Consider the following 231135-nt stretch of genomic DNA (forward strand, 5'->3'; position numbering starts at 1 on the left):
TCAGCTCTCTGTTGGGAGTCTCCTCCTAATTTCCTCCATCCATAATAAAAAGAGCTACATTAAACAGTGCCATTAGTGCCAGCAATTTGTTTTATTCTCCACAGAAAGAGAAATGTTATCTGTGGCGGACAAACTTAACCCAATTAAAGCTCATTGTGTATGGGGGCCTTGCTGGGTCTTCAGCTGATGCCTAGGAACGAGGGCAGAGGAAGCCAACTTTGGGGAGGGAGAGGGGAAAAAAGAGAACGGTTGGAACACGTCTGGAGAATTAGGGAAAGTAGGAGAGAGACAAATGTGCTTTCAGGAAAAAAGACGGGAAGAGAAATTATGTTTTTGTATGCTTTCCCCCCACATGAAATCCCTCCCAAGATGGTTTGATAGAGGAATACTGCGCAAAATGTACACTCAAAACAAAAACGCACAGTTAATTCTGCACTTAAACAAATAGCCGAAAGATTAGAGTGAAGGTAAAACCTTTCCATCAAATAAAAAAAAGGGAGGAACTGCGTACAAAGCCACACATTCTGAGACTCTCGCTCATACCCTCACATTTTTGCTGTTAATTGTTGTGATAACACCTCTCGATTACAGGGGTTTAATTATCAACATGTTTGGCTGTTAGACCAAGTACCTGGCACAGATCCTGGTGAAGGGCTCAAGGTTTCTAATGAAGATCTCACTCACAGCAGCATACAGGAGCTCAGTGTGGTGCTGTCCTAACAAAGAAGCATATCGCGTTTAGAGACGACCTGGGTATCTGTGAATTCTAACACAATAATGCCAAGAATATTCATAGTGATACATTTTGATTGATATCCAGTTGTGCCGGAATAGCAAGTGTGTGTCTCTGTGGGGGAAAAAAAGTGATTCTGTGTGATTACGGAATTGTAACAGTAACTGAATTGCATGTCGTGGGACACAAATGAGGCATGCCTTTGCCTTTGTAACAGCGAAAGCTGGTTTCACTCCGTTTGACTGGTAATCCTTCTGTCTCCTATTGCATTTATCAGCTTTAGTGAAGCTGTTTTTTGCTCACTTACCCAAAAAAGGCCCAATCAACACCTCCCAGCAGGTGAAATGATGCAGAACCGGGCCTCCATTACTTTGAGACGTGATGGATACTTCACAGCTGCGGTCGAGTGTCTGTGATCAGAGAGTGGAGACAAACAGCTGTAAAACATGCCCTGCTAAAGACACACATTTTCTAAAAATGTTTGCCATTAGGATTAACATGCAGTATATACTGCATACATGACTGTGTAGATGCATCCACAACTAGTTTTGTTCTCACGCAAGGCTTAAGAAACATTTATGTGAAATCTTAGCAATTTGAAGGAGACTAAGGACAAGAATCAGTCCATGTATTTTGTGAGAGTTGCTTTGAAAAGTGACAATAAAACGTTGTGTGGCATTAAAATATACCATTTAAAACAGTGGCATTAATTATCTTGACAAAAAAAATCTCACTTGAGTAGCATTTACTGTTCTACTGTGAAAATATCTAGTCTTCTTTCTATATTTGGTTTGTAATTTACATTATATTTGTCCTCAAACACAAACATTATGTCATCTGAAAGCAATATTATCTCGCCCAAATTGGAGGATATGGGCAATCTAACACTTCACAAACACAGACCCCTATTATTATGAAATTGCACAAGGAACAGTAGCTACACTCTGCAAACCTTCAATTTATCTCCCAATGGTTTATATTATTTTGCGTGAGAAAATTATATTTACTGTTGAGGAAAAATACATTCACGCTAGCAATATGTTCCAGACAACGAAAACAATTTGTAGGGTTCATGCTGTATTTAAATCGTATTTAATGCTGCATTTCAGTGTTTCCTCTTTTCAAATGAAATATTCAAATAAAATATAACCAAATCTAATCTAAGAAGAAAATGTCTGTAATAGAAAAGCAATGGATGTTTGGAGGTTTGATCAGCAGAAGGCCCATAAATGTAAAAATGAACGTATGGTAGGTCTACAGCGCTATCTAGTGGTTAAAAAGAGCTCGTAATGTCTCGTAGATTGCTATGGTTTCATTTTCGCCTCTGTTGTTATTAAACAGTCAAACATCGCACACATCGCAAAAAAACACAAAATGTTAAACATTTATATTTAATTATGACATCATACTCACCCTCTTGCTTTCCTGGGCGAAATACAAGGAAAAGTTAGCCAAACTGTAAAAGTAAATGATGACTGAGACTTTCTGACTCAAGTTCCACAGAACTGTCATTTCTGGAAATTACTTTTTTTAAACACGAAATAGGTTTTTATATAGCATTGTACTGTTTCTACTAAAATATTTCCATTAAAAAAAAAACGTATCTTTCCTCTGTCCATTTATTTTGGCCATGCAAGCCCATTTCCGCTCCATAAGAAAAAAAACTCATGGTTTGGTAAATTAGAATTCTGGGGAAAATGTAATAATTATAATAATAATAACTGCATAAAAAGTCAATCGTGAGATAAATAAATTTCAATCTCATAATTATGATTTACCCAGGGATCATTTTTTTCCTTCTTATGTGGCAGAAATGGACTATCGTAGTTTACCTACATTTCTGGCCATGTTTCGATTTATAAAGTTACTTATTTTCTTATATATATACTTATAAACCAAATTACTCCATTCTCATGTTATGTCTCAAGTCGCATTAAATTTGTGATATTGGGATAAAGAGGAGACTTTCATTTCCATCCACCAATTGTTAAAATGAGTTCATATATGCTGAGTTAGTTACATAACCCCTTAGTTAAATCACCCATAAGAAGAAACTCAAAGGAAAATCATTGTGATCAATTTTTCAACCTCACTATAATACTGAGGAAATTTTCCGATAGTTTTAATGCTGTACAGGTGCATCTCCCAAAATTAGAATTATGTGAAAAAGTTATTTTTTTCTTTTTTTTTTGTAACTTATTTTAAAAAGTGAAACTTTCATATAGATTCATTACATTTAAAGTAAAACATTTCAAAAGTTTTTTTTGTTTTAATTTGATGATTAGAGCTTACAGCTCATGAAACCCAAAAATCCAGTATCTCAAAATATTAGAATATTTCCTAAGATCAAAAAAAAAAAAAGGCTTTGCAGAAAAGAAAAGTTCAAGTTCTTTGAAGTATGTTGATTTATGCACTCAATACTTGGTCAGGGCTCCTTTAGCACAAATGACAGCATCAGTGAGGAATGACATGGAAGCGATCAGCCTGTGGCTCTGCTGAGGCACTATTGAGTCTTCAGCTCGTCTGGATTGTTGGATCCACTGTTTCTCATCTTTCTCTTAAAAATATCCCATAGATTCCATATGTTGTTCAGGTCAGGCAAGTTGGCTGGCCAATCAAGCAAGTAATATCATGGTCAGCAAACTACTTGGAAGTGGTTTTGGGATTGTGCAGATGCTTAAGTCCTGCTGGAAAAGGAAATCAGCATCTCCATAAAGCTTGTCAGCAGATGGAAGCATAAAGTGCTCCAAAATCTCTTGGTAGACAGCTGCATTGACTTTGAACTTGATAAAACACAATGGACCAACACCAGCAGACGTCACGGCACCCCAAATCATCACTGACTTCGGAAACTTCACTGGACTTCAAGCAGCTTGGATTCTGTGCCTCTCCAGTCGTTCTCCAGACACCAGGCCTTGATTTCCAAATGAAATGCAAAATTTACTTTCATCTGAAAACAGGACTTTGGACCACTTAGCAACAGTCCAGTTCTTTTTCTCCGTAGTCCAGGTTAGCTGCTTCTGACGTTGTTTCTGTTTAAGAAGTGGCTTGGTAGCCCTTTTCCTGAAGACGTCTGAGCGTGGTGACTCTTGATGCACTGACTCCAGCTTCAGTCCACTCCTTGTGAAGCTCTCCCAAGTGTTTGAATCAGCTTTGCTTGACAGTATTCTCAAGCTTGCAGTCATCCCTGTTGCGTGTGCACCTTTTCCTACCCAATTTCTTCCTTCTGGGCCACTTTGCATTTAATATGCTTTGATACAGCACTCTGTGAACAGAGACCCCCTTTCAGTAATGACCCTCTGTGACTTACCCTCTTTGTGGAGGGTGTCAACGATTGTCTTCTGGACCATTGTAGTCTCACGTAGCCAAACCTTCAGGCTGACGGCTGAAGGTCTGGAATCTATGGTAGCTTTCATTGGCAAAGGTGCGCCCATGAGTCCGTTTGACCGACATATCAAATAACCAATCACAGTTTGTTTTGTTCAGCGTCATGTTTCGGGGTGTGGAAATGTCGCCACAATAACAGACTGGTGTGTAAAAGACATATTTTAAGGTATAATCATCAAAATTAAAACAAAGAAACTTTTGAAATGTTTTCTGTAATGAATCTAGAATATATGAAAGTTTGACTTTTTGAAACAAGTTACAAAAAAATGTACTTTTTCACGATATTCTATTTTTTTTTTTTTCACCTGTACTTAAGTCACACACCTGGTTCACATTGTCAGTTTTTGCGATTGACAACCACATTTACAGAACGTGCAACGGGAGTCAACCCCGTATTCCTTACCAGTAACTATAGCGACAGTGACGAAAATAAAATCAAAGATGGTGACGTCCATAATACTGAAAGTTCCATCACTTCTGACATGACAAGAGTCCAAACGAGCCGCGACAGACAACTAGTAGTCCAGTCCAGAATCAAATACTGACTGACAACCTTATTCTGCTGCTGTGTGAACGTGGCAATATACTCAGCCTCTTTCTTCATTGGACACAAAAGGTCGATTTTTGCGTAATATCTTGGCTATTCAAACTCCGCAATGGAAAAAAATTAATGAATAAAATAAAATGATCATAAATGTCCGTATGACTTGTGCACTAAAGCCATGTTTTCTGAAGATTTCTCAAGCCATGGGGTGCATATAAGAAAAATTGTGATGTCCGATTTTAGAATGAATAATTATTTTGAGTCAGATCTTTTCAATGAATCAATTGATCCAGTTCATAAAAATGGTCTGAATGATTTGGTTCTGGAGTTCAGCTCACTAACTCATCGATCCAGTCACAGTACTTAAAAGCTCACTGGTGGAGAAAATTATCACTAAATTATAATTTGAAGGTGCCATAGAATGCATTGATACAATATTTTAAATTGTTCTCTGATATTTACATAGAAGGTATGTGGCTTAGGTAAGGGCAAAAATTTTCCAGAAACGGTTTTACATGTGCATTTACAACCCTAGGATTTCTCCCTAGAATAAAATGGTCTGTTGTTGGCTTATTTGGAAGGGCCATGAATAATAATGTTAAGCTCTGCTCTGATTGGCTGTTTCACAGTACGGCTCAATGTTGAGCTCTGCTCTGATTGTAGCTCATTTCTCATTTCAGTAGCTCACACAGCACAAGGAAACACATTCAATACTTTCTCGCGCAGTTATATCGTCGGGTAATTATACTGTATATAAAATGCGGGCATAACGGAGCCGCTATTAATATGTGGGGCACTGAAGCTGCTTTCAAATGCACGATCACTTTTTACTTTCACTTTCGCAATTCGCGATTGTATGAACTCTGTTTATACTATGGAGGGGCAGTACTTACCACACATTTTACAAGATCAGATACTTGTCAGTGGAGTTCAGGATCTGTAAATCATTCGCCAGTATCCTGTCATCTCTCCTTACTCTGTTTATGTGGTATGTGACATCTTATGTACTGCAATGTAACAGGCTACAGCTAGCAAGGAGCTAACCATGTCCCTTTAGTGGCTCGCGTTATTTGCTTTCTGTGCCTTTCTGAATACAGACACCAACCCATCCCTGCACTTTACATCCCCTGCACAGTCTGGAACATAACATTTATTTCCATGATCTGCCATTTTCGCTGTTGTGCTCACAATACCTGCAGAACTTCTGATGGTTCGGTATATGCAAATGTTGGGGGCGTAACTGTTAGTGATCCCGACTGTAACGTCACAGTCGGTGTTATGTTCTGATTCGCCAATTTTTCAGTGGTCTTTTTTATTCACGAGATTTCCATTCTATAGCACCTTTAAAATTTAGATATATGTTTGGTACTGATCAACCTTATGATCTATGAAACCTCAACTCTATTGTTAAGCATGGTGGTGGCAACATCTTGCACTGCTGTTTCTTTCCTGGCAAAGAGAAGCAAAAAAAGCTTGTAGCCATCAAGGGTGACACATGGAGCCAAAATCCACGAAGGGTGCCAGTATCTGCCAGCCAAAGACCCGTTCAGAGAAACGACCCCTTTGTTCCAGTACAACAATGTTCCAAAGAATTAAGACTTGAATCCAATCAAAAATTCGTGCCATGACCTGAAAATTGTAATCTGATGGCACAATCCAATTTGAATTTATAGCAAATTTGCATTTAGAAACATAGAATTGTACACAGAATTGTGTCCAGTCAAAAAAAAAAAAAACATTAATGGGTGGTGTCTATCTGGAAAAGTTATTAAGCTATTAAGAGTATTCATTCAGTGCAACAGGGAAGAACAGTCTTCTTAAAGTTTAGGGGCTGGATTCACACTTTAGAAATGTAAAAGTCTAAGAAAAAAGATATTTCGAAATTCTAAAAATAAAAACAAACTTCAAAAAGATTAAATGAATTGCTTTTGAAAACATTATGCACTTTAATTATCTTAAAAAAAATACAAAAAAATGTAAATCTCTGGCTCCTGGAGATCAAGAACCTTCTACAATCTAACAAAAATTCAGAATAGTCTCATATTATTGCCTCACACCAAAAACTATTTGAAATATATTCTATCACTGTACAGAGAACAGTGATATTTAAAGACATCTCTCACAGATGTATGCCACTGAAAATTTTCATATTTATTCTAAAAATTAGCTTACACAAGTGGAAATAAAGAGAACACAACTGAGGCTTTTTCCATACCAGTACATCTTTAAACATCTCATAGGATCCTGAAAGAAAACACAGAAGTCAAATTCCTAAAAAATGTAAAACATAAAACAGCCTAAGTCCAAAATGTTAACAACTGTCCCACATGGCAATACTGGCTTATGATTTAATCAGATGTCCTGAGAGAATCAAGGGAGCAGGCGTCGTGGTGGGCGTGGACCTGAAAATGGACAAAAAAAAAAAAAGTTCAACAAGAGGAACCAAAAAATTAAAAATAAATAAATTTGTGACAGATCCTTCCATACCAATAGTTCTCTAAATAGCCATTATAACAAGAACTTCATGAGAAGATGCTGACCTGTTGGGGCTCCCATATGAAGGCTCCTGAGTGAAGGTGGAGGTGCTCTAGGACCCCGGGGTCCATTCTGCGGAGGTGGTCCACACATCAATGGTGGACCTCGTGATAAATGAGACCCTGGATGCTGCGATAGTCCTCTAGAGGACGGGAAACCAAGAGGCGTATCAAGCAGAGGGGAACGGTCAAGAAGAGGGGCACGATCAAGCAGAGGGGCATGTGTTGAGGATGGCCCATGTGTAGGTGCTGTGCCTAGAAGAGGTTGTGGCTTGTCAAGACTATGAGGGGCTGCTGGCCCTCTAGATGGAGAACTAAATGAAGAACTGTGTGAGACTGAAGAGGCCCGAGAAGGTAAAAGACTATGGGGGGCAGCTGATCTGTGGGAAGGTGGCTTTAGATTTTGCATTGAAAGCAAAGGAGGTGGTTTCGTCTTGGGATATGAGCCTGGAAACACAGAGAATACTGCATTTAAATATATTAATGAGCATCATAAACAGGTTAAACAAATGAACGCATTAAATAATTTTTCCTTAAAGTACAAAAATGATACCCCCAGTACATACATATGTATTTTAAATTTGTTTGCATTTTATCCTCTGCCCCAAAAACAAACCTAGCAATCCCCTGTGATGGCCCGGGGGTGTATCTCCAGACCCTGAGGGTGGGTTTGCCTGCTCTCTTGGTGGTGGTCCAGATCCAGCAGGCAGAAGTGGTGGAGGTTTTCCTAACCCTGGAGGCAGGCTATTTATTACAGGAGCAACATCACTGCCCACCTCTGCGGAAGTTACTGGAGAGGGAACAGAGTGGTAGTAAAAAGATAATGTTATTATGTTTAGAAATATATTATAATATCTGTATAATTGAAAATATAACTTGCATTTTAATTCTATATATTTATTAAATATAAATAAATTGTAAGTTATATATTTATATTTCATTTAAAAAAAATTTTGAAGAGGAAGACTTTTAATGGTTTTTGAAGTCTCTTCTGCTCACCAAGCCTGCATTTATTTGATCCAAAATACATCAAAAGCAGTAATATTGTGAAATATTTTTACTATTTAAAATAACTGCTTTCTATTTGAATATATTTTAAAATGTAGTTTATTCCTGTGATCAAAGCTAAATTTTCACCATCTTTACTCCAGTGTTCAGTGTTACATGATCCTTCAGAAATCATTCTAATATGCTGATTTGCCATTCAAGAAACATTTTATATTATTATTATTATTATTATCAATATTTCAAACAGTTGAGTACATTTTCAGGATTCTTTGATGAATAGAAAGATTCATCTGAAATAAAATGCATTTGTAACATTATAACTATCATTCAAAAGCTTGGAGTCAAAAATGATAAAGACATTTATAATGTTACAAAACATTTCTATTTCAGATAAATTATGTTCTTCTGAACTTTCTATTCATCAAAGAAACCTGAAAAATTCTACTCAGCTGTTTTCAACATAATAATAATAATAATAGTTTTTTGAGCAGCAAATCCGAATATTTGGTCCCACTATATATAAGGTGGCCTTAACTACTATGTACTCACATTTAAGTTAATCATTTGATACAATGCACTTATTGTGTACATACATACATGTTTTAACATTCTACTTATATTTTTTAAAATACCTATATGCAATTACATCTGTATTTAATTTCTGTAATTACATTTATAATTACACTGTTGACTCATTCCTTACACCTTAAGCCACCCTTAAACCTACCCATACCACCAAACCTGTCCCTAACCTTACCTATTCCCACCTCAATAGCAGCTAATGTGGTTTGCAATACAATATGAACAAAATAAGTACATTGTACTTATTTTTTTAAGTACATAGCAGTTAAGGCCACCTAATATAAAGTGTGACCGAATATTAGAATGTTTTCTGAAGGATCATGTGACTGGAATAATGATGCTAAAAATTCAGCTTTGAAATCACAGGAATAAATTACATTTTAAAATATATTCAAATAGAAAGTTATTTTAAATAGCAAAATTATTTCACAATATTACTGCTTTTGCTGTATTTTGGATTAAATAAATGCAGGCTTGGTGAGCAGAAGAGAATTCTTTAAAGAAAAACATAAAAAATCAAAACAAAAACTTTTGAATGGTATAGTATATATATATATATATATATATATTATATATCAGTGCTGTCAAACGATTAATCGCATCCAAAAGAAAAGTTTTCGTTTACATAATCTGTGTGTGTGTGTGTGTGTGTACTGTGTATATTTATTATGTCTATATAAAAACACACAGAAAAATAGTTATGTTTATATATTAAAAATATTTATCTGTAATATAAATACATGTAAATATTTTCAAAATATATACTGTATGTGTGTGTATTTATGTATACATAATAAATATACACAGTACACACACATGTAAACAAAAACTTTTCTTTTGGATGCGATTAATTGCGATTAATCGTTTGACAGCACAAATATATGTGTGTGTGTAATAATTTTTATATAATTATTATATTTAATTAATAGATTTGATTATAAATAAACAAAATAAATCGATCAATCAATGTACAATGTGCACTGACTGCATTTTATCAATCTTATATGCATCTAACTTGGTCATTTAATTATATCACATATTAAAATGTATAATGATGAGAATTAAAACACACTTATAAAGACAACACAATATGAATGTAACTAGGCCAAGACATGGAAACATGTTCACCTTGCAGATGGTCTTGGCGGTTTTGAAGATACTCAGCCAGTGTGTTGAGTTCCTCTGGGTAGAGGTGCAAACCTTCGGCCAGGAGAAAGAGCAGGTGGCGGGTGGCAGAGGGAACAGTGTGGCGCTCCAGCTTGCTGCGCTCCAGGTAGTCCTCTGTCAGCTCAGCCGCCCGTGCAGCAGCCTCCGTGGGGTCCAGCACCCGCTGCGAACCGCTCAATCGCCTGAACTCCACCAACACAAACTCCATGGCCTGTTCTTTGGGCATATTTCGATGAACTGTGGAGAGGCAGAGGAAGGGTCAGCCAGAGGAGGGAAGGGGCTTACATATGGTGCTCAGTGTGAGCTGCTGCAGTCTAAGCAGTGCGCACAAGAGTTCTACCTCATCAGCAACACGCTGCAGTCTGGCAACGACTGCTTAACCCAATTACCACATTAAACTTCAGTATGCACTCAAAAGGACACATGCACACTTGAATATTGGGAGAAGGGACATTTAGCAGAGTAGAAGTTAATATGAGATTGCTTTTAATATAAGGAAGGCATTGCGCATGAGAGAACTCATCTGCATTTTTATGAATTCAGTTTTGACGTATGACACTGCGTAATAGCACATTACTACATTCAGAAAATGTAACAGTTCATTTAACATGTTTAAAAATGACTTATGTTTTTGCTTAAGTTTGTTTTGTTGTTGTTTCGCTTGTTTGTTTTTTTAGACGTGAAAGTCTGGTAGTGTGTGATCCTCAGTCGTTTAGTGTGTGTTCAGTTTTTCTGTGTTTATTAAGTCGGAAACTGAATCTATTTGATGCCTTGTGTTATAAAATGTGTAAAAAGTGTATTCCAGCTTAAAAAAAAAAAACTTACCAGCAAGGTGATGTTTTATAGGAATAAAAGCTTGAGCAATTATATTAAACATTAAACTATTTTAATATGAATGTTTTTTTTTTTTATTAAGTGGTGGGCATTAATTAAAATAATGGATTTAAAAAAAATAGTAATAATGAAAGCATTGTTTTTAGGGGCATTTCATCTATTTTAATGTTATGCTGAGGGTCAAACCCACCATCTTTTAGGTGTTTTTTTGTTTGTTTCTTTGTTTTTTTCTTGTATTTTGTGTCAAGCACTACAACTGATACATTTTGCTTGGCTGTAATGATGCAAAAAATTTTAAATATGTAGATTTGTACCCAAATCTATTATAATAATGTCATTTTTTGTAAAGAAAGTATGCCTACCGGTAATTTATTCTGACCACTCAAAACGGTTTGTTTATGGGGGTATAATAGCTTGTAATTTTTACAAGAATTACAAGCTATTATACGGCTATTACAAGCTATTATACGGTTTAATTTGGAGGTATGTCAATTTTGAGATTTGGGAAACTTGTGAAAATGAGATGTGCCCATAATGCAGTAAGAAAGATTTTTTTTCTTTCTTTGCTTTTTTGTCAATAACCATTTCATGACAAAGTATGTTTCGACACAAACAGAAAGATTGTATGCTTGATGTGTTGCAAAGTCCTACAGGGAGATAAAATTGATAGTTTTTCAGTTAATATAAATTAACTTTCTTTTTATACTTATATGAGAGTTTTTTTAAGTGTATTTTCAGAATAGATAAATGCATGTCTTTTAGTGTAATCACAGAATACTGGTTAATATTTTGTTGTTCATTATGGCAAAGTGTAAAAATGCCCACCACCAAGTCAAGGTTGTTTAAGGTTATTTAACTGTTGCTTGAAGTAAATTTAAACTGGTTTTATTGGGAAATAGATTGTGGGAGTCGGAACTTACTTTTGAGGGACTCTGAAAATATGATTACTGTGCACGAGGAGAGTGTTACATTAGTCTGCTCGACGAGAATACATAAGGGGGAACCGTCGGAGCGGACATCTTGGAGGGCCCGCGTCAGGCCTGATTCCACCTGCAGGTAAAGCATTTCCACCGAGAGGCCACGTTCCTGCAAACACTGGCCTATCGATTTGGGGTAATCCCTTTGAAAGAAGAAGAAGAGATCTGGTTATTGAGCACCATGCTTCAGGGCACGAGGTGAGGGTCTTGTGTGTGGCCTCATTTATATATGCAGAAATGAAAGGGTAAAATTTTTATGTGCCACACAAATCAATGACATAAATAGCATTTTAAAAGTGTATTAAATATTAGAAAATAGTTGACAAGTTGTTTCATTTGTTTTAGCCAAATAAATGCTTGTGTGTGTGTGTGAGTCATCAGACTTTGAAGGACATAAAGTGATATTAAGCTTAAACAGGATGCAAAAAGTTAGTTTAATATTAATAACATAACTTTACACAAATTTAATAGTGTACAGATATTATAAAACACATATATTAATGTTTTACCAAAAACTTTGGATCTTAATAAAATGTGAAACACTTCTATCAAACACATTTATGACTAGATTGATTAATTGGATGGCAAAAATGGGACTGTCTGTTTTGTTTGTGTCATATTCATTGTGCATTAATAAAAACAGAAGTATGCGTTTCCAGTCAAGGAATTTAAAAAACTTTAAATTTCAAAGTTGCACTCACTTTTTGATAATAGCATTGTTTGTGCTTTTCATATTTTTATAGATTGTGATTTTGTTTCGTTTAGAAATATGGCTTAGATTTCTGACCATTTTGAATATCACCACTTCTTAAAGAAGCTCTTATATTTGGCTAAATAAACAAGGAACGCAATTAAAATTTCAGTTTTTTACATTTCTGGACATATTTGTTCTTTGGGTGAACGTTTTTGTAGGAGAGTGAAAATGTACGGAATACAAATAAATCAAAAACACTCTTTTATGCTTGAGACCTAATTTTGAAAATGTGTATTCAACATTTAGGGTATCATTTTAAATGTCTTTTTATTATCTTTCTTTGTTTAGACATGTGGAATAGAAAATTTAGATTATAAAAATCTAATGAAAATGTTTCAAATTAAACTTTAGATCATTAGAGGCAGGTCTCTAAAGACCACCATGTTAAATGTAACATAAACAGTAATAATATGATGCAAGGTTAGGATAAACATTTTTCTTTAAGCAAGGCCACAGGGCGTAAACATTTGTGTTTGATTTGATGGATAAATATATTTTACACCACATACATATTGACTTTTTTTTATTCATTTATAGACAACATCTAGCCAAAATGTTACATTCAAAGATTCATTTTAACAGTTATTGATGGATGTATCATGTTTAGTGTTTTTGTTGTTGTTGTTTTTGTATTAGCAATGTAAAATAGTAATAGAAGTTCATTTAAATTATTAATTTATAACAAAAAAATCAAAGACTGACAGTGAAATGTAAAGAATTTGAGCATTCATTTAGAATACTGGAAGATTGTTGTTGTTGTTCTTTTACTTTAAGGCACATTTAATTCCTTTTAAAGATTTTTGATGATATTATAATAAAATATCCATCCAAATTTTTTTTATTAACCATCAAGGATGATTCTGGATACATACAGATTCCAGATCTTAAACCTGATGAATCCCATCAGCCTAACATGTATCAATAACAAAGCACATTCACACAACAGACACATTTAAAAACATTTACTGCAACAGAATTTTACTGCTACCTGCAGAGTATACTCACACATTCTGGTTGTTCACCGACAGGACAACACAGTCTGCAGGCTGTCTAGCACCATCTCCATGCAGCTGCTGGAAGAACCTCTCATATATGGCATGGTGTTGAACTGTTGCCTCATATTCTTCAGGTGAAACAGCTGTTACAAACACATGAAAAAGTTGCTCCAAAAAGATTTCTCATAATAGACACAACAGCAGCAGTGAGAAACCAAGTTACATGAAAAATCATACCAGTTGACTGATGAGGTGAATGCTCATAGTCTGCAGCGCCAGAGTAGTCAATCCCTTCGCCTAAGCTTTCAAAGCTGAACATTGAACAAAATATTAGTGGGAAAAGGTGATTAGATTTTAGAAAAAGAAGAGAGAAACAAATATGTGAAAACAGAGACTTAAAGCCAGGAAAAGATCACTTTGTCAATTACAAAAATAACATTGTCTCTACTGTAATGTTCAACGTGCCTCTCAGATTCTGGATGATCATCTTTTCTGTCCTCCCTCATTGGATATGGTGTTACTCGAAAGGGTCTGGGAGGTTTTGAGCCACTGCATGAAGCAAATCAACATGATTATGATAAACATAACACCAGAAATATAAAACGTAGTTTGTGTGTTTAAATCTAGTGAGTTGCCTAGCTTGAAAGCGTCAGATTAATTAAAACATATTTATGCAGTAGCTCACAGCAGCCACTATACAGATGTCTCGCATACCTTCCTCCAGTGTGTTTTGTTGGTGGTCGTCTTATTCCCCCAGCTTTCTTCGACCACGACGACATTTTATTTCTTCTAAATGAACGGCGTAACAAACATTATCTAAAATATCTTAAATTATAATATCGCAGGACACAAGGCAATTGAGTTTTGGTTGCCCAGAAAATCCTGCATGTAAGTTAACGTTACTCAACCATTATTGAAAAAAAATATGGTCTATTGTTAAAACAACGTTTAATATTTGCGACATTTGTCAAATTATTGTTATGAAAACACTAAATCTGATGCGAAGCCCATCTTACCCGCGTAGATATTCAGTTATAGTCCTGCTGCTCTATAAATCGCGATATTTTGATGAATTTTCTCATGCGTTATTTAATCTCTGTCTAGATCAGCACATACTAAGACTATTTTTAGATTTAAAAAATTATGGATAATAGTGATTAATTCAAGGATTCCTGCAACACACTCGATCTGACTTCCTTTCGAAGAACAAGTGTATTATTTGAAGAAGCGTGTGGCGCCTCCTAACGGACAGGAAGACAAACGACGACACCAATGACGTAACTACCCACCCTCCTCAGTCCTGAGGCTGGAGATCTGGTTTAAAACCAACACATCAAATATGTCTTATATATATACACACACACACAGGTGCATCTCAAAAATGTAAATATCATAAAAATATATATTTTTTGTAACTTATTTCAAAAAGTGAAACTTTCATAGCCTATATTTTAGATTTATTACATGTAAAGTAAAACATTTCAAAATATTTTTTTTATTATTATTTTGATGACGAGCTTACAGCTCATGAAAGTCAAAAATCCAGTATCTCAAAATATTAGAATATTTACATTTTGGTTTCATTAAATGACCATCTCTGCAGTATAAATAATTTTTTCTTTTTTTTTTCTTTTTTTTAGCCAAGTATGGTGACCCATACTCGGAATTCGTGCTCTGCATTTAACCCATCCAACGTGCACACACACAGCAGTGAACACACACACACCGTGAACACACACCCGGAGCAGTGGGCAGCCATTTTATGCTGCAGCGCCCGGGGAGCAGTTGGGGGTTCGGTGCCTTGCTCAAGGGCACATCAGTCGTGGTATTGAGGGTGGAGAGAGCGCTGGACATTCACTCCCCCCACCTACAATCCCTGCCGGCCGGAGACTCGAACCCGCAACCTTTGGATTACAAGTCTGACTCTCTAACCATTAGTCCACGAATCCCCCCCCCCCAAATTACGGGTGTCTCTTGTTCTTTGAAACCACAATAATGGGGAAGGCTGATGACTTGGCAATGATCCAGAAGACAATCATTGACGCCCTCCACAAAGAGGGTAAGTCACAGAAGGTCATTACTGAAAGTGGTGGCTGTTTACAGAGTGCTGTATCAAAGCATAAATGCAAAATTGACTGGAAGGAAGAATTTGGGTAGGAAAAGGTGCACAAGCTACAGGGATGACCACAAGCTTGAATACTGTCAAGCAAAGCTGATTCAAACACTTGGGAGAGCTTCACAAGGAGTGGATTGAAGCTGGAGTCAGTGCATCAAGAGTCACCACGCTCAGACGTCTTCAGGAAAAGGGCTACCAAGCCACTTCTGAACCAGAGACAACGTCAGAAGCATCTTACCTGGGCTGTGGAGAAAAAGAACTGGACTGATGCTCAGTGGTCCAAAGTCCTCTTTTCATATAAGTCAATTTTGCATTTCATTTGGAAATCAAGGCCTGGTGTCTGGAGAAAGACTGGAGAGGCACAGAATCCAAGCTGCTTGAAGTCCAGTGAAGTTTCCGAAGTCAGTGATGATTTGGGGTGCCGTGACGTCTGCTGGTGTTGGTTCATTGTGTTTTATCAAGTTCAAAGTCAATGCAGCTGTCTACCAAGAGATTTTGGAGCACTTTATGCTTCCATCTGCTGACAAGCTTTATGGAGATGCTGATTTCCTTTTCCAGCAGGACTTAAGCATCTGCACAATCCCAAAACCACTTCCAAGTAGTTTGCTGACCATGATATTACTTGCTTGATTGGCCAGCCAACTTGCCTGACCTGATTCCCATATGGAATCTATGGGATATTTTCAAGAGAAAGATGAGAAACAATGGATCCAACAATCCAGACGAGCTGAAGGGTCAATAGTGCCTCAGCAGAGCCACAGGGTGATCGCTTCCATGTCATTCCTCACTGATGCTGTCATTTGTGCTAAAGGAGCCCTGACCAAGTATTGAGAGCATAAATCAACATACTTCAAAGAACTTGAACTTTTCTTTTCTGCAAAGCCTTTTTTTTTTTTTTGATCTTAGGAAATATTCTAATATTTTGAGATACTGGATTTTTTACTTTCATGAGCTGTAAGCTCTAATCATCAAAATAAAAAAAATAAAAAAACTTTTGAAATGTTTTACATTACATGTTACGAATCTATATGACAGTTTCACATTTTAAAATAAGTTACAAAAAAAATTACTTTTTCACAATATTCTATGTTTTTAAGATGCACCTGTGTATGTACAGTATATATATATATATATATATATATTAGTGCTGTCAAATGACTATTCGCGATTAATTGCATCCAAAATAAATGTTTTTGTTTACATAATATTTATGTGTACTGTGTATATTTATTATGTATATATAAAGACACACACATACAACATATATTTTGAAAATATTTACATGTATATATTTATATTCATAGAAATTATATCATATATAAATATATTTAATATATCAATGTACCATATTTTTCTTAAATATATCCATGCCCTGTGTGTATTTGTATATACAAAATAAATATACACAGTACACACACACACACACACACACACACACACACACACACATATATATATATATATATATATATATATATATATATATATATATATCCCAATTGTAAGTCGCTTTGGATAAAAGCGTCTGCCAAATGACTAAATGTAATGTAAATGTATATATATATATATATATATATATATATATACACTCACCTAAAGGATTATTAGGAACACCTGTTCAATTTCTCATTAATGCAATTATCTAATCACCCAATCACATGGCAGTTGCTTAAATGCATTTAGGGGTGTGGTCCTGGTCAAGACAATCTCCTGAACTCCAAACTGAATGTCAGAATGGGAAAGAAAGGTGATTTAAGCCATTTTGAGCGTGGCATGGTTGTTGGTGCCAGACGGGCCGGTCTGAGTATTTCACAATCTGCTCAGTTACAGGGATTTTCACGCACAACCATTTCTAGGGTTTACAAAGAATGGTGTGAAAACGGAAAAACAGAGGAGGATGGGCCGACTGATTCAAGCTGATAGAAGAGCAACTTTGACTGAAATAACCACTCGTTACAACCGAGGTATGCAGCAAAGCATTTGTGAAGCCACAACACGCACAACCTTGAGGCGGATGGGCTACAACAGCAGAAGACCCCACCGGGTACCACTCATCTCCAAATAGGAAAAAGAGGCTACAATTTGCACGAGCTCACCAAAATTGAACGGTTGAAGACTGGAAAAATGTTGCCTGGTCTGATGAGTCTCGATTTCTGTTCAGATGGTAGAGTCAGAATTTGGCGTAAACAGAATGAGAACATGGATCCATCATGCCTTGTTACCACTGTGCAGGCTGGTGGTGGTGGTGTAATGGTGTGGGGGATGTTTTCTTGGCACACTTTAGGCCCCTTAGTGCCAACTGGGCATCGTTTAAATGCCACGGCCTACCTGAGCATTGTTTCTGACCATGTCCATCCCTTTATGACCACCTTGTACTCATCCTCTGATGGCTACTTCCAGCAGGATAATGCACCATGTCACAAAGCTCAAATCATTTCAAATTGGTTTCTTGAACATGACAATGAGTTCACTGTACTAAAATGGCCCCCACAGTCACCAGATCTCAACCCAATAGAGCATCTTTGGGATGTGGTGGAACGGGAGCTTCGTGCCCTGGATGTGCATCCCACAAATCTCCATCAACTGCAAGATGCTATCCTATCAATATGGGCCAACATTTCTAAAGAATGCTTTCAGCACCTTGTTGAATCAATGCCACGTAGAATTAAGGCAGTTCTGAAGGCGAAAGGGGGTCAAACACAGTATTAGTATGGTGTTCCTAATAATCCTTTAGGTGAGTGTATATATACAGTGGGGGAAAAATTTTTTTGATCCCCTGCTGATTTTGTACGTTTGCCCACTGACAAAGAAATAATCAGTCTATAATTTTAATGGGAGGTTTATTTTAACAGTGAGAGACAGAAAAACACATTTCAAAAAAGCTATAAATTGATTTGCATTTTAATGAGTGAAATAATTAGTTGACCCCTTTGCAAAACATGACTTAGTACTTGGTGGCAAAACCCTTGTTGGCAATCACAGAGTTCAGACGTTTCTTGTAGTTGGCCACCAGGTTTAAACAAATCTCAGGAGGGATTTTGTCCCACTCCTCTTTGCAGATCCTGTCAAAAATTCATTAAAGAGATAGTTTTCCCAAAAATGAAAATTATGTCATTAATTACTCACCCTTATGTTGTTCCAAACCCGTGAGACTTCCGTTCATCTTCGGAACACAAATTAAGATATTTTTGATGGAATCTGAGAATCTGCTGTCCATAGACAGCAAGGGTCCTTATGCGATTAAGGCCCAGAAACATAGCAAGGAGATCGGTAAAATAATCCATGTGACATCAGGGGTTCAACCGTAATTTTACGAAGATACGAGAATACTTTTTGTGCGCAAAAGAAGAAAAAAAAAAGGTCTCCTCCGCGTCACCCTAGCACCATTTTGGAGAATATCTGCTGGACGGAAACTGCGTACACTCTTCTGTGTTAGCCGCATACCCAATGTGCTGTTTTCGTTCAAATCAAAGCATAAATATATATAGAAGACGTATCCACGTCCAAAATGGCGCTAGGGTGAAGCGGAGGAGACAAATTTGAATAAAGTCGTTATTTTTGTTTTATTTGCATACAAAAAGTATTCTCGTGGCTTCGTAAAATTAAGGTTGAACCCCTGATGTCACATGGATTATTTTACTGATCTCCTTGCTATGTTTCTGGGCCTTGATCGTATAAGGACCCTTGCTATCTATGGAGGGTCAGAGAGCTCTCAGATTCCATCAAAAATATCTTAATTTGTGGTCCGAAGATGAACGGAGGTCTCACAGGTTTGAAACGACATAAGGGTGAGTAATTAATGACAGAATTTTCATTTTTGGGTGAACTAACCTTTTAAGGTTTCGAGGCTGATGTGTGGCAACTCGAACCTTCAGCTCTGTCCACAGATTTTCTATGGGATTAAGGTCTGGAGACTGTCTATAGGCCACTCCAGGACCTTAATGTGCTTCTTCTTGGACCGCTCCTTTGTTGCCTTGGCCGTGTGTTTTGGGTCATTGTCATGCTGGAATACCCATCAATGCCCTGGCCCTGACGGTACATGGCTCCGTCCATCATCCCTTTGATGTGGTGCAGTTGTCCTGCCCCTTTAGCAGAAAAACACCCTCAAAGCATAATGTTTCCACCTCCATGTTTTATGGTGGGGATGGTGTTATTGGAGTCACAAGATCTGCACACTGTTATTCCCTTTATTCAAACGTTTGTTTTTAAATAGCAATGTTTCGGTCCGAAGACCTTTGTCAGGCAAACGCATACAAGCAAAAGCAACAGCTCAATAAGTACTAAGATTCAAACAGAGTTCCAGTTGATTGCATCTGTTGGTAATCAGGGACAGGGTCAATCATATCAGCAACTATATCACAATTAAAGCAAGATGACCACATTTGAAATTTGCAAAAATTTGAATACAAACAAAACATCAGGGGCCTGTACCATGATGGTAGATGATCAAATTCAGAGATACAGGATTAGTTTTGAGTTGACAAAACCAAACCACTCCAATCCGGATTTGCTGGTACCATGATGCTGATCATCAACTTTCTTTGTCAACTCAGGCTTTGATTCTGAGTTTGTGGAGCAAGTGCACGTGAATGTGTGACATCACTGGCTGAAGTGGCATCACATCACATATTGAAGAATATGATTAATTTAAATGCATTTACAATGAAAAAAGACTTGTTCATGAAAGAGGACAAATGAAACAACTTATCTTGCTGTGAAGTGAAACTTGTTAAGTTAGTTTATATAGTTGGAAATATACAAACGATAGAGACTCGAACATGTAAGGACACGTAGTCATTTTTAAAGCATTATATTGCAGACGATCTGTATATATTAACATTCACTTAAAATAAATTATTTATAATAACTGTTCAACTAAAATTGCTTGTATGTAATGGATTAATAATATATCATATAAAATAACTACATTTTTGGGTTTTGGCCAGACAAGTTTTTTTAGTACTAGTGTGGAGTGTAAGTTACTATGGCAATGAACACAGCTAAAAGCCAAGCCACTTTCATGATACCTAAAACCCAGGATTGGCGCAAACTAAACTTAAATTTACCTGGCTAGCCAGCTAATCTGGCTTCATGGTACAGGCCCCAGGAAATATCTAAACCATCACAAAACAACACCCAAACAATCCCCCATCCTTTTTGTAATTTACAATTACTTGTGCCCAATGTAACTTTACTACAAAAACTAATGTTTTCTCTCATCCTCATTCAGGAAGGGAGTTCAAAATTAAGGGTGTCATCACTTGCACTACTAAAAATGTTATTTATATGATAAAATGTCCATGCGGGTTAGTGTATATAGGAAAGACACAACGTGCTTTATAAACAAGGATTGCTGAACACCGAAGCAGTATACGCACTAATGATCAAAAAAACCTGATAGAGGTACATTTTAATTTAAAAAGACATAACCTTTCCACACTGAGGTATATTGGAGTTGAACATGTTAAAGTAGCCTACCCAGGAGAGGTGGTGATGTCAATAAGATTTTACTAAAAAGAGAAGCTTATTATATTTACACCCAAAATACTCTTTCTCCTAAGGGTTTGAAGTTAGAACTTGATTTTATCTCATGTTTCTAATTGATATTTTTTTGTATTGCAAGGTGACTGTTGTTGATATAGCCTCATTTGCACTCTAATATGTGTTGTATGGTTATGGATTGTCTATTTCTTAGGACAAGTAATTGTAAATTATAAAAAGGATGGGGGATTGTTTGGGTGTTGTTTTGTGATGGTTTGGATATTTCCTGATGTTTTGTTTGTATTCAAATTTTTGCCTCAATGTGGTCAACTCTTACTAAATATTACATATTTATACATATTACTAAATATATTATATATATATATAAATATGACTGTGACTAAAGTTTTTGTTATTGTTCCCCATTTGTATCTGCCTCAGAGTGGGAGAAAAGCTTATTTTGAGTTTACAATTACCTTTGTGAATCAGAAAGTCACAATTTTGGGATATTAAGCTTCAATTACAAGATCTATATCACAACTGTAGTTTTATATTCTGTAACTTTATCTCACAGCTGTGGGTTTAAAGTTCACAAGGATGTATAAGAAGAAGTCTTCATTACCTTATTTTTACAGTCTTGAGGTTAAATTATGTGAAGATGGTTGTCTCAAGTTGTTATATGAGCATGCTGGGCTTTGAGGCATTATTCAGTCAAAAATGCAATTCTCAACAGATCACTATAGTTTCCATTTAGCTCTTGGGCAAATCACAGTTGAAAGGAGTAAATAATGTTAAAGATGATAAAGCCTGTGCAACACATAAAACAGACATTTATTACAAACATCACAATTCAGAAAACGAAAGATTCTTAATTCAATCTTATCTTTGGGAGCGTTGGAGACTTTAGTCTCTGTCACTGCTTCAGAAAGTTCACATTTAGCGTCAGCAGCATTAGGACACTGATATGTGCATTAACCATGGCAGAAAGCACATGACATTTCCCCAAACCTCATTTAAGGGATGCCTTTTACTCTGATAGAATCAATTCTCACTCAATTCTGTCATTTTACCTAACATAATTTGGCATCATTTATTTCTAGATGGACTTTGCATCATATCAATAAAAATACCATTTAATAATAAAAAAAAAAAAAAAAAACAGTGTCTTGATTCATCAAGACGTTTTGCAATCATATTTATAATGTGGGGCAATCAACCCAGATCAGATTCAAATACAATCAATTTGAGGGAGCCGAATAATGGGTTTTCTGAGGCAGGCATGCACGCACATTTAGAGGAAACAAAGTGGTTAAGACACTGCTGCCGTTTCCTGCTGAGACTTTAACTTGGAATAAAAATAAAACAAAATGAGAGAAGTCACATATATATTTAACACATCTGAACAGAGACACACAGCAGACCAGAGCTTAAGGGGAGAGACTCAAAGACAGATAAGTATGTAATGGATGCATTTGTTCCATATTTTCCTGGAAATGCCAATTAAAAATTCCCAGAAGCCATTAAACCTTCTGGTTTCTTCAATAGCCCTCGGATTGGGGCATCCTTGGAGTGCAACAGTATAGTTTACTCTCTCTCTTTCTCTACTTTCTTCCAGTTGTAAGGAGGCTGTACTCCATCCGCCAAAGGTCCACGCTGCCGTGTCCAATCCTGAGACAGCATCATGATTTGATTGGTCAGGTTGATCTCTCAGACAGAGGGGACTGGACAGGATGGAAGCTTGAAGGGGATAGTCCACATCTAGGGTTGGTAAGCTGATGTCAGGACACATGGGAAATGAGTCTGACTCTTGTCTGGATGTCTTGGCGACACAGTGGGCACGTTTCCAGCTGTAAGGCACACTCCATGCAAATCCCACTGAAGACATGACAGAGAAGCAGAAGATGACTAAACTGTTCAGCACAAAGAGATGATGTAACCGTAATCAACAATAGGTTTAAATACCCCATGGAGGGACATATTATTAGGGATGCACAGTACCATTATTTAATTGCACATGCTCACTTCTTTTATTTTTAGATTTTTCCCATTCATTTAAAAAGTCTTTGTTAAAAGATTTATACAGTAAGCCATGAACCAAAATCAATTCCCCTAAAGAAAATTAATGGGATTTTTACTTCCGGAACCCAACTGTTGCACTTTGTAGGCTTCTTATGTCACAGTTAATGAACAATGACTGGCAATTTGCCACTGTGAAAGACAATATAACAATAAATATAATGTCACTATGAGATTAATTCATAACACACGGCAATGAAATTCTTCACATTTTGGCTTAATACATAAGGGTGAAATATAGTATAAAAATGTCAAATATGTTTCAAAGTTCTTAATTCTCAAAGCAACAATTGTTCTTATGTACTCCAATTCATCCAAGCACATCAACCCTGGTTTCTTGAGCCTCCATCACATCCCTTTCCCCATAAATCCAGTGTTGTAAACACTGACTCTCTATGTTGAACTTTGTACCTGTGCAAACAGGGTCTCAGTTCAGTGTCTGCCATCTGGTCACAACAGAGGGTGCAGCAGTTATCTCTGATGCTAACCTGCTTGAGCAAAGCCAGGCGCCTGTGTCTGAAATAATAGACAGAGAAAGAACAATTATGTGTGCATGAATGGTATGAGTCACTTGCTTTAGGATAACTAATGCATTACTAACATCCACATAACAGTGATTGATACTTCGCCCTGTGTACAAAAATCTAATAAACGGTGCAAACCTGGGCAGAATGATTTTCTCGTCTGATGCAAGCGAAGCAAACTCATTAAATGTGTTGAATTTGATGGAGGGGGGATGGCGGAAGGGCTTGGCTCCGAAGTTGAACTCGCACTGTTGGTAGGACATAAAACTGGCTGCAGCGAAGAAGCCAGACCTAAGACAAGGTACAGCATGTTTCAAAAAGCTCCATAAACAATTTTTTGCATTTGTTTTGTGGTGGAGGAAGTGAGCTTTGCTTACGTGGCGGAGGAGAACACCTGCTTCTCAGGAGGCAGCTGGTGTCCATTTAGATAGAAAATCATCTGCTTCTTACTGAGGTCCAGCAGGAAGCCTATGGCATCACCTAGAAAGGCCAGTGGACATTTATTACAAAACGTTTTTCCCAAAATGATGAAATACACTAAATATAGGACATCACACAACTGAAGAACTTGGGTGCTGAACAGGATGCTTTGCTCAAACCTTCTTTCCAGCAGGGGTGGGAGTGAGGTTTACTGCGAGCGTTGTACCAGATCAGCTGCCTGCAGCCATCATACGCACACGAGTACTCATCATCTCCAATCCCATAACCCTCCTGTACAAACAAACAAACAAACATGCTCTCACTACTGAAATTCAAGCTGCTTCATATAAACACTGTACACTTCATGCAAATATAAGACCATACAACTAAAATAAAAGAAAACAATTATCTAAACATAACCAGAAACACACATGGTTAAGAAACTTGCTGTCCTTGGTTGCCCAGCCAATTTGCATGACGCCAGAGGTGATGACCGTGACTTCATAGTACCAAACCCCCGAATCCACACAGAACGTACAGCGGACGCTCTCAAATGATGACGCGTCACATCGTGCCTAATGAGAAAAAGACTGATCACGTTAGTCATCACTTTGTAAGATCGAGGGATACACTAACCACAATATATTTGTTTATGATATTTACAATCAGCTATTTTTCCACAAAATGTTAAAGGGGTCATATGACGTTGCTAAAAGGAACATTATTTTGTGTATTTGGTGTAATGCAATGCGTTTATGCAGTTTAAGGTAAAAAAAACATAATTTTCCACATACTGTACATTATTGTTGCTCCTCTATGCCCCGCCTTTCTGAAACGCGCTGATTTTTACAAAGCTCATCGTTCTGAGAAGCGAGGCATGCTCTGATTGGCCGGCTATCCAGTGCGTTGTGATTGGCCAAATACCTCAAGCGTGAGACGGAAATGTTACACCCCTTACCGTATTGTGATACCATGTCCCAGCACGACGACACAAAAACAATAAAACCCATTATAAACGAGGCAGTTGTTGCATCCAGTGAGGACATAATTACGGATTATAATGACTCATGCAGTCTTTTTATCGCGTTGCATCGTGCCGCGTAAACATTACCATGTCTGCATTTGTGATCGGAGAAATGACAAACAAGCACTACTCTACACTGCTCAAAACTCGTGTTTGAATCGTCAGTGGCAAATTCTTTAAATAAGAAAACGTACTTACAGGCTGTGAATCAGCAGCGCCAGACTGTCCTTGCAAAGTTGGAATGCACCACTTTATAGAAACAGCCTTTGTGCAAGCCAGCATTGTAGGTTACTCTTCCAGGTTCAGGAAATAGTCCTTCGTAAAATGCACTGCACACACTCTAATATTTGGGTAGAACTGTTCTGGAACAGTGTTGTAAATACAACTTAACCACTGATTTCTAGTTGTGTCCTCCTTTTGGAAGCCCAAACAAAGTACTTTCGCTTTCACAACGAGAAACAGCGTCTCCAGGACATGGCGCCGGCGGCAGCAACAATATTACCGCGAGAATAATAGTTCCGCCTTCTTTCGTTGTTTATACATTTGGGCAGTGTATTGCAAATCTTCCCACACTGTGACGCAGACATGTGGGGGCGTGTTTGAATGACCCGTTTTAGGAGGGCGTGGTCGAGTCTTAACTTTTATAAAGAATATCTCTTTGGTTTTGAGACTTTAGTCTTTGCAACTTCAGGGATCTTATCTATGCACAAACAGCTTGTAACACTCCAAAGAGAAAGGAAAACTTGAAATCGCATCATATGACCCCTTTAAGGCATGCTTAGAACTTTATGGCCCGGTTTCATAGACAGGGCTTAGCCTAAACCAGGATTAGGCCATAGTTCAATTAGGACATTTAAGTAATTTTTATAAACGTGCCTTAGAAAAAAACATTACTGGTGTGCATCTTGAGACAAAACAAAGGCACTGATATATTTTAAGATCAGGCAGTGCAAGTTTCTTTCATTTGAAACAGCCAAGACTTATATTTTAGTCTAGGACTAGGCTTAAGCCTTTTCTGTGAAACCAGGGGTATGAGTTGCATGTGAACCATTCACAGAAGTATGAAAAGATGTTTTGTTTATAGAGTGGCCTAACTGGAAGTGAAACTGTTCCTTATCAGTAAGCCTACACAGAATACTGTAGATTTCCACAGAATCGGAACCATCATCTTTCATATCTCTTCAACATTCCTCATGCCTTGTGTGTACATTTATTTGGTTTTCATTTATTTCCTTATTCGCATTTTGAAAGAGCTTTAAATAAATGCCTTCTATCTACACTTTCTAGTGTACTTCAGTTCTGTTGAACACGTCTTGCATTATATAAATTCAATTAGCAGAATTTTACCCAGAGTTACAATAATGGTTTGTCTCTCACCTCCAGTCCAGTAGGAGAGATCTTGAGATATTCGCTGACATCATTACTGTTCAGCATGGCGTTGATGTTGCTTAAGTTGACCTTCTCATAGGTAAACTGGCGCCCCTCTTTAATGACTACAGGCCAAAGGGTGGCCAAAGATAAAATTATCAGTGAGACACAACGTACAAGCTTAAGGGGATACTCCACCCCAAAATGCAAATTGTGTCATTAATCACTTACCCCCAGGTCGTTCCAAACCTGTAAAAGCTTTGTTCGTCTTCGGAACACAATTATTAGATGTGTTCCGAAGACGAACGAAGCTTTTACGGGTTTGGAACGACATGAGGGTAAGTGATTGACAAAATTTGTATTTTGGGGTGGAGTATCCCTTTAATATTTGACAAAATCATCACAAAATACAAACAGTTGGGCTAAATATTAATACTATGTGCTCCAATGCATTGAAAGATACTCACAGAGGTTATCAAGACTCCACTGGGCACAGAAGCCCACTTGACGCTTCAGGTAGTCAGGATGATCTGCCCAGCACTCCAGAACAGACAGACGGTCACTAATACACGATTCTGACACTGTTAACTTGTTCTCACCTGAGATGAAGAGAGGCTTCATTTAAAGTACCTTTCTGATAAGCTCCTGATTGAACATTTTGAACTGAGACCAGTTAGACTTACTTGTTTGAGAGAACTTCTCTAAAGCGATGAGAGCAAACAGCATAACAGTGGGATGGGCCTCAGAACTCTACAAGAACAACAAGACCACTTTAATTGCTATAATACCAGGCTTAATGCAATTGCTCGTGTAAAACCAAAGGGTATTTCACGGCTTAGTTTCCATAAATATTAAATTCCATAAATAAAAAAGTATACTGGGGAGGAAGCATTGCATTATGAATGTTAGAGTATATCTATGTAGCAATTTGAACTATCACTTCAATCGAGGAAGAAAAACCCTGTTTTCCATTATGTGACCCCTTTAAGAACTACCGAGTTAGTCAGTATGTTTAATAAAACCACTCAACATTCTTACCAAACTCTCAAGTAAATACTCCAGAGTTCCAGGGCTGAGAAGTGCAATGCTCGCTGGACCTGTAGACAGAAGAGTAAAAAGATGAAGTACTCCAGTATTAACCAAATTATTCTTTTGGGCAATGTCTTTGACCTTAAAAACAGAAGCATGTATCTTCAAACTGAGAGAACTGGACAGTGTGCGTTTGTGTGCTGCAGCCTCAGCAGAGCTGTCAAATCACAGGTCTCTGAGGGAGCCTGCAGCATGCTCAGGCATGACAGGCCTTCACAGACTGCAAACTCAGCTCTTTAGCTTTGGAGGAACAGGCTAATGCAAATATAATGTAAAATGAGATGCAACAGATCTCAGATTGATTTAAAAAAAAAAAAAAAAAAAAAAATCCTAAAATATAATGCTGCAAGCCTTTTACCCACTCTGACAGTGTCAGACAGCATTGCTTCAGTAAATGCATGTGTGTGTGTGTGCGCGCGCATGTCCCTTACCAGCCAGTTTCTCAGCCAGACAGCCAAGGACTGCTGTGGTGTTGCGGTGTTTGGCTGGGATGAGGGCATCCTGACGTGCCACAGCAGCACTCAGATTCAACATGTCTGACAACTTCTGCAGAGCATCCTGAAAATACAGACTCTTCATCAATGATTTAATTTTTAAATGGGTCAGAAAATAATGCACTCAACCAGAAACTACCACACACAGAACAACTGCTTAGTACCTTAGTATTAGCTGCACTTTCTTCCTCAAAACGCAAACAAGGAGTCAGAAGCAATAATATACTTTTACTCATACTAATATGTGACCCTGGACCACAAAACCAGTCTTAAGTTGCCGGGGTACATTTGTAGCAATAGCCAAAAATACATTGCATGCGTCAAAATATTTTATTTTTCTTTTATGCCAAAAATCATTAGGATATTAAGTAAAGATCATGTTCCATGAAGATATTTTGTCAATTTCATACCATAAATATCAAAACCTAATTTTTTGTTTAGTAATATGCAATGCTAAGAACTTCATTTGGACAACTTTAAAGGCGATTTTTTTGCACCCTCAGATTTCAGATAGTTGTATCTCGGACAAATATTATCCCATCCTAACAAACCATACATCGATGAAAAGCTTATTAATTCAGCTTTCAGATGATGTATAAATCTCAATTTTAAAAAAAATTGACACTTATGACTGGTTTTGTCGTCCAGGGTCACATGTATATTTTTGTCACAAGATTATTACTGTCACTTTTGATCAATTTATTGTATCCTTACTGAAAAAATAATTAATTTTTAAGTATAAAAAATCTTAATGACTTTAAACTTTATGTGATGGACCCAAACCAAAAGAGGACATAACAAATGAACAATAAATCTTGCATCAGTACAAAAAGTTGATGCGGTTGCATAACATCATAAAACCTTGAAAAAAAAACTTGAATCTTAATGCTCAGTTAAGCATGATGCTGTCTGCAATTATAAACTTTAAACAGAAATGATAAACCGTTTTTTTTCTCTTATCAACATAAAATAGAAAAAAAAAAAAAAAAAAAAACTGTTTTAGTGCAAAGAAAAATGAAACGTTTGCCGAAATCAATTAAAGAAAAAAAGACTGATATCACTCAAAAGTAGCTAATTCAAATACCAGGGAAATGTTGTGGTCCCATTTTCAAAGTGCTAGCAAAAATACAGCTACATTACTGTCCATTAGCAAAAACAGAGGTGGGAAAATAATTTGGTAGTCAATGTTGTGTGGTAATGTACTTGAACTCACTTTGGTGGGCAAAGGACATTCATCCAGTAAGAGGGTTATTACGGCTGGTCCTAGTGGGTCATCTAGAGGAATTACCCTAATTAAAGACTGCACCACTTCCAACCAGCCATCATCTACAGCGTGAGAAAAAGAGGTACAGAGACAAAAGAGGATGGGGGAAGAACAAACACAAGTTCAGTCTATGGGACATTAGGAAATAGAGCCATTATTATGACAATGCATTCAAACAACATTGAAAATTATTGGTTAAACAATATGGGTTCTAATACAAACATCTCAAGAGCAGATGGTCTATAAAAAAGTCAATATTATATATGATAACAATGAGCAAATTAGAAAACTAAATTGCTAAAAATCACATGTATTTTACAGAAAACTCAAAAACGCACATAAACATGATTTACTAAACTCATATGCTCTTCAGGGGGTTTTGATCTCAATCTTGAAGCCCAGAGTAGTTTCCACCTGTTTACTCCTACATGAAGCTCTTAGCAGCCACCTGACGCCACAGAGTCTCAAACCACAACATGCAGGCTCAGCTCGGAGCAACAGATGCACGTATAAATAAAATCAACAGTCACAGAGACTTTGGCAATGGCACAAGAAGAGAGGCAGGCTGGCGACCTGCACATGACCTTGCTAAATTTTGACCCCTGATTAGAGTCCGGTCCATATACAGACCCAAACAACCCTTCAACATTACAATGGATTTGCTGCAGATAACATCCATGAGTAATTAAAAAGATAAAGTAAATTATACGTAAATTAATAAGTAAATTATTATTGTATGCAAAAACGGCATGTAAACAAACAGCAGCGCACTGCCCTTGTAAACTGGCAAAAGCAGTGTAGCTTTTACTCACTATCATGCACAGTGTTTGTTCCTGCAGACTTGAGGTTCTGAGGGACTTTAAAGCTGCAGCTGAGCCGCAACCCACTCACTTCAGTCACTGCCACAGTACGGAGTGACGGCATGACAATGGCAGCACAGGGCACAAGCCAAACTTAAAAAGCAGCCGTCACTAATACCCACAGAGCTTCCACAGCTTCCGCTGTTAGATTAACATCCTAATAACTTAATCAGTAGCCAGGGGGTCACAACAAGCTGCACTTGTTCCCCTGATGGAAAAAACAAGCCTGGAACTAGAGAGTCAAAGTTTGGCTGGTTCACTTTGGATAACTATATTGTTTCTCCACTGACAGACATTCAAAAGTAGCTACTCATTCTGACTAAAAGTCAACAGAATGTTCTGTGCTTTATATTTGAGTAGATGAAGTAGACACCATTTAACATCACAGCTCATGCACACGCCTGGAGCAAGGAGAAAGTAATAATGCTGAAGAGCTTGTTGTGATTGCACACATTCTCGTCGTGCCATCAGTATTGTCATTCTTCTGTGGTTCCAGATCATTTGGGCCATATTTACGACTCAAGTGATCCATTCAAAACAAATCAATATGGCTCATTTATACGAAGCAAAAATGGCAACATCCAAGTCAGTTAGTTTCAAGCATCTGAGATTTCAAGCATTGAGATGAATGGGAATTCTAACAGATAATTCTCTACAGGCATTTTAGTTTGTTTTTAGACATTTAGACATACACTGGATGGCTCCCAATCATGAAAAGAGCAAACAGAAGATGAATAACAATCCAATCACCTCAGGAGGTGGTAGAGCTGCACAATTTGAGGGGGGAAAAAAATCAAATTACCATTTTTATGATAAAAATTGTAATTGCAATTTAAAATTGCAAAAAAAAAAAAAAAAAAAACTTCAGGTTTGCTGTTCTTGTTTGTATGGATGCAAGAATTTACCAAAAATGCTGAGATTGTATCTCAACATGACTTTAGTATTTGTATTTATGAAAATAATATTTTTAACTAATTATTTTATTCTGCATTATATTATATTATGCATTCTCAAATGAATATTATGAGTGTGCCAGTAGATGCATAGATGAGTTTGTATGGTGCAGAATTTGCTGCAAACCAAGCAGCAGCTTGCATGTTAAAGAACACAACGGCGCACTTCACTTCGAAACACACAGTGCATATATTTATTAAATCAAAACACAGCCTTTGCGATTTGGTAATCCCATTATCCATATAAATATTCACAAATAAGCCATTCAAGACGTGACCTGGGTAAGTGCATATGCATCTGCATGTGCATCAGCTTTACTCCTTCCAATCAGAATGCCAGCATTTGAATGTTTGTGAGTCCCACAACCCACATGTGAACAATGGAACACATGGATGACAAAACCATAAGAACTCTTTTATATTACAATAGCAGATTTGAACCCCTTATGGAAATCACTCACCTGTCTCTGCCATCTCATGCAGTGTGATCATGGAGTACGGAGGTTCTTGGTCACTGAAACACAAAAAGAACAAATGCAAAAGTTAATGGCAAAACGTAGAACAACCTAATAGAGAAAATGTTTGCCTGTGTGCCTCATACCCAGGGTGTAAGCATCTTATTTAGTCCTTGGCTGCTCTAGACATTAGTTATGAAAGCCTAATGGTATAATGGGTGATTGTGTGACACGTGACGGATTGCTATTGGAGGGCAGACTGCTGCCGCCGCTGCTGCTGCTGCTGGAGCTGTTATGGCTTTAGGGTGTATGCATCCATTTTGCAGGCTGGGTCTGCAACAGTAAATCTAAGCAGCGATAGCAAAATCCCTTGAGGTGCTCCTAGAGGGAGCCGGGCCCGATCAAAACAACACCAGAGACATTTAAGCAGGGAAAATAAATTTGCCTCTGTTCTGCAGTTTGACGCCGGTGTGGTTCATTTGTCAGTAATAAATCAGTGGTTGGTGGGTACTAGGGGTGATGTTTTCAAACAGCAGACAAGGCCAAGGAAAAGACAGCTATGAGGGTGGTCGAAAAAGAGAACGAGAGAGTGAGAGAGGTCTAAAGCCCCCAGCCATGCATGTCTGACTGCTCTGTGATTGTTGTGTAATGGTCACACAGGGATATGTTCTGGTTAAAAACACTGACTTTCTGCTCTGTACAGAACAGACCTCCCCCAATACAAGGTTCTCAACCTTTTTGACTCAAAGGCCTCCCATGCTGGCTAAAACATTAGCTCTAGCATAGCAATTATGACAATATTGCTTGCTTTCAAACTTTATTAACAGTAACTGTGTTGATACTAAATTGGAGACGTAGAATTTACTTTGTGATTCTACGAGATTGAATGTTTCAATAAAATATTTGGTCCCACTTTATATTAGGTGGCCTAAGAAGTAAATACAGTGTACTTACTGTGTTCATATTGTATTGCAAAACACTTCTGCTATTGAGGTGGGATACAGGTAAGGTTAGGGATAGGTTTGGTGGTATTGGTAGATTTAAGGATGGGTTAAGGTATAAGGCATGGGTCAACAATATAATTATAAATGTAATAACAGATGTAATTACATGCAGGTATTTTTTAGAAATATAAGTACAATGTAAAACATGCATGTACACAATAAGTGCATTGTATCAAATTATTAATTTAAATGCAAGTAGTACACCGTAGGTAAGGCCACCTAATATAAAGTGGGACCAAATCAGATTTCAGTGGTTTTTTAATTTAATTTATAATATGATCAAATAATTTTAGGTCATCCTGTTTCCCCCTTGGGCCCCAAACCTCTGGTTGAGAATTACTGCCCTAACACATTAACACAATCAAGGACAAAGCTGTAGGTAGGTGTGTGTATGTGTGTGTGTGTGTGTGTGTGTGCATGCGTGCGTGCGCCATCAAAACTAGGGTTTCAGGTGAATAAAAAAAACGGCTGTCAAAAGGATGTGGTTGAGCAACCAAAATATATTCCAGCTGTAGAAGGAAAAGAAAAGAAAAGAAAAGAAAAGGAAAAAGCAAAGCTGAAACTCCCCCTTGTGCCCTTTAGATATTTTACTTTGGAATCAAAACAAGAACAAAATATTTCCTTTACCTGTAAAACTGCATAATCTGAGATTCTTTTCAGGAATGACTATAAACTATTAAAATATCCAGGCAATACTGTAGGTCTTGCAAAGAAGACAGTGGGTTCAGAGCCACCAAATGTGATGTACACATAGAACAACTTTTTGTCCAAAGTGAACATCCATCATTAGATAGCAGTAGGCCGGCTGTGTGGGAAGGTGTAAGAACATGTGACAGAGGAAGAGTGACTGGCGACTCTGATATCCAGCCAAAATGTTAAAAGAAACATGAAGCTCTCTGTTATCTCAAGCTGCTGTCTTGGGCAATACATTAAGATTAAATGTGGTGCTGTGCGAACGAATGAATAAATAAATAATGGCATGCTCATTACAGAGCTCTGCCAGGCTTCTCCATAAGCTCTGTACATTTAAAGCTGCTTTATTTTCAAAGTAAAAGCTCTTGCAGACGGCGAGGCATCACTGTGGTAGACAACAATACTGGAAAAAAACCCACAATGCAAATGGATGTTCAATAGCAAGCCAATGCTTTTAGCCAAAGATGGAGAGATGTTACTGCTGACGCACAAGTAAACGGGGAACTGAAATTGATATGACGTGCATGATTCATTTCTACACAGATTTAATGACAAATCTCTGCAGATCCTCATCATTACATGTTCACTCACTTGTCAACAAGAGTCCTGATGACAGCCAGCGTGTCCAGTACCAAACCGTCCACGTTTTGTTTTTTCCGACGTGGCTCATGCGGTCCTCGACCTCGCCGGGGCGGTCGAACCGGGTCCCTGGGCCGGCTGCCTCTGGCCTCTGGGGGATCAGACACAGAGTTATCCACTCGCCTGAGCTGCCTGCGAGGGGCTGATCCCTCCTCCACGTCACTGTCCTCTCTGCACACGCAGCTGTTCCCCATGGCTCTGCCGGACAAGAGGCTGGGCCAAAACTGCACTGACTGCAGCTGTTCTACGGTGAGTCGTAGAACCCGCACGAGGCTCCTGCTGGCACAGAATGCAATCCAGGTGGCTACTATCATATCATTGGAAGGACTTTAGAGGGTGTCTTGGTACGGGTCAGGTAGATGTGTCGGTCATTGTGCTACTGCACGTCATCAGCAGCCAGACGCAGACGAGCAAAGCTGATGGTACAGTCAACACGCATCCTACAGCCTGGGAGGTTTTCCCTCCTAAAAAAACATTACGCATCAAATTATTTTCAGTGTGGACAGAAAACAGGACAATGTGAACATGCAAATTGTAAATAAAATGCTACACTAATAAATTCTTGTTAAAGTAAAACACTTAAACAGTGATATTAGTCACTGATCTCATATTATAAGCTCTAATAACAACATATGTAATATATTAGTGTTATTAATTAATTAATATTATTGATTTAAAGGTGTATTACTGATATTACAATAATATCCAGGTCTTGTCTCCTGAACAATGTTTTGCTTTAAGGTATACAGCACGGCCTTACGAAAATTAACCATGTTTTTTTTATAAAAAAATTTTTTTAAGTAAAAGTGGAGTAACTTAACCATGTTTTTTTTTCTTTTTTGGTCCAATGGTTAGTGGTTACCATCTGTATAATCACAATTTCACTACACATATCATGGTTAAACTATAGTTAGTGTAGCCAAACCATGGTTAATTTGTGGTTACCATAGTTTAACTACAGTAACCATGGTTTTTTGGTTTTATTTGTAGCAAAACCACGGTTAATTTTCTAAAACCTAAACTGAAAAAATGTGAAATTAACCTAAATATAAATTCAGTTAATACTGACGTACAACTATATAAAAACAACAGGCAGTACGTATTTAAAAATACACAAAGTATACAAATATTATTGCGATAAAAAATGCGATTCAGTAGTTGTCAGTGTTAGCAGTTGCTAACTAACAGCTAGTAACGTTAAGCCAAACAACTTTGCAAAAACCCCATTTAAAACACAACAACCCACTCACACATGAATGAACACTGACTAGTGTACGCTTAACACAACAATTGACATTTACAAACCCGCTGAAAGCTTATAAACAGCACACTGTTATTTCAGTAAATTAGTAAACTTGACTCTCTATGGTTGCGTCTCAAACCATAGTGAGCTGCATTTAAAGGGCTAACTAGATTATCTATAAATGAAAAGTCTGTCACTAAGATTTAAAACTATTTTTTCTATTAAACACAAAAAGGAGATGTTAGGTAGATGGTTGGAGACTGACAGCGTAAGCCACCGCATACTTTCAATTTATGAATGATATTATAACTGGCTCATATTAATGAAAGTGAATAGTGACTCAGGCTGTCATTTTGTCTAATGTCTCCCTATACACATTTTTGTTACTTAAAACGCCGAATGAACCTATAGCCAAAAATGCTGTTGACGTTCATATAGTTCCGGTAACGTAATGTGGTTTTAAAAGCTAGCACACTAGCTCTTGAAACACAGCCTCTTTTATAATTTCAGAAATTAACGTTAGCAACCACATAACTAGCCACACCTCCAAACAGATGAAAAAAAAACGTTTCTTTAACGTGGTACATACACTGACACGTCTTTTATCATTAAATAATGTGCATATACCAGATATAAGTATTTACTCACCCGGTAAAGCGGAGGATTTTCGGTAAATGCAACAGCACTGATCAGTAACGTTAGGCCTAACACACGGGAAGTGTGTGTGTGCTTTACTTCTCAGCGATATGATTTGTATTCTCACAGGCAACCACTTCAGTAATCAACATTTTGCCGATCCACACACAAAAGCAGATCCAGCCGGTGTTTTACAATGAAAGTAAACGGTTGGCTGAGAAGTGAAAGTATAATGACTATCTGGAATCAGTGTGAGCTAGCTGGAGATCAATGAAAGCTCTGTGTGGCAAGTCCGACTCATTTCTGCGAAACGGTTCTTTTGAACAACTCGTTTTAAAGAACCGGTTCAACTAATGATTCAGCTGTTCCTTTACGTCAGAACGTAATTGCGTCATCACGCGGATCCGTAATCCGTATCATATCTGAGATAGTTGTATGCACATATTACTGTTTATCACGTTTTCGATTAATAATAAATTCTGCTGTAGACGAATTTGTTGCAAACATCAGCTCATAAAAATAAAGCAATTTAAGAACTAAATATGTAAACAATACCAAATACTCTTTGACAAAACTGAAATTCAATCGCATCACTTCGCTGAAAATGTTTTTTTTATTATTTATATATATATATTTAGATAAAATGCTACGCATTAATACCACGTTGATATGTTAATCAATTATGCTATTATATGAACGTTTTTCGATTCTCTCGGCTCACTCATGCCCGAAAGATCCGACTCAGTCCGAATCATCCGGTTTTTGTGAACCGATTCAGTCAGTTCATTAAAAAAAGATATGATTTAAAAAGAACGATTCGTTGTGTGTTGTCGCATATTTCTTCTCCAGCACATGATGCTGGACCCAACCCCTCCTAGCAACCAGTAAAACAAAACAAATTCTCCTCAAGAGAGGGCGTTGTGTAAAAAAATTGCACATTTCCAAGTAATAAATCGCTTGTATAACATGTCATACAGTTTTTGCTTTCGTTTTGTTTGTATATGTGTGCATGTGACTGGTGTCTAAGAAGCCCGCTTTTGTGTTAGCAATAAAAATCAAGGCATTTCAAGTTCAAGTTTATTTGTATAGCGCTTTTTACGATACAAATCATTGCAAAGCAGCTCTACAGGAAATTAAGTTTCCAGAATATATTTATATATTGTAGAAACTTAATATATTTAACTTATGGCAAAATTAGGTAATTCTGTATGTTGTCTGAGTATTGGCATCCTCTGAGGGGTTGGCATTATCTTTCCTCAGGTGTTCGGTCATCTCAGATCATTTAAGGGTTGGATCCAGACTGAAGCTTCTGTCATTCCTAGAGAAACAAATAGAGACATAATTAGCGTAGCTGCTGTTGCATCTAAGCAAAAATGATTTGTTCAAACAAAGCTAAAGAATAATAATAATGTACATTTGATCAGATATAACTGCAGCACAAGATTATATGCATTATGTGAATGCTTGGCTAAAGAGATGTGTCTTTAATCTAGATTTAAACAGAGAGAGTGTGTCTGAACCCCGAACGTTATCAGGAAGGCTATTCCAGAGTTTGGGAGCCAAATATGAAAAAGCTCCTTTAGTAGATATTTCAGATATTGTAACTTAAGAACTTTTTCATACAAGCAGGTTCAACACAAAGAAATGCTCCAAAAATATGCAAGCACATATCATTTGCTTTTCTTTACCATATTACTTAACTGGAAAGACTAAATAACTAAATATTAAATGACTAAAATTGACTGACAGGACATTGAAATTAACTAATTTAAACATGCATTCGGTTATTACTGTCCCCTCATTAAAAAGTTTACCCGTAAAAAACGAATTGTACTTTTGAGGGGAAAGAAAAACTTTTCTATAAAAACTACATTTCCCATGAGCCAATAGTTCGTGCGTAGGAACTACGTGCCTTTAGCAGCTTGTTGCTGAGGGGACCCTTTTACAGGGACACAAAACCGGACTAGGTAAATATCTGAGCGCATTTCCTTCTTGAAAGAATTATTTGTCCTCGCTTCGAGCATTATTTGTCTGACATGTAAAACAAACCGACTTTAAGGTTAGGCTACATAATGTGTTTTAAACCAATCGCAATATAAATACCACTGCTTTCTGATCCACGCTCTCCTTCTGCTCAATATCAGGCACTGAAGCTGCGTCTGTTGCAGAGGAGTATTGCAGTGTTTCTTGCATACATTTAAAATAAAGTAACGGTACCGAGTCTCTAACCTTTCTCATGCATATTGCATATATATCACACATGTCGTTTTATGTGTTTTTTTTTTTTGATGTTTATCACAATACTACCTCATGATTTATGTTTTTTGTCCACATTCTACACTGATATACACTATGGTTTGAGCCAGATTGATTTTTCTTTTATTAATATATTTTGCCATCTCAGAGTGTTTCTAGCACCATTTATATGGAGTTATATGTATGGACTTTTCAAATATGTGTTTGTTTTCAATAAGTTTACGGTTTAAATTGCTATTAGGCAAGAAAATAAGTGACTTGGCTCACTGTTCAAATCGAGCACTAGGGGGCAGTGTGTACCTTTTCTTGCCAAATCTGTCAACATTGCTCAGATAAAAATGACAGTATATTCTGGATCCATTATATATCTCTTGGACTTGGAGCTTAAATGATATTGTGCTTCACATTTAAAATGACTAGTTAAATGTATGGGTATTTCTCTTTGAAAAAGCATTGATCTTAAATTGTTTCATGAGTCAGCGTTCACTAGTTCTGCTTGAATGATGGGTAAAAACGTTTTTTTTTAAATATCACATTTTGATTCTCTATCTCTGAACAGAATCTACTGCAGATGACTTCATGATCTAACTAAAGTGTTTATCCTGATTAAATAAACAGCATTTAGGTAAGTTTTGATGGGTTAAATATATTTTTGTATATATATGATGATTGCCACATAATAACATATAAAATATGCATGCATTGTGTAGGTTCTGCCATGGCAGATGGTGTGGACCTCAGCCGCAAGTTTGTGTCAGCGTCTGAATTAGACGAGAAAAGGAAACAAAGGCAGGAAGAATGGGAGAAGGTCCGCAAGCCAGATGACCCGGAGGGTGAGACGTTCACTTTGTCTGCACCAATCAGACAAATTAACAGCAGGCTTAATGACAGACATTAGTTTCCCCCCGATGCATTTGCCAAGTTTTGATTGTGTTCATTCTCGCTCCACCACAGAGGCCCCCGAGGAGGAGTACGACCCCCGATCTCTGTTCGAGAGGCTACAAGAGCAGAAAGACAAGAAACAGGAAGAATATGAGGAGCAGTTCAAATTCAGTAAGCCCTCATGCTGCTTTCCTCCCATATTCATCCCTTTACTTTTATCAAAAACAGATCTTTCAGATGACACACATCGCACGGTCTCAGGGGGCTTGCCTCTCCCGTCTAAATGTGACCTCATTTTGGGGTTTATCTGTCACTGTTTGCGCACACATGCGCTGGTGTGTGTTTGAGCATGTTGGTGGGTGTCTATGAGTGTGAACAGATGGGAGTGGTGGAGATCAAGAGCAGGTCTGTTCTTGCGGGTGATGGGAGACTGGCATGATCTTAGCATCTCAGCTTCGTCTCCGTATCCCTGGTGACAAACCCACTCTCTGTCTCCCTAGCGACCATTGCTGCTCCTATTGCCGCTGATTCCAATGGCCACATCTCTTGATCTGCAAGCATGGTGGTCATGCATCATTTTCATGATGCTTGGTTCTGTTAGTGGTTCTTGAACCACTAATGGAGTCTTTATAATTCTGTTGTTGTGTTCCTACACAGAGAACATGGTTAAAGGCCTGAATGAAGATGAGACCAGCTTTCTTGACGAGGTCTCCCTGAAGCAGTCTCTAATAGAGAAACACAGACGGGACGAGGAAGCTCAGGAGATAAAGGAATACAGGATATCCTTTTGCACCTTAAAGCGCACACGATATTACTGTCATGGTCCTTAAAAAATTGACAGGGAGTTTTGTTTTCCGCCTGAGTCTGTCTCCACTTTCACCTTCGTTAAGCTGGTGTTGGAAGCTTCAGCTGTCAGGCGCAGTGATGGGTGGTGAAAAGTAAAGTAGAGTTCTTGTACCTTGTTAGTGTACATGTTCTCAAACAAGACAGCCCCTAGAGGAACCCGACGCACTGACGATCCAGCGCTGCTTCGACAGAAATTCATGCAGGCTTGGCGAATGGCTAAGAGGTTTAGAAACCAGTCTGTCTGAATGTGTACAGTTTAAACTAGTTTTGTAGCTAGACATTTTTGCACTCTAATGATACCTTGTCAAGCAAAACCTTTCACGTAAATAAGTTTTACTTGATATAACAACAGAAATATTGTTCATAATTACTATAGAATGAATAGGATGAATGCGAAAGAATTCAAGGTTGAACTTGAACTTCTTTAACCCTTTGGTGTTGTTCGGTCATGTTAGACAGAAATGTTTTTTTTGGAAAGTTTAAAAATTGCTACTTCATTATAATGTTTAATGGTACGAAACTCTGAGATATTAAGTGACCCCCCCCCCCCCCCCCCTCCCCCTCCAAAAAAAAAAAAATCATGGACGTTATTCAAAAAAGCTAAATGTTCATTGAAAAAAAATAGTCACACTTGTGTTGTTTGTGGTCAAAAATGACAGCCAAAGGAAATGAATGTACAAAAAATGTGTTTGTGTGTACAATCTACAAATCAGCGGCACAATGCAGAAAAGTGCACAACAATGAAGGGCTGACAAAAGTTAAGCAATTATGCCTGAAAACACTGCTCAGCAACTAAGGAATACACAGCATTGAATATATATGGCTATAAAGGCATCTAATGGCTACACCGTTGTATTAAAGATTCTTTTCTTTTTTTCCACAAGGGGGAATAAATCTGCCTCAATTCAGTGGACTTTAAATACTCTATTTTTAACTTAAGGCATTCATTGAAAATATATTAATTTTTTTGCATTTTATACAGAAAATAGTCCTTAATTTAGATATGAATATAAGTTATATCTATTGAAATACACTCAAAATGCTAAATATGAAAGAAAACACGTTATTGAAATGAAATATAGCATATTAATTTCACAAAAATAAAATTATTTGACGATTATGGAACAACATAAGTGTGACTCCCAAATAAACAATGCCGGGGTGTTAAATTAACATGCCGTGCGCGAGAGGCTGAAAAAGTTGACAAATGCGGCGTTAAGGCCCCATTCTCAACGGGAACGCGTTCTGTGTCTCATGTCAGTGTTTCTCGTTTCCCGCGTTGAGTTGAGCAGTGGAATGCGGCAGCGCCACAGAAAAGAAAACATACTTTACCTGAGTTGTGATTGTGAGTTTGCAGTCTGTTCAATATGATGCAGTGTAGCCCAAAATAACCGCAAGGCACGTCGTTCTGACTAGTTGTCCTAGCGGGGTGCACGCATACACACAGCACTACATAAAACGATTCCCGAACAAACTCGTTTCTTGGAATGAATAGTTCTAAAAGATTGTTTGAACAGTCTTATGAATCCATAGGTGAATTGAATCATGTTTTGTATCAGTGTCATTGTATGTTGTGTGTGTGTGGTCTTGTTTTTCTATTCCTGTGGGGACTTAAAACTGAATACACACCAACTAACAGGGACTTTTGTCAGGTGGGGACCTAATTATAAATCATACAGAATCATTTTTTTTTAAGAATGAAAAAATGCAGAAAGTTTTCTGTGAGTGGTAGATTTAGGTTTAGGGTTGGTGTAGGGTAGTATAAAAACCATCACACCTATTATATACCTGTGTTATATACAATGAACTATGAAGTCAACAGGTTGTACCTCATTAGCACGATTTTGTTGCATTAAACTATCAGTCAAACGCTCTGCTTTTATCCATATAATAAAATTGATTTTTCATCATGGAACAGCTGACATAATCAGCAGTGGCCTTTCTCTTCTGCCAATCAGGTATGACTGTAGATAGAAGGTTGGAGGATGCGTTGTCGTGGCAACTGAAACCTTTCTCAGGGTTTGATAACTGCATCTAAAAGCACTGCCGAGAGCCATGGTCTGCAGCATAATAGAGTAATGTGCCCTAATTCTGAATTTTGAATTTGCCTCTCGTGGAGGCACTAAATTGTCTTACCTGCAAGTGTGTCACCTTTTTAGGCCATCTGTAAGTGAAAGGAAGTAGGTTTGATTTCTGTGGTGGCTTCTGTGATGACTTTGACTTTAAGGAGTGGTTGCCCTCTTTATCTGATCTTCCTCATCCGTCTGTGGGTTTTGTTCTGTTTGCATGCTGTTGAAGTTGAGGTCAGAACTTATTTTAGGTTTATGAGAAAGATTCAGTATAAAAGGAAAAACTGCATTTGTCAAGTGGCTTACCACAACAGCAGTGCCAGAAAGTCGGTTGTCATGTGTTGCTGTGAATTTTTCTCACTAATTGTATGTCAGTGAGTTCTCCTTAACCGATTAACCTCACAGCGCTCTGCAGAAACTAGCCACCACTGAGAACCAGAAGAAGGAAGCAGAGAAAAAGGCAGGACCCAAACCCTCAGAGCACAGGACCAGTCACCTGTCTCAGGCCCACCTGCTGGCTGGGGCAGTCAAACGACGCAGGTACAAAAAGCACAAACTCGCCACAATGTGTTTATTTAAATGACTATATTTGATGTATTTAAATCCAAGGCTGCATAATCATTGTGTATAATTATTTTTTGATTCATTTTTGTCTTTGTACAGCTCGTCTCAGTCCTCAGAGGGGAGTAAAAAGCAGAAAGCAGAGGAGTCTGTCACCGGCAATGGTAGTCAGACAGGTGAGCAATGTAGTATAATGCTGGCTTTACATAATGTAATTATGTAAAGTGATTTTCAGATCATTATTAGAAATGTAATTATATGTTGTACTGTGTTAATTGTTTTGAAAATGTATCAGATTATAGTTGTTCAAAAAAAAGGTAGGGAATGTTCATAAAAATCCCAGTGTGAAACTAAAAATGTTTTAGGAGTCTAGTAACTAAATACAAGTTAAGACACAATGCTGTCTTTTATAGCAGAAATTTATGACTCGACTGTTTGTTAAAAAATAAAAAACACCATGTTTTATGTACACTACACTAGTCTGGGGTCAGTAATTTTTAAGAATTTAATACTTCAGCGAGGATGCATAAAATTGTATGAAAGAATTCTACTTTAAATATTAGTTTTTTATGAGTTTTTTTTTTAAGAATTCAACATTAATGATAAATAAATGCTTTTTTGTATGATTTCATACAAAAATATTTAGCAGCACAAATGCTTTTAAAATTGATAATAAGAAATGTTTGAGTACCAAATCAGCAAATAGAATCATTTCTAAAGGATCATGTGACACTGAAGACTTGAGTAATGTCTGCTGAAAATTCAACTTTGCCATCACATGAATAAATTACATTTACAATAGATTAAAATAGAAAACAGTCAAAACATATTTCTATACCTAACCAGAGAATATGTAAAAGTAGTGTAATAGTTACCGTTAGAAACCAGGAGAAATTGCTTGGCCTTGCCATATTAACCCACCGTGTTAGATGTGAAATGCACCAGAGACTGCGTGCGCTCTATGTGCGTGTATTGTTCTGTGTTCTCAGATCAAGAGGCGGTGGAGCCCAAATCCCCCGGCACGGGCGTGACTCGCTCGGGCGTCCTCCACCTGCCTTCCGCCGCTGTATGCGTGAGCATCCTGCCAGGGCTCGGCGCTTACTCGGGCAGCAGCGACTCAGAGTCCAGCAGCGACAGCGAAGGTATCGTGGACGAGATTGGCTCTCCCATAAAGCGCCACAGGCTCTTCAGATAGACACACTGACAGATCACACTCACTCACTATCACTCTCTCCCTCACCTGTGCTGCCCAAGGCTTGGGTGCCGCCCCCTCGCCTTCGATTTAGCGATTTAGCGCTAGGTATCCGTTATTTAAGTGTTTCACTTTTGGATAAGTCTGTTTGGTTACTTGCTTGATGTTTATTAAAGGCTGTAATGTTAACTTCTATTATGGTTGTTGATGTCTTGTACTCTCAAAACATGACACTTCCCCCATCCTCCTCATATTACGTTCCATACAGTTTAAACCCCTGGCAGCTTAACCTGGTGACGCACCTTCCCATCTACCCACCCTTGCGGTTTCTGCAGAGCTCTAGTGGCCAAGGGGACACTGACTGACTGACTGACAGCTGTGGATCAAGAAGACATGAAACATTTAGTCCAAATCTCAGACACCATCACAGGACAAAGCAGACATTACGGGCTTGTTTCAATAAGATTAAATGCCTTGATTGAGTTTTTGTTTGTTTGACGTTTATTTTTTAAGGCAAAATGCTGCAGTGCTGCTGAATGCTGGAATTTTCATGAACTCTGTCCTATAAGGATATGTGTGACTGTTCGCTGGAAAATAATCAGTGATGACAGAATGGAAAATAAAGGTGTTTCTCATGAAGTTGTGCTTTTTCTTTCTTTTTAGGGGAAGGGAAGTGGTGTGTGGCCAAGTATGGTGATCCATACTCTGAATTTGTGCTCTGCATTTAACCCATCCAAGTGTACACACAGTAGTGAACATATACCCGGAGCAGTGGGCAGCCATTGGTTATTCACACCCCCCACCTACAATCCCTGCTGGACCTGAGACTCGAACCCAGGACCTTCGGGTTACAGGTCCGACTCTCTGTCCATTAGGCCACGACTGCCCACATTTTTTTTAGCAGTTCTTATTAACATGAAACTGCATTCGCAATGCATTTTAGTTCAGTAAAGTGAGTTTCTGAGTGAAACTGAATATTCAGTGAGGAAAAATTAATGGATTGTGAAAAATGTCCATATGAGAATGGAGCCAGACCTGAATAATTTTGAAGTTAATTGTGGAGAATTACTCCCCTCTTGAAACGCTGAGGTTTTTTTTTTAGGCTGAAGGTTAATTTTGACCCTCAAAGGCATCTCTGTGTATTTTAGTCATAATTCTTTTTTAAATTTAGCATGGTTTTATTTGTTAATGTATGAATAACATTTTTTATAATTATGCAAATCAGCATTAATAGTGTTTAATTGTCTATTGTATTGACTAAGATTTTAAAAAGGCTGCAGTAACCTAAAACAATGCCTAAATTGTTATTTGGCTTCTGGTTAAAGGGATTCCAATTTTTTTTTTTTAATTCTGTCATTTTTTTATTCATTCTCGTGATTCATGTCAACAGATAATTATTTTTTTTTATTCTCTCAGTTGTTTTTTGTACTTCCATTGAAAATCCAACCACCCAATATTTTCACGCTGTTTATCGAGATTGAAAATATCAAGCAGTTTTATTCCATGTTTTCTGAAGAGGCACGGTTGCTTTATAAGATGAACAGATTTAATTTAGACTTTTATTCAACTATAAACATTGATCAATGCATGTATGCCAAACTCAGAAGCTTAGATGTCTTGCTTGATGAGCAAGAATGACATGAGGGTGAGTAAATGATGACAGAATTTTTATTTTTGGGTGAACCATGCTTTTAACACTGCAAGAAAAAAAAAAAAAAAAGATTTCTTGAGTATTTTGTCTTGTTTTCCATTACAAATGTCAAAAAATTCTTAACTCGAGATACATTTACTTAAGAAGGAAAATTATTTAAAGGGACCATTAACTGCCTTTTTTATTTTGTACTGTTCTCTGAGATCCACTTATAATGTTATAAAGATTTTTACATCAAAAACATAATTTAGAAGTAATAGGCTATTTTCTGTCCTGTTTTGACCCCCCTCATTAGAACGCTGTTTGAATAGGCACGGTGGATTGTAGACTTGGAAGTAAACGGCCACTGCTAGGATTGGTTAACACTTGTGTATATTTGACAGCCTACATCCTTCATAGAAGGACGCTGCCGTGTTTAAGGTTAAAATGCATAAACACTCACATCAAATGATCTGTAATAACAGACAAAGCAATAATGATCACGTAATGTAAACAGTTACTCACACATTGTGTTGCGACATTACTGTCAGATCCAATATTGCCGGCACATCATCGTCTTTTAGTTTCAATCTTTCTGAAAATCCTGCATCGAATTGTGCCTTGTTTGTAAACGAATCTACTGTAAAATAAAGTGAACAAAGGACCAAGTGCTTAATTGAAAATTAAGGTCATCAAATAAAGTTTATTGTTTGGTTTTTACGTAGAACTGCGTTTGCCGTTCTTGTTATTTACCTACTATATGTGTGAATCGGTGGGCGGGGCTAAACAGGCAGCGATGTAGAAGCAGGCACTGATCTTCTTCTGCAGAGGCGGTGTTTAGCCACACTATTATATCATAAAGTGGCACATTCCATAACCTGTCATTCTGGCAGATTGGCTTCAATATAAACAGTTTTTAGATTAAAGAGAAAGTTTTGAGTTCGGAAATTTACAGAATGTTTTTTATATAGCACAATGACCTCTTATATATCAAAAGTCAAGGGAATTTTGATTTCTCGGTTCACGACCCCCTAATTAAGTGATACTGTGCTTTATTGACAGGTATTTTTCTTGTTTTACACTTTAGATTTTTGTAATGGACAAAAAAACAACAAGCCAAACATCTGTCATCTTTGAAATTACATACGTTATCGCAAAAATTAGATTTTAAGAAAGTACATATGTACTTTGGATTTTTTGCCTTTCAGTTTATCTTATGACTTCTTAGCAAACTGCTCAAAGTGATCAATGCAAAGTGTTCTAAAAGCACAGAGTTGCTTGATCACTTGTTATTTGAAGGTGTTGTTTGTGACTCACTACCAACCTGCAGCAATTTTCACAAGTAAAGCGCTAATCAGATCTAGAGCCTCAGTTCCCAAATCAGTTTGTTTGTGTGTGATGCGTGTGCCAGTCATGATTTTCTCAAATGAAATTTATTGACCTGAGTGGAACATAAACAACGGATAAAACTGTACAAAATCAACAACACCACCTTGACCATGGCACCATACGATTAACACTAAATACAAATCACTCCATAAAGTACTCTTTAGCTTTCATGTCTCTTAAAACACAGAAAATGGTAGTATAAAGTTACATTCAGCCGAATACTGTTACATATTTTGTGACAGACACACAAATGGCCGTTGCGTTTAGATCGATAAGTCATCATATATACTATCTATATATAAACCAATAAATAAAAACATTTACTAAAAACACTTCTGTACAGAAAAAACATGCACTATGTTCATTGAATTGGTCAAGGGGGGTCTGTAAACAGTTAGCAGGTTTTGGCAGCATGCAGTGTGAACTCCAGGCCTCCAGCGCTTATTCCGGCATTGTGTTGCTAGGCGACAGGTTCCTCTGTTTGAAATACTGTGTGACCTGTTGCGGCAGCTCTGCCAATACGGATTTGGCTAAAGTTTCCTTCGGAGCCTGAAAGAACAACAAACACACGCAATAACATCATTGAGGATGCACATGTTGGCAGTGGCCACTTGTTAGATTGTTAAATCCACTTCCATGTAATGAAAACGAAGAAATGGCACGTTCGCTTGAAATAACAAGTGATCAGTGAAAGTTGGCTCAGCTTCCTTCCATATTCTCTCTAAGCTAAATGAATTTTAATTTCCTCTGAATGGAGCCCAAATGAAGGAGCGCTGCCCGTTCCCTCCTGCTGTTGAGGAAATCACATGGCCCACAGACCGCCCACTCGCACTCCTACTGAAGATTCTGTTTACATACGTAATCCAGGATTGGATTCACTTCAGAACAACAAGAAACTATCCAGAGGTCTGTGGCAATAGAAATATTGATTATATGCGTCAGCTAAAGTCTCTGGGTCAATTCATCTGCATAATATCGAGTTTAATGCTGCTCGGGAAAGAGTTTTTGACCTGGCACTGAAATTACCATTTTAAAAGCACTGCATCATGTACCCTATATATGACAACACCCTTACATAACTGAAGCAGTGCAGAATCGAGAGAGGAAATCAGGATGAGAAACACTCACGTTGCGAAAGTCCCTGAATGGGACAAACTGCACGATGTCTCGGACCGCCTCCTCTCCCGTGTAGGATCTGAGCGCGCTGCTGTCTCCATCCAGAAACTCCATGGCGGTGAAGTCGGCGTTGCCCACCCCAATGATAATGATGGACATGGGCAGCTTGGCGGCTTGAACTATAGCGTGACGTGTCTCATCCATGTCGCTGATAACGCCATCAGTAATGATCAGTAGCGTGAAGTATTGCTGCAGAAGAGGAAAGAGAAACTATAAAAGGAGTCTATGGACATTATATAGCTTTATTACAGTGCTAAACTGTTTAAATATTATATATACTAAATTTGGTGCACTTCCTGAAAATATCTTGTTAAACAAAGCAGAGGCTCAGAAAAATCCAATTAGAATTTAATATTTTCTGAGAAAATTGAGTTTGCCCATGTAAAATCCACAACGCAATGCTAGCATGCTCTGGGTGGTTTCTGGGGTATTGCTAAATTATTTGGTTGCAGAGTAGTTAAGGTGTTCTATGAGGTTCTTAGGGTGTTGCTACATAGTTTATTGGGGGTTTTGGGGTTTAATTACCCAGGTCCCAACCAAAAAATAGCAATTTCTGTTATTTTCTTGGCATTAGATATGGAGTCTGCAATGCAAGGGTGTTGTGGGTGGTTACTAGGGCATTGCTAAGGTTGTTAGGTAGTTGTTAGGATGCTGTTATACAACTGAGGTAGCTGCTAGGGCATTGCTAAGGTATTCTGGGTGGTTTCTATAGGGCACTGCTATGTGGTTGCTATTGTTTACTTTCCCAAGTCAGAAAAGCCATCTGGGTGGTTGCTGGGGTACTATTGAAATATTTGGTTGCCAGTGAGTTGTTAAGGTGTTCTGGGAGGTTCCTAGGGTGTTGCTACATGGTTGCTAGGGTGTTTTGGGGTTTAATTACCCAGGTCCCAAGTAAAATTAGACATTTATATAATTTTCTAAGCATTAGATATGACATCTACAATGCTAGGGTTTTTTGGGTGGTTGCTAGGGCATTACTAAGGTGTTTGTTGTAGTTGATAGGGTGTTGCTATGCAGTTATTAAAACATTTGGGGTAGTTGCTACACTGTTGCTTGGGTGTTTTAAGTGTTTGCTAGTGGGTTGCTAAGACATTGCTATGCAGCTACTATGGTGTTTGGGAGTTTTACATACATACAAGTCCCAAGTAAAAAGAGCAATTTCTATGATTTTCTAGGCCCTAAATATGGAATTCATGCTTAATATAAACCTTTGTTTGCCCTTTTTATCATTCACCTGGTGAAAATTGTACATATAATCACTCCATGATTTGACGTTTTGAAAAACCTCTAACCCTTAATTATGAACAACAGTATTTAGCAAGTGCTGCTAATGACAGATATTTCATCTAGCTCCAAATCCGACGGTTTACTCGAGATACAAAGACTGAGTGAAAGAAAATAAGACACAGTGATGTGCTGAATTTCTTGTTAAAGCAGCCCTCCCCCCACACACTACAGGCAGACAGACAGACAGACAGACGGGGAGCTGGAGTAAATGTGTGGAGGGATTTACACTGTCACTTTCCCTTCCTCCTTCTCTCCGTGGCAGCTCCTCTCTGACAGTAACACTTAGCATGGAGCGCTGCCTGTCTCTCCAGCCCTAATTCATAGACATCATACTTCAATACTTCCTCCAGGAGTCCGGCCCTACTACTCAAACGGAAAGAAGAAAGTTGGATCTGCCACAGCAGAAATTAGACACAAGAACTGGGGCTTCAGAGGCTGGTAAAAAAGATAATTGGCCTTAAATTTATCTGGTGGTGTGACCTAAAAAGGCAAACAGCAGAAGAAATCGTTCTTTATTTTTTCCACTCTGGTGAGATGAGACAGAAATCAAGTATTTACCACAGTATACACTCTCGTGGACAACTAATCTTTGAGTCAAGTGCCTCCAAGCAGCGTTGTATAATGAAATTCTAAAGTGTTCCCTCGCCTGCGCTACAAAAATATTTCATCACTTATGGAGTCTATGACTTATTAGTGGTGCTTGCAAGCACTTTAGAACTTTTATAAGGGACTTATTGTAAAGACTTACAATTTTTAGATAAAACTGGCAAAAAAAAAAAAATATTTTCTTAAAAGAGGGTCCTGATTCAAATCTAGGCATTAAAATAATAGGATGGGCTCTTTTGATTGTTTTACTTAACAACTCTGAAGACCATAGCAATCACTTTTTTAATCAAATGGATGTACAATTTTCACCTGGTGAGCAATAAAAGGGAAAAAAAACATTTCCACAATCATTGAAAAGTTTGGGGCTGGTAAGATTTTTTAAATGTTTTTGAAAGAAGTCTTCTATGCTCACCAAGTCTGCATTTATTTAATAAAAATACAGCAAAATCAGTATAATTGTGAAACATTATTAAAATTTAAAAGTTTTCTATTTTAATATATTTAAAATGTAATTTATTCCTATGATGACAAAGCTGAATTATCAGCAATCATTACTCCAGTCTTCAATGCCACATGATCTTTTAGAAATCGTTCTAATATGCTGATTTGGTACCCAAACATTTCTTATTATTATCAATGTTTAAAAAAAAAAATGTGTTGCTTAATATTTTTGTAAAAACTGATTTAAAAAAAATCTGAATTTGTTGAATAGAAAGTTCAAAAGAGCAGCTTTTATTTGGAATAGATATTTTGTAGCATTTTAAATGTCTTCAGTATTGCTTTTGATCAATTTTACATGTCCTCATTAAATAAAAATATTTATAAAAAGAAAATTCTGAACAGACTTTGAATAGTAGTGTATATTAAGAGACACCCAAGTCATTTCTAGAGATCAAAATATCATAGAAACTATTTTGAACACCCAGAACACCCAAGCAACTATGTAGCAATGACCCAGAGCATATTAGCATCATAGTGGCAGTTTTTGCAGAGGCAAGAATGACTCGTCTTTTCTTGAAAGTGCCAAAAATGGATTATGCAAGAGATCACTGAAAATTATTAATAAAAAGGCAACATAAACAGTAGACATTTATTTGGAACAGAAATAGACACAAACCAAGGCCGTGCCCTCTTCCCTCAGGTGTATTATGACCAAATGAACAGTACAGCCATGCGTAACTGAACAAGGAATGAGGCTGTGCCCCCTGCCCTAACCGCCATACTGTATTGCTGAGACACTGTAGGCAACACTTCCTGTAGGCACTGTGTTAACCTTCCTAAATATACACACTCAGAACATAACGAAGTCACACAAGCTGTCTTATCACTTACCATCCAAATAACCAGCATATAACAAACCCAACACCACAAGATACTGCAGGAAGCATTTAGCAATAATTCATTTGGATTCCCTAACCTTTACAAAGACACTGTTTGGACAGGCTTAAACGCAGTTAGTATCTGCTAGCTGCTGGGTTTCTTGCGTTACCTGCCCAGGGTCACTAACGGTGAACTGTGTATGACAGCGACCACTTCCTCCCTGCTGTGGCCTCTGAAGTCTAGGCTTTTGATGTGCTAACAGACAGGCTCATTAGCGTCTCATTATCCAGAGCAGAGACACATACACTGCTAAACTGAATATTTACAGACACATAAAACTGATTGATTACCTCATCAAGTGTTCTAGCACTAAATTCACACACCCATAGCTCTTATGAAACCAAATTTCTTCATCTGAAAACCTTTCTCTGGGAGTTTATTCTTCAGCTTCAAATGGTCTGTATAAAAACGTATAAAATATTCCCGGTGACCTCATGGCCACTCAGTTGTAGTGGAAACAAATAATGACTATGGCACACTTGAGGAGATCACAAAATCGCTTCTGCTTTAAGAGAAGCTGTGAGCCCGCAGCACTATCTTCCTCCCACTGCATTAAGGCTCTATTCTTCTCTATCTCTCTTCACTACCCATTTTTTCTTTTAGAGGTGACAGGGTGCAATTAGGGTTAGAAAGCGCTCTAGGCTCTTCTGAAGGAGGTTAAATAATAACTAACTATTAAGTGTTGCTTTCAGGCCTAGCGTGTTTGGTTATGAAGTGTGAGTTCAGCACTGTGTTCGGCTCATGATCCGGCACCAGAGGAACTGCTTGCGTTCATCCAGGTTATAGTTTTGATTGACATGAAATTTTTAATGCGTACCAGAAGAGATTGAGCTATGTAAATTATGCATTCATAGCCTTTCATTGTTTTATTTTCAGTTATTTTAATAATTTAAGCAGCAGAATCAAATAAGGTGCTCAGTCAAATGTAATTCTTTACAAAACACATTTTGGATGAATTCCAAAAAACATGTCCAGGTCTTAATTCGCCCCAAGCTCAAATGAGGAAAAATAATTGATTTGCTGAAAGACAATGAAGCCAGTCAATTTTTCCTCAAATTCTCAGTGTTTGGACACTCTACTTAAAAAAACAAAAACAAATGTAGTTTATCATTTAGGCTAATACACAAAGTTTTTAATCTTTTATTTATTGATTTTTAATTTCAGATAATTAATTTATTATTTATGTATAGTATTTTAGAATAGTAAATAGTAATTATATTAATATTTTAATAAGAATATTACATAATTAAATTATTATATAATTCATTTAATTACATATATAATACACACACATATATTACATTATATCAAATTAGATCATTTAAATATGTAATATAAATTTTTATTTAAATTCTTAAGTGTTTATATATCATGGTATATTTGTTGTAGAACATTATATAAGGATGCATTAATCACCAATGCAAAAATGCTTTTTATAAAAAAGAGGGTTAATTTTCTTTATGTACTATATAATTTATTTGGGCTGCAATATGACCTGGACATGTGCTTAACAGGCTTCATGCAATTCACCTTTTAATACTATATAAAATCTTGTTTCAACTTATTTAGAGATTTCAATTCAATGTAAAAAAAATTCCAATCAGACCATGTGTTGCCAGTCGTCTGTATGATGACTGCACTGGCATTCTATGTAGCCTTGTTCCCTCGCAACCACAAAAAAAGCATCGCTCCATTCTCCTTCTCCTCTGAAACTGGCCTTGCTGCTGGCCTGTACACAGAGCAGACCTGAGGGCGCAGCCTCATTAGTCATTAAAACCCAAGAACAACTGGGGGAAAAGAGAAAACATTTGTTCGCTGAATCATCTTCTATAAATAGCTATAATTGAAAAGGGATTTTAATGGTTGTTTTCCACTGAGCTGATAATAAGAGCAGGAGAAATTGTGTGCACTGTGCTGTTCAAAGCCCCTCAGCAGACTTTGAACTAACAACCTGAGGCACATTTTGTGAGTGGCTTATGAAGCAATTAAGCTCTGCAGAGCCAGGGTCAGTCCTGTTGTCTATTACAACAGCAAACAACTACACAGGCATACCCATCCTTCACACACAACACCAGCAAGACTGATCACTGACGTCTCTTCCATCTGCATACACAACCTCTCTATCCGTGCAAATGCAGAAAAATATGTCATCTAAAGATGACACCATGATCCAACTCATTATTTTCTCAATTATCATTTTTTTTTACAACACAAAAATAGATGACCTGGCTGCTTTTTTAACACTGTTCAAACGTTTGGGGTTGATTTTTTTTTGAAGAAGAAGTCTCTTATAATCAGCAAGGCTGCATTTACTTGGTCAAACATACAGTAAAAACAGTAATATTTGTAAAATATTATAATTTAGAATAACGTTTCTATTTTAATGCATCATAAAATGCTATTTATTCCTGCGATGACAGCTGAATTTTCAGCAGCCATTACTCCAGTCTTCAGGGTCAAATAATCTTTCAGAAATCATTCTAATATGCAGATTCAGTGCTCTAAAACATTTCTTCTTATTATTAATGTTGAAACAGTTGTTGAAACCATGCTACATTTTTTTTCAAGATCCATTTATGAACAGAGGCTGTAAAACTCCTGAAAGCACATTAAACATACCTTAAAAGTAGTCCATGTGACTTCAATTTGGCATATCAGAAACAAAACTTGAGAGATTTGAGTGCTGAGATGGAGGGTTTGCGTTTCTAAATTTGTGTTCCTCCGACAAAGCTACTATAGCATCAAAAACTACAGCACATAACATAAGTAATATACTGTAGATTATTTTATGGTACTTCTATGATGCATGTTTAGAATTTGACACTCACCACCCCCTTTATTTCACTATAACAGCTAGTACATTCAGCTTAACTTCTCCTTTTGTGCTCCACAGAATAAAGAAAGTCTTCATTTTGGAAAGACATGAGGGGGAGTAAATGATAATGACAGAACTTTTATTATTATATGTACTTCTCCTTGAATACAGTGAAGCCAACAGTCAGTTTAATAGTAATAGAAAGTGTCTGTGCTACAAATAAACTGAGAGAAAATTCAAAGTATGTGAATGTAAAACATTTTACAAAGAAATCAGTCTACAGATGATTAGGTTAGCAATTACTTCAAAATTGCCATCTTAGAATCAGCTAAAGCCAAGAGACACTAACAGAGCCACAGTTGAGAGTGCTGAGTTTTTTTTTTTTTTTAAACAAATTTTGCACACGCTCCCAGGAAGTTAACAGAGTGAGCTAAACTTCACAAGTGGAAAGCTGCAGGAACACCCAGCCTGATGAAACAGACACATTGTGCTATCACGGAAGAGAGTGAGCCCCGGTCTGCCCGCATGTGCCTTGCTCAAATGTTGCACATAGGAAACCGAGGAGCTTTTACAGTTTCCACTCAAGAGTCTGAGGGGAACATAGAGTAATACTGTTCCTCTCTCAGCGGAGAGATTTGCGTAAAAGTGGGTGTGGATCCACTCCAGTCTTTTCTCCTAGTCTTACAGACCAAGCTGACAAAAGTAATGGGATGGCTTTTAAATGGAAACTTGCTATCTGGTATTGTGCTGAGACACACACACCAGTCTGTAACTTGAGGACAAGCCTTTCTGTCCATTTAATGAGTGGCCATTAACTGTTAAACTGCTAAATAATGACAGGAGGCAAAATGCACGAGACAGTCATTTGCTTTTGCATTTAAAACATTTAGCAGATGCTCTCATCCAGAGAGACTTCCAAAGTGCCTTAGCTTCACATGTGAGACTGTCATGGCCAACAGATGGCAAATGTTTCAGAGAGTTATCTGCTAAATCCATCAATTTATCAGTGTACAAGTTATCATACAATCCGAACAAGCTAAATGCACTTCTGAAACAGGTTTGGCTTACTATCCTAAGCATTGGATTGCTCCTAGATTAACCAGCTAGACTTCTTTCCTACTTTTCCTCAAGAAAACTTGTGATCCTCTCGAATGTTTTGACACTTACTGCTGCAGTTTCCTGTTGGAGGGCCTGAGTAGCGAAGCGGGCCACGTGGTTGATGATGGGGGCGAAGTTAGTTGGTCCATAGAAGCGGATGTGAGGCAGGCAGTTGGAATAAGCTTGAACGATCCCCTCCACACCTGCATGCACATAAAACACCATGAAAGGTACTAACTTAACTTCGGAACTATGCTTCGGGAAAATGTTTGTGTGCCTCACCTGAGCAAAAAGGGTTGGTGGGGTTAAAGTTGATTGCAAATTCATGGGATACCTGGAATATAAAGAGAAAAAAACAACAACAATAACACGTCAGTAGCTAAAAAAAGACAACAAAAATAGGACTAATACACTTTTTAATGTCACAATCAACAGCTGGAGTGCCCTTGATGGCTGGCTGGTGATTGTGACATTTCATATATTTATGACACATACAGTACTACTGTTCAAAAGTTTGGGATCTGGTTTATGTCTTATTATCAATGTTGAAAACAGCTGTGCTACTTAATTTTTTGTAGAAATTGAGATACATTTTTTTCAGATTTCTTTAATTTATAGAAAGTCTGAACATTTATTTATAAAAGAAATGTTTTTATAGTCACTTTTGCTCTATTTAATCCATCCTTGCTAAAGTATTAACTTCTTTTGGACTAGAAACTATTGAACAATAGTGTATATTTCATATATAAGTCACTGCAATTGAGCACAAAGATGCCTTATTCACAAAACTCCACAAGTGCCATTTTCTTGCTATTTTTTATATGTTACGCTGTTATAGTTAAGATGTTTTGTGTACAATTTCTATTGATCATAGCAGCATTTATTCATCAATTGATAGAGAAGAACACTATAACTGGGCATATATAACAAGCAGCAGAGATAAGTGCTAAAAGAAACGCAATGCATGCAAATAAACAGCCCTAAAGGCGGGTGCAATTCTTTCCTTGTGAAATCCCCCCCTCAGACTTCCTTGTATTCACTCCAGTGCCATGACAACGCAGATGGGATGACAGTTGCATAATCATTGGGATATGTGAGTATTATTCATTTTCTTTATCTGCCTCTTCTCTGTCTTGCACTTCAAATTCTCGTTTCCATTTCACACTACCGAAAGCTTTAGCAGCCTTTTGCATTCAATTTCATTTGATTATTTCAATGTACAACTAGTATGAGATGCACAAAAATAAACACACAAAAATAAATTTACGTGGACACAAATGCACGCATAGTTATGGACGCTTTTTCTCACCTTCCAGTCGGGTGGGAGTTGAGCCCCAAATCCAAGTGCAGGAAACATTTTGTCCCTGTGGACATGAAGTGTGAACAAGAAGGAGTGTGATTTTATCAGACACTGCTTTTGTGGCCATATGCAGACCTTTAATTGTGTTTTTATTAAAAACACTGTTACATACGTGTCATAGTCTTGGATGATCTGGCCTACAGCCCAGATGGCAGACAGATATTCGTTGCTGCCCATTGGGTTGATATAATGCAGAGACGACGGCTCCCTGGGGTTGCCATTGGACGCTGTGAAATCGATGCCAACCTGGAGAAACACACATTCACAATATAATACGCTAATGCATGCCAATTGGACTGGTGTATAAAAAAAAAAATACAAGCAGCTGTTAGTACGATGCATTTCATAAGCTTTTCCCTCAGTTAGTGGGGCATCAAAGCTCATAGCTAAAGGCGATGTTGTTAACACCCAGGGAGGTTGTACTGTCAGATCTGCTCAAGCTGAGATCTGATAGCTCTGTCCTATGGCAGTCATGAACCAGGAAACATGTTCTCTGACTACTTCTTTACAATAAAACATGCTTACCAATGCAGGGGAGACCCTGTGTCTAACCTTCACACTTGCTAGAGCACACCTAAACACTGGATGATCACTCCCCTGAGGCAGAAACAGATTAATGATGGGAATGAAAAGGGAAGAGGGTGGAAATGATAAGACGAGGGGAATAGGAGGTGACAGAATGAGGGTGCCCTTTTTTGTAGTCGTCCTCACATTGCCTGTCATGGCCTCCGGGTGACCAAGCTGTGAAGTTTAGCGCATGAGTATAAACCGAAGTGATGTCTACTATATTTTCTCTGGTGTGGCTGTTACAACTGTTTCTTTGCGGGAGTATCTGTCTTACAGTAGATAAATATGGAGTCATGGAATATACAATACGCCCTTCACACCATATTAGGTGGGGCAGTCGTGACCTAATGGATAGAGAGTTGGACTTGTAACCTGAAGGTTGTGTGTTCGAGTCTCAGGTCCGGCAGGGATTGTAGGTGGGGGAAGTGAATAACCAACACTCTCTCCACCCTCAATACCACGACTGAGGTGAGACCCTTGAGCAAGGCACCAAACCCCCAACTGTTCCCCGGGCGCCGCAGCATTGGCTGCCCACTGCTCCGGGTGTGTGTTCACTACTGTGCACTTGGATGGGTTAAATGCAGAGCACAAATTCCGAGTATGGGTCACCATACTTGGCCACACACCACTTCCCCTTCCCCTTATATTAAAGAGAGAATTCAGATCTAAATTAAAATTCTGTCATCGTTTACTGCCCTCTTTTTTAAACTTTTGTTCTTCCGTTGAACAAAAAAGGAGATATTTTGCTTTCCCTTCCAGCATGGCACCATAAATGATGGCAGAATTTTAATTTTAGGTGTACTGTTTCTTTAAGAAGTACAGCTTAAAAGGAGACAACACAGCTAAAGACTAAAATTTAGTTTTTTACCTCAAAATGAAATAAAATAACCTACAGACCTTGTCCAATTCTCCTCTCCAGACTTTTGCAATGTCTTTTGCTACAGCGACTACAATCCTAAAAGCCCTTTCTCCATCTTTAATAAAAAGAGAAAACATCTCTTCTGAATGCTGCATTCATGAGTCTGTTTGACCCTGTTGAACCCTGAGCTTGACTGGCTTTATAAAGATGCAGTGGGTACTTGGTAAACAGCTGCACTGAAGCTACATGAGGACTGAGAACTGAGATCACAGCTGCAGCGCTGAAGAAGATACTAGAAGAAGAATTACCAGCACACTGGATCTTCTAAAAATGATGGCTTGAAGCAGTAAATGACCTAAACCATTAATCTTTGCAGGAAGAAATTGAGGACTATGTCTTCACAAATACCGTCAACAACTGCCAAGTTTAAAGGGATAGTTCACCCAAAAATGAGAATGCTAATATTATTTATTCACTCTCATGCCGTTTTCTTGGTGCATTGACAAGAGAAGTAGTGATGTCAGATTCATGAATGAATCATTCTTTTCAGTCAATTTTTTTAGTAAATTAGTTCATAAGACCTGGGGCCTCATTTATAAAACTCTCCGTAGATTTCATCCTAAAAGTGTACGTAGGCACAAAAGCTCGATTTACGCTGGAACCTGCGCAAAAATCCCTTTATAAATCCCAGTCAGGGGAATATTGTGCTTACGTGCATCTCCACCCCGACTCCTCACAGAAATCACCATATATGGAGCTTACAACGCCTAGTTTTACTATGCATAACCTCATCTGCATATCATTTCCATGCATATTCCCATCCACATGACACCATGTTTAACACCATCAAAGGTCCAAGACATTAAGGAAATATGAGATATGGACTATAAATGTCATTTGTGCCAAACATTATTATTTATTTTTTTGCTAAAAGTCATCCACTATCCTTGTCATGTTTTGGAATAAATATATCAAAATATTCATTAAAAACAAAACTGTTTAAAATAGTTATCAAATAAATATTTTAGAATAAAGTTTTAAAGTTATAAAGAATAAAGTTGATCTCATTCTTTTACACCGGCTATTTTTAGTGGAAACAGATAGGCCTATATTTATTGTAGTGTAAACACAATTGTCTGACTCGGCGGGTCACTGACTTATTTAAAAAATTAAATGTGCAAATCTTACCGTTTGCTTCCTGTTGTATCCATCACATACAGTGGTATTTTTCAGAAAGTTGTGGAGATGCCTTCACACAACATTAACACCTCCATGCAGCTGCGGTTGTACAGTAGGTTATTATCATTCGACCTATTCAAACTGGACAATGGACCGTTCGACCACCGAGTATCCAGCAGTAATATATACCTGCCATAATATCGAAGTAAGTGCGCATCATTGATCATTCTTCTCGCTAAAAATATTTTCTCATAACATGAGATCTGCAGTTTAAAGATGAATTATTGTGCACCTATAGCACTCCTCGCTGTCATTAAAACATAGCATGCCACAGGACAAGTGATGAAGCACATCCACTACAAATATGTCTAAATTCATATAGCCTATATAATGACTATGTAATTTCAGTGCTTATTTACATTATGAGAATGGAATATTTAATGTAAATGTGTATATCGACATGAAAACAGAGTTTAAAATAGTTGTTTACTTCATTAATTTTCTTACTCCAGGAAAAAGGGTTTGTACGCATGGGTCAGAGTTTGCGTGCAGGTGCAAAAATTTTCGTGTCAAGTTTGTTTTCTAAATCCCACCTATTGCGTAGGAAGTGGCGTGCGCCTCTTTCAGGGCAAGTTTTGTGCGTACGAAAAGGTTATATATGAGGCCCCTGAATCGTTCTGAATGATTCATTCATAAATCACACTGGGGTGTATTTCCCAAAAGCATCGTTTGCTACTATGATTGTTAGTTCCATTGAACTCTATCGGTAACGACGGAACTTGCAACCATAGTTGTTTTTGGGAACTCCTGATCGGGTTCTTAAGTTCAACTCAATGACTCAATTATCCAGTCACGGCAGTTAAAGGTGTAGTTCACTCACCCCCAAGACATCCAAGATGTTTATGTCTTTCTTTCTTCAGTTGCAAAGAAATTAAGTTTTTTGAGGAAAACTTTCTAGAAATGTTCTCCACGTAATGTACTTCAATGGCGGCCAATGGGTTGAAGGTCCAAACTATAGTTTCAATGCAGTTTAAAAGGGCTCTACACAATCCCAGCCAAGGAAGAAGGGTCTTATCTAGCGAAACAATCAGTCATTTAAAAAAAATAAAAATAAATAAATAAATAAATATATATATATATATACTTTTTACCACAAATGGTCGCACTAGCTCTGCAATGCACATGCACGTCTTCACGCATTGTGTAATCACTTTGGAAAACTCACGCATGGTTAGCTCTTCGTCTCTGTATTTCGGTTCAAAAAGGTAGGGTAGGGTGAAAAACTCCATCTCATTTTCTCATCGAACTTCAAAATCACCCGACATCGTTGTTTTACCTTTTCTTATTAAGGGCGTTTGACTTTCTTTGCACGTTCACTGCTAAGCCTATGTCATGCGTGCGTGATTACGTAATGAGTGAGGTCCAGCTAGTGTAAGATGAGCATTTGTGGTTAAAAATTATATAAATTTGTATTTGTTTTAGAAAATGACCAATCGTTTCGCTAGATAAATTCCTTAAATAAAAAGGAAGTGAACTACTTCTTTAACAACTCATTGGAAGGCTGAGTGAACTAACAAAACTCTTATGGCTTCTTAAGTTCACTTCTAGGATACTTTTATGATTCACTGGCTTCCTTTTTGAAGCTTAAAATGACCAGTCCCTGTTTAATACAACTGAATGGAAAAGAGCATGGACAACAGTCATCAAAATTTCTCGTGCGTTTTTGCAGAAGACAGAAAATCATACAGGTTTATAACAAAAACTGAGTAAATAGTATGTTATTTTTGGATGAACTAATCCTTTAATAGATAGGAAAATATTTAAATATAATAATAATCTATACAGGAAAACTGCACTGGTGAAATCTGTGAGGGTTTATCATAATCTGCAGGGCAACAAACAAGCATGCATCATAAGTTGGCGTCATGCAAACAAGATATCAAAATCACTTTCCTTTGTTCAGAGGCTCACACAGCTTCTCTCGCTTTCCCTCTCTTTTTTACATCCCTGTGTCTCTCTCTGTCTTTAGTTTCAAATGAGAGTCGGACCTCTACACTGCAGCACACTGTAACTATAGCAACCTGTGAATTTCACTCACTTTCCGTATCATTTCTTACCAATCACACTGGTGAAGGCATTTGAGTCACATAAAGGAACCATACATAGAGCCTGCTCAACTGGACAGTGAAAAAAAGCTTTTAGAGTACCGGCGGATTCAACAAATTTGACTTTAACCATCATTTGCGCTTAGCGATATAAACCATCAAACAGACACTTCAAAACTGACACTTTACAACCCTCTTGATTGCATTCTGCCATTGTGGTTTTCAGCTAAAATTTTTCTCAGTGACGGAATATATTTTCAAAATCATCTGCATACAAATGATGTTTTTGCATTTTGCATGCATGAACCCCCCCCCCTCAAATCACTGACAAAAAAACAAACAGACATTCGATTCCAAAGGTGACGTTATCATACTCACAGTAAACATGAGCTGACAGCCACCCAGAATGTAGTCCAGGAAGGAGAAGTCTCTCGTAATCTAACAAAGGAACGGCACAGCAAAAATTTTATATTCACATATACAGATCACGTAACAACCCTTTCACATTCCCTCAAGCTAAAGGTTGTAAAAAGGTTGTTAATGTGAGTTCAAATGGAGATTTAGTGAGAATAACGGAGTCATGTTCTGTTTTAATGCCTGAATCCATCAATAGAGGTGATTAAATGGTGACGGTGCAAGAGTGACAGGTGTTTTGTGCTGATATTAATACATGTTATTTAAAGAGGATTTAGCACTATTAAACTAATCTGTCCTTACAGCGAAGCCACAATTAAAGGCCTTTATTCGTAATATAAATTTAATTAAATAAGCCGGAACATGGAAGGTGCTTTAATGTGCAAGCAGAATGTATTTAATACTGATTTTTTATTTCCTTACCTTGCATGACTTCATTATTATGACCCCAGAGTTTTTGTAGCTCTTTTTCTTCTGTTTTTTAGGATTAATGCATTCAAACTCAACCTGTGAACAGAGAGCAATGTGTCATTGTCCACTTTAATTAATTCTATATTTATTATACTCAATTTTACTTTTTTGTGAATTCAGACAAAAAAATATGAATTAAAACACTGTAAAATATTATTTAATAATAATGTTATTCATTTCATTTCAGCAATCTTGAATATTTGCATATACTTTACTGTGATTTATTCAGATTATATCCTGGTCTCTTGATATTAGTAGCTGCAATTCTGCTAATATAATAAATCTGCTAACTCAGAATCAGCTTTCTTTATTTGAACCAATGTTAACATTATTTTAAGTTCTCTCGTAAGCAAATTCAAGCTTGAGAAATATATTTTTTTTATAAAAGCTAACATACTGCCACAGTGCCTAAAGATAATACAAGTACACTGCAAAAACTCAAAATCTTGCCAAGTATATTTTTCTAATTTCTAGTCAAAATATCTCATCACACTTAATATAAGACAAAATCACCTAAAGACCAAGATTTAAGTGAGATAAAGGAGCTTGTTTTTAGACAGTGCATCTTGAATATCTTGTTAAGTGAATCTGTCTTGAAAATATCTTGTTTTGAGTCATATCTCAGATGAAACAAGCTTTTTTGACATGTCATATGGTTTTTAAGCTGCTGTGTTATTTGTAAAAGATGAATCGTCTTGTTTCAAGAAATAGACTTGACTTGAATTGAGACAACAAATCTGCTTTATTGAAAACTGCATGGTCAACATGCCCAACTCACAACAACTCACAATGCAGAGTACAGTGTGGCTATTTTTCTTACATTTGCATCAAACCATGTCCATGTGATATGTAAAAAAGACAGTGGCAAAATCTGGAATTATGTTTCCTTCTCTGTTCTGTTGCACTCTGGACATACTGCAAAAGTAATAAATCATACTGCAAGGCTTAAATCAGAGAAGCTAACAAGAATAATCTAAAACAGGTGAAAGACAAAGCACAATCAGTCCAGGTAAAGCCATAAGATTAAATGATAAATAAAGAAGGAGTGCACTCCAGCCGCTGATTGTCACACCCACACTCAATACAGACTCAAGAATTATGTTTAATGATGTCTGTGAGATCATACTTCAGTGGAATGTACTTGCTATTATTGAAGTTTACATAGTGGTATGGTGTATAATCAACAAGCTTTTCAGCATCCATGAAAATATTGGCTTGAGCTAGATCGGGAACTTCTACCTCATAAGCTAAATAATGATCATTCCACCCAACTGTAGAGAGAGGTTGGCATTCAAAACAATACACTGACGCATTTAAAATATAAATGTTTTTTACAAGTGAAAACTCTGGAGTATCATTGATGACATTAGAAATAACCAAAGATTTTCCACATGTATGCTTATTACCATGTTGTATAATCCACTTTACAGAAACTATATGTTCAACGTGCTCTATTCCTAAGAAGTCTTTAATCTTTCCTTCTACATAATGAACATTTTTCACCTCAGAGGCTGGGCCCATGTCAACTTCACTTGAACAAATTGGATGTTTCTCAAGCACATTCTGACTACATTCATAAAGTTGGTTGTGCTTCACAAGAGACTTACAGATATTTTTAAAACTACTTTTCAAAGCCCACTGCTTAAAAAAGCAATGCTTTGACTCAAAGCGCATACACATATGCCTCACTGTAGGACCAAGTGCCTTAATCTGAGAAGGAAGATGCAGCAAGTAATGCTGTTTAGGTATAATATTTGCATCTGGAAACAGTTGTTTGAAATGTTTTAAATGGTGCTCTATTAAAAGCTTCAGCCTTGAAAGAGTTGAGAGAGCAATAATAGGTGAAAAAAGAATTTTGACTATCTCTAACAACTTAAGTAGCATTTGTGTGTAATCATTTTCTCCAAGTTTGTCAATGAGAAATGGCAGGATCTTTAACAAAACCAGCATCTGCCCAGCTGACTGTTTCAATTTATTGTCATTTGATGATAGTGTATTGACAGATATGGGGCAAGGCTTATCCCTTGCATCCACAGGAGAATAAGGGAAGCAAATAATTGCACTGTTGAATGCGTCCAAGTCCATATGTCCTGAAAGCACAAGATGCTTTAAAACACATTTGATTTCATATGGGGCAACACCTTCAAGAATGACATGCATGATGTCCTGTGGGGTTTGATTGATTATATCAAAGTGAGGAAATTCTGTTAATTTGCTTCTCCTGTTTATGCCATATGTCATTTTAAGATTGTCTTTCAGAAAGTCAGTATTTGCCTTTTCAATGTCATTACATTGCCTGTTATGACTTGCCGTAGTCCTTTTAACAAACAAATCTTCATTAAATTGCTCCTGCATGTCTTCAAAGTTGCATTCGCAGTGCCTGCATTTACTGTAGGCAAATCCCACTCCTATCTTAAATCCAGCCACTTCATGCTGAGCTAGAGTGTCTCCGCACACAGACATAAGTGCCCCATAAATTTTCCTCTCACCACTTGCAGTGACAACCTGGACACCATCATACAGCTCAGTTAAGTCATGGTTAATCCTCTCAAATATCTCATCAATACCACAATGGGAAAGATCTTTTGATTTTACCATGGCAAGCAGACGAATGGCAGCAAGTCTTGATCGGTATTTAGGGTTGATGTTACCTAAGGTGTAATAAATCAATAACAATTTGTTTTTGTTTGCCCGAGATCCAAGAGGATTGCATAGCTCAATTTCATCTGTATATAAAATCAACTGCAATGCTGTGGGAAATTTCAAAAACAGTGGGTGCGACTTAAAAATGTCTCCATCAATGAAATCATGAAAAAATCCATCCTTGCATGTCTGTGGCCTGTTGTCAATCATTGCAATTATTCGTGGATGTGATAGCAGCTGCTCCAAACTTTTCACCAACGGTATATAATGAAAAAAATGGTCCTTAATAGTAAGAACTCTGGAGTCTCCATTTTTCACATAACATACTGTTTGTTTTGCGACAAGAATCTCTGGTTCAACTGGTACTAACAGTTCTTTGATGGTCTTATCCTGCAAATGGGTGGACGCAATTTGACAGAAAGGGTCAACAAACTGGTCAAATATCCCCATTGCATCACTCTTTAGTTGATCCAGGTTCCCAGAATGTCTCTCAATCATGTCGCTCATTTGCTGTTTTAGGTGCTCCAATAATGCGGCCTGATATTGCTGGACTCCACTCACCATTTGGTTAACAGCTCTCTGCAGAGTAGAAAACAAACAAACAAAAAAATTATACATTATAAAATGCAGTCAACATGGAAACTCAGACACTTTTTTTTTTTTAAGTAACCCTTCAATTACATGCTGTATTGTTAGTGACATGCAATGATGTAGTGGATGGGCAGATTTTGTAAGCAAAGTATGTGTCCATTTGCATATATAATGGGGAAGTGAGATCCGATCACAAATGTTCACTGAACCCTTACAAAAAACAACTGCAGTACAATGAAGTACAACTGCAGTAAAACTGCAGTTCAAAGCAGTATAATTAAACACAGTCATAAATTTGCAGTATAATGAAGTATAATAACAGTACAACTGCAGTACATTAAAGTTCAACAGCAGTAAAACTACAGTACCTGTTTGTAAACATTCTACATTACTGCAGCTGTGGTTACAATAGGCTACTACTGGTCAGCAAGTAAAAGCTATGGACCACTGCTATGCAACATTAACCCTTAAGGGGAATCGCACACCGGACGCGCAGCGCCGCGTCACGTCTAGGACAACTCGAGGTATCGCACACCGGACGCACACTTTCTCAGTTTATGGCCAGCAATATTGTTATGTTTAAGGACATTATGAAATTAAGATAATGTCTGTACTATGTTGTGATTGTACTGTACAATTAAACGTACAAACTAAACGTATATTGCAGCACAGGGTGTAGTCAGTATATACATTAACTACGATTTGAGACAAATAAATGTACATTTAATGTAAAACTATGTAAATGGCGCGGCAGGATTTTGAACAAGGTCCTGAGCCGTAGCTGGGTGCCGCGGACAGACACCGTATGGCAATGCCGGTGTGTGTACACTCAGAGAGAATAATGTGTTTGAATTTAAAAGACGTGGCGCTGTGCGACCGGTGTGCGACCCCCTTTAAGCTATCTTAAATAACTAGATAAAAAAGTCTGTTAGCAAACTTTAAGTTGGCTTGAAAAAGCATTGCCAGAAAGTTTGAAGCCAATTCATCAGACAGATAGATAGATAGATAGATAGATAGATAGATAGATAGATAGATAGATAGATAGATAGAAAGTACTTGTAAGGAAAGAAGCACGTGCATACACATTCTATTTCAGGTGTTTCTGACATACCTTTAGATGTCCACCTGTGATCGGATCAACCAAGATGCCAGGTCTAAACAGTGGCTAAGTCATTCTACAGTTTAAGCTTATTGCTTTTAAGTTTGCTACTAAAAATTAAATATAATAAATTGGAAAATCAATGGCATAAATTACCTGTGTCAGTCGATGGGTTTCTCTGGCTTGAAGAAGAAATCCAGTTGCATGTTTAGAAAGACCAACGTCCATGCGACCCTCTCCATCTTCTTGGAATCCACTCTGAAAGAAATTAACAACAAACCTATTGAAACAGGGAAAATATTGTCATGTGTAGGTAGCACCACCAGACAATCTGATAACTACCTGGGTAAGCTAGCTAGTTAGATTTCTTCTTATAAAAAGGTACAAGATGGGTGTATTTTTACTGATTGGTGTATTTATTTATGTATTTTTATTATTCGAGTATGTAAAATAACAACAACAATAAAAACAAAACAGTACTACAAAAAACAATGACTTTGACAGCATCAGAAAAAAATCTGTCCTTCATGAGTGTTAAGATTGACACACATACTAAATTGTATCCCTTCACCTGCTCTCTTACCAATAAATTAACATAAAGGCCTTTGAACTGAACTTGTATTGTTACGTTAAATTTTAGTTTGTGTAGCATGACTTACCGCTGGAATGACGATGCTTGAGCCCTCCGCTTCAGCCACATGGATTGAATTAGTTTGGTCGGTTGGGCCTGTCCTTTCACCTGCTCCAGGTAAAACGTGGCGAGTCGGTCCTTCCTCCTCCGTCGCTTCAACTTGAAGAAGATGATGCGCATGTGTTCGCTTCACGTGATAGTAGAAGGAGTTATACACCCTGTACTCACTCGGACAGCCATCAATCCCGCACACGACGCGAAAGTCAGGGCTGCGACTGTGCATGGTGTTAATGTGACTCAAAAGTTGTTTCAGAGTCAGTGCCACAAATATGTAGCATATGAAGCAACGTCAAATCATGTTGGAAGCAAGAGGCAAGAGGTCACAGGCAAGAGGACGGTAAACAACTGGTCTAAGGTCGCAAGACTGCCGTAAAAACTCGTTACTATGGTTACACCCGCCATCCACCTGCTGCAAATGAGAATGTGGGCGTGAACTAATCATACTGGAAACTAACGGACCGATTTGAACTTGGATGGAGTCTTCTTGACGTGTTTCATTGCAAGTAAGTTGTATTCAGTGCTCATTCTTTGTAGTTCACATTGCACACCATTTGAATGTTATCGACGTTTATATGTGTTTTCAATGTTTATTGTGTATCGTTGCAGCTGAACAGAGACAGCGAGGCGGGCTAACGTTAAGTTAGCGGAGCTAAAAGCTATTGCGACATGGAAGAATTGGATGATGTCGCAGTGTCGATTTTAAGGGGTAATGTATACAAATGTTATTATTTATCATACGTACAAATGCTGATGAGCTATTGGATAATGTTTTATATTGTGTTCGGAACTTCAGACCAATATCAAAGTGAATTTTACCCTCCGGTTACTCGCGCAATTTTGTTCCCGCTAAATTCATAAACTAGTCAACTGTTAATTTAAATTAATTAACTAATTATATAAAACTATTGTCAATGCACTACAAATTAACTGGTTATATGCCTTTATTTTATTAATACAACTTATTTAAAAAATACAAGGCATGAGACATTTATTTTCCTTTGGTGGTAACGTTAGTGCATTCTCTAATCTAATCAGCAGTCTGCCGTGTTTTCACGTCACATTTTAGTATCACCCCAGCTCGCTCAGAACCTCGCCGGAGGTGGTACACAAAAAAGTACCTGGAAGCAGGTAACGTTACAGGTACAACTTTTACACAGTGGAAAACCAAACAGAGCCGAGGCGAGCTGGTACTGTGTTAGTTAGTGGAAAAGCGCCATAATAGTCTCATGCAGTTTGATTTCTAGGGCACTGTTTCATCTTGCTATGTTTGTCTTTCAATGTTTTCATAGCTGCAAACATCACAGAGACAATGATGAGCACTCTGTCTCGTGAAGACTTGCGAGATCTTTTCCCAGGCCCAGAGAACTTTATACGGAGAAAAGCGGTCTGGCGTGCCTGTGATGGTGCCTCAGAGGAGGTCAGTTTCTCATAGGGTTGTGCCGATAGACAATAGTATTGTGTATCGACGATAGTCAGAGATATCGCTGCTGGCAGATGCCTTTGACGATATCAATACGATAATTAGCTTGTTTTCCCATTAATGTATTAAATCAACGCGGATATGACGCCATTGACTGCGACAAAACGGAAATAAAGACACGGTCCGTGTCTTAGAATTAAATTAAAATTTCTTCTAGTTTGAAAGTTGTTGGAAACAGTCGGGATAATGTAAGTACACAACTACAAAAAATATATAACATAGATATAGTGATTTTTGCTATTTTTAAAGCAAAAAAGTTACATATTGTGCCTTTTAAGTGGTCTAAACTAACCACCTATTTAAGTTGGCAGCAGCACATTGAGCTAACAGCACAGTGTTTTTGGAACAGACATGGTAGTCTACATGCGTGTTCAATTCAGTTTAGATTAATTGTAAGGTGTTCAGTTAGTTGATGTTATCGATTTCGCACACCTAAAATGGAACATTGCTTATCTTTACGTGTGCAAAGCTGTCAATGCTACACTGCATTTTGTGTTGACATGAAAAACAAAAATGTTGCTTTTTACATTAGTTCATTATCTTTTATTTTACAGGAGTCTGGCCAAGAACACTCAAAATTATCGGGCAGTTCCTCCTTTAATGCTTCACCCATGCGACAGACATCCACTCCTGTGAAAGCAAGTCCTGCAAAGTACACAACCCCTGAAAAGGTTGTGAAGTTATCCTTTCCAGAATATGTATTGCACACCGACACAGAACTTGAGCAAGTCCGACAACAGTACTTTGAGTTGTCGAAGAGAGGCAAACAGCGCGACTGCCAGATGTCAAAGGAGCTCAGATGCCGGCTCATTCGAAACACCATGACCAGTATGATTGCGATCCTGAGGGCAAAGGGGGATGGAGAATCACACAGATACCCATCAAAGCCAGAAATCACAGCAATGGCAAAGAGAATAGTACTGTACTACCCCATGCTGCAGGACCAAGGCCTCCATACATGGGTAAGTGAAATGCACCCAGTTTGATGACGGTTTCATGTTGGACATTTTTAGCGATTTGAAAAATTTATTAAATGTCTTGTGCAGTTCACTGTGTACAGACAGCTTTACAAAAGATTGCAAAATGTGAGATCCCCCCAAAAAACAACTCCAGATGGGAGACATTCAAAGAGGTGAGCTGTAACTAATGATTATGTTCGTCAAAGATTCATCTGTTAATCATTTTCAAGATTAATTGATTAGTTGTCTGGTCAATATAAAGTACAAGGTGATGTCCTCAAAAGTCTTGTTTAATCCATAACCCAAAGCTGATAATTTCACTGTCATAGAGGACTAAAGAAGCTAGAAAATATTCACATTTGAGAAGCTTAAATCATATTTGGACATTTAAAAAAAAAAATTACTCAAAAGTGATCAGTCATGTCAATGTCCTGTCCTGGGTGATCTGTCTCTAGTGTCTCCTCACTTCCCGGTTTTAATGAGTGCTGTTAGTGTTTGACTACAAAGTAATTGCTTTGGATGTGTGTGGGGATATTGCTTTTTATTATGAAGCACTTTGTTTGTATGAAAAGTGCAATACAAATAAAGTCAGATGGATTGATTGATTTAGTAGTTGACAACTAATTGATTAACTGACTTATCTTTGCAGCTCTACAAAGAGGCGCTGTCTTGAGCAGTCAACAGACACGGATGAAATGGGTTCAAGTGACTCAACAATCATTCTAGATCTGTCCACAGAAGGAAGTGGCAGCCCACGCTCAGACGGTAAAGAAAGTGAGTTAGAAGGTGAGTTTCAACTTTGCATTTACATATTTGCCCTTGTGAGGTATTTATATTTTAGATAAACTAATAAACCCACTTTATTGGTCAAGATGACAGTCCTGACATGACAGAAGTAAAAGGCTTTAAAATTCACTTTAGAGAATAGGTACAGTGAGGAAAATAAGTATTTGAACACCCTGCTATTTTGCAAGTTCTCCCACTTAGAAATCATGGAGGGGTCTGAAATTGTCATCGTAGGTGCATGTCCACTGTGAGAGACATAATCTAAAACTAAAATCCAGAAATCACAATGTATGATTTTTTAAATATTTATTTGTATGATACAGCTGCAAATAAGTATTTGAACACCTGAGAAAATCAATGTTAATATTTGGTACAGTAGCCTTTGTTTGAGGTCAAACGTTTCCTGTAGTTTTTCATCAGGTTTGCACACACTGCAAGAGGGATTTTGGCCCACTCCTCCACACAGATCTTCTCTAGATCAGTCAGGTTTCTGAGCTGTCGCTGAGAAACACAGAGTTTGAGCTCCCTCCAAAGATTCTCTATTGGGTTTAGGTCTGGAGACTGGCTAGGCCACGCCAGAACCTATGCTTCTTACAGAGCCACTCCTTGGTTATCCTGGCTGTGTGCTTTGGGTCATTGTCATGTTGGAATACCCAGCCTCGACCCATCTTCAATGCTCTAACTGAGGGAAGGAGGTTGTTCCCCAAAATCTCGCAATACATGGCCCCGGTCATCCTCTCCTTAATACAGTGCAGTCGCCCTGTCCCATGTGCAGAAAAACACCCCCAAAGCATGATGCTACCACCCCCATGCTTCACAGTAGGGATGGTGTTCTTGGGATGGTACTCATCATTCTTCTTCCTCCAAACACGGTTAGTGGAATTATGACCAAAAAGTTCTATTTTGGTCTCATCTGACCACATGACTTTCTCCCATGACTCCTGTGGATCATCCAAATGGTCATTGGCAAACTTAAGACGGGCCTTGACATGTGCTTGTTTAAGCAGGGGAACCTTCCGTGCCATGCATGATTTCAAACCATGACGTCTTAGTGTATTACCAACAGTAACCTTGGAAATGGTGGTCCCAGCTCTTTTCAGGTCATTGACCAGCTCCTCCCGTGTAGTTCTGGGCTGATTTCTCACCTTTCTTAGGATCATTGAGACACCACGAGGTGAGATCTTGCATGGAGCCCCAGTCCGAGGGAGATTGACAGTCATGTTTAGCTTCTTCCATTTTCTAATGATTGCTCCAACAGTGGACCTTTTTTCACCAAGCTGCTTGGCAATTTCCCCGTAGCCCTTTCCAGCCTTGTGGAGGTGTACAATTTTGTCTCTAGTGTCTTTGGACAGCTCTTTGGTCTTGGCCATGTTAGTAGTTGGATTCTTACTGATTGTATGGGGTGGACAGGTGTCTTTATGCAGCTAACGACCTCAAACAGGTGCATATAATAAATGGAGTGGAGGTGGACATTTTAAAGGCAGACTAACAGGTCTTTGAGGGTCAGAATTCTAGCTGATAGACAGGTGTTCAAATACTTATTTAAAGCTGTATCATTCAAATAAATAGTTAAAAAATCATATATTGTGATTTCTGGATTTTTTTTTTTTTAGATTATGTCTCTCACAGTGGACATGCACATACGATGACAATTTCAGACCCCTCCATGATTTCCAAGTGGGAGAACTTGCAAAATAGCAGGGTGTTCAAATACTTATTTTCCTCACTGTATTTGCACTACATTTGTACTGTTTTATTATCAATTTATTAACATTATTGTAGAAATTAAGTTTTAACAGAAATCTGGTATTAATAAAAAGCTGGTATTGTATCATTTTGGACAGTTGTGTACAGCAGCAACTTTTAGTATCAGTCTACTGTGCAACATTACTTTCTATAACCTCTCCAGCATAGCAAATAATGTTATGCATTTAAAACCCATATGTCTCATTAGTGGCATTTTGCTCTTTTAAATTGAATGTAATTTTTGGTTCCAAAATACCGAAATGCTCCTTAAAGTACTTGTCAGAAATATGTGTGTGTTATGTTTTGAAGGAAAAAGAAGATCCCAAAGCCTACCTGAAGAAGCACCCTCTACCCTGTCCAGTCCTGATGGTGAGTTCGTCCAACTACCTCATGACTGTGTGTAGTGGGGGTGTACTTGTGTGCCTACATGCAATTGTTTGTGATTGCATGACCATATGAGTTTCAAACAAATAGTTCTCATGCATTATTATGCAAAAAAATGTGTTTATTTTTTTTATGGCATTTAAATGGTTAAAATTCCAAAAATGAATAGGCATTTGGTAGTTAGGATCAGGGCTGATATTTGTTAAAAGATTTCATTCCATTAAAACATTTAATATTAATGTATGATTTTTATGGCAGTTTTGAAATATTTTTTTCATGCAACAACATGAGGAATATTATGTATTTTTGTGTCTTACAGCTAACAAGTCTGCAGATGTTGACAGTCCAGCAACCTTGGCCAAGCATTACAAGACCCTACATTCTTTGTATAAAAGAAAAAATCCAAATCACCAGGATGTCTCTCATCTCTTGGATTTGGAATTTGTAGCCAGAAGAGCATTCATTGATTCAAATACCGTTCGCGAGGAGAACAGACATGAGAAGGTTCTAGAAGCATATCCTTGTTTCAAGGACGTTGGACATGTAAGTCATTATTGACTGCATGATTAAAACCATGGTATCACACACAATGTTTAAAATACCAGTTTCCTCTTAAATTATATTATTCAAATGTCTGTATTGGTATATTTTATATTTCATAGGTCATGGAGGAGCTTAAACGCATTTTGGATGCGGAAAATACCAACTTCATCAATGAACTTAAGGGAAGATGGCATGACTTCTGCCAGAAGGTGCAGTTTTTCGGTGTATGGAAAAAGGTGTTGAAACCCCCAATGGGAATGGACAAAGGTAGGGAATGCTGTTTTGGTGTTATTAGTGAATAGGGTTTAGGGTGGACCTTCAGGCATGTTGTCAAGTACATGAGCTAGTGTTTTGTTGTCCTTTTTCGTCTATGATGGCTATCCCATTATTTGCTGATTTCTTTATTTTTTAAGCATTGTGTCTGTTGTATACCTTTTATCAGATTTGACCTTGTGTAAGTAATGAATCACTTCCTGTACAGCTGAACAGGCTCTTGAGATCCTACGTGTGCTGCCATCACTGTTCCCCTCCACCTCTGCTCCTCCAAAGAGGGTACGAGATGCGAGTGAGGCTCTGGTGCATGTCCTCGAGGTGAGCCGTGTAAAATGTTGTACGATCGTTTTGACTGCCGTATCGGAAAAAATATAACTGAAGGTGCTGCCCTTGACGACTCCCAATGCATTTCCTATTCACGTACTGTATGTTCTAAGCCTTCAAAGACACCTAAACATTTGTTTTTAAAAAGAGGATTTTCACTGGGTAGATTTCTTGGCTGTCACAGTATGTACAAAAATGGGTGCATTACATGGTAGCAGCTTTAATCACCCTAATGATAACCAAGCAAGACTAGCCATAGCCTTGGTTTTTACTTCTTTTGGAAGGGTAGACATGTGTAAACAGTAAATGCATTGGGGATAGTTAAAAACAGCACTTTCAGATGGAGCTTTCTCAGTAACTTTTGTCAGCATTTTGCTTTAAGTGTTTGTAAACAACCCTCTACCCTAGGTTCCAAATGACCAAAATGCATTATCCTGACAGAAGGATGTCTGTGTTATCTGTCACAGGAAGGAGAAGATCCCAATTCCTACTTGAAGAAACGCCCTCTCTCATGTCCAGTCCTGATTGTCGGTCCGTCCAACTTCCTCCTAGCGGTAGGAGATGTGGCAATAACCAGTTTAATAAGAAGATACTTTATAAAGACAGTACATTACGCGTTTACAGAGATGATCCATCTTGGAAAACAGTCTCGACTAGTCGAGCCACGAACGCCGTGACTCGATTAGTCGAGACTGTTTTCCAAGATGGTTCCTGCATGTAAATGCGTAATGTACTGTCTTTATAAAGTATCTTCTTATTAAACTGCTTGTACACTTACAAAGTTCTCAATGCTTCGGTTTGCATGTAGGGACCCTCATTATGCTACCGTGTTAGTGTGAGGCTATTTTGAGCCTTGTTAGTGGTATTAACTAGCGATTTACTTTTACTTACACTATGCCCCATATACTAGTGTTATAAGCTAATCTGCTTTTAGAGATAAAACTCTTTACGTTCGATTATCATGAAAACGCATTCCAGGGAACAATTGACTCGGTAACCATGCGTTAATTAACCCAGGTTCATTTTACACCGGAATTATCCTTTAAGGATGATGTTACAAGGGTTAATGTTGTATTGAGGAACTAGTTGTTCATGTAAGCTCAGAACCCTTAATTTGAATGTTACAATATTAAGCATTTGTATTAAGAATGAATGTCACAGGTGGAGCAGTTTTAGTGTCTCTGTGCTGAGTGCCTGTGCAAAGCACAGATTTTGTACGTGTATTGGCACATTGGTCGGATGTTTGGACCTGACCTTAACTGACATATTTGGCATATTCTACTATGTTTTCATATTTCTGTTTCATAAATACTGTGAGCCAAAATGTTGAGAAATTAAGCTGTTTCCCTTTTATGCTGTTTAAATAAAGTCGGTTAAATGCAGGTCTATTTTTCACTTTTTCTGTCTTGTAAACCGTAGTTAATGTCTTGAATCTAGTAGGTAAAATGTCTTGAATCTAGAACAATATTACTTTTGTAGAGCTTACAATAAGGTAAATACACTTGAGATGATGACAGGATGGTAAATCATGGCTTATTATGGCAAAAGGGCACTGCCTAATACGAGTCAGGAATGCTAACTTCAAGACCTTTTGTCTCAAAATGCCAGTTTCCAATCTTATTTCAAGTTGGTGGTGACTTAAATCTAGAACAGTGTAACAATTATAGAACTAAAAATTAGCTAAAATACACTTGAAACAAACAGGATGACAAAAAATAAAATGCTACTTTTGAGGGGAAAATACTATTTTTGAGCATGACAAGCTTATTATGAGACACAATACTAGTAAAATATAGCTAAAAATGAGTTTTCCCAGCTAATTTCAAGATCATTCATATCTTGTAAGGCTTAAATATAATGTCTTATTTCAAGAAATCTTACCAAGAGAATTTTCACTTGTTCCATTGGCAGATTTTTTTGCTTATTACAAGCAAAAATATCTTGTTTTAATTTTTTTTTGCTTATTTTTGGAGTGGCCTTTTTTCCAGTGTATCAGCATCATCTAGTGTGAGCATTCGAGTGAAATGTGAACACAGAGGGGTGACAATCACTGCGGGAGCTCAATTCGTTTACAATATGGCACAAAATACATCATATCTCCTAGCTAAGGCTGTGCAAAAGAATGTCAGTACCTGAAAGGAGCAAAAGGGCGTTTATTAGTACACTAACTTTTTCTCCAGGAGAACATTTACACATGCTCTGCCTAAGTGTGACTGGCGACACACAATGCTTGTTCTGGTAAACAAGGCAGCAGTAAAACAAGAGCGATTTGCATCTCAAAAGAGCCAGTTACTCTCTCTGTTTCTCCCTCCCACCTCTTTTCTCCTCTCTGTCTCTCCCTCTCTCACTCACTAATTCTCAGCTTCATTATGCCAGATAATGAGGCATATAGTACTCACATAGTATTCTGGCGCAAGAGTGGCAGGCATTAGTGTGAGCCAAGCTTTACTTCACGCATTTAGTTCCTACATTCTGGAAATTATGAATCTCTACAGTGTTAATTGAAGGCAAGCCTACCTCCACTCCGTTCTGTGCTTCACTCATCTTGTTAGCGGTGGTCTGAAACTCGCCAATGAAGTCATGGCTTCCGTCATTGTCGTAATCGTAGCACAGCACCTGTGACATTACACGTTTGTGAGTATTGACATGTATGAACATGTTAAAGGAAATAGATGCTGATAAAATTTTGTAGAATTCATTCTGTGTCATCAGGACGAGATGACATATGAGCAAAAGAAAAATCGAAACTGCTTAGTAGTTCTTTGAATAGGTGAAAGATGGGATTAAGTAATGATACAATTTTTGTTTAGCATGAAAGAGTTTGAATCTGGTCCAAAAGATATAGTTTTTTTTTTTTTTTTTTACAAACCAAGCAAATTTTAAACTGAACAGCAAGCGATCACCATGCTTTTTTGTTGTATAAATATGAGTCTCAGAGCGACAGAATTTTAAAACAAATGGTCTTTAGAAGCTGCAACCTGATTGGACATAATGCATTTGGACGTATACTACCATTCTTCAAAAATCATCCTATGTTGCTCAGGAAACATTTTTGATTATTATCAATCTTGAAAACTTAATATTTTTGTAGAAACCATAATACTGATATTTTTTCAGGATAGAAGATTCAAAAGAACACAATTTATTTTAAATAAAAATATTTTGTAGTATTATAAATGTCTTTAAATTATCAATTTGATGTATTTTTGTTCAATAAAAGTATTCATAGTATTCATATCTTTATTAAAAAAATATTTTGAATGGTACAGTAGTGAAAATGCATGATTTCTGTCAAAGAATAATCCAATTTCTAAAGCTAAAAATCTTTTTTTTTTTTTGGAAGCTTTATATTTTCATGTTTATATATTAAATGTTATATTAAATAACCTAGACAAAATTCTACTGGTAATATTCACACACATAGACTACTAAAGACACAATATAGAGGCATACCTTGATGTTTCGGTCCACATCTCCATTACAAAGTGAGATTAGAGGCACTGTGAAAGACTTCCATACAGGATCCAAAGTGTTCTTAATGACCTGAAGTCACACACACAAATGGCTATTATTCTATTTCTGGCCTTCATTAAATAGATGAATATAGTTTGAAACACAAGCTTAACATGTGATATAACTGTAGGAACAAAAGTGTACATAAATGAGAATATTTAGCATCTCACCTCTGTTCTGTGAACCATCATCCATTTCCCATCATCCCCTTGTTTGTGGAATTCTAAATAGGGATCTGATTTACCGAAAAAGTCCTGAAAAACAGCCACAAACAAAAACATCATCATCCTCTATCACCGAGCGCTTTTTTAAAGTACTTGAATGGTTTTCACAACCTCTTAACTCACCTTTTTATCCAGCTTCCTCCCACACATGGTTAGTGTGATTATTCTGTTGTCTGATAACTCCTGGGCTGTTATCTAGACCAAACGGAGCACATTATGATGCTCTGCTACAAACTCCATCAATGCATATGTCTGTTATAGTGTATTATGTGGTGTCTTACTGTGATGGCCCCCTTCCCTGCTGGCTTGCCATTAGCAAGAATCAGTGGTCGATGTAGCTTCTTCTTTGACACAATCTAAAACAGAACAGATGCCCTGATAAACGCACAAGTAGAGGCAAAACAGAGAGCTAATTTATCATAACTAAGATCATAAAAGCTTACGTTAAATACTTTATATTACAGTGGTGTGAAACAGCTTATAGCAAATTGATCTGGAAGCAGGTAAAATATGAAAGTGCTACCGTACCACTCCCAGTGTGCAGGTGAATTCGCCCAAAAAGTCGTGTTCGTAAAGCTGGGAGCTGCATTTGTCCTCATCAAACAAGGCAAACTTGAGCTTCTGGACCTCCTCAAAGTGGTAATCCACTTGGAATTTTACACCAAATACTGGATTCAGATTGTTCACGGCAGTCTCTGTTCGAGCCAGCTGTAATGAAATATAAATGTGTAATGAAATATAACATGTGATTAACAGAATTTACACCCACTTATGGTGCAACTTCATGTACAAAAATTACTTTTGCAAATTAGGTGAAAAGTGAAATACTAAAAGTTAAGATAAAAGATAGCCCAATATATCAGGCTGGCAAATTAATTTACCAATATTCTCAGGTCTCAAAATCAAATCAAGCGTAAATAAATCTAAAAACATTTTTTGGCATAAAAAATAAAGCATATTTTTCGGAAAATAATGATTCTTTGGCATTGTAGCATTATTTTTATGGGACAAAATAAAAAAAAAGTTCTAGACTTCAGGTTAAACACCATACTGAATTTAATGCAGATGAAAACGAGTCTGTCAGGGATAGACTTGCAGTCCTTAACATGGCATCCATTGTATAAAAGGTCCAACGTCACATAATTTTTGCAAACTTTTAAAACTGAATTTCAAATTTTTTTGGCTCTCAACAATCGTTATGTTGTTAAATGCATAAATGTTAAACAACAGTACAATCCATTGAACGCAATATATTTTGATCCCTTCTAGCATCATTTTCATTCCTACTAAAATTTAAATACGACGTTACCCTGCTTGAGGCTGTAATCATTTGTAAAGTTTTTATTTTGTCATTTTATAATTTGTTATTTCTATTACTCAATATTTTCTTATTACTGTAATAAAGTAATTATTAGTGCAATAACAAAAAATGAAAAAGCAGAACTTCAAGGTATCCCAAATGAAAGGCAGCACAACAGTAAATCTTAATATACAAAATAATCATATTTAATACATTATTAATTATTACAGTAATGAGAATGAGATTATTTTGCATTACTCACAATCAGTACCACACTGATGTAACAATCATGAACATTAATAACAGCTTGGGCAGAATCTTTGTTTATTATTAATGTAAATCTGTATGTAAATCTATTCATTTATTATTAACGTTCTTATTTCCTAAACACATTATGTTCTAAAATGCATGCATTTTTATACTACAAACACATTCCTTTGTTTGTCCCTTGGTGTTTCCATGGTTACAGTGTGCTGTGGAAGAGTGATTTCATGTGCCGGTTTGCCCTACTGACCAGCAGCACTGGCCTGTGATGATTGGACCGCTGAGGGCACAGTCCCATAGAGACTGTACAGACACACGTGTGCTCGCGCTGCAACCTATTTTGATCCTTGTTTATTTTTTTTTCAGCATATGAAGAGATTAAAACCTGTTTTCCTCTGATTTTGCTTCCTACATGTCAGCTATTTCAGCTTTCTATGCTTCCAACTTGTTCTTATGTCCCCAAAGATATCTCTACATATCTGTTTTGTTACAATCCCAATTCCATCTTCTTTTCTTTCATATTCACATGTCAGTCTGCTTTCTATCTCTAACTATCAGCAGATTTTATTAAAGGTTAACCTGTGTTATCCACAATAAATCTGTGAAGGTAAAGTGGAAAGTGAACACTTTTTATCACTTCTTACCTCCAACCAGTTGCCATCCACATCATGGAAAAGAACACAGAAGGGGTCAGACTTGGATGCCACGTCACGGTCTAGCAGGTTGGAGCCGCAAACGGAGAGCTCTACCTTTGTTACACAGTGCTGGGGCCCAATGCCAGGACCCACGTCGGGGCCCGAGGCCAGAGTATAGGCCATGGAGATGAGAGTCCCTCGTCTCCCACACCCTGAGGGCAACAAAAGAGTATTTCTCCACTCAGTATAACTTCTGATATACTCGTTTGCAAAGTATCATTCATTAAGTAAAAACAGAATCTAATTTGAACCTGAAATAAACAGAACATTTTAAAGGGGTCATGAACTGAGAAATCAAAATTCCCTTGATCTTTTAATATATAAGAAGTCATTGCGCTAAGTTTCAGAACTCATAACTTTCTCCTTAGTCTAAAAAACAGTTTATATCGAAGGCAATCTGCCAGAACGTCAGGTTATGGAATGTGCCACTTTATGACGTAATAATGTGGCTAAACACCGCCTCTGCAGAAGAGCAACACCCGGTTCTACATCACTGCCTGTTTAGCCCCGCCCAGCAAATGCAGGTCTACGCAGAAACCAAACGTTATTTGATGGACTTAATGAAGTTTTGTTTATAAACAAAGCACAATTCGACATGGGATTTTTCAGAAAGTTTGAAACTAAAAGGCAATGTTGTGCCGACTATATTGGATCCGACAGTAATATCGTAACACAATGTAATGTGTGAGTAACTGTTTTTATTAGGTGACCACTATTGCTTTGTCTGTTATTACAGATCGTTTGATATGAATGTTTATACGTTTTTAACCTAAATCACTGCAGCATCCGTCTGTGAAGGACTTATGATTGGCTAACAACTGTTAGCCAATCATAACAGTGGGTGTTTACTTCCGAGTCTACAATCCGCCATGCCTATTCAAACGGAGTGTTCTGATAAGTGGGGTTAAAACAGGACAGAAAATAGCCTATTACTTCGAAATTATGATGTTTATTATGTAAAAATCTTGATAACATTATAAGTGGACCCCTTTAAAATAAAGACATACTATAACATAAAATAATGAAGTAATTTCATATTACTTTAAATAATATTAATTTAATAATATGATAGATTTCTAAGACACTCAAATAAGCACATTTATAATGCTGAGCATGTAAATTGCTTTTTTATAAAAGGTCAGGTCTTCCCGCCAGGATAAACAATTTTAAAATGTTTTTTTCCCTCAAATTGTTATGCTACTATAATTTTAATGCAAAATTGAAGCATTTTCACCAATTGTCTCAGACTTTTGGACCCCATTGTATGTCCCCATTGTGTATTCTTTTAAGCAGCAATATCCCAGCAATATAAACCCAATAAATCCTACTGTATCTTATTTGATGCACATTTCTAAGGCCTCTAAATTACCAACATGTAACAACATTTTAAAGAAATTAATTACACATCGTTTGACCTTTTCTCACAAAAATGACTTGCCCACATGTCTGAGACCAGGATGCTTGGGTTCATGGTCCCCTGGCAAATAACTCCTCAAAAACACTAAACATGATTTCCACACGCACACACAGAACACGCAGAACACAGTGACACGCACACACAGAACACGAGCGTCACACCAGGACATGAGAAATACAGCGAGGGCTCTTGTTGCTTAGATACTGATGTACCACTGTCTCTTTCCGTGTTAATGTCACAAACCACAATTAGGCTGTGACCACCATAGACAAAGCATGATGGAAACTGACTTTACAATCATGTTACGCAGAATCCCAGTACACCAACATTAGCACAACTTCTCATGTTAACAAGAGGAACTTGATCCGATTAAGAACTGTTTATAATTTCCAGTGGTGCTGATGACAAAAAATAAATTTGGGTTACAGTGAGGTTAAAAAACTTACTGTACAATGGAAGTAAATAGGGTAATTTCTTAAACACTAAAATACACATGTATACACAATAACAAACAATCTGTGTAAATATGATTTTAGTGTGGAAAAATAGCTTACTAACCTTTTCTCTGTAAAGTTAAATTCATTTTTACTTTGACATCTTTGACATGACATCACAAAGCCATAAAACTCTACAATAACTGTAAAAATTGTGATTTAAACCTGAAAACCTAAATAATACACATACTTTGACAGGAGAATTAGTCTGTGTTTTTCTTACATTTTAGCTTTTAAGCCCTATAAAACTGTACCCCATATTTACACCTCAACGTTTGATTTTGAGAAAATGAGGGCCAAAAAATCACTTTGGACAAACTTGTTACATTAAATTATAAACAATAGAAATGTTTCCTGAGCAGTTAGGAAATGAGACGAAGACTCACCTGAGTTTCCATCCCAAAACGGCATCTTTGTAACCTCTTGGGTTGTTCGGATTCTAAATGAACTCTGTATTTAAATTAGCATTATATAGTGCGGTGTTGGTAACCATTCCCAGAATAATGACATATTCCACATGACTGTGATGTCATGGAAAACGGGATACACAGTCTCAACATTGTGTGCTTAAATCTCACTCAAGACAGCGCACACCCAGATGAGACACGTGTAATTCATGCAATGTCAATAAACACTCCACAAATGACTAATCCTCCACCTAAACTTGCTTTCTAGTTTAATCATTGTTGTCTGGGAATAATGTCCATAAAATCATTCAGTCTTATCCCGCCCATTTGAGGTCAAAATGGCAACACTTTACTTAACCTAAGTGATCATCAACTCAACACTTGATTACTTATCTCCAAGGTTCAGTGCCAGATAGCACACAGCTAGACATTAAAGAGTGGAAAACAAGTGTAAGGCTGTAATCAAATATGGGATAAATTGTTATGATTTTTTTAACATTTAAATTAAAGTACTGCTAAAGTGTAATCATAAAGAACAATGCAGACAGTGGTCATAAAAAATTGCAATCATATTTCATTGTTGTACCATGAATAACTATCCATATTATCTGATGTCTATACGTGTATAAATCTATTATATTATAACTCTTGTCCTGACCTGTTAGTAAATGCAGTTTCATACAAAATGCACAATACCTAAAAAGTATGTGACAATTATTTAGAACTGTTTACATGGAAAAATATTGTTCATTATATAGACGCTCATTTTTTTCTATAGAATAATTAATAGAAATATTTTAATAAAAATATTAGCTTCACTTCTGCCTAGCCACATAGACAAGTTTGTTTTTGTGAACTGAGGTGCTAATCGCAAGTTTAACTTGTATTAAACCCTGAACATTCCCTTAAAGGAAAAAAGGATGTTACCTATAGATCATTTGCAATACTCCACAATAACTGAGATTTAATCTTACTTCCTGTGTTTGTGTGCCAACCCTCCAGACATGGAACATAAACTACCAGAAATCAAACATCTAGAGACTTTCCATTTAAGGGACTTTAACAATTACAACATAATTGCATAATTTCCCTATCATACCGTTGCACATTATCTTCATGGTACAATAGATTAAAAAGTGTTCAAACTAGCAGCAAAGAGGAAGATCTAAAGTACCTGTTATCAATTCACACTTTCATTTGCTCTTTAATATCAAAAGGTGCAGTAAATCTCTTATTAATACTGACAGTAAATTTGCTTTTTGTGATTAATTTGTTTAATAAAACTAGGTTAAATGTTCAACTACACATATTTTTGAAAATGTCAACATTGTGGGCATAAAGACCAATATTCAAGCATTTTTGTGAGTTGAGTTAGTGCTGCAGTTTAAGAATCACCTTTCTGTTCAAGTGTCAAACCATATCTACACTTAAATATTACAAAGCGCAACAACCTATTGACTCTATGATAAGGTGTCGAGCCATACAATGTCGAAAAAAAAGTTTATAATGGCTAACTGTAAAACAATATGAATGGAGGATGTGGCAGTCTATGACAAAGGCACATTAAAAGTTAAAAGGCTAGTTAAAAGGCACATTAAAAATGCAATCATTACAAAGAAAAGCTTGCACACCTCTCTTCTATGATGAGCATATTTTAAACTTGCATTGATTTATTCATTTATTTTTCTGGAGGATGAAATCTATTTTTTTTAGGCAGTCTAATTTTCCAGAGATTAAAAAAAAATAAATCCAAATGCTTATTTCTTAAAAACAAACTGCCAATTAAGTTTGTTTTAAAATATTAGTATTTTTTTTAAATATATAGCTACACCAACATGTCTTCGAGGTTCAATGAAAGTACCTATTTTATACTTGGTTACACCTCTTGACAGTTTTTAATTAATTAAATCTATATTTTGTTTTGCATAAATGTTTCCAAAACATTTATGTACGTTACAGAAATGAATTTAGGTAAACTGGACGACACTTCTTGGTATGATCCTTTTTTACCTGAATTCATCCTTCAAATATGGCATGTCAAAGAACTTATGGCAACTGTATTTATGAAGTATTTCTAATTTTTATCATCTTGGACACGATTATGTGACGCAATTATCTTAAAACGTTCAGAGATCTCTTTGGTTGTTGTGATGCTTTATTAATGCAGAATTATTCTAGGCTTTTTTGGCTTCTCAGTTTGTTTTCTTAACCGTACACACCGGAACTCTTAATGTTCATATTACTTCCTTTCAGGCGTTAACATGTAACAAACCCTGCGTGTTTGTGAATGGGAATGATTACTTCATAAAGTCACTGTATAACTCAATAATAACTCACCTCTCGAAGCTCTCGCGCAATAAGCAGCCTACTTTTCCTCAGCGTCTTCCGTCCTTATTTCTAGTGCTGGTGGCAGCAACACTGCGTTTCAAAAAGATTATGGGTTGTTTGCATTATCCAGCAAAAAATAAGTGCCAATGTATTTTTTATAAGAGGGTAAACGCCGTTTAAGGATAAAGCGCTTTGCTGTGTTTAAAGCGCGTGCAGACCCGAGAGTCGCGCGCTCAGTGATCTAACACTTGTGTAGTTTTCACAGCTCTGAACTCCGCCCGTGTCCACATCTGTCATCTCCATGAGCTAGTCTCTTCTGAGCTATGCCACCATCGAAAAGAGCTTAAAAAGAAAGGGAAGAAGAAAAGGAACGAAAGTAGCACGCTTGTGTTTTATACGTTTATCTTGGGTGTATTCTTTGCTGAAGAGCACCGGAACGCGCACGCATTGTTCTGTATTTTATAGATAATTAAATCAAACATATGTATTGTCTACTGTTTCATGCCAGCTAATTAAACTAATTTTGATAAAAAAAAAAAAAAAAAAAAAAAAAAAAAAGTCAGACCATTTGTAGGGGGATCTTAGATATACGCTTTGAATTGATGTGCTCTTCATTGTCATCATTATTGTTGACAGCTATAATCTGGGCATATGGACGTAAAATGTGTTTTTCTTCTCCGTCTTCTTGATTTTGTTGTACATCGTGTCATCACAGTTACGGGAATGTGTGATTTAATCCAGGTGAACAGTTTTTCCTGATAAAACAGCAGTTCCAGGATTTACCGTGTTGCTTTACTGCCATCTAGCAAAAATAATGCACCGTGCAAGTGTTTGAAAAAAGCCCATTTTTAAATATTTTCCCTTACAAGTTACAAATGACAGACTACCACAATCTACCTGCCATTTTGAAACATGTTTTAATTAAATAATAATAATAATTATTATTATTATTAAGACACTATAACTCACTATATTGGACTAAATGTTACATTTTGTGTCTCTATCTATATTATATTTTGATATGCGATTAAATAACGGAATAACTATTGTCCAAAATATCATTAAAAAATAATTTTACCTTTATTTAAATTTAAAGTGCACATAAAAAACACAGTAGATGAATAGAATACAAATGTATCAGTGCAGCTATCAGAGAGGATGTTTGTGCATTTACCACAAGAACTGAGCAATTTCACCTTTAAAGCACGTTACAAAAAAATTAAATAAAACAATTTATAGATAAAAGTTGAATAGGTCAAGTAAAATACAGATATAAATACGTAATTTTAAGGAGAACACAACATAGTGGTGCATGAAGTGCATTAATGCCCCTAATGGAGGTCTGGGCTCTTATGTCGGTATATAAGGAAAGAGCATGACTGTGCTGAACTTTACCTGAGAGCTGCCTGTATGCCTCACTGTGCTAATTAGTCACATTTTCATTGTTTCCAATTCTTGCAAATTACAAAATCCACAGAAAATGTAAATCTTAAAGATAATGCAATTGGTGTTTTTTTTTTTTGGTTTTTTTTTGGGGGGGGGGGGGGGGGGTAGAGTGTTACCTGCTCCTTCTCTTTATTTACCAGAGCTTGCTGTTTCCATTAGATGGACATTAAATGATTCAAGTCCCTGAACAGCTGGAAAATGTGTTGTTGTTTTTTGTACAATTAATTGCTCTAATGAGGTAATGTGTTCCCCAATTAAATAACTCAATCTTAAAATCTGGTAATAGCATTACAGCAATGTTATTTACCATATAAAAAAAATGAAAACCAAAAAAAAAAAATTCATTTGAGGAAAAAATAAGTGGTTAAACTGATGAAAAATTCAGTCTCTGATCTTTCAGATTGTCATCTTCTTTGGCAATTGGGTTCCTCCAGAGTCTGTGTAAAATGCAAAGAAGCTCAGCTTTTTATTTGCATGTCAAGCAGTTCTACTAGTTGCTACTTATTAATTACAAATTGTCTGATCAAGAGTGTATGTGCAAGTCATACCTTATTACTTCAATGGAGGGGCATGATGGGAGGCATTTGGCTATCACTGTGGCTCCTGCTGTGGTTATATTATTGGCCTCCAGGCTGCAATCATTAGTATTAATGACATCAGCATATTGTGATCACACTAATAGCTAAACTTTCACAGCAAGCACTCAAGTACTTACTCAAGTCTTTTCAGCTTTGTACACAAGGGTAAAATCTCAGCCAGTGTCCGTGCCACGCTGTCATCACATAAATTCCATGACATGCTGAGGAAGACATTAATTCATAAACTAATGGCAGCTTGGCAAACACACGCAAACACAAGGACGGGGACAATGCAATGTCTGGGTCCATGCATTTATCAGTCAAACTGCAGCAATAAAAGAAGTTACTATAATAACTTATCCCACCTGACGTCCTCTATGGATGGACAGTGTTTGAGGGATGAGGCTACACCAACCAGATCTGAACTCCCAATAGAAGTCAAACTGAGAGACAAGTAGTGACACTGGTTTACAGTATGCAGCAGTATCTAACAACCAATCATGTTTCATAACATTCAAAAGTTTGGGGTAAATAAGATTTGTAAATGTTTCCTAAAACAGTCACTTATGCTTACTAAGGCTGCATTTATTTAAACATAAATACAATAAAACATTAATATTGTGAAATATTATTACAATTTCAGTGTCACACGATCCTTCAGAAATCATTCTAATATGCTGATTTGGTGTTCAAGAAACATTTCTTATTATTATCAGTGTTGAAATCAGTTGTACTGCTTAATATTTATTTGTTTATTGGAAACCTTAATATAATTTTCAAGATTAATTGATGAATAGAAATTCAGAATAGCAAATGAATGTCTTGTCTTCTCTTGTCATTTGTTTTTTATCAAGTTAAGGCATCCTTGCTTAATAAAAGTATGAAAAAAATATTTTTAAAAAGTCATACTGAGCTCAAACTGTTGAACAGTAGTGTGTGTGTGTGTGATGTAAAAAAATGTATATTCCACCACATTTATGTGACTCTGTAATGTATTTAGTGTCTTACTGTAGTATTTTTAGTGCCTTCATTCTCATTAGTCCTTCACAAAGAGATATGGATCCTTGTTGGCGAAACTGATTCTCTGACAAACTAAATAAAAACAAAAATTGTATTCCCTGTCAGCGACATCTTTTTTAACCAATAGTTTCATCTAAAAATGTATTCTGTAATTTTTCACCATCGAGACCACATGACTTACTTGAGTTCTGAAAGCTGAGGCAGTAGCGGAATGACTTGTGCTAGTTTAGCAGCACTGGCCTGACCAAGCTGGTTTTTGGACAGCCTGTGAATACAAAATAATTAAAAATGATCACTTACTGATTTTCCAAGTAATATCACACATTAATTAAATTAAATAAATGTTTTACTGTAGCTTCTGAAGAACTCTGCAGTGGGACAGTGCTGCCAATAGCTTCTCTCCAGCCTGGTCAGTCACATTGTTATCTGACAGACTGCAAAAAGTTCATCAAGGAAAATGAATAATGATTCAATGAATCCTTTCTTGCATTAAATTCATAAAAATAACTGAACAGTGATGAATATTTTGAACATTGACAAGTTGGCATATCTATTTCCACCATATTTAATTGTTTTAATTGTGTCCACTAGAGGGCACACTACAATAATATAAATTGTTAAGGCACAGAAAATGAATAATCTTACTCAGTGCAGTTACCATACCTTAGTTTTACTAGTTCAGTCCATGAAGGAATGTATTTCACAAGCTCATAAATACCACTATCTCCCATTCTCCAACTTTCCAACCTGTAAACATCAAAAAATGTTTGCATATTACCAAACACTGTGGGCATGTGTGTGCAAGTGCTTTTTACCGACCAAAATACTTACTCAATCTCTTCCATCTGTCTAAAACCCTTAAAAGAGGCCAGTAGACAGAATATGCCAGTGCCATTGACAAACGTCTCTGATGTCACCACTCCAATCTTGTTCAAGCTGAGGAGAACATCCAATCAAAGTAGAGAAGAAAAAACAGGATGGGCTCCCAGGTGAGTACAGCAGATTGTTGAGTACTTTCTAAATATTCTATGAACATTTCAGGGTGTAAAAGCCTTACCTGAGCCTCCTAAGTGAGGTCAAATGGCTGAAGCCTTGTGCTAGAATGGTTATACCCTCCTCATCGAGTATCAAAGAGTCAAGTCTATGATTGAGAACAGAATATTGAATATAGTACATCTTGTCCGTGATAGTGAATGCATTACAAACTGGCCACATTTCTTAAATTCAAGAGTGCATGCGTTACCGTATCTCTGCCAGTGAGACGCACTGCACCAGACCTCTGACCAGGTCACACCCTCGAGCTGCTGTCCAACCAGAGCACTGGGACAGACTGGACAAAATATATCGGCCAATCAGCAATGTTGCACTCTTTATCACTGAGAAACAATGAAGGATATCAGACACTTACTTGATCGACTTTAGATTTGGCACACTTTGAAGTGCTCTTCCAAGTACTGCAGCTCCATGGTCACCTAAAACAAGCTGGGACAAACTGGAAGACCAGAGGCAAAAGGAAATGTTGAAACATATGGGAAGGAAAAGGTAAATAAGCTCACAGAATGAAATTATACATAAAAAATCTGTGTAAAGATCAACTTTAAAAACAACACACCTCAGACTCTCAAATGATGCCGTGTTTGGTAATGCTTCAGCAAGTGTTGCCACCTCATCCTCAGCTGCTCCTTTCAAATCAAGACTGTAAAAAACAGTACTTATTTTAACACCAACAGGGTTGCATGCACTGTATATAGGTGTTTCTACATCTTCAAAGTCCCAGGGGCTGATTTTTTAAACAAACTATTTAAAATTATTTTATTTCAGAATTTCTTTACGATGCAGTTATTTCTATTGTAGATTTTATAAATAAAAATCAATAGTAAAAATCTTACATGTTAAATTACAATTATTAATTGTTTTAAAATTATCTTATTCATTTTAAAAAAAGTAGTTGCAGCATCATTTCCATTAGTTAATATAAAAATAAATCAATATCACTCATGAACAGAATATTTTTATTGTACTTAATTTCCTATTAAGCTTTATATTGGTCAAATTTTGCAAATAGTATGAAAAAATTATTTAATCTTGTATATTTAGAATACTTAGATGCAATGAAATTAGCCCACATTTTATTACAAAAATGGTTAAGAATAATTTCCACCATTGTTATTTCTACCACAGAATGCTATTAAACACGATATATTATTTGAGATGTGGAAATGACACTGTGGTGGCAAAATGACATAAATGTCCTGTGATGCATGTACTTTATGTTAGATATTATGTAAAAAATGATGTTTAAAAACACCCACATTATACAGTATAAAATAAAGAAGACTGATCTTTGGAACACTTACGTGAGGTTCCTGAGATTCCGTAAGAACGGAATGACCACAGAAAAAAAATGTGCACCTTTTCTGTCCAATTTGAGCTGAGAGAATCTGGACATAAAATAAAGTAGAATTTATACAAAGGGGAAAAAAAACATCTAATAGACAAAAAAAAAAATAGTATCAAGTTCATTGGCTTACTTTAAATCCTGCAAGGCATGACATTTCTGAATGGGAAGTGTCAGAGGAGCGAGATGCTGTCCTTCTATGTCACAGTCATCAAAGCTAAAGAATATGACAAAAGTGGAGTTGTACATTAATTAAGGAGAATATAACAAAAATAAGAGTGAATAAAAGCATAAAACAAACAACAAGCTGACAATCAAACTAAAAACCAACACACTTGATGGACTGCAGAGCAGGAGAGAATTTTTCAGGATGAGGTCTGTCAGAAGGAAAAAGGGCCAAATTAGCTTTGCATATTATTTTACGATATTTATAGCACTCCGTATTCTATGCGCATAAAAATATATAGAATATCAAACTTACACAAAAGTGGATCTAGGACTGGAATTTCCCTCTGTAATGATGTTTATGGATGCACGGTTGACGCTGCAAATATTGGGTAAAAGATGTTTTTTTTTTTATCTCACCTCTTCATATTTTGCTCTAAATGTTTACCTAATCACTTGGCAATACATTATTAAGTTAATCATTTACAAATTTCCAAATTTAAATATGTTGTGCCATTTAACATGAATGTTTGAGTTGGGATGAAATAAGTGCAACATCGCCACACAGGAAACCATTCAATATACACCCACAGTACTATTAATATCACTTTGTCTCTGTCACTACATTTGAAAACATTTGCAGTTTTTAATACATGGTATGTTTTCATTACAATAGAATCAAAATAGTCAAACAGGTGTGCACATCCCAACCACCCAGATCGGGCTCAGGTGCAGGACAACTGAGGAACTTGAACAAAGAAAAAGGAGAGAAGTCCGCACACTGAAAATAGCTGCTCCAAATGAATTTAATAACATCAACGTTTCGACCCTCAGGTCTTCATCAGGCTCTGTAATGTTTTCATTACAGCCATGAGGCAATCAGTGGTCACAATATGTGTGTTTGTTGATTGTGGGTTACTGCTTCAGAACCGCACCTGATTTTTTTAATTTGTGGCTGCAAATTTAGGCATTTGGCAATGAGACTGGCAACAGCATTTCCTGTCAGCCACGGCTCTTCAATCCTAATAAAGACATTCAAAACACATAGTTATCCTCACAGCGCATCTGCTATATAAAAGTAGCAACTAATCACAGATTACATCTGTTTTTCATTGTTTCTTCAATTTAAGGCACTTAGGACTTTAAGCTATTTGGAAAATAAACTCATTAAAGCAAACTTCCCACACTCACTCAAGTTTGTATCCTAACTAACAATATCTTATAGGGGAATTGTAATTTTTCCCCCACATATCGTAGTTTCCAACAAATTTCAAATCATGTTTTGTGTTTAACATTTTGTGTTGGAATGCATGGAATATGTCTTGCTAAGGCTAATTTAATAGGTAGCATTTTATATATATTAAATAAACACAATTACATTCAATTACACTATTTACCTAATTTACAGAACCTTGATTTTTGCTTTCTATTCCATATGTTTTATATTTCATATCACTGTTGTCTCAGACACAGCTGTTGTAAACAAGTGCACTAACCTTTGAAAATCTTTAACAGGGCAACATTGTTAGTCATGATGAAAATGATGCATGGGGTGGCTATAATTTCTGTAAAACTGATGTAAATAAATTTACATAAATACTAAAATTGTTTATTACACTCTTTGTGGAGGCTGTCATATTATTAGTTATATTTGTTGCAAATATTAATAATATTTTTACAGTGGAATTTCATATTTTTAAATTGATAGTATGGGTTTGAGACAAGGGTAGAAAAATCTATTAAGAAATACATTTTCAAAATTCCAGATGCTGAAGAAACACATTTTCAAATAAACATGTTTAGTTCATTTCTTACCTGATGTCTCTGTGTTGGTGACAGTTACTGAAATGTTCAACAAAATACTCAATCTGCTCAGAACTCAGACCATTATTTCTTAATCTGAGAGGAACAGAAAAAAGCACATTAAAAATGTGCCAAATATGTCGATAAACGCCAAATTTCCAAACATTCAAGAAACGCATGAGTACTGTTGAAATAGTCTGTGAGATCAATCCTTAACAATCAACAATCTTTGTAAAATCTTACTTCACAATTTGGATTGTGGAGAGCTCAACCAGGCTGTCCAGTAGAGAGGAAAGGCCTTGACTGTGCAGTGAATTAGAAGACAATCTAAAGAACAGAGGAGCAGTCAATGTTTATTTAAATGGTCATGAAACCTTAAAACACATTTTTTAGATGTTAACAGATATGTGCAGTTTGCACATCCCTGAAAACACTGATAGCACTCAATTAATGGAATAAGGGGATTAATAACAGGAAGAATCTATAAAATATAACACTTTTCTGAGAGGACAAATAAAGAACATTTGAGTTTCATTAGTTAAGAAATGTGCAAAACACACACACACAGGTGCATCTCAATAAATTAGAATGTCTGAAAAAGTTCATTTTCTCTTGTAAGTTATTTCAAAAAGTGAAACTTTCATATATTTTAGATTAATTGCATTTAAAGTAAAACATTTAAAAAGTTTTTTGTTTTAATTTTGATGATTAGAGCTTACAGCTTATAAAAGTAAAAAAAAATCAGTATCTCAAAATATTAGAATATTTACATTTGAGTTTCAATTAATGACCATCCCTACAGTATAAATTCCGGGTATCTCTTGTTCTTTGAAGCCACAATAATGGAAAAGACTGCTGACTTGGTAATGATCCAGAAGACGAACATTGACGCCCTCCATAAAGAGGGTAAGTCACAGAGGGTCATTACTGAAAGGTGTGGCTGTTCACAGAGTGCTGTATCAAAGCATATTAAATGCAAAGTTGACTGGAAGGAAGAATTTGGGTAGGAAAAGGTGCACAAGCAACAGGGATGACCGCAAGCTTGAGAATACTGTCAAGCAAATCTGATTCAAACACTTGTGAGAGCTTCACAAGGAGTGTACTGAAGCTGGAGTCAGTGCATCAAGAGTCACCACACTCAGACGTCTTCAGGAAAAGGGCTACCAAGCCACTTCTGAACCAGAGACAACGTCAGAAGCATCTTACCTGGGCTGTGGAGAAAAAGAACTGGACTGTTGCTCAGTGGTCCAAAGTCTTCTTTTCAGATGAAAGTAAATGTTGCATTTAATTTGGAAATCAAGTTCCCAGAGTCTGGAGGAAGAGTGGAGAGGCACAGAATCCATGTTGCTTGAAGTCCAGTGTGAAGTTTCCACAGTCTGTGATGATTTGGGCTGCCATGTCATCTGCTGGTGTTGGTCCACTGTGTTTTCTGAAGTCCACAGTCAACGCAGCTATCTACCAGGAAATTTTAGAGCACTTCATATTTCCTTCTGCTGACAAGCTTTATGGAGATTCTGATTTCATTTTCCAGCAGGACTTTGCACCTGCCCACACTGCCAAAGGTATCAAAAGCTGGTTCCATGACCATGGTGTTACTGTGCTTGATTGGCCAGCAAACTCGCCTGACCTGAACCCCATAGAGAATCTATGGGGTATTGTCAAGAGGAAGATGAGAGACACCAGACCCAACAATGCAGATGACCTGAAGACCGCTATCAAAGCAACCTGGGCTTCTATACCACCTCAGCAGTGCCACAAACTGATCACCTCCATGCCATGCCAAATTGAGGCAGTAATTAAAGCAAAATGAGCCCCTACCAAGTATTGAGTACATATACAGTAAATGAACATACTTTCCAGAAGACCAACAATTCACTAAAAAAAATTTTGTATTGGTCTTATGAAGTATTTTAATTTGTTGAGATGAATTGGTGGGTTTTTGTTAAATGTGAGCCTAAATCATCACAATTACAAGAACCAAAGACTTAAACTACTTCAATCTGTGTGCATTGATTTTATTTAATACACAAGTTTCACAATTTGAGTTGAATTACTGAAATAAATGAACTTTTCACAATATTCTAATTTACTGAGATGCACCTGTAGTAACATAAATGTGCTGAAATACTCACTCTAATGTAAGTAGTCTAGGGCATCTGTTCACTATTTCCACAAGCTTCTTCAAGTGTATGACCTCAAAACTGCACTCCCTTAGCCTGTAGTTAAGACAACAGTAAGAGGAAGATAACATCAACCTACTTTCACTTTTGACTTGAGTGAACAAATCATACTATTCTCGTGACTCTCTGTGTTTTTACCACACATGTACTCTGGGAAATTACCTAAGAGTTTTGCCGTTGACATGTTCGTGCACAAACTTAATCAAAGACTGATCTTCCACTCCGAGGCTAAAGATGAGAAACACACACATAATACGTAAGCCAATTATTGTTCATGTCAATGAAAAGTAAGGAAAGCATGGAAGTGATAGTGTGTTAGCCTTTACCTTACTTCAACTGCAACAACTTTCTCACAGGTGTTCATTGAGTTGACCAAATGCAGTGCCCCGACTTGAGTTATTTGGTTGCCGGTGAGGCTGCGAAGGAGCGCAATAAGTAAACTTTACATGGTAAATTAATCCATAATTTCAATTACAATCAAACTCTACATCTGTCACTGAACTCTTACGTCACTGAGCTGGAGATCTTTAGTTTGGGCAAATAGTCAACAAAACATTTCACCCCTTCATCATGGAGAAGGTTATGAGACAAACTACAGCGGAGAAATAAATAAAAATGAATTGTTTGTGATTACAGGACAGTAAAATACACCAACTTCTATGGAGGTAAAAGAACAGAGGAACACTTACTCCAATTCAGATAGGCGAGGACAGTTCTCCAGTATCCTTGAGAGCTTCTCAACATTGCTTTTGCACAGTTTATACTCTGTGAGCCTGTTAACATCACAGAGAGAGTTAAACCCTCTCTCAAATGCTCTCATTAAAGCCAGCAAGGTTTATAACCAATGTAAATAAGAGATTTTGCTGTACAGTGTAAGATTTTGCTTCTCAGAATCTTCACAAGAAGGCAGAACAGTCAGTGATCATGCGCTGAAGTTGAAGTAATTATAAAAAATTAAAATGAAAGGGATGTCTAATGCTATTTCAGGCATACTGACTTATTTACACTGTTAACGAGTTGGATTCTCATGCTAAATATCAAATTTTAAAAAATTAGTTGGACATATGAGAGTATTTCTGTGCCAAACACACTCCTTTAGATACGTTTCGGAAAGTTTTTTTTCGATTATGGCCCTGTATGATGTCATAAAGGGCCGAGTACTTTGTATGGGCACTTCTCCAGGAAGAGCATGTTCAAACATCAACCAGAGCGAGAGCAAGCACACGCCCAGCAATGGCGGTAAGCTGATATTACTTACTTGCAAATAGCTGCCTCTGCTTTTTCAGGAACAAACTTGATGAATGCTTCTGCCTGGTGCCTGAGAATCATGTTAAATGCAACTTTAGAAAAATAAATCATGATTTGTGATTTTAAAAGTATATTTAAGAAAGTTAACCCTAGTTTAATATCTGACATAAACTAAAGTAAGATACCTCAGCTCTACAGATGTGACACGCTGACAGTCAGCAAGAGATCTGATCAATAACAAAGCCCCATTTGTAGACAGGTCAACATGACTTAGGCTGAAACACAAGTTCATCGTGAATAATTAGTCATAGCATGTCGTTAATGTTAGAGATAAACCACAGCTGTCCTGGAAGAACCAGACTGTTATGACCACTTACTTCAGTAGTTGAAGAGAAGACATTTCAGGAAGAATCAACATCAACTTCTCAACAGACTTAATTGATAATTTTAGATGGGAGAACCTGTAACACAAATAAGCAACGAGGATTAGCTCAATACAGATCATTCATGCATCTGGTAAGTCTTTTGTCCTCACTAAATATTTGCAGAAGAGCTACTCACGCAATGTCCAGTAGGTTTTCACATTCTACCAGTTGTTTACACAGCTTGGCCATGTAGACAGGTTTGATATCACTATGGGTTAAGCTGGAAAGACAAAAGCACTTAAATTACTCTTAAATGTAATGTAGAAACATTCATTTTCTATGAAGCTGCTTTGCCACAATTTGCATCATAATAAAAAAATGTGAATAACAAATTATTAAATAATCACAGCTAAATCAATGTATAGAATACAATTGAGAGATGTACCTAAGTTTTTTATGCAGATGTATCCCGGTTACATTTGGGGTCAGCTGTCTTGAATTATGTCTGAATTCATAAAGCACATTTGTTATTCAAAACCAACTTTTACATATGCATTTTATATTAAAGGGGTCATATGATGCGATTTCAAGTTTTCCTTTCTCTTTGGAGTGTTACAAGCTGTTTGTGCATAGATAAGATCCCTGAAGTTGCAAAGACTAAAGTCTCAAAACCAAAGAGATATTCTATATATATATATATATATATATATATATATATATATATATATATATATATATATATATATATATATATATATATATATATATATATATATATATATATATATATAAGTTAAGACTCGACCACGCCCTCCTAAAACGGTTAATTTAAACATGCCCCCACGTCTACGTTACGGTGTGGGAAGATTTGCGAAACACCGCCGAAATATATATGCAATGAAAGAAGGTGGAACTATTATTCTAGCTGTTGTATTGTTGCTGCCGCCGGCACCGTGTCCTGGAGACGCTATGTTTCGTTGTGAAAGTACTTTGTTTGGGCTTCCAAAAGAGGACACAGCTAGAAATCAGTGGTTAAGTTGTATTTATAACATTGTTCCAGAACTGTTCAACCCAAATATTAGAGTGTGTGCAGCGCATTTTACGGAGGACTATTTCCTGAACTTGGAAGAGTAACGTTAGCCTAAAATGCTGGCTTGCACAAAGGCTGTTTCTATAAAGTGGGGCAATTCCAACTTTGCAAGGACAGTCTGATGCTTCTGACTCACAGCCTGTAAGTACGTTTCTGCTACTGACTATTCAAACGCGAGTTTTGAGCAGTGTAGAGTAGTGCTTGTTGTTTGTTGTTTCTCCGATCACAAATGCAGACATGGATAAGACAGTATAAGTCATTATAATCAGTAATTATGTACCCACCGGATGCAACAAATACCTCGTTTATAATGGGTTTTATTGTTTTTGTGTCGTCTCGCCAGGACACGGCATCACAATACGGTAAGGGGCATAACATTTTCGTCTCACGCTTGAGGTATTCGGCCAATCACAACGCACTGGATACCTGGCCAATCAAAGCAGGCTACGCTACTCAGAACGATGAGCTTTGTAAAAATTGACGCGTTCAGAAAGGCGGGGCATAGAGAAGCAACAATGATGTTCAGTATATGGAAAATGATGTGTTTTTTAACCTTAAACCGCATAAACACATTGCATTACACCAAGTACACAAAATAATGTTCTTTTTAGTAACGTCATATGACCCCAGACATTTTAAGCAAAAATGTCTGCAACTGTTACAGTACCTTCGGCTGGTGTCAAACCAAAGAACCAACTTTTTCTTTCCATTTTCACTGGTGAGAAAAAGCACAGCATTTTCAGACAGGCAGTAAAATGGTCAATAACTCCATGCTGATTTTGACAAGGCAAGTTACCTTGCATCCACTCTCCTCAGGTTCTTCTGGTTACAGAGGGCAGAAGCAAGCATCACCACCCCATCCATATCAACACCATTTTCACTGACACTGTGTGAGCATTCATAAAAACATATACACTCTTAAGAAAACAGAAATGCACAAGTATATGGGGAAGTTATTTTGCATATGCAAAAAAAAAATGTCTGTCAAGACCAAATAATTTAGCAAAGGAAATATTGGCCTACTTGATCTCCTGAATGATTCCTAGTTTAGGCAGAAGGTCCAGAATATTCTTCAGCCCCTTGTTACCCAGTGAGTTGTTGGACAAACTGAGAGATGAGAAAAACATATTTCATTCACACCCTACTTACATGAAGAATTTTGGGGTATGAACTCAATCTGCAGTAAGGTTATTGACTTTGGAAGTGTAGAAGGTGAGTTGCATTTTAATACTTACTCTACAAGGGTTATGTAGGAAAAGCCCCTAAGTTTATTACAAAGGCTGACTACATTAGATTCATTGATGTTGCACCGCTTTAACCTATAAAGAAACAATTAAACAGGTCATTTCTGTCAGTTCAGTATGTTTGGTTTAGAAAATATTACCCACTGAAACAATGATAGTGACATGACAGTCAATTAAATTTTTAATTATAAAAAAAGCTACTGCTGCATGAAAACATGGTTATGCAAAGTGTTTGAATGAAATTGCGGTACTTTTAAATGCTGACAGAATGTCTGTGAATGGCCTTTTACATTTTATTCCTGATTAAAATAACTTTTTGATAAATAAATATTCAAGTTCGCTCTTTATTTGTTTTGCATCACATTTGTCTTTTTTGTTTTCCGTCTTGAATATAAGCAATGATTTGCCTTTAATTGCATAACATCTGTCAACCCTACAACCCTTTTCCACCAAATCTCTGACTCTGTCCTCTAATTCTCCTGAAATATTGCCCTGTAGTAAACATTTGGACTTTACAGACACAGTACAACACCTTATCAAACAAAACAAGATGAAAGCAAGGCTCATTCAGTATTTTATAATGAATTCATAAAGTCTAAAGTTCATTGTTAACTTTAAGGACTTTGTAACTAAGGATTAATTCGTTTTTCTTTATCTAAAAAGGAAATTGAAATTTAAATAACAACATATTAAAGAATTCAGTACTTACGTCACATTCTTTAGCTCTTCTGTGTTATTCAAATCTGTGTTTTCACTAAGGAAGAGAAATAATATTTTGTTGCTTCATTATACAGTATTCAAATGTTTTATTGTATTTTATTTATTGCTTTGAGTGACCACTAAACTGTACAGTCATTTTAGACTGTACTCAGTCAGGTTAAAACTATAAACTTACTACCAAATTTAAAAAGCCCCTGCACATTTTCTATCATCTAACATCTATCATACTAGATCACTTTGAAGGCAGTGCATTACACAGCAATACCTGCACTGTAAAAAAAAATCTGTAAAATTTACGGTAAAAAAACGCTGCTGTGGTTGCCGGAATTGTACCGTAAAAAATATGGTAACTACATTTTAGGTTTTGCGATTTTAACTTAAATTTACAGTTAAATACCGTAATTTCATTAATTGATATAATGTTAATATACCAACCTATTGAAGTACTGAAATACCTTTGATATACAAATGCCTTTGTACCTTTGAAATACCCTGACAACCACCAAATGCAGGTGGTGATGAGAAAGTCACATGATGAACTAAAGCCCATCACAAGTAGCTTTTAAATAATAACATATACAGAAGATGCACAGTGTCATTCACACAAGTACTAAACACCATCATGGTGAGACTCATTAAACTGAAATATGCAATAAACATTTATTAGAACATTAGATGTAACATACAACCTTAATAAACATAACTGATAGGAAAAAACTAAGAAGAAATATAGCTATTTCAAAGAAAAAACATCTCAAATTCAATCAAAATTTGAAATGCAACGCAGGGAATTCTGGGAATGTCAGTTTACGGGTTTTTCCCAGTAACTTTTACAGGAACTTACCGTTAACCATTTAACAGGTTTTTACCATTAAAATCACTGTCATTTTTTACAGTGTGGCCAACTGCACATTGCACAGACAAAGCAACCACAATGTGCAAATAGGAAATGTGAAATATAAAAATACATGATTTGGAGTTCTGGGGTTTTACCCGGCCTTTGAGAATAACTCGGCTAATAGAGTTTTAACACATCAGTCAGCACTCACCAGACTTTGTCAGAGCTTTGTGAGAAGAAAAGGCTGATGTCTTTATTGGCCCTGTATAGAATGAAACAACTGTGAACATCCCATGGAAATGGACCTAAATGGGCACGTCATGTGACATGCCCAAATTTCTTAAAAAAACATGAACAAAGCTACACAAGGTAGAAGAAAATACAACAATAAAAACAGGTCAAAATGTGGAGAAATGAATCTTCTTTTTACTTCATAGTATAGTAACAATACGATTATAAAGACATATCTAGGGTCACAATTTGAATGTAAAACATAAAATCAGTTAAGAGTCAATGATATAAACTGCATGGCAAATGTTTTTCATTTTCCATTTTCATTAAAATGTCTTTGACAAGCCAATAAAACAACATACTCGACATGGACTTTCTGAACAGAGGTGCAGGCAGACATTCTCTCAACGAGTGTGAGGATTCCATCTGTGGAGATGCTGTTCTTCCCCATCCTAAATAAAAGTGTAAGAAATTGAAGCAGACTTACTATATACTAATACTGAGTTTTTAAAGCAGCAAATATCTAAATAAACAAAAGAAAGCCAAATCAGTTAACATACTATAGCCAGGTTTTTGAAATGTAAAACACACTACTTACAAGACAGAGACAATGTTGGGCAGTCTGCATAGCGTTTCCGCAATCTGTGTTATACCTTCATCTTTCAAAGAGTTATCACTAACACTGTCAGATAAACAGAACAGGTTGATTGACATAGACAGACACAGATGACAGATCCATCAAGACCACCTACTGTAACCTTTTTGGAAACAAATTGTGGCAAATCAACTGTGTAATTTCTAAATTAAGCAGAAACATACAGTAGAAATGTATTTGAATATTTAAAGCAATCATGTCAGGCCAATTACTTTAGGTGAGTGATGTGTGGACAATCCTTCAAAGCCCTGGCAAGTTTAGCAGCTCCAACATCAGTGAGACCACCACTGATAAAACTGTAATCAGAGACAAGTATAAACCAGTGCAAAACACACTGCAAGGCAATAATGTGACAAAATGCATCAAGGACACAACAGACACTTTGTTGGATGAAAGACTTACTCTAATTTCTGCAAAGCCTGGAGTTTACACAGGATACCACACAAAGCCTCTGCAAACTTGTCATCATATTTCCGGCTACGAAAACTTAAATGAATAATATATTTAATAAGTTGAGTACATCAACATGACCAGATTAGAGACCGCAAACTACAATGTAAATCATGTGCTTTCAACAGAATCATGTATTACTGTTAAAATTCTGGCAGAAGCACACAAGCTGATAATTATTTTGACATTATGGCTGATGTTTGAAAAATGGTTGATTTTGAAACTCTATACTATTTTGTCTAAATAAATGTAAAATAAAACACTATCGCTTTAAAATGCAAGTTTAGGCAAGTTTCCATGAAAAATGGATATTCATTTCGAGATTTGCTAAAGATTACATTTAAAGCTGCAGTCCGTAGGTTTTGCCTCTTTGTCGCCATCTCTGATTGAAAACCTGGAATTGCAGCTTTTTGTGGAATTATCTTCTTTGCGTGGGGTTGCGAGTTGGCACGGCTCCAACGCAGATGAATCTAATGTTTTGAGGAGTATGTGTGGCAGTCAGTCACCGCACTGGTGTGGATATTTACTGTACTTCGCAATCACAGATTCTAGCCTACGTCTTGGAATATATGACCCAAATAAGAATTTTCACCATATATAGCCATCTGAACAAGTAAGTAACAAGTCTGCCACGTTTGTTCTGACCAACTGAGAAAAAAAGCATTACCATAAATCTCGCTACCAATGGTGATTAAATCTAATGATCGGTTAGCTCTTATCATATTAAACCATGCAAATTATTATTATTATATTTTATTCTCAAATTATTAATGTTAACAACATCAGCATTGCGTGACTATTAGTAGCCTATAGTGTGTATTAGCATGTAGATTTCAATTTCTGTATAGTCTAATCTAAATGTCATGCTATTCGAATTTCATATTAAGAAATTCTTTTAACCCAAAAAGCAAACTATGCTTCCTTCGAACTTGTTTTCTTTAAAATACAAATCTTGTGTAATCCCAGGCTATCTGTAATCAGAAGCATATTTAAAACTGGAATATAATTTAATTTCTATCACATGTGTTTCATAAACACATAATCCTTTCTGGATCACAAACTGCCATACATTAAATGTAAAATGATACATTTAATTATTCTAGCTGCTGTGTGAAAAGGCTAAACGATCCGCCACCTGCAGGATTCTCACATGAGATAGCCTAGTAGCAGGGACAACTTCTTTATGTTTACAGGCGTGACGTAATGATGCAGTGCCATGTTCGAATTTCCCTCGAAAACCTACCCGTATGGTTACCACTCAAATGACAAAATATTATTATAAGCTAACCGTTGTAAATCAGGCTAAAGTAAGGTGATAGTTTTGAACACTAGTTGGTTATGTACTTGCTCAAATATTGATTTCGGATCATTTTTAACCAAAAAATTTTACGGACTGCAGCTTTAACAGGGTTGTTAATATATTAGTGTTTTTAAAGATTAACTTACGCACACATTAGAGGATGGCAAAGGTAATCAAAATGTAAAAACAGGAGAAATGAGCACACACAATTAAAAATGAAATATCAGCCAGTGTGAACCAATACAGATAAATTAACATTCAGCTATCAGCTAAGAACCAAAATGGTACCACTATATTAGCTGCCATATGGGCTCCAATTTACTACACATATCAAAACATACATAAAGCATTTGTTCATAAAAGATAATTTTATAGAAACTTACATGAGATGATCCACATTTTTGAAACTAGGGAGGATTTCCAAACAATCCAGATCAATTGAACAGCCAGCAATGTCCAAACATACATTCTGATCAGCAGCCGCTGTCACAAATGCTAAAGAATCCATGTCAACTGCACTGAGTCTGATATTTCGCAGTTCAAACTGTGGTCTCGAACCAATAGCTCTTGCCAGCTTAGCATCTTGAGTCTCATGAGCACATCGGCACAGCTCCACAATTTTGGGGCCTGTTTGACTGGTACTTCCTGCCAAACCCAGCAAAACGTTACGGACAGCAGCTTGCCGCTTTTGTACCCAAACTGTAGTGCCCTCGGTCCCTTTCAGCTGGACCAAACTTGACTTGCAGGCCTCCGCCGCAAGCCCACATACGTAAACATGGAGAGAGTCTGTAAAAACGGATTTTGGATCGATCTTGGTGGTCCAGCGGGTTTTCAAGTTAAGCTTCTTCTTAAGTTGATTCTCTGTGATGTTCTGGCTGGTCATGAGGTGGAGAGCAGCGAGAAACTCCTGCATTGTAAGGTGCATGAAGGTGAAACCATATCCTGAAGATCTATCCTCACGAGTCAGTTTCACACGAGACAGTAAACCGCTTTTAACACCAAAATCCTGGAGTTCTGGAGACACATCTGTGTCCATGAAGACTATAGTGCTTTCCTCCAGTCCTTTGAGGGCCAACTGACTCATCTCAACAATTTTAGATCTGTATCTCTGCAGCAAAGATGTACCAGACACCACACCTCCATTGATGCGTTTGAAGAACGCCAAGAGGATCTGCATGTAGATTTGGGTTAAGGACGTTGGTAGTTGCAGATCAGTTCCATCAATGGAGAACAGATGTTCTATACAAACACAGCAAATGTGACAGAGTCCAGGTACGTGAGACATTGACAAGAGGTGTCGGTTGTTCATCAACAAGTTTACTGCTTTCTTTTTGAGTTCATCTCCTTTTTTATGGAAGTACTGCTCAGCGTATTCCTTCACACCCAATCGGTCAAACCCTTGAAGCTCACAGGTTATGAAGCCAGGGCTTCCAAACATGTCAGTCACATCTCGTGGTCTGCAGGTGACCAACACGGTGCAATCTGGAAGGAATTTACGACTGCACAGTCCTGAGAGGAGATCTGTCATTGGAAGAGGTTTGTTTGGGTCATTGATGCTCTCCAGCTTTTCAGGATGCGTAAGCTTGGCACGAAACTCATCATACCCGTCAAATATGAAGCAAACATTCTCAGGGTTGGAGAGGATGAATTCAAACACTGCATCACTTTGTTCCTCATCATCGTTACAAGCAGGATAGAAGAGAAAGAGTAGTTCTTTCAAGGTCAAATCACGTGAGATAAGATTGAGCTGCCGGAACTCCAGCAAGAACAGCAGGTGAATAGATGGGAAGGAGCCTTCAGCCCAGTCATGACCGAGGCAGTGAACCAGCAGGGTCTTACCAGATCCAGCCTGGCCCAGTAGCATGACAACCCTGTTGGTGGTTTTCAAAAGAGACTCAACAGACACTTTATGCTCTGACTCTTCTCCTTCATGGTTGTCTAGAGTGGCTTGAGGCTGGATGGGCCTGTCTTTCCCTCGTGGAGGGTTCCTGTGTCTTAAATACACCCATGTGTCTTCCAAACAGATGTCCTTTACTACATCTTGTGCCACTGACTCATGTTTTTGCAGTACCATGGATTTAAGAGCATCCGTGTATCTCTGTAAATGATCTAGGTAAGACAATCAAAGCATTATTACACTCTAAAAAATCCTGGGTTATTTTTTCAGTGTTTAGGTAGTTTTTGTGTTACCCAGCTTATGGTTCAGACATATCAACCCATTGTTTGGTAGTTTTTGTGATACCCAGATCCTGGGTCAGACGTAACGTAAATAAGTTATTTATTGTGGCACATTTGCAATAAAGGCATAAAAAAATATATTTAATTTATCCTAATCAAATGAAAATTAAATCCATTTATTTTTATGGCAAACAAATTGCTGCACAACAGAGGTTTACTGTTAAAATGAAAAAGAAAACAAATGGGATTATTCCTTTAAAAATAAAGATTTATTAATAATTATTAGTAGTAGTAGCATTGAATCTTATATTCTTACAGTTTCTTAACGTTAAACTAAACGTTTATTTTGACGGGTTGCCGTGAGGAACTCTCAGCTGCTGTGTACAGTAGCCCCTCACTGCAGAACAAAGATACAGGGGGCAGGGTTGGATCTACATCTAGGGGGTGGAGATGGGTAGGTTTAGAGGTGGGGATGGGTGGGTTTAGGGATCAGGGGGTGGAGACGGGTAGGTTTAGGGGTGGGGATGGGTGGGTTTAGGGATCAGGGGGTGGAGACGGGTAGGTTTAGGGATCAGGGGGTGGAGATGGGTAGGTTTAGGGGTGGGGATGGGTGGGTTTAGGGATCAGGGGGTGGAGACGGGTAGGTTTAGGTAAATGTAAGGTGAGAGGATTTAAGTATGTCATTTAATTTTATGCAAAGCAGCATCCCAACAAACACAAAACGTTCCCCCAACGTTCCCATATGGTTCCCATTTGGTTATTTTTTGAGGAACCAAATAAGAACATTCCCTGTAGGTTCTTTTTGTAATAACCTAAAGAGAACGTTCCCAGAACGTTCCCTGAAGGTTATTTTTAAGTTTTATTTTTATAACCTAGAGAGAATGTTCCCAGAACGTTCCCTGCAGGTTATTTTTAGTTGTCATAACTATGTAAACTAATTAAAACTTTGCAGATGTTTCTGATTATTCTGATGCTGAAATGTGTATTTTTAAATCATAAACAAACAATTTTTTGTTTTAAAAACAAAGCTTTTAATAATGTGTAGACATCAAAGTAGTCAAATCGCATTATAATGATAATATAATTCAAATTGTATAGCTGAAATCGAGCCGAGGTTAAGCGTAGTCTGAAAAGCATACCATAAACACCGGGTTTATTTGTATGTTTCTTTACAGCATGCCTCTGATCTGAACGCGCTTCTCCAGCACGCGCTTTTCTCCTGTGTTCCATATAAAGCCGCTGCCGCATAATTTAAAAAATGAACGGTCATTTTGTTTTTCTGACTGACTAAGGGGCCGCTCACATATTGCGTCTTTTGCGCGCTCAAGTTCGTTATTTCAAATGGAGACGCGCGGTATGCGCGCTCATAATGGAAGCGACGCGGTCGCGGTGCGACGCGCTCGTTTTTTCCAGGCGCGTCGGCGCCGCATCGAGATAAAAACATCCGCAAGCGTACCGCAGGTCATGTGACAAGAACCAACCAATCAGCTTCCTCACCTTTTCCGTTACTTTGAAACCTCAGCAGCGTTTTTGAAGTATGGGGTGCACCCAAACACTGCGGCGTTTTTTACTTTTCTTAGTAAATAAATCTTGTAACAGAGTTACAGCAAGTGTTTTTCGGTGTTGGAAATCCATTGCTGAAATTTCCTTGTTGTAACGGAGAGCGCAGCTGATGGTTGCTTAGCAACGACAGACGCCTCCGGAGCGCAACCGCCCGAGCGCTTTGGAAAAAACGAGAAAGCAGCGCGCCTAGCGTTTTCCACGCGTTTTTAGGCGCGATATGTGAATGGCCCCTAACACTCGTTTATTGATCTCTTTATTGAATAATAAATATTCGAGAGTAAATATTCTGATGATTTCAGAGAGATTTGACAAATAGGCCTAACTGAAGAGAACATGATATTAACTGAGAAGTTTTTGTTTACGGACCAAAAGAGAGAAGCACATCATCGTTAATTCGGTGGTAAGAAATTAATGTAGCTAATATTAAAGTCAAATAAATGTTATTCATTTTTAATGTCTGTAAAAATAAAATTCACATTTTTTAAAACCCAATATTTTGTTTAAGTCATTGTTATTTGGTGCTTAAGAAACGTATCTGGGTTATTATTAAGTACATGGTAGTTATAATAAAGAAATCTTACATATTAACGGATAATTCAATCTCATTTGATGCTCCTTATGATGCTTAAATGTGCTCTGATTATCTATGATGATTAAACAATAGTTTGAAACAATTGATTATTGAGGTCTTCCATACCGCTTATAACGTTACTCTACGGGACTCGGGACGGGAGTGCTGGATGATTACTGACAGCAGCGGTATCTGAGTAAAGAGGTTAGGAGAACGTTCTGGGAACATTTAGAGAACTTTCTGGGAACCTTCTAGGAACGTAAATAGAAATAGAAAAAATATTCTATTTACGTTAAGAAAACTTTCCTGGCTACCCAAAAGGGAACGTTCTGGGAACCAAAAACTAACATTCCCAGAACGTTCTGGGAACCAAAAATTGTTGGCTGGGATACAGGAGTGCGGTGTGAGTTACCTAAAAGAGTGTTGCATCTGTCTTTTTGTGTGATGGAAATGCCTGATGCCTTGCATAAAATAAATGATTTTATTCATAAAGATAGGCTATAACAAATATAAATACTTTAAATGTTAGATATGTCTTCAGAGATGTATAATGTTTGTTTACGGGCAGGTTAGAGTCAGTCACAGCATATTTCAGCTATGAGTAAAACGCAGGGCGGCAATGTAATGTTAGCTGTTCCCCACCGAAAATGAATCAACCCATAACCTGGGTTAAATCAATTATGCTGGGTCAAATAAACAACCCAATTTGCTGGGGGAAATTATTCCCACATGTGTTCTGTCCTATATTTACCCAGCCCTTGGGTTAAAAATAACTTAAATTGGGTTTTTAGAGTGTAAGTATCATGAATTTAAATTGCAGTTCAATACAAAAGCCTTAAAAAGACTAAGTCACATTTAAAAATTTATGAATGTTATTGTTTTAGAAATAAAATATTAAACCATGTGCCATCTGCAAACAAATAATGCTAGACATTATCTAAAAACTAGTTTTCCTTTTCTGATTTTGCCTTTCCATTTCCTTAACACAGCTTGAAACCTAACTGATTTTCTTTGAAAAGTGTTTATGCTATATTTCTTGTGCCACTTGGTTTGATATTTTGTTATATATATGTTTATATAAACCACTTTATGGACCAACCCTGCAGCGAATGTTTTTCTTTTGATTAACCAGCTCAAAGTAATGCTACAGTTAAAGTCATTTTTGCAGCAGATCTTTACAATAGATCAACTGGATTTTGTAACAGAAAATATTCTAATAAAATAAAATATAACTTATATTATTGTTACAAGTAATAATTTTATTGATTTAGTAAAGTAAAAATACAGAAAATGTCAATTATTTTTGTTTGGATTAATATAAGAAATTGTTCAAATGCAGCTGTTCTCGTCGAATAGCTAATGAGTTGCTGTCAGCCGAGTCAAAGTAAATTTAACAGTTGAGTTGCTCAGAGCGATTGCTTTGACAATGAATCAAATTTCAAAATGAGTGTGTGTCTTTAAGAATAAAACATACCTAGCCGTGGACGTTTCACGTGTGGAGAAGGAGAAGAATCAACAGTCTCACATGTTGTTCCTTAAAAGCATAGAAAACAAAAAATTGCCTGAATAATTATAACCCAGAATTCAATAACATTCATATTTTACATAATAGCTTATTTTTTTAACGTCTACATGATACTTTCACTTTCACTTCAGAGCTTTTTTTTTTTAATTATGCGTTGAGAAGAAATTTTAAAACTATCACAGTATAAACTGTATAGAATATGTTGTTAAATTAAATTATGATTAATATTAGAATTATGCTTTAATTGTAATTGTAAAAAAGTACAGTATGGTACGAAGAGGGAAAAGCTGATGCATAACTAAAAAGTATATCTAAAAAAGTGCAGAACATGGCTTACCAGCTGTGTATCCTGCTATGGACACCAGTGTAGTTTCAAGAACAAAAGGAATGTTTTCACTGTACTGATATACAGTGGCGAGAAACTGTTTACATAAGTTTCGGTCTGAAGTCTTGAAGTAATTTACAATGGCTGAGACACGGTCTCTGGTGTTGGTCAGAGACTGTATCTGACCCAGTGTTTTAGATTCCACTAATGCAAAGATCTGATCCAGAACACCACTGTTTTGTTCGCAGAGCAGTTCCACCAGTGCACTGGCCTCCTGGGCCACCAGTGCCAGGATGTCGCCTGGCCACTCCATTCTCAGCCATTAGCTGGGGAGAAAAAAATTGCTTTGTATAACTTCATAGTACAAACCAAACTTATTCACCACAATAAATGTAATGGTGTTGAGTGCTGATCTACACAATGTGGAACAAAGCACAGCAGGTTTATAATGTCGGTGTATGTGATCTAACACTACATGCTTTGTTTGGCAATGCTAAAAGCATGTGCGTTGCTACAAGTCAATTCAATACTTTTCAGTTCAATAATTAAAAGCTGCAAATACAGCTATAAATTGATTACTCTTAATATTGACAAGACAAAATTACACGAGCCATGAAAAATAATTGTGTACTATTTATTCTGTAGTAAATGCTTTCAGGATGGTACTTATCACTGATATTTCAAAGTAATATTCTCCATATAAAGAATATGTAGCTCATGCTAAAGTTTTGCTAAGAAGGTTTCGATCTATGTAGTTTATTACTAAAATATAGTAAAATAAATAGCTGTTTTAGTAACTAGCTTCGTAGCAGCTTGTTCCCATTTAGTGACCTGCTGGAAACGACAGTGCCACTGTAGTCCTGGACACTTTGTGTTAAGGCTGAGCTAATGAATGACCATGTAATCAACAACGTGCTTTGAAATGAAAAATATGAACTCAGAAGAAGCATTTAAAAATGCTTCCTTTGTGTATAATATGAACTGATATGATGCAGCTACTCACCGGTGGCATAACGCATCGGTCCAGTTTTAGGGGAGAAAATGAAACTAAAGTTTAGTTTCGATTTCTTTTATATGCTTAAGAAAAATACAGATCCTGTAGCGAGCAAGACATAGGCGCGACATTAAACCAAACCTGCCAAACTGCGTTAGTGCGTCATTTAAATGAGTTTTAATATAAAATAACATTTTATCTTTCGACGACTGAGCATGTTGAAAGGGTTATTTTTCGAATACTTTTCTATGCAATCACAACCAAAAGCACTTTATAACGAATTTTAGTAATAAATTAACATGTGAATACAATAAATTTTGTGTTTTTGTTATTAATTAAAACCATCTTTGTTAGACTAATTCGATTTCAGAGTTTAAGTGACGCTTCAAAGACACCTTTACATAAAGTTCTTCACTGAAGTTCGTCGTTACAACACATTTCATGTCGTGAGAGAGTTCATTTGAGGACAGCAGTGTTGATATGTATGGAGTGGTGAGCACACTGACGCCGCGTTGTGATGATGTAATCATTGCACCCAGTGGTCGGCATCTAGGCGGCGCAAAAATATCTGCTCCATCACGAGTAGCCTACAATTCATGCCAACATAACTGCATCATATTTAGCAAGAATTCACGTTAAACATATTTAGCTAGCTTGATAGAGAAGGATCACTCAAATAAGAAAGAATGTGAAGGCTATGATGACGGCAATGGACATGAGGGGAAAGTTATAGGCTATTCTCAAGGAATTTGTTTGTTCCTTCTAGATTGGCTACTGAATATTTTCAGCTGAAAGCATGATTTAAACAAGTACTACAACATTATATATTTTATTCTTTAATATATGTTATGAACAGAACTGTGATATTTCAAACATACAGAAAGGCGGAGCGGTGTTTCTGATACCAGTGAGCGAGGAGTGGATTTGAGGACATGAGTGTTGATATGTATAGAATGGAGTAGTCTGCACACCTAATGTTTAAAAATGTAACTTTATAAAATCCAAAAGGAAGACTGTAACAGCCCATTTCATTCAGAAGCAAAACAGGTTTAACCAGAAACGTGCAACACATTATTATGTGTGACAGCACCAGGAAATGTTTAATAATGGTAAAACAATCTCCATATTGCATTATGGAGTTCATGAGATCATATAACTAAAGGTCATAAAACTAGATCATTGTGATTCACACATTCATATTGAACAGCTACACAACGCATTAAAATTCTTTACATACAAGCCATAATGGCAGAAAGGCAGTTATAATATACTTTGTGTTTATGTGATGTATGTGTGCACCTCTGTAAGTGTGTTTGCATGAGAAAGACAAAATCCAGTCAATTGAGACAAGACTGTCAATTCAGCGTCCTTTTGAGGAATTCCACCAGCAGATGTTGTGGAAAACCAAAATCCAGCTGGACTATCACATACCCCTGTACATGCACAATTAAAGAAATAAAACCACAATGTAACCATTCAAAGTGTTGAAATGATTTTTTGACACTCATATAATGTGTATCATATAATGTGATGCATGTGGCCACTGTTAAATACAGATTGATAGTTACCACTGATAACATATTCAAAGCATATCTAGAAGTGTAATATACTCACATCCTGAGGTAAAACTTCAGGATTGATGACATCAAAGAGATTGAGTCCCTGTTCATCCATCAAAGCAGTTAATTCTGGCTCCAGGTCTGAGGATAGAGATCAAATATGAAGAAAGGAACACATGATTGACATGCTCACTGCTTGGCTATGGTGGTCAGACTTACATGATATGACTTTGGGGATTCCCATTTTTTCCACAGCCTCCTGAAGATAACTTCTCAAGTTCTCCTCCATCTTTAAGGAGATCATGGAACATTAATGCACAAAAACATAATAATATAATATTTATTTATTCTCACCTCAGTGGGTCCTTCTGATGTGGAAATTTTTGTTATAGAAATACTATGATGGTCACAAAACAGAAAAAAAAAAAAAAACTTTAAAATCATGCACTGATATTTGAAAGAATAAAAAAAAATATTTTTTAATGTCATTTTCTAGAATTCACCTTTATGTATCCTTTATAACTTACCGCTCTGCAGTGGCCTTCAGAATTAGTTTCTTCTCTGCATATGAGGCATTTACAACAACTGTCACATCCTGTAATCACAGATTCAATAAAAAACCATAAATTTTGTAATCTATCTATCTGCATATGTTAAGGGGTGGCTTCTAATGTGTTTTAGCTTACTGTCTCAAAATAAAGTGCTGGCATGTCTTGACTGTTCAGTAAGAGATCGACTCCAGCCACAGCTCTGACAGATGTGCCCTCTATGGTGGTCCACAAGTGTGGAACTGACACACTCCTCGCCATTAACATCGGACCCTCAGAGAACAGCCACTGAAGAGAAAGTAAAAAGCCATCACACTCCCACAAACACACAGGTGCTGTTTGAAATGACAGTCGGTGTGCTTCAAATGGAAAACATTTATTTGCATGTTCCTATGGCAGTATAACATGTGACCCCCTTTGTGAGGTTTGAATATTGTAATGAGTGTTTCAGTACCTTGTTCAACAATTCAGGCCTGGCTGAGGACAGCTCTGTCTGAAACAGATCCTGCAACAGAGAGACACAAGAAAGAGAATATGCCTCAAAACATAGCTTAGTTTTATATGAGGGTTATTATAGTAATATTAATATAAAACTGCATGGGCAACTCTAGCTCACTAGATTTTTAACTCCCAAACATGTTTAATTTGGATAAAAGCGTCTACTAAATGATTAAATCTAAATGTTATGAAAGTTCATAGTAGCAAATATATGTGCATGTATGTAGAGAGAGAGAGAGAGACATTTTCAACTACAGGGGATTTCAATGCAAAAAAAAAAAAAAAAAAAGTGTTCTTTTATTGATTTATTTGTTTCTTCACTTTTGCAGTCGTGGCCTAATGGATAGAGAGTCGGACATGTAACCTAAAGGTTGCAGATTTGAGTCTCAGGTCCGGCAGGGATTGTAGGTGGAGGAGTGAATGTCTAGCCCTCTCCACCTTCAATACCACGACTGAGGTAAGACACTTGAGCAAGGCACCGAACCCCCAACTGCTCCCCGGGCGCCGCATTGGCTGCCCACTGCTCCGGGTGTATGTTCACTACTGTGTGTACACTTGGATGGGTTAAATGCAGAGCACAAATTCAGAGTATGGGTCACCATACTTGGCTAGACTTCACTTCACTTCCCTTCACTTCACTTCACTTCACTTCACTGCACGTAGATGCAAAAACAAAATGCTCACTGTATGCTCAAAAGCACCCCCTACAGTTAAAAATATATATTACACCTAGGTACATAAGACACATAAAAGGGGGCGTTAAAAATACTTTTCATAATATACTGTAAATGGCTCCAAGACATCTAATTATTTCATACCATGAGTTCTGTTCCAGAGATATTGCGAATAAATCGTCCATCATGGTGTACAGCGGCCAGTAGCGGGTCAAGAAGCCCATCAGAAAACCAGAAGTACAGCATGCGGTTCTCAGTCAGTTGGGACGGGTTAAACACAGAGGTGCTGAGGTATGATTTCGTATTATTGTAAATAACCAAACCCTGCTCATGAGAAAAACAACAGTAAACACATCAAAGGATTTGAAAAATGGATTTGCATTTGTTTGAATGCAGTTTTTAAATATAATATCTTTGTAATCAGACCTTATGGTATGATTCAATATAATTAGATTTGATGATTGGGGAAGAAGTCACAGAGATATCCACACCAATGTCACCATCACTAAGGAACTGTTCTGTTCAGAGAGTGAGAGAGAAGTAGCATAATAGCATAACAACCACAAAACCACATAAGGCTGTTACATAAAGGAACAGAATATGAAGGCTCTGCGTTTTACCTGCTTGCTCCTGTATGAAGTCTGCTAGTATGTTAGCCACATTGTTTATTTCCTTACAGATCTGTTAGAGACAAGAAATCCAATCATTTTATTAAATGACAGGACAGTCTACTAATATAGAATAAGACAAAAAATTGAGTGCTCAGATCTAATGTTCTGTTTCACCATTTGAAAAATAAGAGCAGAATTATATAGAATAACACTAGACACACTCACCTGTGACTTCACTACTAACTTCACTGTGAAAGTCATAATATCTGTGAACATTCTTTTCAGCCAGCCAGGCCTGCACACAGTCAGAATGAAAGCCAGTTAAATGCTCTTGCAAACGAGAAGCACGCACAGATGTAAAATATGACAATTGATCTCCAAGAAGTGTTCTTTACTCATAGGCAAAGACAATTGACTTTGACCTAGATATGAATCAAAAGATATAAATAATAACTTCTAGTGAAATGTTGAACTCACTCTCTGTCTCCCTGCAGGAGCAGCTTCAGTTTGTGAAACGTGAGGTAACAGTCTGATGTGTCTGCAGCCACTTTGCTCTTTCCACAGTCTAACACACAAACACAACTTTTTCAGAGAAAAGTAGAGCCAATTTCAAGATTAAGTATTTAACGTCCAACAGAGCTGTCTAAAGAGAATGGGATTCACTCACATAGTTTTGGATTGATGACCAGGTCAATTTGTGTCTCTACTTCAAAATCCACTGACTGTTTTAGGTTGAGTCTGTATAAGAAAGAATATGGCAATGTTACTTTGATGCAAAGTGACATTCGTTTTACTATTGTGGTAGGACAAATATAGTACACATTGTTGTCTCATAAAGCATTACAGGCACAAATTACATGTAATAAATGTATATTTAAAAAGTAACTTTTCCTTAAGGTCATAATTTGGACACTTACAACATAAATAGTCTCATTACATTTTTTTGTTTTTTTGTTACCTAAACAGATCAAATAGATATTTAAACAGATCAAATATTTACTTTAACTTATGAAAAATTTAGTTTACATAAAAATTTAATCTACATTTTTTTAAATGCAATATTCTTTAAAAAAGGTCATCATTTGATCCCTTTCTACAACATAAATTCTCATATTACATTTTCTCAGATTCTTAAAATGTTGTTTTGTTCAACCATGTTACCTAAACAGATCAAACAGATATTTAAACAGAGCAAATAAATATTTTTTTACTTATGAAAAATAAAGTTTATTTTAAACAGCAGTGAAGCTTAACAATATTTAAAAATTAACATTTACTGACAGCTACTGTAAATCTAGTGACAATTAAATATTCCGGCAGAGTTTGAGAACAGTTTTTTGATGTGTATTTAATGCTTATTAAAAATAACAAATAAATAAATAAAACTGAAGGCCAAGCATCTTCTTTCAAAGACCATTTGTTGAAAAATGTTCATCATTTTGACAAAAAATAAATTGTGATGCTGTAACTGAAATATAAGCATGTGATTTCTTTACAGGCTACAAGTTCATACTACATAAACAAAAGGTCATAATTTAATTAAATATGTATGTAGAGCACGAGGTTAAACCACAGCTGTGCTATTGCAGAAACCTGACCCTGATATGTGGTAATACATATAAACACTCACAGCCAGCTGCCATAACCATAGTTGATGGTCCCTTTGAATACAGCAGACACGTTTGAAATGGAGATCCCTATTCCTTCATTCTCCTTCAGCTCAAACTCACTCTTTCCAATGGAAAGGTTATGGATCTCTAAGCTGTGGGTGATGTAGGAAGAAGAATATCATAAGGTACAAGATGTAACACAGAAGAGGACCACATAACATATTCAGGAGTCCCTTACTTGTGGAATCCATATTTCACCGTCCCAAAGCCTATTGATCGTTGTCCCTCTACGCTGGGATATTTGGTATGCTGAAAAGCAGCCTGTATAACTTCAGTAGTTTTCTCATTCACTGAGGAATCAAGGAAGGGAGATATTTAAGTCCAGGGTTTTCCAAACTCTGGAGAACTACAGGGGGTTTGTGAGTTGATGAGAATAATCAAATTATAATTTTTTTTTTTTTTTTTTATATTTCTCAAACTAAAACAATTACTAAAAAAGATTAAATATTTAATTTGTTTACTTGAATATTTTATTCATTAATCAACATCACGCAACTGTGTTGTTAAAATATTATAAAATCTCAGGGGACAGTTCAAGTAAATATTTTAGGCCTTCTTTCTTCTTGTTATATTATACCAAAAATTTGCACTTTAGTTGCTTTGAATGAATTATGTTGCAAAGTAATGAACATCAAATCATAATCTTACAAAAAACATCTGGATATAATACAGAAATCAATGAGGGTGTACTTACAAACTACAGCGGTGGGATATGTAAGCCTGCAAACTGCTCCTGTATACCTGTAGGCAGCGGGAGGATCCAGACAACAACAACTACTTTTGACCAGAGCAAGAACCAGGAGCAGCGCAGCACTCCTCTCCATCTTAACAAATCTGAAAAAACACAGATGAGCCCCTGTCTTTTACAGATATTCAGGCTTCTCTTTCAAAAGAGCTCTGTTTCCATTCAGCAAGTATCTGAGGAGGAGCGACAGATCCAGAGGTAGCCTCAAAGGAAGAGGGGGGTGGACAGGCCCTGTAATGTCTGATTTGTCATGTCCCTCTTCTGGAGAACAAAAGAGAGCATGCAACTGCCACCGGGGTCGACTAGCACATATTGCTCAAGGTTATTGGAGGACAGTCAACTGTGCACAGGGACATTTTTTGTGTTTTTCCGAGCATCCTGCTGTACAAAACAAAAGATACGGACAGAGTGGACAGGAGTAGGCCAAAGTCCATGTAGGTGGGCAAGCTCATGAGGAGGTGTAAAGTGCAGACAATACCATTTATTTACCTCACTATTTTATAGTCATCCAGTAATTTCTGAAAATGGACGCTTACGTAGATAAATAATAGAAATCCACTGTGACATCATTACCACAGGAGTCCACAAGAAATGGCTTTGGAAAGGAACATGTTGACAAGCCACACAAAACAAGTTTGATGCTTACCAGATGAGAACCAACAGCAGTCACATTTAGATAAGAATTTTAGCAGGTTGCGATGGGATTCTGTGTAGTCGAGCTACAGTAGTCATCAGAATGTCAGTGTATATGCAATACAATGCGTTATTAAACAGTTAGAGAATTAAAAACACTTCAAGCATCGCCATGTTTACGGATCATGCGTTCATAAACATCACAATGCAGACTCAATTTGTAACACGATGTGTAAACAGACGTAGGTCTGTAATGTGGCAGAAATCTCACTGATATGATTTCAGGTGGACTAAGGTATGTATGTACATGACATTTTAAAATCTAAAATTTTAAGAAGTGTATTTAAACGAACTGGCAGTTTATGGTTCAAGATATATAAAAAAAAAAAAGCCAAATTAATAAAAAAAAAGCCTTAACTAAAATTAAATCGGGAGAGAAAACAAAAGCTACCCAAACAGAATTCAACACGCATTATACTTTTCAAAGAATTTCAAAGTGAAACTTAAAAAGAAAGTGTGTTTATTTGTTCATTTCCAGGTACAAAGAGGATTATGTTAAATGTTAATAACAAAGCTATTTTTATAAATGAAATGACAGTAATGCTACAATGTTGATAAATACCAGATTAAAAATAATTTAATATTACTCTCTTAATTTCGGTGCTTTTGCAGATACCAAAGTGCAGCTTCTTCATGTAAAGAAGATGCTAAATTTTAAGTGAGGTTCACTCGCCTTCTTTTCATCCAGAGGTCAACAACAAACTTTTCGCTGCTCACTGAATTACAAATTCTGCTTACAAATACTTGAATGCATACCAAACCTCCTTCATAACACAATTAAGAATAGAATGTGTAAGCATACTTTACTTGCATAAACACCATTAGCTTCAAAGTGCCACAAATGCATTCTCCCAAGTACCCTCGTTCTTTTGTCCATCATACTAGAACCTTAAAATAATCTCATGAGTTTAATCCTTGGATCACTCATCGTAGAGCACTTCAAGAAAATGAAGCCCTGTTGACAGGAGCCTATATAAGAGGATCAGGCCAGGAGACCGATATCATTGATTCTAGCCATTGCGGTTATCTAAAGTGCTGTGCAAAAAAAATGTCCAGCAATATTTACAACTCCATGTCCAAAAGCTTGTCTATACAGAATGTGCAACCATTGGTCACATAGCCAAAGGACTGGAAAGTGCTATCGCTTCTAGGAGTTGTAGCCTTCGTTTATAATGTCCAGTCTAAATGGTCAAGGACTCTGGAGTCCAATTTTGTCTGACTTTTTCTGGATCAGTTTGCAATACCCTGTGGAGCCTCAGGTATCAGAGAAGCAAAAAAGGCTTTGAAAAACATCCAGGCTGTCCATAGGATGGGTGGTCTAACTGGGGGAACAGGCACTGCATTCATGGCGGGTTCAGCAACACCAGCATCCTCCACTTCAGCAGGGGGCGGCACCTTCAAGACAAAATGGGAATAAATAAGCACATTAACGCCTACACACTCCACTTATTGAAGTAAAACTTATTATTTTCAAATTTGCTTTCTTAAACAGAAACTTTGACTCACAGGTCCTGGATCTCTGTCCTCATTTTGGTTTTGTTGGTTCTGAATGACCTCTGGTGCTGGCAGATTGTGAGGCCTATCTTGGGGTCTCCGTCTAAAAGGAAACCAGCCTGCTGTGTGTCTGAAAGAGAGAAAAAGAACCATTAGAAAAGCTACAAAAAGGCATTTAGGCCTCCATGAACTCCATTTCCATTAAAATGACACCATTTATTTAAAAAAAAAAAAAAGCCTGCCAACTCTGCTCATTTATACATTACTATCTCACGAGAGGTGGCTCAGACTATTTTTATGCCAGGTTGGGTCAAGTTTGTAACATGGAGGAGATAAGATCGTCACATTGAACACCCTCAGATCAAGCTAATGCTTGCTGGAGTGCCACGCACTATTCTGCAGAGCAGTCAAACTGCCACGTTTGCAGAGATAAAATATCAGAAGTTCATGTTTAGCAGTCTGAAACCCTCAGTTATAACAGCTGGAGTTTAACCAAATTAATTCCAGAAAGCCCCCAACATAAACTTCTCATTCCTTTCATTTTGCTCAGGAATGCATCTGTGTGAGTTTGTCTGCTGACAAATGGCTCAGAGCTCGAAGTTACATAATTGAGGATGTAACTGCGTGTACGGACTCCATCGAGAACCTGTTTACAGATCCCAAAGATCTGTTTGCAGATCCCAAAGATCTGTTTGCAGATGACATGGACTATGTAAATCGATGTATTATAACACTCATACAGAGATAGCTGATCTATAATTCAGTGACATCACAACACAAATGATGTCCCGAAACCAAATAGTCTGATTCCTGAACGGATTACTTTTAAGGTGCTTCATTTTTGAGAATCAAAAACATACACCACAACCAGTGTAGTCCAAACCCCAAAAAATGACTCAAAAACACTAACCACAAGGTACTAAATATAATAAAAACATTCAGTGTTAAGCTTAAACTTACAGGTACATAATAACCAGGCTGCTCATGACCAGGATGAAGCGGCTCACGCTGGAATAGAAGTACACGATGCTCAGGAAGACACCCAATCGGGATGCGGTATACACCCAATCCAGCCAATCGCGGTTCATGTCCTCTTCGTCTTCCATCACAGGCCCACCCTGGGCATTCATTCGCAGATTCTGATTGGCTCCCTCTGGGTTGATGAATGCAGGACCTGGGGCATTCTGATTAGCTGGCAAATCGTTGATGGGGTCTTGATTGGGTAAGGCTGCAGGTACAGCAGCTTGATGAGGGCCAACAGGGAGTGAGGAAGCAGGGGCGGCCACTGGAGCAGAGGCTGCCATGGCAGCATGACTGAAAGACACATCACATCATTTAACACGGCTCATTCGCAGAGTGAACACCAGTTTAAATACTACTGTAGAACTGCACTATTAATTGTAAACCAAAATCATGATATGGCTTTTTAATTCTGCAAAGGCTGTGATTTGATTAAATATATTCGCTGTGTAATTCAGAAACAACATGGCACTGTTCTTTTACACGCGAGCAATTCATAATCCAGTGTTTTCAGTTTCTCAGAACAGCTTGTTTTACAGTAAACGCTGCGAAAATAACTTGAAGAATAAAGTGCAGTAAAGCAATAAAGGCATTTATGCTACAAACCAGTGTGTTTATAATTAAATATTAAAATAACATGATAAGAAATACCAGTTTGCAATATCAAGGACCATAATCAACTGGAAGCTATAAAGTAGTACTGTAATTTTGCAGTTGTTATGTACAATCAACTTATTTTATTATATAATATTTTTTAAATAATCTTTTTATTTTACAGAGAAATACCAGTTTGGAATGATTAAATATAAAAATAATTAATACGATAAGGAATACAAGTTTGCAGTATCAAGCAGCATAACAAGCTGTTTTGTACAGCTAAAAATAACTGGAAATTAATATTATTACTGTAATTTTACAGTTATGTATAATAAAGTTATTTTATTAAATCATATTTCTTAATCAACTTTTTTTTTATTTTACAGGGAAATATTAGAATAGAAAAATATTTATTTAAAACTGGCCAAATTGTGAAGCCCTACAAACAAGCATTTTAAAAATTGTAATCAGAAAAATCGCAATTCAATTTTTCCCCCAGATTGTGCAGTCCTATAATTTAGTATGTCTATGTAGAGTGTACTTACTATTGCATGTAGTACTGGCGGGCATACATCTGCTGCAACCACAGGAGCTGTTGTGGACTGTAAAGAGAGTACGTGGGGAAGGCTGGATGGGTCATTGCTGCTGTTACAGGCCTGTGAATAAAGGCGAACGTTTAATTAACTAATTTACACATTCATACATTTTTAATACTCATTGCACTGAATCTTAATTTGAAGGGAAAAAAACCTCACGTAGACGTGTTAGTGCCAGGCCAGGCGGCATGACCTCGCTGTCTAAGGCCGTCCATGGAGGGTACAGAGGTCACGGATGGTCCTGAAGACTCTGAGCTTTGGCTAGCAGTTAGTGGGGAGGGCTGGGAACTCTGCTGCTGTGTCACCTACACCAAAGATTTGAAAAAGAACGTATGAGACACTATGAAACTTAATTTGAAAATTGCTACAGCATTTGTTTTATGCAAACAAGGATGCAGAAAGGTACAGGAAGTAAGCAGCTGTGTGATGATATCTCCACCCAACTGAAGCAAGCACAGCCCTCCCTTGAGAGACAGCAGGGCGACACATCTCAGTTCCACTGAACATACTGTAAGCTGATCAAATATACTGCCTTGAAGCTAAATTCACGACATGAAAACTATAAACTGAATGTTTGTTTTTACATGTACCACTAAATAAAGTCTTGCCACATGGTTAAAGCCTAAAATAAATAGCAGGAAAAAAATACCTTAGGTCTTGCTCCAAGTTGGGCAGCAGGCTGGGGTCTCACAGCACACACCAGGTGAAGAATGGGCTTGGGTTCTGAAGGAACCTATTGAAAAAAAGAGTTCAGTTTAGTGCTTTTGAAAGAATCATGTGGTAACATGCTTTTTGAAGTGGCAAAGACATTCACCAAGGGAACTATCATTTTGTGAAAGAGAAAGCTTTGACAAATCATGTGACTGTCATATTGTTTTGATCTGGAATGTGTGTGTCACTCTTTGATGGCATGTAAGTCTATCAGGTGACAGGTTTTCAGCATGTAACAATAAATGTCCTACTTTCAAATGAACATCTCACATGAGAGGCTGCCAAGTGTCGCTTCTCTAAACGGCTTTTAAATAGAACTGATCAGGATTCAGAACAAGATGTGTCTGTGGGTCCACCTATTTCTCTTTTTTTTTTTTTTAGCTCTGACATACACAATGAAAAAAACAGCAGTGTTTTGCCAAGACCCCTGCCTTTCAGGACAACTGAATTCATATGCCGAATCTTTTTTACCCTGAATTATGTTCCAGGGACACAAAAAAGCTTCTTTTTTTTTTTTTTTTACTCTAAATGCAGCCATAAGTGATAAATCCAAATAAAACTATTTACGATTACTTTTGGTAGTTATTTCTGGATGCTGCTACTGGTTATAAATATAATTATTTATTTTACATTTTTTGATAACCTACATAGTGATCAAACTCCATCGCACACCTGCAAGTAATAGGTGCGTAGGACAAAGGACCAACCAGGTGGATCGCCTCAACAGACAAGCATTGCATTTCTATTATGAATTTATAATGAGTTTGAGTGGTTATGGAGTTTTGACTGATTGGTGTAATAATTTGATGCTGTTTGAAGACAACGTGTTGTTTATGTATTTTAGACGATCTTATGAATTTGTAGTGGGATCCTTGTTGGTTGTTGTAACTATCATAATTTGTAACTGTTTACGATGTGATGTTAATTTATACTCCTAATGAGCTTAATTGTTTACAGATGGAGCTTCGTTAAGTGGTCATGTGTTCATCTTAAAAGAGATGAATTTGAACATTTGTATACTCCTGATGAAGGTCGTGTGACCGATACGTTGTGTTAATAAATATTACTTTTTTGCAAGTTACGATAGTGTGCGGGAATTGCTTGTCTGTTGATAACCTACATAAAATAAATGTATAATTACGTTAAAATATAACTTGTTTAATGATAAAATGATTAATATATTATTATAACCAACATATTCTAACAAAAATTATACATAAAATGTATATGATATTATGTATATATTACTTACTATATGTAATATGTATACTTTTAGTCATTTAAAAATTACATTTCTAATAAAATTTAAATGATAACTTTCAAGAGAAATCAATTAAATTTCTTAAAAAAAAAAAAAAAACTAAAAAAATGTAAACATAAATAAACTAACAGCTGGATTTCAAATACAGGTTTTTAATTTCATTGGAAGCAGGGAAAGATGCATGTAAAAAATGTTTACAGGTCTGTTGTTAAAATCACTTGTCAACCCTGAAATGAAAGCATCCCCACAGATGGTAAAGTCCCTCACCTTTGAGAAAACATCACTCAGAAGCAGGTTGTCCTGAAGCAGCTTGCCTGAGTAAATGAGTCTTTGGTCTTTCTCAGCCTGTGAAAATGAGTCCAAACATGGCCAAGAATATCAGTTTACACCATGATGTTTGTGAGAAGTAAAACCATTTTTAGAGGAAATACATTCAGTGCATCTCTTCACAAAGTTTCCACTGAATATGCGTCCACATGATGCAAATAGCTACACAGTAGAGGAATAATGTGACAATATTAAAGCAGTCTAGTCTTGTGGAGTGGACATGAGGGCAAATGACTGACAGCCAGTTGTTTCCTGCAGCGTTCAGCCATAATGGCTCTGTGTCTGTTGAGGAATGCTGACAGCTCGCTAACTTACATGTAAACTGATATGATAAGAAACCAATCCAAACCTACCGGGTTGGTGGGATAAACCTTGGAGAGGTGACATTTGAGGTCTTTCACGGTCCAGTCCACGCGAACTCCCTCGATCAGCTGATCGCCGTGAAACTGATTGGGCGTTTTCATGACCAGCGAGATCGTCTCTTTATCCGAGACCTTAAAATCTTCCATTTTCTTTCTTAGTCAAACCAACTAGAAATATATTAAGAAACGCATAAAATATCTGCGATAATTGTCAAAGACTTCGCGACTCGATCAGGCGATAATGACACGACAGTGAAAGGTACAGAGGTTTCTTCCTGATTCAAGAAGTTTCTGTCTGCTCATAAGTCATGAAGTATTTGCGTGTGTTGTTTCCAAACACACTGTGGCCGCCTGTGATTGGCTGAGACGAGCTCGTGTTCAGACGTGGAGCCTGTCCTGAAGCACCACGCACTGCGCATGCGCGCTGAGAAAAAGCCACTGGAAGTTTTTTATTGTTGTTGTTTGCTGGAAATGTTGTGATTGCATCAGATGGTTATTATGACAGTGTCCTAAGATTCTACCTACAATTTTACAGAATTTTGAAGGTATGATTCATGATTTCAATGTGTTATAAGCTTTCTAACACGAATACACAAGGCATGTTAAAGGCTCAAATCCCAAATTTTGTTTAGTTTAATCTTTAGATAAACTTTTATCTAACAGAAAATTAACTTAACATTAAAGTATCTAGTTTAGACACATAAAATGTCTGCTTTCCAATTAAAATTATGATTTTGGTCTGTCCCATGTTGTACCTGACATGACTAAACAACTTTATAAATAATTAAAATAAAACTAGTTTATTTAGATTAATTGCAGATTAAACATCTAATTTTAATGACTAAACTAATTATTTAGGCTTGCCTTATTGCCATAAAGTAAAACAATAGTCTGAGTATGAACAGATTTAATACATAAGTAGTAATTTATTAAATATACTCAGTAATATTAGAGTTGCCATCAAAAAGAACAAAATCTATACATATGCAAATTGTTCAATCACTGAATTAAGAATAAACAGATTCTTGTAACTTAATTTGTGGTTTTGAGAGGAAATTGTTTGAGTTATTATTACTTCTGGAGAAAGTACATAAGATCTAATTCAGCTAAAATTTATATTTTTGAATATATACTGAAAAAAAGGTTCAACCATTTAAAACAAACACCCTGTTGACATCAAAACAAGTATGAAACACAATATGAAAGTATGTAAATCTGTCATATTTTTAATATGTCATTAACAAGAGTTCTGATGCACGTGTGTGAACAGTTATGTCAGGAAAAGGTGGTGTTCACTGGCAGTACATCGTCAGCACGTTCTCCTGATTGCCTCGGACAAGAAGAACTGGAGGTCGAAGGTCACGTGACACAATCTCTAGCCAAGCCATGTAAAGCGAACTGGGACACGCCCCTCTTCGCCCCACGGGCATCGTTCTGCCAAAAAAAAAAAAAAAAGACAGGTGATATCAGAAACTCACATAACTTATAGTTAAACTGGTCAATCAAAGTTTTCATTTTTTGCAGGCCCAGTCGAAATGACATCATGGCACCACTTCCTGTATGAATAACACTTACACAATGATCAGTGCAGCATCTCTTGAGTAATCTTGAATAACTTCATTCAAGCGTATTTGTCGGAGGGACTGCACAAAAATGGGAGAAAAATGTTTAAAATGATGATGCATGGCTACGTATCTAAACACCATAATTTGAAATACCTTAGCTCTGAATGTTTCCATTTCCTCATCAGACACCATCCAGGAGAAATCCTTTGTCGTCTCATCAGCTTCTTGACCATCCTTTTGGACTGAACTTACTCTGTACGGAGCTATGAGGTCTTCAAATCTTTTAATGCTGTTTCAGTAATTTAGGGACACAAATACAACATTTGTTTTCATAAGAATATACTACCTATTAGTTTAATAGGTAAGTGCAGAAAGTTGTAACAGGAATGGAATGAATGAAACTGTACTGCTCAGACTGTGGTTTTCCACTGATGTCCGGAAGGACTTGAATATCTTGGAAACCCAGACGGAACCTGCTGATCAGAGCTTTGAGCCTGTAAATTGACAAATGCCAGCTCTTAATGAACTTCGAAATTTTGAGGACCAATTAAATACACGTTGTTAAAAACAATATGAATGAATGAACATATTAAGATTATCTAGTTTTTAATTTATTAAGATATATTTTTAGGTATATGTTAATAAATAAATAAAATGTTATTAATTATTGTAAGATCTATATGATTAAATATTAGTATAAAATGTAATAATATAATGTCAATATAACTACATTTCACAGTATACAGTTCAAAAATATTATTTGTATTTATTGATTTTTTTAGAGATATTGCATTCAATTTATCAAAATTGAGAATCTTAAAAAAATGAATTATAGTTTCAACCAAAAAATTAAGCAGCACAACTGCTTTCAATACTGATAATAATAAGAAATGTTTCATGAGCACCAAATTAGCATATTATAATGATTTCTATGATTTCTGAAAATTCAGCTTTGCCATCACAGGAATGAATTACATTTTAAAATAGATTAAAATACAAAACTATTATTGAATATTAATAATATTGAATATAAAATATTACTGTTTTTACTTAAAAAATGCTGCCTTACTGAGCATATGAAACTTCTTTTAAAATCATGAAAAGTCTTATAAACCTAAACTTTTGTACTTTTGGTAGCATATATTTACATGTAATATGTGTAATACGGACATAGTTTTATAAAGTGTTACCACTAAAAGTATCACAATTAAGGTTATGCATACTCTTGTTTCTGCTCATCAACCTGTTGAGCTTCACCTCCAACAAACAACCTCACTTTGCATCTGCCCCAGCGCTTCTTTCGGGTCAGGAGGTAAGGCACTAATAGTGTCAGACCTCACAACACAATGAATTGTTAAAAGACATGTTTTTCCACTATAAAATCTTTAAAAATGAACACATTATTTGTATATCATTGTAACTCACCCCCATCATCAGAGAGCCAATACACATCAATGGTCTTCTTTTCTTGTCTAGTCTGAAATACAGTGGTTGGCTGGGATGTGGCCATTAGTTCCTCAGGGTCCACTGCAACACAGGATATACAAATGTTTTGGCAAAAAGATCAACAGCCATGAATAAATTCAGTATTAAAGAGCTTGGATACACACGTGATGTGTCAATTGTGGGTGATGTAGTAGTAGTTGAGCTCCTTGTGTCAAGTGCTTGTTCAGTAGAAATCTCAAACCCTAAATTCACTACAATGAAAGGAAATTTCAGAAAGAAAAATGATAACAACTAGAATTTTTTTAGAAAGTTAGTTTTGAAATATTCCATACCATGCGCTTGCATTGTTCGACTTATGTCAAGACCCTCCTTCATCCGAAGAACACATAGACCATATTGCAGATCGAATGCATCGCTAAAAACATTTGAAATGGTCACATGCCTTGACTTTTCTTATCGGAATTTAACACTGAGGTAACCATATGATATACATACTGCAAAATTCCAATATAGTTTTCAATGTTGCTTGGTTGAGCTTTACGCCAGTTCTTCTTAAATCCCATCACTAAGACATTAGGCTTCATCCGACCCAAACCCGTACTCTTAAATAGAACCATCACAAACAGACATTACCAGACTCATTTTGGTGGTACATATTCATCAAATAAATTATGTTTGTTTTAGGTTAGAATATGAAGCGTAGTGTATTATGGGACATGGGTGACCTGCAGCAACATCTGTACGCCGACACGAAGGTCATCAGCCACTACAGCGTGGTAGAAGCACTTTATGCGGCGCTTGTCTAGCCATTTTAAATGAGTACTGGTTTTGGCCGAGTCCACAGTGCCAGGTGAGGGTCCACCCTGTCAATAACACACAGTCAGTCAGAGACAGCATTTGCCATTTCTAGCCAATGAAATACTACAGCTAAAAAATGTCTTACTTTTTAAAAACTTTTAAATCTGACTTATTTTTCATATAATTCCCATATTTAATATTATTTTTAATTTAGGTATAGGTTTTCTATGACTGTGAGAATTCACAATTATAATGTTTTTTTTTTTTGTAAAAGAATATTTAAAAAATGGTCAAATAAATGTTAGCTTTTCTTGTTCCTTAGGTTAATAACATACTTTAAACCACCAAATCACTATTTAGACCATCTCTTTTCATAACCATTTAATGTTTCTATTTGTAGACTCACTGTTATGACATTTGCACATATCATCAGGCTCTGGTTCTTGGTGAAGGTGCTGATGAAATCCACTAGGGAAGGACGCATACAGGGAGGCCCACTGAGGACCAAACACTGTGGCCTGAGAAAAAGAACAGATGGAAAAAGTAGGACACAGGATGAAATGACGAAAATGAACAAGCAAGAATAGAAAAAAAGAGAAGATACACACAAATGGGACATTTTCAAGGGAGCTATGATGGGTATATATGATTGATGGACATTGATGGTTATTTACCTGTAATTTTTAATATGGTCTTCCACTTGGTTAAGACCTACACACTGAGACAGTGCCATGTTATATGAGCTGGCTTGCATTGATGAACCCCAGTTGACATCTGAAATGTACAAAACACAAACAAAAGTTATGCACTAAGCGCATGATTAAAGCTTGGCAATATTATTCGAGTCAAGCTGAAATGCTCGATGGAATAATATGAGCTTTGTGAGACAAATTATTTCTGACAAAGGCTCGTGTCCACAAGCTATAAAGAGTGTGGGTGTCTTACCCGGTTTCTTATACAGCACATATCCCAGCAGGAAGATGACTATGCCGATGGCTATAAGAGCAGCCCACCAGGTTAGGAGAAACATGATGATCACAGACACTACTGCTCCGAGCAAAGACAACCACTTGCTATAAAATCGAAAAGTTGGACGCCAGCCTGCTCACACACAAGGAAATTGAGAAAAGCTTCAGTGAGCATCAATATGAATATGGCTATTTTGAGACCTGTGAATTTACAATAGCATGCGGCTTAATGAGAATACATAAATTATTTCCGCAAAAACTTTTTTTGTTTGCATTTGTTATGTTATCAGACATTATCTCAAGAAAACACCCCTGCAGAGGTTACAGTATGCACCATTAAACCGATTAGCAAACCACCATTAAAAACACAAATATTCCCCCGGTTTCACAGACAAGGCTTAAACCTAGTCCCAGACTAAAATGTAAATCTGAGGTGTTTCAACTGAAAGAAACTTGCACTGACTGATCTTAAATTATACCAGTGCCTTTGTTTTGTCTCAAAAAGCACACCAGTAATGTTTTTTTCTAAGGACATTTATAAAAATTACTTAAAATGTCCTAATTGAACTTTGGCCTAATCCTGGTTTAGTCTAAGACCTGTCTGTGAAACCGGGCCATTGCTTCATAAACTGTTAGCTTAACCCATTGTGGCTTGATATAACTCACCTGGTGAGTTGGTGATGGAGGCATGGAAACAGCTGAAGTTGATGAGAGCGTAGGAGCAGAGGAAAAAGTTGGAGATGATGGGAGCAATGGTGTTCAACTCAGCTGAAATATATGTTAGAACATTTGTATTGCTCTAATAGAAAATAAACAACTTTTTTGAGAGCATTCAAAACTTGCATGGGTACATTTTGATGTTTGGTGGTTTACCAATAAGAATGAAGCATATAGCGATGATGTAGGTTAGCAGATAGCTTCTCAGTGGTTCATTATTCTTCCCATAACCCTTCCCAAAAAATCCAATGCCTGGATACAGCTTGTCCTTGCAAAGGCACTATAAAGAACCAAGTGATGGAAGGAAGCAAGAAGTAAGAAGAGTTTTTATAATTCTTACGATGCATTGAATCTTGAATCTTGAAGAAACAAGTGATGGAAGGAAGCAAGAAGTAAGAAGAATGTTTAAATTAGTAAATAACACTGGAGATTTTTTTGCATTCAACAATGAAGGTATGAAGATGTTCATGAGCTCATTCATTACCTGAAAAACCTTAGGAGCAGATACCAGACAGGCCAGGGCTGAGGAAAGAGTGGCTCCAAAAATGCCAGCACTGATCAGGGGAGCAAACGCAGACACCAAGCTCATACTCTAAAGTGATATATGACAGAAGAACATATCATTTCTGCTAACCCACCAGAGAAATTTCAGAAAATTCCTCGCTGCTTGTTTGATGAACGATGCATAAATAATGTTTTTGTACCAACAATTTTCGAGAACATTATTGAAGACCAGATTTCGAATGAACTTTGAACGAACATTCCATTAACGTTACTGCAAGAACGTTTGTTCATAACTTGGGGTGAACCTTGCCAGAACGTTCTGAGAACATTCCCTATTAGAGGGTTACATACAGTACATATACATTATCAAAGACTACTTCACTATAGCTGATTTGTAGATTGTATCGGATAAATTGCTTAGTATTCTCATATTTTTTGTATCTCTTTTTGTATTTCATATTATGGAGGTCATTTTTTAAATTAAAGATCCCAAGTATGTCTACATTTTTAGATCATTTAGCCTTTTCTGTCCACAACTACTACAAAAGTCACCAAGTTTCGTGCCAATCTGATGAAGTAAAACATTTTCAGTCTAAAATGAACAATGACAACCAGATGTTTAATATTGGGCTGATGTGAACATTCCATATTTAGGGGCTGGAATAATTTTATATTTAGGTGACATTTTTACATGTTTTCAGTGACATGTTGTTGACAACACCACTCAATGACCATTTAGACATAATGGTCACCTGGTAATAATTGTTGAGTCCATAGGGGCAGGTCTTGTTGGTCATACAGTCAGTGAAGTTCCAGCCATAGCTGCAGCCCACTCCCAAACATTCCCCAGACAAAGATGACACAGTGTCATTCATATCACCAGAAGCATCACGCAAAACACAGGAGCCTGGAGGGCATTTAAAGAAAACAACAGGGAAATAACACAGTTGTAAGTGTATGATACAATGGGCCTCATTTGCAAATTTGGTACAATTTGACAATTTTAACAAGACACATAAAAGACCAACAGAAATTAATTGAAAGGAATAAAATAATAATCAACAGACATTATCATGGACTTGTTAGGTATTTCTGATACTCACCAATAGTAGCTGAGATAATGAGATATGACACAGTAGTCCAAAAAATGGCCATCATTGTACCACGAGGTATAGCAACATTTGGATCCTATGGGAGGTTGTGTGTTAGAAAAACTAGTTCCCACAAATAAAAATCTTTTTATTGGAAGATACATCACTAAGACTGGGAGCTCAACTTGCCTTGAGATCTCCAGAGATATTAGCCCCCGCAAGGATGCCTGTAGCTGAGGGGAAGAAGATGGAAAACATGCCAAAGAAACTGCCCTCCGGTCCGCGCCAGCCGGGCACAAAGTTCTCCGCAAAAATATCAGCTAATGGGCACAAATTGAGACACTTTATGAGGAACATATGCCAGTGTAATCTGACTAGCAATGAGAAAATGAGGCTGAAGTGTTATTATTAGCACATTTGTGGAACATATTGACTGCATTTCTCTCTGACCTTGGTAGCTGAAAAATCCTTTGGCTTGCTTCTGTGGAGTGGATGGCATGATGGTTCCCACAATGTAACTGACGAAAGAGACCATAATGACAAAGAAGAACAAGACCTGGGCCTGGGAAAAGAACAAAGCCAGTGCAAACTATTAGGAGCTGAACTAGACAAACTTGCTTAAAATCGCTCCGCTGAGAAACGTACTTTTGACTCCCATTCCATTCCAGCCATTGAGATGGCCAGCAGACAGGTGACAGTAATCACTCCAATGATACGGATATCATTTAGTTTGTCCACCATGCTAACATCACTCTCCTGATGAGCATCAGAATAAAATAAGTATCAAAATCATGGTTCAAACATGGAAAGTAGTTAATTAAAGGAACAGTTTAACCAAATATGAAAAGCCTATCATCATTTACTTCTGTGGGACACAAAAGGTAACCAGTAAATACCATTCAAAATGTCTCCTTTTGTGTTCCATGGAAGAAAAAATGATTGGAACAGTAAATTATGGCAGTACAATTAAAATTAATCTTTACTTTTCAGTTTATTCTGGTATACTAGTCCATAATCACCCACCTGCATGAGCACCTGTACCGTTTCAGCAAAGCCCACAGTGTGCATGGCTACAGCTACCGCATTAGCAAAAGCAAATATAAGCCCAATCGAGCCTCCCAGTTCTGGACCCAAACTACGAGAGATCAGAAAATATGTTCCACCTGGAGAGCGAAATACAAAGAATACAAACATCACTGCCAATATCTGATGGTTATTAAATAACAAGACTAGGCAATATTGCATCCTGAAAAGAAATCTAATAATGGCTTCATATTAGTCAAATCTACTCAGCATACTGTATACATGTATCGTTTATCTTTACCTCCTTTAACCTTTCCATTAGTGGCAATGGCCGATGTGGACAAGCCAGTGATGCCCGTTATAGAGGAGGAGACCAAGATTATAATCCAAGTCAGTCCTTTAAAGCAAAGAAGAACATGTTCATTTTAATGGAAAGCACTGACACACCATTATACATCACAGTGATATGTAACTTTATAGCCCCAAGGGGTTTTACAAAAATCAAGTCGGGATTTAGCAGTAAAACACACACATGAGAAATAAAGAGATCAAGACATATAACAACAGAGACTGACATACCAATCCCTGCCTGGCCTGTGATCCAGGGAAGCCTCAGGTACAGAATAACACCCCAGATATTCAGCATACAGCGGATCTACAGGGAGTAACAGAATACAGCGTTGCTCAAACAGAATCCATTCAGAGGAACACTTTCTGCTTGACTTTGAGATGTTTGGAGTATGTTTTACCAATATGCAGAAACATACATACTTTAAAACACTTAAAAGAATGCCTTTGCATTATAATAAAATATTCCTCTACTTTTATTATATGATATGTGTATCAAGTGTGGCCCCAAATACATTTTGGGGTCACTGTTTTTTAATAACATTTACACATGTGGTGTATTTAATTTTTTTATTTTTTTTGTGGAATCTTAAATGTTTTTACCATGACTCCCTGAGCCCATCCAAAGCGGGCCGGTTCTGGAGGAGGTTCTGTGGGTTCATCTTCATCCGGACTCTGTTTGTCCACACTCGACTCCTCATAGTGAGGAGGTGGAGAAGGGTCGTCCTGAGAGAAAACTTATATGAGCTAGTGGAAAACATGACTATTTCTTTATGGATTCCTGGACTGAAGAGTTTTTTATTTGAATACATTTAGAATAAATCCTAAACTATTAAATCCTAATGAAGATGATAAACATTTAATTTTATGTTGAAGAACTCAGTGACATTCTTCAGCATTGTCAATAAGTTTATTTGTGAAATCTAAGGAAAAAGTTGAGTTTGTCGTTCCTACCTGTGGGTTGGAGTGAAGCTGAAAGAGAGAAGGTCTTGACTTTTTGGCTCTCCCAAAAATCTCAGTGTTGGTATAGAAATCATAATTCGGTGGAGTATCCAACGTGTCATATCCAGAAAAGACTCCAGAGCTGCAGGAGGCCACGCTGTCGGTATCATAACTGCTACATCCCCCCAAACTGAATTTACGGTCATCTCCGTTGCTCAACGAAGAGACTGAGAAAGGGCTTCTGGCGGTTGTGAGGTTCATCCCTTCAATCAACAGCCGTCTGAGTAAAGCGAGGGCTTGATTTGAAGGGTTATATTATACCTGAGCCGGAAGGAACCACTTATGGATGTATGATTAGTGTGAGAACATATTCAGGCTTTTGTAACGGTCATTAATTCTTAATTGTTGCTGCAGGGCCTTTTGCTTGTACTGGGGCTTGTAAACATCATCAGTACATGTAATGACTCAGATCACAGGTCAGATATCCCTGACACCGGTTCTCAAGGACAACTGAAGGTTTTGAGAGTCCTGTGTCATGCATAAGAAACAATACATTACAAATTTTGGGAAAAACATAGTCATCTTATTTAACTAAGACAATTATTTATTTTATTTTATTTATTTTTGTCTTCTGTTTTTTCACCTCTGACAGTTTGGTAGTGTTTTTTTTCTGATAGCAATCAGGGCAAATAACAAAACCAGGAAAACCTTCTTAACAATGACTTTTGTTTGATTGAGATACAAATTAACACTTTATTTTACAGTGTCCTTGCTACATGTCACATGTACTTACTTTAATAATAACAGTCAATTATACATAATTAGGCTACATGCAACTAACCCTAAACCAAACCCTAACCCTATAGTATGTCCATGTTAATTAATATTACTCAGTGCTTAAATGTATAATTACAGTGCAACAAGACACCTTAAAATAAAGTGTAACCAAGAAACGATATTGACTGAGACAGTGTATTTGTCTTGATCAGAGAATTTTCCAACCCTTCCCCCCTAGTGACCTTCATTTTAGCCACTTTAACCTGCCAGCAACTCACAGTCGTTCCAGCTGACAGCCTTTTGCCTTAAGCGTTGACTGATCATTGCAGAAACAGTTCCTCATTAACTAAAAGACCCATGTCCGCCAATGCATGTGACCCAGGGAGCAGCATTGGGTTAAGTAATTATTTCTGCAGAAATTGGTCTGGAAGCCACAAAGGTGGAGCCTTTTCAGTGTAATTAGTGCAGATCCTACAAACGTACCCACAGGTGCTCTCCTTTGAAGCAGATTTTTGATTAAATTTCTATTATTAGAGACCAAGAGCTTAAGCAGAAAACCAGCTACTAAATGGTCATTTTGAAATCCTCATGCTGCCTGAGGGGAGCTGTCAGAACAAGGAGTAGAAGACTGTATAAAGTGGTTTAAACTGAAATTACAATGAGTCTACTGTTGGAAACAGCCAAATTTTCAAATTACATAAAGTCGTTCTAATAACATAAAAAAATGGATTTAATCTGATATAAACCAATTGTAATTTTTAACAATTGCATGTACATATAAAATAAGATGGGCAGTCCTCTTATGATGATCATTTTTAATGAATAAATATAAATTAAGAAAGATCATGCAAAATATACTAAAATTTGGAGTCAGTATTCTTTTTTCTCGAAAGAAATTAATACTTTTTATTCAGCAAGGATGCATTAAATTGATCAAAAGTGACAGCAACGACTAACTTGTTTAGAAACATAATTCTATTTTAAATAAATGCTATTCTTTTGATCTTTCTACGCATGTAAGAATCTTAAAAAATGCATAATTGTTATAAATAAATAAGCAAGCAGCACAATTGTTTTCAACATTAAAAATAACTTTTTCTTGTTCACCACTTCAGCATATTCGAATGATTTCTGAAGGATCATGCGAAGACTGGAGTAATCAGGCTGAAAATTCTGCTTTGCCATCACAGGAATTACATTTAAAATATATTAAAATAGAAAACAGTTACTTTAAATGGTAATAATATTTCACATATTAAAAATGAGAATCTTCATTTTAGTTGAAAAGTTTTATTTCAAAGAACCACTGTATTTTTAGTGAGGATAATACATTATTTACATACAGCATGTACACAAGTTCTGTGAAGGGGATGGATGATTTGTTAGGTAGAGCTCCTTTGTTGGCAGCGGTGTGGTGCCACCCTGGTGTTGTGAAATAGCCGGGTTATCGCAGACGTGTGACATCGGCCTGATTCACAACACCAGCTGCAGCACACACACCTCACACACCAGTCCAGGAGGTGTGAAGATGAATCCCTTTCCTCCAGATCTTCTTCTCCAAGCTCCAAAGCAAACCGAGTTCCTATTTGACACGTGTGATGTACTGATGCAGGAAGACCTAATAAAAAATGATGTAATGACCAGATTTGTCTTTGAAGAAGAGCTTTTGTTCAAAGGGTGAAATAAAGTTGAAACAGCCTGATTGTTGTGCATCCAGTACCTTGAATTTAGGACAGTGCACTCTAATATTAATGCTGCAGCTCCAGATGCTAATAGTTAAAAATGCAAAGCAGAGCTTAGAGGGAGCTCGAGCAGACACTGCTGCCGGCCGTGACAAAGCCAACACGTCCATCTGTGTGCTCTACGGGCATTTCCTCCATAACCCACCATCTGCTGAGAGAATCAATGTCACACAGACACATTCCTGCTCTCGTAACTCTCTGAAAGGGCTCTAAACACTCCCTGTCCAGCCACTTGTTTGTACAGTAGGTTTGTTACACAATATACATTTTAATGAATAAAGTATGAGCCAACCAAAACAGAGGCCAAAAATATACAGGCTTCCCACGTTTTGATCAATTAATCTCCATGACCTTTGTCATTTTTTTATTAATTTGTGAATGAATTGATCTTGTGAAGCAATTTGAATGATTTAATATAAAAGGCTTTAGTTAATTACATTTAGTTAACATACACTGAAGATGAACAGTGAAGAATACTTCCAAAGCAATGTCAATTTCATTATTAAAATCAAACGTTGTCTGCTAATATTATTTAATGGCCCTGAACTAATAACAAAGAGTTGTATTTTTATAAACTAACGTTAACAGATGAATAAATACTGTAACAAATGTGTTGCTCAGTGTTAGTTAATGCATTAACTAATGGGGACAAATTGTAAAGTGCTTCCCTTAAAAGAAACACTTGCTCACAAAACACAAGCTCTATCAACAACGTGTAGTCAATAAAACATTTAACTAGTAAAATGTATAGTCACTAAAGAAAGCTCTGACTTTTATTACATTTCTATGCTTTTTCACAAAGTTTTTCTGTGAGAACCACGTATATACAGTACACAGATTGTTGGCCGCAACCAAATCCACCAAAGTGGCTAATCTTACTGTTAATAACATAATAAAGTATACTATTGTCATGAGATGTGCACATTGATTGTTTGCACTGGATTTCATATTGGATTGATATTAGATTTCATGAGTGATAAGATGTATTTGATTAGTGTCAAAGCTTTTATATGAGACTATGGCTTTTAAAATAAAACTGATATGCAACTGAAATCAAATAAATAGAAAATGCAGGACAAAACAATGTCACATCAAATTAAAAAACTGAAAAAAGAGGTTTATGATATAAGAAATTAAATTGAAACAAAACTGAACTTCATTTTTTTTTATTTCAAATAATGGAAAAAAATACAAATATAAGTTGACAAAAGTAATGATGGAATGAGGACAACGAAAGAGAGCTGCTGGAGAAGAGTGAAGGTGGGTTTCAGTTCATTAGGACCTCCATCTGAACCAGTCTGGCATTAGTATCTCCAGCCATCCGATACGGAATCATTCCCGCAAACGTGATCAGAGCCCGGGCTTGACTGCGCAGCAGCTGCAGAGAAAGTAGACAAATGCAACCACCGGTGGTCACACACACACTTGAGAAGAGCTAATCACAATTAACATGCATCATCACAGTGTGTGTCCAATGTCCAGCTTTATAGTTGAATAAGCATTTTAACTTTGAAAATGTTTTACCATGTCTTTGTCCTCTAGGGTACGCTGAGGTCTTCCTGGCGTCCCTGCTGCAGCCCCCTTTAGACGCTTGTACTGTGTGAACAGGATATTCATTGTGGCCAACAGAACCTCTGACAAATTGTGTCTTATCTGTGAAAAGATTAGAACACAATGGAGAGAATGTCATGTTAATAAAGGTCTCCATGCTGGTCATTAAAAAAAAGAATAGTTTTTAAAAATGATACAGACTAGTTTTTAGTCAACTCAACCAAAAAGCAAAGATTTGAAAAGACGTATTAATTTGGGGTCACCTGAAACGACAACAGCTTAGCATTTGAAATAACAGCAAGTAGGTGATTTATGCTAATGCTTTCAGATCTCTTACCTCGTCGCTGAAGTTTCTGAATGCTGCAACCCGCTCCTCCACACTGTCCTGACTTAAGGGAACCAGCTTTAGCCTCTCAATCACCTGACACAGAATGGCACAAAAATAAAGATTAATGCCTGGCAGAATGTGCCGAAGTTCAACAGGGGTCTTCAGGTGACTTACATCGTAGGCTCGGTCTATGTGGCCAGCATGGTACTCATCAAAGAACGTCATGAGGTCCAGTAGCAGGTAGAAGGAGCCGTCCACAGACTTCTCCCCAGCTATACTGTTAGTACGGTACCTGTGCTCAAGAAATACAAGAATCCATTTGGTGTTCATTGAAACTACAATCTAAACCAAAAAAACATGATGGAGGCTCATTATGGAAGCCTGTTTCTGCCTCAAAATTAAGTAATTGTGAGATAAAAAAAAAGAAATTAAACTGCATTAGCGATAATGTCACAATTGCAAAATACAAAGTCACTTTGCAAGAAATAAAATCACATTTAGAAAATAGAAATCACTATTATGAGAAAAAGTTTCAATTGCAAGATATAAAGGTCACAATTGTGAGATACTGTATAAAGATGCTATTAGGAGACAAAGTAGTAATTGAGAAGAAAAGTTGTAATAATGCAAAATATATAGTCGTGACTGACAAATTGCAACTGAGAAATACATTGTGATATGTGAAATTACAATTGGTAGATATAGTTTAAATTATCAGTTGCAACTGCAAGACGTAAAATTGCAACAGCTACAAAGTTGCAATTGGGAGATATAAAGTTGCAGCAGTTGTATAATCACAACAGAAAGATATGAAGTCACAATTGTGAGTTGCAATCAGAAGAGGCCAAGTCATAATTGAGAGTTATATAGCATATTAAGTTGCATTTGGGAGATATAAATGCACAATTTGGGGAATATAAAATCACACTGTGAAATATAAAGTTGCAATAATGAGATGAAGTTATGTAGTGAGATATAAAGTTGGGATTATGATACATTTTTATTGTACTTTAGGCAGAAAAGGGCTTTTACAGTTTATAGAGGTCTGTGTGCAAAATGCTCACCGTTCAGCAATAGCCACTGCCATGTTTTTGAGTCGCTCTTTGTTGGACTGGAGCTCGCTGACTTGAGCGATAACTGGACTCAACAATTTGTTCATCAGCTCCAGAACCTTATCAGCATTCTGATGCAGGAAACAAAAGATGCTTTGGGCACAATCAACATGAGACTAATCAACCCAACGGCACGTCACAACTTATCTTACCTTGCCTAACTCGTACAGTTTGACGGCCTCCTCAAACAACCCCTTGTTCTCGGCCTCCGAGGCCACCTTGGTAATGATGGCCCGCGTGTCTCCGGCAAACTTGTCAATCACGCCGGGCTGAAGGGATTCAAACAAACACTGCTTAGAGCTGAGGAAGACTGAATGCACAATGGTGTTGTCAAATTGCTTTGAGAGCATGAAAGGCCAGAGTGTGCTGCAAAGGCCTTTGAGACAATAGCACATTCTACACAACCCTGCAAGGCTGAGCGAACACAATAACGAACGAGCGAGTTACCGTGAAAGAACAGTGGCGTGTTCACTGTCTGCAAGTCAGGTGATTTTACAACAAAAGCCTCCAACATACCTTTCTGCTTCCATCTTTTTCGAGTCTTCCAAGAAGCATATCGAACTACAGGAAGAGAGTTAGTTATTGACAGATATTATGTAATAATAATAGCAATTAGTATGCAGAAACGCTTCCTCCATTGAGCTCGCACATGTTTCTTACCTCCCGACTCTCGATGACTAGCTCACTGACACAGCGCATGAACATGTTTTCTCCTTGACTGTCCTTCTCATTCCTGTGGCCAATCAGAGAACAGTGATTGTGAGTTTTCACCATTTGTAGCAAGAAAGCACTTGGGCCTGCATAGGAACGTGTTCGCTTTGTGATATGCGTGCAAACCCCCGAGATGAAAGACCTTTAAAAGATCAACTGTTTCCTTTTTGTAACGGTGCTTGTGAGGTCTCTTAAAACAATGGGTCGAGTTAGCATCGAATTCAGTGTGCATGGAATAGGTTTAATTATTCATGGATCATTCGTGGAAGGTTCTGAGTTATTCATGACACATTAATCTCTTCTCAGAGAGGGATTTCACTCAGTATTTTCAGAGAAAATTACATGACTTATAGTTCAGCCACTGATCAAACAGGAAACAAGCTGATTTTATAACAGGTCTGGTGTGTTGAAGTATAGATTTGCTTGACAGCTCTTTTAGTATGTTACCCTAAATGACCCAATAGCATCAGCTGGGGTAAGGACGACCATTACCGGAGAAAGTAGAAGTACTGCAGGGCCTCTCGTGGGTCTGTGGACTCAAACTTGCGGGTGTAGAGCATAAGCAGCCTGATGAAGTTGAGCCTTCGCACCATTGGAGGATCTCCAGCCTCTTGACTCACTGAGAAAAGACCAGAAACCTCTTTAGAACAGAAACCATATACTATTAAGTTATCACTTATTGATCAGAACTTACAGAGTTGTGCGCTCTGGCCCGATGATTTAAGCAGCAGTTTGAGTTCGTACAGCACCAGAGCTACGTGAACGGCATGGCTGCGCAGACGCTCCACTCGGAAAAGGAACGCTATGGCCGCCTCAAACTGTGCAGTCAGGAAAAGCACCTGGAAGTACAGGAATGGCTGGTGGCTGGCCGAGAAATGGGACTCACCTGCAGAAAACAATTTAAATAATGCAACACCATTATGAGCATTTGGGATAATCCAAAACCACTTACAGAACATTATAAACCACATATTGGGAATGTGCACATACAAATGCAGCCAGTAAAGATTTGTAATTTAAGGAATTTGAATGCTTCTTTAAGCGAGTAATAGGTTCCACATAAATCTTCCTCAGCTGTGAAGTGCTTAAATAGGCCGTTCATTTCCATTTGCATGAGTTGAAATAATCCCCTCATTTAAATTGCGGTTAAAACTGACGTCTTAAAGCGGCATTGAAAAGACCTGATGCGACTTTGCATGGAGCGTAATGGCTGCGCAGCTGGGAGTGAAGGAGTTTTATCAGCAATAGAGGGAGTCTTTAATGTGGTGTACTGCAGGAGCGCCAGCGAGATAAGACTGACTCATCAGGCAGGTGGAAGAAACTAAGCGGATGCCTTTTTAAAACTGGGTGAGGAGAAGTTTAAGCCATGAGAAAACAGCACAATGACATACACTTTTATCTGGGTTAGGCACACTGGCAGAGACTGAATAGCGGGGGTTGCATACTGACTAACTTCCTAGTCTTTCAAATGCCCATTTAAATCTCTTCCTTTAGGACTGGAGTGAATCTAAAAATAAGTGGGCTGATTTCTTGGCTGTATGGAATAATTTGATCTGAGTTTCACTCACTCAGAGAGACCACTTGTTTTAAAGAGCTGAGATTAAGATATACTGCCTGAATTTTGTAACCGTAATATTATTTAATAGTGTAGTCATCTTAATCCAGTTTAACAGAAGCAGTTAGGATTCCCTTGTGACAGTAATTTTTTTTCTCCAAAATATTCACGATGCGTTTTCTCTGAATCCAGCTGAAACCTGTCTGTCACAGAACAGCTCACAATCTTATTTTTTATAACCTAGTTTTGACAGAGTATACGTGATAATAGACATAAATGTTTCAATTAAATAAAAGTATATAGTGCATATATATATATATATATATATGGTGACAGTCTCACCATAGTCCTCCAGTAGCTGTTTCTGAAGTTGGGCTAGAGTCATTCTGTCCTGAGGGGAACTGCTGCCATCCTCATCAAAACACACTTGATTCAGCTGGACATGGACACAGAACATGGCTCAAAACATTAGTAAAAAATATTAACTGTAACAAACTGATATACAATTAGGTCTATATCTGTCACTATATCTGACCTTGAGCCACAGGTAGTCCTCCGTCTTATCGGCCACCTCTCCATGATTGTCGCCGATGTCGCATTTGCCGACAAGGCAGTAGACCGCGCGCTTGTAGGGGTCAGCGCTGTTCCTCAGCACACGTCGGTAATGAAGTCGTAGTTTATTCTCCGTAGCAGGAGACAAACTGAAAAGAACAGTGCAGTTTAATAAATATACACTGAATCCTAAAACAGATTTACAGAATTATTCAGTTTTAAGATTCAAACTTATGCATGAGAGACGAAAAGGGAGCAAGTTGGGGCAACCGCACAAGAGAGAGAAGTAGTTACCAAAAACAGAGGAGAAATAGTCCTCTTAGGAAGTGATCTAGTTTTGGGATGAGTGTCTGTGCGTTCTCACCGTCGGTCGGGGCTGTTCATGTATTCCTGAAACCAAATCTTAAAGTCGCCCAGCTGATGCTGTGCCCTGTTCACCACCTGCATGGCTGCAGACAGGTCTCCGCAACGCAGGCAGAAGTAGATCAGAGCCCACACTGGATGTCCCTCCACTTCGCCGTCCTGTTACACACATACACACGCAGCAGGGTTTATCCTTGGGTCACACTGCGTCCATTTACCCCCTTTTTACTTTCAAGTCTGAAATAAGCAGCTTATTGGCCCATGCAGGGAGAATCCACTGCGATCATCAAAACTACGGCAAGCCACATTCTGCGCAGTTGACTCGAGAGTATCTGCAGTGAAGGCATCTAGTCTGTATGATGTAGTGCTGCCTGTGCTGTGTGGTGTGGACACATTCTGCTGCAGTACCTGCATGCCTGGCAGCGGAGTCGGCAGCTTGATGTTCAGAAAGCTGCATACGAGCTGATAAGTGCCAGGTACTCCACCCAGCTGAGCCTGGTGCAGATTCCCAAAAACAGTGACCATAGTGTAATTTTTATAGCTGTAGAAGAGAGACACAAGCAGTCCATTTTTCGAGTGGATATAAGTACATACAGGGTTCACTAACTTTCTGACCAGTGAATTTAAATGCTTTTGCCATTATCCTGTTAGAACTAAATGTTTAAAAAAAAAATATTTGATTCAGACTGATTAGACTGACTGAAATAAATTGACTAACAAAATGGCTAGTTCACAAACCTGAACTCACGGTGTCCTGTAAGCAAGATTTAATCAACATAAGAGCAAAATCATTACATATTTTGGAGGAGAGCACAGAATCAATATTCACAAATATGAAATCAACTTGAACCGTAAACATACACTACCATTCAAAAATGTGGGGTCAGTAATACTTTTTGGCATGAAATTACTACTTTTATTTAGCAAGGATGCATTAAATAGTTCAAGTTACAATTCTTTTTTCAAATAGAAGGGTGTTTCTTTTTAACTTTCTATTAAAAATATATCACAGTTTTCGCAAACATTGAGCAGCACAACTGTTTTCAACATTAATAACAATGATAAAATTGATAATATTAAGAAATGTTTATTGAGCAACAAATTAGGATTTTAGAATAATTTCTAAAAGAATTATGTGACACTAAAGAAAGTTATAATGGCTGCTGATAATCCTGCTTTGCCATTTCAGCAATTATTATTTTAAAATACATTCAAATTGCTATTAAACTGTATTTTAAAATTATTTAAAACAAATACATGCAGCTTTGGTTAGCAGAAGAGACTTCGTTCAAAAACATTTTTAAAAATCTTTCCGAGCTTTTCAGTGGTAGTGTAACTTCAGAATTGTACAACAAATTTCCACAATAAACTGGAAGTCACTAAACAAAGAATAAGTTGTACAACTCTACACTGAAACTTTATTGTTTTTATTTAAATCTTATATATATATATATATATATATATATATATATATATATATATATATATATATATATATATATATATATATATATATATATATATATATATATAATAATCAATTTAAAGTTTATTTAAAATCAATAATTATTATTTAAATGATAAAAAATTACTGAAAACTATTTTGTTGAAAAACTCTGACAATCATATTTAGTCTCCATTAGCATAATTTACATTTATTCATTTAGCAATGTTTTTATCCAAAGCAACTTACAATTGGGGAATACATGAAGTGATTCATCTTAAAGAGGCAAATAGACACAGGAAGTGCTCATAATACTAAGTTAAGCATATCGTTTTTAAAATAATTATTTATATATAAATAATTTTTGCCTACTGGTAATTTCAATATAGCAACATCCCTACTTAAAACTAATTTGTCAATATTATTTCTCTAAACAATAAGCAAGCTGAAATTTCCTTCCTTACCTGTTCTCCAGGAACTGCAGGGCTTGTCTGACAAAGGCCATCTGCATGTCCACAGACACTCGGCACTTCAGCGTGTCCTTTGCTGGCACCAACAGAACGTCTGTCATCTGCTTCACCATGAGCCACATGTCTGACACGTTCTGCAAACACATGCACAGACAACTTTACAGAATCACTATTAAAGCAATCACTCCCCTATATTTCTGAGACAGGAAGCACAGACACACAGTGAAGCCACGCTGAATGTGACATACCTTATCATCCAGGCTTTCGGCTACTGAGGCACAGAGATCTCCCAGGTTGGGTTGAAGATGCCCATTTACTATCTTCTCATTGAAGATATAGATCTAAACAAAAGAGGAAAAATGCAAATTGAGAATGTAGGTCAAAGACCGATTGCTGCCTAAGGCCGGGCTCTTCATTGCTGGGATCTGCTATTATCTGGAGGTGAAGTGTAGGACGATGAAAAACAAAACAAACAGGATGAAAATGTTTACAAGGTCTTCAAAAAAGAGCACAAAGATCAGGAAGATGACTCCACAGGCGATGTGGCGACACATGATTCGAAAAAAAGGACAAAGGCAATAAAAGAGAGATCTGACAAAAAAAAAAAAAAAAGAGAACAAAAGGAGGAGAGAGTGAGAGACGGCCCTCCCCTTTATGGATAGATTGGGAGCTTACCCATCATGATTCGTTCCAGCCAATCAATCTTTTCGATCAATCAAGCTAGGCTTGCAAAACACAGCACATTTATTCTTGTCTAGTTAAGAGAAAAGCTAAGCTTAACTAACTGAAAAGGAGTCGGATGATGTTGTCCAATTTCTGTGTGATGTATAAAAAGTACTTTCTACCAGAAATTATAGCATTTTGATGATTGACCATGCATGCATATTGTGTACTAAAGCTTTTATATCATTTAAATCATCCATTAATAAAATAAATTAAAGGCATATTTTTATACATTATTATACACACACACACTAAATGAAGGAAATGTACAGAATGTTTTATAAAGATATGTATAGCACTTTTTATTTTCCTTTTTTCCTTTATGTGTGTGCTTATGTTGTATAGGTATGGCTTTCTACAAACCTGTCGGCTGTAGGCAACTTCCACACTATCCAGTGCACTGCGTCCTGGAACTCCGACCTCACTCACAAAACTGGGCTGTAGGGCACATAGCAACAGTCGTTAGGGCACAAACAAGGACGTCTACACAACGAGACCATATTAATATTCTCTACGTGTGTAGGTGTGCATATGTGCGCCTGTAAAAGCGTGGGTTTGACAAGTGCACAAGCTGCGTTTATCTCAGAGAGTTGTTTTAATCTAAATGCAGCGACCAATGTAGCGTGAAGCCATTGTGAAGAACATAACTCTCGCTTGAGAGCACACAGCTCAGTGTTGTGAATACACAGAGAAAGAGAGACAGACAGAAAAACCTTAAAATGTGGACATGAATTTCTCTTCTAAAGAAAAAATGTCACATGTACCAAGAAAGATTTGACAGATGAAGCATATGGTGCTTTAATTGAAATAAATTTCAACAACACACACACACACACACACACACACACACACACACACACACACGCGCGCACTCCACAGTAACAAATTCCATGAACAGCCTGGCAAGAAAGCCACTGAGGCGTTGTAGTTTATGTGACTATGTAGTGGGGAGGGGGCGACCCAGGCTGGTGGTACAAGGAAGAGAGAGCTCCTGGCATAGCAAGTGAACAGCAGGTCACACATGGAAATTTAACTGCTGTTTAATAATTAAAACAGCAGGACAGCAGTCAAAAATCTCCTAGAGCACACAAACATACGTGCATTTGTGTCCAAATTTGCCCAAACACTACATTCTTCTTGAATCCTTTATAGGAAATAAAAGGAAAGACAGAAGCATATTCTAAGGTTTCGCCTTCTCAAAAAGACCGTTACTGTTTGCCGTAGACAGACTATTGTTCCACTTATATGGTTCTTATTGCGTTTTTTTTGGTATATATTATTTAGAAGAGGAGCGCTTGTCATCTTCAATGTTTGATGTTTTCTACATCCTTCCCTCTTACTCACCTCTCCATTTTGTGACAGCAGAGATGTGAGCAATGCTGCCAAAAGAGCCTTTATTTTACGAATAATACCCACTAAAAGCAGCCAATGTCATCCCATCTTACGGTCACGTGACTTTTATATGATGTGAGCATATGAATATAACAATAGATTTAAAGCAAAAAAATCATTTTTTTTTTAAAAAGTATAAATGTATAAATATATATTTATAAATTTTAATACATACATAAATATGTATTAAAATTCTCACAGCATACAAGAGAGTATGTCATGTAATATGAATGAAATATAAAATTAAATCTAATATTTTATACACACATATAGCTTATATATAACTAAATTTAAAAACTAAATCTACATACATACATACATACATACATGATATATATATATATATATATATATATATATATATATATATATATATATATATATATATATATATGTGTGTGTGTAGATAGATAGATAGATAGATAGATAGATAGATAGATGTAGATTTAGTTTATATCAATATCTTTTTATTAATCCTTTTGGTGATGCTTGTAGTGCATAAATTACTTTAAGGCCCACTGGATGTTATCTTTACATAACGATTTGTTACTTTTTTTTATAATTACTAAAAAACAATCAGGTCTAAATGTCCTATTCTGAAAAGAACTACATAAAAAGCTTTTGCCAGATAAGATTTCACTGACAAACAGATCCAGGACAAATGTAGCCACAGGCTGGGTGTATATCACGCCAACAGATCTGAACAAGCTCCTTAAGATGCTAAATGAGAACATTTGCACTTCACAGATACACCACGTGTGAAGTGAGGTGAGTGTGTGCTATTACATATCTTACAAGGGAGTTATATCACATCTATCCTGCATGTGTATTGCGTTTCATGTGGCGTGTTGTTCCTCATACCTCCACTTCCTGGCTGAAGTCCAGTGCATCCTCTCCAGCTCCCAGCAGGGTGTGCAACACTCTCTGCTTCACCTGCTCCCACTGCACCAACATAGAGTCTCTGTGGTACTCCTCCGCCAGCAGAAATGTCTGCAAGAAAGACAGAACAAGTGAAAGATAGGGGACAAGGTACAAATCACACATAAAAAATGTGATAAATGATAGTAAAACGAGTTGAAACTACAAAGCCTTCAGCGAATATATAGGTTACCCAACATGTGACGCAGTAAAAATAGCTAGTGGAGTAAGAAGGGAGCAGCCTGGATCTGGGAAGCATGCTGTGCACAATAAGCACTAACGGGCACCACTATCTTCACCCCTCCCCCAATCCCACATCCGAGGGACAAGGAACAAGAGCTGGGCCTGGGGAGAATCAAACTGGGTCTGGCCCGCTAAAGCCTGGATGCGTGGAGGCCTCGCTAATGGAACTGTGCCGCTATCTGGGTCTGTCTTCACGCCTACCACCAATTTAGCCCATACCCTGATTGAATCCGAAGACCTTTAGTCTATTTTACTCTGTCCCGGCGGATTAACGTGTGATAATTGCAAGCGTTCTAATTAAAAAGGCTTCTGAACTCTGGAGGAAGAGATTTTGGAATAGAGCATAATGATGGAGTGCGATATTATCAGTACGACGTGCTGAAGTTAATGTCAGTCAGGTAAAATTTCAAGAGAAAACGCTCACGAGGGTTTCGTTTTTACATTTAGCAGATGCTTTTATTCAAAGCGACTTACAAATGGGGAGAATGGAACAAAATCAAATGGGGGAAAAAAAATTTTTAGGGGGGAAAACAATAGCGTATGGCTTGGCTTTATAGGCCCTTCAGGATCTAACTGTACTCCAGATGATTTTGCTGGGTCAAAATAGCCATTAATCATCCTGCAATTTACTTCATTCTCACTTGGGGTCCAAAATGAATGCTCAAAATGCCCAAATGCAAGTAAAAATTGGCTTTGGAGAGTAGAGTGAATACTCGCCAGTTGGATGGTAATTTTATTAGAAACTGCAGTTGCACATGGTTTGTCAAATTTTAAGAACGATTGTTTGACACATGCTGATGTAAGTGACATGCAAGATTCAAATAAAAATGGTCTGCTAAAGTAAACTAGGATGTTAAGCCTAGTTTTTGCCCATCTCTTCATGTGGCGTCATATACAAGTGGAATATTCCTCAAAACGCCGCAAAAATAAAAATATGAGGAAATAAATCATGATGAGTTGTCACTTTTTTTCCTGACATTTACCATTATAAATGGAGACTGGCTTTTTGTCACACCTATGACAACTAAATAATTGCACTGTTATAATATAATGTTACAAATCTGTATAAAAAAATTTATTTAAAGGAAAACAAGTTGATTTTGGGCCTGCCTGTGAGGGACATCAATTTTACTGCAGTGCTTGAGGACCCAAAACTTTCACTTTTCACTTGTCTTATACAAGCCATCTGTGTTGTGAGGGTAAAACCTCTTCTTTGGTGAGCAAATTATCCTCTGTCCATCTCTTTGCTGACATTCCTCCTCCTGAGAGGTTTGATGACTAGACAGAGGATAGATAGATGGGATATTGACCTGGCAGAGAGCAGCTCTCTGCTGAGAGATGGATAATAACAGGTGAAAGGGCCTGTTTTTACCTCACTGACAATGGCTGAGGAGACAACAAGGGGAAAATGGGATTTGACCTAAAACCGAAAGAGCTACAACCTCTGGCAACTATCGGAAGGAAACTGTTTTAAAGGAGCTGTCAGATGAATTGCGTAGATTTGACATGTCTGGGCAATGTGGGATGTAGTTGCACTGAAGTTTAACGTTGTTAAAAATCACATTCCTTTTCTCTACACTGGACAAAAAGACATGGTTTGATCGACTGAGCAAATAAATGTTTGTAAAAGGATATAGAGAGGTAAAGGAAGATGCTCACCCTGCGGCGTGATTCCTCGATGGCTGACAGCAGTGCATTGTCTCTCTCGTTCTTTAGAAAGCCCTGGAACAAGAGACACGGCATGGAGGTTAAACGTACTGCAACTTACTTTCCCCTTTTCTGCATGCAGAGCACACGCCCTCTCTCGCTTTCGCTCTCCTTCCCTCCATACTTCCTCCAAGATGCAAACCTCACAGGCCAGAGATGGAGAATTGCAATCATTATCGAAATCGCTGCTAAAAATGTGCTTAGAATCGACCCTGTGCGAGATCACTTGCCCAAAATGGCCGCTCTCGACTGGTCAGAGCTGGATCAGCAAAGCTTTGGTTCACTACATTTTCAAGTGTACTAAAAGTACTGCGCATTTAAGAAACCCCACATTCATGCGAACACATGAACCACATTCCTACACAAAGAAGGCAATGGACGGGTATGGAAAATGTGGTTCAAACTGCTTGGTTTCCACCCATCTCCCACTCTCAGACTATTCTCTAGGACACTGACAGTTAAAATCAGACTAAACCCTGACTAAAATGTTACCAACTGGAAATCAAAGCCCACAGCTGCTTATATCTAATTATGGGCCATCATCATCTAAAACGTCATCTTTGTTCAATCACAGATGGAAAACGCACACATCAGTAGCCTCCAAGGATACACAAGCTACATTTTCTGACTGGATGCCGAGTGTGCAGCTCGAGCAACCTGTATGGATGCACTAGGAATGATCGTACTTGATGCACAGATGGGTAACGAACACTCACACCCGCATTCGTTTTGATTAAACAGAGAACAGAAAGATCCAGCAGCTGATCCTGAGGACAGAGAAGTCACGTGCAACACACACACATTGAGAGGGGGTTGGGATAGGGAGTGGTACTGATGGAAGGGGAAGCTGGTTCTGTTGGGTTTGGAGGATCATCAGACGGCTGAAAAGCCAATTTTCGAAGGATGGAGAGAAATGCCACCTCTGAACTGGACCCTGCAACCATTGGCTTTTATTATTACAACAAAGATGGAGTCAAAAAAAGCATCAGGCACATTTTCGAGGTTTGATTTTTACTGAATACGGTCGTGTCATGAAAAGCACACCACATAATCGTAAAAAAGAATAAACACTGATTTGAGATGTTTCCTTTAATTCATCAATAAATTTGTTCGATTTTAGAAATGTAGGCACCGATCCCCATTCACACCCTTTTTTTTTTTTTAATCCAAGTCGTCAGGATCGAGTTGAAGCCTGTCCTCCCTTCCCCCCGATGACTCTTTTCCTCCCCCCTCTGAGACTGCACGACCCCCATCACCCCATCCACACTCTGACTGACAGCTGTAAATGAGGATTGATTTATTCTGATTTGGGGAACGCAACATCTAAATGACGCATCCAAACGAAAGAGCCGAGTTGATGGATATGGAGATGGAAAGTGGGTGGGTGGAGGGAAGTTTAAGGTGTGGGAGCAGCCAACATTTCATACTTAGCAGCGCTATTTCTTGCTCAGTCACCGTGCCTCCAACCACTAGCTATAGAACAGCGCCACCTTCAGGCATTCACGCTCTGCATCAAGTACACAAGTAGCAAGGCACTAGCTGACAAAAGGAACACATTTTACATGGATGCATTTGGGTCATGCCTTATCCAAGATCATGCTTACTGCATACTGTGAAGCGTGTCATCACATATGGCATTTTTTGACATTATTAATTACAAAAAAAAAAGTTCAATAAGAGATCAGATGTGCAATTCATACCAAACTACGTGCATGTCTTTTCTGATGCACATTTTAAATCATCTGACCACAGCAAAATAAATGCGTGACTAAAGGCAGCAAATAAAGCAGCTTGACAAAGTACAGATCACATAGGTTGAAAGGGGAGGTTACGGTATGCCATATTAAGCACCGTGTACTTCTGGAAGATTCAAGGCGCAGCGAATATTGAGCGAGTTTGATTTGGATAAAAACAGTGCATCACAAAGACGGCATTACTATATGAAGCACATACATGTTCATTAAAGACACTGTAATGAATGCTACATATAGAATTCATACATGTTCATGGTGCACACACCTTCTTGTGGATGTATATACATTTTGAAATCAGGTATAATGCATTTTTAACAACACATAGCAGGAAATATGACATGGATTAACATCAAATGCTCGCTGTATCGAATGCAAGCTGTATAAAAGACATGCATACATGTGCTAACTGAACTCACAGCATTTGATTTAAACTCAAACACCCCTCTCTAGATCTATACATCCATCTTTTTCCTTTCTTTCACTTCTGAACAATGAGAAGGAGTGAAGGAACCCCACCCTAACCCCACCACTTCCTGTGTGACAGACAAGTCTTCATCATCCTCCTCGCCGCCATCATCATCCCTTCGGAGAAAGCAACAGTCTCATCTTTAGGGCTAAACGGACTGACCAAGGCATATGTACTATAGCAAGCCTGTAGAATGCATGTGCGTGTAGGTGATACTCACTTATGCTCTGGTTTAACCTGCTGGGAAAGTGCTGCTGAGAGGTGAAAGTGTCTAGAAACAGAGTGCCCATCCTCTGCCCATGCCATCTCCATCTTCCTCGTCCTGCAGAAGCGGGCCAGTGCATTTTTAGGGCGTTTCTGACCTCCTTCACCAGAGGCCCACACTATCTCTGCCACATGCACTCTTCTTTACCTCAAGGCGGCCCAGTGGTCTGAACCTAGATATGAGCCACGAGCAGAGTTACTGTGGGCTGCTTTATTGTTGGAGGCGGAGCGTACCAAGTCGGCCCAGAGACACAGGGGGGAATCTGAGAAGTCATTATTCAACCTGATCCATGTGCTTGTTCACCATCAGTCATCCACCCCTCCTCATCATCTCTCCTCCAGCATCCCTGCCAGCCTCCTCTTTCACTCACTCATTTCTTCCTTTTTTTAAACATCTCTGCATCCTTCCTTTTTCCTCTTCTGCTAGCGCAATGCAATTATGGTAATGGATCACCCCCCACACAAACTCTCCTGATGGCTTTCGACATCCTGTCCAGAAACTGGGTTAATAATCCTCTTAAGAGTCATGTTTAGTTAATGAGCAGAGTGCACTGACCAGAGATCAGACTCCACATGTAGAGCTATTTACACTTATCCTGCACCTACCGTTGAGTCTGCTTAGATAACACACTGGTGTGAAGGCATGGTGCAGGAAAGATGGAAGTAAGCAGAAGTGAGAGTTCAAGAAAAAGAGGAGATGCATTGCCCGATTCTGCGCCATTTTGCTTGGGTAGTGAATCTCCTACTTGCAATCCATCATTTAAAGCATTTACCTTTTCATTTACATGATATAAGATTCTAAGGCATTCCTGCCTTTGTTTGTCATACTGTTGTGATGTAAAAATGAAAAATTATATTTAGCTTTTACGAAGGAAACATGTGGGTTGCAGAAGGCTGCAAGCTTTCCCACAAACGCAGAAGGCGAGAGAAAGGCAGGAGACTACGCCTCATCAGCAGCGTGCATTTCCTTTGTCTTCAGGCAGGCAGGCAGCTCGGCAGCCTTATGGAGCACGCACAATATACAATTTACACACACTCTGCAACCAGCTCGCAGAGTCGATGCACATCTGGATGTCTCGGCGCAATTGTAATGGTGCAATTCTGAGCACGGCACCTGCAGCATCTTTGTTTTATTCAGCAGCGGGTTTAATGCGATTCTGAACATCTTTTCAATAGGTGATTTAGACGGCGGAGATACATAACGGGAATGAAGATGATAAATGGAAGAGCAGTTACACAAGTTCAACAAAAGGGAGATATCAGATCTCACAGCCCTTGGAGTCAATCAGAGTTGTTCTGAAAATGCTAAAGAGATTTTCAGCCACACACACACATACACACACACATTCAGACAAGGGAGGGAGGTGAGGAAAGTGCCAGGCAGTAAGTGCACTTCCAGTAAGAGCCGAGTCGCACTCTGGCAGGCCCACCACAAAAATATGTCTGACAAAAAAGACGATGGAGAGGAGGGGGAGGGATAGAGACAGTGAGAAAGAGAAGGAGAGAAGAGATAAGCACAGAAAAAGATGGGTGGGGGTAGACTGCTTCGAACCTTCAAGAAGCGAAAACCAAGTGGATCATTACACGACTTGTCAACAGCCAATTCTCTATCCACATTGATAACATTCAAACAAATGAAAATACATCTATCTTTTATGGTAAGAAGTAATTGAGGACATCATCCAGCTGCTACCAACAAGACACATTCTGTTAAACATTGCCTGTACATTTCGATGGGTGTGGCTGTGTGATTGCCCAGAAATGTTAAACTTCTCTAAAATATCTTTTGATTCTGAAAACAGCAAAAAAAATAAAAAATAATAATAATAAAAAAAGCAACTGATGTGGTGGGCAACACTATGACACAGTTCCCAGACTGAGTCCCAACTTGTGGTCCTTTCTGATCCTGATTCTCTCCCACATTGCTTCCTTTCTGCTCTGTACTGTATTATCCAAATAAAGCCAAAATGAGGGAGAAAAAAATAAAAAATCTTTTTGATTTTCTCATACAGGCTACAGAAATGTTCTCATCTTTGACAGCACTGAAAACACAGATTTGCATAATCACCAGATGAGATCAATGTTTCTCATCCTTATATACCCCACAGCCCTTCAGAAAGACATAAAAGGGCCCTTCAGTAAGACTCATTACTTCATCGACACAAAACCACAAAAGTGCTCCTTTTAACTCATATTATTCTGGACATGATTTAGTATTATCATTAATATTGTTAAAACGGCATTTACTACAATGACGCACTTTAAAACTTAAAACAATCGATACTGTGTCTAAAAACTCATCCAGTGGTTTCCTTTCAAACTAAAGCATGCAGAGAAATAAAGAATATCATATTTTATAACTAAGAAAAGTACAGAGCACTGATGCAAAAATCTGTCCAGAGTCTTTAAGACAGATTAACTGATGAATATTTGACAGTCCCCCCCCCAAAATGTGTCATTCTTTTATTGAATTAAAGTAAAATTAACATCTTCCCCCATACTGTTTAAACTGTACCAAAAGTTGACCGCACATAACAAATAGCTTAAATGTAAATACAAAAATCACTTGCAGCATTTTTGTTGATCAAAATAGTCCTATAGAAATCCTTAAAGACCATGTTTGTCATGATCTTATGACATCTGATGATGGATGAGGCTACAGACCACAATAAATGGCATGACAAGAACAGTTAAGCCAAAAGGCTTTAGTTTATAACATTCAAGTGATATATTACTTCCTGTGATTTTGTGTAAATACATTTAGGTCACTACTTTACAGCATTAAAATGTATACAGACGGAAATTATAAACATATTTGCCACTTAGGCATTAAATAAATGTTAAATTAAATAAACTTAGGCATTAAATTGGACAATTTGAGCATGGTACAATCGGCTCACAATGCTGTGAGGTGCAAACATGGACAAAAAAAACACAAGATGACTCCAGCTTTAATTTCAAGTGGTTTGCCAGCTCATAGTTGACTTCACTGCTGATTCCTGGCTCTAGTGAGCTCACTATAATTCACTAAACCTGTGGTATCATAATGCAGTCACCATAAACACCACCTTTCTGCCCCTCTCTGAACACAAATGTTTTTTGGTGCTTTGTGTATCATAACAGCTGCAATAAGGCATTAGCAATGCATGAATTCATATATCTGAATCTAAAAATCCTCCGGTTTCAGCAGCATCAACAGGGGGGCGCAGTAACCACTGTTATAGCTACTGTTTCACAAAGGCATGAACATCATTCAGTTCATTTGTCATTTTTCATTTTCATATCTGGTTCTTTTAATTTACAATGGCAGCTGTCAGCAAAAACACTAAACGCTTAAGATGTAATGATTTTGACTGTGTAATTTAAAATTTAAGAATTACATAATGCTTCGCCTGATTCACGTTTTGCCACGTCACGTCTCTTGGCTTTCAGGCCTGTATTACTCTTACAGAAGCACTTAGAACTGAATTCAATAGTAACCCATTGCCACAGCAAAGTCACACCACATACTATAATCCAATTCAGTGCATGCATTATATAATTTCTAAAAGCTGTGCACTCAGCCTGCCTTCACAAATGCCCAAATCAAAATCAAAACAACAGGAAATACAAATGTATGGTAAACACAAGAAAAGTTACACTAAGAAGCAATGATAATATACAAAAACATGAATATCAGAAAAACGTGTTGACATTAAGATAAATGCATAGACAGGGATTGAGAGCCATTAGACCCACCCTGTATCTTAAGCTCTAAAGGCAACAGCATAGTGCTAATTATAAATGGGCTGATTGTGGAGATTGTTTAAATGTTTATTTGGCTTCTACTGAGGATGTAATGCAGGATGTCTCATCAAACTATTAAGACGACACTGCAGAGTACATCACTAACAGGGAAAAGCATTAACAAAAGCTAAAGGTTTGGGGTCAGTATTTATTTACTTATTTTCTTTAAAGAAATTAACACTTTAATTGTGCAAAGATGCATTAATTAAATTACAGCAAGAAAATTCTATTTCCAATAAATGCTGTTCTTTTCAACTTTCTATTAATCGAAGAATACTGAAAAAGTATCACGGTTTCCAAAAAAAACAAACAAGGAGCACAACAGTTTCAACAATCATAGTAATAAGAAACGTTTTGAGCACCAAATCAGCAAACTAGAATGATTTCTGAAGGATCATGTAACACTGAATTCTGAAGTAATGACTAGAAATTCCACATCTTCCTTCACAGGAACAAATGATATTTTGAAGTATATTAAAGAGAAAACAGTTATTTTAAACTGTAATAATATTAGCAGTATTTTTGATCAAATAAATGCAGCCTTGGTGAACATGAGACTAAAAAAACACAAGTAAATATGACCAAACCAAACTTTTGAACACTGGTTTATGTTAAGTCATTAATTGTTGTAAGAACATTTCTGCAATGAAAATCAACTTCTATACCATTAGCATCAAATCTGAACTTGTTTTTAAAAATGTTGCAAATGAAAATCTAAATAATGAAGATTAAGTATTAGGATTTACTTTTCAAAAATAGCATTTCAAAATTAACAATAGCATCCTTAACATAATAGCAAATGATTTCCAATTGAATAGACTTAGGGCACAAATAAAGGGGACATATTAATTTCAAACTGAAGTTTAATACAGCAAAGAAATGAGTCAACTTATTTAAAAAATATTTAAAATAAAAAATTTGATGGATTAGATGAGAACATCTGTATTAAAATGGTGGCATAATGCTCCAATTTACTCTCAGTATACATGTAAAGGGAAGACAACGATAGACAGTGATTCTCGAAATATAAAAATAAAAGATAAAACTTGATTTTCTACATAAAAAACTCCATCACAACACAATATTCAAGCAAATGTGCTTTGCAAGGCATTTTAATGAAATGGCTTGTTTCGGTTTATTTCAGATTCAATCATTTATGGATAGATTTTTTACCAGAAGAAAGAGTTATGCCAAACAATTAAAATTAAACCACAAAAATTCCAAATATACATTACCAGTCAAAAGTTTTTGAACAGTGAGATTTTTTTATGTTTTTCAAGAATTCTCTTCTGCTCACCAAGCCTGCATTTATTTGATCCAAAATACAGCAAAAACAGTACCATTGCGAAGCAAATCAGAATATTAGAATGATTTCTTAAGGATCATGTGACTGGGGTAATGATGATAAAAAATCAGCTTTGAAATCACAGGAATAAATATCATTTTAAAATATATTAAAATAGAAAACAGTTCATTTAAACAGTAAAATATTAATATTACTGTTTTTGCTGTACTTTGGATCAAATAAATGCAAGCTTGGTGAGCAGAAGAGAATTCTAGAAAAACATTAAAAATCTCACTGTTCAAAAACTTTTGACTGGTAGTGTAGTATCGTTCAAAGTTTTGGGGTGAGTAAGATTTTTTTATTATTATTATTCAGCAAGGATTACATTTATCAAAAGTGACATTTAAGACTTCACATTGTTATAAATTTCCATTTGAAATAAATGCTGGGTAAGAAAGGTTTCTATTCATCAAAGAAGAAAACTAATAAAAAAATAATAATAAATGTTACTTGAGCACCAAATTAGCATATTAGAATGATTTTTGAAAGATTATGCGACACTGTAAAATAATAATAATTATAAACTTAAAGATTACTTTTTTTTCTCTTGCTTTTAAATAATGTGTATATGTAACCTTTTGTTCTTTCTTTCTTTTTAACTGTGTGCTAGGGTTATATGTGTTTCTTTGTATTGGTATTTGGTTTTATCTTTGAATTGTAAAGCACCTTGGACAATGAACATTGTAGTTATATGGTGCTATATAAATAAAAAGACAGACTAAAGACTGGAGTAATGGCTGCTGAAAATTCAGCTTTGCCTCGACATGAATAAATTATATTTATATATATATATATATATATATATATATATATATATATATATATATATATTTCACAATACTGTTCTAAATGTAATATTTTTAACAATATAGTGTGATATAATGTTGTACTGTATTTTGATCAAACAGATAAAACCTTTTTAATACTATTTAAATACTTAAAAATCCTACCAACCCCAAAGTTTTGAACTTGCTGTACATACTTTTTAGTGGTAGTGTACATCCAGATAATTAGAGCCCTTTGATATCAACAGATACTACAGTTCAAACAACTACTGCAGTGGATAAATATATGACATTAAACAGCTGCATCTCAATGCATGCAGTGGTGAGATATAAAGTATGCAAATTATCAAATTCAACTAGGAATAAAAACACCCACCCAAGTAAAACATGTACTAACCTGAATATCAGTGTCCTTGACTGGCTCAAGAGGCTCAAATGTAGTGGCAGCACTGAGACTTTCAAGACGCTGAGAGATATGGAAGATGTCGAGACCCCGAGAGCCCAAGAGGATGGAGCTGAAGTTTAAAAAAAAAAGACAGTACATAAATAATATGCTGACCCAAATGACTTCAAAAAAATGTGTCACACCAATTTACATACAGACGCCAAACTAAAAACTCACGCTTTTACGTCAGCTGTGTCTTGAGAGGTTCTGGTGAGAGTGCGGGAACGTAGTCGCTCTCCTGCCTGTTGGATCTCCTGTAGGTTTCGCTCAACATGGGGCAGCTCGGACACAGCCTCAGTCTCTGCTGCAAGCTGTTCTGCCTGCTGCAGGAGTTCCCCGAAGCCCTCAGTATCCATGTGCAGCTCCTGTTCCACCTAACAGCAACACAAGAGCATGTCTACGTTACATGGTGATATGCACATCATTTGTAATGTTATGGTAGTTACCATAATAACTGTAACAAAGCAAATGATCACTTACTACAGCTCTTTTCATTACAATAAAACTGAAAGAAACTCTGAAAGCTTATTACATAGATAAACCTACAGTTTGAAGGACATTCCATATTAAATTATTATTATTATACAGTGGTAACTGTGTGATTTGCAATGACATTACATATCAATGTTAACTTATATGATTAACTACAACTAATAAAGTCAAATAAACTGTACCATTACGTTCGCATTTATTTTAAGCACTTCCATTAAATGCAACAAATAAAAACACATAATTAGTACTACATTGAATGAATGATACCTTGTGAAACAACAGTAGTGACTAGAAACGACTGTCACTTGCTAGCAAGCTAACTTGACATGAGGTGCTGTGAGCAAACGCGTCCCAGACAGACACCTCTCAAATGAGACTTCAGTTAACTAACTATTAACTAGGTAATTCATTAACGCATATGTAACAACCCCACCTCCCAGAATGTGAATCCTTAGAGCGGCTATAACGCGATAATTTCCACTTTAGCCGCTATGCTAAACACAACCCCCTCGTGAACTCCCGGGTTCCATTGAGCGCGCGCTGATTGGTTCAAACTGGTTTTTCCCAGAAGCACGCGCGACTCGATAGAACTTTATTCAGATGTTTCTGTTTAAAATCATTTATAAAAGTGAGATCAGGTCAGATACAATTTCTGTAAGATTCTGTAAGATTGCTTGGAAAACCTGACGGTGATACAATATATTTGATCTATGATGGTGAAATTTTGATATATTACTTACACCGTGAGGATATGATATAATAACTAACAAATTAATAAATAAATACTTTAGACCCCCTCTGGTCAATTTTTGTTAATAGGCTTTCATTCTGTTGGCAAAATTCAAAATTTAATTTTTTACCAGATGGTACCATTTTTTCAGGTTTGGTCTATAAAGGGTCTATAAAGCAAATACTCGCTTTATTCCTGTTTCCTGCTTCTGCATATTATAGAGCCAATTGGATAAATAATGCAGCTATAAATGTCTAGGTGTGTTGGTATAGATGTCAGAGTGTGGTTTGTATGTGTCATAAAAAAAATAGTGTGTGTGTGCTTGTAATATTTGAGAAAGAAAATCTCTACTGTAAATCACAAATCCAAGCACTGTGTGCACCAGCAGAGTTTTGCTGGCATCTAATGGGGAAAATCTGGTACTGCGCCCAAACAAACTTACTGAAAGCTCATTTTTTGAGATATCAACCTCAAATTTGGAACACAGCTTGTTTAGATTTATGACTTTGATTTTCTAGCAGGTTTAGAGTTCAACCCCCCGGTTTCACAGACTAGGCTTAAGCCTATTCCTAGACTAAAATGGAAATCTTAGTTGTTTCAACTGAAAGAAACTTGCACTGACTGATCTTAAAACATGTCAGTGCCTTTGTTTTGTCTTAAGATGCACACCAGTAATGTTTTTTTATAAGGCATGTTTATAAAAAAAATACTTAAATGTCCTTATTGAACTATGGCCTGATCCTGGCTTAGGCTAAATCCTGTCTATGAAACCGGGCCAACATGTTTCATATATAAAATATTCATAAAATAAAATATAAAATATTGTTCATAAATCATTTTCATAAACTTAAACCTGTATTACTTTTTTTTCACTTTTTAAACTTTTTTACTTCAACAATAATCTGACATGGGTCTTCTTTAAAATGAGACCAAACTTAAGTATGTGCTCCCAAGCTTACAATTTTTATGTCTGTTTTTTGACATGGACATTTTTGTCCACTATGGACCTAAGTACTACTTTTTTTTTTTTATTGACGCACAAGGGTTAATTGGCTAGAATCTTTTCTTTCTAAGTGCAAGCTCCATAAATTGTTGAAAGTCGTTGAAATTCATTCGTCACACACCAATGAAAAAGTTTCTCTTTTAATAGGCCTTTTACAGTTGATAAATCCATTTCGTCATTTTAACCATAACTATAATTTGGTCATCATTATACTTTGCATTTTTTCCCCAGCTATCTGCAATCCATCAATCGAATACCATTTTATTTTTTCCCTCATCTATCACGGTGGTGGTATTTTTCATATTAAAACAACTGGTCATTATGAAATCAGTTAGAAACACCAAGGATTTGAGATGGTCCTCACTGCAGAACAAGATCCAGGGGGCAAGGCTGGATCCAGATCAAGTCAAGTCACTATTATTTGCATAGTGCTTTTAATACAAATGGTGTCAAAGCAGCTTTACATCAGCTTTACAGTATTTAGATGGGTAAATAGTGTCGAAATAGTGTCATTCTCCTCTGGCCAGACAAAATCAGTGGTTTAAATCTAGGCTAAAGCAGAGTCCGAAAGGACTCATCTGGTTCCCGTGGTCTTGTTCCAGATCCAACTCCTCCCACCTTACGTATACCTAAACCTACCCATTTCCACCCCTAGATGTGATCCAACCCTGCCTTCTGGATCTTTGTTCTGTAGTGAGGGGCTTAGGACTCTCTTATGCATTCATCTCAGATTTAAACATTTTAGATCTATTTTTTTCCTCCTTTATGCAGCCTTGCCTGTAAATTTGTCATGTAAAACACTTGCGTATTAAATGTTCTTTATAAATAAACTGGCATCATTAAGATTGCACTTTGCCACCACTAGGCAAGAGCCAAGTTCAAAACACATAGGAGTGCACAAATATAAGAAAGCAGTTAAAAAGCCACACACAAGTAACTGCGAACACATATTGTAGACCAAATAACATTACAGAAAAACTAACAAGTGTCCTTTCAGAGAACAAACATCATGTGATAGTCTTATTTATAGCAGTACAAATCAGTGCACCGTTTTCCCTCTTTAGCCTGTTAAACGATTCTGCAACATTAAACAGTCAAAAGATTTGAGTTCAACTGGAGGCCATTTATTATCTTAGAAAAAGACAAGACTTATGCGATGCAAAAACGAAGACGTGCAGTACAGACAAACAAGTTCACATTGTTGTAACATCACGTTGACCTCCTCACTGACAGCAGCTGGAGCCGCAGGAATTGCCCTTACACACGCAGCCAGAGGCGCACTTGCTGCAACCAGACGGGCAGCAGGGACAGCAGCCTGTGAAATAGAGAACAGTTTAGCCACCCGATTTAAAAGCGGCATGAAGAACTTAATATGGGGCTGTAAGAGTTTACGTACTCTTCTTGCAGGTAGTACACTGGCAATTAGTGCACTTGCAGGTGGCACCACAGTTGCAAGTTCCAGCTACACACAGGGGAAAACAACAAGTTAAAATTGCACGTTGTTAACACTGATTGCAAGTAGCTACAAGTAAAAAAAGTAAATTCAGCATCATTGTAAAGTCAATAGCTAAAACAAACTTACTCTTGGCACAATCGCAAGGATCCATTTTTTCCTCAAGAGTTTCCTTAGAGAGTCCGAAAGTCCCTTAGAAGTCTCAGTTTGTGAATGAGTTGATGTGGAAGGTACCAGAAGACTGATGGTGCGCTGGTTTTATACAGCTCTGACTGCACACAGACCGAGTGCAAAAGCCCGCCCGCTCCAGCTGCACACGGTGACTCATTATTAATGAAACTGGGTGCAAACTATCAAACAGTCCAGAATCGCCATTCCCACCCTATCACATCAATATGGTATTTATACAATTATATAACTACCATTTCCACGCCACTGGCTGAATATTGATTGCGGAATGTTTATTTGATTAGAAAATTCGATGCTTTTGTATATTTTCTTTTTTTGGAGGTGAAAGATATTCTTCTTTTTAATAACAACTAAGAAACTATTTTGTTAGAATCAAAGAGAACTATAAAATACCATATTTTGTCGTACTTTCTCCGATTTGAGCTTCTTAAAAGGTTTTAGATTGCTGTAAGAAGGCAAAGCGATGCCCTTTTAAATATTAAAATAAACACGTATTTGAGAATAAATAAAACGTTATAATGTAAGCAGATACAGGCCCATCGAGGACATCTTTAGAAGCTGTTGGCAAATTTTGAATTTATGAAAGCTCTCCCGTGTATTTGTTTGTCAACAGTTTGTCACTTTGCACACGGTACTAAAGTGAAACTAACTAATGTGACTTGTCTGTGTGGAACTGCACGTGCTCCCCCTGTCTGCACTCGGCGAGGATGCTGGCAACACGACAGTAAACAGAATCGATTTGCACGCGCTGTTGACCGGGAGTATTTTTCCATTAACGTTACCCAACACTTCATTATAACTGAAAAGTAACGAGTGCAGAGCGTCTTTGGATTTTGGGGGTGAAGATAAATCATTCAAGCATTAAAATACCAAACAAACGCGCATTCAGAACACAATTAGCCTAACTATGCTCTGTGAATGTTTTAAAAAATCCAGGTCAAGTCTTTTCTTATTTGCTGAACAAATTGCTCTAGAATACAGATGCTTCAGAAAACTACATAATTACAAATATGATTCGAGTAAGTTAGTTCATTCTTCATCCCAAATTGTCAGCTTTAATTATGGCCGTTCTGTTAAGTTCTCAAATCAGGACCCCTGCGCGTGCTCACTGCACATCCTGAAAACAATCCTCTCCAAGTTCTGGGCATCAGTGTGTCCTGCTAGATAACAACAACCGGGCAGGGAACAAGCTAGCGGCTGCGGTAAGACAATTTTGCATTTAATATAACTCATAAGGCTGTTCCCCAGCGCAATATAAAGTGGTTCTGCTCGATTTCTGTATAGCTACGCAGAGTCAGCTCCCCTAGCTAGCGCATAGAGAATACACTTAAGTTGCGTGTAGCATGAATCTGGCTAACACATTGATACCATCTAAATTCTTTGTTTCAAATCCAAACGGCGTGGTACAATTAATGTTAAATTAGAAAAACAAAGTAAAAATTAATTAAAAAACTGGTGAGCAGAGGAGTAAACTAAAAGGATTAGCAAGAATAGCATGCTAGCAAAAGTGGCTTCATAATACCTTGACAAGCGGCCCACTGTTGCTAGGCAACGGGAGCCCCATAGGGCGACAGGTACAGTAAGCTGTTTATTCTATTACCCAAATAAGGGGTAGTTAGATGGGCTACAGAAAGCACTACTGAAGCCTGAATACAGTCTGCTGATTGGATGTCTCATCCTGCTTTACACAGATATGCTTTTTAAATCATTTGTATGCACTCTAATTATGTAAATTATTATTTATTTAATTTGACAGTGTTGAGCAGCAGATGCTCTAATTTATGCTTCTTGCTAATAGCTCATTTGAAGCACTTTTTCGTGGTTAGTGTGAACCTATGAAATACAACTATCAGCAGCCAATCAAAACTTCAACTAATACATGTGGGGAAAAAATCAACAAATGACCAGTTATGTAAACCCTAATAAAATAATTAATGATCACATGAATAACTGAGCCAGTTTTAATAGCTGTTTAGAATTGTTTCAATTCTGTTTGTCATTTGAATTCTATTGGTAAATAATTTCAGGACTATACTCACAAAGTACATTTGAAATAACCACAGGGGTAAACAATTTACCCAGAAAAACGGAATATTAGAAATGAAAAATCTCTCTCAATTCAATTCAAAAGAGCTTTATTGGCATGACTGTGTAACATATCACAATGTTGCCAAAGCAATAAGTATATTATACAAACATACAGATTAATAAAAAAGGGGGACAATAAACACATACACATGTCCATCTTATCACAATGAAAAGAGAAGAAAAAATAAATAACAGATTAAAAGAATACAGAGAGTTATTGTAAATGGTAAAGAGGGTTCAGCCTTTGTCCCTCATTTGATGGCAGGAGTACACATACTGCACTGCCAGGTGGATGCACTTTTCCTTCTCTCCCAATATATACGAGAGTTTCTCTGTGTTGCTCGTTTGCTGGAATTCAGGTGACACTAGCGCTATTTGTTTGAAATAGGCATCTCTGATGTGTTTCTATTTGCTGCACTCCGTAAGGAAGTGCAGCTCGTCTTCTATGAGTCCCTCTGTGCAGTGGGAACACAGAGCTCTCTGGCTCTCCAGCTCTGCTTGTGTCGGCCCTTCTCCACACTCAGACTGTGCTCACTCAGACAATACTTCGTCAGTAGCTTTCTCTGACCATAGTCTTTAATACTGCTCAGGTATGGTGCTAATTTATAATCAGCTTTTATACTGTAGAAGTAAGTTAATTTCTTTACTCGAGTTACTTTTTGTTGCCAATCATGAATATATTCTTCCTGGGTTATTTTTTCAGTTTCTTTAACTATTGAATGTTTACACCGAATTGTGGAATTGATTTGATGTTTTTCCACTAAATAGTGTAAGGGGTCACTGTTTGGGTGTTTTTGGCGATAAGTGAAAGCACTGTGATGGTAGCTATCTGTGGGCGTGTCTGATAGATGGAACCAGAACTTCGCTGCTCTCTTCTGGATTTCAGAGAGCATAGGAAATCTGCCCAGTTCTGCCCTGCAGCCGAGATTTGGGGCGTTTCTGTGAATTCCCAAAATGTTTTTGCAGAACTCAAGGTGGAATATTTCGACAGGGTTTTTGTCCCATGATTCATAGTTTAGTTTAAATTTGGGGCCATAGAGAAGAATGGGTTTGATGATGCTATCGAAGATTTTCAGCCACAGTTTAATGAGTGAGTTGAATTTGAAAAGGGGTCTTCTTATACTGTAAAAAGCCCTGCGTGCCTTATCTGTCAGATCTTTTATTGCAGTATTGAACTGTCCAGAGGCTGAGATTGTCAGACCCAAATAATTATAACAGGTGACATGATTAATAATTGTTCCCCCAATTGTAAACTCATATTTTTTGTCAACAAGATGAGGCTTTTTCTGAAAGATCGTGATTTTTGACTTCTCCATGTTTATCGGTAAGGCCCAATCATTACTGTACTTTTCCAAAATGGAGAGGCTTTGGTGCAGCCCCTCTTCATGAGGCGACACCAACAGAAGATCGTCTGCATACAGGAGGCATTGATTTCTCTGCCCTTGAGGGTCAGACCAGGACAAGAGGACTTATCAAGTGCTGATGTCAGTTCGTTAATATATATATTAAATAGAGTCGGGCCGAGGCTGCAGCCTTGACAGACTCCTTTGGTCTGACTGAAATAATCAGTTTGTTTGTCAATGATTTTGACAAAGCATTTAATAATAGTTAAGAATAGTTTTCCGAGGTTATTGCTGACTGTGATACCTCTATAATTGTTTGGGTTGTTCTTCTCACCTTGTTTAAAAATTTGAGTTATTAGATTTTCTTTCCAGATTTCAGGAAAGTGTCCTGATTTTAATACGAGATTGAATATTTTCAGAATAGCATATTGCAATTTGAAGCTGCTATGTTTCAGCATCTCATTACATATTCCATCCAAGCTACAGGATTTGTTATTTTTTTAGGGATTTCATTTACTCTCTCCTCTTGGTCCGGATGTGTTTTCTGAGGACTGTTCAGGGTTGATGCCTTGATGGTTTTTGCAAACAGTCTCATGCCCTCTCGGTGGATGTGGATATAGTCGTAGAGATGCTGATGGTTGGCTATGTGAACATTCGGTATTGGAGCACAGATGTTAGCTATCTCCACGTTGATGGCGTTGATGATCCTTTGTGGTACGTCTCTGCGAGGTAGAAGGCTTGAGATGATGACTTTGGCTCTGGGGTGGTAGTTCCTGCTAGCTGTTCTCATCACGTTGGACACAGCTTTTGTGATGTCCACCTTTCTGGTGCTGAGGTCGTTTGTTCCGGTGTGAATAATAATGTGTGACGGGGCACCTAACACACCCTCTTGCTGTAGTCTTAAAGCAGAGTGTGAGGTGGGACACCAAAACTTCTTCACGGATCTCCCTGGAAACAGTCGTCTGGGGTCAAGATGGTGGCCGTTGGAGTCGCAGAGGATGACGATGTTGTCTTTTCTCTTCTGTTCTTTGCCGTTGCTCGTGGATGATGAAGTTGTAGTCGGTGGATGAATCTGAGAGCTGCTGCTGTCTTTCCTCTTGAGGTTCTGATGGGCTTGAGGAGACTGACGGGTTGCAGGAGTGAAGGAGCTCTGAGATTGTGTGCTGACACACCGCTGCTGTTGAGCTGAGTTTGTGGAGGTGCTGGGTGTTTGTGTGCCGACACGCCTCTGGTATTGAGTTGTGGTTGTGGGGTTGTGTGCTGACACACTGCTCCTGTTGTATTGTGTGCAGCTGTGTTCTGGTCTCCTCCAGCAGTCTCTCCAGAGTGTGGCCGTGCTGTTCTCTTCTAGCCAGTTCCTCTCTCACCCTCCTCAGCTCCTGGCACAGCTCTTGATTGTCCTCCTCCAGGTGTCTTACAGCACAGCAGAGCAGAGTTGTTGAAGTTGTTGCACACTGGTCAGGTTCAGAAGCTGATGAAGGTTGTTGTTAGTTTCCTCTTTAAACGGGAAGAAGTCCTGCTCCAGCTCAGCGACGTTATCTCTCAAAGCCTTTATCTTGGGAGACGCAGGAGTGCTGGTGGTAACTGAGGTTGTGCCGCCCTCATCTTCTGCCTGGCTCTTTACTTCAGGATCTTTCTTAATTTTCTGAACCTATATATATATATATATATATATATATATATATATATATATGGTAGAGTGTGATAAAATGCCCCCCTTACTGTTTTTCCCAAAATAACCACAAGATAAAGTCAAGATAAATTTGTATCGTATGGACTGTGTTGACAAGAGTGATGTAGAAGTTTTCACCATGAAGCTTACACTGGTGATGTACCGGAGAGAAAACGGATTTCACAGTAAATGATCTCATTTTGATCAGTAAGAAAAAAGTGTATTAAAGCTTGTTGTTTTGTAGAACATAACAGTTATATATGATATGAGAACAGTAGGGCCTGTATAGGGAGTACCTGTTATTTAATAAAAAATATAATTATATTTTCAGAATGACATACATTTTTTCTCAAACATAGTCTGTGGGGTAAAACGCCCCCAGAGGGCAATGAGCGATTACTGTAGTTATTCTGTTCTGAACATCAAATCCTTTGTTTTTCCATCAAATATATTCTAACTAGTTGGTTGAATAAAAATATTTGGATTTTATATTTAAAAATTACCTCAAGTTAGCATCAGGTAGCTAGTTAGCTAGCCAGTTAACATCAGCTAACAAAACGTTTCAAATAGGCTATTATAATTTTGTAATTCGTAATTATTGATTATATTCTTTTCTTGTATTCTTTTTTTAATTTGAAGCAAAAACTGTCTGTACTCTAATTTTGCTGCAAATATTTAAAGCAAATTGCTTTGTCAGACTGGGGGGCATTTTACCCCACCCCATAGGTGGGGTAAAACTTCCCCTTCGTACAAATTACATTTTTGTTAAAATTCTAATAACATGAACACTCTGGACATTTTTCATACTTTGTTTATAATTTATGCCATTGTTACTAAAACTAGGATTACTTTTCTGAACACATTTAACTTTTGTTTCACAGAAAAAAATTACACAGTCCTTAAGGGGGGGGGGGGGGGGGGGGGGGCGTTTTCCCCCACTCTACCCTATATATGTAGGAGACGTAGGAGACATTGTGATTTTCTAGTATAGCCTATGCTGTGAATGTTCGCCTAGCCATTGTTTTAACATCTGTTTACGTTTTTAACAGATTTGATCTTGCCATTGAGCTGTGCCACCATGTTAGTGCCCATCTTCACCCTTAAACTGAACCATAAAATTAACCCTCGAATGGTTGCCATTGGAAAATATGATGGCATACACCCATGCCTCACAGCCGCCACACAAGCAGGGAAGGTAAGTAAAAACAATTATAGATTATGTAACAATATATTATATTGTATTACTCATTGTAATAGTTTTTTCCCCTTGACGTTCAACAAATTTACAAAGCACATGTTTTGTTCAAGAATATTCATGCAGAAAGCTTGTTTTCTTCTATGACAAGTGCCTTTTTTTTCTCTGACAGTATGCTTACCTTGGCAGCATAGCCTGATTTTAGTAGTGCCTTGGTTGTTGTATTGTATTACAATGGACTTCATAGTGCTCTTAACCATGCCAGTGTTTATTTGGCCTTCAGCTCCCCCCCCCCAACAACGTTGTTTTCTGTTTTGACAGGCAGCTCCTGTGGTTGATTTTATATCTCACAATTCTGAGTTTATATTTCACAATTCTGGGTTTTTATATCTTGCAATTTAGAAAAAAGTCAGAATTGTGGGAGAAACTTTTAAAATTCAAAACCGCAAAATCGCAATAACCTTTATATATTTTTTTTATCCCGTTGCCGAAACAAGCTTCTATAGTGTCCTCTGCATATTTATCTATTTGTGTTTTTCCATACATTACCATCAAGTCTAACTTCTAAACCTATGCAGGTTTTTATCCATAACCCTCACACTCGAGGCCAGAGGCCAGCAGCCCACCGGCTGAGTCAGAGTACCCAGGACTCCGATATCTCACTCCTCAATATCAACCAGGCAGTGAGCTGTCTGACGGCTGGTACTCTGGGGCCCGACACCACAGGACACACGCTGCTCGTCGGCTCTCAAACCAACCTGTTGGCCTATGATGTTCATGACAACACTGACATCTTCTACAAGGAGGTAAGGCAAGATTTATATGGCATGTCTCATATACAATACACAACTACGTTTAAAAAATTTAGAGTGGATTTCTTAGGTTACTTATATCAGAAGATTAATAGAAAGATGATATGAGCGATTCTTATCCAAGCAAGACAGAAATATTTGTTACATGCTTATTGTATAACAGGTGACCGATGGGGCCAATGCCATTGTTCTGGGAAAGCTAGGAGATATCCAGCACCCCCTCGCCATCATTGGAGGAAATTGTGCTCTGCAAGGTTTTGACTTTAAGGGAAATGACCAGTTCTGGACAGTAAGATCATTTTTCTTTCTCTTTTCAAAATATATTTGAAAAAAATATTTTTTTATAGATATACCTTTTTTTTTTTTTTAAAGGTCACTGGAGATAATGTGCGATCACTTGTGCTTTGTGACTTCACTGCAGATGGCAAGAATGAGGTGAGGTATTATACTTTTCGTTTTCACTTAATAATGACAAAATATATTTGTTTTGATTTATAAAATAGTGCTTTCATAAATTCAACATACATCACATCTTTTCAGGTTCTCGTTGGCTCAGAGGATTTTGACATCAGGGTGTTTAGAGAGGATGAACTAGTGACAGAAATTTCAGAAAATGAAGTATGGATTATGAAATGTTGGTTGATTATTGGGCAATTTTTAGGATTTTTTTATTCTTAGTTATACAGTTTCTGTTCCTTTCAGACAGTCACATCGCTTTGTCACATGCACGGCAGCAGGTTTGGTTATGCTCTGGCCAATGGGACAGTAGGAGTGTATGACCGCACTGCCCGTTACTGGAGGATCAAGGTAGTGCATAGTGGTCTATTCAAACTAAACCTTATAATATTTATTTTTTCATTTTCATTGTGAGAACAATTGTAATTATGATTTAAAACCCAGAATATTCTAAAGAAAAAAAACTAAACCTGAATCATCCTTTTTTTGTAGACAAGCATGATTATGCATTAACATAAATGTCAAAAATCAATTATATTGATATAGCGTCTTATTTTTTTCTCATAGTCTAAAAATCACGCTATGAGTATCCATGCCTTTGATCTTAATTCCGATGGTGTTGTTGAGCTCATAACTGGGTGGTCCAATGGAAAGGTCAGTCTTTTAGCAATGACAGTTTCCTTTGCAAGGTTTTTGCAGTACTGTTCAAATGAGATGATTCCCTGTCTAGATTGATGCTCGCAGTGATCGCACTGGTGAGGTGATCTTCAAGGATAATTTCTCATCCTCTGTGGCTGGGGTTGTTGAGGGAGACTACCGCATGGATGGACAGATCCAGCTTATATGCACCTCTGTGGAGGGAGAAGGTAAGATGACAGAACTTAATTGTAAATGCATGTTGCCTTTGAAAATTGGCTCATCAAATTTGTGTGTCGTTCTACAGTACGTGGCTATTTGCCTGCAAGTAAGGAAATGAAGGGAAACCTAATGGATGCAAGTGTAGAACAAGACCTGATCAGGGAGCTGAGCCAACGTAAACAGAACTTGATGCTGGAATTACGAAACTACGAGGAAAATGCTAAGGTTATACATGCTATAGTTAAAATGTTTTTGATGGACATTGATGTTTCAGAGGCAGTTTTTGGTCAGTGAGATTTGTTTGATTTAGGCTCTTCCTGGTGTTTCGGAAGGGGAATCTAAGATGGGAGTAATTCCAGCTAACACGCAGCTCCAGACAGCCTTGTCTGTACGAAGAGCCACAGAGTGCCAGAGAGCACACATAGAACTCAACATCTCCACTCCGAATGGTACGGTTAATCCACATTAACTCTGTTGCACCACTATTCATCTGCACTAACTGATCTATTATAGTTTTTTGGAAAAATATATAGACCTGTTTTAAAAGACACATTAAAATATGTTAGCTCTGATTGACATGTACAAAGCCCCACAAAAAAACAAACAAGATATTGTGGCCATGAATAAAGAATTAATTCCTTGTTGTAGGTATATTGTGGCCACTATTCGATAAAATTAAAATGAGGAAATTAATTAATGCAATATAGCCTATAACTAAAACAAAATAACAAATAAAAAAAAAACATGGCCATGATTTAACTAAAATGAGGCAACAATTAACATAGCCACAATTTAACTAAAACGAAGAAACAAATGTAAAAATATGGCCACGATTTAACTATAACGAGAGAACAAATGAACAAAATGTCGCCATAATTTAACTACAATGAGGGAATGAATTAGTACACCATGGACACAATTGAACTGAAACGAGGAAACAAATTAGTCCAGTTAAAATAAGAGAATGAATTCTTAATTGCTACAGTATCTATTATTTATCCTGCATGTCATGAGCAGGGCTCCATAGACGTGAAGTTCTAAAAGATGTTTAAGTGAAAATCTTTGTGCTTCCCTCCTTCAGAAACCATCATTAGAGCCGTGCTTCTATTTGCTGAAGGGATTTTTGAAGGCGAGAGTCATGTGGTTCATCCTAGCGCTCAAAATCTCTCCGGCTGTGTCCGTGTCCCCATCATTCCTCCAAAAGACATTCCAGTGGACCTTCATATTAAAGCCTTTGTGGGAGGGAAAACAAGGTACACACATGTGGAATATCATCATGACGATTCACAAATAAAAAAAAAAAAGTGGATTCATTGAGTGTCCAAACATACTTGAAAAGCGGTGGTTATTTTAAGTTTAAGGTGAAGTTATCATAAATCGCTTCTCCTTTTTCTCTCTTCTTCCCCATTTACTCCAGTACACAGTTCCACGTATTTGAGATCACACGTCAGCTGCCTCGCTTCTCCATGTATGACCTTAACGTTGACCCTTCAGCCGCACAACCCACAGGAAAAGTCACATTCAGCATCAATGACAGACCACAGAGGGTAAAAGGACATACTCATAATGGAACTGTGTTGCATGACATCACAAAAAAAACCCTGTATATTGATGAAATATGAGGCATGTATCTACGTCTACAGGTGGTCATGTGGCTAAACCAGAACTTTCTGCTGACCGAGGGCATTGACAGTCCAGACATCACATTCACTGCACTACGTGGAGGAGGTCTACTGGAAATCAACATGCAGCCTAGTGGAGAGGTGCTTTTAATGTTTGTGTGTATGTGTGTGTCAGTATTTGTGAGCTAATTTCTCTTAGACTTATTTTTGCCTAATCAGATCACACTGAGAACAGATGACATTGATCTGGCTGGAGATCTGGTCCAGTCTCTTGTCACTTTTCTGGCTATAGAAGACTTACAGGCTGAAGCTGACTTTCCTGTCTACTTCAAAGAGCTACGAGCCACTTTCACTGAGGTTAGGAATAGCAGCATCACCATAAAGGTTTTAAATTTTTTTTTTTTTTTTTTAGGTGTAAATGTTTTATGTTCATGTTAGGTGGATGAGTTTCATTCAGTGCATCAAAAGCTCACCGCAGCAATGGCAGATCATTCCAACTACATAAGAAATATGCTGGTGCAAGCAGAAGATGCCAGACTTATGGGTGATTGGTAAGCATCCCCAGTTTGATTAATCAGTCCTCCTGTCACTTTCTCAGACAAATGTACACACATAAATGATACACTGTTTTCTAGGAGAAACATGAAGAAACGCTACATTGAGCTGTATGACCTCAACAGAGATCTGATTAATGAATATAAAATCAGATCTAATAATCACAACGCCCTCCTTGCCCGGCTAAAATCAGTTAACCAGGCCATCCAAAGGGCAGGGAGATTGAGAGGTGAGTGGGTTTTTCTAAGACACATCTGTGGTAGTCAGGGAGTATTCATAGTTTTCACATCACACCATATAGGAATATGCTTTCCTCTGCTGTTTGCTAGTTATTTGTGCCAGACTTATTTATTATATATTGTATATTTTTCAGTGGGAAAACCCAAAACTCAGGTTATCACTGCATGTCGGGATGCCATCAAGAACAACAACATCAATGCTCTTTTCAAGATCATGAAAGCAGGGACTGCCTCGTCCTGAGGAAAATATGGTCCTAAATGGCTTTCAAGCACAAAAGTCTGGAATATCAGTCCACAGAGACCTCAAAACTGGCTTGGAAAGTGCCCAGTAACCTGGTGGGAAATGAAAAAGCCTGCATGAGGGGATATCTTTGGATTCCAGCCTTCACTGGCAGCAGTTTTGTGTTAGAGGAATAACTGGTTTGGTCTGTCAGTACTGTAAAGTCTTAGACAAATTGGTAGCCAAAGAGACTGTATTTTGTGTACCACGGCAATGTGTGTGTGGTGGGTAAAACCATTACTATTTTATCTGTATACAAGCAACTTCTGAATTAAATTATTATAAATGTATCTGTTTTTTTCTTCTGTGCTGTTTAACATTGAAGCTGAAGGTGGTTTGTTTTCCGTTATGGGGAACAGAAAAGGGCTGTTATGGGGCACGAGTCTACCAAATTTATAATTCTGGTGCGCGTTCCCGATTCCTGTCCTCGCTCCTAAAAGCGCCTCCAGTTGCTGCGCTGGCATCTGGCGCGCGATACATCCAACAATCTCGGAGCTGTCACGTGACCAACGAAAGAGCTGTTCTTTGAAAATGTGTATTTAGAAAAGTCCTGCTCTTATAACTGCTATATAGTCCTCCGAACATGGCTGATATGAAGAAAGTGTATGTATTTAGTAACGTAGCGCCTTTCAACGAGCTGGAAACGTTTTTTTCTGAAACATGCACGCAACTGTGAATTCCAGCAGCTTTAATAGTGGAAGCAGATGTTTGGATCTGGTTGCAGTGCTGTCTTGTCATTGCTGTCCTGGTACACCTTCATCTGGGTAAGTCTTGTAAATGAAAGTTGAGACACTGTAAGACAGTTGTCAGAAAATGTAATGCAAAATGAATGCACTTGAAAAAGAAAAGCATGCGCACTTTCATAACTTGTAGCCTATGCCTTAAGGGTTTAAGCATAAGTTTGCATATTCAACTCTATGAGGTAGCCTATTGTTTAGTACTTTTTAAAAGATTTTGTCCAAAAGTGTAATTATGTTTAAAGGGAATTTTAAATGTGTGAATTACACAAGAGTGCCTAAAAATATGTTAATGTGGAGCTTTCGTTTGTTTTCAAGACCATGCACAGATTCCTAAAGAATCGCTGTTTTGAGTTTCAAATGACTCATGTCGTTCGAACTGAACCAGATTTTGTTCATTCAAAGCATGCTAAAAGTCAGTTATAGAGCAAATGCAGTAAACGTGTTTCTATGTTGTAATTTATGTGGAAATAATGCTTTAAACTGTTTCGGGGGTATTTTACAAAACTTATAGACGGGCAATTTGACTATGGTGTTTTCTGGAGAATGGAATGACTGAATGATTCAATGACTCGCCTGCTTGCGTGACGATGTTCATTTACAGAATGGAACGAATCAAAATTTCCAAAAGCAGGCTTTATCATCAGACTGCTGGACAAATGTCTGACAAACTTAAGGGGAAATGTTTCAAAATTATCTCTCACAATACTCAGAATCCCTCTCAATTATTTAAGAGAGGATTTGAGGAATGGAGCATTATTTACATCTGTAAAAATAAAGAGGTATTTTGTGGTGTTGACACATTGAATTTAGTTGGGATAGGCATCTTTTTAAAAACTTACTGAGAACTTGGAAAGCAACTCCAACTTTTCTGTGGATATTGCACATGAAAGATAGACCAGTTTAAGCTCTTTCAACAGTATCGACATTTAATTTACTTTGAAGTGCCAGAAAAGATGTTTAAGTTTGCAAGTTTGTCACAGATGTGGATCCTGTTATAAATTGTTTGCGTATCCTGTTTCATAGAAGTATGCGGTCCTGGCTGTTTATGGAGCATAACTTTGGTCAAGTAATATCCTGTGTCTCCTGTTGTTTCGTGACATCCAGGATGACTGTGGTAAGTCATACTCAGACATACACTATATTACCAAAAGTATTGGGTCTCCCCTTCTAATGAACAGGTTTGACTACTTTAGTAATTTCCATGAGTACAAATCTTAATGTTTAGGCATATAATGGGGTGACCCAATACTTTTGGCAATATAGTGTATCTTACACTATAGGAAATTGACTTTAATGACTGCAAATTTTATATGGAAAAAGCCTTTTAGGGTTTTATTTTCAGGAGGAAAAACTAGTGCTGTTCATTTATTTTGTACAGAATCTACTATGGCTGTGAGAAAATCCAAATACTTTAGGAGGAATATGCGACTTCTACAGAATTTCATAGGAAGATAACACTGAAACCTGTCACACCATGAGAAGGGTCTATATAAAGGGAGATGTGCTTTGCTCCCTGATTCTGCTGGTGCTTCTCTTTCTGCTGATATATGCACATCAAAGAATAACGCCCGTATGGGGTACTTTGCACATTGAACAGGGGTCCACCAGCTCAAGACCCCTCCTCAGTGGAGTATCAGTGGGTCAGCAAACAAAGCCGGTCCCTTCAAAATCTCCAGACATACCTCCTTGCAAACCTGAGGTTCAGATCAAGTCTAAAGCACAAGGACCATCAAAGGTCAAATCTCAAAAAGCACATAGCAAACCAAAGTCTAAATTTCGCCAGCCCTCAACGACAGCAAGTCTGCAACCAACACATGCTTCCTTTGACTTTGATGATTACCTTCGAAAGAAAGACCAACGAGACTTCAAGCTGCTAATTGATCAACCAACAAAGTGTTCTGGACCAGAAGGTGCCCCTTACATGCTGATCGCCATAAAATCAGTAGCAATGGACTTCAACAAACGTCAGGTTGTTCGACGCACATGGGGACGAGAAGGTGTGTCCCAGAAAAACGTGAACGTCAAGAGAGTTTTTCTTCTCGGTGTGCCCCAAAATCAAACAGCACTCCCGTTATGGGACAAACTGTTGGGATATGAGAGTCACACTTTTAGCGATATACTCCTGTGGGACTTTGAAGACACCTTCTTCAACTTGACACTAAAAGAAATCCACTTCCTACAATGGATCAATGTGAGCTGTCCCAAAGTGAAGTTTATTTTTAAGGGTGATGCAGATGTGTATGTGAACATTGACAATATCCTGGAGATGCTTGAGGGTCAAGAGATCAGTAAGGATCTTTTTGTTGGCGACATCATCGTCAATGCGAAACCAATTCGCAGACGCAACAGTAAGTACTTTATCCCAGAGTTTATTTACGGCCAGGGGATCTACCCGTCTTATGCAGGTGGAGGCGGCTTTGTCATGTCAGGACATACCGCATTGAAGCTCCACCTCGCCTGCCAAGAAGTGGAACTCTTCCCCATTGATGATGTCTACCTAGGCATTTGTCTGCTGAGGATCGGCCTTCAGCCGACTCGTCACGAGGGCTTCCGCACCTTCGGAATCGTAAGACCGTCTGCTGCACCCCACCTCCAGGTCTTCGACCCCTGCTTCTACAGAGAGCTGATGGTGGTGCACAGCTTGACAGTCCCACAGATCTGGCTCATGTGGAACCTTCTTCATGACCCTAACCTTCAGTGTCACAGCAGTCAGGATCCCATGGATTTTCCCTTTCAGTGGAGCAACAAGATTGGGAAGAAAGCTAAGAACAAGGCAAAGGAGATGCTTAAGAACAATGACTATGGGATGAAAGTGTTTGTGGAACATTAACTCCAAGATTATGAATGTACTTTGAAAATAAAACATCAAACCACGGCTATGAGAAAATGACTTCCCTCATTTTGATTGTTAAATCATGGCCGTGATTAAACTAAAATGAGGTTAGTACAACATGGCCACAATTGAACTAAAATGAAATAAAAATTAATCACAAATTATTAAGCTGTGGGAACAAATTCTTAAAGTGTAGCTATACGTTTTATTAAATTGATCCTTCGTTTTAGTTAAATCGTGACAACAATTTAACAATTACAATGAGGGAATGAATTAGTACAACTTGGCCATTATTTATTTAAAATGAGCGAGTTGTTGGAACTATTTATTAATTCATGGCCACAATATATTATTTTTTCCCCCGCATATCATGTGTGGACTTCCTTATATGATTGTTTAAGGACTGCTCTTTTCTATACAAAGAAACATCTAATGGTCCTTATTTGTCATACTCTAAAAAGTGATTTGTGCAACTCTTACGCTATATTCCATGTCCCTTGTGTGAGATATTTAAGTCTTTATTCACTGAAAATCAAACTTGGAGTGATCCGTGTTGACACACGCAATATCTAAATGTATATGAACATTTCAGGTTTGGAACATGAATATGAGTAAATGATTATTTTAGGGTGAACTATCCATCTTCTGTAGATGGTTCTTTAAAAATGTACTTCGTAAACAGTTTCACAGCTGTATCATTCACTCAAACTATTCCTCTATTACTGCAGACTTCAGCAAAACGATATAGATGTTGTATAGGAACCAGACATATTTTGTATGCACAAAATGGACACTAATGTTATGTTGATACTGATATTCTCATGCAAAAAAATACTGGTTTATGTATCATAGAACAGACTATTACTGTATATATTCTTTATTAGAAAAAAGGCACTATTTATCAAACTGAACAATTTTTATTTGATTAGTGTGCTGTATTGTTTTGGATGATCTGCTGTCTTTTGGATTTAGATTAAACTGAATTAAATGATTGAATTTGTTAAGTAGCCTGCTGTGAACATGAACATACTACTACATTTTGAGCTTGTTAAAAGTGAATAAAAAAGATGTTTTTAACAAAAGACAAAAGCGTCCATTCTTTCCCTCCATATTTATTACATCCATTCTTTAAATATTTTTGTTGAACACACTGTAACAGTTTTAATGAACAAAATGCAAAATTAGCAGTTAAAGAAATTTGATAATGCTTTCAGTAGATTCAACGAGGAAACTAAAATCCAATGGTCACAGCTTTGTTGCACCATTCTGAACTATTGACAAACATATACCAGACCATTCTGATTTATTATCCATCAACGCAACGATTATTGCTTTAAAATCAAAAAAGAGAAACAACAAAAAATGCCTGATAATGTTGATCTTTCTCATACATGTTCCTTAAATCTACAGAAGTAAAAATATCTGAGATACAAAACACCACATTGCAGTCAATTTAGATGACACACACTTTTTTAATCGAGGATAAATCCCATTTCCAGAAATGGGTTAAATGTACTGAATCCACAAAAAATAATCACTTTGGAGGATGGGGAAGAACATAGAATATAGAGGGATACAATACATAGCATTAATATGCGCATTACACTGTATGGAGGTTGTCCATTTCTAATTACAATCCTCAGGACGATCATTCATTCCGATGCAAAAATAGGATAAAGTCTGAAGAGGAAACAATACAGCCAAAACCCATTTGATGAAAATTAAGCATTCACTTGCTCCTGGCATTAAAAAAAAACATCCACCTGAGATTGGGCAGGCAATCAGCCCATCAGACCACACTCCTCCTGTAGTAAAACTCCATAAATTACACTAAAACAGCGGTCGTGTTATTCCTTATTGACAACGGAGGTTCCAATTGTGCATTTTTAAATCTGATCCTCAGCCCTAAACAGTTTTAAAATCTAACCATATTTCACTTTAAACTAATTAAAGTGGAACTTCACACCGTTTTCAAAAAGTACAGGCTGTATTTTGATAGAAACACCACAACCACTTAGTCAACTCCAAATCATGAAGGGCCATCTACTGATATATTTTTTGACCCATAATCTTTATTTTTCATATGCTGCATTTTGAACAGAGTAAACTATGGAAGCTTATTTCCACCATGGAATAAAAAAAAATTAAAAAGGTAATTGCGACTTTTTTTGGGTTTCTCTCATAATTCTAACTTTTTTACTTCACCATTGCAAGTTTATATCTCACAATTGTGTTATGAACTTATAATTGCAAGTTTACACCTTGCAAATGACTTTTTCTCAGAAATCTGAGTGTACATCTCACAATTGACTTTCACAGAATTGAGAGGAAAACGTCACAATTTGTGTTGTGTTTCCATGGCGGAAATAAACTTGCATAGTTCTAGCCTTTCATGACAAGAGTTCAATACTCGACGAGTCCATTTTTCCTTAGTTCCTCTAGTATTTAGGTACGATTTTCAAAACAAAAGGACTATAACTATCAATTAAGCTTTACATGCTCAGACATACACAAAGCAGTTTTTCAAACGCTTTCATTTACAGAGAAAAAGTCAAGACAGGCTCGGTGGGAGATGAGGCACAATGTTAATAGCATCTTCCTTTTAAATGGCCAAAAGCTGGGGGTAAAATATATTAAAAACACCACTGACGGCCTTTCAGCGCAGTTAATGTAACAGAAAGATAAAAATGCCCGAATTAGCCTGAACCACACACTGCAGAAGCCTGAAGGGAGGTGGGAATGACACCAGAGAACTGGAGCTTGACAGCTATGGGTGGCTACGCTGCCAGGCAGCACAGCAATGAACAGTATTTAGAGGTGAACAAACCATCTACTAAAGATAAAGCGCTCAAGTAATAATCGTTAAATCCTCCCGAAAGTGGTCAAATGTAGGCAACTTCATCCAGTACAACAGTGGAGGGAAGCTGCAATAGTGTCTCTCAAGGCTGGCAAAGAAAACCAGAAACTCTCAGTATGTTAGTAGTGTTGGGGAGTTCCAGATGTCAGCTGATCTGATACGGTACCATTAGGCCGATGAAACAATGAAAACGGTGTACGTTATTTACAGATCTGTACAGACATGGACATGGCTACAGAAAACATCACGTCTACTTACTACGCAAACAACGGCAACAAATCCGTAGAGCAAAAAGCAAGAAAGCTTTAAAGCATTAAAAACCAATCAATCGATTGAGCTGCTATGCTAAAAACAATTCAGGGGCTGTATGGATCAAATCAAAAGGGAATGTTCTTACTATGTGAATTTAAAATGACAGAGAGCTAACTGTTGTTTCCTCTTTGGCTAATGTTTTGGCAATCAGGCGACAGAAGACAATTCTGCAGTTAAGACTTTAAGATACTGAATAAGGTAAAAGAACTTCACATCTTTGTACTGTGGACAAAAAAAAAAAAAAAAACGCAAACAATATTGACAGCATTCAGCGGGAAGGAGAAACAGCGATGGGTGGATGGCTTTTCTCACCAGTCTGGGTCGCTACTAGCTTTGTAATCCAGATTGCACGTCGACGTTCCCTCCCCCGCCGTCCTTTCTCTCCGAGACTCGGCAATTAAAACGTTCCTCAGTGGACAGGAGACAATTATCAAGTAAATTAGGTGTATTTTAGTGCAAATGTTCAAAACGGATGCGCTCACGAACAACAAAACAATAACAGAATCAACCATAAAGCGCATGTACGCTATTGAAATGGGAGGTAATCTGTGCTGCTGACTTGGTATGAAATGAGTTTATGAATCGTTATGCGTGTATGGGAGCCTGCTCATGTGCCACAAAAACATTTTCACAGCACTGGATCCATACTGTGCTAGCTTGTGCTTGGAACCTCACGACACTCGTCGTTGAATTTTGCTGCGAAAGTTTGTCCTCATTTGACTTTGCTCTCATCCTCTGCTCGTCGGAAAGCAAATGAAGTTGAATTCATGTGCATTTTTGTTAAAGTGTTTAGCGTGCAGAGGAGAAATCGCTTCTCTGTTTGCCCTTTGGTGCGTCTGGTATGGAAATTTTAGAAGGTTAGGCAAAAAACAAAACACAAATATGCTTGTGTGGAGGAAATGGATCACTGTGCATCCACAAGTATTATAACGATGCTGACGTTGATGCATGTCTGGGTTTATGCTTTGGGGGCGAAGCCAGGTTTGCACAGTTGTCTGGGATCATTAGCAGGCTGAGCCCGATTAGCAGGAGGAGACCGAATTGGGGCCTCTATTAAAATCTGAAGGGTGGGGGCTGGGGAGGGGTTCAACTCCAGAGAAACTCCCAGCATGTCTTGCTTTAGCTTGTGTGATGGCAGCAGTGAGTGAAGGCACACTCTGCTGGTCAGTTCAGAGGCTCTGCAGGGCTGGACGGGCACCGTGGGCATGGCGGCTTCCTCAGTGAGCACTCGGCTCGGTACGGGCCAGGCTACTTGGACGAGGTGCTCCGTAGAGAGTCACAGAAGCTATATGGTTATTCTGCATGACCTGCAACCAAAGCAACAACATGGAGATGAGATCCAATCGTTAATTAAGTGCTGAGTTGTGTATGAGCTAGGGGTGCATAATATATCAGTACCATACTGGTTAACTGCTAATAATAGGGACATTTTAAATTTAAAAATCAATTCAAAGTCGGGATAAAATGAAATTTGTGATAGTATTTTCTCACCTATTGTGACATTAAACCAAGTGAAACGGCTTCTTAAATAAGAAAGTGCAAAAATATGTTAAAAAATACATTAAAAAAAATTTGATGTGCATGGATAAATCCATTTATATTAAATACTGCAATATTCCCTTAAAAAAAGAAAGTTCTTGGTAATTTAAATAATCCATGCCTATTTCCCCTACTTTTACATTCAAAATACCTTTGCGGTTATCTAATGCCCTCTTATAAATAATATTATCTTTAAACAAAAGCCTAAATGTATAGCAATTTTTTCATACTGTACATTAAAATGTTGTGTGATGCCCAAATTCACTTACAGCACTTAAAACGACTCCTTTTCAAATGTTTTATTTTTTTTAATGTATTAAAATAAAATAGTGGCCATTTATTGGTTACTGGCCCAAACATGACAATAATTATCTGCTTAACTTTATCCCCCAGAATTTTGATTGCACTTCATGTTACAGTACGTGTACTTAAGAAAGTACTGTGTAATATAAGGTAACTACATGAGTTAAGGTTAGGTTTAAGTGTAAGTTCAGGGTAAGTACCTAGCTATTACCCAGTTATTAGAATTACTTTAATAAGCACATACTATGTACATGTGGAATACCAGAATTTTAATATCAGTTCATCCCCAGTAAGAGCCAATGATATTTCCACATAGCACAGCTGCAACAGCAGTGTGAATACCAAATCTGCCATTTATAGATATTTACTTATTTTTTTAAATGAATATATTTATTTTTAGTTTAAAAAGCAACTTTTTATACAGGCTGACTAAGTAAAACAAACAGGACACACACACAGTTGACCCAGTCACATACCTCAAATATCATCCGATGTAGTCCAAAGCAAAATGTGGAACCAAAAGGGTTGGTGTTGTTTGCAGATGATGACCTGCAGAGGAGTGCACAACTAATCAGTCAATTAGATAGGTTTTCATATGCAGAAGTGTCTGTATGCTGTAGTTTGAATTAAACCATGTGAAAAACCACAGACTTTTTTTTTATTCAGGCAGTGTTGTTATTTTTAATTAAAACTATTAAAAATCTTTCATGAATTGAAATAAAGCTGAAATATCAACTAAAACTAATAAAATAACAAAAGCAAATACAACTAACTAAAACATAAATATACAAATAAAAGCTAATATTAATAAATACTATACTTCTACATTAATAATAGTAAAATAACGCTGCATTCATGTGGCCAAATCTCTACCCCTATGGCTCTCACCTGTGTAGCACAACTGGTTTTTCCATGGGGTGTCCTAGCAGCTCTTGAATCTGATCCCACTGAGTGCAAAAGTTGAAAACATAATTAGTACTCACTTAAAAACTTAAAAAAAAAAAAAAAAGATTTATCACATACAGTAGTGCATAAAATAACCTGTAATGCATGTGTATATAAAGTATTTGTTGAGTATACAATGAAGTACATGAACTCACTTTGCTGTAGGTGGTCAAAAAGCAGTCCTCACTCTGAGCTTCTGCCCCATCTGAAAACACAATTTAAAGAATGAAACTCAAAACACTACAGAGACAGGAACGAAAAATTATCCAGAGAATGTGATACAGACCTTTTTTAATGATGAGAGGAATCTTGAAATCACACCGATGATATCTGAGATGGGAATAAAGGGCAGTTATTCTGATGTTCTCGTGGAATATGATACCCAAACCACACATTGCTAAACACTGCAAGCATTATGAAATGCAAATCAATATTCAATCAATTTGCCCAGACTGCAAAACCTCCAGAATGACCTTCCCAACAGCATTGACCAACTGAAATAGATATTCAACCAAATATTAACAATGCTACAATACATAATACAATAAAAGCAGAGAAATGAGACTCACATGTTGAAGTTGTAATGGCCAGGGTAGTTGGTGTGAAGGACAAATTTTTTGGCCAGGTGGGTTGTAGAGTCAAACAGTATATCCTGAAAGACAGAGAGAATAATTACTCAAAGTTTAAGGGTTTATGTAAATTGAACAAACTAAATCTACACTAACAGCATGTTATGGAGTAATTAGAAGTAATGTAACTAATGGAGTAATTTAAAAATAATACTCACCACTCCCAGAATATAATAGTTAAAGAAGTAGTCATTACACTTGGACGGGACTTGCTTGTGAGGGGAGGGTGAATGGATCTTCATCTGAGACGTACAAAAAAGGAAAAAATATTTCAAGACAAACAGAATAAATGTGGAGAGGGAATGTGATAGTTTATTTTTGAGAATGTGGCTTTGCTTATCTTGAGAATAATGTGCAGTGTTTTGTATAAATATGTTGATTACCTTATCCTCTGACTTGTAGAAGACCTTATGTGGAGAACCAAGAGCACTCAAAACATCCTGACAAGAATCTCCAAAGTAGATGTTTCTCTCAACGGCTCGCACTTTCGTATCAGCCAACACTCCCGGGCCACATCCTGAGAAAGTGTACAAACAAACAAAAGCAGCGCACCAAACGGCATATTTGTTTACTAATTTATTTTCTATCACTAGATATCACTTATAATCTGGATTACAGCACCAAGATTTCACTGTGGACATCAAGGCAGCAGTAAAATTTATTTAATTAAAATAAACACACATTGTGTTCAAACCTTTAGACTCAGCTAAATTTTTTATATTTTTGAAATAAGTCTTATTTTCGCCAAGGCTGCATTTAGGCTGCAACAAAAAATCCTGTAAAAACAGTAATATTGGGAAATATTATTACAATTTAAAATGCCTATTTTCTATTTTAATATATTTTAAAATGAAATTTATTCCTGATAGCAAAATTGAATTTACAGCAGCCATTACTCCAGTCTTCAGTGTCACATGATTTTTTTTCTCTTACTGACCCCAAACTTTGAACAGTAGAGTAAATAAATGTCCTTAAAAATAAATGTTAATAAATTGTTTGTTTTTAAAGATATTTTGTTTGCTTTTTATGATAAAAGATAAATAGTTAATTTTCAAAAGAATATTATTTATTAACAGTAAAATATTGTTGATAAGTCTATGAATTTTGCTATCCTAAAATGCAAGATTACATAGTTGCAGTTTATGATTTGCATTTGTTATTGTTTTTCTCTGCTGTCAGCGACCCCTATCATAATTAATAAAAGACCCCTGCAATTCATTTTTGGGTCATGACCCTCCAGTTGGAAAACCACCGAACTGTACAGTTAAACTCACACAATACTGACTACCAAGAACATTTAAAAAAAAATCTCTATAAACATCTTTGTTAAGATCAATACATCTATGATTATGCCAGCTTGTGGTTTATGCTATAGTGATCAAATAAACCTATGCTGTTTGTTTATGTTGGTGATGACTAACAATCAAACAATAATCAGCACAAATGTTTATTTATCCCAGAAGCACACATTACTTATGCTGGTTTGCTAAGCACTGCTTAACTTTGGCAATAACATGTCATGATATGCCTTTAAACACAGAAGCTTGCCAGAAAACAGGGAACTGTTGCTCTCATCAACATGCTTAAAATGAATGCATGTTTATTAAAAAAAAATGCATAATGATGTCTGACATTAGTTTTATGGATAATACCTGCGGTGAGAAGGCGAAGTTTGAGACCCAGCGGTCCCGCTCCATCTCTCAACACCTCCACACTCTCTGCATACACATTACCAAGGTAACAGGCCAGAGGCATCACCGGAGCCCTGTGAAGAAATATATAATTTACAATGTTCGCTGCTTGAGGGAATGCAACCCACAGTGTTCTTAACAAGTGCTTAAACTGAACAATCAAAATTAGAGGCCCAAGGTCTCAGACTAAATGCAGATTAATCCGCCCCTGGGCCACATAAAAATTACAAATAGACATAAGACGACAATGACTTTGAACTTTAGGGTAGGTAAGTATTAAGTAAACACATCCATGCTCAATAGTATGCAGCTATAATCATTCGGTAGTGGTGATATGGTGATTTTACTTACACATAAACACCACAAATTTCCAAAATCATGCACGGCTCTTACTTGGTTTCTTGAAGGTTGTTTCCAGAGTAAATGTACATCCGTTTGACAGTGGCCCCATGGGGAATCTGCAGGGAGGCCAAGCCATGGGCAAAGTTAGGCTGTCAAGGCAAAACAGCTAGGAGTAGAACACGGTGTCGGTGCAGGTGTCTCTTTTGGTGAAAAGATGCTCACATCATCACAGTAACGTATTTTAGATAAATTCATACATGGGACAGGGTTATCATCATTATCTAAAACTATTGAAACATTTTTGTTAATTGAAATAAAGCCAAAATAAAATACAAATATTAGATTAAAAACTTAAACTAAATAAAAATTTGACACATTGAAGTTGAAGTTTAAGCACTTAAACTGAACTAAAACTGAAATGAAATCATTTAAACCTAAATAGTCATTTAAAAAAAATGTAAAAATCGCTAGAAAATTAAAATTTTTTGTATTTAATAATTTATAGGTGATATATAATTGTCCATGAAGGCTGGAAGTGAAAAACTTATGTTCAGGTGTGCATAACTATTAAGCAGGTTTTATTTCACAGATAAATGAGCCAAAAAAGAGATTCAACTCAGACTGAAAATTAAAAAATTCTCCAGAAGAGCAAGGTGTCCAGTTCTCAGAGACTTAGGTTAGGTAAACAATCCTAAAAAATGACCCTCATGTAATAAGAATAACATGCTGAAGGTTTGTAATTGGTAAAAAAATAATATGCTCAGAATATCAACTTGCATAATAATTATGCACGCACTGTTCAGTACTTAGCTTTATATGTCTTTTATTATAAAGCAATCACATGTAACAATAGAATAAGCCACATTTTTAGAAACAAAAAAGTTGAAACAAAAACCATGGAAATACCATATTTATACATCATCAAATGCAATACAATGGTTTTACCTGTATTCTTTGAAGTTCCATCTAAATACCATGCACATGGTATCATTCAGTAGCATGAACACAGAGTGCAAACCTAGTCTCACCTCATATTTAGGAGCTTCACTCCACGAATCCAGCTGGAAAGAGAAGGAAAGCCCTCGGAAGTTCAGGTGGAAGAGCTGCTCGGCAGCATTGTAGACTGGACAGAGAGAACATGAAGCCCACAATAAATACACAGACACAACAAAAAGGAGTCTGGACAAATAACTGACACAGACAATAAATCTCACCTCCTGGATGAGTAGCGCCAAAAGACTGATCAATCTGCTCAATAGTAGGTGCTATTGCCTGAGAGTTAAAATGTACTCCACTGTAATGAACAGAGGAATGCGTCATTTTACATTTCTGTAGCTGACAAAGAAGTTATTAGTAGAAGATAGTATATCTTAATTATATACAGCTATAATATCTAGAATCTATAAATGTCTTGATCTTAAAAAAAGCTTAATTCTGGCTGAAACACTAATGTAAATGATAACCACAAGATGACTTACCAGTATTTCAGTTTCACTTTGCTCAAATCATACACTTCAATTACCTGCAAAAACAACACTGACTCAATGAAGATACAGTGCCCTCCACTAACATTGGCACCCTTGATAAATATGAGCAAAGGTGGCTGTGAAAATAAATCTGCATTGTTTATCCTTCTGATCTTTCACTCAAAAAATTCACAAAATTCTAACCTATCATTGAAGTAAAACAATTGAAAGTGATGAAATAAATGCTTTTCTACAATGAATTTTGCCACAATTATTGGCACCCCTAGAAATTCTTATGAGTAAAATATCTCTGAAGTATATTCCCATTCATATTTAATTTTTTTTTAGCACACCAGGGTGACTAGGGTCATGAAATTGTCCAGCCATGACTTCCTGTTCCACAGGATTATAAATATGAGGAACACAAAGGCCAAATTCCCTTAATCATCCATCACAAGGAGTAAAACCTGAGAATATAGTTATTTTTTTATGCCTTTTTTTGTTGAGATAGGACAGTAGAGAGATGACAGGAAATTACTGGGAGGAGAGATGGGAGCAGGATCGGCAAAGGACCACGAGACAGGAATCGAACTCGGGTCACCATGACCGCAGTTGTGCTATATATCGACGCACCACGAGGCTATTGGTGCCGACAAGAATATAGTTCTGATGTGCAGAGCAAGATTGTTAGGCATCACAAAATAGAAAGTGGCTGTAAGAAAAGAGTTAAAGCATTGAAAATCCCCATTTCCATCATCAGGGTAATAATTAAGAGGTTCCAATAAACTAAAGATGTTAAAAATCTGTCTGGAAGAGGATGTATCTATATAGGATCACAGCTGTAGAATTGTAGAGATTAGTTGAGTCTTGGGGTCAGAAACCTAAAAAATATATATATATCAAACATCCCCTACATCACCACATGTTGTTTGGGAGGGTTTCAAGGAAAATTTTCCTCACTCATCCAAAAACAAACTCCAGCATATTCAGTTGTCAGACACGACTGGAACTTCAAATGGCACTGGCTTCTATGGTCAGATGAAACTGAAAAAAGAGCTTTTTGGCAGCAAACCCACCAGATGAGTTTAGTATGAACAGGGATTAAAAAAAACAAAAAAAAAACAAAAAAAAAAGTACCCCATGTGCACGGTTAAATATACTGCTGGACCTTTAATGTTGTGGGCCTGTTTTTATGCCAGAGGTCCTGAACATGGCATCATGGATTCTATCAAATACCAACAGATATAAAAATCAAAACCTGGCTGCTTCTGTTAGAAATCTTATAATGGGCCGTGTTTGGATCTTCCACCAGGACAACTATCCAAAACAAACATCAAAATAAACACAAAAATGGGTCACTGAGCACAAAATGAATCTTTTACCATGGCTGTCCCTGTCCCCTGACCTGAACCCTACAAAAAATTAGTGGGGTGAACTGAAGAGAAATACTAACATGGAGCTATGAATCTGAAGGATCTGGAGAGATTCTATATTGATCTCTTATCAGGTGTTCTCCACACTCTTCAGGCATTATAGGAGAAAACTCAGAGCTGTTACCCTGGGAAAAGGACGCTGCAATAATTGGGTGCCAATGATTGTGGGCAACATGAACATGAACTAGAGAAAGCATTTATTTCACAATGAGATTTTCCCCCTACTTTCAATTGTTTTACTTCAATGACAGGTTGGAATTTTGTGAATTTTTTTAATGAAAGATAAAAAGGATAAACAATGCAGATTGATTTTCACAGCCGCTTTTGCTCATATTTACCAAGGGTGACAATATTAGTGGAGGGCACTTTATGTTTCCAACGTAGTGTAAGAAATAAACACATTTTAGCCCAAAATCTCTCTCTCTCTCACACACACACACACACGTCCCCTCTCACCTTCAGTCTCTGATTGTAGGCGTCAAACAACAGTTTAATTCCATCCTGAGTCAAGTTGAGAATGAGGTCGTGGCTGAGTGGCATCTGTTTGAGGGAGAGAAACAGGTCAGATAAGGATACAAATAATCCATGTACTTTAGTGCCTTAGATAAAAGCCTCACAACATAGACATTCATAGACATAATAATGGCATATCCGTACTTGTTCGCTGTAGAGCACCTGGACATTTTTGATGATTCGGCAGTGTTTCTGTAAGATTGAAATGGCCTGGGCCAATGGCATCCCTGGAAACAAATCCAGACAAACAGTTCAGTTCACATTAACATGATGAAAGAAGTGGCTCAACAGCTGTGCAAGGTGTATAGTAAAAACATGACATTTACATAATAACAGGGCATAAAACACAATCACATAGGGTAAATAACTTCTCAATGTTTCTAATAATTTATCATTACACGGCACAGTCCAAAAGTAATATTTGTTTTATCCAAAAGTAACTTTTTTTTTTAAGTTTAATGGTCCAGTCACACCAAGAACAACAACGATAACTAATCATAAAGCCTGTCTAAAAAAAAAAAAAAAAACCATAGCGGAGCATTTCAGTTTATGAGCGATAAAAACACTGACAGTCAAACAAAATTATTAATATTTTAAAGCGCGCGATATTGCAATTTTTTAATAGCACACCTGAATAACCATAAAATCATAGTTAGTTGATGTAGTCGCAAATATTGTTAGTCCGTTATAGTTCTTGAAACGAACTGGCCCAAGTAGTATATAAATGTTGTTTTTTAATAGACTGTTTTCTTGGCAGAGAGTTTAAGATAAATAACAATTATTTATTTTATTAAAGCAATACACATATAACCAGATAATAAAGTAATATTTTTATTTATGTCCCCAAGTATATAGAAAGGAAATAAACTGGATAATATCGGTATCAAATGTCAAAACAAACACATTCAATGTGATGCAAGATTGTGATAATGCTGATACCATTCATCATAATGAGTTAAATATATTCATATTTAATTTAAAATATATTTCATATATTATGTTTTCTTTTAATATTCCTGTATCAGCCCTAGTGAAACAATTTTTTTTTCACTTTAACTGGGACTTTTTCATGGCAAGTGAAGGTGATGCAATTATGAAATCCAGATGGCAACTGACTGTAATGTCAAATAAATCAGTTTTTAAAATGGTCTAGCATTAGCTAATTCAACATGCAATGCTTCTGAACTAATCTCATCTCACCTAATGCGAATTCCCATTGTTCATTTCCCAAAGATCGCTCAGGAACGACCTCCAGATCCAGCATTGGCGGGGAGAAATTGGGAATATCAAAGAGGATCTCTGACTGTGCCAGATCTGAGTCTTCCCTCTCGAAATATCTTGAATAATCCACCGTTAAATCACCAAAACAGTCCAAATATAACGAAGTAGTATGTTTTAAAAGCTCCCACACACTTTAAACACAGTTTGAGTGACACACGACACCAGACAGTTCAAAACACAAGTGATGCAATCCAGCTATCGACGCATTCAGCTGTCACCATGCTTATAAATAACACTATAAAACGAACAACAGATACACACTTATAAAAGGTCAATATGACAAAGCTTCAATAAATTAAACAAGTAAACTGTATGTCAGTCACAGCGAGCCGGTGTCAAGAATAACTGGTTACAGGTTGCTGCTCTTTTATCAACTTCCATAAGCATGAATTAATTCAAGACGTTATTTATCTTACAACCAATATATAGGCGAATAAAATATATAACTGCTGTCTGTTGTAAAAAAAGAAAACGCAAACAATTTGATCTGACCTTTGACTTACTCCTGAATCACATAAAACACATAAATTGCTAATTATTACATCGAACGAAGAAAATTTCGTGTCCAACCAGTTAAATTACATGCATTTAGCCTATTTATGGAAACGATCACAGGCCGAGGTAAACAACATTCACACACTCGCACGAGCCTCGCCTGACGTTGTTTTCTTTCTTTCCGATGATTCAACGGCAATCATCACTTATGACCATCAACTGTTCCTAATAACGCGGATTTCTCCGGGTGTCGCCGTTTCGGTTGTTGGAGATGGTTCACTGTTACATGCAGCTTTATTTTCCGGCGTCTCTGACGTTTAAGATTTGCTTAAAATGATAAAGAAAGACCCCCTCCGTGCCAAAACCAACTTCCATCCAAAACACCGTGATCAGCTGATAATTCAACTTCCTGTGCGAACGAGAGAGCACTTCCTGGCGGCAACTTTCAAAATAAAAGTCAAAGACCTTTTAGAAGAACAGAACATAGGCTAGACTGCAGACCACGAAAAGCCAAGGGGTGGAAAAGAAGGGTCCACATAGCCAAAAATAACACATATTAATAAATAAATCAATAAAAAATTTAATAAAGAAAGTTCAACTCGATAGTTTGATATCGTTGACGGTTCTATGTTGATGGATCACTGGCCAGATTTTATGTGGCATATTATTATTTTTAATATTTATGTCGGAAATACTATAAACTGTTTATAGTATAACATTTTTGAACATCAGTTAATTTTTGGTCTGCTCACAGGTCTCAAGAGTGCAGGTCAATTTTACTTTTAAAGTCCGTGTAAAGTGATATTAAAATGTGTTCTGAGTTTGTCACGCAACAGAAAAATGTGTTATTAACCACCCAGCTAAATTTGAATGATTAAAAAAACCGCCAAGTAACTAAAATAAGTTATCAAAATCTTAGATTTTTTTTTTATTGCTTTAACATACAAAAACACCAATTAACTACAGTCAGAAAATTCTTAATACAATTAAAAAAGTCCAAATAGCAGCATAACAAAAAATACAGATAAACAAAATAACAGGAAAACCAAGAAAGAAAAAAACAAATAAATACAGAAAAATAAATAATACAGTAATATAATACAAGGGGCTTAATCATGAAAAAACACCTTCAAAAGGCCACATAGTTTAAGGGCTTTTTCAGAACGCATGATCTTCAAGGATTTGAAGAAGATCATTAAATCTTGCTGGAAAAGTAATCAAGTGGGAGGGTTATTAAAGAATCTACATTTATTAATTAAGTAATTGGCCAAAATCAAAATATTATTAACCAAAAATTCAACATCACAATTCCAACAAAAGGACAAATATTTCACAGTTTTAAAATCAAAGTCAGGTATTACATACTTCAAGCTTAACCAAGCATAGAGATCATCCCATATTGTTTTTGAGAATTTGCATAAATAAAACAAATGTTCCAATGACTCTATGTCTGCTTCACAAAAAGTGCATTCATTACAATCCAAATTAAATCTGTGCACTTTGAAAGAAGAGAAAGCGGTACCGCTCGCGTTTCTTGATGCAAATTGTGAACGCTCCATGTTTTTAAATTGTATGTATTCTGCTACATATTGATGTCTCTGGCCTAAGACACGGGTATGCATTCACCCTAGAACCGTCCCTGCCTAGAATCTGTATATCTAACATCACAGATATTCAAAAAGACAAACTAAGAACTTGACCTCTCAACAGTTATTATAGTGTTAGGGGCGAAAAAATCCTGAACACAGAATTGGTGAAAAACTGTTTAACGGTTTAACTCCACAATTCAGTACTACATAGTTCAGTCTTTGTAATGTGTTTCAGCAATACATTTCTAACTTTTGTAATGTGTTTAGAAACAATTCTCAGAATTCTCTTTACACGGACTTTAAACTCATCTCACATAGCTAGGCTAAAAATAGCCTACACAAAAGACAACATATCAATTTGCTTTAAATAAATAAAATAATAAATGTAATAGACCTTAGTCAGCGTACCGCCATATTTAAGTTTTGACAAGCACCAAAACGAGGCTTTTAGGTATAAAGTGTGTTTTGTACAGTACTATTGCTGAACTTATCGATTGTTCAGCTGACAAAACATATTACAAAAGACTTTCAGTAGACAAAAACTCCATAAAACAGTGCATACCATTGAGTATACTGTAAAGTCTATCCACACAGCCATATTTTCATCAGCATAAAATTCAGTATGGTCTATTAGGCCTACTGTGTTTAAAGATAAGGAGTAACCTAACTGCTATGGGCAGGGACAAATATGGAACTCTTTACTTTTTCTTGTTCATTCCAGCCTAAGGCTAGATCTGACAGCTAAATCAATAAATTGAGCTTGTGGTCACATACAGGAAAAGCCACACCAATGAACACAGTAATTTGAAATGGTTATAGATTGAGAAAACTGATAAAAAGCCACCAGATGGCATCATTTACTGAAAGCCTGGAGTGACTGGCGAGTGCTTTCATAACAGTGCAGGTGATGATAATACAGAGAGACAAAGTGGTGAATGCCGAGATTAAGCAAACTGTGTATTATTATTTATACTCAAAAACGTGACATAAAATGTTCAAATGATATGTTCCTCTGGTGTCTGACTATATTGTTTTAATTTGATTTAGGTTTGTCTGTGTTTTCTGTGAGTAGGCCTACTTTGTTCCGTTTTGTTCGTCACCTGCTCATCTCGTACAAATGTACAGTATTACAGTGTTACATACATACAAGGATTCATACAAACACAAAAGTTTGCATGAACCCTTGTGTGTACATAATACATTAAACAAAAATAAAAGAGCCAAAAATATTTGTTGGGCAGATGCATAAAGAGACAATAGAATAGAATAGAACTAAGATTGAAAAGCTGAAGAGTCAGTGGTCTAAGAATTGCATAATAAAATGTTTGGATGAAAATATGTCTATGCAGTACGTTTAAGACATGTTTATTGTACCTTCTTGTCTTGACCAGAAGCCAGTATATGTGCGGTATAGTGTGTACATGTTCTTTGAGAGTTTGTAAATGTTACAAACTATGTTTGTTTATTATATGAAACATGCTTTTGTGTGTCTGAGCAAACCCCATTTAACCACGTATTGTCCCATTGGGCCTTTTTCCGTAATTAAGTAGCTTAGTAAGTAGTTTTGGATAAAACGGCCTGGTAAACAACAACTGTCCAAATAGAATGAAAGATACATTTTTCGGAAAAGCCTTTAAAAGCGTATGCAATATATTCACATTTGACACAAATTGATTGAAAAGACAGAACGAGACACTGTGAATGATTTGCAAAGCTCTGTGAATAATTGGACTTTCTCTGCACCAATAGCCCAGATCAAAACTCCAATTACATTGTTTGTGGAAAAATTGTTGGCCCTGGTTTTATTTATTGTGTTTAGTAACAAACCTTGCCAGTCTGTTTCACAGGGTTTTTTGTTTGTTTTTATCCTTCAGATGGGAACATGATGAATAAAACAAAGAGTAAGGAATTTTAACACGTTCCTAATGGTTAAAAATAACAGAAAAATCTGTGTGTAATTATACAAACAATCTAAAACCACATTTCTGTCCTTGTTTTGAGTTCTGAAGACAGATTCACTGATGAAAAATTCATGTTGAATGAAGACAACTCAGATAAAATGTTAATCGTTTTAAGAGCTATCAATAATGAAGAATAGTATATGAAAAACAAAGGCAATTCATTTACTGTTATTATACCTTTTGATCAAACACAAAAAAGGCAATACTTTTGTCAGTTGAAAGCTGAATAAAACAATATTGAAAGCTTAGACACTCAAAGAAAATGGCAACACATCTGCAGCATTAAACAATCTCTGTACGTTGAAACCTACATGATCATAGTGGCATGCTGTCTGGATTTTTAGTCTAAAACTTTATGAATCACCATCTTCAGAGGGATAGTACAAACTCAGGAAAACTTTCAAGTTTATCCACAGAAACCTCCAAATGCGTAATGTAATCACAGGCCAGCTGTGTGCACTTGTAAAGTTGTTATAATCCCTCTCTGTCCTATAAACAGGAAAATACATAATATAAAGCATCATGCGTGCATCCACAAATAATACAGTTTATCCTAACGTCCTGCCAAGTTTTCCTTTTTTGGATATCACTGCTCTTTCATCTATTGTTAGCAAACTGATGAAAATTTTATGTAAGTAGAAGCTATATACCATTAAAAATGGGTTTGCACTATACTAGCTGTGGTTGCCAGAACTAAATCATAAACAATTCAGTGCACTGCATATATTACAAGTATTACGTGATGCCATTTTCATGTCATTAAAATCATCACTAAATCTTTGTAGTTAGTTATTGTAAAATGCATTGATAACACAGGTGGTTGATAGACCACATGATGTGCTAAAGTTAAGAAAATGTGCACATTTCAAGGAGTGAGAATCAGAAAGGCACACTGTAAAAAAAAAAAAAAAAAAGTTTAAGGCAACCAGCTTCAGCAGATTTTTGAGTTTTCTCAACTTCTTGTTTTAAGTTTATACAACAAAAAGTTGTGAAATTTCCTAAAAAAAAAATAAGTTGAGAAAACTCAAAAATGTGAGTTGGCTCAACTTTTTTTTACAGTGAAGTGACATTTTTGGTGAAATGGAGATAAATGCATCAAATGAAAGCTCTTAATGAGTTCTTTCTACTGGCAAAAGTATACTGTTATCCATGAGTGTACAAATTTTTATTATAAACAACTGAAATCAGTACACAAAGTCAGATCAAACTATGGTAAAATATTTGTTTTGGCTCTCCTGTAAAGTTGGTGAAATGTCACTTACGCCTTTCTCACCCCTCTACTTTATTTATCCCTAAAGGATGCATATCAGTACCTTAAAGGAACACACTAGTACCTAAATGGTACATTTTAGTAGCCTACTTAAAAGGTGCAATTTAGTACCTGTTGAAAGGGTACTGTCCCACAACTCTGATAAAAATGATAAAATATGTTAATTATAAGATACTTTCTATTTTTCACTTCTAACTTGGAACTTTTACTGCAACATTTGAACATTTTATAGTACAGAATTCCACAAAATACTGCTCCATTGCATTGCAAACAACCTATCCTCTAAAATGCCAAATTAGGCTAAATGGATTTAGTAAATGAATGTCAACTGCGGTGTCCACAATCTGAGTTACAAAGAAATAAAGTTATTTTCCTTTACATAGCCTGCTTTGTTTTCTTTATAGCAACCCAAAGCAACTCCCAGAAAGAGCTCTGTCATGTTTGCTTGTTCTCTCTGTGCGAGCAACTTTCAGCGTTAAGGGTGGACGTGATATTTCAAACATCAGATCAGTGCGTTTATGTATTGGGTGCCCGGAAATTTTTCCAAATAAACACAGCTTGATTCAACTTGGGTGGGCAGACTTATCAACAGACTAATTCTATAAACAAATGAAGGAACAACCGAGCACACCATTGGTTGGTAGGCAGGGGACACGCGGGGAGAGAGAGACTCGAGGCTTTCGGCAATGAAAATTTAATTAATGTGGGTGGGCTGAGAGAACACAACGAGTGTTTATCATAGACAATTTATTTTCCAGCGCTAAGTCAACATAAAACAGCAAAACGGACAACAATTATTTAACATTTTAGACTCATGAAGCGGACACACCGGTGGCGATCTCCCCAGACTGAGCCTGTCCTCCGAAGTCATGAGTTTATACCACAGCCCTGTGCCACAGTCCGGCGTGGCTGCGTCGGCTCTCACTCTCTCGAATTCCTCCCTAATCTATGTTTACGGTGGCGAAGTTGGAGGCATCATTCCCGCTTTGGGATTCGCGTCCAGCCGGCAGGAACCTCCGCAGAAACCTCCCTACAGCTACATCGCGCTCATCGCAATGGCAATTAAGAACTCACCGGACAAGCGCGCGACGCTGAGCGGCATCTATCAGTTCATCATGGACCGCTTCCCCTATTACCATGACAACAAGCAAGGCTGGCAGAACTCGATCCGCCACAACCTTTCGCTGAACGACTGCTTCATCAAAGTGCCCAGAGAAAAAGGACGACCGGGGAAGGGCAGCTATTGGACGCTGGACACCAAATGCCTGGACATGTTCGAGAACGGAAACTTCCGGCGTCGCAAGAGAAAGTGTAAGACTCAGGAGACTAAAACGGGACATAAAAGAGCCAGAGCGACGACCCTGAACGCGAAACTTCATCAAAGTGCCCTTCTGGAGAAAGAGTCGCCGCTTAAGGACTCAGATATAAGCAAACGGCATCACGAAAAACATCCCGAAAGAGATCTAAACATCCAACCGCAAAATAACGAGCACGCCTCGAGCCCCACGAAAGACTGGTGTTTGGCACCCTCGACCACAGCGGGCGCTAACCCAAGATGCTCGACGCCTGAACAGACCAGCACAGTGTCTCTAAACAATCTCAATGGCATAAACACCGCGCCCTTAAACGAGCAAGAGACGCCGGTAGCCGTGATGAATAACACAGGAAGCGCTCAAACTGGAGACGCCAAATCCAAAGAGGCGAATGCTCAGACGCACCCACGAAAAACAACAGACAAATCAAAGGAGTTTAGCATAGACAGTATTCTGTCCAAAAAGGAGAATCAGTTCCAGCGAAGGTGCGGCGTTGCCGGAGGAGCGCCGGGCGCGTGTTTGGAGTCGCGCGGTTACGCACTCTCGTCCTCGCCGCTGTACCCTCGCGGATTCCCGCTCTGCTCCTACCTGTCTCTCACCTGTCCTGACAAAATGCTGAACTTCAGAGAGAAAACAGATGGGAAATTATTCTTTTGACGACTCTTTTATTATGACTTGACAAATCCCAGACTGTAGCAAATCAATTTATGTCTAGAAATTTTCAGTGAATTCAGTAACAGTAATGTTCTTATTTTCTGTGTTTTTTAATTATTAATTGCAAACAAAAACAGTTTCAGGCTAAAACTCTTATTATTATTTCTACTACTACTATTATTGTTGTCGTTATGGAATTCAACATGGGTGGCCAGTCTAAAGAACAGTATACTAACAGTAGTTCATTCTAATGATGTGTGTACTATGATCAAGAACGCACTTCTGAACACAGATGTCTTTGTAAAATGATAATGTTTATACGAGCAAGGGTTTTATATGTTTCTCTCAGCGCTTATGACAGAGACCTGCACAAACTGCAATGTGCTGTTGTTCTTGTCCTCTCCTCTACAACTATATATATATATATATATATATATACACAAAAACTCAAACTTGATTTACTGCTTAAAGATACATTTGTGGAAAGAACAGAAAATCAATTGGGTTGTACCTTGTGCTTTCAATGTAAGGTTTATATTGAGTAAGGGAACTCAATTCTTTAAATAAACAGAGAGTAAAACCTTGTTGAAATAAACATCTTCAGTTTCCTACACAAAAGATCCTGATATACTATACATAAAAATATTGACTCAAACTGAAACTGAAACAACCCCAAAGACACCATTTTTATGAAGGTGAGATATCAGTAATAGGAACTTATACATTTGTGCTTTATATATATATATATATATATTTGTGTGTCTGTGTGTATTCATGAATGAATGAATGAATGAATGAAAGACCATATGTCATTTATATACAGCCAACTCAACAACTACTTGTTGCTATAGGACTATGCATAATCCTGAACTGTGAAACTAGTCTACCACATGTATTCCTTGCCACCATATATAGCCATAAGTGTTTTTTGAACTGAAAGGTCTAAGCCTCACTGAGTGCAAATCAGGAATGCTTGTGGAAATAAATAAGCTTCCCCATGCACATTCAAGCAGAGGAACTCACACCCACAAGCATTTCCTGTGTATAGGATTCTTTTGGTCAGAAGTGTAAATAGAGCGTCATCCATCTGAAAGTTTGTAGAGAGAAAGAGACTACATCTCTCAATCTGCTGCCTCCATCTGTCCTCCTCTTCACAGATGGGCTCCTTAGATGGAGCAGTCTGCAGGACTCTGCTGGATCGCAGCCCTGAATTTGCCATCCATGATCATTATGAAACACTGATATCTCTGAGGTGATCTTTAAGATTATGAAAAGAGTGTTCTTTCATACTCAGCAGAATTTCTTGATGACATCGTAGTAACTATACTGGATGAATTACATGACTTTTAAGTATATGCCGTTTAGTATGACCAATTTATAAGTAAGAGGTGCAGGTTGTTTCATGTGTATTTTACTTTTTTTTTTTTACAATAAGCACTGTCAAATGCATACCAAAATAATATCTCATTGTTTTTTTTATTTTGCTAAAGATAATTGTGCCCTCTAGTGTTATAATGTAGTTGCAATACTCATATCAATTAACATACATAGATATTTTAAAGGAATAGTTCAACCAAAAATGAACAGATTTGGAGAAATGTAGCATTTCATCTCTTGCTCACCAAAGGATCCTCTGCAGTGAATGGGTGCCGTCAGAATGAGAGTCCAAACAGCTGATAAAAGCATAACAATAATCCACAAGTACCTCAAGTAATCCACAAGCTGTATGTTTGTAATTAACAAATCTATCATTAAGATATATTTTTATTAAGTCCGCTCTTTTCCCAATAAAAAGTTGTCCCGTCTGAATCAGGAGAGAAATATGCACAGATCACACACTCTTTACAAGTGAAAACAGTTCAGAAGAGTTCTAAAAATGATGTCTTATGAATTTTGATGTAAGCAGACAACAGGATATTTTTTTTCCACTGGAGTAAGAACATTTTGAATTATGGAATCATATGAGTTAAAATGCCTTAATATTTTTCAGCTCCACAAGATGTTAAATCATATGGAGTCGTGTGAATTACTTGTGATTATTGTGATGCTTTTATCAGCTCTTTGGAACCCATTCACTACAGAGAATCCATGTAATGCCGAGTACATTTTCTGCAAACTTTCATTCATTTTTGCGTGAACTTTTCCTTTAAGATACCAGTCACATTTTCATTTCCATCTCTGCAAAGATCCAGTTATCTAATACAGATGGATTGCTAAATGTCTAACTGCTGGATATCTGGCTAGACTGGTCTTTTGGTAACCACAAAAATGATATCACAGAAGGCAAATGTTGCCTCAACAGCTTGAAGTTGATGGACCACAGAGCTTGATGTGAATTTTAATGACAACATTCTCAGTTTGTGTTCTGTCCTTCTCAAGCATTATATTAAAATAAACACGAGAAGAAAGATTATCTTCCTAAGTGTTTAAAGTGTAAAAAATTCACACCCGAGAGCGGATCGCCGCCTCATTTTCATTTATTTTGACTGGAAATAGAGCACACTTTCTGTGGCCGTAACCACAAGTGTTCTGTGTGAGAGGTGCCAAATGAATGCATATTGACTATAAAGCAGAATTTGATAAACAGCAGTCGCCTAATTAAAAAACAAAAACATATCTCTGTCACACAAACACGAACATATTGTTTGGCTGACTTGAGGCAATTACTCACTTCTTTTTTGTTTACTGAAAATGACAAAAAGCAAGATTGAATCAGATCCACAAACAGTTGTCTCAGACCACAAGCAAGTAAAATGTAAAATGCTTCAGACACATTGCCTTGCAATGATTTCAAAATAATTTAAAGGATCATGAAATCAGTAGCCTACCTTTCAGTTTGACATATTTTCATATTTAAGTGTAATAATACAAGTAATAAGAAGAGTGTATGTACATTTTTATGATTTTAAACATCCATTTACTTATTTATTTAATAGAATAATAATAATAAAATAATTATATTAGAATTATAGTGGTATAGTTGTTTACTCTAAAATGTCATGGTATGGTGTAACAATATTTAGTTATATGTACAGTATATATACAGTGCCCTCCAAAAGTATTGGAACAGTAAAGTCAAAATTGCTCTGTTGGCTGTGGAGTCAAGACATATACAAATATGATTAAAAGATGAATATGAGACAAAACTACAGAATGTCACATTTTATTATTGGGTGATTCAACACATAGATGTTTTACCAGCTAAGAAGTTCAGCACTTTTAGAGTTTCATCCCTCTATCTGATGTGAGCATAAGTATTGGAAGTTGCCTCACAGGTCTTTCTAAGTGATCAGCTGTCTCCTGTTGCATTAATTCTTCAGATATTAAAAGCAGGGAATGTGTCGTATCAGTTATATCAATTACTTCTGCATTCTGAATCTTGCATTCGATGATGACACACACAAACCAGGATGAAGAAGAGGGAGCTGACTTTGAGAGAAAAGCAAGCAATTTGGATGCTAAAAGAAAAGAGGAAGTCAGTTAGAGCTCTAGCAAAAACAAAGAGCATGGAGAAATCAAGAGTTTGGAAACCACCAGCGACACCAGCAACCAACAACGACCTGATTGGCTGAGAAAACAACAGTAGTTGATGACAGACAAATAATAAAAGCTGTGAAAATGAATCCTAAAAGACATGTCTATAAAATCGCCAACAACTCCCCAAAACAAGCAACAATTGGGACTGCCTGCATTAAAGGCTGGGAAAAGCATTTCAAAGGATGAGACCAAGAGTCTGGTGATGTCTATGGGTCACAGACTCACTGCTGTGATTGTGCGCAAGGGATCTGCAAATAGCTTTTAATCTGTTATATCTGCCTTATGTTAAACTGTCCCAATACTTATTCTCACATCAATGAGTGGGATGAATTCTAAAAGTGCTGTTCTTTTTATTTGGTAAAACATGTGTTGAAATGGCTAATAATAAAATGTGACATTCTGTAGTTTTGTCTCATATTCATCTTTTAATCATATTTGTAAATGTCTTGACTCCACAGCCAACAGAGCTCAAATGAATGAATTCATTCATTCACCCACCCACCCACAATCTGAGAATATATCTTACTTTTTAATAATCCATATACATGTCAGCATAATCTATATAGCTATTCAAATACATTTATATAGACTGCTAATGTTTATAATTTTTTTCCAAATAAATTTGACATGTTATGTTATCTGGTGGTTATCACAACAACCCATTTACCCTGAATCCAGTCATGAAGAGGTCAATGAGCCATGGTTCAAAGCTTGGATCTCATTTAAGACAGAACTGACAAGGCTTGATAGATCAGAAGGGGGTCAAATCAAGAAAGAGAGAAAAGAAGCCATACTGCAGAAGCCATACTACTTCATCACACTTGTTTCATGTGCAATCACGTCTCCAGGCAGCATTAAATCATACCATTTCAAACCGTCGGCATCAAAAGAGTTTTAATCTGTGTGTTTATTATATATTTTCACTCCTAGGGTAAACCAAACTCAGTTGTCCAAATACGCTCTCAACGCTGAGGGAGTGGTGGGGCTCTGATGAAGATTGATGGTCTCTCTGGAGAAACATTAGCTGCTAATCAAGTTATGTTTCCTGGCGCTCCGTTTTATACATCGCTATTTGCATGCGAAAAGCACAAGATCCATGTTTGCTATCAGACCTGCTACATCCACGTCAGTGCTGCCCATCGAGATAACAACGTTAGGAGACACCTTCATGCATTAACTAATATCTGTTTAATGTGAAAAACAGACACTTTCACTACCAACCAAACTTCACAACACTGCACAGTTTAGTCAAGTCAAATATAGCAAATTTAAAAGTAATTCAATATGACCCAAAATGTTGCAAAATGCAAGAAAATCTGAAATTCTTAAAAAAAATAAAGCAATAATATTATTATATAATTATTAGCATTAGTTTTTTATTATTAATTATGCTAATAATAATAATAATTAATAATTTATCATTTAAGACATTATAAATAAGAATAAAACCAGTTACATGAAAGAAAAACAACAAAAAACCTTGAGGCCTAAAAATTATATTGAGTTTAGTGCCTAAACATAATATTTCTCACTCCCATTTTCTGCCAAACACCAACATCCGCACCACATGCAAGTAATCTTAACTTGAGGTACACCAGTCTACCTATGATCCACATGTATTTTTTTTTTCACAATGTAAATGTTTATTTGACTTTTATGCCCTCATCCAGCAGAGATTCAGCAGTACACTAAATGCAAGCCTGGTGAGACAAACTTGATGCACGAGTGATCCTCATATCAACCAAATTTGCAAATGACACATGAAAAACACAGATGGACACCTGGTGTTTGGAGTCAATTGTAAAATTTGCCCTTTGATTTGGAATGACGTCATGAAGTATTCGCTGATGATTGTGTGTTTACATATCTTTTCAGATGCCTGACTGAGAAGCAGTAATAGGAGGTTAGCACAATAAATATCTCTCTCACCCGCACATATGGTCACACAAAGTAATTGACATGATTACTCATGTGACTCATACCGTGAAAATACCATTTTTGAGGGAATAACAAAGAGCCATTTAGAAATAAACTTTCAAGTGTTGTTCTATGCTCCAAACTAAATATTACACATATAACCATCATTTCAGTGGATTATGCACCAGCTGGCTTGGACATGGTCATTTTCCTCCAGTTTAGCTCACTCAAACAAAGGAATTTAAATTGACCAACAGCTGCTGAATGAACACTTTTTATCTTGATTTTCGCAATATTGTCCTTGCGCATTCCCATCTTTAAACCTAAACTAAATCAGTAACGTATACATTATTGAGGACCAGCAGTCCAACTACAGTCTTTCAGGTGTTTCCTTGTTTAAGCACACCTGCATTTTTCAACTGAGTGGATTTTCTGTTGATTTCAATTCTTTATTTATTGCTTTGGCACTGAGGCGCTTGGTAACTATGCCAACCTATAATAGTTAGAATACTAAATATTTACTACCAGTTATACAGCTTTTCTCACAGCATGCGTTTTTGCTGATTTTATGATTTATTACATAGCTCCCTGAAATACTTGATTCTGTCTGATCAATCTCGCAACTATTTCCTAACATTCTCCATCGTCCAGCAAACGCAGTCAGCTTAACCGGCGCTACTTTCGCTCGTATCACACCACGGAGTTGTTTAAACTTTAACTAATATTTTATATCCACATTTTTGTTTATTTGGTGAGTAGATATGAACAAGCAGGATCTGTCGAAATTCTGAAATTCATGTTATTTAATAACAATTTGAGTGAAAAGCGGGGTTGTTTTGCAGACCATTTTAAATGTTGCGGGAAGTTGTCACAAAGTTGTAATTTACACACACACACACACACACACACACACACACACACACACATCTCAACTATATTACATGGTGAAGGTACACCCCGATATGAATAATATATATATATATATATATATATATATATATATAAAAAGAGTTAAACAGTTACACTTGCTATAGCCTACATTTTGCAGAAAACACATCATTTGTGCTCAAATGAGCCTAAAAAGCCAAATAATACACCTATCAGAATAGTAAGAGTAATTTTTAAGCACAAACATAAAATAATATTTGAAAAGTTAAAAAGTTGTAACTGCTGTATACAGTAGGCCTAATCAGTTTGTAAAAATGGAAATATTAAATACAATCAGAAAATATAAAAAAGTTAAATACAGTTTTGTGTATTCTCATATATATATATATATTTTTGTAATGTGTTTTCGTTAAGTAAATTTTGTAGCAGTGGTTACTACTATTTTCTTAGTGTGTGTTTTGGGGATTTGAATTAAAACAGACTAAAAATCATAATAATCAAATTAAACATTAAAATTATTAACTTTTAAAAATAGTATAAGGAAACCAACAACAATTTAAAATCTAAAACATTCAAAAATGTATTGACCACATTTGAAATAAATAGATTATAACAAATGAAATTTCATTATATAGGCAACAATTAAAAGAGACGTGATAAACTAAATGAGATGTGATGCTTCAACTTACTTGAATTACTTATATAAAACTAATAAATGAGGATTATATGTTGTATTTATATATCATGTATCATGGACCACTGTGTAACTCTAAGAAAGCAGAGCTTACAGACAAAAGACATTAAATCTGCCATTCTGTCTGCTAGTAGGATTATCATGAAGACCTACATGTGTTTCACACACTTCTTATAATGAGGAAACTTTTCGAGCAACATAAGCCATCCTGAAAACAATCGCTTCAAGTTCTAAAAGCCAGATGTTCCGGCCAAATGTCGTCTGAATGAGTGTCTATGCATGTCTACACATACCTTTACAGTTGTGTGTGTACGTGTCTATGAAAGCTCCCAAGACCCATTAGTGTGTGCATCTGGCCATGTCACAGACCACCCGGCTGTCTGGTTCACACTTAACCGGGAGAAACTTGCCTCCAGTTTAGCCTCCCAAAGAGGGCTTGAAAAGTGCACTGGCCTCAGAGGTCCACTCCAACTGACCCGACTACATCAAACTGTCTGTAGACGGCCAGCCAAACATCACACCAACACACTAACAGAGTAAATAGCACAGGGGTTCAAACAGAGAAGCTCTTTATGAATGCATGAGAGGATGTATATGTGTGTTTATGAAATTCTGTGTTTGAAAGTGGGAAGACAGAGATATTATGGATAAACATAGGACTTACCATCAGGAAACAGAGCTATTTGTGTTAACATTTTCAGTTTGACATGGTTGGCACAAAACAATTTTTGCAAGAAAAATGTCATGGGTAATTAATATTATTTATTTATATGTATTAATATTATTTTAAAATTGATTTCATATAAGATTTTCTGCTCAGTTCTCTGTTAAAAATAGGAATTCCAAACTGCAACAAAACTGAAAAGATGTAGCACGCCATGGTTAGCAACAATAAATAACTTCTAACCCCATGGGTAGGATAGGGAGTAATAGTCAGCCATTTGAACCCATATTTCTTATCCTATTATTAATTATTAATCTGAATATTGACATATATGGAGGTTACCGCCCTGGTACTGTTAGTCTGTGGTAGAAAAATATGATTTCTTAAAACTCATATTGCTACTATGTTGTCTGCCACTTTAAACGCTCAAGCTTGTTAAAGTCTGGTAAATGTTTTTAGCATTCATCAGCTGAAAAATGTTCTGAAAGTGATTCCAACAATATCATTTCTCCATCACATGTCATTATTGTTATAGTTGTGGAATTCCCTATTCTAAAAGAATTGTAAGCTTTAAATAAAGTTTATAGTTACAGTTGGTGTGAGCAAGTCCCCCCAAAATGAAATGAAAGAAAAGTCTGTCATCCTTTACTCTCCCTCATGTCGTTCCAAACCTTTGTTATTCTGAAGAATGATGATAACCGAACAGTTTTGGTGCATATTTTTTTGTTCATACAATGCAAGTCAATAAAAATCCAAACTATCAACATTCTTCAGAATATCTTGCAAAAGTTTGGTATTTTCCGAGAAGCTTTTGCTGGTAATATAAATAATAATCAATTGGTGGAAAGCACGTTTCTTATGGGAGCACAAAACTTTTGTGAGGGAACACCAACATTTTTAAATATAAATGATCAAATATCACCTCCTCTCGTCTGGTATTTTTTTTCCATCACCAGGTCCCCTTAGGGGCTCAATATAAAATAACTAAATTACCCATAGACGGAACAAGAGAGAGAAGAAGAAAAAATTAGTCAAAAAAGACCAAGAGAAAGAAAGAAAGAAAGAGAGTAGAAGGTTGTGATCAATCACAAACTGTTCGAGATAAGGAGAGTTAGTCCATTGTTTGATGGGGTCTGGGATTAATTAGCAGTAGTAGAGCTCTCATTGTGTGACACCAGTGCTTGGCCTTTCACAGCTCATTACTGTGTTTCCAATCAGTGCATGCCAGTGTGACTGCTGTTTATTTATACACACAGCCAACCGTGGCAGCCATTTGGCAGTTTTCTTCACCGGAGAGCCTTAAACACTCCCACATTGAGCTGAATCTGCACAGACATATTCAGCAACACGTTATCAGGCACAGAGCGCCATCCTATAATCATCTCTTAATGTTTTCTCAACTGTTTTCAAATCAGCATATTAGAATGATTTCTGAAGGATCATGTGACACTGAAGACTGGAGTAGCCTGGCTGCTGAAAATTCTAATTTACCATATCAGGAATTAATTACATTTTTTTTTTAAATTACAAGAGAAAACGGTTCTTTTAAATTGTAATAATGTTCACAACATTACTGCATTTTTAATCAGATAAACGCAGCCTTGGTGATCATAACAGAGGTTTTTCCTGTTAAGGATGCTTTCATACTCCATAGTTCAATCTAGAATGAGGACGTATAAGATAATAATGAAGAGAATTATATTTGTATATTATATATATTTATAATAAACACTTCACACATTAGAGACAGCTCAACACCTCTCTTGTTGGTTTCCAGGTGCGTTCCAATAGGAAATTCAGGGCACTTGGGAAAATACAATGCAGACCACCGAGCTTACAATGAACATAAATTTACATAGACAGCACAATATTAACAACATCATATTAAATGCAAAGACCATACTGGATCCAGCACATTCCTGATACAACCATGCGCTCACGTACAACAACACATACAGACGCTGAATAAATAAATGCCCAACAACCTGACGATGCCTTTAAACCAGCCCATATTTGGCATCCAATTCCTCATTATTCGGTGAACAAAACAATCTGTATTTACAAACCAAATATATTAACTTTAGTTTTTCCTCAGATGGAGGACATGACTCAATACAAGCCCCACCGATCTACAGTCGAAGCGGAGGGTTATGATTGCCTTCTACTGGCTTGAAATGTAATTGCACAACATTGTAAATAGATGGTAAACAATGTGCATGCACATCATGCCATAAAGACACAACACTGTACGACATCGAAACAGCTGCAGCATGATACTTTTCTTCAACTGACTTGAATACCAACCGCAAGCATTATCCATACAACACTAACACATACTGGCAGGGTGAACAAACTTATGAGCGCTCCCCCAGAGAGTCATGGGAGGATAACAGCATGCTGACAAAGGTTTGTTCGCACTAAAATAGGAAGATACATAAATGACTAAAGGCACTTTAAACCGGGGAATAGACATAGTTTCAGTCTCCATATATTTTGAGGATGTCACCAACACAATTAATACTCAATTTATCCATACAGGAAGAACACAAAATCATAAAAGTGCAATAAATGGGAACATATAACAAGAAGAGACCAGTAGAGACTTCTGGAGAGCAGATGGACTTCGGAATATTTACTAATATTATTGATTTTGTTGATATTGATATAGTGAAATACTGATATTGTTCAATTGTATTTTTTGTTTGTTATTTGTCATTGTATTTGCTCAAAGGACACTTTTAGTACTATAGTTCTGTACATAAAAGTAGCAGGAAAGATATATGGAATATTTTAAATGGTGATTTGCACTGTGTTCACGTCATACAATATAAACCCCATATTATATATAGTATGATGCCTGAAGACTCTGAGCCATATTGCTATTCCAGAATATGTGCATATTTGTTTTTCACATTGCTGCAGTTTGGACAAAAATAAACCGTTTTTACATTAGAGCCGGACACTTGAAGGATAATGGGATGTGGCTGATCTATGCCAACTATTGTAGTTGTGTTATTCTGTAGTGGTTAGTAAGGATAGTGGTAGGACCTTGGGGTGATAATAGAGGCGAAACTGTGTTGGCATTTGTGGAATACTGATCATCAGAGCTTGAATGGATGTGCTGATGTGGATGGTAGAGTTTAGATGGTTTTGGATATTCACTCTGCAGCCATCTGCTCAATGTGGTCACACAGCAGCTTGTATTGCTCTGAAAAAAGGATAATACATTTCTTTTTTAAGAATACTTTTACATAGCAGTGAACAAAAGTGACGGTAAAGATGTTTATAAATGATAAAAGATTTCTGTATCAAGTAATTCTGTTCTTTTGAACTTTTTATTCATCAAAATGCATTAGTATCCACAAAAATATTAAGTAGCATAACTGTTTTTAATATTGATAATAATAAAAATGTTTCTTGAATATCTCACAATAGAAAGTGTTTTGATTGCATTTTTAACAAATAAATGTTTTTTTTTTTCTTTTGGAACCATAATTAAATGTCACAAACCTAGAAATGTAATTCTTTTTTTGGAACAGAAAGCTGGAAAGTGACATTACCTTCATTCAGATTTCCAATGACTGACTGCTTCTTCAGGAAGTCATTGCACAGTTTCTTGCTCAGTCCAAAAGCCACCATGTTATGGGTGAATGTTCTGGATAAACAGAAGCAATTATTTATGAGCATACCAAACAACAACCGAAAACACGCAATGAACATTGTTTTTGTCAATATTGTGTAAAATTAGACCAATGCCGTGCGACTCACCCCAGCTGACCGAAAGTGATGTTCTCATTAAATCTGGAGCTATCTTCTTTCTCTTCCTGGGTCATATGACACCACTTTTCTCTGAAGGTACAAAAACAAGGGGTCAAGGTCTGAGGTCACTGATATTTCTCTCATCAAGCATGAGAGACCATCAGAGACCATAAACACAATATCTTTAATAATGTTAAAGTTCACTCATAAATGTTTAAACACATCACAATAAATACTGGGAGGTTAGAGAGTTGTAAAAACAATCATACAAAAGAACAAATGTGTATAAGCCATTCATTGGTGCTCATGCAAAATCCAACAAACATTTTAGAATAAGCTTTAGTGAGCAGTTAGCTGTAGCCATGATTCACAATCAATCAAAACAAAAACAAGAAAAAATTTAAATAACAAAAAGCATATGAGGATACACGGAACACGGAACCATGACATAATTCAGCTCACCAAACAGGAAAAAATGCTCAGGCAACAAATTAATGAATTTTTCCATGTGCAAAATGTTCCTTTCCTAAAAAATTCAGATCTTACTGGGAAAACTATTTTTTTCTGGTTCAATGCATTTTTATGTTAAAAAGCCAGTTTTATTGCCTACCAAGTGAAAATTGTCTGAACACTTAGCAAAGTGATAGTAAAAATCTCTTCAAGAAGAGATTTGATGATTTGATGAATCATTTATGTCTGTAGCACAAACAGAATTACATGTCAAAGTTGAATACTTACGGCTGGGGATTTGAAAGAACCCCTAACGCCAAGTATGAGCACTAGTAATAGTTATGCCTGCCACCTCTAATAGTTCATGCTGGTTAGCAGTTGACATAACAATGAATAGGCACTTGGATACAATACATTCTGACAGCATGCAATGATACAGCAAATAATGCAGGAAAAGTCAAAGTGAATACTGTGATCTCACTGCCCTCTTCTCATTTTGTATAATGTAGATCAGTGGTTCCCAACTGGTTCCAGAACACATTTTTTTACACTGACCCCAAAACAGCCCCAAAATTGTTTATCGCACAAAAGTAAACAAAAATGTCCTCAGTTAAACTGAAATGTATTAATATTATGGTTTTCAATAATGAGGGCATGTCATGCAACCTGTCCATGCAGGCCAGATGAATCTGATATACCATGCCAAAATACTGCGTTTGATTGGATTCAAGGCCTTTGAAATCAACAACAAAAGCGTGTTCTCTTTCCGTTTTAAAATTATTAAGCCTATTTATTTTCCTATACCACCTGCATGAGTGTATATTTATTAATGTTTTCCCTGCTGTCAGAATAAATATGCTACTCGCTTTTATAACACAACTATTAGTATTTTAGCATTAATAAATATTTTATCTGTTTTTAAGGTCCACAATTTCAGCAAAGTTAAAGTTGTGCAATGTAGATAGCGGGATAAAAAAGACAAAGCATTATGCCTAAGGCAAATGTGACCAGAGTCGGTGCTTTTTTTGGAGGACCTAGTTTCCTTTGAGTGCTGATGGAAATGTTATCAGAATGTTACACAACTTCCTGACTGGATCCTGTGCTGAAATATATAAATATATACAGGGTTTCACAGGGGTGCCCACTATTTTTGACCTGAGAATTTTCCAGTCAGAGAATTGCATTAAAAACGATTGCATTTAAATTTCTAGTTAGTTAAATATGTTAGAGTGGAGCTAGGAAAAAAAAAAAATATATATATATAATAAATTTTTTTTAAAGAAATTAATCCTTTTGTTCAAAAAAGCACATTAAATTGAACAAAAGTGGCAGTAAATAATGATACTTGTAAAAACTTTACACTTATACAAAAAACTAAAATAAATATTTAATATATACTTATATAAATATATAAGCATAATTCTGAACTTTTTTTTTCTATTTATCAAAGAATCCTGAAAAAATATAAATATCAAGGTTTTTACAAAAATTAAGCAGCAAAACCATTTTCATTGATAATAAGAAATACGAATAATTAATAATGACTGTTGAAAATAAAGCTTTACCATCAAAGGAATACATTATATTTTATTACAGAAAAGTTATTTTAAATTGTAAAAATATTTCACAAATTACTCTTTTTTTGATCAAATAAATGCAGTCTCAGTGAATATAAGAGACATTTAAAAATCTTGCAGAGTGTATATTTTTTATATATACTGTGCAGAGTAAGTAAACAGCGGCCTAATTCTGTCAGTTTCATCTTTTTCCTAAACTCCCTCCACTTTCCTTTCACTCTTTAACTCTCAGTTCATTCTAACCGATCTAACTTTCCCCTCTCCATTTTAATCCTCCTTTTCTTTGCCTTTCCTGTCTCTATCTTGTAATGTCCAGGGCAGCAGACGGAATGAAGGACAGACCTTTCATCTTTCTCTTCCTCAGCCGTCCGCCTGCGTGAGGCAGCAAGGCACAGGGAGATAAAGGGTTAAAGTCACATGCAGAGAGAGAGAGAGAGAGAGAGAGAGAGAGAGAGAGAGAGAGAGCCACAGAGAGAAAGAAAGGAAAGAGAGGATGATGAGCAGATGACCAGTGTAAGGGCACAGAGAAAGGCTGCAGGACTCATCCAGACTGCAAATACACCGTAAGACTGTCATATGCACAGGGCACTCAGTCACGCACCTCGGCTGAAACTTCTGGGTAGTTTATTTCAACATCACTAACAATCTATCAAACACAAAGTAAACTCTCAATCTCTCCCTCTGGCTTTAACAGACACACAAACAAACACGCAGTCTAAACAAACACGCAATCTAACATGTGCATTAGGTGCCGTGCGAAGTCTGTTTTGTTTAATAGCACGATACATCAGGAGAAAGAGACAAGAAGCGCTCTATAAATAGTAATAAGAATTACAGAGTATACTGTGAAAAACCCTGCAATCCCTCACCTCGTCGTGGGGGATCTTTTATTTCTCTCACAGTGGACGGCATCGAAAAATGCTGCTTTCCAAAACCTCAAAGTGTGCCTTTTAAAGAAGACAATGAGAAACAGATGCAGCCAAAGTAACATCAGCATTTTGTTTTGTTTTACAAAAAAATACTTTCTGTGGTAATCTGACAACATTACTGTAATGCAACAGTGATATATTATTCATATAGTGTACAATATTTAAATATTATGGTACTATTTGTTTTAGTAAATTTAATTAACGCTCCCACAAAAATCAATGTTTCCATAACACTATTACAACTCTTCTCAACATTGATAATAATAAAAAAAAGTTTCTTGAATGGCAAATCTGCATATTAGAATGATTTCTGAAGGATCATGTAACACTGAAGACTGGAGTAATAGCTGCTGAAAATCCAGCTTTTCCATCACAGAAATTAATTATATTTTAAAATATATTGCATTGCCATAAATTGGGACCATTTTAAAGATTTTAAATTAATAATAAATAATTAGAAAAAATGTTTTTTTAACATCCTGTCATTATCTTCATGACAACTAGCTATTTTTCTTCCTATAATTCTATTACAGTTCTATTATATCTCTATTACCGTAAAAAAAAAAAAACAAAAAAAAAAAAAAAAAAAAAATATATATATATATATATATATATATATATATATATATATATATATATATATATATATATATATATATATATATATATATATATATATATATATATATATATATATATTATAATGGTAAAATATTTAAATATTATGGCATTTTTTGTTGTAGTAAATGTAACTAAATTCACATTAAAATAATAATAATAATTATACAAAACTCGAGACACTGACAGGATGCCACAAATGCGGCCCATAAGGAAAATGTAAATAACATGAATGTTTCATTAAAATGCTGATTATATGAAAGGCTACTTTTCAGAAACAACTTTAACTATTAATTTGAATAATTATGTAGGAAAAAAAGATGACTGACAACCTACCAAATGGGCTGCTGTTTTAGGTGTGTGTACAGGTAGATTTTCTCCTCTTCTTTTCTATCCGGGGAGAGAGGGGGGGAAACTACAGGGTATGCAAACAGAGATAAGCACAGTTAATAACTCAAACACCTACATGTCTACATAGACAGTCACTATGGGTTAAGGGTCTTGCTCAGCAGCATGGTGGAAGCTAATGAATGGTTTGGGTAACCAACCCAGATTCTTAACCACTAAGTCACATCACCAATATACACAGAGAAAACCTTATGTGAGACATCTAAAAACTGGACATGACAAGAGATTACCATAGGTGAGAAAAGACCTGATTAAAAACACAGTAGTAGTACATCGTGAACTACCTGGAGTTTTGGTTTTCTCTTCGGTAGGTTTGTATGTGTCTCTGAAGAGAACAGAATGAGAACAGAAGAGTTTGTGAGCAGCAGAAGCATCACAAAATAAAAGATTGAATAAAAGCAATGACAGAAAATCACCCACTCATTCTTTCGGCCCAAGGGTCCTCTCAGTTTGCTCTCCAGACCCCCAAAGAATCCTTTAACATCAGTCTTAGCGGAGGTGTTTTTGAGCAGTCGCTCTGCAATATCTTTCTTCCCAGAGAGCCAAACCTTTCCAGTGCACAGGTACGAGTCGATCCCCCCACTGGGCCTCTCTAGCAGCTCTGTGGGAGACAGCTGGGCCTTACCTGTCACACACACACACACACACAAGAAACTCAAATGAATTGAATTAAAAAGGCATACTAGGCAGTCACACACTGTGTATATTAGGAGTAGGTACTTTACAATTAGATTTCAATTTAAAGAGTTATGATTTGATTCCAAAACTATTCTTAACATGACAACAAAAGGGTTCCAAATCATTAGCAATGATGCACCACATGATACATAATGCATCTTTGTATACTATTCAACAAGATCTTTAAGATCTTGCTATTAACAAACAATTAACTACAACTTTTGCCTCAAACTCCTAATTTGCTGCTTATAAATATTTAGTAAGGTAGTTGTTAAATTTAGGTATTTTGCAGGATTAGGGATGTAGAATATGGTTATGTTGCAGAATATGTGCTTTATAAGTACTAATAAACAGCCGATATGTTAATAACAGGTATGCTAATAAGCAACTAGTTCATAGTGAGAATTGGTCCTTATACTAAAGTGTTACTGAAAAATTAATTAACAATAAATTAATAAACAATTGCATTTTTTTGTGAATTTATTCGGTTCCGTTCAAAATTTGCAGTGTGTGAGACTTAAAAATATTTTTGAAAGAAGACATACATGCTACATACAAGGCTGCAATTACTTGAACAAAAAAAAAGAAAAAAGAAAAAGTATATTTTTTTAAATGCTATTTATTCCTGCGATGACAAAGCTGAATTTTCTTTAAAAGAACTGAATCTATTTAAATATAAATATTTTGTAATACTATATGTCTTTACTGTCACCTTTGAACACTTAAATGTATCCTTGAAGAGTAATATATATATATATATATATATATATATATACACACACACATACAGTGGGTACGGAAAGTATTCAGACCCCCTTAAATTTTTCACTCTTTGTTATATTGCAGCCATTTGCTAAAATCATTTAAGTTCATTTTTGTCCTCATTAATGTACACACAGCACCCCATATTGACAGAAAAACACAGAATTGTTGACATTTTTGAAGATTTATTAAAAAAGTAAAACTGAAATATCACATGGACCCAAGTATTCAGACCCTTTGCTCAGTATTTAGTAGAAGCACCCTTTTGATCTAATACAGCCATGAGTCTTTTTGGGAAAGTTGCAACAAGTTTTTCACACCTGGATTTGGGGATCCTCTGCCATTCCTCCTTGCAGATCCTCTCCAGTTCTGTCAGGTTGGATGGTAAACGTTGGTGGACAGCCATTTTTAGGTCTCTCCAGAGATGCTCAATTGGGTTTAAGTCAGGGCTCTGGCTGGGCCATTCAAGAACAGTCACGGAGTTGTTGTGAAGCCACTCCTTCGTTATTTTAGCTGTGTGCTTAGGGTCATTGTCTTGTTGGAAGGTAAACCTTCAGCTCAGTCTGAGGTCCTGAGCACTCTGGAGAAGGTTTTCATCGAGGATATCCCTGTACTTGGCTGCATTCATCTTTCCCTCGATTGCAACCAGTCGTCCTGTCCCTGCAGCTGAAAAACACCCCCACAGCATGATGCTGCCACCACCATGCTTCACTGTTGGGACTGTATTGGACAGGTGATGAGCAGTGCCTGGTTTTCTCCACCCATACCGCTTAGAATTAAGGCCAAAAAGTCTTCAGGTGTTTTTTAGCAAACTCCATGCGGGCTTTCATGTGTCTTGCACTGAGGAGAGGCTTCCGTCGGGCCACTCTGCCATAAAGCCCCAACTGGTGGAGGGCTGCAGTGATGGTTGACTTTCTACAACTTTCTCCCATCTCCCGATTGCATCTCTGGAGGTCAGCCACAGTGATCTTTGGGTTCTTCTTTACCTCTCTCACCAAGGCTCTTCTCCCCCGATAGCTCAGTTTGGCCGGACGGCCAGCTCTAAGAAGGGTTCTGGTCGTCCCAAACGTCTTCCATTTAAGGATTATGGAGGCCACTGTGCTCTTAGGAACCTTAAGTGCAGCAGAAATTTTTTTGTAACCTTGGCCAGATCTGTGCCTTGCCACAATTCTGTCTCTGAGCTCTTCAGGCAGGTCCTTTGACCTCATGATTCTCATTTGCTCTGACATGCACTGTGAGCTGTAAGGTCTTATATAGACAGGTGTGTGGCTTTCCTAATCAAGTCCAGTCAGTATAATCAAACACAGCTGGACTCAAATGAAGGTGTAGAACCATCTCAAGGATGAGCCGAAGAAATGGACAGCACCTGAGTTAAATATATGAGTGTCACAGCAAAGGGTCTGAACACTTAGGACCATGTGATATTTCAGTTTTTCTTTTTTAATACATCTTCAAAAATGTCAACAATTCTGTGTTTTTCTGTCAATATGGGGTGCTGTGTGTACATTAATGAGGAAATAATATGAACTTAAATGATTTTAGCAAATGGCTGCAATATAACAAAGAGTGAAACATTTAAGGGGGTCTGAATACTTTCCGTACCCACTATATATATATATATATATATATATATATATATAATCTTTTTTACCCCAAACTTATGAATGGTAGTGCATTTGTATCTTTTCCCACTCCACTAGTTTTTATACCAGGTCATATAAACCAACCTCCCTTGAAAACACATTAAAATAGCACTGTTACATTTTTCCAAAACAATAAGAGGCAGTGCCAGTAATGTCTGAGTCATAGGCTGTAACAGGAAGTGAGAGGAGGTCTGGGCGTTTCTACATTCTACACAAATTTACAGTATGTTTGCTTAATATTAACGGTGAACTCTCTTACCCATGTAGTAATATGTGAAGCACATGGTCATGAGGTGTTTGGCTGGGCCATAATCATCCACCTGGTGACATCTGTCAATCAATCAAATATTGGCCACATGTGAGTCACACACTTGCCACACAATGACTTGCCAAGAGTTCTACAGAAAATTGGTAACTTAGCTCTTAACAGTTTGGTTTGGCTTCCATGTAATGTCAAGCATACATCTGAGATATTATCACTGATATACTTACTCAAATAAAACAACAGCGAAGGATTGCACCAGCCTGTAGAACGTCTGTTCACTCACACATTTGGAGTGGCAGCGCTGCAAACACAAGGCATGGTTATCATCACAACTGTGTTTGTTTATACACATTCTATTGCACGAGTTCTCTTATCTTTGAGAAAGACTTGAGAATGCGAATGGTACATTTAGTCTAAATAGACTGTGCTTGATACTTATAGCAATGCATTTTAGGATAACCATGACCGATATTTATTTTTATGTTATAGCAGACAACCAAGAAATGGCAATTATTAAAATAAAAAATAAAAATCTAGACTAAATAAATTAAAAATAAAATACACAAACACACAAAAAAAAACAATGATTTTAAAAGCATCTCAACATTATAATGTACTGTATGAATAATGGATAATGATTTTAAGATTTCCTAAAGATTACATTTAACAGTGTTATTATATTATTATTGTTATTAAAGATATTGGCAAACATTTTGGTAATTTTGACTGCCAAGTAGTCAAACAATTTTCAACACATCTTTCAAACGATGGGTGTGTAGTTCGCTTCATTATTTTTTGCTGCTTCATAAAATCTTAAGTTGCAAAAGCTGTGTTGCTAAATACGTTTGCAGTGCATTTGCAACATTTTTTGCTATATTTAGTATGTGACAGGAAAAATAGGCTTTATTGCTGCTTTTCAGACGCACGGTGAGAACACTGTTAAATAGAGGTGAAGAAATGTATATGATCGTTCTCACACAGTGTTGTTTTAGTGTTACTTATATGCTATTAAAGTATTTATTAATATTTTGAATTAGCTTATATTTGTATATTTTTAATTTTCATTTAATTTTAGTATTTTATGTCTAAAAATGCTTTTGTCATTTTTATTACGTTTGTAGTTTTTATTGTTTATTTCTGTTTTAGTCACTTGAGTACTTGAACTTAATGCTTCAACAAACACAATCAACAATCGTTCTAAATTTCAATTAAAATAATATATATTTTTTATGTTTTTCATATCAATATTTATATTTTATTTTCATTTTTAAAAAATATTTTTAATAGTACTAGTTTTAGTTAACGATAGCGACACCGTTTACACACATCATATGCAAAATCTGTGAAAAAGGTCTAAACCAGGGGCCCTGCAGCCCTGCAGAGTTTAGTTCCAACCCTGCTCCAACACACATACCATGTAGTTTTCAAATAAGCCTGAAGGACCTGATTAGTTGGATCAGGTGTGTTTAATTAGGGTTGAATCTAAACTCTGCAGGGCCGTGGCCCTCCAGGAACTGAGTTTGACACCTTTGGTCTAAACCAGGGGTGGGGAACGTTGATCCTGGAAGGCCGGTGTCCCTGCAGAGTTTAACTCCAACCCTAATCAAACACACCTGAACCAGCTAATCAAGGTCTTCAGATTGCAGTTAGGTATTTTTTTCCACAGGTTTTTTCAGGGTTGGAGCTAAACTCTACAGGAGAGTGGCCCTCCAGGATCAACGTTCCCCACCCCTGGTCTAAACCATCACCCAAAATGACTATCACCATAATAACTCACACATTAAAAAATCAAATGTTTTGAAATTGGAATAGAGTGATGCAGTGATTGTGTTTTCATGATTGCTCAGCATTGCTGCTCTTTGATACCTGCGCACTGACATATTTGGCGAACCACTCCCTGCCTTTGCCATACTCTCCAGTGCACAGCTTTCCAAAGCGAGCCTTCTCCTCCTGATCAAAGTCCTCCCTTAGAGAGGAAAAGAGAATTAAAGGAACCAGGAGTAGTAGCAGGAAGAGAAAGACAAATAGAAAGGGATAGGGAGAGCGATAGAATACTTGAAACAACAGGAACAAATGCAAACATAGACATCAGTTGACATGTGACTATAATGCTGTCTGAAGCTTCTTCCTCATTCAAGAGAATATTTCACCTAAAACAATGAAAATTTTGTCATCGTTTACTCATTTCAAATCCCTATGACTTTTTTACTTCCGTGGAGAACAAAAGTATATTTTCAATACCACAAAAGTACAGTCACAAAGGCTTGTCAAGCTCCATAAAAGCCTCATAAAAGCAGTCTATATGACTCATACACTATATTCTAAGGCTTCTGAAGCTACACAATAGCTTTGACTAAGGAACAGACTGTAATTTAAGTGCATCTTATCAGTAGCATTGCATCTGTTCTTGTGTGAATGAGATTTGTGAGCTATGGCGGAAATTGTCAAAAGATAAAAACTTACATTTGCTTTGTTCCTCAAACAAAATTATCATATGGCTTCAGAAGACTTGGAATAGCGCACAAGTAATTTTTATGGTGCTTTTTTGGAGTTTCATATCCACTCTAGCTATGAAAGAGAGCAGCATGAACATTCTACGAAACATCTCTTTTTTGTGTTCATGGCTGATGCATTCCTTTAAGGTGTAGTTAGTGGAGCAAATCACCTTCCATGGAAGAGCTTTGCCACGTAGGTTTTCATGAACGCTCTTATCTCCGTCTCCTCTGCGTCCTCAGCGCTGTGACTGGAGCAGGATGAGGACCGTCGCATGCTCGACGGGTGCAATGGGGATTCTGTGTCCTCGTTGTCACTGTCGGCAGATTCGGTGGCATCACTATCTTCTTCTCTGTAGGAAGTGTGTGTGGGGGCCATTGGCTCTGGTAGAAGGGGCTCCATCGTGGCATCGCTCACAAGCTCAGGGACAAGAGGCTCGGAAGAGAAAAATCCCACCCCACTGGGAGGTCCAAGAACAGAGGGAGCTGTCCCTTCTGGGGGCGAGTCAAAGTCTATGAGGTTGTTCACCACGACCCCCTCCATACTTTGTTATGGGGGTAATTCAGTCACTGGGTGAGATATGATGTCAGCTAAAAAAAAAAAAACTCAGAGAGGGAACCGCTGTTTGTAGCTCTAGAATTGTGTCAGAGCAGCTGGATCTAAAAAAATTTAAATTTAAATTTTTAGTTAAACGTATTGCATTTATTTAATCAAAGATACAGCAAAAACAGTAATAGTGTAATATAATATAACAACTTAAAATAAATGAAATATTTTAATATCTGTGATTTTATTTCTGTGATACACAGCTGAATTTTTGCAGCCATTTTAACATTCTAATATTAAGAAATCATTCTAATATGCTGATCTGGTGCTAAAAACACATTTTAGTTTTTGTTCCCATTAATATTTTTGTGGAATTGTTTTTTTTTCAAGATTCTTTGATAACTAGAAAGGTCAGAAGAACAGCATTTATTTTTATTTCAGCATTGAAATAGAAATGTTTGATGTCATAAATGCATCCCGCAAAAAAAATGCTAAATAAACGTACAAATACTAAAACCTTACTGACCTCAAGCTTTTGAATGGTAGTATATAATATTTAAAAATATATAATTATATTATAAGACATATACAACTATCTTATTAATGTTAACACTTATAATAAACATATAACATCAAGCATTCAAAACATTTTCATGAAGTGTAACATTATGGTTGAGTACTTTAATGTCCTCTTTTGTGGTAAACTTCCTTGCAGCTGTGTTTATACAGACTGACCACAGCATGAAGCAACACAGAGTCTGTAAGAGCCTGTTAATATGATGTTACATTATGAAACCCATTGCACAGAATCTCAGGGAAAGAGATTCAAACTCAATGATGCCATATGTGTAATACAGTATGTGTCTTTCCCTCTCCGACCTCTAGATATCAAATATGGTAATGCTTATTGATTTGACATCATGGATACAGTATAATATACACAAGTACTTAATTCTGCCAGTGTGAAAATGCCACCTGCTCCTCGTACAATTCTAAAGACGAATGACACATGCTTCCTTCTCAAATGAAAAGCTAGTTCACTGTGCCCCAACTGTCGCCAGTGGTTTTGCTGGATCAGAGTGTTAAAGGGGCAATTCACCCAAAAAAGAAAATTCTGTCATCATTTACTCACCCTCGTTTTGTTCCAAACCTATATAGATTTCTTTGTTCTGCTGAACACAAAATAAGATATTTTGTGTAATGTGGGTTACCAAATAGGTCCCCATAGCATGGGGGGAGAAAATAATACTATCAATGGGGTCCACAAACAGTTTGGTTGCCCACATTCCTCAAATATCTTCTTTTATGTTCAGCAGTTGAAAGCAAAACTGGTTTGGAACAACATGAAGGGGAGTAAATGGCAGCAGAATTTTCATTTTTGAGAGAAATGGTGAGTAAATGATGACAGAATTTTCATTTTTGAGTGAACTATCCCTTTAACCTGCTATTTGCAAACCACTTGACTTGACTGTTTTGTCTTAGTGTAACAATAGATTTCTTTTTTTATTATTTTGAATTTTGGGATTCATTTGATCTATTAATAGAACTGGTTGGACAAGTCGTTTTTGTTTTTTTTTCTTTGGCAATTGGTTACAATTATACATAAGTGATAATGTGTACCAACCTAAACCTTGCAAGACTATCAGAGCAGCAGTTCACGTCAAACTGAATGAAAACAATATTTGAATTCTGCATGCAGAAGAACAATCATTCATGCTATACCTGAATCATTTTTACAAGAATCAAAAAGGCCAGAAACTACCCCCTTGGGCTTTTGACAAAACCCTGAGAAATACATTAGGACTGCGAGGACTGTTACATAATGCAGAGCTGGAGGAGCGTGACTTGGCTGGCATACACACCAACAAGTGCGCACACACACACACACACACATAGACACATAGACACATACACAGACACTCTCTCTGACTCTGGTCACTGTTTGTGTCAATTGCTCCCGCCTCTTTTCACACTTATCTTTGAGAAGCACAAGTGGAAAAAAATAGCTGTATGTTAGGGTGAGCGTTAAGACCAATACCAAACTCTTTACACATGGCTGCTTCTCTGGGAGAGCATGCTCTTTTATGCTTTATAAATCTCAGCAGTCAAGAGGGTAAATGCACATGCTGCAATATTCCTGCCTCCCTGCACTGGAGCACTGCCCCCTCTTTCTACTCCATCCATCCATGCAACAAAATGCCCCTTCACCGTGAGCCTCAGGCCCAGCATAGAGGATCTGCTGTCAGAGTGATGGAACACAGATGAGCTGCTCTACTGGTTTAAGGGACTGAATGGGTTAGGGTTACCAAAGCGGTGCAGTGATATCAGAGTCAGCAGAGCAGAGAGAAAGATAATTACATGTGTGATGAATGTCTCAGGGAGGGAGATATTGGGTTGGCTTGTGTACAAGGTCAAGTCGGTCAAAAAACTAGAAAACTGGTAAGCTAGAACAGTGGCTTTCAATTAAGGCCCAGATATTACATTGAATGTCAAGTGGCGAGTCTGGCGACCCAACACTACTAAAATGTTTATCACCCAAAAGCATAAAAAAAGTTCATAAAAGCAAACACAAAAATTAAATTAATAATAAATATAATAATAATATAAAAAACAATCAATTATAATTATATATAGATAATAATATTATAATATATATAAAATATTAGAAATAATGAATTATATTTTTATTTATATGTATTACTATTTAATATTATATTTATTTATATATTCTATATTATTATTACTATTAACATTTAAAATTATTATTATATTAATAACTGATCACAATTGAAAACACTATGGTAAACACAAACCAAGATAATCCTTGATGCAAGACAAGTAAATTTGGGTTTAACTTAGTATGGGTTGTATTTTCATTATTTTTTTTATTTAGTTTTAAGTCAGGCAACCCATTTGTCCTGTCATTTGCCTAATTTGAGTAGCATCTAATAAGCAAGCAACAGATGCCAAAATACTGTCAAGTCTGAATAGGCGCGCTACCTTTGACAACAAAAGATATAGAAAAGATATCTCCTCCCTTTATTAATTTATTTTCCCATCATATACACAATCAGACGGTTAGCTGCGTTTAATTATTTGTATTTGGCATTGTTTTTTCCTGCTGTCTCTGCTATCAGAACTGACCTGTAACCGACCCTTTGAGAACCACTGAACAAGATCACTTATTTATGCATTACAAGCAAAATGCAAATATAGACCGTTTGAGATTACATGTTGGTATAGAAACAAGAAGTAAAATTGAGGATCTGTGGTATAGGGTACAACATAATTACTAACCATGCAGGATAGTGACAAGTTACCAGATAAAACCCAGACAAAAAAAGATCAGATTTTTTCTGGATATAAAATCATGCAAAAGCTTGCAGAAATCTATATCAGGTGTGAAAAGTGTCTGTATTAATGGTGTGAGAGAGTCTGTCTCTGATGTGAAAATAAGGCCACAGAGAGGTTAATTTGAGGCCGTTTCATTGGTATCATTACGCAACATGTCCTTCTATTTCCTCAAGGGAAACCTCACTCGTATCTGTCATGGTATCAGACGCTGTGAACTTAAGACTGCCATCTTGTACGATCGAATGCACAGGGCTTGATCAGCTAGCCGCTGACTGATGCCGCACAATCAGACACATAAACAAAGCCTAAATGGATCAATGCTTCTAACCAGAGAGCATCAGATTCAATAAAAGTCACATAAAATTACTCTTTTCCTGAGACACTGCACAGAATGCGCAGACTGAGAATTGCTTCTAACACTGAGCTTTTCATCAATGGCCTGCACTTCAACAGGAAAAGAAAAATGATCCTAGGCTTGCAAGGAAACAAGAGCACTCTTATCTCCAGCCACTAGAGTTTAAAAATATGTAGCAATGTTTATGAGGCCTGCAGTCAAGCCTGGATGCCAGGTTTATCTGACTAACGCTGTTTAATGGCTCGTTTCCACTGAGCGGTAAGGTTCGGTATAGTACGGTATGCAATTATGTCCGTTTCCATTGCCAGAAGTTGTGAATGGTACCAAAATAGCGAACCGTACCGTACCGTACCACTTTTTTGGTACCCTTTCAAGATTTTTACCCTTTCGTTGGGGTACCTAACACAGCAAAGTGTACCAAAAGGGTGGAGCTAAACTCACTGCAGAAGTTGACTGGGCTACTAGAATCGTCACTTGTGCGTGATACAAGGGGATAAACTTCTCCTTCACTCGTTCCGCTCTGCTGTGTTCTGCTTATTAGGCTACATCAGAGTGCACAAACACACAAAAACAGTGTATTTTATACTTTTATATTTTCACACATTGCCTAAAAAGCGCTCAGTGCTCATGTATCCGCCTCGAGCAGCCTTACGCTCGGCTAGTCCTTCCAACATTTGCCGCTGGCTCTGATGGCTCTAGTGATTAAACGAGAATCCATTTGTTTTGTGTATATTTAACAGGCATTCGTGGTCTCATGAATCTATTATTTGTTCCTGTCCATATCGTTTTGACTGAGCACAAAGTTTAACTTTATATTTATTTTGAACTTTACCGTAATAACTTACTTTGTAGCAAACGTTTGACTATGAATTGTTTGCTTATGTCTTTATTTCCTCTTATATAAGCCTCTTATACTTTGTACTTATACTTTTATAATGGCTATTATTGTTCATTGACATAGAAGAGGCAGAGTTGTGCTTATTGTCGCGCTATAAAGTAAAGGGTACTGTTGGCAGTGGAAACACAAGCCTGATGAGGGTTACCCGTACCGAATCGTACTGTACTGAACTGTACTGTACCGTACCGCTCTGTGGAAACGAGGCATTATAGGACCCAGTGACCAAAATGCAAAGCACAATGGCTTTCCATATTAAATCACTGGATTGTGATTGTAAAAAATAAGGAAACCCCTAACAAATGCTTGCATCTAATTAACAATAACTATCATAGCATATAATTTTTAATCATATCATGACTTAGGCTACAAATGATAGGTTAAATACAGGGTTATTGTGTTGAACTACAACTAAAACCACTATTAAAAAGATTTAATTCAAATAAAGCTGAGTTCAAATAAAATACAACCATTAGATGAAAACCTTAAAGAAAATGTGAGATGTTGCCTTAGCATAAAATAAAATTAAGAATTGAGGCACTAAATTTACTAACTAGAAAAAAATGAAAGTGAAACTGAAAAAAATAAGCCTAAATAGTAATATATATATACATAAAAAGACAAAAACACAAGATGACTAAAAATGAAACAATAAATGATGGTATACAAAAATACAGAAATAACACTGTAAATATTTTATTTATATTATATTTATTTTTATTTATTTTATTTTTTAATATTTCACTTTTTATTTTACCAGATAATGCCCTGATAAATGTTTATTTTTTTTCATAACGCTTGTAGATACTTCTAAGTATAAATCAAGGACTGATCCAGCCAGAGTCTTTTTTCACAACACAAAGCAATTATTTACAACACATTGAAATACTGTGCGAGTCAGGTGGCATACCTGCAAATGCAGTCCCAGACAGTAAGTAGAAATAGAAAGCTTAACTGTGTAACTGCATTTAATAACATGGATTTCTCTATTGAAAACATCTCGCTTCTGCTCCACCTTTTATTTTACTTGTCTTAAAATAGCACCTGTCAAAATACCATCTTATCAAAACACAATTCACAGGGTCCATCAGAAACATTTCCTACAGTCATTGGATCAAAAAGATGTGACTGTGCTCATTTTATTTCATTTAATTGGACCAGGTCCAATTTTTAGCCTCTATAACAAATGTATATTTTCATTTGCACTAATTTAAGAACCCAAAATGCATCTCTGGTTGCTTGAAACACTGATGAAATAAAATAAGCACAGTCACATTTTTTTAATAACAACTGATATGAGCATTATTTGGAAATTAGGCATTATAGGCACGCACTACGAAAATGCTGTCTAGGCAGCTCACTAGGTTTTGAGCCGTTTTCTCAAAGCTCTGATCATTCATACTTTCTTCACACCAGCACTCTGATCAGTTTACTCTTGCAAAATGAAACCTCCCCCTCCACCTTCTTATTGTAAACAACACTGTGCAATCATATGGCACACTTTCATGCGGAAAATGCTAGAAGTCTCGTTCATTTCGTCGCTAACAGCATTTATATAACGTTAACAGCTCGCGCATATATTTATACAGGTCTGCAGCGTAATATCAATAATGATACTTATTTATTGGCACGTCGTATTCATTCGCGCTTCCTACGTAAGGAAATTGCATGATGGACATGATACAACACCTGTGTTCTAACTGTTAACGTCAAGTCCCCTGATAAAGTGTTGTCAGATGATACTTACCCTGGATGTTCCAGCTTGGAGCTCCGTCTTCTCAGCGCGTGAGATGTTCAGACTGCCCTGAACTAGTCTGAGTGTGCGCAGTAGCGGATGGGGGAATCCAGTGACGTAGCCTAAATGACACGTGACTGCACACTGCGCATTTTTTACTGTTTTTTTTTATTTGTACTATTGTATCAAACTTTTAAATAACACAAATGGCGATATGGGATAATGTTTTGATATTAATACACACTGTTTAATATAACACACACACACACACACATCGCTTACATTGCCAGTAAATACAGACACGCTGCTGTGAGCATGAAAGATGTGCAGTCGCTGCTGCATGAATACATAAATTCTGTAGAAGATCTAGACAGGTGGAGCTAGGAGAGCTGGAGGGTTTCCGAGAACTCTGCAGGACTGCTAATAGCATAGCGATAGATTCCCAGCTCCATGTTAGCGCTCCTTCTCTTCAGTTCACCTCACTCATTTTCAACTCGGTTCAGGTCAGAGGAAAGTGTGCAGAAATCTTGTTGCAAATATAGTTGCAAAAGGTTTCATGGGAACAATTTCACTGCATGGAGACAACAAATAATTATTTACACACATGTGTGCAAATTACATTTTATTTGTAGTAGAAGCATCGTATTTGTTGGTGAAATGACTAATTAGGCTTTGTGGAGTGCTGCAAGCTTTTTAGGTAATTCTTCAGTGAAAAAGAGCAGCTTGTCCATTTTCAGACCCTGTCCCTCAGTTTGCTGCAATCCCAGGTTCATGTATTTATTAGACTTGTTGTACACAGGCCAGTGCACCAGATTGGGACCATTTGGTGATCTGTGGAAATTAAATAATGATTTAAGGAGGAGTATCATTAACTAATGCTCTGTCCAGCAACTGATGTACCACTTACCCAGTGCGAATAAAGTTTGCCCAGTATCCCATGACGGTTCTACATAGTTGGTTTTCCTCCTCAGTGAGGGCCCCTGTAGATGATAAAGAGTTGATATCCATAACCACATCACTTCATTATTAGCATTTTCATTTTTGTTTCAATCATTTGCAGTTTCAAACCCCTGTCATAGTAAATTGTCCAGTATAAATGTCCAGTATCATAATAATATCCCAGGACAAACAAGTTCTTAGATCTGCATACCCACTTTGATATGGCCATCCCAAAAGCATGTCCCAAACACAAATCCAAGATCATCACCATGGTCAGCTTTCACAAAGCTGGGTCTGAGATCTTTAAATATACTTGGCCGCTGCTGGAACTCATACATATACACAGGCACTCCAGCATCTGTGAAGTTAGGATAATGGAAAATAATAAAGCAAACCAACAATAAAACATCACTGATGGTGAAATATTGCCAGTGAAATCACAACCAACCTCTGTGGTAAGATGCAACCGTAATAGAGGGAATCACCATAAAAAGATCCCCCACCATCTCAGTAAATGCGTCACGAATGTCCTCTGGAGTTTTAGCATTTTTTAGGTATTCTTCTGCTATGATTTCATTGACTCCTGACGTCTATGAAGACAGAATGAAAGATTACACATATAGTAGGCTATTCTACCAGTCTCCTAAATGCTATTTTGTACTTTGGTCACTAGAGGAAGACAAATATTAACAAATTAGTCAGACTGCGTTGATCCAAGTAAATTAATTTTATTTTTATAACCTTTTTTTAGTTTCTAAATCAATACAAATGATCTTGAAAGAAAGAAGAAGAGAAGTTGAGTTTTACTCCATCTTTGTTAAAAATGTCCAACAATTGTTTCACTAATTTTGCGTCCATCCCTTTTACCCAGTCTTCTGAGACTAAGGCCTGAAATAAAAATAAAAAAAGAGCACATGTAGTACTATTTAAAAATAGTCATAAAAGTTCATAGACATTTTGTTTAATTTTACCATTCCATACAAAAATGTCTAATACTTGCCTGAGGGAGTGTCCATCCAAATTCATGGTTTGTTGTTCCGACAAGAATTGGAACTTTATGAAAGTCTGCTCTTTAGTAACTCCTCTGGTTGAGCTTTAAGGAAGTCTCCATCAACTGTTGCTCCAGGGAAAATGTGTTTCTAAGGAAGCCATTTGGTCTAAGAATATTTAATTCAAGATGTATACATAGAGAATATCACCAACTTCTCTGCTCCTACCTTTTTAGTTGCATCAATGATTTGTTCTTCAGTCAGTTCTTTTATGCATTTGGTCAGCACTTCATTAGAGCTGAAGTCACATTCAGTAACATTTGCTACCACCTGGTTAGATCACAGACAATCATCTTTTTCTAAACACTGACAATAATTATCTTACATTAGGTATTGTCAATATGCATTTTCAAATTAGGCTGAGCTGAAGCGCTTTTTTTGTAACGCTTTTAAATTCTGATTTAACTTTTTGGGAGGATGGTAAATTAGACAGTTAAGGGTTTATGTATTATGTGCTTTTGTATATTTCTTTTTTTTAATGTATTGTTTATGTGTCTAAATACTGAAACCAAATTGCCTTCAAACTGAAGCAAACAGAACAAAACTTAAAAAGGCTCTAAAATTTTTGGCATCTGACATAATTATAAAGATTCCCTATAAGGAACTTTTGGGTAGTACACATTTATTGTTGTATTTGGGCTAAATACCTTGGCAAGCCTCAGAGGGTCTTTGACGGACATCACAGATGCTACCCCACTCTGAAAGACGGCCCGCTGGAACAGACCCTTTGTCATGGGTGACAATGTCTAGAAGAACATAAGTATACATCTTTAGAACACACTTGATCCTTAAACTGAATTGTACAGAGAATCTATTAATGGATAAGATCTTATGTTGTTTTAACAACTTGTCTTTCAGCTATTCACTTATTATCATATTTCCAGGGGAAGCCCAATGAGACCACAAGGAACTTACTTGGAACTTATCTTGTTTTTTAAAGACTCATCAGAAATCATAAGATTACTCGTTATTAATCATATCAGGCACATAAATAATTAATATGCAACAATAGAGAAAGATAATGAAGATAATGCTGTTTTTAAAAACATTTACTGACCAGAAAAGAAGCACTGATTCCTCCTGCAGACTCCCCAGCTATAGTGACAGACTGGCGGTCTCCTCCGAAACCCTCAATGTTTTGCTGCACCCACTGTAAAGGAAACCCCAGTTACCTTGAGCATTCTTATCTCCTGTGCTAAAACCAGGAGCATATGTTATTATAAACCATTGCAGAAGCAGCTTTAATATAAGGCAAGAAATTTAAAATCATTCTCAGGGGACAACATGCCCACTTTCTCCACCATAAATGAATACCTGAAGTATCCTAACAGTCCAAGTCGGTACTGGATGACAACCACAACTATGTTCTCATACGCTGCTAACGGGGATCCATCAAATGTGCAAGCGCCGCCCATGACCAGAGCTCCTCCGTGAATCCAGACCATTACCTGTTGGTTTGCATACATTTCTTTTGTCAGAGGGGTTGGGGAAATTATCAATAAAGCATAATAGAATAAGTTCTACTTTAAATTCATAAGTCAAAGTGCTGTCCTCTCTTTTAGATGAGAGAAGCCATTAATCAGTACTCACTGGAAGTTTATCTGATTCTGATCTTTGAGATGGAGTGTAAACATTCAGATACAAACAGTCTTCTGAGACTCCTGTTGGTGTGAAATCCAACAACATTGATTTTGCTAGGCAGAATATCTGGGTTTTGAAGGCACCTAGAATACAGCGAGAGAATGTACATTGCAAAAAATGTTTGTAATTTTAATGGTAAAAACTGTAAAACTGCAAATTGTACAGGGAAAAACTGTAATAGATCTATAGCGGGACAATACAGTAAATAAAAAAGTAAAATGCTGTTAAATGTACATATTTTGGAAGTGAAAATGAACAATCATGTAATTTACAGTGAAAAAACGTAAATAGACCTGTATTTGTGTGAATACTTTATGCACCTTTTATTGTATATTAGCATACTTCAGCATGAGGAAAGGCTCATTTTGTCTCTTTTAGAACCTGTATTATTATGGTGGTTATCAGTAAATTAAACAGGTACAAAACAGATTTTATTTCTTTAGATGCAATATTAACATCGCATCAGTTAATGAAAATTACAGTTCATTTCAGTCTCATATATCCTAAAATGTTGCTACCGCATTTAAATATATAATTATTTTTACCATAAATTTCACATGTCTATTTTTACTGTGTATATATTGTATAGGTGGAGTAAATTTTATGAATATAGCCATACTCACATGGATGGGTGCTGGGTGGCATTTCTTATTCCCTCCCATCCCTGTACAGGACCAGGTGCAGCCAGGCGGAGGGGGCCAACAGGTGGCTGGGCAAAAGGAATACCCAAATACTGCTCCACCACCTTTTCTGAGCCTTTAACTTTCATATATTGTCCACGGACACTGCTATGCTTCAGAACAACCACCGGCCCAGAGTCTGTACAAATACAACAGAAATCTGTAACATCCATCCTTTAATACATATTATTAATTATTTTATATTCAATACTCCTTCAAAAATTAATAAAATAGATTAAGTAAAATATGATTTCACTGTATAATGTTCAATATGATTTAAAAAGCAATATAATACTTGCCTGTCTGTACAGGGGCTGTCCAAACAGGTGCCAGGGTCAAGCACAGGCAGAGCAAAACTTCTTTTATCATAGCTGTTCTTTCATTAAAGACTGATGTAATGACAAATCACTCACACAGGCTCAATTACAAAACACTGGCCTTTAACCTGATCCTATACTTTACCCCCTTAAAAAACAGAGCAGCTCTTTCATGTGTACATAGTGGAATCCCTGTACGGCGGACTGAGGAGAGAAAAATCCATTCTGTGCATTAATAATTGTGATTAGTTTAGAATTTTGATGTCTGGATCTCTGTGGTCTGTACTGACATGTTTGTTAGATTAAAATGATCTAAAAATTTACATTTATTGGTGAAGTGAACCAAACATATCAAATAAATCAAAATATCAAAGACAAATTCTCAGCCATTTTCTGTTCTCAGCCATTCCCCCACAATTTGCCACCACAGTAAATTATTCTGTCAAAGCAGCTCATGCTGTACCCAGTGATAAAGTGTGTGCAGATGGTAAAAGAGTGTCACAGAGGATCAGATTATTCACAGGTAGGTTAATAATTCATGTCTTATGTAGGTCTTATTGAACAAAGCTACCATGAATGCTTGAAGGTTACAAAGCTGAGAAGTTAAAAGCTGTATCCAATGACACTCACTTAATAGTCAATTTCGTTTTTGTTTTTTTTAATAAGCAGTTGTTTGACTAGCTGTGGTGGCATAACGGTTATCAACCTTCAACCCAAGATCTGGGTTGCTCACACAAAGATTGCAAGTTCAAGTTCGAGAGGCATTGGTCTAGAAATAGAGGAGGTACTGAGAAGTGATTGCAAAATAACAAAGAAGGTAAAATGTGGCTGCTGCTTTTGTCTTTGAAATTCATCATAATTTCCAATATAGGCCTACCTTTTAACTTTAGTTTGGATTAGGCCTAATTATTTTTTTTACATAATACTTAAAGTACCTTATAAACCATAAACTCAGTCATCACAAAATTTATTTATAACTTGTGTTATTGTTTATTATTTTATAGGATTTATAATTAAAAACTCAAATTTATAATTAAAAACTCAAAACTCAAAAACTTAAAATCAATTCAAGTCAAGTCAAAACTTTTTTCTTCAAATCTATACACTGCTTTTTTGGTCAAATGATTTCTTCCAGTTTTATTTCTACATGTCTACATATTCTTTAAATTGTTTATTTGGTAATATATATTTTGTAATAAATATAATTTAGGGTAAGGATGGCTTGGACTATGTTCAGCATCCAAAAGACAATTTTATTAATCTTTTTTTTTATTTTATTTTTTTATTGGATTAACTTCTATTAAGGCAGAGTGTGATCCACATTGTAAACAGGTTTGTAATAAATTCATTTTTAAATAGGGTGTTGAAAATATACACTTTTAAAAAAATGGTGCTATATAGCACTAAAAGTGCTTCTTTGGCTCGTAATACGGGAATCACTTTTGGTGCTGTATAGCACCAAATCTTGGTGCTTCAGTGGTTCTTCAGCAGTTCTTTGGCATGACTGAGGTGCTATATACCACCGCTACCACAGAACCTGATAAACTCCTGTATGGTTCTTCAGCGGTTCTTCAGTGGTTCTTTGGGGTGACTAAGGTGCTATATAGCACCACTGCCATACAAAGAACCTGTTAAGCCCCTTTAAAGGTTCTTTACAAGCCAAAGAACCACTGTCGGTGCTGTTTAGCACCATTTTTGTTGAAGAAATACAATGCAATATGGCACCTCTTATGGTTCTACATAGCACCATTTGACAAAGGTGATATGGTGCTATATAGCATCAAAAGTGGTTCCCCTATGATTAAAAGCCAAGAACCACTTTTAGTGCTATATAGCACCTTTTTTTTAGAGTGTAGACTTATTTCATTTTGATTTAGTTTATTGTATTGTTATCATTTGTCATTATGCATAATCATTTTTTAGATGAAATGTTGAATTCATCATGTTTAATCATAAAAGATGTGATGAACAATGTTCCTCCAACATCAAGATTAACAAGTTCAAACTATTTATCTTGTAAATAGTACTTAATAGTCCACTCAAATTTGCTATGAACCTTTTAAAAAATCTTAATAAATCATGACACAACACATTTTTTCTTTGCTATTATTTGTGGTTGCCTCACAGGTTCCAGGTTGTTAAAATGTGACAAGGTTGATGTATTTGAGTCATATTCAAATGTTGTGGCCTGAGAGGAATGTGTCTACTAAGTCAGCTCATTACAACCATGCTGGCCTCTGCTGTGAGGCATAAGCTAAGCTTTTTCGCTGGTCACTAGATGGAAGCAGTGAGTTTTTGAGGAGGCCACAGTGCCAACATCTGTGCTAAGAAAACAGTAATGACATTCTCACTTTTTGTTTTGGTAATTATACTATGATTGAGAGCTATAACTGTAAGAGTTTTGTATTTCACTAATCACCACGCAACATTTACTTGGAGATATTGGTCATGACCCCATTTAATGTACACAAATAGAATAAAATATTTATTGATTCCTGTGTGAGGGGATCTGCATGTTGCAACAGCAAAAGAGAGTAGAACAATACAAATGTAATCAAAAATAATGAAGAATGCAGAATTATATTAAATGTAGGCTATACAAATTATATAAAAAGGAAAAATAAAACCTAAGTAAAAAATAGATTTTTTTCCACAAAATATTTATTATATAAATAATTTTTACATAAAAGTACACCAATGACATTTTATTACTAATACTAATAATAATCCATATCAATAAAATGTATTATTAATATTATATAGAATTGTGTTGTTTTTATTATTTATACATGCTGTAATTATAATCTATATTAAAAAATGTTTAATATCATTGTTTATTTTTATTACAATTATTTTTTATATTATTATTATTAATATTAAATATTTTAAATTATAAAAATATTATTTTATAATATCTATCTATCTATCTATCTATCTATCTATC

General features: G+C 36.9%; 17 protein-coding genes and 1 pseudogene across 23 annotated transcripts; 5 read left to right on the plus strand and 13 right to left on the minus strand.

Moving 5' to 3' along the window:
- Positions 1 to 6579: 6579 nt before the first annotated feature.
- On the minus strand, positions 6580 to 14751 carry LOC306888728 (uncharacterized protein). Its single transcript, XM_079447148.1, has 10 exons — positions 14532 to 14751; positions 14230 to 14304; positions 13981 to 14064; positions 13753 to 13826; positions 13526 to 13658; positions 11710 to 11909; positions 9917 to 10192; positions 7815 to 7988; positions 7205 to 7645; positions 6580 to 7066 (listed from the first exon to the last, which is right to left on the minus strand). Exons 2-10 carry the CDS (start codon positions 14292 to 14294, stop codon positions 7035 to 7037), a joined length of 1479 nt encoding a protein of 492 aa, XP_079303274.1. The 5' UTR covers positions 14295 to 14304; positions 14532 to 14751; the 3' UTR covers positions 6580 to 7034.
- A 7174-nt stretch (positions 14752 to 21925) lies between these two features.
- LOC306888360 (RING finger and SPRY domain-containing protein 1-like) lies at positions 21926 to 36164 on the minus strand. The gene is made up of 15 exons (XM_079446595.1): positions 35867 to 36164; positions 33928 to 34439; positions 31646 to 31698; positions 29321 to 29433; positions 28045 to 28171; positions 27563 to 27621; positions 27208 to 27274; positions 26992 to 27123; positions 26534 to 26649; positions 24564 to 24707; positions 24312 to 24423; positions 24090 to 24192; positions 23851 to 24003; positions 23600 to 23704; positions 21926 to 22987 (listed from the first exon to the last, which is right to left on the minus strand). Exons 2-15 carry the CDS (start codon positions 34287 to 34289, stop codon positions 22891 to 22893), a joined length of 1743 nt encoding a protein of 580 aa, XP_079302721.1. The 5' UTR covers positions 34290 to 34439; positions 35867 to 36164; the 3' UTR covers positions 21926 to 22890.
- A 1635-nt stretch (positions 36165 to 37799) lies between these two features.
- On the plus strand, positions 37800 to 43902 carry LOC306888367 (PSME3-interacting protein-like). The gene is made up of 9 exons (XM_079446603.1): positions 37800 to 37821; positions 37999 to 38067; positions 38670 to 38735; positions 38821 to 38943; positions 39065 to 39163; positions 39650 to 39773; positions 42313 to 42447; positions 42571 to 42644; positions 43458 to 43902. The coding sequence occupies exons 4-9, from the start codon at positions 38829 to 38831 to the stop codon at positions 43661 to 43663; spliced, it is 753 nt and encodes a 250-aa protein (XP_079302729.1). The 5' UTR covers positions 37800 to 37821; positions 37999 to 38067; positions 38670 to 38735; positions 38821 to 38828; the 3' UTR covers positions 43664 to 43902.
- Positions 43903 to 46711: 2809 nt separating this feature from the next.
- LOC306888307 (copine-2-like) lies at positions 46712 to 84497 on the minus strand. Its single transcript, XM_079446521.1, has 16 exons — positions 84167 to 84497; positions 79461 to 79663; positions 77781 to 77960; positions 77534 to 77608; positions 77376 to 77447; positions 77199 to 77282; positions 76969 to 77058; positions 76033 to 76131; positions 61949 to 62032; positions 61490 to 61549; positions 56514 to 56647; positions 56351 to 56405; positions 55324 to 55375; positions 55111 to 55244; positions 47808 to 48044; positions 46712 to 47228 (listed from the first exon to the last, which is right to left on the minus strand). Exons 2-16 carry the CDS (start codon positions 79632 to 79634, stop codon positions 47121 to 47123), a joined length of 1638 nt encoding a protein of 545 aa, XP_079302647.1. The 5' UTR covers positions 79635 to 79663; positions 84167 to 84497; the 3' UTR covers positions 46712 to 47120.
- LOC306888306 (uncharacterized protein) lies at positions 62723 to 67303 on the minus strand. Its single transcript, XM_079446520.1, has 3 exons — positions 66989 to 67303; positions 66486 to 66587; positions 62723 to 65218 (listed from the first exon to the last, which is right to left on the minus strand). The coding sequence occupies exons 1-3, from the start codon at positions 67241 to 67243 to the stop codon at positions 63086 to 63088; spliced, it is 2490 nt and encodes an 829-aa protein (XP_079302646.1). The 5' UTR covers positions 67244 to 67303; the 3' UTR covers positions 62723 to 63085.
- Positions 67159 to 74896, plus strand: LOC306888308 (uncharacterized protein). 2 transcript variants are annotated; one of them, XM_079446522.1, is made up of 11 exons: positions 67159 to 67523; positions 67627 to 67726; positions 68310 to 68437; positions 69055 to 69462; positions 69547 to 69632; positions 70109 to 70245; positions 72301 to 72360; positions 72695 to 72918; positions 73038 to 73185; positions 73400 to 73509; positions 73983 to 74896. In XM_079446522.1, exons 2-11 carry the CDS (start codon positions 67687 to 67689, stop codon positions 74190 to 74192), a joined length of 1551 nt encoding a protein of 516 aa, XP_079302648.1. In that variant the 5' UTR covers positions 67159 to 67523; positions 67627 to 67686; the 3' UTR covers positions 74193 to 74896. The 2 variants fall into 2 exon arrangements, with proteins under 2 accessions (XP_079302648.1, XP_079302649.1); XM_079446523.1 differs by having other exon boundaries at positions 67438 to 67523; positions 73924 to 74896.
- A 716-nt stretch (positions 84498 to 85213) lies between the features above and the next one.
- On the minus strand, positions 85214 to 108363 carry LOC306888305 (protein NLRC5-like; the record flags this gene model as incomplete). The annotated part of the gene is made up of 43 exons (XM_079446519.1): positions 85214 to 86040; positions 86152 to 86235; positions 86319 to 86402; positions 86547 to 86624; positions 87190 to 87273; positions 87383 to 87466; positions 87552 to 87635; positions 87865 to 87948; positions 88033 to 88137; positions 88259 to 88342; positions 88445 to 88531; positions 88610 to 88693; positions 88814 to 88897; positions 89559 to 89642; positions 89733 to 89816; positions 89935 to 89976; positions 90081 to 90143; positions 90700 to 90786; positions 91580 to 91663; positions 91811 to 91894; positions 93700 to 93783; positions 93910 to 93975; positions 94074 to 94163; positions 94256 to 94339; positions 94437 to 94520; positions 95006 to 95065; positions 95181 to 95270; positions 95373 to 95456; positions 95557 to 95640; positions 95806 to 95865; positions 97118 to 97165; positions 97247 to 97336; positions 97474 to 97557; positions 97686 to 97769; positions 98404 to 98448; positions 99464 to 99514; positions 99846 to 99935; positions 100082 to 100165; positions 100351 to 100434; positions 100541 to 100624; positions 102272 to 103997; positions 107675 to 107734; positions 108063 to 108363. 43 exons carry the CDS (start codon positions 108361 to 108363, stop codon positions 85968 to 85970), a joined length of 5244 nt encoding a protein of 1747 aa, XP_079302645.1. The 3' UTR covers positions 85214 to 85967.
- A 1495-nt stretch (positions 108364 to 109858) lies between these two features.
- On the minus strand, positions 109859 to 115513 carry LOC306888321 (cholesteryl ester transfer protein-like). The gene is made up of 16 exons (XM_079446537.1): positions 115299 to 115513; positions 114783 to 114894; positions 114565 to 114696; positions 113602 to 113672; positions 113412 to 113499; positions 113160 to 113229; positions 112944 to 113004; positions 112750 to 112841; positions 112468 to 112647; positions 111606 to 111656; positions 111290 to 111439; positions 111131 to 111198; positions 110958 to 111000; positions 110823 to 110892; positions 110659 to 110744; positions 109859 to 110477 (listed from the first exon to the last, which is right to left on the minus strand). The coding sequence occupies exons 1-16, from the start codon at positions 115426 to 115428 to the stop codon at positions 110400 to 110402; spliced, it is 1482 nt and encodes a 493-aa protein (XP_079302663.1). The 5' UTR covers positions 115429 to 115513; the 3' UTR covers positions 109859 to 110399.
- A 967-nt stretch (positions 115514 to 116480) lies between these two features.
- Positions 116481 to 123844, minus strand: LOC306888355 (homocysteine-responsive endoplasmic reticulum-resident ubiquitin-like domain member 1 protein). The gene is made up of 8 exons (XM_079446579.1): positions 122402 to 123844; positions 121989 to 122066; positions 120399 to 120482; positions 119909 to 120054; positions 119699 to 119809; positions 118497 to 118850; positions 117549 to 117666; positions 116481 to 117437 (listed from the first exon to the last, which is right to left on the minus strand). The coding sequence occupies exons 1-8, from the start codon at positions 122555 to 122557 to the stop codon at positions 117273 to 117275; spliced, it is 1212 nt and encodes a 403-aa protein (XP_079302705.1). The 5' UTR covers positions 122558 to 123844; the 3' UTR covers positions 116481 to 117272.
- On the minus strand, positions 123703 to 132073 carry LOC306888354 (solute carrier family 12 member 3-like; the record flags this gene model as incomplete). The annotated part of the gene is made up of 26 exons (XM_079446578.1): positions 123703 to 123844; positions 123986 to 124053; positions 124129 to 124264; positions 124383 to 124469; positions 125199 to 125310; positions 125401 to 125502; positions 125586 to 125672; positions 125754 to 125836; positions 125917 to 126023; positions 126147 to 126284; positions 126626 to 126737; positions 126894 to 126993; positions 127165 to 127320; positions 127854 to 127955; positions 128061 to 128184; positions 128389 to 128496; positions 129161 to 129315; positions 129512 to 129596; positions 129689 to 129819; positions 129950 to 130061; positions 130145 to 130255; positions 130523 to 130662; positions 130824 to 130919; positions 131102 to 131177; positions 131474 to 131596; positions 131825 to 132073. 26 exons carry the CDS (start codon positions 132071 to 132073, stop codon positions 123703 to 123705), a joined length of 3042 nt encoding a protein of 1013 aa, XP_079302704.1.
- A 3005-nt stretch (positions 132074 to 135078) lies between these two features.
- Positions 135079 to 157283, minus strand: LOC306888438 (nuclear pore complex protein Nup93-like). Of its 2 annotated transcripts, none has more exons than XM_079446739.1 (22): positions 157171 to 157283; positions 156423 to 156619; positions 156198 to 156315; positions 147353 to 147415; positions 145394 to 145522; positions 143504 to 143578; positions 142666 to 142758; positions 142412 to 142551; positions 140912 to 141044; positions 140505 to 140662; positions 140124 to 140289; positions 139931 to 140024; positions 138728 to 138919; positions 138526 to 138652; positions 137983 to 138055; positions 137839 to 137883; positions 137475 to 137591; positions 137275 to 137393; positions 136385 to 136502; positions 136220 to 136303; positions 135856 to 135984; positions 135079 to 135709 (listed from the first exon to the last, which is right to left on the minus strand). In XM_079446739.1, exons 2-22 carry the CDS (start codon positions 156599 to 156601, stop codon positions 135599 to 135601), a joined length of 2463 nt encoding a protein of 820 aa, XP_079302865.1. In that variant the 5' UTR covers positions 156602 to 156619; positions 157171 to 157283; the 3' UTR covers positions 135079 to 135598. The 2 variants fall into 2 exon arrangements, with proteins under 2 accessions (XP_079302865.1, XP_079302864.1); XM_079446738.1 differs by having other exon boundaries at positions 157005 to 157283.
- A 2295-nt stretch (positions 157284 to 159578) lies between these two features.
- On the minus strand, positions 159579 to 160206 carry LOC306888441 (metallothionein-2). Its single transcript, XM_079446743.1, has 3 exons — positions 160053 to 160206; positions 159867 to 159932; positions 159579 to 159785 (listed from the first exon to the last, which is right to left on the minus strand). Exons 1-3 carry the CDS (start codon positions 160075 to 160077, stop codon positions 159694 to 159696), a joined length of 183 nt encoding a protein of 60 aa, XP_079302869.1. The 5' UTR covers positions 160078 to 160206; the 3' UTR covers positions 159579 to 159693.
- A 2-nt stretch (positions 160207 to 160208) lies between these two features.
- On the plus strand, positions 160209 to 171522 carry LOC306888440 (BBSome complex member BBS2-like). Of its 2 annotated transcripts, none has more exons than XM_079446742.1 (18): positions 160209 to 160321; positions 166265 to 166410; positions 166989 to 167216; positions 167386 to 167511; positions 167595 to 167657; positions 167763 to 167840; positions 167925 to 168029; positions 168246 to 168332; positions 168409 to 168544; positions 168622 to 168761; positions 168847 to 168985; positions 169618 to 169789; positions 169954 to 170083; positions 170180 to 170299; positions 170378 to 170515; positions 170597 to 170709; positions 170794 to 170942; positions 171087 to 171522. In XM_079446742.1, the coding sequence occupies exons 2-18, from the start codon at positions 166294 to 166296 to the stop codon at positions 171191 to 171193; spliced, it is 2148 nt and encodes a 715-aa protein (XP_079302868.1). In that variant the 5' UTR covers positions 160209 to 160321; positions 166265 to 166293; the 3' UTR covers positions 171194 to 171522. The 2 variants fall into 2 exon arrangements, with proteins under 2 accessions (XP_079302868.1, XP_079302867.1); XM_079446741.1 differs by lacking the exon at positions 160209 to 160321 and adding an exon at positions 160807 to 161314.
- Positions 171523 to 171708: 186 nt separating this feature from the next.
- Positions 171709 to 175880, plus strand: LOC306888622 (UDP-GlcNAc:betaGal beta-1,3-N-acetylglucosaminyltransferase 9-like). The gene is made up of 3 exons (XM_079447054.1): positions 171709 to 171996; positions 172996 to 173086; positions 173351 to 175880. The coding sequence occupies exon 3, from the start codon at positions 173447 to 173449 to the stop codon at positions 174800 to 174802; it is 1356 nt and encodes a 451-aa protein (XP_079303180.1). The 5' UTR covers positions 171709 to 171996; positions 172996 to 173086; positions 173351 to 173446; the 3' UTR covers positions 174803 to 175880.
- Positions 175881 to 175898: 18 nt separating this feature from the next.
- LOC306888623 (phagosome assembly factor 1) lies at positions 175899 to 189026 on the minus strand. Of its 2 annotated transcripts, none has more exons than XM_079447056.1 (16): positions 188036 to 189026; positions 186980 to 187062; positions 186779 to 186862; positions 184902 to 184945; positions 184638 to 184717; positions 184452 to 184546; positions 183475 to 183539; positions 183043 to 183155; positions 181774 to 181907; positions 181549 to 181632; positions 181331 to 181413; positions 181048 to 181091; positions 180917 to 180966; positions 180705 to 180763; positions 180293 to 180365; positions 175899 to 179281 (listed from the first exon to the last, which is right to left on the minus strand). In XM_079447056.1, exons 1-16 carry the CDS (start codon positions 188097 to 188099, stop codon positions 179192 to 179194), a joined length of 1245 nt encoding a protein of 414 aa, XP_079303182.1. In that variant the 5' UTR covers positions 188100 to 189026; the 3' UTR covers positions 175899 to 179191. The 2 variants fall into 2 exon arrangements, with proteins under 2 accessions (XP_079303182.1, XP_079303181.1); XM_079447055.1 differs by having other exon boundaries at positions 175908 to 179281; positions 183475 to 183572; positions 188036 to 189006.
- A 4798-nt stretch (positions 189027 to 193824) lies between these two features.
- On the plus strand, positions 193825 to 195527 carry LOC306888284 (uncharacterized protein). Its single transcript, XM_079446482.1, has one exon. The coding sequence runs from the start codon at positions 194301 to 194303 to the stop codon at positions 195399 to 195401; it is 1101 nt and encodes a 366-aa protein (XP_079302608.1). The 5' UTR covers positions 193825 to 194300; the 3' UTR covers positions 195402 to 195527.
- A 9275-nt stretch (positions 195528 to 204802) lies between these two features.
- LOC306888624 (uncharacterized protein KIAA0513-like) lies at positions 204803 to 223656 on the minus strand. Of its 2 annotated transcripts, XM_079447057.1 has the most exons (13): positions 223578 to 223656; positions 216853 to 217339; positions 216054 to 216153; positions 214415 to 214488; positions 214182 to 214252; positions 211260 to 211464; positions 211124 to 211164; positions 210768 to 210846; positions 209754 to 209831; positions 209227 to 209256; positions 206867 to 206947; positions 206659 to 206753; positions 204803 to 206306 (listed from the first exon to the last, which is right to left on the minus strand). In XM_079447057.1, the coding sequence occupies exons 2-13, from the start codon at positions 217221 to 217223 to the stop codon at positions 206257 to 206259; spliced, it is 1275 nt and encodes a 424-aa protein (XP_079303183.1). In that variant the 5' UTR covers positions 217224 to 217339; positions 223578 to 223656; the 3' UTR covers positions 204803 to 206256. The 2 variants fall into 2 exon arrangements, with proteins under 2 accessions (XP_079303183.1, XP_079303184.1); XM_079447058.1 differs by lacking the exon at positions 209227 to 209256.
- A 574-nt stretch (positions 223657 to 224230) lies between these two features.
- On the minus strand, positions 224231 to 228243 carry LOC306888488 (cocaine esterase-like; annotated as a pseudogene). The gene is made up of 13 exons: positions 228174 to 228243; positions 227818 to 228013; positions 227144 to 227277; positions 226868 to 227001; positions 226611 to 226748; positions 226201 to 226299; positions 225722 to 225823; positions 225505 to 225643; positions 225312 to 225392; positions 224953 to 225094; positions 224716 to 224862; positions 224473 to 224545; positions 224231 to 224396 (listed from the first exon to the last, which is right to left on the minus strand). The product of its transcript is annotated as a cocaine esterase-like (transcript).
- Between the last annotated feature and the right edge of the window lie 2892 nt (positions 228244 to 231135).

Source organism: Barbus barbus, assembly GCF_936440315.1.
Source record: "Barbus barbus genome assembly, chromosome: 22".
Lineage (NCBI taxonomy): Eukaryota > Metazoa > Chordata > Actinopteri > Cypriniformes > Cyprinidae > Barbus > Barbus barbus.

What these genes read in the sequence shown, in the direction of transcription:
- LOC306888321 (XM_079446537.1), bottom strand. Translation starts at nt 115,428, where the DNA reads ATGGAGAGGAGTGCTGCGCTGCTCCTGGTTCTTGCTCTGGTCAAAAGT. An exon ending in GTGAAATATGGATTCCACAA is followed by an intron (nt 114,697 to 114,782) that starts GTAAGGGACTCC and finishes CATCACCCACAG; the next exon opens with CTTAGAGATCCATAACCTTT. An exon ending in CATCAGAAGGACCCACTGAG is followed by an intron (nt 110,893 to 110,957) that starts GTGAGAATAAAT and finishes ATCTCCTTAAAG; the next exon opens with ATGGAGGAGAACTTGAGAAG.
- LOC306888441 (XM_079446743.1), bottom strand. Translation starts at nt 160,077, where the DNA reads ATGGATCCTTGCGATTGTGCCAAGA. An exon ending in TCCTTGCGATTGTGCCAAGA is followed by an intron (nt 159,933 to 160,052) that starts GTAAGTTTGTTT and finishes CCCTGTGTGTAG; the next exon opens with CTGGAACTTGCAACTGTGGT. An exon ending in GTGTACTACCTGCAAGAAGA is followed by an intron (nt 159,786 to 159,866) that starts GTACGTAAACTC and finishes TCTATTTCACAG; the next exon opens with GCTGCTGTCCCTGCTGCCCG.
- LOC306888360 (XM_079446595.1), bottom strand. Translation starts at nt 34,289, where the DNA reads ATGATAGTAGCCACCTGGATTGCATTCTGTGCCAGCAGGAGCCTCGTG. An exon ending in AATGTCCTTTGCCCACCAAA is followed by an intron (nt 28,172 to 29,320) that starts GTGAGTTCAAGT and finishes CTGTATTTTCAG; the next exon opens with GATGCTCTGCAGAAGTTGTC. An exon ending in AGTATTTACTTGAGAGTTTG is followed by an intron (nt 27,275 to 27,562) that starts GTAAGAATGTTG and finishes TTGTTCTTGTAG; the next exon opens with AGTTCTGAGGCCCATCCCAC.
- LOC306888728 (XM_079447148.1), bottom strand. Translation starts at nt 14,294, where the DNA reads ATGTCGTCGTGGTCGAAGAAAGCTGGGGGAATAAGACGACCACCAACA. An exon ending in ACAAAACACACTGGAGGAAG is followed by an intron (nt 14,065 to 14,229) that starts GTATGCGAGACA and finishes TGCTTCATGCAG; the next exon opens with TGGCTCAAAACCTCCCAGAC. An exon ending in CCGCCAAGACCATCTGCAAG is followed by an intron (nt 7,989 to 9,916) that starts GTGAACATGTTT and finishes TTCCCTCTCCAG; the next exon opens with TAACTTCCGCAGAGGTGGGC.
- LOC306888284 (XM_079446482.1), top strand. Translation starts at nt 194,301, where the DNA reads ATGAGTTTATACCACAGCCCTGTGCCACAGTCCGGCGTGGCTGCGTCG.
- LOC306888624 (XM_079447057.1), bottom strand. Translation starts at nt 217,223, where the DNA reads ATGGAGGGGGTCGTGGTGAACAACCTCATAGACTTTGACTCGCCCCCA. An exon ending in GCAAAGCTCTTCCATGGAAG is followed by an intron (nt 216,154 to 216,852) that starts GTGATTTGCTCC and finishes TTCCTCTCTAAG; the next exon opens with GGAGGACTTTGATCAGGAGG. An exon ending in ATCACTTTCGGTCAGCTGGG is followed by an intron (nt 206,754 to 206,866) that starts GTGAGTCGCACG and finishes CTGTTTATCCAG; the next exon opens with AACATTCACCCATAACATGG.
- LOC306888623 (XM_079447055.1), bottom strand. Translation starts at nt 188,099, where the DNA reads ATGCTGGATCTGGAGGTCGTTCCTGAGCGATCTTTGGGAAATGAACAA. An exon ending in AAACCAGTTGTGCTACACAG is followed by an intron (nt 180,366 to 180,704) that starts GTGAGAGCCATA and finishes ACTCCTCTGCAG; the next exon opens with GTCATCATCTGCAAACAACA. An exon ending in TACATCGGATGATATTTGAG is followed by an intron (nt 179,282 to 180,292) that starts GTATGTGACTGG and finishes CTTTGGTTGCAG; the next exon opens with GTCATGCAGAATAACCATAT.
- LOC306888307 (XM_079446521.1), bottom strand. Translation starts at nt 79,634, where the DNA reads ATGGCCTATACTCTGGCCTCGGGCCCCGACGTGGGTCCTGGCATTGGG. An exon ending in TGATGGTTCACAGAACAGAG is followed by an intron (nt 77,059 to 77,198) that starts GTGAGATGCTAA and finishes GTGTGACTTCAG; the next exon opens with GTCATTAAGAACACTTTGGA. An exon ending in TAATAATGAAGTCATGCAAG is followed by an intron (nt 61,550 to 61,948) that starts GTAAGGAAATAA and finishes TTCCTTTGTTAG; the next exon opens with ATTACGAGAGACTTCTCCTT.
- LOC306888308 (XM_079446522.1), top strand. Translation starts at nt 67,687, where the DNA reads ATGGAAGAATTGGATGATGTCGCAGTGTCGATTTTAAGGG. An exon ending in GTGATGGTGCCTCAGAGGAG is followed by an intron (nt 68,438 to 69,054) that starts GTCAGTTTCTCA and finishes TTTATTTTACAG; the next exon opens with GAGTCTGGCCAAGAACACTC. An exon ending in TACCCTGTCCAGTCCTGATG is followed by an intron (nt 72,361 to 72,694) that starts GTGAGTTCGTCC and finishes TGTGTCTTACAG; the next exon opens with CTAACAAGTCTGCAGATGTT.
- LOC306888622 (XM_079447054.1), top strand. Translation starts at nt 173,447, where the DNA reads ATGAGAAGGGTCTATATAAAGGGAGATGTGCTTTGCTCCCTGATTCTG.
- LOC306888355 (XM_079446579.1), bottom strand. Translation starts at nt 122,557, where the DNA reads ATGGAAGATTTTAAGGTCTCGGATAAAGAGACGATCTCGCTGGTCATG. An exon ending in TGAGTGATGTTTTCTCAAAG is followed by an intron (nt 120,483 to 121,988) that starts GTGAGGGACTTT and finishes TTTTTTCAATAG; the next exon opens with GTTCCTTCAGAACCCAAGCC. An exon ending in CGCCAGTACTACATGCAATA is followed by an intron (nt 118,851 to 119,698) that starts GTAAGTACACTC and finishes TGTGTCTTTCAG; the next exon opens with TCATGCTGCCATGGCAGCCT.
- LOC306888438 (XM_079446739.1), bottom strand. Translation starts at nt 156,601, where the DNA reads ATGGATACTGAGGGCTTCGGGGAACTCCTGCAGCAGGCAGAACAGCTT. An exon ending in CCGAAAGCCTGGATGATAAG is followed by an intron (nt 142,552 to 142,665) that starts GTATGTCACATT and finishes ATGTGTTTGCAG; the next exon opens with AACGTGTCAGACATGTGGCT. An exon ending in GCAGTGGCTATTGCTGAACG is followed by an intron (nt 136,503 to 137,274) that starts GTGAGCATTTTG and finishes TCTTGAGCACAG; the next exon opens with GTACCGTACTAACAGTATAG.
- LOC306888440 (XM_079446742.1), top strand. Translation starts at nt 166,294, where the DNA reads ATGTTAGTGCCCATCTTCACCCTTAAACTGAACCATAAAATTAACCCT. An exon ending in GCCAGACTTATGGGTGATTG is followed by an intron (nt 170,710 to 170,793) that starts GTAAGCATCCCC and finishes ACTGTTTTCTAG; the next exon opens with GAGAAACATGAAGAAACGCT. An exon ending in AAGGGCAGGGAGATTGAGAG is followed by an intron (nt 170,943 to 171,086) that starts GTGAGTGGGTTT and finishes TATATTTTTCAG; the next exon opens with TGGGAAAACCCAAAACTCAG.
- LOC306888367 (XM_079446603.1), top strand. Translation starts at nt 38,829, where the DNA reads ATGGCAGATGGTGTGGACCTCAGCCGCAAGTTTGTGTCAGCGTCTGAA. An exon ending in TGAGGAGCAGTTCAAATTCA is followed by an intron (nt 39,164 to 39,649) that starts GTAAGCCCTCAT and finishes GTTCCTACACAG; the next exon opens with AGAACATGGTTAAAGGCCTG. An exon ending in GGGGCAGTCAAACGACGCAG is followed by an intron (nt 42,448 to 42,570) that starts GTACAAAAAGCA and finishes GTCTTTGTACAG; the next exon opens with CTCGTCTCAGTCCTCAGAGG.
- LOC306888306 (XM_079446520.1), bottom strand. Translation starts at nt 67,243, where the DNA reads ATGCACAGTCGCAGCCCTGACTTTCGCGTCGTGTGCGGGATTGATGGC. An exon ending in CAAGCATCGTCATTCCAGCG is followed by an intron (nt 66,588 to 66,988) that starts GTAAGTCATGCT and finishes AATTTCTTTCAG; the next exon opens with AGTGGATTCCAAGAAGATGG. An exon ending in AAACCCATCGACTGACACAG is followed by an intron (nt 65,219 to 66,485) that starts GTAATTTATGCC and finishes TCTACTCTGCAG; the next exon opens with AGAGCTGTTAACCAAATGGT.